Source organism: Bacillus rossius, chromosome 3, assembly GCF_032445375.1.
Source record: "Bacillus rossius redtenbacheri isolate Brsri chromosome 3, Brsri_v3, whole genome shotgun sequence".
Lineage (NCBI taxonomy): Eukaryota > Metazoa > Arthropoda > Insecta > Phasmatodea > Bacillidae > Bacillus > Bacillus rossius.
The window spans coordinates 25,778,895-26,045,951 of NC_086332.1; the positions used below are offsets into that span (position 1 = coordinate 25,778,895).

A 267,057-nucleotide genomic window follows, 5' to 3' on the forward strand; every position below is an offset into this window, starting at 1 on the left:
GGCGAGCCACCAGCAGCCAAGATAGAACCCGGCCCCATAATAAACAGACCGACATTACAGCCGACCACGTTGCTAAAAACACACACAGAATATAAACAATATTACGTATAAATTAAACGTTCGTTTAATGAAAGTGCGACGTAGGAGTGCCCGGACACTCATGTGTGTAAATGTGTCGATATGTGTGTAAGTGTTCCCCTGGCGGCCTTCTGCCTAGATTAGTTAAGTAATCCATGTGAAATAACTATTAACCCCGTGTGTTTCGTTATTACCCCCCACCGGAGCAGCCCGGCAAGAGACGAACAGTCTCTGGTGTGACGTATAATTTAAAGGACATAATTCGTAAACATACTAACTCTAAATTGTAGAAGGGACGAGTAATGTTAATTTAGCCTTAATAATTAATGTAGGAATTTAGCGCCCTTAAATTCTCTTATTAACGTGTTCCATTAGAAAATAACGTAATGAGGTCAACCCTGGCGCGAGGGACAACGAGCCTCGGCCGGACGCCATGACATCACGCTAGTACAGCGCGACTCGTGGACCGGGGCGGATGCACGTCCCACGGAGAGACATCATCCATTGTCTGCATTGAACTCACTTCTGGTAATTATAGTCACTTCCTCGAAACCTAATTTTACTTATCTCTCCGTGCGTACCCGGTACAATTTTCGGTCCAGGACTTAATCCGGCCGCATAACTTTTAAAACCCCCTGCACCACACTTGGTCCGCATATACGGCACGGGCCGCCTCCCGAACCACAGAACTTGAACTAAAACCAGTCACCCCGGTGCTGACACCACCCCGTAAGGGAACTAGGACGAATTTAGCTGCGGTCCGCGCTCCACTACAGTGGACGCGAACACCGCCTCGAGACATTGATATACGGGATTGGCCGCCTCCAATCGCCCTCACCCCTCTTTTGGGTAACCAGGCTCAGAACCGCTTAGTGCCACGCTAATACGTAACATTTAGTAATTTTGTGCGACGCCTGGAACCTGGAACGTTTTTTAGTAAACTTGTGCGACGCGCCACCACGTAACATTCAGTAAACTTGTGCAACGCACCATCAGTAACATTTTTGTCAACTTGTGCCACGCTTTATTACGTAACTTTTTAAACTAACTTTGTGTAATTGTGTAACTTCTGTATTGTGTGACGTCACCCTCTGTACGACGTGGTGTGTAATCAGCGGTATTACACCAAACCCACAGTCGCATGAATAAACGACACATGTCATTCGTTGCACTACTTCAGCGCCTAATCAATTAACCATACGACTCCCAACCACCACCAAGTAGGGAACTCCTAATATCCCACGCAACACCGCCGACGATCCTAGTGGGCGACGCAGGTCAATCGACCCCACGACCCACCTATCGACTAGAAGCAGAGCTAGTCTGGCGCCCACCCGGAAACACTACATCGACAACAGCCATTCCCGCTAGGAGCCGCACCGGGACTCGAGCCCGAGACCCCGGACGACGGCACGGTAGATGGGATACATCTTTATGGGGATATGATCAGTCTAGAAAGATGAATAGAAGAGAACAGGTGCTGTTTTGAATTTTCGAAAGACAATGGTGATTAGATTCATAAGGAAGAGGAAGGTAAACAGGAATGAGTATAGCTGTAAAGGGTAGGAGATACAGGAGAGAGAAGATTGTAAGTACTTGGGGTGACCCTGCAAAGTAACCTGCGATTGGCAAAATAGGTTCAGAAGGTTGTTTGTAAGGGAAGAAGGGCGCTGGGTTTGCTCTGCAGGACCCTACATGGAGCAGAGAAGTAGGTAAGGGAAAGACATACTCCACATGGGTCAGGCCAATCCTTGAGTATGCGGCCGTGATTTTGTATTCATTTCTAGTGACTCCGGAAAGGGAGTTGCTAAAGGTACAGCTTATAGCAGCGAGGTTGATGAGGGGTATGTGTTTGGGGTAGCGATATGGGCTGGGAAGCATTACATTACTGGAGAAGGGTAGAAAGGTTATTCAAGCTGTTTAAGGTGATTAAAGAAGAGGGGGCGGAGGAAAGCTGGGATCTAGTGAACACAAAAGTTGGGTATAAATTGCGGAGAGATCACAGTAGGAAGATCCAGAGTGAATGGAGGCATATGGATAGAGGGAGGTACACTTTCTACGTGTTAAAAGGGAGAGAGTGGAATTGGGAGGAGGTGGGAATGTCGGAGGTGTGTGATAAAAGGGGCCTGAGGATACGAATAAAAGGGGAGAAAGCCCAATTGCGATTGCAGGAAATTTTTTTATTGTTTACGTTACACAGAACAACATCTCCAGGGAATAATATTCCTCAATGTTTTAATTACCTTTTTATGTTATAATTATATAACTTTTCTCCACAAATACAACACCTTTTTTATTTTTATTTTTAATTTTATTATACATTTTATTAATCAATAAGGAACGTCTACCTTATAATGGCTCTTTGTTTGTATCGGAAGCAAGTTGTTTTGTATTCTTATGAATGAATTAAATGTAGCTGCCGTGACAAAATGGCGCTAAAATGATAAGTGGAGTTTATGTCTTATGAATGGTAGTGTTTAAAAAGAGAAATGGCAACACAGAAGCCTGTGGAATGGGTTTCGTCTCTAATTACTCGTTTTGAAGAGCAGGTAAAGAAATAAATTTTCTATTTATGTGCTATAAGGCTCTAATTTGTGTGTGTTGAACAAAAAATCAATAATACAGTTTATGAATGGGGTGGGCCCAGTTGGGATTAGGGAAAGGAATTCATATTTTCTAAAATGATCAGTAAACATTATTGTATGATTGTATTTGTATTAACAATGATTGTATAGTTGAGGGGCTTTTTAAAAAATAAATCAGAGATGTATGTTGATAATATTTTAAAAGGGCAAATTTTTTTTTATCAATGTATGATAGTTTTTTTTTTTTACTGAAAATCTGTACAGCTGTGCTTCGGGAAGCATAAATCTCTGATATGACTTCCTGTTTGATTAATAGATTACTTAAAATTAAAATTTAAATGCTGTATATACTTGGAGGTGCCTGCTTTCATTCTAATTTGTGCTTCAGGGTCAGAGTGGCAAATTTTTATATATAGGCCTATATATTAAAAAAAAAATTAAGTTGGAACTAAGAAATACTCTTGGCATTTTAACTAACCAATCTAAGTAGTACCCAAAAGCATGATTTAAAATTTTTTTAAAATAAAATTTTTTTTTAAAGGTTTTAAAATTGTTGATACATCAGCTGATTTATATTTTTTACTAACATGCCAACTGTTTGACTTTAAAATAGGCTGTTATGAAGAATGATTGAATTGAATTTTGTATAGATTAAAGTTGTTTTCGTAAATAAATATGCAGCTTTTCTTGTTATTGCTCTCACAGTTTATTTTGCTGTGTTACAATATGCTGTGCTGTGCTATCAATATTAAAATATAAATATATTTGTAGGGTTTGAAAACAATACTGTATGCTATGCTTTATATTTGCAATTTTTTCTATACATCAATAACTTTTCTAATATTTTTAAATTGGTAAGACTGCCAGCAAGTGTTACTGACTAGCAGTGATGGATCCAGTGTTTGTGGGAGGTGTGTTTGAAGGGGGAGGGATGTTGGGAAACTTGTCCCCCATCTCCACCATTCAGAAGGGTACAAGATGCAATGGATGAAAAGACTTCTGAAATAAATTTAGTGGACCATTTTTACATTAAATACTTACCGAAGACACATACAACAAAATAAAATTAAAAACAACTGAGAGCACCATATGCAATTCTAAAAATTTGTTTTGGTGTAAGGTTATAATTGCATATTACAATAATGTTAGTAATGAACACCAATACAGATTAAAAAAAAGTGAATTTTTTATTCAGAAGTTGTTTTACTCTTTGGCTACTTCTGAATTTTATAAATTTACTCAAATTGTATTTTGTGTGCTGTATTTTTAAAATTTTTATTTTATAATTTTTTTGTTATCTTTATCTTTGTTCAAATTCTTGTGCTTTTAGAAATAATATTTTAGAACATTTTTGATTCTTTTGTATTGTGGTATTCAAATACTGGATGTTTTAATGTAGCCTATGTAATATGTGCATTATCTGCTGACACAGTGTTAAACAATTATTGTACCAAATAATAAATAATCAGTGTGTCAAGCATGATGTTAGGGCTAACTTCCATGGAGATAAAGAATTTGTATCTAAATATTGATAGCAGTTTAGTAATTTTTTGTAGTTTCATTTGAATTTTATATATCGTTCAGGATATTATTTATTAATTTTACAAATTACAGTTAGCTGTTTCTAATTTTGATGGTAAAGAAGTTTGAAGGTTGGGCAGGCAGAAAAGTTTACAAATTTAATATATTTAATAGATTTAATAAAGTTGTGAAGAAACTAATAATGTTGTATGTTTAAAAAAAAAAAAATGATTTTAGCATACTGAAGAATTCTACATATTGTTAATGAGAATAGTTTGACTAATATTTTATTTTGTCTAATTTTTTTTGTGAAACATGTGATGGAAGTTGTACGAAAATAAAGTAGCTTACAATTACCTATATTGTCAGTAGTTTATAATATAATTTCATGCAAGATAAAACTGTCAGTTTATAAGGGCTCGTAGTGTAAAACAAAATAATTACTGTAATAAATGAATAAAATATCCTTTATTAACATGACTTGAGGGCTTCAAGAGTGATGTGAGGCAATACTAATGGCTGGCGATTGCAGCAGTTCTTGTAGAAATGATTTATTTACTATCGCTTGATGTACAATTTGAACAAGCAACACCTGTGTCACTCACTTTTCACTGGGACTGCATTATTGTAAAGAAAAAATATTGATTGTTAAAAAATTAGGGGGTTTGCAATATGAATTTTAAATACCTAGCTGATTGTTTAGTTACTTTTTATTGCATTTCAGTAGTTGTGTGGGTGTGTGTATTTTTATGATATGTTGTGGGTTTTGTTTTAATGCACTAGTATGTATTTAGTGAATGTATTCACATTTCTGTTTAAATTTTTATGTATACATTATATTTTTTAGTTTATAATGCATTTAGTTTGGCAATGAACTGCATGCTTACAAACTGTTTTGAGGTACTCTGTTGTGAGGTTCAGGGTGTCTTCCTGCAGCTAGCTCTAGCCGCACCTGTACATTTTTGCTTGCAGCTGCCGTGTCGCACGGGACCTCAGACAACGCACTCCCGAATCAACGAGGAGCAGAACAAGAAATGCTTGATACAGATCAGCCGCTACAGGTTCTCCCTGGTCATCTCGGGGCTCACCAAGATACTTCAGAGGGTCAACGAGCTGGTGAGATGATGCTAGAGGTTTCATTGGTGTTGACAACATGCCTCTGTGTGCCTACTGAGTGTGGGAATGGCTTTGTGTTTTATTCGCAGGCGCGTAAGACTTGGCATACTGGACGAGGGCAGCTTTTCAGTTATAAAATTGGAAAATAAATTTGCAACTTCATCTAATACATGAGAACTGGATTTTGTTGGTCTATAAATAAAAGGAAAGTGATAGTTTTAACTACCTTACTTTTAAACTCTGCAGGATATAAAAAAGTTAAGCATGACATATATAGAACAGGTGGAGTTTGTAAGCGTATACAAGGGTAAGAAAACAGACGTGAGCTGGATAGTTCATTGTTAAAAAATAGTTCTTTCCCATCCTTCTTAGTGCAACAGCAGTTTAAGTACCGTTATGTTTGCGGACCACATGCATCAGTGACATAAATGCCATCATGTAAGATGACCTGTTGTATAAGACTAGTTGCTGCTGTAAGCTCTTGAAACTTGCATAAAATTATTGTCTTATAGGCCGGAAAATAAATTGAGCAGACCAGATATCTTGTGTCATCCCATTAAGAAACCATCACTGAGAAATAAAATTGAAAGGAATGGAAAGAGGCTACTGTATTTTTTCACTCCAGATTGTAATCAGTATGTGAGGTGATAAGGGGTTTGTGTATTTTTCTTTGGTCAAGAGCATGTTACAACGACGTGTTTGAAGTTACAGTAAGTGCAATCCATTCAGGCTTAATTGAACTTTTCTGAAATCAACTGTTTTAAAAAACATCTGCCCTTAAACTGAGATTTAAAGAACGTTTTAAACTCTGGTACACACCCAGTTAGATTGTCAAAATATGAACGAAAAGTAGTTCCTTGACTTAATGTATAATAAAACATGTGTTTGAATTTCATGGCTGCTAACATTGGGTTACATTTGTTTGCGTACAGTAGAAAAACGTTTAATGTGACATAAACATTTTCATCTCCACCAATGTAACAGTTTTTCCTGGCTCAGCATGTGTCTGTGGATCACTAGGCTAATATTTCGAGGTGTGATCATATAATATCGTGAATAATTTTATTACAAACTTAATAATAAGCTCAAATAAAATGTGAACTAATCTCCTTAAAAATATTTTCTTTGGGTAGCGATGCACTTATCCCAACATTGATTCCATGATTGGAAGCATTTCTGGAAGGCTTCTTTCAGAAGGGCCTTACAGCGACTCTGTCGTGGTCCTCTCAATGTGGGGAATGGTGTTAAAATGTTTTCCTTTTAGCACAGTTTTATTTTTGGGAGTCAGTCAGAATTGGCTTGGTGCTAAACCAGGAGAGAAAGTCAGATGTAGATAAACATGGGGAATCTTTTGTTCAGGCAAAAACTCTTGGAGCAGATGCAATGTTTCTGATGGCACATGGTCATAATGTAGGATGACCCATTTTTCTGGTCCTTTTCTCCATACATAATTTTGCAAATATTACAATATACCCTTGTAATATTCAGAGTTTACAGTTTTTCCCCTTGGAATGGACCCTTACAAAACTTAATGTTAACACGTTCGAAATCCATGATGCGCGACATACATGGTAAACACTAACTCACTCTTCCGGCTCTGGAAGCAGATTGTCTAGTATCAACTTGTTCAAACTTATAGTGACTATCTCAATGTATCAGGCTATCTGGCTTATTACTTCAAATAGATGTAGCATCAGCAGTTAATGATATAAAAATTCATTCACAGTATTTTTTGGTCACACCTCATGTTTAGGCATGGGTGGAAGGATACTGAAAGTGGTTCCTAATAAAGGCTCCTGAAAATGTTCATTTTAGTGTTGTTCAGCAATATATATGTACCTGTTAGTAATGAGGTTAACTTTCGCTAGCAAATCATGTGCACACTAGCACCATAGAGCTAGACAGTCTAGGAAATAGTATGTCTTTACTTTTAGTGTTTGCTAATGACAAAATATCATCTTGGTTATTGCCAAGTTAACATATAATATTTATTCTTCCAAAATTAATGTTTAAAAAAATTAAAAAAAGAAGTGATTATTTTATGTTTTTGCGCGTAGTATAATTATGTTTTAAAATCTGTTATTTGGGTAAGATGTTAAGCTTGGTGCATGCCAGTGGAGAGCTGTGTTGTTCTGGTGGGTGGCAGTTCCTGTCGGTGATGGCGGGACCCCGGCCCCACGGCCCCGACATGGAGCGCAACTGCTACGAGTCGCTGCTCATCGTGCTGGACACGCTGGAGCGCTGCCTCAGCAACCAGCCCAAGGACACCGCCAAGTTCGACGAGGCCATGAACGTCAAGCTGCTGCTGCGGGAGATCTGCCAGTTCATTGGTGAGCCTGCGGTGCTATTCCTTCTTCATGCTAGGAGCCACATGCTGTGCAAAATTACTTTTTTGGAATACAAAAACTTTGTAGCGGTTAGGTCCGCTACTTTCAAACGGCGCGCGTCATCGCGGGCCTCCGGCACTCCGCTCCCCTCCTCCTTCTCCCTCTTCAAGACAATGTCAATGTCACTGTTCAATTTTAGGACAAACATGGTGCATAGGTCGGGAAACGAACCCAGGCCGCCCGCGTGGCAGGCGAGCATTCTACCACTGAACCACCGATTCAGTGGTAGAATTGTTTGTCCTAAAATTGAACATTGACATTGTCTTGAAGAGGGAGAAGGAGGAGGGGAGCGGAGTGCCGGAGGCCCGCGATGACGCGCGCCGTTTGAAAGTAGCGGACCTAACCGCTACAACTTAAACATTTGTTTAAAAATTTAAAATAAAGTCTTTTCATTTGCCTTCTGGCAAAAAAAATTATTCCTGGCGTTAGAAATTTGAACACACAATACAAATCATCAGCATTGCGTCATCTGTACCCGCTACGGCCCCTTATCAGAGTGCAGCATGCCAAGGCAGGCTTTGTTGTTGTGTGCTGCGCTGATAGCATATTCTCCACCTTTCGTGCTTTGCCTCCTTTACAATTTTTGGACACTCTTATTTTTGATTCATTTTTCATTGCAGCTCACATTCACGTGAGCCTCGGCTTGACAGCTGTTATCGTCGGTGAAAGTGCAAGTCCTCGTATTTTCTCTCAGTTGTTCATGTGGCTTGAAGGAAAGAAGGGAAATGGTCACATGTAATTGGGAAGAAATTGCTGCTGGGCCACTTTCATGTCATCACAGGCTGCATGTTCCTTAGCTTTTAAACTAACTTTTTTTTGTTTTAAAAGTATTTGTGGTTATGTTAAAGAAGAGGAGGTTTTGTCGTGGCTAGGGGTGTGCGAATAGTGGATTTTGATGGACGAATAATTTCGAATTGAATAGTAAAATTTTCGAATAGAATGCGAATAGTTTCGAAGTCGAATAGTTGTTATATATATATATATATATATATATATATATATATATATATATATATATATATATATATATATATAATGTTACTACACTGAACAATGGCGGGTTTTTATATATTTAGTTTATACAAGATATTTTCTGTGAATGAAACCACAAAAAAAAAGTTCACTTAGTATTTTTAAGAGTTATTGAGGACATGAATTTTTATTTCATATATAATAATATTTAATAATTGTTATCTATTTTATATTTGATGCAAATATTGGTCCGAATATAAGGCGACCATTTTTACATAAACGAGAAATGAGAAAATTGGAAGTCGCCTTATTTTCGCACCCAAGACGTCAGCACCGCAAACATTAGTTCCAAGCTGAAAGCTACAGTAGAAACATTTTTAAACAAAATGTTCACGATTTTTATATTAACAAAAACTTCGTTAGCTCACACGGGGAAAACGATAAATCCACCCAATATTGCAGTAATTCACAATTGTTTAACGTTGAAAATTAAAATATTTGTTCTTAAGTAAAAATGTGAATGTTGAAGCATCTCAAAATGGAAACATTTTATTACACATATCATATTTGTACTTTGTGTACAATCGCGTGTTAACATTTACGTTAATTTAATTTCCGATTTTTAACGGAAAATTTGTATCACAGCTATTTTCAGAACGATTGTTTACGTTTACAAAACATTTCGGAAGTAATGTTTGGAAATTCATGGCTGCCAACTGTCTTTACAGAATATTTCTTTGTTGTAAAACTAACATTGCCGAACACGCACGAAGACGCCATATTTACAGGAATTTGGTACGTTGCTTCAAAAGCTATTTTAATAATTTCACAGTAATCCACTCTTTATTTATGTAAAAACCTCTCAAACAACATAATTATCTTAGATTATTCTTTAAAATTCATAGGACAGAGACTCTCTGTCAGAGAGTAATATGGAAAAATATTCGCGGTCACGTCACCGAAGTTATTCATGGCCGTATGCTTCACCATGGCAGCTAGCCACTTGTTTTGTTCCGGCAAGCTGCATTCTTTGTTTGCTTTGTTACGTTTAACACACTACTAAATAGTAATACGTAGCTGTGAAACGGAAAGTTAAATGCGGTATACATAAATGCAAAAAGGATTTATCAACACAAAATGTATGTCTAATGAATTTTCACATTGATTTCTACCAAAATTATTTTTACATTTGTTTGGCCTCCTGAAACTGCAGGTCGCCTTATATTCGGGCATACGGTATTCGCAATTTTCAATTTTGCTATTCGAATTACGAATGTGAATAGTTCGTCAGTTACTATTCGCAACTATTCGTGTTTACGAATATTCGCACACCCCTAGTTGTGGCATCAACACTCCCATCTGTCTGGTGAAGTTCAGGCAGTAAACAACTGCATTCAAAAATAGCATAATTAATGGAGTTTAAAAACAGAGCATGTTGTTTTTCAATTAAATTGTTCCCATATTTGAGAATACATTAAAGGGGAAGGTTTTAAGTGATTGGGAGTGGGAGTGGGAAAAGTACAGCACAGTTGCATGTCATGTAGAGATTTGATGGTCAAATTAAAACATTTAAAAGTACGAATAATAAAGGCTGATTTATAATTTTTATTTTAGTAGTTAAATTTCCAACAATATTTTTCCAATGTATTTTTCCCCCCTTGCAGTGCAACATTTATGATTTGTGACGTGAAATTCTGACCTTTTTTTTGAAGGACTTCAATATTTCTTTTGTAATTATTAGGCCAATTACAAGTAATGGTGGTTTGGGGAATAGGTATCTTTTGCCATTGTCAGTTCTTATTGTGGCGAGGTTTCATTCAAATGCTAATTATGCTTTACTTAGTACTTAGTTTAACTTTGATCTGTTTTTTTATTCAGTTGTCACCTGTTCCAGATGTTCCAAATGATAACCTGAATGTTCTGCAGCTGAAAAACTTGGCTTCCAAAGTTCTTTTTGCCTTAAGTTTAAATTTCTTCAATGCAGTGTTCAACAGAATATCTGCCAGGTAAATTATTTCTGTTACACACTAGATGTTATGAATTGCTTCAAATGTGCAATGTCATATGAGAAAAAAATTAGAGTAATATTTTAGTTCAGATGGTCAGTATTGTTTGTTGAATGTATATAAATTTTACCAGATGATTGTTTTCTGCTGTTGGGCTATCACTTATTGACATATTTCTTTTTACACACTTTCACAGATTACAAGAACTAAGTGCATGTAATGAGGAAAATCCAGACTACAGTGACATAGAGCTGATACAACACATTAATGTTGATGTTATTCGCCTTACTAAGCTTCTAAGTGGTAAGTGTTCTTATAAGTGGTAATATTTAAATGTAAAATGGTAACTAAAATAAAATTAAGGCTAAGTAAACATAATTTTTTTTTCAAATTGAATAATGCATCCATTAATAATATAAAAATAAAATTGAGAGTAAGTCTGTGTAGAAAAATGTGTGGGTGGAGTCCATGTACAACAGAAGGGAAACTCTTGCTTATTATATTATTACATTATTAGGTATAGTAAACATAGTTCTCTTTGGCAGATAAAAAAAATATTTTAAAGTATACAAGCGTTAAAATATGCTATTGTGCAAGTATGCAAGTGTGAAAGTACTTAAGTATGCAAGTGTTCAAGAATGCAAGTGAGCAAGTACCGTATTGGTCCGAAAATAGGCAGACCTCGAAAATAGGCCGACCCCTTCTACAGCACACTCAAAATCAGGGAAAAATAAATTTTAACTAACTAAAATGATTATCAGCAGTATATTATCACAGTAACACTTCAACTAAGTTAGTATTTATTGAACTGACAAAATGTGTTATTCTTACTTACAAAAATTATAAATATTTATAAGCTGTGTTTCCGTTTATCTCCACATTCTTTTGTAGTGGTGCCAACATTTTATACGGCAATGGCTACATTTTCTAAGTTCATAGAAATTGTGACGTAAAAACATTTACCGGTACGTTTAATTTTGACGTAAAAAACCCAAAATAGTTTCATGTAAAACGTGTATGAATCAACCATAAAACAGCCAATATTGCAAATAGGTTTTATTGTTCTTGTTACTGTTGGTATGTACCGGTATTTGTTTATTCGTGTAGCAACTACAAGTTGCCAACACTGGTGCCATTTTGTTTTTCCTGTGGTAGAAGAGTAAATAAAGCATACTACGGTATATAAACTTACGGCAAAATTGCTGTTTTTACTACTAATTGTTTACTGTAAATACCACATTTTGCAAGAAAATTTAATTACAGCAGCCTGTTAATACAGTTCAAAAATAACCAGACTGAGCTTTTAAAAACTATGTGCTACAAGTGACCACATCTGTGTACTTAACTTAAAATATGATACGTTATTGGGGTTAAGTGTGTTTACTAAATTTCTAAGTTGGAAAAACTACTAATTCCACGTAAGTACGGCGTAATTTTAGGTCAATGAATTGTATATCTGATAACATTTTTATGCCATAAGTGATTCTCCTTGAATTGTATGTGTTTAATTATACTATTTTGGCTAGTGCCCCATTATAGGCCGACTCTAGATTTCAAGGTTGACAAAACTGGCAAAAAAGGTCGGCCTATATTCGGACCAATACGGTATGTAAGTACAGTTTTTAATATGCAAGCACGCAAGTGTACAAGTATGCAAGTGTGCAAGTGTGCAACTAACCAAGTGAGCAAGTGTGCAAGCTTGCTGCGTCATTTGTACCTCTCCTCTGCTGTCTCTTCCTCAACTGGTACCCCACCACATACCTAACTATTCCCCTCATGCGATTGGAATTTTCGTAACGCTCAAAAAATGTAGCACCCTCAGCAAAACTTTTCACTTCAAATATTTTTGAAATTAACTTTCAGTTAATTTACTCTAATACAGTAAATAGGTACACTTATACATATTATTTTAAATAATCAGTAAACTTCATTTCAGATCTCTTCCCCTGAACATTATTAAGCATGATCAGTATTTTAAGGGAAGTAGAATTTCTTCGTGGTTCAATGAAACACATAATAAGGCAAATTTAAATAATAATTTCAGATGTATCTATTTACACAGCTGAATAGATGAATTTAGATGCATACACTTGTTGAGCCACAGCTGTATTGATGTTTTAATCTGCAAGTGTTGTGAAAACCTGAAGGGTGTAAAGGAAAGAAGAAGGATAACTTTTATGTAGTCAACATAATTTGACGTTGACCGGGGCTACGTCCTCCCTGAGCCCGATGTGCCTCACGTCTCGCCCTTGCTGGCCCCCTCCTCCCACCACCACCCTCTATGACCCTGGCGTTTCAAACCACCCGCCGTAGTGGATATGTGTGTGTGCGTGTGTCGGCCCGCGCCCACCGGTGTGATGTCAGTGCTTCGCTCCCGAAAGCTGCAGAACGAGGACGAACATTCCCGAGGCCGACTTTATTTTAATTTTAAATTAGTTATGTAATTTTATTGTTTTCAGCCAGTAGGCTAATTTAATTAAGGGTTTATGTATGTTTATTCCTTTTCCGGTTGCATGCTTTATTTAAATACATGTTAACAACCGGTGGCCGGATGTGAGTGGTGGACCCGCCTTGAGAGCGCGCCGGAAGGTAGTCTGTCGCCGTCGCTGCCTGAGGCAAGGAGTCTCATGCGCCCATTGTCTGCAACTCTCGACTATTGCTGATCCGCGTCCGTCTGGCTATTTAATTTATATAAATAATTTTCTTTAACTTCAGGACTTACCTCGGGCAGTAGACTGTTTTATTTAAGTTTTATTTAATTAACATATGAGTGTCTTCTGTGCGCGTGGCCACGCGGGGAGAGGACTGAGGTGTGTGGGCCGCCTTCGAGAGCCTACCTTATTGTGTGTTTTTAATAAATAGCGTGGGATGTAATTACGTGTTTTTATTTATACTGGGGGAAACGGGCCTCGCTGCACACAGGCGAAGTTACTGCCCTGAGAATAGAGTCGCCGGGTCCACATGCCCTTAACACATGTGATGGCGGTCTAGGTATAAAACCAAGTACATATATCCGAAAATCTGAACCACTTTTGAGACAGCAAATTCAAGTGCTGAACTATTATGTATCTAAAGGGATTGAGTGTGATTATTTTGAAGTTGAAATTGTAAGTCAACGAGTGTTATGCAAACTTTTTTCTCAGTTGGCAGAAGCAATGAGTTGACTCAAGGAAGAGTGAGGGAGAGTATAGTGTTAGTGTATAGAGGGTAATGGTGAACTAGAATACCTGTAAAATTAATGTATGACAATGGAATTTAAAATCATTCTTTGCTTTTTGAATGCATCAAGAGTGCATCAATTTTATTAACATTTTAACAGAGATATTATTTACATTGCTTGATTGTGTGCTTGCATTTAGGCCATTGTAGATTGAAGTGTGTAGAGCTTTGCAAGTTAGTTTTATGGCTTTGTTGAGTTTGAACATTTGTTCGTTCCAGAAACCATACAGAAGTTCCGCCTCCTTAAGAAGTCGGCCCACATAGTTCTAATGATGTCGCTAGAGAAAGCAATATGGAACTGGATGGACACTTATCCAAATGAATTTGCAGACATTCAGGTTTGTGAGACTGGAAAATAATTAACTGTTTGGAGCTTTAGTGTCTTCTACAATTTTTTTAAAATATTTTCTGATGTTTCTTTATAGAAAAAACCCAATGAAGAGTTGTCTAAGTGCTGTGAGGGTCTGTTTGACATCCTGGATACATTTGCAGACAACAAGAAGGGCCGGGCTGCCGTGTGGCCATTGCAAATCATGCTGCTGGTGTTGTCGCCGGTAAGTCTTGATCCTTCATAGGCTGCTGGACTTAGCAAGATGCTGTGTTGTGGCGGAGAAGTTAGTTAACCTTCCACAACATATAAGGTTTCTTAAAAGGGGATAATTTTTTAATTTTATAAATTATATTTTATAAATTAAATAAATAAATACATGTGTATTTTCAGGCAGGTGTGAGAATAATATAGTAGTTAAAAATCAACAAGATATGTTTTTGGGACTAAGAAACATAGAAGGTTCTTAAAAATCATAACTTTCATCCTTTTGTTATGGATTTATTAGTTCTAATTTAATTGAAGTAGCTGCGCATACTCATAATTCCTCCTCTCATAATACCAGCTGAAATCTTTTGTCATTGTTATCACCATGTAATATGTAGCTAGATTTTATATTCATACTTATGATATGTAGCAAACAGCCAAGTGGCTTAGTGATAAGACGGTGAATTTTCATTCTGAAGAACTCGGGCTTGAATCTGGTCTGGTCATCTTAATATTGCATCTTGCCACTGTTAACCCTGAATCCGTTTAAGCAAATATTTTGTATTTATCTCTTGTAAATTGTAACAGAGTACTTCAATGATAGGGGAGTGCTTGTTGGTGAGAGTCAGTAATCAAAGTTTTTGGTATTGAATTAGCTAAAAATGCTATCTCTTGCAAGGTGGTTCATTTGGAGTGTTGTGGCAGAAAGTGTTGGAGGAGATCGTGAACGCAGACTCGGGTGCCCCTTGCTCTCCACGCCACTCAAAGAAAAAGCAGTTCATAGACTCCGTGAAGCGGGCAGTGGGGCCCCAGGGGACGAGCAAGCAACTGACGGAGGCCGCGGCAGTCACGTGTGTGAAGCTCTGCAAGGCCTCCACGTACATCAACATACTGGATTCAAACAACGTAGCCTTCACACTGGTGCAGTGTGTGATCAACGACCTGAAGGTAAGGCTTGACAGGGAACAAGGCTTCAGTAGATGCCTGAACACATGTGTCATTGAATAACTACGTATTATTGGGAACAAAATTAGTAAATAGTTTTATAAATACACTTCAATTAAAACTCATAATTAGGGACAGGTACTTTTCGCGATCGCGAATCACCGTAGTTATTTCGCGCATTTGGCCCTTTTTTTTTTACGAAAATGTGAATTTTGCGATTTTCCACTGTTTCGTCGCGAATTTGGTCAAAATTTCGTTATTTGAAGCTTAAATTGCCACAAACACATATAATTTAGATATAATTCATCTTCCGTTCCTAACACCAGCGCACCAATAAAAAATAAAACACTACATAAAAATACATTTCACAGTGCCGGCAACATTACTAGGCAAAACTAGGTAAACAATTTATTTTCTCCAACCATAACAACAAAAACCACATTCTGTGGCAATAAATCATGGCGAGGTTAACGACCACAGATGACTGTAATCCAGGACCGTTTATATTTTGCATTTTAACATTACAAGCTTCAACATTTGTTTCTCGTGCCATGAAGTTATCAAAACAAAATGTGTTTCTCAATAAACGTGTTACCAACGTAGCAGTGCGAGAATGCGAGAAAGAACATGAACGTTTACGAACAATCAATTGTTGTTTAGTCATACAATCAAGCGTGTTCGGTAGATAAAAACGATACCGCGTTCAGAACGCGTAAATTTTGATATCAACGAAAATTAAAAGTGTTTTTTCTTCATAATTTACTTAGCCATAAAATACTTTAGGCAATTTTAAACTGCAACAAACAAATTGATGGATGTATGTGATTTTTTTTTCTTCGGTTGTTAGGTTACTGCACATGCGTGCATTTAATATTGTTCGGTGGCTATTCGTTGCGGTAACTGAACGAAGTATGACATAAACACACTAGATAGGGCTTAAGAATTTTCTTCTGATGGTTTCTATTCGACAGATAAGGCAGTTTTATTTTGTAAATACTGTAATTGCAGAGTCAATTGGGACCGTAGAGACTCAATTGGGGGACGCACCACAACGCCGAAATACCACAACGCCAAACGTACAATAACGCCGAATGCCAAATTGACCACAACGCCGGCACGCTAGAAAACTGCTGTGTACCACAACGCCGAAATACATAAAAGCCGAAATACATAAAAGCCGAAAAATGTCATTCCAGGACTTCCACAAAGGTTAGATTAGGTTAGGTTTGACTAGGTTAGGTTTGACTAGGTTAGGTTTGACTAGGTTAGGTTTGACTAGGTTAGGTTAGACTAGGTTATGTTAGGATAGGCTAGGTTAAGTATGGTTAGGTTATATTACGCTAGGTTAGGTAAGGTTAGGTTTGATTGTGGTATTTCGGCGTTAAGGTACATTTAAGAAACACACACAAATTCATTCAGTTGTTATTTCAGCATTATGGTACACAGCAGTTTTCTAGCTGTCGGCGTTGTGGTCAATTTTGACATTCGGCGTTATTGTACGTTTGGCGTTGTGGTATTTCGGCATTGTGGTAACAACCCCTCAATTGTTAAGCACATAAGCAGTGAAAAGCACAAAAAGTCACGCATTTCTTCCCCCGCTACTGTAGCACTGCAGCATACTAGTGGTGTTTGTGCGCAGCAAGCAAAAAAAAAAGGAAAACTGAAGCGCATCGTTTTGCTATGGAGACCACTGAGGTGTTCCTCAAAGCGAACATTCCACTTCACAAACTTCAGGACCCCAGTATTTTAAGCTGGATGAAGAAATATGTTGAAGTTTTGTATTTATGCCTACATCAATATCTGTAATCATGGAGTGGCTTAAATTTAGAAGCTCTCAAAACCAAACCCAATTTAAGCTAGTTGGAAATGGGCATTTTAAAACTAACCTAAGCTAAACTTACCAAATATAAAATAAGACTCAACCAAACCTAAAACTAAAGAAACCTAACTTTTTGGCCTAGCGTACCACCTGTTAGGAATATATTTTATTGAAAAACCTTCCCTCTAAACCCAAAAGTTTTTACATTCTGGAAGAGTAGCTACTTTTAAGTTTGAAGGGTTTTTCATTTCTAAATATTAGTTCTAAACATTTTGACTATTCATTACTGAGTTCATTTAATTTTTTCTTAAAAAAGGTACGCGTAGATACATTTCGCCGCTTTTTTTTCCTCACCGCTTTTCACTAATTTTACTCACCGAAAAGTTCCTGTCCCTACTCATAATAAATTATAAATATTAAAGTGTACAGAATAACATATTCATGGTTTTAGTTGAAATTGATTTTTAAATTTTGGTTTTATCACAATTAACCATAAAATATTGCCCCTGTGTAGTGATAGTTGACTAGCTACCAATGTCTTTTGTACCACATCTTGAATTACTACCTCACAAAATAACCTTTTATACTTTCCTAGTGTTGAGTTTGTTGATGGATTGTATGCTGTACCCAATTATGAGATTTTAAAAGTCACAAGAAGGTGCATCATAAAATCAAGTAAGTTCTGCAAATGTAGTACACCATTGATTGTAACATGTATCCTATTTTAAGTAAACAAAAATTTACATAAAAAAATTAACACAAACTCAAAATACATTTTGCAGTTGTGTGTGAACCAACTTAAAAAAAAACTTGTTTGGATCTGGTAATCAACATGGGCAGATAGCGGAACACAGCAAGGTCAAAGTAATTTCAGTAATTTTTTTTTTGGCCTTTAATTACAGAACAGACAGCCTCAAAATTATTTATAGTTAAGGAACAACTGGAATGAATTACAGTCCACAACGTGTAATCTCAGCAACTGTAAACAGACACTGCTATCCCTCCGCTACAGTGCTACGATGTATGTTTATGCAGACACAGTAGGAAGGAAGGGAGCAAATGAAGTCACGTCCATGTTGTTACATTTTTTTAATAGCAAAACCATCACTGCTGATCATCTAGTTCTACTGAGTGATGGATGCTCTGGACAGAATAAAAATCATACAATGGTCTATTTCCAATACATAATAGTTCACTGCCTCCATCTCTTCAAAAAAGTAACTCACATTTTTCCGATGAGGGGCCACTCCTTTCTTCCAAATGATCAAGACTTTGCACTGATTGAGAAGAAAAAGAGAACTACTTCACCAGAATACCAAATGACTGGAATGAAATAATCAGTAGCTGTCGCAGCAGACCATCTCCATTTGATGTCATCGTTGTGGCCCAGGAAATGCTTTATGATTTCAAACTTGCACAAACTCCTTAATTCTTAAAAATGCCAAGACCATCCCTGACTCTCAGAAATCTTCGCCTGATGGAAATCGTAGATAACTGCCCCTATGTTTTGAAAAGGAACACATACTTTAGCCACTGGTATAAGTGCAACATTCATAACAAAACTGTGCTTCCTGAAAGTATAGAACTAACCCTATTGTATGGTGGTCCAATTTCTCTTTCACCAGCGAAGATGCAGGACTTAAAACGATTGTGTGCCTTCAGAGGCCAGAAAGCAGGGTGTTTTACACACAGCTGGAAGAGAGTCCAGAATATATTAGTGGCGATATTGATATAGATGAAGATGACAACAGTGATGGATGCATTGAGTGAAGACATTTTAGTGAACCATCACATTACTGTGCTATTTTCTCATTCAGTTTTCAATCATGTGTGATGTAAAAACCAAAAGCAAGGAAACTTATCAGAAATACATAAAAGTAACATTGTCTATCAACAAATTTTGTTAACTAAACTGAGATACTTATTTATTTATTTATTTATTTATTTATTTATTTATCGTCTTTATTGGTGGCGAAGTTAAGGCGGTATGCCTTTTCTTACACTTAACCACATATTGCCATTGTCTCAAATATACATGTACAAGTAGAATTTCTGCTGCATTATCTGATAAATTTAAGGTATGTATTGTTTTTTCTTTTTTCTATCAAAATTGTAGGCAGAAACAACCAGTGTCAGAAATTATATAATTTTAAAAAGGCTAATTATAATATTTCAACATTAAAAACTTCAACAAACTGTTTCTTTCTTGTATACACGTGTATGGATAAGTACCCAGATGTAATTTTAATATAGAATCACATTTATAAAGTTATTTGTTTCTCATGAAAATTTAATTTTTTCAACATTGGTTGTTTTTGCCAGAAACCCTTCAATTGATAGTATACTATGATCTCTAAAATAAGTACTTCATATTTATTTGGTTTTGTGACATGTCTACCAACAGCTGAAAAAGTCTTTAATGGTAAGTTTGAGCTTATACTGTGCTTCCTAAACTACTAGATGTAAATAATGAGACCTTAAAAAAAGGTTCAAAGTTAAATAATGGCAAGAAAAAGAAATTACCTAAATTATTATTAGAGTGAGAGATTTAGTATGGAAGAGGGAGGTGCCGTTACAGTGCAAACAAGTGTTGTACAATTCCTACTTTGTGCCCAGAGTTGCTTATGGAGTAGAAATTTGGACTGTAGATAAGAGAGATGCTGGGAAGATCAGAGCAATAGGAATGAAGGTTATGAGGAGTATGTTGTCAGTTACGAGGCGAGATAGGAACAGGAATGAGATAGTGCAAGCAAGAGCAGAAGTACAGGACGTGAATGAGATCATAGAAAAAGCGAGACTAAGATGGTATGGCCATGTCCAGAGAATGGAAAAGGAGAGGCTGCCTAGGAAAATGATGGCATTGAAGTACAAAGAAAGAAGATCCCAAGGAAAACCAAGGAGGAGATGGGAAGAGCAGATAGTTAAAGGAGTGTAGGAGAGAGAAGACTGGAATAAAGTGAAGAATGTGGAATGGTGGAATGACAGAGGAAGATGGAGGTATTTTTCTTGGCTGACCTGACCGCAGGCTGGAAACAGTTGATGATGATGTAATTAAAATAACTTATTTTTTTTTTTTAGTGATCTGTAATATTCTTTATTTCATGGAAAAAATTGAAAGTTTTTTTGTAACCAACTTCCCGTTTTAGAATATCAATTTATGGAATATTCTATGTAATATCATATTACATATTTGGAATGTAATTTTTAAAATCACATACCTACTTTGAATGGTAAATTGTTTGGTAAGATACTTTATGCTTTGGTTTGTGTTTGGTAAGTATTCGCTGTAATGTTAACGTAATTTTGCTGTTATTGGGACTTTAAGAGAATATGGTATGTTTGTCCATTGCACAGAGTAAATGTGGCATGTTTGTTTGTAATGGTTCGTTACAAACAAAAATAAAAAGATTTAAAGCGTCAATTGTAGTTTTTGTTTTATTCTTTCAAACTAGAATGAACCAACGAATCCAAACACTTCCAAAATAGGTTGTTCACTCATTCCACATACATTCGCCCGTCGAGAAATGCTCGCAGCTCGCGCAATGAGAATTAATAATAATAAAAAATAACGTCGATTAAGTGTTTTGCTGGAATATCTAAAATATGTGCGGCCTCAAACACGGCCGCACCCAACGAAAAACCGCGAGCAGCCGAAACGCGGCCTCGCCTGGCAGCGATCGCCCGACGACTGGTGAAGTCTTGTCACCGTCTCTTCCACGCAGGGAGTAGACGTCACATGACCTCACCGACCAATCACACGCACGCTTCTTTCACTCTTACCGATACAAGCCAATCACAGAACAAGTTACAATACATGAAAAACCCTGTACACACAGAACTCGGGGCTTCCCTTGATCGGTCTCTTTTCAATTTTACATCAAAATCTGGGACTCCCATTCTCGTTGTCTCTCCCACACCGTGAGAGAGCAGTTACCACTCAGTTCCCACGCAGGGGGGAATTACCGTCTTTATCTCGGTTGGCGGGGAAACACTGTTTATTTCTCACTCCCACTTACAGGCCTCTCATGCCTCTCTTTCTAACCATCACACCAGCCCAGACACAGTCCCGTGATTTATAATTATATTACAACACGTTAATAAAAATTAAGAATAATAATTATAATACGAATTACTTTACAAAATTAAATTTATTGAGAAAAACCTGAAAAAGTAGGCCTAAACAGGTAAAATTCTAGTACAGCGGCTCATTTGTGAATAATTACATAAAAAATACTAATGATTAAAAATGTCTAATAAAATACAAAATACCTTCTTAAAACACCTAGCACGAGCAAAATAACATCATAATGTCTGATTATACTGTTTCAAAACATATACATCACTCAAAAAACATTGACTTATTTATATTTACTTATACAAAAGAAGTTTAAAAGAAATTTATTTATTTAGGAGGGCAGGGTCTTGCAATGCTACATGTTGGGTACAGACACTGCTGTTCAACCCGTGCAAGCCTTTCTCGCGAGGACAGAACTACAACCTGCAGGACATTGACTTGATGATCGACTGCTTTGTGTCATGCTTCCGCATCAAGCCACACAACAACGAAGCCTTGAAAGTATGCCTGAACCCCAACTTTCCCTCTACGTACCACTTTGTGCTCATCAGCTCTCTCTACAGGTGAGACAACTGTGTATTTGTTTGTGTAATAACTAGGGATAGGAAAAATTCGCGGGTTCAATGACCTGCAGGATGAACTCCATAGTTCTACGTACACTCCGTCAAATGCCACCCACCCATTGGCTGCCGTCTTGTGAGACGTCCCAACGTAGCAGCCTGTGATTCGATAAAGCTTTGGTCGGGCGTTTCTAATTGGCCCAGAGTCATCCAGGTGATTTGTGAGCCAATAGCAGAGGCAGCACTGAGGTATAACTATTTGTATTTTAGCTTGTCGCGAAATGAACCCGCGAATTTTTCCTATCCCTAGTAATAACAGTTATGACATCTCTGAAAATACTAGTTGCTAATGCATGTACGTAAGCATTGAGTATTTCATCATGGTGGCAGCTGATGCAAGCTGTGGTACTAACTGCAAACACTTTCTCCTGGAAAATTTGAAACATTTTCATTAGTTTATAATGTTTGTTCACGAAAGAAAGTAACAATCTACACCTGTTTCTGCCTGTGACAGATCAAATTTGGTTGAGATGATGATAGGTAAATATTTAATGGATTAGGCTGCTTATCTAAGGGATAAACTTAAAGTTGTTGCAATCCTATTAATGGATTAACAGAAAAGAAATGGGCACGGAACAACCAGTGAATTAAAATGTGGAAGAAACAAAATAACAGAGAAAAATATCTTTTATGATTTCAAGTACCGTGCTTTATCGCATAATCATCGCACATTTTGTACTAAAATCAAGTTTGAAAAGTAGGGGTGCAACGTTTAAGTGAAATTTTTTTTTGTTAGCTTAAGTTATTCATAAAACAAAACCCATTCATGGAAAATACGTTTATTTAAAAATTGGAGTATACAAGAGCATGCCAAACAATTTAAATTAATAAGTCATGCAACAAAAACCTTTCTTCAACTTTAAATAGAAAAACATAATCTGTACTCGAATGCAAGCCTGAACGAATGTATAACTATCGTCGTAGTACACATTTACCATAAAAGAGTGCGGGCCATGAAATGTAGTGAACTCAGCGTTGCATGAAACCGGCGAGATATCTATATCGATATTCGACTACGTGTGCACTCTATACAGGAAGCAACATTACCAAACATGAATGATACCAACTAGTGCTGGCTATTTTTTATAAGTGGTACACCGCGGTGACGCAGACGAACAGATAAAGGTTATAACGTCTAAAAACGTCTTTATAACAAAATTTACACATCAGACAACTTCGTATTTCCGTTAATTAAATAAGTAAGAGGTAATGTTCGAATAAATATTAGATTTCTACTTTAAAATACATTGTTTTATACTGAAAAAATACCTACACAATGCGCCTGGAATCTAATAGCGGAACCAAAAACATAATGCGACGTTTATGCGAGAGGTTTTTTTCATCCTATATTTGACGCCATAAAATATTGGTGTGACGATTATGCGATAAAAGAGGTAATATAAATAAAGGAATTACATAATATATCAGTGATGAATAGTAAATGAGTGAACAATTGAGCAAAGTAGTAAGCTATTAAATGAGTGAATAAGTGAAGTACAAGAATTAACAAAAATGAGAGAATGAGTGATGATTGATGAATGATTGAAAGTGATTAATGAGGGAAGTGTGATTTACAAATGGATGGGTTGGAATGGGTAACTTGGAAAATTATTGAGTTAGATATGAGAGCTATTACTTGAGCGAGCTTTATATACCTGAGTTTATGGTGAAAGTGTGAGGGAATAAACGAGTGAATTTATGAAAGAGAGAATAAGTAAATGATAGCAAGTGAACAAATAAAAGAAACAATGAGCCAATGAAATTGAATAAACAAATGAGTACCTAAGAAAAAAATAGTATGCATAAGAGAACTAATGAGTATGTGTTAGTGTGTGTAATGAGTGAAGTTATGAACGAATTAGAGGATTAGCAAATTATTTAACAAATGAGTTGAGATAGTGAATTAGTAAGAGAATTATTTAAAATTAGTGAGTTTGAAAATTATTGGGTTTTTGAGATTGCAGTATTGATTTAGTCAGTGAAAAGTGTCATGGTTGTTGACTGATTTAGAATTTTTTTACTGAAAACATTTTTTTTTTTGCTGCTAAATGAAATGCTTTCTAGAGCATTTTAAAATGGAGTTTACTCCGAGTGTGAACACAGTGTACTAATAATTAAATCTTTCAGAAAGGAACCTAATTTCTCCAGCTACATCAAACCATGGTTACCACTCATCCTGTAAATACTTTAATAATGATTCAATGCAAAAATTGAACTTATGCCAAATGCTATATACCCAGGTTTTATTTAATTTTTTTTTACAATTTTTGTGTTGTTCATAAGATTTAAATTTTATTAAAGCTTTAAAAAATATTCACTTTTGTCAACATATTTTTGAGTAGTGCATTTTAAGGAATTAATGTAACATGAAACAAGAAGTTTTATGAATTGTAACAAATTTATTTAGTTGGTTTCAAAAATGTTCCTTCAGTCTTATGAAAAATGTATGTTACATAAAAACCATCTCAAACATATTGTCTCTTATAAAATAACACCGCCTGTGACTTTTTTTTTTAAAATTTGTTTTTTGATCTCCAGGGAAACATAAGCATTTAGTATCTTTTCACGAAGTGAATTCCCTGAAAATCAAACAGAATGCGCTGCTATGGTCTTTTTCGTAACACCGGCTATCATTCAGTTCCAGCATGGTGCATAAAATGGCTCCTGAAAAATTTGTTTTTGTCACATAGGCATTGTTGTTTCTTAAGTGATGATATAATGTCTTTATAATGATATAATGATATTAACTGAAAATATGCATAAAATGTCACAGATTTTATATTCGATGGTTCTGTATCTTTTGAGTTTACTTTTCAATTACTTGAGTTCATAGTAAAATTCCATATGTATTTAAAATCTTGTTAGTCTTATGTTAATCTTGTGCATACAAGTGAAAACTATATTTCCACTTATGTTGCAGGATAATAACGCAACCACGATTGCCCTGGTGGCCACAGATTGACCTTGTCTACAGCAAATCATCTGAGCTGCGATCAATGTTCACGGATACACTCAACAAAGTCACCCAGGGGTACATTTCGCACACTCCACTTCGCATGATCACGGTAAGTAGCAGTTTTCTGTTTGCCTTCCGTCTCATGTACCTTATATATATATTTTTTTTGTGATTTTAATCCTTTTTAAATATGCCTTCACAATGTGGGAAGTGTAAGCACCTTGATTTGATAATCCTTGTGCTTTTATTTTGTTTTCTTAGTTTGAGTAGGTATGTACCAAATAGCTAGGGACAAGATTTTATGGTTTTATTTTTAGTTCAAATTCATTTAAAAAAAAAAAAAGATTTTGTGTTTTGTTTTTATTTTATACATTCTATTTATTAATGAAGATAGTGTGTTATTTAAAAATTGTGAAAATTAAATTTTCTCGATTTACTGAAATAAAAATGTCATATTTTTAGTGATTTTTACGGACCCCTGTTTTTCTTTTACAGTAAAATAATTTGTAATAAGCATGTATGGGACAGAATTTCTCAGAAAAATGGAAATAAATATGCAAATTTGTATGTATTCAAAAAATGTGCCAATGTCATAAATGTAAAAAGTGATACTAATAAGAGATGCAGGGTCAGATAAAATTTGATTTTTTTTTGCATTTCAATTAGTTTTTTTTGTACACTCTTCATGCTAAATAAATTACATTCATTGAATTTTCTGTACTAAAAGATTTACATTTTTATAATTTAAGTTAAGTATTGTCAAATGGCTGGTTGATTTTGTGATTTTAGTTGCATTTTGTTGCTAAGTGGTGTATTGAGATGTTTTTCGTTGTTATTTCATTTTCATCAAAATCCACTATATAATCTTGTCCATAAATATAGCTTTTAATGCTGGACAAACAAATGTGTAGAGTTTGTCTCGGCTTGTTTTTTTCTCATGGCAAGATCTCATGCTCTCACAGCTGTTTTGTTAGTTTGAAGGTGTGTGTTGCAGTCATTGACCCTGAAGAGCAAGGATTCAACCTCCAAGTTCAAAGAACGAGGGGAGGAAGGACCTGGTTACAAAAACCTTCTACTGTGGATGGTTCGACTCATACATGCTGATCCCATGCTGATGCTCAATGTAAGTTTCACAAGAAAGGACTAGTTCTTTCCCATGGTCTTTGACACTTGTACGCTGTATATTTAGGTTCATTACTTTATTTTCTGATATTACTGATATACTGAAACGTTCTGTTATCAAAATAACATGAAAATAAATTAATATAGATGTAGCTTCTGTAACACTTACTGTGTTTAAGTGATTGATGGTGTCAAGGTGAATGATTGAAGTATAGTGCGAAACAACTTTGTTGCAGAAAGTTAGGAACATTACATACAAATTTGAGGATTGCCAAACACGTTTCCATGGTAGTACTATATTTTAAGGTGGAATATACATACACAAAGTTTTGATTGACCTGTGATCTTTTAACGGTTATAGTAGGTCTCTAGTAGACCGACATGTTTCTGTGTGTTCTCACGTTGGAAGTAACAGTATTTAAATCATCTAAATTATCATTTGTTCAGTGATGTTTTCAAAGTAACATTGGAATAAAGCAAATTAAATTAAATGACTGTGCTAGAAAAGAAAATACGAGAATTCATACCAGTGAACTTAATCTGTTGCAAGTCAAAGTCAAAATTCGCTCAAAATATAATATATATGATCCCCCTAAATTTTAGCATAAATAGCTGTACTGCTCATAATTCCACTAAAACGTCTTCGCACCCGGTGCTGGGAATATCACCATGATCCCATTTCATGCATGCCTATGTCTTATGAGTGGCAAGTATTTCACCATAATGTCAGAGAACTAAAGAACCAAAGTGATGAGAATTTTTCTGGTCATTTAGTAGCTATTGATAATTTCATTTGTGTTACTTGCCCTTGATTATTTTTGTTTTTGTGTTTATGTACTAGTGTTTTGTATTGTGCCTACCATTTAAGGCTTCTCATGTTGGTAAGCATTTCACAAATTCAAATAAAAATACAAATAAAAAAATAAAAAATAATGCTTTCTTAATAGTGTTACACAGCCTTGTTACCAACTGGAAGCATTATAACAGGATTCCCGTGGATTTAAAATGGTCAGCACTCAGCAGTCACAGGTGAATGATGGTTGAGTGGTCAGATCACTTACTCCCAACAAGGTTATCTGGATTTGATTCTTGGCATGATTGAACTCGGCTTTTTGCAATTTGGAACATGGGTGGATTGTGGATCTTACTGTGAGCCGGTGGGTTTCTCGTTTGTATTTATTCGGCATCACCCCTCATTGTTTTTATGACCTCAGTGTCAGTGAGATGTTAAGCCTTATAGCATGTGTCATCCTTAGATTGCAGGGTGCAATATAATGAGAATTTACTCTTTCTTTCCAATGCACAATATCTGCTGTTAGTGCTGTCCTTGTTTCAGTGAGTTCTGTTGCCATTGTTTGATACTCTTGGTTATGGTAGGAAATTTTTTGTTACAAATATTGTGTGGTCACATTTGCCAGAAGTGTAAAATATTGGTGTGAACGGTGTCTCAAGATGATCGACAGGTAAGGGTCGTATAGCGCCGTGGTCTTTTGGGAATTTTGTGTGATTAGAACATGATTTTTGTGTAACAGCCACACATACCCAAAAAGCACTGCAGTTTTAGGCACAACTTTATAATGTTATGAAAAACCTGAAAAATTTCCAAACTGAAATAAATATTTTTAAAAGGAATAGTTAGAATGAAAATTTCGCAAATAAATTTTGTTTGTTATATTTCATCAAGAGCACTATCTGATAGTATTGAATTTTAAGAAAACGTAACTGAAAGTTGCCATATTGATCTCAACCATTCTTGTCATCTACTAATTTTTTTATATGATTTAATATTAAATTTTTTAGCTCTGAACGACCAGAACATAATTAATGGATTGACTTGTTATTTGCTTCCAGAATGTATACAACTGTAATACTACTGATTAAAATAATGAAATTGAAAAAAAAATTTCAAAACGTATTATGATTATTGATCCTGTACAAAATAGGAATTGTAATGTTAACAAGCCGGGTAGTTTGAACGAGGCGACAGTACTGCGATGTGAGCGTGGTTGTTGGACCGGGACGCGACTGGTGTGTGGGCGCGCTAGAACCAGGGCAAGGCCGGCCACGAGATCCAGAGCTCGACGCTGGAGCTGATCAACGGGCTGGTGAGCCTGGTGCACCAGCCGACCATGACGGACGTGGCCCAGGAGGCCATGGAGGCCCTGCTCGTGCTTCACCACCCGGAGAAGATCGAGGTGTGGAACCCGGACGCGCCCATCAACACCTTCTGGGATGTCAGGTCAGCTCCTGTGCTGTCCTGTGTCGTCGCTTTTCTGTGTATGGAGCATGTGCGAAGGCAGGGGAGAGGCCAGGGGGGGGGGGTTAGGGGTTCAAATACCCCCCCCCCCCCCCCCTAGCACCAAATCTTTAATTAAATTTCTTATTCATCACTCAAACAAATTTTGTATTAAAAATTAATAAAATTTTTACCATTACAATATTCGAATTGAAGTACCGAAAACTGCTAAAATAGCACTATTTTACACCTTAAAATCCAAATTTTCCCGGGGGAGGACCCCCGGACCCCCCGCTTTAATAGGGGGGGGGGGGAGACAATGCTTCTTAACACCCTCCATACACAAATCCTGGCTACGCCACTGTATGAAGGGACTATATAATTATCATTCTTTTTTTTTTTTAATTTAAATAACCCATAATCATTAATATATTGTCACTTTAAATCCATTAATGAACTTATCATGAGCTGCACTGAATACTTTAAAATAGTGATGTGCAAGTCTTGGCATCATCGAGAACGAGTCGAGACAGAAATTTTCTCGATCTCGTCTCGAGATAATTTTTTTGGCTCGGAATTTTCGAGAATTTTGCAAACAAGTAATAGGTTAGGTAATATAATATATTGAGGCAGCATTTTGCGTTGCGTGTTGAAATAATTAACATATCTTCAACGTAACGTAGATCGAATAAAATAAAATATATTTGTTACGATAGCATACACGATAAATTATTAAAAAGTTAAAAATGAACAACTTCCGTTCACAAGTCACTACATGAAACGTTAAACGTAAACAATGAATTGTGCTGTGGTTATCACATTAAATTACAGAAGAAAATGATTATTTTCCGTTAATAAAACCAACATTAAAGTTAAAAATAAATCATTTTCAGTATCAATATCAAGTATCAACGTAAAAACGGTACGGTAAAAAATAAAAATATAAACATGACTGCAGAATTCTTCTGCGATTGCATTTTGTTTTATGGCCTTAGGTTATACACACGGCCAGCAGTATATAACAAGCAACATGATGTTTAAATTGCGGTCCGTATCGATAGTGGTGAATGTTCAGACTTTCATGATCAAGTACCGTCCATGGCTCAAGGAAACTGTATAGACTATGGAGTCAATAACGTATGTTTACATACGACAGTAGGCAAATAAACTGTTAAGTGAGTGTAAAGGTAAAGTTGTAATTGCAAACCGAAAACAAGTGAAGTTGAGTGCGATGGAGGAAAGTGTTAGTGGTGTGGATAAAAAAGAACGGAAAATGGCCACAATATGGAACTTTTATTTAAAAAAGATAGAAGGTGGCGAATGTAAATTGTGTAAAAACATTATTAAAACGCCTTCATGCTCGACAAGTGGACTTTTGCGGCACTTGAAACAACATCCAGCCGCTGAAAAAGAATTCAACAAAATAACTTCTGAAGAAAAGAAGACTTCTAGTCGACAACTTTCAATGTTTGAGTGTGTTGCAAAAAAAAGAAGCTTTGCATCAGCGATGTGAGGAAAAATCAAATAGACAAAAAAAATTGCTATCATGATGGCTTGTGATTTTCAACCTTACAGCATGGTGGATGACCATGGCTTCAGAGGTCTAATCAACGAATTAGAACCTAGCTACGAGATTCCTTCGCGAACAACATTTTCAAGGACGGTTATACCACAGTTGTATCAAGAGGAAAGAACCAAACTGGCTGATGAAATTAGTACAGATGCCATCAATGGTCTGGAGTCGCTTTCTTTCACTACCGATACATGGTCATCTAGGAGACATGAAAGCTACATTTTGCATACAGGCCATTACCTAACAGAAGAGTTCAAATTAAAATGCCATATTCTTGGCAGTTACCACTTTCCAGGCTCACATACTGCAGATGCAGTACATGTAAAGCTTGTAGGGGCAATGGAAGAATGGAATTTGCCAACTGATCAAGTCCCAGTTTATGTCATAACAGACAATGCAAAAAACCTTAAATGTGCTATAAGGAAAACCTTATTTCATCATGTTCAGTGTTTTGCACATACACTACAGTTGGCACTGCACGATGCAAAAAATGAACATGATATTACAGCACTTTTGGCAAAAGGACGAGCTATTGTTGGCCATTATCGACACAGTAATGTTGCTCGTGAGAGGCTGCATGCACTTCAAGTGAAGCTAAACAAACCTGTTCACGAGCTTCTGCCAATGGTGCCAATTAGATGGAATAGTGAATACACCATGCTGTCACGTCTTGTTGAGCAGCAGGTGCCCATTTCTGCTGATTTAGGAGAGAGCATGGCAGTGGAGAACTTCACCTCTAGTGAGTGGAAACTAGCTGCTAGCATTGCACATATTTTGCAACCAATAGATGAGGCCACAACCGAGTTATGTTACTCAAAGTTCCCAACACTGTCATAAAAAATCCCATTGATATATGGAATTGAAGCAATGCTTACAAACTATGTCCAAACAGACCAATGCAAATCTGGTACTGCATTTGCTAAATCACTGCAAAGAGGTTTAAAATCAAGATTTCCTTCATATTATTGTGTGAAAGAAGATCTTCTTTCAATGGCGCTTGACCCTAGATTCAAGACTGTGATATTGCAAGACCATGAAAAGTTGTTGTGCACGAAATACATCACTTCACACCAGCAACCTGAAAATGATTATCGTCCTGAACCAGAACTGGAGCAGGTGAGTGAAGCTAAAGAGACTTGCTCACTGTGGTCAAGTTTTGAAGTGTTGAAGAAGACATCACAATCATCAGTTAGGACTAAATCATCAAGTCTGGAGGAAGAACTAAAAATATATTTACGTGAAGATGTAATTCCAAGGAACGGTTACCCACTTACCTGGTGGAAAAACAACAAGATACGCTTTCCAGCTCTGGCTAAAGTAGCAAGAAGGTATCTGGCAATACCAGCTACACAAGCAGCCTACACAAGTTGAAAGCGAACGACTATTTAGTACTGCTGGAAACACTGTGAGCATTAGGCGTGAAAATTTGTTGGCTGAAAATGTTGAACAGCTGGTGTTTTTAAATAGCCGCTTTAGACCTTAAATTAGGCTAGCCACTAGAGTGTTCTTTCTTTGTGAACTAATGTTTCATTCATCATCTTTTGTGGATACTTGATAAAATTATTGAATAATTATGTATGTTTGTCAGATTATTGAGTTTTACTTTTTTGGATCATATTATCCTGTTAACTAAAGTACAGATTTCTCGATCTCGACTCGATTCTCGAGAATTTTTAAATTGCTTTCTCGATCTCGTCTCGAATTCAAAAAAGTCTTTCTCGCACATGCCTACTTTAAAGCAATTAAGAATTAATTTGAGAAAGCTATTAGTACATTGCCAGAATGGCAAAAACATTGGAATTCATGTAACATTATAGTAAAATGTAGAATCAACCTATAATCACCCATGAAATGTCTTTTTGCCTTCTTGGAGTTTTTTTATTTCATTAAACTATATATTGTTTTCATCTTGACAGTTTTGCTTCAAATTTATTTTCCTTACCTGGTTCTGAAATCCACATTTCAAACTTTGTTTGGTGTTGTACAGACATGTCAGTGTTTTGTACTTTTTGGGGTCGTCCAGAAAGTTTTTAAATGGCATGTTGTAGTTCGCAGGTGCTGTTCTCCATCTCCCAGAAGCTGATCCAGCACCACATCGTGAACTACACGGATATTCTGAAGTGGCTGCGCGAGATCCTCGTATGCCGGAATGCGTTCCTGCTGCGGCACAAGGACTACGCTAACTTGGGCAGCCAGATAGCCATCTGCAAGCAGGCACACATCAAGCTTGAGGTGATCAGGATCTACCATGTGCCATCTTGACGGTTCAGCCCTAGCCGTAATTAAAAGGCACACAGTTCACTGGTTTCAGTAAGGTTTAGCTGGACAAAGTTAAACTTGAAATAACATTTCTTACTTGTACTTGCTGGTGTTCTTTTGTTTTTGTTATTATTATTACTAGTTCAATCGGACTTAATGTAAAAATGAGTTATAGTTGTCACTCACCTTAACAATGATTTAAGTGTAAAATACTTCTAGAGACACCTGCACGTGGCCAGAGCAGGTTGAGGCAGAGAGAGAAGGGAGGAAAGTTAAGTTCCCACTCCAAAAGGATCAGGTTGCTCATGGAGCTCAAATTTTTTTTTTTTTAAAGAAATAATTAAACTATTATGCTTTCAGCTATGGAAAGACATACGTTAGAGTTCCATGGGACAGTGTGCATCCCTGTACTAAATTGTTTCTCTGGGAATCAGTACATTATACATATATGATACTGTACATTATTACTCGTTATCATTGGAGAATGTTTTAATTGGCCTACAGTTCTATAGTTTTAATTTATTTATATTGTACTGAAGGGGTTTAATTGCTTCTTGCGAGGTTTATGATTGGTTTCACATGCAGGTTGAGTCTAAATTTGACCGACAAACGTCATCGTCATCATCATCATCATGTAAAAAATAAGTTGAAAACATATCTATGACTTATGGTCTCAATTTCTTCCCAAGACTAGTGTACATCTTTAATTTCAGCTGAACCATTCATTTATTGAAAATAATAAAGAAAGAATTAAGTTGGAATGCCATCTGGATAATGTCTAATTGAATAAAGTTCTACAAACACCGTAAATATTGTTGCTGAAGTAGAATTATTTAATTGTAATTGTAATAATTTATCTCTCTCTCTCTTATTTCCCATAATTTTTTATAATGAAAAGGAGTAATGTGGTTTTTAAAGGCTGATAATTAATCTACATGTCAAAAGTAACGAAAAGATTACAGTGTTGTATTATCCTTTACCTCACAGTTTTCGAGAAAAACTTGTATAAAATTTATAATGAAATACTTAAAAACATCACATGTGTGCAACACTCACCACACTCAGTTTGAAACAGCTGCTTGAAATCAGGGCTTGATTGTTAAGTGATGTACATGTCAATGTAGGGATTAAAAAAAACCTAATAGTTATACTAAAACACTGTAGACGTAACTTAAAGCACATATAAGTGAATCCTGAACAAACCACACATCATCAAACACTACAGGAGAAAAAACGACGTCGCACCTTTATTTGTGAGAAATATCTTCTCATAAAACATAGCTTTTTAATAATTAAAGGACGTTCACGAAATTTAGCACATAAATTGTGAGGAATGCATTCCAATTTTTGTAGTCACCATGCCTCAAGACACAGCCTTTGCAATCAGTATGTGGTACTACCAGAACACGTACATGTAGCATATCATTGACTGGCACTAAGTAGTTGTGTTTATGTTGATGTAAGTGTGAGCCGTTGTTAAATTCGCTGCCTGTCTTCCATGTTTTAAATGCTATCTTCAGATTTAAGTGCTACATCACTTAATAATCAGTACCCTTTATTTTAGGCAGCTGTGTATAACTGAGTTCTGTGTGTTGCACAGCTGCTAGGTGTAAAGTATTTTTTTATTAATTTTATGCAAGTTTTTCTAGAAAATGTTGGGGTAAAGGATTATACAAAACCTTTTTCATTACTTTTGACATATTTATTAATAATCAGGCTTTAAAAACCAAATTATTCATCTGCATCACAAACAATTTTTGTGAAATATAGGATTAAATTTTATAATAATCAATTAAATAACTTTACATCTGCTACAAGATTTGCCTTGTTTGTAGAACTATGTTCAATAAGAAATTATCCAGACATTGGCGTTTCATCTTAAATACTTTATTATATTGATATTTTCAATAAATGACTGGTTCAGTTGTGTTTTGTTTGCAACTTACTACATTGTTTGAAAGTTCTACAGCAGCAAAATGCGCATAATCTAAGAGCTCCTCTTTCCTCGTCATAACGTCACAACGGGTACAGCTGCAAAAATAGATACTGACGCGCTTCTCAGCCTGGTCAAACTGGCATGTTGAATTTTCACTGGCACAAAGGCTCCACACCGCAGATGACTGCATCACCATTGGCAGGATTTTTTAACATCCTAATGATCCAAGCTGCAACTTCAAAGGCATATAGTACCAGTCTTGGGAAGCAATTTAGACCGTAAGTTGTATGTTTTCAACTAACTTTTTCTTGATGAACGTGCAACTGATATTTTGTCTGTATACAGGACATAGTACATATTTGCTCTGGTAGTGGTGAGGTGTTGGTAGAGAATACGTAAACCTGCTAGGATGAGTTTTATTTTCTTGAAACATCATGTATTGTCCTATATTTGGTTTGTGAAGGAAATGGCTGATGTGTTGTGTAGGTGGTGTTCTTCATGTACCTGTGGAGTATCGACATTGAAGCAGTGTTGGTAGCCATGTCTTGCTTCAGCCTGCTGTGTGAAGAGGCAGACATAAGGTGTGGGTCAGACGAGGTGACTGTTACTTACTTGCTGCCCAACTACCACCTTTACCAGGACTTGGCACAAGCTTCCACTATTCTCACCACAGGTATTGTTATGTATTCCGTCTTTCTCTCTACCAATCTCAGCTATAGTGTCTCTCCATGTGTTTCACCTGCCTTAATGGTCTGTGTCACTCTGCCCTTTTTCTGTCTTTGTCCTTATCAGGGTGCTGTAATGTTTTGTTACTTGATTCTGTATATTTTCTCTCATTTTTTCCTGTTTGTTGCCTGTGCTTGTCCTTTTTCTGGCCACAACTTTTTTTCCTATGCTTGACCTTTTTCTGGCCCTTGACCATTATATTATTTAACTTTTCTCTTTCCTTGTTTATTTATTTGTTGTATGTTCAATATTAGGCACTAAAACAAATCTAATTGTTAGTATCTTTATGGCTTAATATCTACTCAGAGAAATTAACATTAAATAATGGCATTTTAATTGCAAATTTTGAATGGAGTTAATGGTAAACAAAGTATATTGCTGGAATTGGAGTTTTATTGGTACGTAAACTGTATTCAAATTTTTGTTAGTGTGAATATTTTTGTGCCATCCAGCATATTAAATTATTGTGATACAATGAAATATTCAAACTAGATGTGACTTTAAATAAATATTATCAATTATTGATACCTGTTTTTTTATTATCCTGTCCCCATCTTTAAGCAGTCTTGATGTTAGTCAACAATTTTTATTATTTTATGGCTCTTCTTCCATCCCTGCTTTTGTCCAAAAATTTTCCTTTTATTTGGCAATGCTGTTTGTTTCTTCTTGCAACTCCTGTATTTATTTTTGCACCATCTCAGTTTTCTGAAATAATTCCAGTTTCTTGCCTGCTTTTTTTTTGTTCTGAAATACCAACTAGATCTTGGCTTTATTTTTAGATATGTACAACCTTGTTTCCACCAGCAAGATTCTCAGTTATTTTGGTGTCATCCTTAATTCTTATGGTACTATCCTTGATTTCTCTTACATTTCTCGTTGTCACTTTATATCCCCAATTCTTCCCTCCAATTTTTTCCCCTCCAGTTTTCTTTAAATCTGCCTTCAGTTTCTTTTGCTTATTGATTCTCTTTGTTTCTCCTTCATCCTCTTAACCCATATTAGCTCTTATTCTACTGTAGTTTCCTTCTGTAGCTCCATACCTAAACTGTTTCTAAACAGTTTTCCACACATACATGTGCATGTGGCATGTGTAAGGGCTTGCCCGTATTCACATGCATACATATGTACTTACTACAATATAATGTGGGAAATTGTTTTTGTTTGGAGTTCATGAGAAGTCTTTGAAATTCTACTGTATTAATTAAATTATTCAAGTTTGAAGGACAGTTATGCTAGTGACCCAACAGAAATGTAGGGTGTGGATTTGGTTGTGACGTGGCTTGTTCTTGTATCTACAGCCAGCGGGGAGTCACGGGTCTATTACCATGAGCAGAACCATGGTAAGCCATATATTACATTTCAGTGTTGTGATTTCATTTGGCCAGTCATTGTCAGTTTTGAATGCTTACTTTTGAAAATACTTGTGGTTTTGAGTTTTTATTTACCAAGATCTCTTATTACGTAATGTGTTTGTTGGAATTACACATTCCTGATTATTAAACTCCAGTCTTGCGATATGAGTTATAGAAATTTTGGTCACATGGTTTTCAGTCAGCTAAAATTTTCAGTTTTACTAACTGCATGTGCCACAAGCATGTGATAAATAACTAGCATTACATCCATTTAATAATTTCAAAATTTTGTCAGGAGTAATTTGGCATGATCATGATCCTTTATCTTTTAATATCTCTGTTTAATTATTTACTGCGTCAAGATGCATAACAATTGGAACTGAGAAGTGTTACAGTATGATAGATCTTACTACTGTGTTATTATGGATTATGTTCCTGGAGTATTTGTAAGCTAGTGAATGTAAATAAATTCCTGAAGAAGTGAACACAGATAAAATGTGCTAGTAATGTTCATCAAGAATAAATAACAAAATAAAATGTTACCCATGTATCCAATAAAGGCATATACAGTAAACTCCCGGTATATCGCGCCCCGATTGATCGCGGAATCGGGTATATCGCGGGTCAAACCATGTCCCCCAGTCAGAAATGAATAATAATGGAATAAATGGTTGATAGCCGATTAGGATAATTTTGCGTTGTAACTAACAAACTAAGCATCGGGCATAAAAAAGCCTAGGCGTAGAAAATGTCCGCAGTGAAATTATAAACAAGATATCTCCGTACATTATTCCTCTATCTTGTAGGGTTTTCAAATTATGGTCCAATCCAGCCCAGTGATATTTTCTGAAAGACTAGTTCTTAACGTCGCTTTCTCACAAATGAAACAGGGGACCTAAAGCCCACCGTCCAGCGACATTATCCAGCGTGACTCGGCTGGGGATTGATGTTGGATAGGATTGGTTGTCGGCAAGCGCTGGATAGGGAGAGGCAAGCCGAGAATATGGAGAGAGGTAGAGATTAGAGCGGGCAGAAACTGGGCGAGGGGGCGTGGGGGAGGGAATGTGTTCACGCAGCACACAGGCAGAGCATGAGTCACTTGACTGAGCAGCGTCCCTGCGTACAAGGCAAAATCAGGTAGTCCGGTGGTTAAAATTCCACTCCAGAATCTTAATTGGTACTTTACTGGACATCTGTATATAAATGTTTTGTTACAACTTAAACCTACAGACGTAATATTATTGGGTAATTCATTGTATTATACACGTTCATCTTTTTACTTTGGTATAATGTTTTAACATTAAATGGTAAAGTAAATCAGCTAGCGTATTTTTAATCTTTGCCCAGGAATTCCCAGTGGTCCAATACTTACGTGAACCATACTGTACCACTTTTGCCGTGAGGTAGTAAACAATTCCCGGAAACGTTTATGTGTAGCGGTCTCCTGACCTTTAACCAGAGGCTGGGGAATATAACACTTGCCGATCCGAGCCACACACACTCAGCAACTCGACACAGTGTTTGGTGAAATAAGTAAAGACATAGTTTAACACGGTTTTTAATACGGCGTCACTGATTGCGCTAAAATTAAATTGGCGCAATTTTTGTTTCCCACACGTGACCATTTATAATTTACTGTAAGCATGGATAATAAAGTTTAACCACTTGACACGATAGACGATTCTTTATTTTTTATTGTACGAATGCTAGAATAGTTTTTTCCTGTATCTGCGGCCTACTTCTGCAAAAGACAAGCTATCTGTAAGTAAATATAGAATTTTTATTTTGTCAATCAAACTCGGTACTTTGCGATTCATATTCGGTTTGAATTATCACTACGGCCTTTCTTTTTAGAAGACTTCGACCACAGAATCGTGTGTAACCGCACACACTGCACTTACTTTGTTACGGACACTGACGAAGCAGATACTGTGGCTGACACCACGAGACTGGCAGCAGCTTGTGTGCCGCACGTGTGTATGGCGGCGTGTGGCGCGCTCGTAGGCCGTGCGACAAACTGTGCGCGGCACGCGGAAAAATAAAAACAATTCAACATTTAATATTTATCATTAAAATTTATTATTTTTATTTTTTCACCTGCGTTTAGTGAAAACTGCGGATGCAAAGTCCGCACAACGGCGGGCCGTCTATACTGTGCGTGCTTGCCGACCTATTAGAACACAGGCGGTGTTTTATGCCTTTTGACCTTAATCACATCGAAACATCGCGGTTATGAAACAACGCGGGTAAAAGTTATGTCCCCCGACAACCGCGTTAAATAGGGAGTGTACTGTATGTACAAGGCACAAACTAGCAACTCGATCCTGCAACTACTACACACTCGCAGACATGATTATGCCACTGCTTTCCTAAACAATGGGTCAGCTTTGTCTCTTTCTCAGTTCTTTAGTAGTCCAGTATTTTTATCATATGTGCTCAAGATTCCAGAGCAAATGACAAGTCCTGTTCAAAAATCTTTTAATCAACAGTTAAAGGTATGCTATATTTTTGTTTTAACACAGTTGATGGGTAGACAATAAATATACACTTATACATGGTTATATGGTAATTAAAATTTGTTAATTTCATCATATATGTGCATTTATTGAATTATTTATAACAATAATTTCATTTTGCTAAAAAGAAAAACACTTATGATAACTGGTGTTCTTAATTTAAAAGGTAACACACAAATTTTATTGTTAGGTACCATAAATATCAATTTATTTTTTGATAATATAAGTTTGACACATTGTGTAAGTTTTTGAATTAAATATTTTAGAATAATATATTAATCAAAGAAATTATTGCTGGTTACAGAAGTTTATTGTATAAAAAACAACAAAAACAACAATGAAGCTGTCGAAAAATTTATACATATGTATATGTGTGTGTGTGTGTGTGTGTTTTCTTCAAACATTTACTGCATTGCTAATAGTGTAAGTGTATATTTAAATGTTGACCATCATAATTCACACACAAATATTTTGTAACATTTCTAAAAAAAATTTACATTTTCCTTGGTACATTGGAATAAAGAGCATTGCTTAGTTGTTGGACTTCACTGCATTTTAACCTAAGAAAACCCATGCACAATATCAAAAATGCACCAAAATCAGCACTTTAATTATAAAACTAAAAACTTTGGTGCTGAAACATTCATAATCACTATCAAAAACATGAAATACACTCAGCATTTTAAACACAACAAGTAATTAAAGTTATTTCTCTACTTTCTTGTGAAAAGGTAGTGAAAAATATTGCATGGACAGGTTTAAAACAATTGATTATTTTGACATTTTAAACTTGGCAAAAAAATTTACTTATCTGCATTTGTTTTTCTGTGTGTAACATTACCATGAGATAAAAAAAAAACCTATGGCTATGAACTACAATGTGAAATTCTTTCCCAAAGAAAAACAACATGACAGTTGCAGAGGTGTATAAATCGATAGATATGTACAATCAACCTACCACCATGCAACACAGTAGCAGCTTACTTGCTACATTTATAAATGACAAACCAGACATTGGGACCAAAAAACAAAACAAATGTTAACATTTGTTTTGAATTCAAGGTGAAATTTGCAGTAAATGTGTTCGTAATATTGCGGAACTAAAATACAGTTAAAGTGGCTACTTTTAACAACCAAAACGGATGCATAACTAGGGTATGAAATGTTAATATAAGATCAATTCCTCATTTTTTTGTGAGTAAAAGCAGTTTTTAGTAAAATTTTGCTTCTGTGTGAATGATGTGGACTGGATTTTTACTTATCCTGCAGTGTTTTATGAAAATTTTCACCATATTGATGGGTTGTGGCCACAGTTTATCAAGATTTCTTATTTCTCATGTTTCCATAAAAACAAAAAATGTTATCCTTCAAATGACACTCCTGAGAATGAATCAATTAAACCTAAATGAAAAAACAAGAATTTTGGAAGCAGCAGGTTGCAAAACATTGGAGGGACAGCTACAGCACCGTGATTAACGAGCATTGGAGTGAAGAGGGAAGGACAGAAGTGCAGGCGGTGCTTCTTTTGGACAGCTGTTGGAGGAATGTCTAACCTCGAAGTAGGGTGGGTGTGTATGTGTGTACATGCCAAGATCTACAGTAGCAATAACACGCAGACACAATGTCCTGGTTGGCAATATGAGGATATGGTGGCAGCAATTGCAGGATCTCAGATTCCAGCCACTCGCTCCAGAACCGTTCTGCGACTTTGAGTGGATAATGAGTTGGCAGGTAGGTACAGCGGTGACTAATAAGAGAATCACAGTGCATAACACTGTAAATTAATGTTAATAAGCCTATTTGCTTTCTACCTTTTAAACCAACTTTATCACTGTTCCCTAAAAAAAATTATGTTACTTTAAACAGTTGTTTTAAGAAATCGTAGAATAAAGAGTAGACTCTATACTATAGCTAAATAAGTTATTTTATTGGTATTTTAAACTATGGTGCAGTAAACTGAGCTTTTAAAGTTGCGCATTTGTTTTATGAATTGTAAAATGCTGTGGTATAAGCTTAGATTTTAAGTTGCACATTTGATTTATGAACTAAAATTTTTATTTTGTAAGTAAGTGAATAAAGATTAAGAAGGTTGTGCATAATATCTAATTTTTTTTTCTTTTTGAGCCTCTATTAGGCAAGTTAACCACAAATGACTAAAGTGGTATAAGGTTCAGCATGCCTACTGGTCACCACCTCTGGATAGTCCCACCTCTGGTGTGGGTGTTTGTGTCATTGTTACATTTCCCCAAAAAGTTTTCATTAATAATTTTAAACCAGCAAGTGTGAGGTAACTCCCTCTCACTTTGTTGTCAGATTTGTTGTAACTACACCTACATGTTTGCTAGATCTATGAGAAAAGATATGTAACCTTTTAGATATCATGTTGGACGACAGATTTATGGGACTACTTCCCTAAAATGTGTGTTTTTAAATGTACGTAAAGTTTTGCTCAAACATTTTCTTTATATTTTCAACTGTTATAGAGATACAGTCAAAAAAGTGAAAATTGGGCGGCCATAGCACAGCACACATAAGTGTTGATTTTGGATATGTAGTTATTGGGCACTAGTACTATGCATATACCAAGTATCCTCTTTAAGGGAATTATTTCCAGGTGAAGCCATTTTTTTTACTTAATATGACTGGACTATTAATATTTATGAAATGGCATATAAGCTTATTTATCTCAATAGTAAATGTTCCACAGGTAGTAAGTAACTGTATATATCACAACAAATATTCACCTGAAATAATCTTGGAATTTCTTAAATTCAACTAATGACTATATTAATGCTTGTGGGTGCCATTTTTTATTTATTTGATTTATTTTAGTTTCTAACATGTCCACTTAAAAAAAAGCCTAGGGCTTAAGCGGTGGGTATGACACATATAGACAGGTACAAAACAGAAAATAAAAGACACTAAAAAATAAAACAAACCCAAGAACAAAAGTGGTCACTGCAAGTACCTGGACACTCCTCATCGGCACCAAAGTAGGCAAGCTCTACCTGAGGAGAAACCACTGCAGGTAGGCACATCTACAATTGGCCAACACACGAAAACAAGCATTCCAGATCATTGCAGTGATCAAAACATAAAAAAAAAACACTAGTACATCAGAAACATAACACATACACAGTGGAATATAATTGACAATAAAATTTAAGGACAGATAAATTTGAACATTAATAATCAATAATAATAGCAAAAATATTACCTTGTTTTCTTACATAATCGTCGCACATTTTATTCTAAAATCAAGTTTGAAAAGTAGGAGTGTGATGATTATGCGGGAAAAAAAAATTTGTTTGGTAAAGTTATTCATAAAAACAAAACCTGTTCATTTACACGTCAGACAACTTCGTATTTTTCCATTAATTAAATAAGTTAGTGGTAATGACAGAATAAATATTAGATTTCTACTTTAAAATACATAGTTTTATACGGAGAAGATACCTACACAAAGCGCTCGGCATCTACTAGCGGGACCAAAAACATCATGCGAGTTTACCTGAGTTTTTTTAATCCCAACTTTGACGGCCTAAAATATGGGTGCGACGATTACGCGAGTGCGACGATTATGCGATAAAAGAGGGTAATAGGAAAACACTCATGGCAGAAAAGACTCGCAACTCCAGTCTCTACTGTTTGGCTGGGTTGGAACGTCAGAGCGGCCCCCCTTTACTCTCTTTAGTCGAGCGGCCGCCCACTCCTTCCCCCAGCTTCCCCGCCCCAAATGCACAGTCCCAACTGCCGCTAGTGTTCAAGAACAGAATTTTAAATGTAAGCATGTATAGGGGAATATATCAAGTATTATATATTATGATATGTTGTTAAAATGTAGAAAAACAAGGAACCTTACAAAAAATTCAAAATAAAAGACTAACTAACTATAATAACACTACTAGAAAATATTTAATGTTGTCATATATTTACATATTTAGGAATATAAAAATTAAAAAAAATTAAAAAATTAACTTTGCTTGTGAGTGGAGTGATTAACACCTAGATTTTCAACTAAAATCTGAAATAATTTTTACTGCCGTATATGTGTCTGGTAATATGTATTTTCAATCTAAAGAACATTGTATCATTTTGATTCACTACACAAAATTCAGTCTTAGTACTTAATGAATCGGTCAACTTAACAATATGTATAATGTTCAGTGCAGTTGGAACAAAAATAGTAATGCTGCGGCCCAATTAATCAACGACATATATTAGTACAAAAATGTCACAGTCAATTATTACATTTATTACATAATATTAGTCAGAAAAACAAAATGTAATCATGAAATATATGAAAAAATAGTAAAATTTAAAATTACTTCAAGAAGTATAAAAGTTATGCCATTGGTTCATGCAAATACCTTAACTGGACTTCTAATGACAGAGCAATTACCATTGGGTCTTAGTGAACATTTAAGCACATTCAAGTAGCAAATATTTCTAATATTTACCTATCAGTTTTGGCATCAAAACTAGTTCTGTCATCGTTACGGAGTGTGTAAGACTCTAAACTATGTAATATCTTTTTTTTTTTTTTTACATACAATACCTTTTACACGAAATGAACAACAAATTAATAATTACTAGTGGGATTTCACTTTGCAATAAAAATATAAATTCTCAAAATGGTTTCGATATGTAAAGTTAACAACTTAGCAACTGTCTATCTGTTACTAATCGTAACATAACAAAACTGTACCAAAGATGATGAATCTCGTCCAGCGATATATTTCCATCAAAGATGAACTGTAACTGGGTATACTCTGGAATGTTGGTAACGTCCTTCCTTCCTTTGGGAAAATCGTCATGATTTACGAAATGATAAGCTGTCGACTTATGACTTTGCGATGTTGAGGACGTCCTTCTTTCCTTCAGGGCAAATCGTCTTGGCTCTCGAAATGATCAGCTGGCAACTTGAGATATGTAATTATTCCCCTTTCCATTGTTGGTTTTAGCAGTTAGTAGTAAATTCCAATATACATCTTATCTTGATTCCGTTTGTCAATGACTTAGCTGCTCAGTACAATTATGTTAAAATTTCAAAATAATATTATCAATGTTACTGTTTTCAATGTATTTCTACATTCTGATTAACTTGATAGCTGTCATCAGTTAAGTCTTTCTTCTTGATTATTGTACTGCTCCAAAATTTGGACATTAAAATCAAAGCTTCCTATTCAGAGCTAGTCCAAACAAAAATCTTCCAGTACGTTTTCTTGTTTGGTTGTTCTGAGCAACAATCAACTTATGTCTTTAAAAACATCTGCTAGTCTGACAGACTCAGAAATGTTATCAAACTTGTAACCCATCACTATGGATGTTACTAATTCGTGTAGTTTCGGTAATATAACATACAGAATTTAAATGCACATTAACATACAGTTTTAAACAAAACATTTTCGTACATAAACATGATTACATAATTTGAAAAGTTTACCGCTTGAAATAGTACCTTAATATAGAAATGATTAATTTTTTATATAAACACTAATTTTACAACACTTCATTGGCAATTGAAAACATTACATATTTATGGCATGAATTGAATACTTCTCATCGAAAGTATGATGCATAGAGAACAAATTACTTGGTTGAGAATGACACATTTCATGGCCAAATCAAAATGGATAATTTAGCTGTAAATGTAGTCACTTCTATGAATGTGCTCATATACCCTTAATACAAGATTTTTTTTTAAAATTAGGAGTAGGTCAATTGGATGAAATTTTTTTTATTGGTAACTCTTATTTCATTGATAGTGAGTGATAAAATCACCTGCCTTCCACCAAGGCAGCCAGAGTTTCATTCCTTGTGGGGTCAAACCTCAATTTTTGGCAGGTGTAAAATGTTGTAGAATGTTGTGAGGCAGTGGTTTTACTTTGGGTACTTTATGTTTTTCCTGCCAATGCACTCTCCCCCATCTCACCATTCACCTCTCATCTGTCTTCAGCGATCTAGATGTCGACGAGGAGTAAAATACCAATTCATTTGCTTCATCAGTCAGTCAATCCTGGGACCTAATCAAGTAATTAGTGTGAATATAGGTAGCTAACCCTCTTCTCATAAGGTAAAGTTGTTTGAAATAATAAGTATTCTATGAAGATGTGTAGAAAACATTTTTTTTAAAATACAGAGTATCAAGGAACAAAGGAAGTAGCAAATTAAAAATGTCATGACATTACTTAATATAGTTTTGGTAGCCAATCACATTATATTATTTCTCAAAGGTGTTTTTTGTGGCAAAGCCATATCTTCCTTAATTGTTCATCAAAAATAATGATTCAAACATCATTTTGAAGCTTGTGTTCCCTGCTATTGACAAAAATAGGCAAATAGTTTAAAATTAATGTTATATTTTCATTAGGATGTCATCTGTTGATGGCATTCCTAATTTAAATATATTCAACTAACAGCCTGTTTAATATTGATCATAATACTGTGCGAAATATTCACATGGGTCAGATAGTTATAAATTAATGCTGGAGAGTGATTGTAGGGTAGTTAAAATGGAAATGAAAATAAAAAAAAGTGAATAAATTGTACTTGGTCATACTGAATGGCAAAATGTCTACAGAGAGATCCAGAAAGAAAGATGAAATAGATTGAAGGAAATTAAACTTTAAGCAATATGATGTAGACTGTGAGAAATATAAATAATGGTTTTATATTTTGAAGTCATATTGCAAGTTTGTAAAACTTCATTAAAGAGTCATGAATTACATTCTTTGTCACGCAGCACCATTCTGGAGCCTGCTAGCCATTATCCATCTAGCTCGGGGGTTTCCAACTGGTGGCCCGCGGGCCTGGTGACCTGCAAAGGCTTTATAAAAAAACAATTCACAGCTAGTTTATCAAATTAATTTTCACACAGTTGCTTCTATGAAATTCATTAAAAATCAATACAGAAGTAGACTTGCAGATTTTTCGGTAGAGATTAGCAGCAGTAGAGCTGGAGGCGAACATTCGTTTGTTGGTAGATGCAGCTTATAAACCACTTAATTTAGAGGTTTTAATTTTTTTGAAGACATTATTTATTTTAGTATTTCTTTAGTTCAGTTTTTCTTTTTCCCCAGTTGGTAAATATTAATTAAAAATACGAAAATGTTTAGTGGTCGTCTTCAAAATTAAATTGTTCTGGTTATTATAGTTTTTGTACTATTTTAATTTTGCTGTTCTATGGAATTGTAAAATATTGTTCTGAGCATTTAAAATGATTGATCCCTTATTTTGACTAAACTATGCATATTATATCAATCTGTTGTATTTGTAGAATTGGATGAAAGTGGGCCTATTATTAAAGTGTGGCTCACAATCTAAGGTTTCTGATGTGGTCCTTGAGCTCCTAGAAGTTGTAAACCCCCGGTAGCACGAGCAGCCGGGGTGACCTGCCCCATGTCCTAAGTAGTGTTGGCTGGCACGTAGACCCCTCTTCTCCCGCACTTCTACACTTGTGTTCTCCTAGACCTGGCGGGCCCCCTGAAGATATCAAATGAGTAAACGTTGTTGTACCCTTACAACTTTTTCGATTTTCGGGATTTTCATTTAAAATTGAGGGTGGATAAAAAAAAAACTATATTATCTATCTGTACATTCAAGTTGTGTTTTTATAGATTTGTCATCGTAGTAAACTAAGGCTGCTATACTTGGGCTTATATACTCAGGATCATCTTACACTCCAGTTTGCCTTTTGCTATGGTTGTCTTATACTTTAGGTCATCCAATACTCTGGTTCCTTTAATACTACAGGTCATATCCCATACAGAGACATTAAAACAAAGTAGCTACTAAAACATTTTTTGTTTCTGGAACATAGGCATGTATCTGCATATTTTGTACTAAATATATCAAAGTTGTCTTATGTTAACCATTTTATATACAGGTCCATATTAAGAGCCATAATTTATTTGGAATTGCCTCACATTCAAAGTAGATTTATTTGAGAAAGTATTTTATTTGTCACTAGCGACCCGCCCCGTCTTGCACGGGTGGAATGCTGATACTAAATATACTACAGAATGTCTTTATATACAACGTTCACAGCTTTTTTGTCATTAGACAATACAAACCTAATAATATAGATCAATTAAATGCACAATGTATTTAAGGTACTTAATTTGATAAGAATTAATGCTGTATTGCTTAAAAATTATTTCTTGTAAAAAGTAAAGGATAAAAAATGGTTATTGTGGGTTATCCCTAAGAGATAGACATATACTATCACAGACTTTTTTGTGGACCTTTTTAAGGTGTACAATACTGTAGTACATTATTTTGATCTATCTCGTAGGGTTCAGCCAGCATTGCAATGAAAGCGCAAAAAGATGTGTTTATTTATGACATCACATTAGAAACCTCTAAAATATCAGTGTTTCTTTACTATATTATGCATGTATTATACATATAAACCTTCCTCTTGAATCACTCTATCTATTAAAAAAATTGCACCAAAATCCGTTGTGTAGTTTAAAAGATCTAAGCATACATAGAGACAGCGGGAAGCGACTTTGTTTTATACTATGTAGTGATATTTTATTCGAGATTGTTCTTTATTTGAGGTCATCAGTTAAAGGTAGTCTTTTTTTAGAATTAGTCTTTTATTCGTAGTTGTTATTTATTTCAGGTAGTCTTTTTACTCTTTATCATCTATTATTTGAAGTAGTATTTATTCAAGGTCTTTGTTTATTTGAGGTCTCCCTTTATGAGAGGTCATATTTTATTCAAGCAGTTCATCATTTATTGGAGTTTATTGTAGTTTATCATTTATTTGAGGTCATCATTCATTTGAGTTTTCCCTTATAGGAGGTCCTTTTTCAAATTATACTTTTTTTGAGGTCATCCTTTATTTGATTTTTTTTTATTAGAGGCTATCTTTTATTTGAAGCCATATTATATTCTAGATGTGAGGTACTCGGGACTGCGACTCTGTGAGTATTGTAAGGCTGTTAGGATCAAACCCATGACCCTCGCAATATGAGAAGTATGCATCAGCCATCACCGCCACTGAGGACTGCTGCAGACACTAGTCTTTCTTTCTCACTATCTTGTTCTCAAAACTGTTTCATGTGGGTATGCTGTAAGTTTATCCAGTTGGTCTGTTTTATTTCTTCAGTAGTCAGTCGTGGCACAGGATTCACACTCCAGAGGATTCATGTTTGAATCCTGGTTTAGCCCTGGCTGTCCCAGTTTTGTTTCTCCTTGTCTTCCTTAAGTCACTCCACGCAGATGCAGGGATGGTTACTTTGAGCAGTTTTCTCTGTTCCCATTTTTTAGTTTCTCTCTTCTCCTCTAGTGACCCCACTGTAGACAACACATTAAGCCATGTACAAGAAAAATGATTGTATGTATCTATAATGTAAAATTTCACCTTAACTGACAAGATAGTCATCGCAACCAGCATCTAGAGTTATGATATTATGCACTAATTTTGTAAATACATGGTATCCCTTTCTTGTTTCTGTTGAAGTGCAGATTTGATTTATGTCTGATTTTTATTTTTTTTTATAATTTGTTTGTAAGCATGTGGTTTTCTTTGAATGCATTTGCTGGTGAACTGCAGCTAACATAGTCTGGCTTTTCTGATCAATAAGTTCAGATAATATGTTTCATAGAGAATTGAAGACCTAGTTGTGATTGTCCATTTTTTTTTTTTTTCATACAAGGTGTCTACATGTCACAAAAGTCATGAAAAAGTAATGAAACTGAAGGGCTTAATCACAAAAATCATAAAAAAGTTTAGAAATGAACAGTAAAGGTGCTTGAAGTCACAAAACTTTAGTTTCATGCAGCCTTTTGCCAACTTGCTTTTTTGTTTTTGTCGCTTCGCTTCAGTTAATAGTTCTACAATTACTGTAAGTACAGTAAAATCTCATTTATTCGACCCTCGTTGATCTGGATCTCCGATTAATGCGAATAAGATTTGTAAACATTTTATTAATTATTAACATAAAAATTTTTAACTACGTTATAAAGTTTCAGCAAAATATTGACTTGTTGGTTTGATTAAATATACAGTTCCTGCATAGATGGTAGAATTATTGTAATAAAAAGCTTTTCGTTGTGTTTACTTAGAGCGTCAGCTCGACATCACTCCAGCTGAATTATTAATCCAGCGTTTGCGTCACTGTGATTCATTCAAATACCATAATTGTTTGAAACAGAAGAAAGTGAATGAATTCTTTGTTAAGAAATGATGTGAAAAGTTATTTTTATTTTTATTTAATATCTTTTAAACAATATAGGGCATGTGTAGTAGGTATTTGTGTTACAAAACTTAGTTTTTTTATCATAAATGGTAAGTCTGCACATTTAAGGATTTTGTTTTGCTTATTACCCATATTACCAAGATTATCCAGATTTTCGATTGTACGGATTGCTTTGATTCCAATCAGTCCAGATAGACAAGTTTAACTGTATTAGGAGACTGTCCCATTAAATCATGTAGAAATTATCTCTGTTAGAGGATTAAGCTTTTTAAAACATGTTCTGTATTTCGAATTGTGTTTAATTTTACTTAGCGTAAACAAAAATTTACCCAATGATATAAATATTGTAATAAAATGTTATTAAAAGTTATTGAAAAAGTCCTGAAATTGGTTCACCAGGTATTTGTAGATGCCCTGTCATTGGTACTAAAGTGATGTCAATCAAATTGTAAAATATTTTTTAATCTTTGGTTATGTTACAGGTCGTGCAGTGCTCCAGAAACGTATTATGGCCCTCCTTCGCAAGATTGAGCATTGTGTTAATGGCGTGCAACCCGTGAGTGAACCTCTGATTAATAATAGTGTATAACTTCAAAATGTTAATTTAAAGTGATGTTATGTACTCCGTATGGTAAAAGTAACTTACATCATACAACATCTAAACAATGAGAAGCTTGTTTTACTATAGTGTACATTTGTATCAGAAATTGTCAGAAATATTTTTTATTGATTTGGAAACACGGTTATTATAAGGGACAAGATTATGTGGTAAATTACATCAAAAGGAGAAATAACACCGGAAAGCAAGTCAATATACTATCTAACACCAAAATATGCAAGTTAATATACCATAATACCATAAAGCACCAGAATGTAACAAAAACTCATGAAATTAATCAGCACATATAACAAAACTCAACTCAGATTATAGAAACATTGTATTTTAATACATTAAATTCAATGAATTTAGTATGGAGTTAGTACAAAAAATGTATGTACAAAATAGACTGGAGATTTTGTTATATTGCAACTGTTATTAAAAACTAATTTTTACATTAAGATGTTAGTACATTTTTCAAATGAACTTATTCCTGATTTATTTTTGTTGTTTCCAGTAGTTATAAATGTGATTACAAATTATTATATTGTAAAAGTACATCAGTCAAAAAAACAATGTTATGGTGAAGTAAGTATCGTTGAACAAGTTGAAAATGGTGCTATCTTTATGAATAAACAAAGTTCAAAAAACAGCAACACTGAAATCTCTTGTTTTAAAAATGCAATTGTCTTAAAAATAAAACCATGAAATCTCGTCTTAGGTTATTAGTAATGGTAACATGGAATCCATACTTAATAGATTTGAATTGTCACATTATTGTTTGTAGGCTTGGGAGGAGACATTCCGGAACTGGGAGGCCTCCACCAAGATCCTCGTGTCGTATCCTAAGACCAAGCTAGAGGACGGTCAGATTGAACCATTCCACAGGTCTATGGGGAAGAGACGGGCATCACATCAGAACTCTGAGCACGAGTTGGAGGTGAGCAGGTTGCTAACATCACTCTGTGTTTGCAGCAGTTGGCCAGTTGTATGTGAACCGATCACAGAAACATTGTTATGGTTGTGATAGTGCACACTTGAATGCAGACAGACAGTCATTGTGTTACTATCATACAGGAGTACTGTATGCTTTTCAGTTGACTGTTTAATGTAAGTATAGCATTTTTAAATTTAGAAATATTCAGCAGTATTAAATTACTTTTTGATGTTCATTAACATCTGTTTTTGCCACTAGCATGGTTGTTTGATAAATAACTTTGTCCTCTTAATGTCAGTTGCATGTTTTTGGAAAAAAATCTTTCCACATTTGGTGATTTTTTTTGATTCATCAGTTAATTTACCTAACTCTGTACAATTTTGTGACAAATGTGATGTTAGTCTGCCATGTAAATGTTAGCAGAGACTGCTCTTGGCAAAACTATTAATTATTTACGTATGATTTTGCAAGAGATTAGTATGTCCTTAGACCTGGAATGAGAACCGTAGAAGAATTTCATTTTTCATACTTGTACATCGTGTGTGGGAGTGGGATGGCAATTTTTCAGTTGGTTGCTATCTTCATTATAAATTATAAGACACACAGCTGGTTTATATTTCTTTAAGTTACCTGAGCTAAATCAAATGTTACACATGTATGTTTTTAAAATATGTAACATGCCTATTGAAAGCATAAAAATATAACAGTTTTAGACATTCTATTTTATTGCTTACTAGATGTGTACCCGATGTGATTTCTCATCCTCATTTTTGACGTCTTAACAAAAATGCTGATACAACAAACTTTTATTTATAAACAGAAGCCTAAACACAAATTTCCATATTTATAACTTCAAAAATGGCAAACTTATCAAAATGTAATAAGTAGGCACACAAATCACAAAGCAAACTTAGTAAATTTGTTTTTCCTAGCCAAGAAGTCAAATATAAATAAAACATATTGAAAGAAGCAAAGCAATTTCGTTAAGATTTAATATCAAAAGCACAAAGTGAAATCAGTAAATCCGTATATCCTAGCCAAGTAAATTCACTTAATTCTGTCACTGACGTAAACTTACGAAAATACTTCTGTCCCTGAGGTAAAAAAACTAACGGCCCTATCTATTGGTTTTTTGGTGTACTATGCCATGATGATCGTGTCACTAAGGTAGACTTCGGAAAACTTCTGTGAGTGCTTTTTAAAACGTAACTAATGAATATCCATCTTTTGACTTTTACAGATTATACTAAGTTGAAGAGACTCCTAAAACTTTAAATTAAGATTTTTTTTTTCCGTGAGCTGATTTTGATGAAACAAAGCCTATACATTGTCCCAAGCTACGCTCAAATTACCAGTGAAAACCCCATAAAAATTTGTCTAGTAGTTTTGGAGATTAACGTGTTCAAACAGACAAAGTTTTAAAAAATAGTATTCTTGTATTTCTACAACACCTGAAATCAGTTTTTGCCAAATATTTTCAGTGTACAGACATAATGTTTCTACAGTGTTGTGTGCTGGAAAGTAAAAATTAGGGTGATCAATTTTAACTAACAAAATTAGTTTTAATTAGTAAAAAAATTCTTTTCATTGCTTTAAATTTTTATGTGGAAACTAACATAGATTCATAGACGTTGATGTTTTGCAGTTATGAAGCGAAACGACCATCTCGGTAATCACACTGTCTCACACGCCAGCAAGGAGTAGCTGTTACTATGTATTGTGGTGCTTGTGATTGGTCAGGATCAGATCAACGAGTGGGCCAACATGACGGGCTTCTTGTGCGCGCTGGGGGGAGTGTGCCTGCAGCGCAAGTCCCCGTCCCGCCCGGCCACCATGCTGGGGCCCTCCTCCGTGTCCACGCTGGACATGCGCAAGTCCGCCATGCTGTCCAACTCCAGCCAGGACGTGCAGTACTGCCCCGTCACTCAGTGAGTCACCGCCCGATCTCGTTTCTTCCAGTCGTCACAACGTTTTCAATTTTTCTGCAGTGGGTTTAAATTGTACTGCAGGTGAAAAAAGAAAGACCTTTTATTGTTTAATACTGGTGCGTGGGGGTTCAGTTTCTTCATTTCCGTCATGGTGGTATTTTTTATTAAAGATAATTGCTTATATTGCAACAAGGCAAATGACTAACTTGATGAGCCATTCTTTTTTTTTTCATTTGGAGCCTTATGCTAATTCAGATTGGTAGAGCACATATAACATCAAATTATCAAGATGCAACGAACAAAACACACTATAGTTCATGACAAGCACTGCCTGTGTTCCCATCTGTCACGGTTTATGACCAGGCAGCAAGTAATGGCTTACTGACTGCTGCAACTGATTAAACAAAATCAATCACATGACTTCTTTAATCACCAAACTTAAGTCTTACTTTTGGTCATTTCTCAGGGCTTGTACAAAATTATAATTATATTCACTATGTTCAAATAGAAGGCAACACTATTCATAACAGCATTGAATTTAAAATAATTTAAATTACGTATCAGACAATTTTGAATATTAGACCACCTCAGTTATAAAATTTTCTCTAATGTAAAACCATATTTAATTTAATACAGTTTTAAATATGAAATTATCTGAAAACAAAATTTAGATAAAAATTCTACATAGAATGTAAGACAACCTGAAGTATAAAATCAGGTATAACAGCTCATTTTTCTGCACAGTTTTAAGAACTATTTACAGCAAAATTGTAATGCTGTACAAAATTTAATAATTGATGTGTTCATACACCATAATTATTTATATTATTATAGTTATTACAACTATAAAGTATGATTGATTATATATGAACTTCAACAAATTTATTTGATAATTATTGCTCAGTTGTTTAAGATTTGTGAGATATTATACATTTGGAGCTCAGAATGAGTTTGGGAAATGGTGTGTACATATTTAACATAGTACCCTTGTCCAAGGAAAACACGGAGTGTGAACTATTGGAAACATATGACTGAAGTGCGTTGTGTTTGTTTCCCCGTGGCGCAGATTTGTGGGCCAACTGCTGCGCCTCCTGGTGTGCAACAACGAGAAGTTCGGGGCCCAGATCCAAAAGCACGTGAAGGAGTTGGTGGGCCACGAGATGTCCCCTGCGCTGTACCCCATTCTGTTCGACCAGATCAAGGCCATAGTGGACAAGTTCTTCGATCAGCAGGGCCAAGTGAGTTCAGGGAAATATCAGGCAAGGGAATAACGCATTTTTATCACAAGAACATAGCTAAGCAGAGCAGTATTATTAATTCACTGAACATTGTTTATTGGGATTGTAAAATAAATGACTTGATTTTTTTTTTTTGTATGAATGTTAACAATTGTATGATTTCTACTAAATGTGTGATAATGAAATGCAGAACTTTGATAATGAAATGCAGAAGTAGTAAAGGCTTACTGAGTCTTATCAAAATTATCTTGTGTGAATAGTCTTTCCACTGAATCCAATTTGGCTGGTATTCAAGTTTATTTGCAAGTTGATCTGATGATGGCAGTGCTCCTATAGGTACAAGCTCTCTTTGTTTCTTTGTTTATATATGATAACACCATTAAGTTGGCATTATGCTGTATTGCTACAGTGACCTTGAAGCTGTTGACTTGCCGCAGCATTCTCAGTTCTGTGCTGAAAGATTTTTGTGATGTTAAGGTTTAGGTAGTTACCTATAAAGGGGGCAATTAATTTGTAGATTATTGTATTTTTCTTTAAAGCATTATTTAGTTCTGTAAAAAGCCGCAGGGTATGATTTGTGAACTTTGTTCATACATTTTGGTCTGTATGCAACGGGAAAAATGTATGATTTATTTTTCTGTTTCATTACCAATTTTATTGTTTCACTATGTTTCCTTGCAACTTATTAAAGTAAATTGATGACTACTAGTGATGTTAATAAAATCGATGATGATTCGCAGATTGCTGCAAATTCTAAAAACTATATTATCGGCTGATTATCACAAGTGGTAACTAACACTGGCCCAGCTCTTAAATAAATTAATCTTAATATGTCCTCCCATTAATTTCTGTTAACTGCCTCTATCTAGTATTTTTAGTTTTTTTTTAATTTAAGATAGTTTTGTGGTTGCATCTTTCTGCTGCTTGTTCATTTATCACTTTCTTTGTTCTGCACATTCTGCTATACATAGTTATTTTTGCCTTTTTGGTTTTATTTTATATGATGTTATCAAGCAGACCTTATTTAAACTTTGAATATGTTACCAGGTGATAGTGTCAGACATTAACACCCAGTTCATAGAGCACACAATCTTCATAATGAAGAACGTTCTGGACACTAAGACGGACCATCCCTCTGAGCACCTAGGAGTGACAAGCATCGAAGGCATGATGTTAGCCATTGTTAGGTGAGTGGAACTTTTTTCAAATCAGTATTTAAGTAACGTTTCCTGTTGGAGGAAGCTTGCTACACTAATATATTTTTTTTATGATTCAATGTGGGATAGAATTTTTGCTAGTGATATTTTTAAAATTCAAGTTTAAATGTTTGCCTTGTCATAGGGTAGTTCTTGAAATAAAATTATAGACAAAATAACAAGGTTTAAAATTTCAATACATGCAGTTTCAGAGAAAGAGACTGTACTTACCGTGTTTTATCATATAATTGTTGCATGTGCATAATTGTCGCACTGATATTTTAGGGCGTCAAAATTGGGATAAAAAAAACCTCTCGCGTAAACGTCGCATATTTTTTTGGTCCTGCTATTAAATTCCGATCGCTTTGTGTAGGTACTTTTTCCTTATAAAACAATGTATTTTAAAGTATAAATGTAATATTTATTCGGACATTACTTATTTAATTAACGGAAATACAAAGTTGTCTGTTGTGTAAATTTACTTTTAAAGATGTTTTTAAAAGTTATAACCTTTATCTGTTTGTCTGCGTCGCCGTGGTGTACTGCTTATAAAAATGTAGCCAGCGCTAGTTGGCATCATTCATGTTTGGTTATGTTGCTTCCCGTATAGAGCGTGCACACTTAGTTGAATTTCAATATCTCGCCGATCGCATGCAATGCGCCCTCTCTGTCGAGTGCAGTGTTAACTTCTTTTGATAGCCCGCACTCTTTCGTGGTAAGTGTGTACTGTGATGATAGTTATGCGTTAGTACACGTCACAGATTCAAGTGGCTCGCGTTCGGCTCACAAATTTTGTTTTTCTTTTTAAAGTTGAAGAAAGGTTTTTGTTGCATGACTTATTAGTTTAAATTGTTTGGCGTGCTTTTGTATACTCTACTTTTTAAAAAAACTTACTTTCCATGAATGGGTTTTGTTTTTATGAATAACTTTACCAAACAAAAAAAAAATTCTTGCATAATAGTTGCACCCCTACTTTTCAAACTTGATTTTAGTATAAAATGTGCAACGATTATGCGATAAAACACAGAATTTCAGATAATAATGGATTGGATTCTGGAGGCTTCATTGGATTGGTACTGCTTTCATGTCAAGCATTGAGCTATACTTTCTTATAGTGTGCTATTACACATTATCTAACTTTGATGAGATGAAAACAGTTATGTACACAGTATATTAGAAGGTACCGCAAATACCTAAGATGTCAGCTGTTTAGTAACCTAGAATGTTCTCATGTGAGATATGAGTAGTAAACAAAGTCAAAATAAGGATAATCATTATGACAGCACTGTGGACAGGACTGAATCCTGTATTGTATGATTGACGCAGGACAATCGACCAACTCGAAGACTTATCCGGGTTGTCCTGGAGCTCAATTCAGTGCATTTTAAACATTGATTTGGGAATGCAAACAGTGACAGCATAATTTGTGCACAGACTTCTTACCACAGGTCAAAGGAATTATCGCGTTAAAGTTTGTCATGAAATGAAGGTTGTATTTAAAGACGATCCACATTTTTTCAACAAAATCATCACAGGCGATGAGTCAAGGTGCTATGGGTACAATCCAGAAAGTAAACAGCAGTCAAGTCAATGGAAATCACCTAACTAACTTCGTCCAAAAAAGCTTGTCAGGTGAAATCAAATGTGAATATGATGCTTTTTTTTTTGCATAGAAGGTATCGACGTATCGTACACTAAGAATTAGTTCATAAAAACCAGACAGTAAACCAACAATTCTATTTGGAGGTTAAGAAAAGGCTGCACAGAAGTTTGGCTTTGTGGAATTCAAGCGAGTGGTTTCTGCTTCATGATAACGTTCCCGCGCACATGGCTCTGTGTTTGGCAGTTTTTGGTCTCAGCAAAGACGACTACCTGGAACCACACGCCCTGTTTGCCGGATTTGGCTCACTCGGACTTCTTCCTGTTCCCTAGGATGAAAAGGGTCTTGAAAGGAAAGCGTTTTGTCGATGTCGATGACGTAAAATGCAATGTCACGACGGTGCTAGCGGGTATCAAGAGGTCAAATTTGAATGGTGCTTCCAACAATGGAATCAACATTTGTACAATTGCATTAGTGCTAATGGAGAGTACTTTGAAGGAGATTAAAGTTGCATTTGAAAAAATAAAGTAAATTTTTTTATAAAGAAATACTGGATATTTTTGGGTCCTCCCTTGTATATATCATGTCCATGGAATGTGAAAGCCTGTGAGTGGTGGCACTCCATTGTCGGAGCTGCTGCGTTGGCAGGTACGTGCGGCATCTCGACATGACGGTCCACGCCATCCACATAAAGACCAAGCTGTGCCAGCTGGTGGAGGCGATGATGAAGCGCCGTGACGACCTGGCCTTCCGCCAGGAGATGAAGTTCCGCAACAAGCTGGTGGAGTACCTCACTGACTGGGTCATGGGCACCTCCCACCAGATTGCCCCGCCCAGCTCTGGTGATGTCAGCATCATCACCAGGTCAGTACTGTTTATTATCTATTTACAATATTTTATTTTCAATTTTTAAATTGAATTTTGGCAATAAGTTTTACACTTATAGTTGAAAATATGTTATTGTAATGTTCCCACACAAATTTTTTTACTGTCTGATTTCCTGATTTGCAAGTTTCTTGACTGCTTGACTGCTTGGCTGCTTGACTTAATGATTTTCATTTTCTTTGTTTTACAAAATCAACAAGACTATATGAGTTTTCAATTGCAGTTATGATTTAATTTCACCTTAAATTCTCTTTAACTTATATATTACTTAACATTATGTCTAAACACCTTCCAAGCATCAATTTTCACCATCAGCATTGCAACAATGAAGAATCTGGATTTCTTCAGGCATTCAGATTCGCATATGAGAAAGACTTAATTTTTTTGTTATTGTTTTTGTTCAATGAATTTTTGAGGTTCGGGTTGTTACTGTACTTGCCTCTTCATCCCGTACTTACTTAGGCTTTCTTAGGCTTTCTTAGCAGGGTAGTTAATGTGTTCATTGCCGTTGTGTGGATATTGGTGTTTGTTCCATCCTTCTTGGGTGTTGCAAGCAATGGAGACTCTCTGCCAGACACTCGTGGGGCAGCCTCCACGCTCAGAAGGGGCAGAAGAGTACCTGCTGCAGTACGTTCACGTTGCTCTTGGATAGTTGGCACCAGCCAGGGCCACTCCGAAACCCCGACTCATTACAAATCAAACTTTATAAAATTGTCACCGTTTTGAATATATAAGTATAGTGTTGGCATTCCTTAATCTGTAAGATGTACCTGTGTCTCCATATGTTATTCAGGAGGGCATAATTTATTCATTCAACAAGGAATTTAGCTGTACTTGTTCAGAACTGTGACGTTACAGCGATAGAATGAAACTCCTGATTCCTGATTGTCAGTTTTGTGATGGGAACTGAGCTACACATCTCATTCACTCACTAGTGATGTAGTCATGAGTAGCACCTGAAGCAGGTGTACTCTGTGGGCTGCAGGGACCTTGACCAGGCTTGCATGGAGGCTGTGGCTGCTCTTCTGCGTGGACTGCCCCTCCAGCCCGAGGAGTCTGACAGAGGCGACCTCATGGAGGCCAAGAGCCAGCTCTTCTTGAAGTGAGTAGCTGATGGTTCCATGTGTCATCCATACGTCATTTAAGTGCCATTCTTGTTGGCACCATTGAATTCATTATTAATTTATCTACCCACTTGCTCTTAAAATTCCCCTAGCTCATGTTAACAATGTTTGAGGAAGAATGTCACTATAGTTTCTACAGAATTAAGGAATTTACATATAAAATAATGTTGTTTTTTCTTGAAGCACTGTTTAACATGTTACGTGTTAGAAGTCGGTTGTCTATTTTTTTATTTTCCCGCAGGTACTTCACTCTGTTCATGAACCTCCTGAATGACTGCAGTGATGCACAGGACTTAGAGAAGGATGTGTCCCGGCAGAGGGTAGCTGCCGGGAAGCTCAACACACTGCGGAATGCCACCATTCAGGCCATGTCCAACCTACTTTCCGCCAACATCGACAGTGGCCTAATGCACTCTATCGGTAGGTTATGCTGTCTCTCTAGTATTGCTGGCAAGAGATTTAAGCTGTCATTTATCTCAGCCTCAAATTTTCAGATGTTAGCTCGTGGCCAGGGTGACTTCTCGTGACCTCGTATAAATTCTGAAAGAATTAGGGATTTTCATAAATGTCTTGCTATGAGGGCAGATGCTGTAATCCTCATATTTTATGTTTCAAGTCACACTTCCTAGAATAATAAGTACTCTGTTGCCTGATTTGTATGCAGTTGTAAAGGTGGGCGTGTCCTAATTTGTCTACACTGATGACAGGCAATGTGGTCAAATGACTCCTCAAGAGCCTATTTGGAGTCCACCTCGTGAGGTGATCATAGCAACAGACATCTATCCATTGTTAGACCATACTAGTTTTGCATAATTAGAAGTGTGATTTGAATTTAGATTCAAGATACAGGATAGTGATAAATCAGAGAAGGGTTTAAAGGAGATAATGAGAGCCACTGATGAAGTGGACATGCCACTCTCCTACCACTAAAGCAACCTGGACACAAGTCCTAATGATCCAGGTCCTGATTATCTTGATGGGAAATGTGTTGAATATGTGTTGAACATTGCATTCTCATTTCCTTACCAAACACATTTTGTTTTCTGTCAAGGAAATCTATTACCTGAATAATTTTTAATTTGTATAGAGTGTAGGTTTAATAATGTTTTTAAATATTTTTATGGTGGTTTTTAGTACAAACTATTTTCTGTTACTGAATTTTCCCGCAATTGGGTCACACATTTTATGCCAGTTTTTTGTTTAATAACATATAGCGCTATTCTTATGCAAGTTTTTCATTTTGGATAAAAAAACTTTGTTCTGTGTAGTTGACTATGTGCTTAAATAAGTAGCCTGAGTTGGTTTTTAATAAATATGTAACGTGTAAGAATAAATTGTTCAGTTAAAATATCTCATCAGTGCTTGTAAAGCGTAATGAACTGTGCCATTACGCTGCGTCTGCTGCCTGTCAGGTGGCTACCTGGCTGCCGCTTGTAAGTGACTTGGATGTCTGCCGTCATGCTGGCATTAGGCAAGAGGGTAAATTCTAAAAATAAAACAGCCTGAGAAGGAGTAAAAAAAATTACTGTATAGGGCATGCTTGTTTTTTTTGAAGGAACTGACAAAAAAACTGACAAAAAATACAGTTGCGTGCAACTAAATTGACTCACCCCTCCAGGGTACACAAAAATGAGTATCTTTTTAAAAAATGGTTTAACCAACTTTCACAAAACATTAATTTTTTGAAAGCCTAATGTTTTGATTTTACTATGACTCCATTATCTTGAACATTTCATCAGTATTTTTATTTGTAATGCATTTTAAATAAAAATGCAATTAAAATGTAGGATTATGAAATAACTGGGGATATTTAAAACAAATTACAACAAAACATTCAAGCAAAACAAACATAACTTTATTGATCAATACTTGGTATTACCGCCCCTTGCCTTAACAACGGCTCGCATGCGGTTCCTCAGACCTTATTAAGGTTTTGACAAAGTCTTGGGGGGGGGGGGGGGGATCCTACTTTACTCCTCCTCCAGCGCAGTCGTGAGCTCATTGATGTCAGATGAAGCCAGATGTCTGGCTCGGACTCTCCATTTGACTCTCCGTTTGAGTTGTCCCATAAATGCTTAATTGGATTCATGTCGTGACTGAGGGTTAACCTCTCCATCGTCTCGAGACTAACCTACATGAATTGCCGAGTGGTATGCACTGTATGACACTGGGCATTTTCATGCATCAACATGAAGTATTCCCCTATATATCCTGCGTAGGGCACAACATGATCCAGGAGAATGTCCTCGATGTATCATTCAGCAGTCAGACACCCTCCCCCCCTCTCCGGCCATCACGAGGTATGTAAACAAGATCATCTGGTTTTCCCTCAAGGGATATGTCACAGGCCTCCAACCGACCGTATTGGAGTGAGGTTAGCTTTCTTCAAGCGTCTTCTGACTGTTCATTGACTAACAGCTACTCCTCAAACTTGCTCCTGTTGCACATCGAAATCTGTGAGATGGTGATTTCACAGTGAAGTTTAGACGATAAAGTGTTTGTCCCTCTCAGATATGCACTGGCACCGGCTGGTATGTAATCTTTGAGTGAAAGAATCAGTTTCCCAAAACCTTTTTGATACTCTTGAGACAGCAGATTGGCTTAAAGTCTGTTGATGAGCAACTTCTCGTTTACTGCAGCCTGCTTGCAACAAAGCAACAACTTGTGAGGCTTCTTCTGGCGTAGTATCTATGGTTTTGCCAAACAATGAAAGAAACTTGCACAGATGTTTCCAGGTCTACGTCTGATAAGTGACTGATGAGAAATATCAGTTAAATTGGGATTATATAGCTGATTGCGGTATGCAACTCGTGGTGTGTGCTCTATCGAGAGCACATTTTGCTACTCTTACATTCAGATTGCGTTAATCTGAAAAATATTATACAGATTTTAATGATAAAGGAGTCCTTGTAAAGGTGAAATATTAGGCTGACAAAAATAAAATGTTTTGTGAAAATTGGAAATGTCATTTTTAATAAAATACGCCTTTTCATGTGCACTGGAGGGTTGCCGTCATTTTTCGCTTGGGGAAAGGGACATGTGAAAAAAAGTTCTAATGGATAAGAAGGGTAACATGACAAAAAAAATAGTATTCTTTCCGTTTGTATTTTTGTTTTTTGTTAGATTTGGGGGGGGGGGGGGGGGGGAGTGGGATGAAGGAAAGGCCATAAAGGATGAAAAGGGGAGGCATGAAGGACGGAGGGTCAACATCAGTGCCGTGTTTCTTATCCAGCAATAAGCTGAAACACAGACCATAAAGACTTCACTTGTACTCTAATGGAGGCAGGTATATGGTGCTACCCATATTCAAGGGCGACCCATACAGTGAAAATGTTAGATTTTTATGCTCAAAATTATAGATGCTACCCATAGGCAGACAACACTTGTGCTGGTAAAAACTGTATATACTGTTCATAAAAGTGTAACTGTTTAAAGGTTTATTTTATTAACTGATGAAGTACTTAGTAATATATGTTTCAATTCACTCCAATCAGTTAAGAAAATATTATGATTTATTTGGAACTGCATACATATTTTTCAGCTATGATTAGTGTTTTCAATCATTATTGTCACTGTAAAGTGTTGGTAAAATGAGAACTGTTCTGTTTGCAATATGGCTGTCATTGTGGTAGTTAATGTTGTGTGTACCCGCAGACCTGGGCTATAACCGAGACTTGCAAACGAGAGCTGCGTTCATGGAGGTGCTCACCAAGATCTTGCAGCAGGGCACGGAGTTCGACACGTTGGCGGAGACCGTGCTGGCGGACCGGTTCGAGCAGCTGGTGCAGCTGGTGACCATGATCAGCGACAAAGGCGAGCTGCCCATAGCTATGGCTCTCGCCAATGTTGTCACCACTTCCCAGATGGTAATTAGATAGATACCTAGTCCAGCTTAGCTCTCTCTGTTGTCTGATATTTTCCTTGTGGACATTGGCGTAGCTGTGTTCATAAAGTTGGGGGGGACAAATAATGATTTTGATGTCATGTAAACCCATTCCCCTCTTACTAAGATGGGGGGTCCGGGGGTCCTCCACCGAAAAATTTTGATTTTAAAAGTGCAAAATAGCGCTTTTTAAGCAATTTTTGTTTCTAACCATTGGATACATCGATGTTAAAATTATTAAATTTGATGAGTGAAGAAATTACAAATAAAGTTGGGCAGAATAATATTATAAAATAAAAATATCACGGTTTAGAAAGTTGGGGGGGGGGGCAGTCCCCTCTACCCAAAAAGTTCAGGGGGACACGTCACCCCTGTCCCGCCCGGTTCCTACGCCCCTGCTTGTGGACATTGATATGTGCTATGCACAACTGTCAACAGATGTCAATTACCTCATACCCACTCTCCTTTTCTTCACAGCTGCCCATTTTCCTGAGTGCATGGGTGGTAAAGAGTAGCTATGTAACGAATATCAATTTTTAGGCATTCGCGAATGTGAATGCGAATTTTCAGTTTTCAAATCCTGGATTGGCGTGACTGACGCATGCCCTAGTATCACCCGCCAGTACTACCGGTGAATCCACCACTCATTAATCACAGTTTGCATCTTATTCTGGGAATTGCAGAACTAATCCAAAATAAGCTAATCATTTTTTTTTTTGACAGATCTAAAACAGGAAGAAGTGAATTTTGAGGTTAGAGTGTGATAAGTGGTTTGTTATGATTAGTTAGTCAAATTATAGTGAAAAATTGAGTTATTTTACACTTTCCGATGCTGAACGAGCTAAATGCAAGCTGTGTAACATGAAGATTTGTGAAAAGGAAGCAGTACAAGGGTTATGAGAGATCATTTGAAGTCTATGCATAAATTGAGTTATATGATTTGGAAAAATGTGAAAAAAGAAAACAGGAAGCATTTAGAACACTTGCTTTGGCTTCATCTTCCCACCAAAGATACTAAATCTGTAAAGTTTTGAAAGTTGATAATTCAATAAGTAATGATTGCGCCGGAAGACTTGCCATTTAGATTTGTGGAATGTGTTGGATTCGTATAAATCATGAAGCACCTGTGTTTATCCTATAATTTAAAATCTCGTCAGTATTTTGCTTCATTTATCTGCGATAAATTATATAATAAGTAAGCCAGAAAATACTCAAATTGCTGAAATTCATATCTTTTGTCTTATTTAATATTATTTTCCATAAAAATTTTTTTTTTTCCCTGATGTTCAATTTGAAAAATATTCACATGAATTTTGCGAATGCGAATACAAGTGTTAAGAAATATGGAAATATTTGTGAATACAAACCCTCATTGCATCACTTGTAAAGAGGGTGCCGCCACTTTGCTTGCCTGTCGTCGCCAAGTCGTCAACCTGCTTGGTTGCCTCTCCAGACTCTTGCAGCAGCTCATGTCTTCTTTTGTCTGGCATGCACTGCAAGATAGCTGTGACCTCCAGCTGCTACAGCCCGCTAGATGCAGCAGCCGCCTCCGTCCCTTGCCTGTCTGCTGCCTATGTGAATAAAGCTAACGTTCGTTCACATACTCTTTGTGCTTAATGATTCCTACCAGTTTACGGGTGTGTTATTTTTAAAGGTCCATATGTGTACAAACACCATTCTGCGGCCTTGTCCAGCGAGTGTGAATGGAAGAAAACTGCATTTGGCACTATAGGGACAGCTGTCAGAGTGTGTCAAGGGGCCAGTGTTGTATTCTTATGGCACAATAAACTGCCTTGCAAAGGAAATTGTCTCGACTTGTCTCTTACTGACTGTTGACCGCGTAGATGCTCTGAACAAAACGCGAAGCTGGCAAAATGTTCTCAGTATCACCCACCTTGCCCGCGACTCGGCCGCCTCTTTCAACTCGGCTACCTTGTGGTAACATAGCCATTGAGGTCCTGATGAGCACCTCAACCCCCTCTTTGTCCCCTCCACAAGGAAGGGAGCTTCCAAAAAGAGAGTCAGGCAACGTAGCTTATTTGTTTAGTCTGTAGACAACTTTTTGCAACCTTTATGAATTCTACAGAAGTTAGCAGTGTTTGAATAAGGGGTTTGTAGGTAGCAATATTATGAGTGATGACTGATGGAGCTTAAAATTTTTTTTAATGAAGTTATATGAAATTGGATTTCTAAAAACGGCTGATTGGTTACTTGAACTCATTTCATGCCTATGATCATTTTCTTCTCTTCCAAGGAGGATGCGCATGCAGAATTATTTTTTATCAAACCTTCAGAATAAGGTGGAGTTAACATCAAAAACTTTATACTGTGTAATTAGTATTGTTATATATATATATATATATATATATATATATATATATTCCTTATACTGGATAAATATGAACTCATTTACTTGCAGGACGAACTGGCACGTGTGTTTGTAACACTATTCGATGCCAAACATCTGCTGTCGCCTCTCTTGTGGAACATGTTCTACCGAGAAGTGGAGGTGTCAGACTGTATGCAGACACTCTTCCGTGGGAATTCCCTGGGCAGCAAGATAATGGCTTTCTGCTTCAAGATCTATGGGGCCAGTTACTTGCAGAGCCTGCTGGAGCCTCTAATAGGCCCTCTTCTGGATGACATTAGTCAGAGCTTCGAGGTAGATCCTGCCAGGTAAACTGTGATCTCATTATGTTTACAGTTGGTTGTGATTTTGGAGCACTTGTTTGGGTGTGAATACCTTTTAGGCTCTTTTAGGCATGAGTCTAATCTCAATAATTTAAGTAGAACAGTTAACTTGAAATTGAGTGGATTTCTAAGAATGGAGTTATCAAAAAATGTCAAATTGTTTGATATTCATTCAACATTTATACCTATCCCTCACTTAACACGTCTTCAGATTGCACAGATTCATTTAGTGAGAAGTGAATTTTACTGCCCCAGTCTTGAATAGCACGTCTGTAAATTTCCGTTAGCACAAAATCTCTACAGGCCAAAAAAAAAGTCGGGCACGACGCCACGACAACTTCTGTAAACAACAGATGTGCCGTGAGATACAGTTAGCCAAACAAGGGGGGGAAGAGATGTGTGCGCAGGTTGGACTACGCTATCGTCTTTTGTACAAACATCAGTTATGGCAAGTTAAATTGCGGCTATGGAGTGTAAAGGACCAAATGTTTATACGTCCGTGCGTATGCCGCCGTACCATATCGTTGTCGCTTGAACACAAGCCGGGCCGTGAACTCAGTCTAGCTAGTGGCAGGGAATTCACTCAAACAAAAAAAAACGGCGCGCAGATTGTCATGAAGGCCACACTTATGTTGGTCCCACTTAAGTTTTAAGCAAGTCAACTATGTGCACAATCATACAAAATAAGGACTCTTACCAAAAGTTCATTTAGTCTGATGCTGTTGGTTGTACTATCGAGAATATATTTGACATTAGATACCAGAACAGAAATGAACAGATGATTCATGTGGAAAAGGTTCTTAAATGAATATTGCAATGAAATAAATAATCATTGGCCTGACAAGATTGGTGTGAACCAGGTGGTGATACATGAATAAACACTTTAATTTTTTAAAAATTAAAATGTAATTATCCGAACAGTAATATCGGTTTGACTGTCAGTAAAGAATCGTTTGGAAAGGTACACGACGTGAGATGGTCACGCCCGGGCAGGCAAGTCAGCCAGCTGTCTGATGATAAAGTACATGTACACAAGTACACATACCTCCCATTATGCGGTGTCGAATTTGTCATATAAAGTGCGATGGGAGACATGTAAAGATAAATGGTGAGACATATTTATAATTGAGTGTTATTCAACACATTTATATTACGTAAAGTATATTTTCCTACACAATTTTGGAACACATTAAATAAATAAACCTTGCTATTTATGGAAACTAATGCTTCAGAATATGCAATTTCAAATAACACGAGCATTTTTAAGAACAAATTAGTCGTGCTAAGTGAGGAATAGTTGTATTTGAGAGTTCTGTTGGTCAGTCACTGTTTACATTAATTCCATCAAAACTTGTTTTATACATTTTCCTGACAAAGTAATTCCTAGTATTGCCTTAGATGTGCAATTGAAAAGCATTTGTTTCTGTTTTTGTTTCCTATAGCAGAATATTAAAGTTTGTGATTAGAATATTGCTTGGTTTTAGTGAATTATTCAAATTGTGTCTTATGTATGAACAGGTTGGATCCAACTGAAGATATCGATACTAATCAAAATAACTTAATTGCCTTGACGGAGAAAGTGTTTGATGCCATAATCTCGTCTGCAGAAAAGTGAGTACAGTATTTTACAACTCTGGTTTGTTGCCTCACCTCTGAGCGCGGAAATTGACGTTGGCCGTGTGTCCGTAGGTTCCCCCCACAGCTGCGCAGCATGTGTCACTGCCTGTATCAGGTGCTTAGCAAGAGGTTCCCACAGTTCCCTCAGAACAATATTGGGGCTGTGGGTACCGTTATCTTCCTCCGCTTCATCAACCCTGCCATAGGTATTGTATCATCTTTTAATTTGAATAATTACTTTATCTCCTTCAGTTGACTGCCTTTGTATACCATGTTTTATCGCATAATTGTCACAAATTTTAAAATAAAATTAAGTTTGAAAAGTAGGGGTGCAATTTTTATGTTTTTTTGTTCTTTTTGTTTATTTTGTTTATGTTTTTTGTTGAGGTAAAGTTATTCATAACAACAAAACCAAGTCTTGGATTGTATATTTATTTCAAAAGTAGAGTATACAAAAGCACACCAAATAATTTAAATTAATGGCATGCAACAAAACCAGATTTTATTCAACTTTAAATAGAAAAATGAAAACCGTGACTCGAACGTGAGCTGGAACTAACGAATAACTATCGCTGTAGTACACACCACCAATAAAATGTAGTTTACCAGGCACTAGACAGAGCGCACGTGTTGCATGCAATCAGTGAGCTATCAATATTGATATTCAACTATGTGCGCGCACACTATACTGTCATCAATGTAACCAAACATGAATGATGCCAACTAGCACTGGCTCCATTTCTATAAGCAATACACAGCAGTGATGAAGACGAACAGATAAAAGTTATAATGTTTGAAAAGTCTTTAAATAAACTTTACACATCAGACAACTTCGTATTTCTGATAATTAAATAAGTAAGTGGTAATATCCTAACGAAAAATAGATTTCAACTTCCGATTGTTGTTCTACGGTGCTTTATCATGTCACAAAACACTTGGATTCTTAATAGTTGGACCAAAAACATCATGCAATGTTTATGCAAGAAATTATTTTTCCAAATTTTGACACCCTAAAATAACGGTGCAATGATTATGCAATAAAACATGGTAATGCACCACAAATCAATGTCGTTCCTGCAGCTCACCATATTTTGGGTGGGGCTATACTTAATTAGTAGTATATAATTTTTTGGGTGTTGTAAGTGAAAAATAATTTATTTGGTTGGTTGTCTTATACTTTGCAGAGTATGAGAAGTATTGATTTGTTAATCCTCAAATAAAATTTACCATTTTTTGTTTAATCACTATTCATGTGTTTTAGAAGCCTCTTGAAGCATAAATTCATTTCATCAGAGGATAATTTCGTATAATCGTTGTTAAATTGAAATAATGTGAAAGCAGAATTTTCTGTGTAGAAGTTTTATGTCATTATTAACTTTTATTGCGTAGTAGGATGTTTCACTAAATATATTTGGCATGTTATTGTTGTTAAATTATGCATCAGATATATTCTGCACATTATCTGCCATTTGTAAAAAGTTTGGCAAATATTTATTATTAAAATTTTGGCCCAACTAATTACACCATGATCCAGCAATAAAAACCGAACAAGGCAGTGCAATGGGTTCACATTCGAGAGGACCTGGGTTAAAATCTTGGTAGATCCATCCGTTCTGATTTTGGTTATCCTTGGTTTCCCGAAATCTCTCCAGACAAATGTTAAGTTGGTTCCTTAGAATAAGTTCTTGAATGATTCGTGCAGTGGGAAAACCCTCCTGGTTAAATTTAAAATAAAGTGTAATGAAACTATGTATATACATATATGATGTTGGTTTTCTGATGGGAAGTGGTTGTTGGGAACAGTGTCACCACAGGAGATGGGCATTGTGAGCAAGGTGGTGCCATCAACAGTGAAGCGTGGTCTCATGCTCATGTCGAAGATACTGCAGAATATCGCCAATCATGTTGAGTTCAGCAAGGAGCAGCACATGCTGCCCTTTAATGACTTCCTCCGGGCCCATTTCGAGATCGGCAGGAGGTGAGGCAGCCAGCAGCCGTCAACGGTTTAGTTTTGTTTTCATGCTCAATTAAAAAGTTATATTACTTCACAACGAATCATTTGAGGTTGTTCGTGGTACCTTTTAACAATTATTCTAGCTTATCATTGCCATTGGAATATAACAATATATATTGCAGGGTGGAGTTAGTTTGGCTTCATGTTTATTTTTTTTGAAGGGCAGACTTAGTTTAGTATACATCTGTAAGTTACTCTACAAACTTTACTAAAGGGGAAAAATTTGGTGTAACTTCTCTGATACTTAACATATTACAGTTCATACATTTCTTGTGAATTGATCTTTTTTTTTTTTCATGCAGTATCATGCCTTACTCACATTTAGGAAGTTATGGCCTTGCGCTGCCCTGGAGTTTGTTTTGGCTTTGAATAGATTTCCATTCTGATTCCAGGTACAGTAGAACCACTTTAAGTCGAACCTCGATTAGTCGTAAACCTCCCAAACTCGAAAAAATCTTGTGTTCCCTTCCATTCAAGCCCCAAAACCTCCGTTGCTCGAAATCTCAACCCTCTATTAGTAGAAATAATCAGTGAGTCCCTCCAAGCCATTTTGATACACATTTTCCCTCCATAACTCGAAAAATTAAATTGGACCTCTTTATCTCGAACATAGCAATGTTTTATTTTACAACCTTTACAACTTGATTATTTGAAACTTATTACCTCTATAGTTCGAAGAAAAATAAGTTACCGACTTTAAGAATTGGTCGACAATGTAAGTACACCATTGTTTCTTAGAAATCAATTTAGGAGTATACAATAAATAGGATTACCACGAATGTATGACTCACATTTTTGCTTGCCTGGTGTCAGGTGTTTAATTTTATTATTTTTGATTGCATTTGAACTTAAGCGAAGCAAGTCATTTGTTGTCGACTGTTACGACTGCTACACATAAATTTGTACAACAGTCTACAAATAAAATTGTTAATACATGAGTGCTGTGAAACGTAAACTGAAAACTATTGAGTCTCGCTAAAAAATTGGAAGTGCTCGAAGCTGTGAAGAGCTGTCAAAAGAAGAAAGATGTTGCTGAACAATTTGGCCTGCCAATGAGTACTCTGTCAACAATAATAAAAAATGAATCAGACATGATGAGAAAAATACAAAACGGTCAAAGTTTGTCCTGTAAAAGACGACGAATTGCAGAATTTCCGGGCTTGGAGGAGTGCTTACTTAAATGGTTTGAGCAGTGTCAGAGCCAAAATATCAGTGTTAGGGGACCACTGTTTCAAGAAAAAGTGGAAACTTACTCTAAATCATTGGGACTCGCTAATTTCAGGGCCAGTAATGGATGGCTAGAAAAGTTCAAAAGAAGACATGAACTTGAATTTTTGGGGAAAGTGCAAGTGTCAACATTCAAACCTGTAACAAATGGAAAAGTGAATTGCAAGATTTGTTACATGGTTACGTACCTGACAATATCTTTAATGCTGACGAAACGGGGCTGTTTTTTAAATGTCTTCCTGATAAGACTCTAACTTTTAAAAATGATAAATGCCATGGTGGGAAGCATAGCAAGGAACATTTGACTATTCTGCTAGCAGCAAACATGTCAGGCACAGAAAAACTCTCACCATTGGTCATCGGCAAATCTAAAAAACCTCGTTTTTCAAGATGTAAATCACAACTTTTGCAATATGAAGCAAATACAAAAGCATGGATAACTTCTGCAATTTTCAAAAACTGGCTTATAAATATTGATAAGAAAATGGCCAAAGAAAAAAGAAAAAATCATGTTATTTCTTGCTAATTGTACAGCACATAATGATATTCCAAAAATGAAAGCTGTTAAAATCCAATATCTGTTTGTCACCTCTGCAACTTAAATTTTTATTTATTTTACCTCTCTAACTCAAAATGTATAAGAATGAATCTCAACCTCTTTATGTTGAATCAAAATCCGCTTAAGTCGAAATACTCCATAAGTCGAAAACACTATAACTCAAATTTTTTGGGCTCTCCCTTCGAGTTCAACTTACAGAGGTTCTACTGTAATTGCTGGAGCAGTTTTTTAGTATAGTACACATTTTCATAGTATGCATGTTCACTATTGTCTTCCCTTTTAAGAAGTTTGTCCATTTGGTGTAAAAATGTTTGCTTGGCGAAAAGAATTACGCTTAATTTTTGGCTCATTTAACTATCTAATTTTAATTCATTTAAGTGTCACTGCGTACGAAAACAATAGGTATGTTTGAATGATATGTGGAAATGGGAAGAGATACAGGGAGTTGATAACATCTTGTAATTCCAGGTTCTTCATTCAGATAGCATCGGACTGTGAGACCGTAGATCAGGCATCTCACTCCATGTCATTCATCAGTGATGCCAATGTGCTGGCTTTGCACCGGCTGTTGTGGAACCACCAGGAGCGCATCGGAGACTATCTGTCAAGCAGTCGGGACCACAAAGCAGTGGGGCGTAGGCCCTTCGATAAGATGGCTACTCTGTTAGCGTACCTGGGACCTCCAGAGCACAAGCCTGTCGATTCTCAGTAAGTTACTTGCTGGTTTTTACATAATTTGTCACAAGTTCAGAGTTACTCGAGATTAACAGCCATTGTAGCATCTACTGTAGGGGCCAGGAATCGTGCAAGCTGTCAGAGCAGGAGTGAAGGGCAAAGAAAGGACGAAAAATGACAGGCAAAGTAGGTGGGAAGGGGAAGGAAGTGTATTGCGTTGGCGGGATTCTGTTTCCCTTCCTGCGTTACTATATTGGTAGGTAGGTTGTCGTGACGAGTAATAGAGACAAATGTAAAGTATAGAAAAGGTAATAAGGTGATTCACAGCAAAGAAAGAGTAATTAGTAAAGACTCCTTTGAAATACAGTATACAAAACATAATTTCATGGCTAAAATGCAGAGGTGTAAAGTGTGATGAAAAAAATGCTGAAATGTCTGTTGAAGGAACTAGTAAAAAAACCACAAATAAAAGGAGAACATTTTTTCGGGTTGATTGACTTTTAAAAATTGCAGGACATCATGTAATTCGACTCAGTGTGAGTTCAGCGCTATTGAATTAGCTTAGACAAAGATAAAGAGGTGCATTTGGAAATGTAATACTATGGGAGAGTTTTCCACTCAAGCACCTCAGACACACAAACTGGATTCTGTTAACTTCATAACAAAGCAGGACTGGGTAGCTATTGCAATCATGTTGAAAAATTATAAAATTAATTCTGGAAGAGGGACTACAAAATAGACATGGCAATGTACTAGTTCTTAATGAATTAACATGACGCTAGTGATGATGAATTGCTGTCATCAACAAGTACCAGTATAATGGGCAACAGTGATGAATATATTGATAGTGACAGTGCTACAACGTGTATTTCTCAGCCTTTGTAATAGCTGGTATTCATTCTTTGACTATCTTGATCTGGTACTGCAATTTTGCCACTTTTGGTTTTGTGAGCTGTGAATCAAACCAACACTGCCTTCACTGTGGTGATTTTTAAAACTTAAGTCAAATTTTCTTTACAATTACTTCATGTTGGAATTCTTTATATCTATTTACATTGTGTTCAATGCTTGCCATATTTCCTATTTCTTTTTTACAGATACTCAATTAATTGCTGCACTATTAATGTGCTGCGTATTTTTAGAATACCTAATATACAGCCGAGTTGTGCCAAGTTCAGTGTGTGTTTCCCCGCCGCCGCTTCCTTCTGTAAATTCCTGCCGAGCAATGTTTGCTGTTGGAACTATGGGATGCAGCTCGCTACTTTCGTGATCCCAACAGTAGTTGTGTTGCATGATCATAAGAAAAATTCACCTTGCATTCAACCGAAGATTATTCTAACTTGAGGATTCTCAGCAGCCGTGAGTGCTTATGCATCACCTGTGGCGAGGATCTCAGTTTTGATCCCAAATATCCGGCACGAATCACATTTATTTATTTATTTATTTACTGGTTCGCAACATGCCTGCCAACAGTATAAACACTTCTAGGGCAGGCACAAGCACAAAACGGATGTACAGAATATTATTATTATAATAATATAATTACATGTATTATTATTAATATTATTATTAATATTATTATTATATTACATACAAGAAGTGGGCACTAGTGATGTGTCGTTCGTAAACGATTCGTTCAAAACAAATGAATCTTTGATCAAACAAAATCAAGTGATTCATTCGCGATGTAAAGAATCTGTTCTTTGAGAGTCGATTCCTTGAAAGCTGAACACGAGTCAGAAGAACATGAAATGCAGAGAGAACGAGATAACCGTCCACGCAGTTAATCAGATTTGTTCCTTGGTTTCGTTCATGAAATGACTCATACGTCAGGAGACAGAGTAATCAGTAATCGCAGCGTGCACATATACACAGAGCAATCGATACCTGATAAAAGAAAATGGGATAACATGAAAAATATGTACACCTGGCAATGTCAGCTGTTAATTTAGGATTTATTTTTCACATAAACACACACAAACTTTGGAAATTAAAAAACCTAAAAAAAAACCAAGTGAACTAAAAATAACAGGGAAAGTAGCAACAAATGTGCATCACACTATTTTTGGGTTAATTACTTCACATTGCTGTACTGTCTTTCTAGAACAATCTTGAAACCAGGTTGTTTAGTTGTTGCTTATATATTTATTAAATGACAAATAAATATCACACAAAAAATAATATGTGAAATTAAGTTTATTAACTGTAGTTTTTATTTTAGACAGTATTATAATGTAACAATTGTCATCAGTTGTCTAACTTATATGAATGTTTATATAAGTTTTGCAAACACTCGCTAATCTGTCATTATCTAATGTAATTATGTCTGACCTGTTTAACCAGTGTGTCGAGCTTATGGTCGTAGAACTAAAGGAATAATTTAGATTCTCGGCCGAGTCGGTGTTTTTTTGCATAAGAAATATTTCCCACCCAGGTCCAGGACTAGGTGTTGCGATTTCCTTTCACGGAGAGCAATGGTAAACTATCGTACAATCAACCTGCCTCTAAATACCCAGGTGCACTGTGGCTGGTCACCGAGATGTTACCTGGGGTAATCGTGCTCGGACATGAGTTTAAAGGAATCATTACAAATGCGATCTAATTTGCAAATGCTCCTGAATTATATATGTATCACGGTGTTGTCCTTGATACTTGTTTAGATTCATCGTTGGATTTATCTGTTGGACATCAGCTGATTTAGGCTTGTTCTCTGTGGATTTTATGTATTAATTTTTATTAATTTTTTTCTTAATTTGCCTTTTTATAAGTTTTTACATGACAGATAGTGCAAATTGCGGGCGTATGTCCAAGAAATTGCATTAAATCCTAATTCTCCATTGCATGAATCGTTTAAAGAAATACATTAGCAGTGTTTTACAGGCCAGGAATCCTCTTAAGTTGGCAGATGAATTTTTTTTATATAGATATGTAGACATACACTTGCATGGAAAAACAATATTTTTGTAGTTCTTTATTTATATAAAAAAGATTTGGAAATGCTGCAAAACTATTATCCGTTCATCCTCATACTTTCCTTCACCTTTTTTTAAACTCCATCCTAAATAGTTTTATATTTAAGTTGAATTGATGTGATTTGGATTGTGCTCGAGAAGTGGTTGATTATGCCTTTGCTGTTATCATTGAATGGTTTTAATGGCCGGGCAGTCTTCTGTTTTCATCCTACGCCAGGTGGAGTTCCATCGACATGTCAAGTACCAACTTCGAGGAGATCATGGTGAAGCATAACATGCATGAGAAGGAGGAGTTCAAGTCCATTAAGTCACTGAACATCTTCTACCAAGCAGGCACCTCCAAGGCCGGCCACCCTGTTTTCTACTACATTGCCCGCCGATATAAGTGAGTGCCTACTACGTATAAATTATGCCTTCTAGTTAGTTTGTTTAGATAGGTTGGTTTTCTGACAACAGAAGATTTTTTTTTTTTTTTAGTTCTTGTAACTTGTGTAATGATTTCATTGCATAAAGATCTCTATGACTTCATATTAAGAATGTGACAGTTTCTGTCTTAATTTTAGTTCAATCTTAAAATGAGAAAAACATATTAGATCTCCAATTTTTTTTTACTAACTTAGAAAAATTAATTCTCTGAAGTTTTCTGGAATTTTGAGGAATTTATTCCTGAGTTTATGGTTATTGCTTTGTTTTTATTTTTTTCTGAAGCTGGCGGTTAACTGCACAGCCTAGTTTAATAATATGAAGTACGTACTTACCCATTCCTGAGAAAACAATAGCAGCAACATTGCTAACGATTTTTGTGAGTCTGAAGTTAAGTGTGAATGGTACAGTATGAAAGATAGGCTGGGAATGTCAACAATATTTACAAGACTTCAGGCTGTTTTTTGTATTTTGAGAAACTTTCAATTAAAATGCTTAGATTATTTCTTTCACTTATGGTCAGAAAGTACTGCAAGACTTAAATACAAATGTAAAATAATAAATATTAAATAACTTGAGTCTTGTATTAACATAGCTTAAAGTGATAAAAAATAATACAATTGTAATTTTTAAAAAATACAAATATTTTATGCATTTTAATAGCTTTTCTGTACCTTATATGGTAATTTATGAAATAACTTTTATGGCACCAATAAACATTTATTTGTGCTAATAGAATAATTCATGTATTCAACATTGCAGGTTAAACTAACACAGCTGTGAATTGGTAATTTCTTATTAATCTGTAAGCTTCGAATTTTAATTTGATGAAACGTAAAATGCAAATAAGGTATATAAGTCACAGGTTTTGTTAACAAAAAGGTAACATAATGACCATTCTGTAAACAAAAAAATGGCCAATTGGAATACAGCCTCAGTTAAATGTTTTGTTTTGATTTTATTTGTATATGTATACCGTATATGTATTTACTTAATGTTGGTTACTAAAGTGGAAAATATTATAAATACTGCAAACATTTTTGATTAAATTCTCCTAGCCTGCAATCTAATTTTTTTTTCTTTTTATTTAAAATTAAAACATATTGGCCAAATATTGCATTTGAGTGATATGTACTACATTTGGTTAAATATGGTGCTCGGTTAGATATCAATATGATGATTCGTTCTTGTACTGTAAATGTATCCATTTTTTTAAGCATTTATTTTTTAGCAGCTTAAATGTGAAAGTTATTCAAACATATATTGCAGAATTGGAGAAACAAATGGTGACCTGCTGATCTACCATGTTATCCTCACCTTGAAGCCTTTCTGCCATTCAGCATTTGAATTAGTGATGGACTTCACACATACTTGTTCGGATAACAGATTCAGGTAATTTGTATTTCAAATTCTAAATTAAGACTACTTGGTTTTTTTTTGTAATGTACATTTATAGGGACTAGAAAAAAAAATAGAATCTATAATTTTTCTTCCCCAAAATTACCATATATTATTTTATAAATTATTTTGAATTATTGTGAAATGATAATCTTTTATGCAACTTATTTAAAACTTATTATTTACTTATTCCAATTATTTGAAAACTATATATACACACAGACACAAATTAGTTTTATACAAAAAAATTTTTTTCATGCCTTTCTAGATCAAAACCTCAAAAGAAAAATATTTTAATGCTTATTTTACTTGAAAAATTGGTAGTGCAATATGCTAGTAAACATGAAGTCGCAGATATAATTCATAGAATAATACTTAAATCAACTGGATTAATTTGGTGGTGCTGATATTTTAAAGTTATTTTTGATACATGTAACTTGGCTGCAGCTCAGACACCTGGCAATAGCACGAATCACGGTCGTCATGAAACCTAGTGTAGAGAACAATTACCAGAACATCACCATATGGGTTAAATGTATCATTTGGAGAAATGCCAAGTACCTGTAGTACTGCTGTGGGTTACTTCACACTCCCACTAAAGCCTGTTTTGTTTTTATCTTAATACAGTCAAACCTCTCTGAAACGACCCCTCACGGTTCCCGGGAATAGAGTCGAAATAGAGGGGGGGATGTAATAGATGTTTTCCGAAATTTTCAGTTGATTTCAAACACCCCCCCCCCCCCCTTCCCTTCCCAAACCGCTACTCTCTAAGAAACCAGCCGTACAATGGCAGGATGCTGTCACTCACAATGCTAGACGGCTTTGCTTTAAACCCACTTCAACCGTCATTACAAGTCCGTCGCCCTACAGGCCACCTCTAAAGAAAATATGTCAAAAGACAGTTTATTTTTACTGGTTAGTTTACATGTACGTTTTCTGCTTGCCGTAGTTAAATACATTAAAACCCCGATTTCATGAACCCCGGATTTAACGAAGCAGTGATTTTACGAATTCATTCTCGGAAACCGTCAAAAAATTGGACATTTTGACCAAAATGTGAAAATCAGAAGAAGAAAAAAATATACGAAATGAAGGATCATTAAAATCTGTTAATTTTAACACACAGCGTATTTTTGTGTCGGCTTTAATACTTCCCATAATGTTCATGTAAGAATAACAAAAAAATAATGGGACATTTCCTTCAAAAATATGGCAGCGGTAGGTTCTGCAACGCGAGTGGGCGCACACGAAGCTCGCCCGGCTGGCTGGCGGCAGCGGCTTCATGACGCATAAGCTCACCCCTCCCTCCCCTCTTGATAACATTCTTCAAGGCTAGCTCATCCCTCCCAGACACACAAACCATCTAGTGTCCTCCCTTATAACACCCCAACTTCGCTTCCTTTGAAAAACCTTCAGTGAGAAAATGCTCATTTCACCCTCCCTTCTCCCGTAAAATTGGGCTATTATGAATGGGGTACTAAAGCGGTGAGGGAGGGGTCAAAATATGTCACTTTTCACACCAAGTTCGAGTTCAGTCATCTCTGGCAAGGAATTTACAAGCTTTCAAACTTAAATATAAATGTATTTTAATAGCAAGGGTCCTATGAAAAGGAATATACCGAATAAAATCAAGCTGCTGTCACCAAACAAGCATAAAACGGCCCAATGCGTGGTCGCTTCGTTATTGCTCGCGCGAGAGGTGAGACGTGGAATGTTAGAAGAAAGATAAATGCGGGGGAGACGGACGGCAGCCAGTGTGTTTCCTGCGTGGGGAATAAGTGGCGTAGCCCTTTTTTTTATGCTGGGTGAAGCGATCTTTTTCTATCAACCCACGGGAAAAGATAATTGCTTGAGCTGTCAAAATAAACATCGCTGCGGCAGTTCAAGTCGAGGCGGGCGTGCATCCAGTCGGTCGCTGTGTATTGTCAACCGATAGTAATCAAAATCAAGAGAAATCCAGCAGGTAGCTTTGCCTTAACTGCGTACCACACTAGACACTCACAAAAAGCTAAACGTAAACACGTTGACACAAAAACCTTTATCTGCACCCTGCCGGCAAAGGGATGTGGAATGGGGGTTGTTAAGCGCTGACAGCGGTCGACAGGAAGTGGTATCTATTTTTAGATATGCGCTGCCTACGGCAGTACAGCACTCGGCAAGAGAAACGCAGTAACACACTACTCACCACAAGAAACTTATTTTCTGTCCGATTTTCTTCGGATTTTCGGCAATTTTTTCACGGTTCCTCGAAATCGGGTTGTAATAGAGAGGTGGTCGCAATAAATGGGGTCGCAACAAAAAGGTTTTACTATAGCTAACCAAACACCTTTTATTCATGAGATGAGAAAATCTGTGGCTATGATGGTGGATGTATCGTGTTTGTGTATTTATTAAATCGATGATAAGTTTTCAGTGATTGACATAAATTTAAATAATTTAATTATACATGCACATGATGCGTATGTGCCTCAGACAAACTGCAAGGTATGAATGTAAGGAAAGTCAGGTCATAGAAAGTCTACAAGACTGTGTTGTTTCTTTCTGAGTGTGAAAATATACATTTTGTACAACAATTTTGAAAGCTCTCAAAAAATATGTTGCACTAATGCGGCTTTTTATAAAGTATATTTTTACAAGTGAATGACATTGTAAACTAATGGGTGTCGGAGGGTGAGGTCAGGAATTCAGCTATTACATCCATTGTAAGTTACTTGTTAAATTTGGTTTCAAGTCACCTTTAGAGACCATCTATCTAAATTGTTATAATTTTCAGAATATTGTGTCTTTTTTTTGTTGTTTTCCTCTACAGTTAAGTCATTATAATGAGTATTCTGTATAAAAAGTCAATATCATACTGATTTTAATGTTTAACCTTTGTGGATTTAATTATTAGAAATTTATCTAGACTCTTTGTTAATGCTGTGTATTATAAATCAGCATCAGGTTATAATCTTTAAGAGTAACACAGCTCTTCAAAAAATATTTTGGCATTAATAGTGTTTATAATTATAGCAAATTTAAAAAGTGTCCATTCTTTTACTTTAAAGTCTATTTAAAGAAATATTTTTATAGAATCAAGGAGTTTTTTTTTTAAATAATAACAATAATTTAATTATTTAATAGTTTTAATAAGTATTTTACTCTTAATCGTAAACTGTTTTATTGATGCAATGCATGTTTAAATAGCTAACCATAATGATAACTATTACATAACTTACTTTACATTGTTATTTTCCAGAACTGAGTTCCTCCAGAAGTGGTTCTACGTGTTACCAGAGGTTGCGTATGAGAACATCCATGCAGCATACATCTACAACTGCAATGGCTGGGTGCGGGAGTACACAAAGTTCCACGATCGTATTCTCGCACCACTACGGGTATATTTTGATTTTGTTATTCTTTATAGGATGTGTTATTGTTCATTCATAGAATCTTCACACTTTTTGAATATAAACTTTTATAGATAGAGCGTGTTTTAGATACCAGGTTACCTAGAAAGTAGCTCATATATTAGAAAACTTTTGTAATGCTGTTCACATTATAATAAATTAAATACGTGATTTTACCATTTATTCATGAATACAAGTAATGTTAGCATTATCAATTAACTGTGCTATTACGGTAAGAAAACCAGTCAAAAGATTGTGTCACAGGCACAGATAAGGCTTTGTATGTGTTGTGGCATCACTGTCGGACTTGGTGAAGTTAATATTCTGTAATTGTCATCGACCTAAATGACTAAAGACAACAAAAAAACCAAAATATTACCACAATATAAAATTTTAAGTTCAAAACAAATCTATTATAAATATTGCTTTCAAACATCTCTTTCAATATCCTATTTGAATCCCAGATTATATTATTGTAAAGACAGTATTTTACTTTAGTTAACTATAATTGCATATTTATATTTTTATCATAAACACATCTGCAAAGACTTATTTTAGTGTTGGGCCGATTCCTAAAATATACCGATTCCGATTCCATTTTCGATTCTTAAATTAAAGGGTCGATTCTTCGAATCCGATTCCGATTCCTTAATTTTTATCTGACAATGTTCAACAGAGTAATATACTAAGAAAAAAAAGGTTGTTTATGATTTTAAAAATGTAATTATGTTGTGTTTCATTTTCTGTGCAGAAATTAACATTATATACAGCTTATATAATGTTAAAAAGTATGTTCATTACAATCAAGTTACGCTACCTTGTATTTCTAGCACAATTTGGCCTTTTAACCTTGCATATAGTTAGACGAAACACGTGTTCAAACACATGCCAATAATCAAAGATGTCTAATGACTTAAATTGTAAATAATGTTATAACTTAACAAACTTTAGATACCTTACATTATCAACTCAAGTCATTAATTGTAAAAAAAGAGGGTTTGTACGGTTAGGTTAAGAATTTTATTTTCAAGCACAACTAAATAATGATCCAAATAAAATGTCAATATAACCTCGTTTATACATATTTCAAGGGACCATGGCGAAAAAAAAATAAAAAAGGGAAATGTAAAAATAAAACCTTATTATCTCATTATGATGGAAATGACAAACAAATATGCACCACACTAAAATAAAATGTCAGAGATGCTTACGTTTTAATATATTACCTAGAACTTAATTATCTCACTTGGTGAAAAGAATAAATCCATCCAGTCTTGCAGTTCCTCACAATCGTAAAGAGAAAATAAAGGTAAATATGTATTGTACGGATTAGCGCAAAAAAAAATCGTACAAATATGAAATAACTTTCATTATATGCTATCTTACGTCCTCTTTTCAGAACCGCCTGCGGAGATAAAAAATTCCAATTACTTTTGGAGATATCGAATTTTTTAATATTCATTTTTTGGCGATTTTTTTTAAAAAAATTTTTAAAAATCCGAAAATACCTTTATTCTGTGCTCTTTAACTTCCTCTTTTCATTAAACCCGGCGGAGATCAGAAATTCCAAATACTTTAGGAGATATGGAATTTTTTAATTTTCATGCTGAGCACTGATGCGGCGTTCAGCGGGAAGCCTACGATTCACACATCCTTCTGGACATACCCGAATACTCACGTTGGCAAGTCTTCTTTTCTTAAAATTAGCAAGAAGTAATTAAAAATACTTTAAAACGTTGTGGATGGTTGGTTATATTAGGTAAGTATAGCTACATTAAAAAAACTGTTAAATCATTTTATGGTTGCTTAGCAAATAACTGCGCTAGGAAACCGTTTACATGATTTCACAGTATTTTTAATGTAGCTATCCTAACCAAATCAACCATCCACAATGTTTTGAAGTATTTATAATGTAGCTAACATAACCTAATTGACCATTAGTTTTCATGAGTTGCATATTTATTTACAATAAACAAAAAAAACCGAAGATGCACGATCGGGCGTTTTCCTCTCGTCTGTTGAAAGAAGGCTTGCCAACGTGAGTATTCGGGTATGTCCAGAAGGATGAGTGAATCGTAGGCTTCCCGCGTTCACCATTGTTGCTTGTTTACAAGTATGATTTTTTTTTTTCACGACGTAGTTGAACGACTACATCACGTAAAAAGAAAATTACGTGAGTTCCTACTGTTCATCCTTTTTCCCGGTTTGTTAGGTCAGGTCAGCTACATTATAAATACTTTAAAACTAAACAACCATTAAAATTAATTTTTATTATTTTTAATGTCCGTTCAGTTTCAAAGTATTTATACTGTAGCTGACCTGACCTAATCTACCTTTGTCCCGTTTTGTTATGTCAGGTCAGTTACATTATAAATACTTAAAACTATACAAGTAAAATTAATTGATATTATTTTTAATTTCCGTTTATTTTGAAGTATTTATCATGTAACTAACCTTACATAATGGAAAATTTCTGTTATTTAGACATTCACGCACACACGGCAAAATATAAAATGGCGTCTGTTGAATGATTACATAGGGCTTGTATTGCAAAATAAGAACGGCGATATCTCCAAAAGTAATTGGAATTTTTAATCTCCGCAGGCGGTTTTGAAAAGAGGACGTAATAGAGCATATAATGAAAGTTATTTCATATTTGTACGATTTTTTTTGGCGCTAATCCGTACAATACATATTTACCAAAATAAATTTTCGGTTCTTGAGTAAGAAAGTTCTGTGCAATTTTTAGCATCTCAAAATTTTCACATTTTATGGTGAGATTTTCTTACACAAAATATTTAAACTCTTCAAATAATCGCGTGTTAACATTTAATTCATTTCAGAAATTTATCGGAAACAATTCTGTTAAACTAACACAACTACTTTCAAAAGATTGTTTATGTTTGCCGTTTGGTAATAAAAATTTACGAACGTTTCCGCAGCAATGTTTGGAAATTCAGACTTGCCAACTGCCTTTCCAAAATATATCTAACGTAAAACGAGCATCGCTGAACATGCACAAGAACGCCGATTTAAAGCAATTTGGTTATGTTGCTTTTAAACTTATTTTAATATGGTTGCAATAATCCACTGTGAATTTGGGTAAAATTTCATTCAAAAATTATTTCATTTTAATTCTTTAAAGTTTAATGTGTAGAGATGTTCACGTTCACGTCACCAAAGATTTTGTTCATGGCCGTATGGTTTACCATGGCAGGTAGCACAAAAAAAAATTAGGTTGTTTACAATGGCAAATGTAGCTGCCATGATCAAATAGTTAACGTTTACATTATTTGCCGATTACATTTACATAATTTTCTTTTAACATTTATGGTTTTGTCTAATTATTTTTGAAGGTTTGCTATTAAATGCAGTGCTGCTGCAACGTAATTTCCTAAAAATGCTTTCGCTTAAAGTGGGAAAGTAGATACTGCATTTGTACAGTAGGGAAAATGGCGGTGCAAGCAGTGTTGCCAGGTCTACTGTTTTTACAGTAGATCTCCTGCTTTTTAAAAAATCTACTGTTCTACTGCTAAAAAGCGAAAAGTCAAGAAAATCTACTGCTTTTTCCTGCCTCGACAAATTTTTTATTAAAATTAACAAAAACGGCTTGAATTTTAACTAAAAAGTGTATACTTTTATGTTCTTGAGTTTTCTAGCCTGTAACAGTTCAAATTTTAGTGTCAGACTGCGATATATCGATATACTGCGAGATATATTTAAATCGAATCTCTGATAGTTACCAAGGGACTTTCCCCTCGTTAGTGGTGTGTGGCTGTGGCATGAGCGTTTCGTTTTCCGGGAGTCCTCCCCCCCCCCCCCCCTCCCAGTCGTCCTTTTGATTTGAGATAGAGCTCTCGTCAGTCGTAACTCGTGACTCGTCTTGTCCGTCTGTCGAGTGTCATCATCATGTCGTGTCACTGTCGCCTGTCGGTACTCGGTTTATCAGTCATCAGATTTGTGTGCTTTGAAGTGAAACCGTTTATGTTTCTATTATTGTCTCGCGGTCGCCTGTAATAATTTTGAACGATGTGGTGTCACGGACAAAGTGTGCAGTCGTTTATCACGAATGGATTTTGATAACGCTGAATTTATTATTAATGATTTGCTATGAGTAAAGAGGTGAAGTATTCTCAGAAGTACAAACTTGATTTTTTTTGCAATTTCAGAATCAGGGCAAACTGATCTAATAAGGGGTGTCAAGTGACTAATTATATTAAATGAAATGTTGTGTTCTGCTACAAATGCAGAAAGACAAATTTCAGCTTCTTTGACTTGATCACTTAAATTGGTTGCTTCAGATGTAAATGAAGTTAACATTTTTTGACCAACAAGTTCCTTCCCACATTGCACATGTTTATCAGACTCTACATGTCTAATTAATGTACCTTTACCTCCAGAAGCAATTCTCATATCACAGTTACATGACTTACAATATGCAAAACTGCATCCTTTCTTGCTAGACTGTAACCAACCCTTAAACAACTCTTCGTTTTCCCACTCACGTAATGATGTGTAAAAGTCATTCTATATATATTCTTTTGAAAAACGACATGCCCGACCTCATTCCATTTGTGTTCATCATATGCTTGTGCGAAGCTTCCAAGGGAACCAGAAGATTTGGTCCGTGATATTTTAAATTATTTTCATTCAAGTTCTAAATGTATTGAATCCTTTAAAGAATTCCAAAGTTTTGTGAATGTAAAGCCACATAAGCTGTTGCATCCAAGTCAGACAAGATGGTTATCCCTTGAGTTAGTTGAATCTCGGGTTTTGGAGCAGTATGATGCCCTCATACTTTTTTTCACCCAGGCTGCCTTTGAAGGTAAGTTATTAGCATCAGATCCCATTCTTCAAAAATAAAATCACCCTTCAACAAATTGTATCTTGGATTTCTTCAGTTTGTTTTGCATATGTTCAATATCCTGAACAATAAAATGCAGAGTGAGCAACCACACATTCAAAATTTGAGGCCATGTGTAGTTTCTGTATTAAAAACTCTCCTCGAGTGCTCTGTTAAAATAGAAATTGTAAGATCCATAGATGTAGATAAAGTTGATTATAAAGATTCTAGAGTTTTTCTGCCATTAGAAAATGTCTATTTTGGGGCAAAATTTAATATTTCTTTGTCAAAAAAAACTTTCTGAGCAGCATGTGAAACTGATCAAATTGCATTGCCTAGATTTCTACATTGAATCTGTGAAACAGATTACAGATCATTTTCCTTTCAATGATCCTATTTTCACTATGCTTGAAGTGCTAGATCCTACTAAAATATCAACTTGTCAATCTATTGCACCATTGGCTTCCCTGTTTCCAAGATTAATAAAAGAAAATGAGATCCAACAACTTGATACAGAATGGCGATTGCTATGTAATACGGAAATAGGTGGTAGTAGTGGCAGTAAAGACACAATACAGGATTTCTGGGATAGTGTCCGTAAAAAATCATACGCAGACTCCAACCAGGTATTTCCTCTACTAGCCAAATTTATTTGGAGTCTTTTGAGTCTACCCCATTCGAGTGCTACAGCGGAACGAATGTTTTCAGCAGTGAATTTGATGAAAACGAAAACCAGGAACAGGCTATCTTCAAAGACAGTATGCGGTCTGTTACACACCAAGAGACTAGTTTCTAAATCCGAATGCTTTTCTTTTGATGTAACTAGTACAATAATTAAGAGAGTTCAAAACAAAATGTATGTCAGTGATGATGATGATGATGATGATGATGATGATGATGATGATGATGATAATGATGATGACTGACGTTTTGGTAATTGAATAAGGAGCAGGCTACAAGCAACTTTTTGTTTTCATCTGTTTTTTTTATATGGTCAGTGAAAATAAAAATTTTTTCTTGTGGTTTGTGTATCTTAATATGTAATGTGTATGAAATAAGTTTTTTTTTTACTAATTTAAAAGTAAATGTGTGTAAAAATAGGTTTACTAAATTAATTGTAAAGGAAAGCTATATGTTTAGGATATCTACTTCTTTCTACTGTTTTGTCACTGTTCAATCTCCTGCTTTGGTGAGTGGTAGACCTGGCAACACTGGGTGCAAGTAAATAAATACGTTAATCACCGTAATTCGTAAATCAGTTCCGTAAAAAAAGATTGTATTATGTAGTTTTAAAAATTATATTTGCATGCATTTTAATATTTTCTTACGTTGCGTAGATTATGTATTTTGCAAACTTAAAAACAATGCAGGAATCGGTCATGGTCGATTCCAAAACCATTGTATTCTGAATCCCACGATTCCAGTGGAATCGGTGGAACCGACCGATTCCGGAATCGGAATCGACCCATCACTAACTTATTTATGATCAAGCAATAATTATAGTTATATATAGTTTACAGACCAATTTGATTTACTAGTATTATTGGAAAAAAAATATCTTCAATGTTAGAATGATATCATGAGTCAAAAAGTAAAACTTAAAAATTATCATAAAATTACGTAGCTAATGAAACACATGTGAAAACCTCTTATAGTAATAAAATATTTCTTTACAGGACTTCTGGTTAGCTAATCATATTAATGTATTAAAATTGGTAAAGCAACTAATATTGTCAAAACATCAATTAATTTAAAGGTCAGCTGAAATTAAAATTGGTGGTCATATTCCTACAACTAACAAATTGCAACACTACATACATGTACACTGGAACTAATACCTTAATTTTACAGTAGTGTACATCATCAATAGTCAATCGTCAACTTTTGAATACCATCGTTGAAGTGTCAGAGCAGGACGTCTGCTATACATCAGTTTGTATGTGAAAAGGCATGTACACTATCTTCTGTCTGCGCTGGTTAGTTCAATAAGTTTCCATCGAACACTTCCAATGTAACCAATGATTTTCACACGATCCTTACGTCTTGTAGAAACAGTTGAAATAAGGTATTTTGATGTACCAATGACTGGGTACTAAAATTGTTCATCGTCTTGAAGATTCCGTAAACACATTTCACATAACTTTCAATTCATTTGCAATACAAATGTTTGTTGAACTTTGTAATATTCTTGGGCACTGTAAATGTTTTCTTGGATTGCTATTACAGCTTTTGGACAGCATTAAAATTTTTATAAGAAATATGGAGACTTACATTAGAAAGTAAGCTCCATTAAAGTATTACTAACATTCCTTTTTACATTTTGGTAATTTTTTAAACATTAGAAACATATAAATAAAAAAAAATTAAAAACTCACGAAACTTAATTTATCACCATAGATTTACATGGTATTACTCTTGAGTAATCAAAAAAAAAAGTGTGCCTGGAGTCCATGCGTGGTAGAAGTGAAACTTCATGCTAATTATATTATTAGGTAGAGGAAACATAAACCTCTTTGGCTGAAGTCGCAGATGAAAAATCATACATGAGAGTATGCAAGCACTAAATTATGCTATTGTGCAATTATGAAAGTATGCAAGTATGCAAGTATGCAATTCTAAAGTATGTGAGCTTACAAGTATGAAAGTGTGCAAGCATGCAAGTGTGCAAATATGCTGCGTCATTTTTACCTCTCCCCTGCCATGGTTCCACCACGCACTTAACTATTCCCTTCCTCTCTCAGTTCCCCCATCACATACCTACCATTCTCCCTCATGTGATAGGAATTTTTGTAACGCCCAAAAATTGTAGCCCCCTCAGCAAAGAAGTTTTACTTCAAAAACAAAGAATAATTTTGACATGATTATCTATATTGAATAATTAAAATTGAATAAATGAAATGTGAACCTTTACAGTATCTAAAGAAAATGTTAAGAATTTGTTATTGAAATACTATAGTGAAAAGTCTTTAATCTTGCATTCAATAGTTCAACATTTTCTATAATCCAGCACTAATTGAGCCACTCGCATTCAATTTTTTTTTGTTTGATTCCGGCTGTTGTCGTTGGTCGCCAGGTCACACACCTCACTGGCGGAGTTTTATGTCGCTCAGAATTTATCTTTACTGTCAGTTTTCATTTCATTTAACTGTTTCCTGTTTTCTAACGAGTTAATTTTAACATTTCATATTTCATTGGTACATTTCTGTAATGATTTTTTGAAAAAGACGAAAGCTTGTCTGTATTTTCTTCTTTCTAGAGAGCAGCTTCTTACATCTATTCTTGAATACAATGTACTGTTTATTATTTACATATTTAATTTGTAATATTCCTACCAACAGTAGGAGACTCATGGAGCAGGCACAACAAATATACAATGACACAACTTGTATAAAAAGACAATACAAAAGAGACAAGGTGAAACACAAAGATATATACATAATACATTATTTAGTTGTACAAAAAAAAATTACACATAATAAATAATCATTTACAGAGAAGATTAAAACCAAAAAGTAACTACAGAGTAAAACAAAAGATAGTAATGAATAACAATAAAGCATAATTAATTGGCTACTTAACTAAACTGCGTATTATGTATATTTAAGTTTGTGGCTTATGTATAAATTAGTTTAATGTTCTTATGGAAGGTACCCAAGGAAGATTGCAATCGACTATTAAATTGAGGGACACGTAAACCAGTATTGTCAAGAATATAAATGCATTTGATTTTGTGATTATAACATTTTTGAACAAAGAGACCATCTAATTTTATTCTATTATCAGAAAGGAAAGTCAAAGATTGATTTAGAAGATTCTTAGAATAAATTATTTTAATTATTTTATTCTCTGTACATACTTTCAATTTTATTACTATCAGTAGTAATTTTTCTTTGGTTTTTGTGTTAAAACTATAATGATGTGTGACAAACTGGTAAAATTGCTAATCTGGGTCCTGAATGTTTGGGATTAAAACCTTTCACTATGTAATTTAATAATATTAATAAAAAATTGTAATTGTATAGTTTGTGGTTGTCTGAAGGGTAACCGCAAGCTGATCTTCATTGAGGCACCTGCTCGCCTGAATGACTTCATCGACCCTGACCAGCAGAAGTTGCCAGGAGCCACGTTGTCCTTGGATGAGGACCTGAAAGTGTTCAACAATGCCCTCAAGCTCTCTCACAAGGACACTAAAGTCGCAATCAAGGTTGGTGTGCTTTCATTTATTTCAGTTTAGTGATGCATGGTGTATTTTCAATTCACAAATTTTCTTGCCTTCTCACAGGCAGCTTACACACACTCTTACTGCAGTAGTAGAAAAGTTTATGTTTTAAATTTTCTTCCATGTTAATTCAGTTTTATTTCAGTTTTAGAGGCTTGGCAACAGCTTTACGGCAGTTACTGACAAGCTTTTGAAATGTTAAGTAATATGGAATTTATTTACAGCAAGGAACTTGTAGTTGTTTGTAGTTAGAAAATCAAATTGAGGAAAATATAAAATTTTGAATTTTTGCACAGGCCTAGCAGATTTATAAAAAGTTGCATTAAAATTCTGCTATACCATTTTTTTAAGTACTCTAACTTTTATGCTTAATGTTAGTCAAATTTTTATGAAAGTTGTAATGCCTACAGGCATAAGGACGGGGTGGAACGCCATAGCATGGCAAGGATTGCGAACGGGTATTTGTAACACAACAACAAATTTTAAACAATAATAAAGGTTTAATAAAACTTAACAAAAATAAATAACAAGGTGATCATTACGTAACAAGAGTTTAACACACACAGCAAAAGTGAACGAGCCATTATCAAGGCTACAAAAAAGGTGAGATTTTACGCCGGCGCAACGTGGTACAAAACATGCGCGGTCCCATTAAGGGGCTTCGAAAGAGGGCGTCACAAGGTAATCGCATTTGAAACTGCCAAATTACTAGATTGCCAAAATGCAGGGAAAACCCATTGCCTTATGCGGATTACGTGCGTTACAAAAAGTAAGTTACATTATCTTAAAATGAATAATTACGTTACGTTTTACGTACGTCGACGACTCAGGGGAGAACAGTTACAAACAAGGTGAAGTTACGTTAAATTAAGTCAAGTTACATGAAAACCAAAAGTAATTTTCCAGGTGGCGATTGAAAAGGAATTTAGACAAAACACACAAAATTCAATAAACGTTTACATTATGGCAAGGGCCACCGCCTTACTCCAACTTACATTTTCTTTCCCCCGAGGTCGCGCACGTCGTACAAAGTTAAAGTCTAACTGACTTGACTACATGCTGGCTAACAATTACTCGAGCTCTCACATGAGACTAAAATAGGTCTGACGAGCTAGTTGATACTAGAAGAACAAGACCGAATAAATTGAAAACGTCTGTTTATATAACATATGTGCCGCGCAGTGCGCATGCGCCGGAGGAGGAGAGGGGAGGCGAGAAGCAAACAGGCATACACTAGGAGGGGGAAGGAAGGAGGGGACGACGAGCTGCCGCCCGCGCAGACGCGCGGTGTTTGAAAGAAGCTGCGATCCTAACGCTTCAAAGTATAGAATCCTATTGAAAAGTATATTTCGGGGACCAAAAGAAAAATCTAACATGACTATCTTTTTATGGCAGAAATGCTGTAGAATAGTTCTAATGTCTTACATTATTTTATTAAATGATTACACATACTATCTCTTCGCTTCTGGTTTGAAGCCTTGTCCTTGTGAATCATTATGTGCCTGAAGTGTTGGCGTGCCTTGTTGCAGCCATTATCAAGGTCGATTAATGACTAAGGCAGTTCTGACACAGTTTTTATATAGGGCTCGATCACAGCTGCGACAGAACACCAGGCCAGTTGTTAATCGCTCTACATGATGGCACGCCAATAGTTAGAGACAAGGTTTTTATGGTTTTATTTTGAGGCCTATTTCATTTTTAAATCATAAGATTTTGATGTTATTGTTTTTATTTTTTATGAGCTCTGTTTATTCACAAAGATAGCACCTTTTTCAACAAATACAACACTTACTTGTTCAATGACACTTGATCAAAACAGTGTAATTTTGACTAATGATGCACCTTAACAATATTTGTAATAGACATGTCTAAATACTGGGAATAATATAAATAAATCAGAAAATATCTGCTTTTGAAAAATGTATCAATGTTTTTATGTAAAAATTAGTTACTAATAACAGATGCAATATAAAAAACACAAATTTTTATGATTTAATTACAGTACATACATTTTGGTACTAACTCCATGCTAAATAATTAACATTCATTGAATTTAATATATTAAAAGATTACTTTTTATAATCTGAGTTGAGTTTTGACTAAATATGCTAGTTAAATTAGGTGCTTTATGATGTATTAACTTGCATTATGGTGTGGTGTTATATGGTGTATTGACATGCTTTTCGGTTTTATCATCCTTCACCATATAATATGATCCCTACCAATACATCAAGCACATCACCATTCACAAGGACAAGGCCTCTACCTAGAAGTGAAGGAGTAGTCTGCGACTCTGGCCACAGAGACCTACGATCTAGAATTGGGTGATTACTAGAGACAAGATTGTTTGGTTTTATTTTCAGGCAAACTTCGTTTTCAAAACAGGAGATTTCGGTGTTACTGTTTTTATTGTTGATGTATTCTGTTTATTCATAAAGATACATTACATAGCATATTATTCAATAAACATGACACCTAAATCTTTCATGAAACATAATTCATCGAAACATTGTCATTTTGACTGATATATGATGCACATTTACATTAAAATAATTTGTAATAAGCATGTCTAAGACAGAACAGAAAATAAATAAGCAAGTATTTTTATGTTTGAAAAATTTAACAAAATTTTTATGCAAAAGTGAGTTATTAATAGCAGTTACAAGATAAAATAAAGTAACTTTCTTTTTCTTCCAATCTTTTAGTACATACATTTTGGTACAAACCTCAAGGTAAACAAATAACATCACTGAATTTAATATATTAACATATTAATTTTTGTGATTTGAGTTAAATTTAGATTTAAAATGCAGAGTAATTTCATGATTTTAGCTGAATCTTAGTGCTTTATGGTGTTTTAACTTTCATTCCATTATATGGTGCATTGGCATGCTTTTCAGTGATTGCAATCTACCATATAATCTTGATGCTAGTGATTACAAAGCTTGTTTCGTGTAAAGTGGTAATTACATATTTAATTTTTGTTTTGTTTGTCAGGTCGGCCCTACTGCAATCCAGATAACGTCAGCGGAGAAAACAAAGGTTCTATCCCATGCGGTGCTTCTGAATGATGTGTACTATGCTTCTGAGATAGAGGAGGTGTGCCTGGTAGATGACAACCAGTTCACCTTGACCATCGCCAATGAGTCTGGGCCATTATCGTTCATACACAATGACTGTGACAGCATTGTTCAGGCCATCATTCACATCCGCAACCGATGGGAGCTCTCGCAACCTGTAAGTACATCAAGGATGTATTTGACCTATTAAAATAGTAATTCCAGCAACTAGGATTAAAATTTTAATCCTATATTTTTGAAGTTCCTGCTGCTGCTGTTATTTCCATCCAATAAACTGAACCCAGAATTAACAAGGTTTGCTGTTTTTTAAATGGTTGCTAAAATAAATTTATGAGGTTCAGTATTATGTTTATTTTTATGCTTGAGAAAAACTTAAATAATCACGCACAATTTTATAGGTATATAATAGTGACTTTGGCTGTCATGTCAGTTATGAAAAAAAAATAAAACTTTACTGAAAATAGTGAATATAATTTTAAAACAGTTTTGTATGATAATAATTTCCCAATTGCAAATATAATTTTTTTATATTACATAGTCATAGTTTACAGTTTGAAAGATATAATTTGTAGTATAAAGAGGTATTTTCTATAAGGAGGCATTTTGATTTTTAAAATCTTCTGAAAAGCATATTTTGGATCACTTAATACTGATCTTCTTTGTGGATCCAGAGATACAGCTGCACAGTGAATGTATTGTAACTTATAGGGGATGCCATCGAGATCCCCCAATTCACGCCAGGGTTACTAATGCCTGACCAACCACTTACCCCCACCCGTTCTCTCTCTTAATATTGAATACCTCTTCTCTCTCTCCCACCTCCACATAGTGGTTATACACAGTCCTGATAGTAGTTGGTCAGCCAGACCACGAGTAGCTCTCTGTAACTACTCTTGAGAGTCCTCCCAACAAAGAAATTCATTTCAAGTTGTTTCACTTGTGTCAGTGTGAAGCATTAGCTAGCCCAGTGATACTGTCCAGCTTCCACTGCAAGCCAAAGACACCAAGTTATCGCTCCAAGCCAGGCCACAAGCTCATAACATGGCACATCTGTGTGTAGAGTTTGTCATAAGCCACTTAAAAAGATACAGACTGTATTAGGTTCGACATGATTAAACTATTCATACTACAACAAAAGCTAGTGAATTCAAAGTTTAAGATCACGGCCGTGTTGAATTAGGGATTTTGCAAGAATTATTGTATGTCAATATATTTTTTTTAACAGGAATATCAAAAATTATTAGTGTTGAGTCGAGTCACAATTTTCTCAAATCCGAATTTCAATCCCATAGAGTACCTTGAATATACCCTTAGAATCCAAATCTAGGTGCCAAGGGTCAAAAATAAAATAATGTACAATGAAAGAAAAATACATGTTAAGTATTGAGTTGAAACATTCTACCCTTTAAATGGTTGTTTCACAAACTAAGTTTCAATAATCAATACAGACCAGAAACCCTTTTGATTAGGCCTATATTATGTTTACATGGTGTTGGGATAGTTTTTTAATTCCTGTAATGCCAGAATAACCAAGCATAGTATCTGCTCTAGGACCCTTCAGGGCAGTATCGTAGCCAAGTTAACATCTTATCCTGTGTGGAAAGTTGCTTCACTTCCTGACACATTCCCCTTCCGACACATTACGCTGCAGGGGAGGATAGTAAAGTCAGTGAAAACTCCCAAGAACTTTTGAGGAAATATTTAGTATTTACAAATTGCCGTGTAGGTTTTTTTGCAAATATTTTTGCATTGTTTACATTTGGTCAATAGTTTTATGTTACTTAAGTACAGAGGTCTTTGCAAAGCAGTTTTGATTTTTACTATGCAGATTGAAAATTATTTTAGGTAAATAATAAAGCAGCACATTAAGCAAATATAAAAAAGGAACTGTTTTAAGTTTTTACTGTTAGCGGAGAAGGGATGTTTGATTGACTGAAAAACAATGTCTGTTCAATATGAGTTATAAATATAAACTAACACAACATTATAAATGTACTGAGAAATACCTGAACATCGTTTAAAAGATTTGTAGAACTTATTCTTCATTAAAAAATATTATTGTTAGTAGAAATCATAATTTACTATAAAAAATTTATTTTTCTTAAAATACTTAAAGTGAGATGCAGATTTAATTGTAAAGACCAAGTTATTTTTTAGCTCTTTTCTTTTTCTTATTTAAAACCTATGGATAAACTTAAATAAAAATTAAATATAATGTTTTATGTTGCATTGTTTTTAATAGTCTATCCTTACTCATTGCTTATAAATAGAGTGGTAGTAGAGGGTTTGAATAGAACCTATGACCCTCACCATATAAGCTTGTTTCATCACCTGTCTTCAATATCTTGGTCATGTTTGCCTAAAGTTACAGCTTTGTAGTCCATACAGCCAGAAATATAATGAGCCATAGTCTAAAGCCAACTGTTCTGAATAATTTGAATGTTAATGTTTTCAACTTTCAACTATGACATTTTTTATTACATTTGAATAATTTAATGTACAAAGTTTTAGTGTTATGGTGACAAGAAGTACAATTGTGTTTCTTTTCAGGACTCAGTTACGGTTCACCAGAAGATACGCCCCAAGGATGTGCCTGGCACCCTGCTGAACATGGCCCTTCTCAACTTGGGCTCGTCCGACCCCAACCTGCGCACCGCTGCCTACAATCAGCTGTGCGCCCTCACTGCCACCTTCGACTTGAAGATCGAGGGCCAACTGCTGGAGACGTCTGGTGAGTGTTCTTCACGGTGTCACCACCTCAGTACTCAGTGCTTTCACTGCACTTCAACTCCTGGTGACGTGCACTGAGGTACGGAAAGCATTTTCCAAGATGCTGAAATAGACTGCCCTCAACATTCGGTTGCACGTAACTATGAAATGTGCACCAAGTAGTATTTTTTCGCCACGAGGAGTCATTTTCTCAGCTAAGATTGCTTAGTGGCTAATTCCTTGAAATATTTACTGCAATCTAACTTCTGTTGTAAAACTGGTCCCAAATAACATGGCCTCTCAGCGTTTATGTGTCACGTATAAAGTCTGTCGCCTAACAATATGGTTGTATGAGGCCCACATGGATTGAGATGACCAGGTTTATGTTTACAATTCCATGTTGCTTAAAAAAGGAAAAATTTCAGTTGGTGTTGGTGAATCGTGAATGTGTTGTCATGATGTGGCTCTGAAATGAGCTTGTTTCCATCGCAGTGCTGGAAGTCTATATGGAACTAGTTGTTTACTGAGAGTACACTTGAACTACTATTGTTTATTTGGCCTCACGTGGTATTTCTTTTGATTTTATCCCTCCAAGTTTTTTTGTAGTTATGTCTTTTTTTTTTGTGGAGAAAACCTTTTTCTTCCTTATTCAGTCGCAAACATTTCCACACCATTTCCTTGTAATCTTAAATATTTGAGTTGTACCGTGTGTGGGTACGAAGTAGGAAAGATGGTTTGGAGATGTTATTGTGCAGCTGCCATATTAACTTCAATGCATCAGTGCTCTCATTCATCTAATAATATTTTTCTCACTTAGGCTGATCCAACAAATGTTCAGAAATTTTATTGTCGATATCTATCAGTATAACATTTAAAAAAAATTATATTTCAAATAGAACCTAATATAATTTAAACATTTTTTGGGGTATGTTACATAATCTCCGCACCCTATTTTTTTTGTTTGATTTTATAAAATAATGGCAGGCATTAAGCTACAAAATTTATTTTATATCAAAAGTCTGCATGAACATTCATACTGCTGCCAGATGTGTTTTGTATAGTTAATTTTTTTTGAAGTAGCAGGTGTACAAAATTCATTGTTCAGCTGCAGTGTTTGGCAATGCATTGCTATGTGCAAACTGCATGGGCTTAAGTCAAGAGCCAGAACTATAATAAGGTGGGTCATGTCGTAGGACTCTGCATTCCATCAAACAACACTATTTTCATAAAGTCTGTGAGTGAAAAGCTGGCAACAAATGAGCCACATTTGACTCTGGAATTCTTGGAGGAATGTATCCAGGGTTTCCGGGTATCCAGCATTGAATTGAAACACTTGTGCCTTGAATACATGACCCCATGGCTTGCTAATTTAGTCAGGTAAGTTTTTTCACTACACGTATAAAATATTTTGTATTGCATGTATTTCGTAGGTAGAGTCTGTAGTGTTTGAGAAAATTGTGCAAAATGAAATCTGTAGCAGAAAGAGTACATGCAGTGTGAATTCTGAAATTGTGCATGGAATGTTTCTGAAATTAATATATGAGATGTATCCGTATAGTATGAGATGTGATTGGAAAGTTTTAAGACAGGTTCCACCACTGCTTATGAGGAGGGACTAGGTCTGCCTGCGGGTGTGGAAAGGGAAGCTTGAGTTGATCCTGACGCATTGTGATATCACCTCAGGAGAGTGTGACATACTGATGATAGAAAAAAAATTTGTTTTTGGTTCTTAGCTGTTTATTGATTTTGCAATATTGTTGAAAAAACAATTGAACAACTAGTTTTGTGAAAAATTTAATTTCAAAATCTGGAAATTAGCTTTGGAGACTTACGTACTATTAAAAAAATCTTTCGGGAATAAATGTCCGAACCAGTCAGATACTTTTATCTGGTTCAACAGATTCAAAGAAGAATGCAAATAGTCAAATATGACCCTTTTTCCAGCCGGCCTTTCACTTCAAAAACCAACGAAAACATTGAGAAAATTCATGAATAATTGCGATTTTACTGTAGATTTACAACTAAAGAAATGGCTCATGAACTGAATTTAAGTTTCTATTTGGTTATCTAAGTTTAACTGAATATTTGAACATGTGTTGAGGGTTCATGAAATTCATTCTGAAATTATTGTTACTCCAACAGAAACATCACCTACTTGAAATGTCCCAAGAATTGATTAATCGAGCGGAACTGACCCAGATTTGTAATTACAGAAGATAACGAATAATAGGTTTTTTGGGTGTGACTCAGACACAAGGGCACAATTATTACAGTGGAAGTGCTAAAATACCCATGACCAAAAAAAAAATGCAACAGAGGCAGTTAAATGTAAAAACAATGTTGGTGGTTGTTTTTTTTCCCTTCTATTCTATGGGTATCATGCATCTTGAATTTATCCCTATTAGGCAGACAGTCAAACAGGAATATTACAAAAGTTTACTTGAGCGTTTGCGTCACAAAGTGCCGAAGAAAAGACCTGCACTCTGGTGAGACAAGAGTTGGGTCCTCCACCATTACAATACCTTGGCTTGTCAAGCTTTCTCAATAACAGAATTTTTGGCTGAAGTCCAAATTCTTGTGCTTTCTCAACCCCCAGTTTCTCTGGATAGAGCCTCTGCCATCTTCTACTTGTTTCCTAAATCAAAATTGATGCTGGAAGGGAACTGATTTATTTGCCTTGATTGATGATATTCAGCAAATGTGGAGAAGGTTCTTAACACCCTTAAGTAAGAAGAATTCTAGGAATGCTTCCAAAAGTGGAAACACAGTTGGAGCTGGGGTTTTCAATCAGAAGGGGATTACTTTGAAGGAGATCCATTAAGTAGCCTGTAAGTACTGCCACATAGAAATTACAAGCCAAGTCTTGGAACTTCGCAACTCTGTAAAGTATATTGCAAGCTTTCGTGGCCATTTCTAGTGAACTATCTTAGATATTTTCTAATAAACTATCGTGGCCATTTTTAATGAACTATCTTGGCTATCATCTCTCAATTGATTTCTCAACTCTGAAGAAGCCTGCTGCAATGCAGAGTGAAATGTCCGTACGATCCAGCACTTCGACGTGGCTTAATCTCAAAAACCAAGATAGTTTGTCAAAGCTTATAAGATATCCCAGGGCTATAAACAGATAAAAAAAAACCATAGTTACATGGAAAAATTTATTGAAACGGATATAGTAATCTTTGTGCTACTTTTGAACCACTGGGATTGCAACCAGCGCCACTTTAAAAAAGTTTACTGCACAGAAATTTTCTGAAGTTGAAGAACGAATGATAATCACTGAGAATGAGATTAGGACCATAGGGTGGATGGTCAAACATTTCCCAGCAGAACTCCTGCCAAAGATGTGTTCTTTGGGTAGCCATATGTGGACGAGAATTGTAATGAATTTGAACTGTTACATTCCAGATTGGCCCGGAAATACAACCTAGAAAAATAACCAGACACTTTTAAACTTATTGTTGTAGATAGTTACGTACTTAAAGATTGTTTTTAAGTTACATCTTTTAACCAAAATGAGTTATTTAGTTATTTAGTTGTTTATTACTTTCTGAAGGAAAAAAAATACAACTTGAACTTAAACAGTACCAACCACAGTTCAGTCCTCTGATCAAAGTTCGTTAATTGGAAAAGTTTTTGTACTGGTCGGATTACTTTCTGATAAATAAAAAAAATATGACAATACATACCAACACAGTTCCAGTTGAACATCATAGCTTCATGTCGCTCGATATTTAACCCATTTGCATCCACTCACTTTAATGTTAGACATACCATGGAATCCATAAACTTTTTTATATATTACTATTATTAAAGTTATTTTCTATTTTCATTATATTTTTATTCTTTAAATAAAATTTTAAAAATAGTTTAGTTTCACGATAATATACCTTTGTTATAACAATACTAGCTATTCTGAGGGGTTATTTTCATTCTAAAGGGATTTTTTCAAGTTTTTCGGGCAGATTAGCCATTTTGCGTACCAGTACGCCTATGGTGTTATCGGCCAGAAAAACAGCTGCGTACTAGTACGCTTGTAGATGTAAATGGGTTAAAAAAATTAAGTCCCTGGGTTAAGTACACTTAACCAGGTACATACTTCCTCCCGGCAGAAATTTTTCCCGGGTGGGTGACGACGGTCACCCTGGGCCAATGCTGACGCCTGTAGTCAAATTTTAAGTAAAAAGTCCAAAACAATTGATAAAAAAAGTTAAATTTTGGCCTCCCCAACCAGCAGGCATGAAGTGAGCGATTCGTAGATTTACTTCATTTTATCTGGCGAGATGTCCTCAACGCGGCCGCACGTAGCGACGATCGAGCGACAACTAACTTGCACCAAGCAGTTACCTTCCTTTGCGAAGCTAGAAACAAAGGGAGGCAACCCCGTGGGCCAACTGACCAATCACAACAGAGTATTCAGTAATTGACCATATAGGAAAAAAATACTGGAAAATTTTTTTTCTCTAAAAGTCTGGGAAGACACATCACACCACCTCAAGGCTCGCTCTGATTGGCTGGCGAGGCAGCGTCCAGCGAAAGTTCCAGTCTATTGCTGCACAGTCATGCGCCCACGTGCTGGGTTTATCCAACAACGCACTATTTTGAGGCGTGAAAAATAACTTGCTGGTGACAGTGTCGCGCCTGTCTTCCTTTCTTCAGAAACCTTATAGAATGTTCTAGAATGTTACAGTCTTACTACCCAGAATATGCTTTAAAATTGGACAAAACCTATTTAATACACATGCTAATTTTATGTGATTAAGTAAATTAAAATGAAACAATTAATAAAACATGCTACATTCAGCTTTAGAACCTAACCTAAATCAATAATATTACAACACAAACAAATACTTGAAATGCCTATATCCATAATAAAAGAAACATGAGTACAAAATAATTATGAAACATTCAGAAACAACAAACAACAATCTCAGTCAAAATGTAATTGACAATATGGGTTGGAATTCTGCGATGTTACAACGCTCCTGATGTTGTCATACTCTCTTTTTAGTGTGTCCAGCAGAATATAAATAGAACGTTTCTTTATCATATTTTTTACACCACATGTTTATGCACAGAGGTATAAGGATGTGGTGATTATTGTGGGCTACCTACTTGGGATCATACATTTCAGTTCATGCCGGGGTGGTAGGATAAAACTTCCTACAGTCACCACGAGGGTAATGCATTAAAAAATCCGGCCACCTAGGACCCAAATGACATTAGGTTACATACATGTAATTTTATCTCCTTTATCAATGCAGCATTCTTGCTGAGGAAGAGGAGTGGTTAAGTTTTCAGAACCACCATCTATAATTTCAGGTGTGTTCAGAGTATGTTCACCTCTATTTCTTGCCTTTATGGAGGAACTTTTTGTGTGACTGACTTAGGTAATGACTCTCACCAAGATAACTTAAGATACAAGGCTGTAGATTTATTAATATAAATTTGGTTTTGAAAGGATTGTTGATGAAACTTGTATCTGCTGACTAGTTGTCACTTCATTACACTTATAGGACATCTTTTTTTCGTCAGCTATTAAAAGTATGAAATCTTTGACAGGTTTTGCAAGCCATCTGATGAAAACAAAAGACAGCAAAAGGTTGCACAGATACTTGAGAAACTGATTATCCTGACAATTGAAGAGGTTGAGATGTATCCTTCTATTCAGGCCAAGATATGGGGCTCGATTGGGCAGGTAAGAATTGTTGACTTACCTCTCTCTCAGTTTTATATTTAAAGGTTTTACATTTACTTCAAGTAAAAATATCGCTTTTCATAATTTATTCTAGTGAAAAATCAGAATAGTTACCAACATAAAAAGTTAGTTTTCAGGTGCTCTTCAGTCTGCAGTCTGTGCAGACTGCTGTGTGTGTGCTGGTGCATGTGGTTGCTGTACCAATATTCTTTAAATGATGAAATTTTTATTATTAAGTTCGTTGTGAACAGAACTGTTATTTTAAGTTACAATTCTGTGATTTTTCATACGTTAAAATTATAATTTGTTTGTATGTATTTTTTTTCTTCCAAAGTTAAAGATTGAGAGTAATACTGAGAATAAAGTGATTTGTTCACGTTAGTAGTAATTATTGCAATAAAAAATTGTAACGCAAATGTTTATCTTTTTACTTTTGGTCACTAAAACTTTTTTAATCGTTGAAAACTTCACTGTACTTGATCACCAAATGCTGCACCATAAATAAAAAAAAAACGTTCTTAGTGCCAAAAGTGCCGGAAACTCTTGGTACCGAAATTCCCGATTGTGAAAATCGGTTACGGTTTGGAAGACCCTACTCTGCACGTTGTATGGGTGCAGGTCCCAGAGCTGATAGACATGGTCCTGGACAGCTTCATACACCGCTCGGTGTCGGGAGGCGTCGGCTCGCCCATGGTGGAGATAATGGCAGACACGGCGGTGGCGCTGGCGTCTGCCAACGTGCAGCTCGTGGCCAAGAAGGTCATTGGTCGGCTCTGTAGGGTGAGTTACGATTGTATTAAATTACTGGTGTTTGAAGATTAGAAATGATAAAGTATTTTGCCAGGCTTCCTTCCGAGAGCATTGCAGTTCATCGATTTGCTTCCCTCTTGCCTTGTTGACACCATTATTCTATAAATTTGCTACTAAAAAGATTGTTAGGTTTTGATTTTCATAATAATTAGACAAATGGTAAAAATATTCCTTAATTTTTTTAAATTAAAAAATAAAGGTGCCCTTATTCATTTGATTATTATATTTATGTTATCTATGCTATTCAAATATTGAAAACTGCATACATTTCTTTACTTACCATTTTGCATACATACTGTGGTAATAAATTATTAATGTGCAGTTTACCTTTTCTTCTTACTATTGTGAAATGTTGTTCGGCTGTGTGTGACAAGGTAATACACAAATGTCTAATGTCGCTATGAGGCTGTAATACAGAATGTGTAAAGTTTACAAAAGTCTTAATGTCATGCAAAGTAAGGAAACTGGAATACTGATCATAAAAGTCACATAAAAGTCCCTAGATGAACAAAATTGGGTCCAGAAGTCACAAAACTTTAGGCTTTTTGCTTACCCATATAATTTTTTTTTGTGTTTCTTTAGTTTATAGTTGCAAGTTAAGTATAAATAGTAGGTAGGAGACTTCTTTTGAAAAGGGATTTATTTTTAAAATTTAAAAATTGGTACGTTCCTGCAAATTGTAGAAAATTTTGTGTTATATTTCATGCTTGTTTAATTTCGGGCATGTACAGTAGAGTCTTGATCAACTGAGCTTCGATTAACCGAGGCTCAGTATTATCAGAGCCTCTAAAGTGCCATTACCAGCAATGACTATTGGAATATTTTCTAGAAAATGATTTAACTGTTGTTTGAAAGCCTAAAGAAAGTTAACCTCAAGGATGCCATTTACTGTTTGGGCAAATCACTGAAGAAAAGCTGGAATTACATAACCCCGAAAATGGATTCCTCTGGCCAACTGAAAAGTGATTTACTTTTTATATCCAAGTTACCCGAAATTTTACCTATCCGAGGTTACTGCGATCCACATTAACTCAATGAATCAAGGCCCATCTTTTGATGAAACAACTTAATACAAATTTTTTTTATAGGTCCTAAAAAAGTTCTGAAATTGGTTCAACAGGTATTTGTAGACATTTTATAATAGTGAATTTAGTTACAAGGTAAATACCAGAACTGTGTTATGACTAATGACTAGACAAATTTCCACACTGAGTTGAGCTAAAAATTTAAATATCACCAAAAAGTAAGTTCATATGCAGAATATCACTGAACTGCACACTGAACTGTTTAACAAACAGCAAAAAAATTGCAAATAAAATTACAAAATTTAAAAAACTTAAATCAACCCAAAAATGTATTTTTTGGAGCTTTCAAAGTGTGATAATTAACATAAAATTTTGTAGTTATTTGTATCAATAATTGATAAAAAAAAAATATAGATTATAAAAATCAATCATTTACCGGTTTGATGATCATTGTACTTTTTCATTCATGTTTACATTACAGATACTGTGTTTTATATTTCAAAATATGCAAACACTTACTGTTATTTTTCTCCTAGCATGTGGTGCCTGCCTGCACTTAGTGCCTACTTAAGATCAGCTTTTTGCATGCCTTTTAGGTCTACACTGTCCTGTGTACCTTTCTCTTTTTGTCTGTCGTGCCCTCCAAAAGACTTTCTAACTGTTGGTGGGCATATTACAAATTTAAATAAATAAAAAAAAAATAGTTGTATTAAGTAGATATGCCTATGACAAATTAAAAATAAAATATTTTAAATTTAAGAAGTGTAGCTAATATTGTACTCTGATTATAAAGATAGATACACATTGTATTTACTACAATTAAACTATCAACATGGATATCTTGTATGTGAAAAAACAGATAGCGCCAAAATGAAAACCTTAAAATGTAGTTTCGGCAACAACGTATGCTGAGGTACGTGCGTGTGTCTGGCAGGTGGTGGACAAGACGTGTGTGTCGCCCATGCCGCTGTTGGAGCAGCACATGATGTGGGACGACATAGCGATCCTGGCGCGCTACTTGCTCATGCTGTCCTTCAACAACTGTCTGGATGTGGCCCGCCACCTGCCCTACCTCTTCCACGTGGTCACCTTCCTGGTGTGCTCCGGCTCGCTCAGCATGCGTGCCTCCACGCACGGCCTCGTCATCAACGTCATCCACTCCCTCTGCACCTGCACCCAGCCTCAGTTCTCAGGTGCGGCATTGTCATCGCACCTCTTCGCTGGCTCTGGTTAACCAGTCTCCCGAGAGGTGTAGGGAGCTGGCTGGAGCAGTGCTAGTGAGAGGATAGCAGAGCAAGTAGCCTTGGCAGTGGCCTCGGTCCGTGAAACATACAGCACCCTTACATGAGTGTTTCTCCCATGAGTATAGTTATGTACAGAGAGCATTTTGAAATACATTTTTTTATCATTGGATTCTGAAATTTTACATTTTATAGCATTTGGAGTATAAGAAATTAGCATTTGTGAGCACACAATATGTTTAGTTATATTGTTTTCATTTTAATTCAGAACTTTTCCTTTTTTGTAAAAATAAGAAATATGTGTGTGCTTAAAAGCATGAAGTTATTTTATAACATTTTATTATTTTGCTACACACGATACTAAATACACAATGCTCGCATTGTTGCCAATGTTTTGCAGTTAGCATCACATCATAACATCTTTGGTTTTGTTTTTGCCATAATTCCACCCAGTACTGGTGAAGCTCGTGTGTAGAACAAGAAAACAGTGGTGCAAAATAAAGTTTTAGCAAAGAATGTTTATGTGGCCAGTCAGTATGTCTTACATTATTGTTATTGGTAAACGATGTTCATCTGCAAGATATTGTCGACTCTTCTTTTGCTGTTAGTGTCAGAAGGATTTAGAGTGCACTCAACCTAAAATAATCTCTCTTTTGGCCACATAAACTGAAGTTTGTTTTGATGGAGAATTTAAAATGGCAAGCACATAATTGTCTAAGTAAATGCACATCCATGTATAAAAAATTATGTTTATTGCTTACAAAGCCATAAAATTGAATGGTTAATGATGTTTATTTGTGACCAAACCAAGCCTTTAGGAGAAAAAGTTGATGGAAATGTTTTCTTTCTGAAAACTTACCTAAAATTTATGTGAATGTTATCAGTGTTTAATATTTAGCATATTATAGCAGTTCATTAGCTTTATAGCTTTTACAGCAATTGCTATTTTTACATACCGTTACTTATCACATTATCAGGCAATTGTTGTTTTTGATCAGGATTTTCTTGTTTTAAGTTAAGTTGGTTTATTTGTGGTAAGTTTTGTTTTTATTTAAGTATGAGTCTCAATACTCTCAATGTGGTGTTTTGAGATTTTATAAAATATTTAATTTTTTTGACATGATGGTTACTTGTCAGTGTATTATTCCTAGTATGCAATAAGCAATTTAATTAATTTACACCAGTGATTCAAGATTTTTTGTGTTTGAATCCACTGAAAACCTCTTGTAGAGGTTGGAAACATAGAAATCCCCTGGTTATCTCAGTAATGAGTGCAAGATTTTGAGAAATTTGATGTTAAGATTAGATAGGGTTTTTTTTTATAGTGGAAATTAATTTAACTTATTTTTATTTCTAGTCCGCTACAATTTATTCTTTTGAAAAAAAAAATTCTTTACATCAAAATGTGAGCGCACTTACTATGGTCATTTATGGAAGTTATTGAGACAAGTGTGCCCTGAAATGCTTTTGTTACGCATTTACTCCTTTGATTAAATTCGGTTTGACTTTCCCATACACATTATTGGGGTTCAGATTTATGAAAGGCTTGTAGTATTTTAGCCTTGAGCTCAGGACTTTATATCGTTTATGTAAATATGAAAATTCATCAACCACCCAACCATATTAACTTTGTGTGTTTGTGTGCTGCAATTTTTTTTCCCCCCCAGAGGAAACGAAGAGGGTTCTGCGCCTGAGCCTTGATGAGTTTTCACTGCCTAAGTTCTACTTGCTGTTTGGGATCAGCAAGGTGAAGTCAGCGGCCGTGACTGCGTTCCGCTCCAGCTACAGGCATGCCAGCGAACGATGGTGAGACTGCGCAACTAACCCATTCAGTGTAGCTTGTAATGTAGCAGTGTAATAATACATTGATGCCTTAAATATTAGCAGTTTTACAATCCTTCATTCAAAATACTTGATAAAAAAATTTCAGTCAGTCTTGTTAAAAAGTTGTGTAATTTGGTTTGGTTTTCTTTGTCTTGTACACAAAAATATCGTGTTTTATAACAGTAAGTGTAGCTGTGATTGGGGTAGAAATATAAATGTGTAGTTAAATTTGTTTGAACAGTAAACAGTAATTTCTTGATTAACCGAGATAATGTCGACTGCAGCAACATCGGATATGCAGTATCTCTGATAACATGAATATAATAAGGATATCATCTTGGTTTTATGGTGCCCAATGGTGTGATTTTTAGGGGTGATGTTTTTTCAGCTTTTATTCAGTGCAGATTCAGTGATTTGCCCAACTAATACATTGCATCTTTGAGGTTAATTTTCTTAAGGATTAAGACAACATTGAAACCTTGGTTAATCGAGACTCTATTGTATATGGGTCAGGCCACAGTATTTTTTTTTGTCACGGAAGGATGGCATGTTAACAATTCAATCATAATAATTCCTTGAGTATTATAAATATTAGTTAGGAAAATGTTTTGCGATAAAATGTGACTTGATAGGAATGGTTTGACATCAGGTTTGCTTTTTAATATATGTAAAATTAAGTTATAAAAATTATAATATGTAATGTCCTGAAAGGACAGGAAAAAGACATAATGTTCTCTATTCAATGTGAAATTGCAGTTTTGACCTCTGAATAGAACACTAATTTAACAAGGCTGTGCATGCTTAATATTTCAGGTATGTACATCATTTTACATACAACAATAAATTTTTATAATGCTTTTTACTTACATATTTCAATTATGAAAACACTTTAAGTACAGTCACGGAAGGAAATTTTGTTCCATTATTGTTTAAAAATTCAGGGGCTTCATAAATTGTTAATATTACAAAGCAGGATGAACAAACACATGTTAGAAACAAATTAAGCTTCATTTACATCAGTAGGAGAGTTAAACGTGTAAATAACCGTATCACTACCAATTCGACATTCCATTAGTGGATCAGGTAGAAAAATCAACACATCACTTTTTGAAACTGTAAATATATCACTCTAATCATATTCCAATTTAAATAATAAGTCATGCAACAAACACCTTTCTTCAACTTTAAATAGAAAAACAAAATCTGTGACCCGAATGTGAGCCTGAACGAATGTGTAACTATTGTCGTAGTACACAACAAGAAAGAGTGCGGGCCTTCAAATGTAGTTAACTCGGCACTCAACAGAGAGCGTGTGTTGCATGCACTCGGCAAGATATCGATATTTGACTACATGTGCGTGCTCTATACGGGAAGCAACATAACCAAACATGAATGATGCCAACTAGCGCTGGCTACATTTTTGTAAGCGGTACACTGCGGCGACACAAACGAACCGATAAAAGTTACAACTTTAAAAAAGGTCTTTAAAAGAAAATTTACAAATCAGACAACTTCGTATTTCCGTTAATTAAATAAGTAAGTGGTAATGTCTGAATAAATATTAGATTTATACTTTATAATACAGTAAAACCTTTTTGTTGCGACCCCATTTATTGCGACCACCTCTCTATTACAACCCGATTTCGAGGAACCGTGAAAAAATTGCCGAAAATCCGAAGAAAATCGGACAGAAAATAAGTTTCTTGTGGTGAGTAGCGTGTTACTGCGTTTCTCTTGCCGAGTGCCGACTTGTTTTAACTGCCACAGCGATGTTTATTTTGACAGCTCAAGCAATTATCTTTTCCCGTGGGTTGATAGAAAAAGGTCGCTTCTCCCAGCAAAAAAAAAAGGGCTACGCCACTTATTCCCCACGCAGGAAACACACAGGCTGCCGTCTGTCTCCCCGCATTTATCTTTCTTCTAACATTCCACATCTCGTCTCTCGCGCGAGCAATAACGCAGCGACCATGCATTGGGCCGTTTTATGCTTTGTTTGGTGACAGCAGCTTGATTTTATTCGGTACAGTAGAATCCCGCCAATGCGACACCCCTCTGATGCATCCATTCCGTTTATACGACTGTTTTTTGAGATACCGTGAAAAATTTGAGCAGAGAAAGTCGAAAATTTGAGTAAAATCGGCTGAAAAACAAGTCTGTTACACTTTGTTGGGCGCTATGTGTTCACGTTTATCTTGGCGAGAGCTGGACTGTCAACGCGGCAGCGTCTATCGCACGAAAAGCCGCTGTGGTAGCTTCTGCGAGAGCGTAAGAAACTCGTCCGGCCAGCATCCTCCTCCCCTCCCACACTGCGTGTGACAAAAGACAGGTTGTATAGTCCATTCTCGGTAAAATAAATATTTTTATTGGCTTATACGACTGTCCTTCGCCGTTAATAAATACTTTGTAAGTTTAAGTTATTATGATACAATTTGTTTATTAGTCACACAGCAGTTTCTGCTGAAAAATCACTAATACCTCAAATTTTATTGAATAGAAAAATTTAGCAGGGCCGTAAATATATTTATTTTACTGCATAGTTACTTTTCCATCTGCATTCCAACGTGTTTTTTTTCTTCTTTTTTTATGCTGCGAAGGGACGTGGGAAAGATAATTGCTTGAGCTGTCAAAATAAACATCGCTGACGGCAAGGGCGGAAGCGCATCCTGTCGGTCTGTCGCTGTGATTATCTACTCCAAAAACATGTCACAGCATTTCAGGATAGCATTGTTCTTATATCGTTTGTTTATAGCCGGTTGTTTTGCCACGTTTTGAACGAAAATAACCACCAGCCGGCTAGCATAGCCGAACTCTCGTGACGCGAATTCCTTTAGCGCGAGTATTTTATGTATTTGAATATATTTGCGGGGGGGGGGGGGTGGGGGGAATTGGCCCGAATTCTCTATTGCAACCATTCCGTTTATAAGTCCGTTTTTCCGGAAACCGTGAGGGGTCGCATCAGCAGGATTCTACATTCCTTTTCATAGGACCCTTGCTATTAAAATACATTTATATTTAAGTTTGAAAGCTTGTAAATTCCTTGCCAGAGATGACTAAACTCGAACTTGGTGTGAAAAGTGACATATTTTGACATACTTTTTTTTGGGCGTGTTTTAGTGGGGAAGGAGGGGTCCGAAAATATTTACAACGATCTTACCCCTCCCTCATAATAGCCCAATTTTACGGGCGAAAGGAAGGTGAAAAGAGCATTTTCTCACTGAAGGTTTTTCAAAGGGGGGCGAAGTTGGGGTGTTATAAGGGAGGACATTAGATAGTTTGTGTGTCTGGGAGGGATGTGCTAGCCTTGAATAATGTTACCGAGGGGAGGGAGGGGTTAGCTTATGCGTCATGAAGCCGCTGCCGCCAGCCAGCCGGGCGAGTTTCGTGTGCGCCCACTCGCGTTGCAGAACCTACTGCTGCCATATTTTTAAAGAAAATGTCCCATTATTTTTTTGTTATTCTTACATGAACATTATGGGAAGTATTAAAGCCGACACAAAAATACGCTGTGTGTTAAAATTAACAGATTGTAATGATCTATCATTTCATTTCGTTTTTTTTTTTTTTTTTTTTTTTTTTTAATTTTTTTCTGATTTTCGCATTTTGGTCAACATGTCCAATTTTTTGACGATTCCCGAGAATGTATTCGTAAAATCACTGCTTCGTTAAAACCGGGGTTCGTGACATCGGGGTTCTAGTGTATTTAACTACGGCAAGCATAAAACGTACATGTAAACTAACCAGTAAAAATAAACTGTCTTTTGACATATTTTCTTTAGAGTGGCCTGTAGGGCGACGGACTTGTCATGAAGGTTGAAGTTGCTTTAAGCGAAGCCTCCTAGCATTGTGAGTGACAGCATCCTGCCATTGTACGGCTGGTTTCTTAGCGAGTAGCGGTTTGGAAAGGGGGGGGGGGGGGTTTGAAATGAACTGAAAATTTTGGAAAACATCTATTACGACCCCCCCTCTATTACGACCCTATTCCTGGGAACCGTGAGGGGGCGTTTCAGAGAAGTTTGACTGTACATTGTTTTCTACGGAACAATACCCATACAAAGCGCTCGGAAACTATTAGCGGGACCAAAAACATCATGCGACATTTACACGAGAGGATTTTTTATCCACATTTTGACGCCCTAAAATATAGGTGTGACGATTATGTGAGTGCGAAAATAATGTGATGAAAGAGGGTAACTGTGCTAGAAAAGATATGTAATTGTGTGTAAAGCTCACATTTTACTGATTCAATGTCTGTATGTATTTAAATGAATATTATTTGTGTCACATAATGTTTGTGAAAGCGCTTTGCTTACAGAATTAGGGAAGTTTTGAAGGTACTTCCTTAATGAGCCTATAAGTAGTTCAACATTTCCATGATAACTACATACCCACACATCCTTATTGTGAGAGACATAGAAACTACATGTTCAGGGCATAAAGATTTGAATTTGGAATACCTTAAATAAACATCACTGGAATCTTTCTTGAATATACTGACTGCTTCACTAAGTTCACAAGCAATAGACATTTCTGCCACTGCATTTTGCATTTTGCAGTTTGGACAGTCACAAAATCTTTCTGACATGCACATTGCCAGCTTATATCATCTCTTTTAAAAAAGTATTTTACTTTATCACAGTTTCATCTGTAAAGGCATCACTTCTTCATTTCCTTTGAACTACTGCTTTTTATTATCCAAAAATTTAATCAATTTATTTGGTGACAAGTTTTCCAAGAACCTCAACACTTTTCCTTGGCTAATGAGATAATCCTTTTTTCATTCAAAACAGTTGCTTTACGTAGGGCACTTGGATGATCTGTGCAGTTTTGTTGTCTTATTTTCTTTTGTGCATCATTTTTCCTTTCTTGTTCACATTTTCTTAATTTAAAAATACCTCCATTTTTTTGTTAGATCTTCTCTCTTTAATTTGTTCTTTTCCTGATCTCTATGCCGCATTTCTCCTTCTTTTTCTGAAAGTATCTTCTGCATATTTCTGCATTCCCGCATCTATTGAGCACTTGTCTTTCCCATTGTTTACTACAAACATAACACATCACTTGTAAAGTTATAGGAATGTAAGTTGAAGCCAGTTATCCATTGTTTAAAGAATGTGTAACTGTTCATTAGTAGACATAATTGTAAACATATAACAAAACCTCATTTTTAAAATATATGTTAAAATTTTATAGATACAATAGTACTTTTTTTTAAAATATGAATAGAGTATTCTTTCAAATGTGAAATGACAGTGAAATAAACTTACCACATTTAACAAATTTGCTTTATTAAAAGTATCTTCTGAGATTTAATTTTCAACCTCTAGGGTTGGAGGGAAAATATAATGTGATAAAAAATAGGAGTGAATAGGAAACAGTTTTGTTGAAAAATTTGGTTGGACTTTTCCTTCTGTCACAAGAAATGTCCTTCAATAACAGATTAGATTTGTTTTTTTAAATTTTTTCAATGAAAATGTCACAAAATATGATATTGGTTAGTTATATAAATTTTAATTGCACTTAGGAAAATGTGAACTTACAATTTCGTACCTTGATAATTATTGGTACATATTTTCTTTTAAAAAATGCCTTGAAATTGTCATAGAAGAATATTATAATTTTTAGGGAGTCACCTAAACCTTGTAATATTTATTTATACTTACGTGTTTTTTTTTCCTCTTGTTTACGCATACATAGTAAAATAGGCCTACAATGAAATATTTGACGAAAAGGAATTTGAAATTTAATAAATTATAAAAAACTGTTGTCCTTCCGTGACCAAAAATTTTACTACGTATTTTTAAGTTTCAGCATGTGTATTAAACCAAAAGTTTTGCTAAGCCCTTAATGGAATTTGTCCACTGTAAGTTTAAAGCCTGATATATCAATTTTTTTATATTTTTCCTGATATAATATTAAAAGCAACTATGTCCCACTTTATTTAATTTGAGTGGTGTTTTTGTTGGGGCAGTTTTACGAAAGTTGAATGTGTAGTCTTAAGCAGTCCTCTTTGTTCATGTGATGCATGTGGGTGTTTGTGTGAATATCCTCAGGTTTTTAAGAGAGTTTGTTGGTGTGTCAGGTTTGGTAACGAGCAGCAGCGTAGCTTCTCCGGCAGCAGCCTGGCCGATCGTGAGCAGCTGTCCCTCTCCTCCTTGGAGGTCATCACTGACACGCTGCTGGAGATAATGGAGGTCAGTCTGCAGGAGCTTCTGGTTGGTTTAGTGTCGTTCACCCCGTTTTTGAAGTCAGATTCCATTTCAGTCCAGTCGTACTTCAAGTGACATTCGTATGTGCAGCATTTTATGCTGTTCTTCTTACATTTGACTTATTATCTGGAAATTTTTGTATAAGTATTCAGCAATCACTGGTATAAACCAGTGGTTCACTTTATCCAAACTGTAATAGGCATAGATAACACATCTGAAAAAAAAAAAAGTAAAAATCAAGTGCACAATATGATCTTATGATCATTGTGTACATATTTTAGAGTTATATTTATTAATAATTACAAAACTTTTGTAGTAAAGTGAACTTAATTTATGCAAATTTTTATAATATGGAATGTTATTTTTTTTTGGCAAGAACATTTTATTTACTATGTTATGAACTTATTAAGACTCCCCATATTGCACATTGTTTCCACATGTCCCAAAAAAAGTTGAACTTACGAAACTATACTTCAGGCATAGTCATATCTAGAGTCACCTGTTTTTCGCTATGCGCGAAATCGCGACATTTTCCCCGAAATAGAACCTTTTTCATGAAATTTGCTTATTTGCCAAAAATTCACGAAAAAGTAATGAAATGTATAGAGTTGTGGTGATATATGTCGACCTTTTGCGATATATATTGAATTGTGTACCAATGATCGATATTTACGTAACTATAACTATTGGTTGTCACGAAGTTACAATCAATGTTTCAATGTCGCGTTGGTAGAAAACAAATGAAAATAGAAAGTGATGTTCTGTTTACTTGCTTCTCGTGCGTATTGGAGTAAGTTTTATTTTGAGCACTTCAGTATAGAATATTAAAGAACAGTGACCGAAAAATTGTATGTTGATTACTGGCAGTTAAGTTCACGTTCGTGAAAAATGGTTGTCACAGTATACGACCGTGCTAAAGAATTCACGCATGAGGGATTTTATGTGTTTGACAAATTCAACAAAATTTTAACTTGTAAGTTTTGTAATGTCCGAATTGAGTGGGAAAGAAAAAATACGTGTGTGAAGCATATTCATGGGAGCGTCACCCATAAAAAGAATAAGGCGTTAGCACGGGAAATGAATGAAGCGGGCCCATCGTCAGGAATAAAACAAGTTGCGCTCACTGATGTGGTATCCCGGGCAAAAAAAGCCAAAGTTGACAAACAAGAATTTGTTTTGTCTACTGTTTGCGCATTCATGGGTGCGAATATCCCGTTGGAAAAAATTGATCACCCGAAATTACGAGATTGGATGAACAAGTTTATAGAAGGTGGTATTGGTATTATGCTTCTGTTTATTCTATAAGAAAATATATCACTCTTTTCTGCCATTCAATTTTTTATAAATAAGTTTCTGCATGCGATATATTTTCAATTATGCACAATCCCGAAACCCTCAAAAAATAAAAATAGTCCTTTAACCTTACCTCATATTTCAAATGCAAAACATACTTTTTTTTAACTTACAATTCTTGCTTGATAAAGTGTGTGCCCATTTTAGAACAACTTGCTTCAAACCAGTATCTTGAAGCGTACAGTGTGTTCAGAGATACCGTTAAAAAAGAAGCTGAGAGTGGGATTGATGTAGATGTTTTGAATATTTTGTTGTCATTGAAGTGTGATTTTCAGTGTTTTGTTGAGTGTGCTGTAAAGGCTTTGTGGATTCCCATTAGTAATGTAGATTGTGAAAGAGTATTCTCGTCTTATGGAAACATTATGTCAGACAAAAGAATCCGCATCACAGCAGAAAATATGGAATTAATGGCTGCAATGGCTTTCCCATCAAGCTAGTTAGCAGTAGTCAATATTTCTAGCAAAATCTCAAGCCTAAACATTTTTTTATATGCAGAGCATTTCCAATTAAAAATATATAAACAGTTTTTTTCCAAAGTGCATTTTCAATTTTTAAAACTTATTACTTAACAAAACTGCCGAAAAGTGCCACATAAAAGTTTTAGAAATGACGGAAAAATTACCGAAATTCACTTTAAAATCAACGAAAATTCACCGAAATCAAGAAGAAAGAATGACGAAATTTGTCTTTACTTTTCACCGTAAACAGGTGACTAGTCATATCGCCATACACTCAAGGTAGTTATATATGCTACCACAGGTAAGACATCACATTTGATGTTGCTGTCAATTTTGGTGATATTTATATACTTTGTTCTCACAAATGACCTTTGATACATATGTAGCATATTTTTGACCCTCAGGCATGTTTGCGAGACATACCAGACTGTGATTGGCTGCAAAACTGGACAGCACTGGCTAAGAGTTTTGCCTTCTGTTACAATCCAGCTTTGCAACCCCGGGCACTCATCGTGTTTGGTTGTATCAGTGAGTCTTGCTGCAGAATTTTGTATGTAGTACGTGCATGTTTTATATCTGCCAAATACTTAAGTACTAACAATTCTTCTTCCAAAATTCTCAGGACTGTTTGTTGTTTTAATATTAGAATTTTTTATTTTTGAATACCACAGTTATAAATAGTGATGGGTCAATTTCAATATTTTACTATCACATATTTGAGGCCGCCTTGCATTTGACGCTGTCTTGTATCCAAGGATTTATTATAGGTAATTGAAATTGTTTTAGGTTAAAGTTACATAGTCTTAATTTAAAAATTGTTTAATGGTTGAGGTTAGCTTATGCTTGAGCTATCTTATGTTCATAATTGTCCTATATTCGAAGTCATCTTGTATTTCAAATTATTATAAACTCTAGCAGATTTTGAGTATCAGCTTAATCTTTCATTTGTTATAATATGTGCTATTGCTAGATTATATTACTTAGGTTTTGGTAAACATAGTGAATAATATTTCTACTAATTATTTTACTAAAGCTAAATGCATTATTTAAACAAATCACAGAAAATCCTATTTAAAAGTTTTTCAGACCCAAGAATTTTGGACAAGAAATTTTAGAGCTGTTCCTTTAATTTTAGAATTAAAACATTTTCAGATATTTTAATTAAAACAAATTTGAATTTGAATTTATTTTAAATTAAGTGGACAGATAGAGTAGTGTTGAATTCAAATATTTACAAAATTTAATAATTAGAGATGGACGAGACTGAAAATTTTTTGCACAAGTGGAGTTGAGCCGAGTTTAATAATGAAATCATTGTGTCGAGTCAAGACTATTATTTTTTAGTTGAGTCCTTATAATTTGAGTTGAGCTGAAGTTTTCACACCCCAGACCTTCCCGGCTAGCTTAAAATTCAGCCTAGAGTGTACATTCGTAAACATTTGAGGAAATCGGTTACGCAACGAAAGAGTATTTCAGTTCCAAAAGAAATGTTACTGTTGGACATTTTGATACTGGAATGTCTCTCAGACACAAACTGTTTTTGAACTTTTTTTATTACTTCACGAAAACTCTGAAGTCATTCAGGTGGCCATTGGCATTTCCAGACCACGAGAACAAATACATGTCGAATTTTCAGGTAAGTCACACATAATCTTTTCACTGACTCCAAAACAAACAGTTGTATGTTCGCAGGTACCGAAGGATGAATATTCAAATATAGTTTGCAAGTATGCCCTATGGTTGCCCACTAACTTTGCATTACAAGCCAAAGGTCTCGGTCCTCGGAACAAAGACAAAGTTCACTTGATTCTTGTTGTGGGCTAATACCGACGACTGTGGTCAAAAAACTCTAGATGAAAGTTTGAAAGAAAAAAAAATGAAGAAAAAAATTGGATTATATAACGTTGCTCCCAGACCATGCCGAAAAATTTACTATTCGACTCACATTAATATATTTTTAGTGAACCACCGCACGACATCCGACGTCTCGGTACCTAGTACAAACGCTGACTAACAAGGCTAAGTGCAATTGCTCACCGCCCGAGGGAAGTGGTACATGCACGACCTCTCCAGCCAATCACAGCACAGCTCTCACAAAAACAGCAGTATACAAATTTCCTACCCCTCACAATGAGGCTTTTCCGCCAATATTTACGACAAGAAAAAAATCACAAAGTCTGGTAACATCATTTTCAACCAATAAAAAAATGACATGGAAAAAATACTTGCCAATACTGGTGTATAACAACAGCGCCCTGACGAACTCCAGAGTTCTTCTTCACGGCTATCAAACTCTCCATCTCTCTCTAACTATTACGTAACTGGTAAACCACAGAACCAGCTCACCTTCAAACAAAAGACCATGGGAAAACAAATATAGCTCTTTTACGAAAAAAGCTAATACAAGCAATACTTTAAAAAAAATGTGAAAGCACTTAAAAACGTCACTACACAAATGAAAAAACAATGAAAATACATATAGGGGCATATTCACAATAAAGAAACAAATCATAAGATCACCTTAAAAATCATGAAATAATACAAATAATGATTATAAAACATGGCAGACAAAGCAAATACTTCTTAAAAAGGAATTAAAAGATGATATTTAAATAATGCCAGGAAAACTAACCACAGTAATGAATATGGTCAGACAACATAATAAATAGTTAATTAAACTGTTTAACAAGTGGGAAGGGTAGTAACCTGGGTTGCTACAAAATAGTTGCTTACGGTAAGTTGTTTTTGTATGAATAATAAAATAAAGAATGGATCCAAACAAATAATGCATGAAGAAACTTACTAATACAAATCATATATTGAAATTAATGTTTAAAATTATTTAGGTATAGATTATAATTTTTCATAGGTAATTCTGAAGAGTTTTGGCTTCTGGAAAATCTAGACAATAAAATATTTTCTTTTAGGAGTTTGTTTACTCTGTTAAAGTCTATGATTTACTGATGGCTTTTCATTCCAAAATGGCATTGTTTTTTTAGTATTTTTGAACACGAATAAAAGGATATATGTTTTCTAGGCAGTATAATTATGAAAAATAAACCATACAGGATACAGAAAAAAACTTCTTAAAATGCAGGAAAATGTAAATCGTGAAAATAAAAATATGAGTTTTCACTGTAACGTGTTAGCAAATTTATACTCGTTGCACATGTCAAGTGTGTATGGAGTTTGAGAAAAATACATTTGAGTTTCGCTTGGTTGAATACAATGAACTCGATTTAGGGTTGTGTCAAGTTGAAGCTTCTCGCAAGACTCTGCTCAAGTTTTCAAGTCTCAGTCTATCTCCAAGTTTTCTTATAGTAATGAAAAAATGATTTTCAATAAATCAAATTTTTATTATTGTACAATAAAATTTTCTCTCTACGGAAAACTTGTTTTATGTAAACATCAATTTTGACATAGTTAAAAATTTTTTGTAGAGATTTAAAAAAAATTTGCAGCAAAATATGGAGAAAAATATTGGTGGAAAACAATAAAAATACAGGTCCCACCACAAGCTTTAAAACCTTACAGGCACTGCTTTAGGGATGCTAAACTAACTAAGAAAACTGATGCATTGATATTATTAGCATTTTCCTTTTTCAGAAGAAAGTTACTTAACTTTAAATTCAACTAAGATTTGTTATTAATTTTTCTAAAGTGTATGCATCTTGTAATCAAATTTGTCGTAGACTTGTGCAAACTTGGTATTTGAGATCTCTGCGTTTGTTCTCATGCATTGTAGTGTGTTTGGTAGATGTGTTTTTTTTTAATTCAGTGAATAGTAACAGTAAACATACTGTATTAGCATTTTTAACTCTTCACTACTTTTTTACTTTTTCACAAACCCCTAAAGTTCAGATATTTTATGCTGTGTATTGAAAAAAAACTCGTTAAAAAATGTAAGCATTTTTATGCTCATTATTGACACATAGTGTCTTGTGGTCTCATTTGAGAAAAAATTGCAGTCTGCATCAGCAATTTGGTATTAAAAATTCTGCTTTTTTGTTGTTGGTGGTATAAAGAATATAGTGTTTGGGAACACTATTAACAAGAAATGGTGTAGTTGTGCATGTCTGTTTTTGTTGTTGTTGGGTGGAGCTGTGGCTTGAGTGTGAAGGCGGTTGTTTATAGGCAAGAGTGTGACGGACCAGGACATGAAGCAGCTGCTACGGATCCTAGTAAAGGCACTGGAGAGTTTCAACGACATTGTGCTGCTGGAGGCGTTGGTGATCTGCCTCACCAGGCTGCAGCCCTTGCTGAGACCGGTGAGGTTCCTCGTCACTCATCTACACTTCTGTCTCGCCTGTCTCCTGTTTCACATAACACCACCTCACTTAAGCTGGGTGCATAATTGGAGAGGAAAAAAAAAAAAAGCAACAGTAACAGTAGGTTGTGCGTACAAGATTTGACCGCAATGTTTTCCAACCTTCTGATTCACAGTAGCGGTCTTGCAGGACGGTCTTGTGCATGGGATACAGCTCGTGCACACAGGAAGGAAATTAATATATTTTATTTCTGTTACGGACGCATGACGCAACAATCAATGAAAGTAGAGTAGGAAGGCATTTTGGTGAGACTAGAGATGTGTTTATTTTTATCAATCATTTTTGGCAAGAAATTGTCAAGATATTACAATGCTCAGGCATAATTCATGCTTTAATAATTAATTCATCCTGATACTTATAAAAGCAAAATTTGTAAATAAAAAAAGTTGCTTGGGTTGAGTGGTTAACTACAAATTTTATATAACTCTCATTTATTTATATGTTGAAAAACTATGCTCAGAAATAGCTGGTCGGATGTCACGGAATAATCATTTGTTAGTTAATATAGTTACTTACTGACACTGACAACAGATCTCGGATACATAGCGAAATTTCATTGGCTGAAATTAACAGTAAGAATTTAATTGTGAATCAACTTTGCACTAATAATGTGCACAGTTGTGCACATGGCCTGCTGTGCTTTCGCTTATGTTCTTTAATTGTCAACCCAGCCTAAGTATTTACTGACACATCAAGATAAAACCTCTGTTTTAAATACTTCTTCAGTTGGATTAAATATAAAGCAGGCTGAATATCAGATGTTGATTACATGTTCAGTGTAGCTGGACTGCACTATATAAAGTATATAGAAACCAAATTCACCATAATTATATTTCACCATTTGAGCTACTGGTTAGTCTCAATATCAAGGCACAAATCACAAATGGAATTTAAGCATTGCTTAATTTGAAACAACTCATGCTTTTTCTCAGATGTTTCAGATATAGAATCAATCAGTAATGTTTCCAATATCAAATTTTCATTCTTCAAAACTTCCATTTTTTTTACAAAGAAATTTAACTAAGTTGATTAGTTCTTCATTATTATGTGATACTGACTTAGGTGCAACATGTGAAGATTTATCCATATTACCTGTATCTTCAGAGATTGTTTTCTTATTATGAGAACGAATCATTGTCAGATAAGCATCTTGTCTTGAGTTAAATCAGAAATAGAATCATCATTTGAGGATACTGGAAACCCCACAAAATCCTGCAGATTAAGCAGGAAAGAGATAATTGTGAAAGATACAATATTCCGTTAGGAAGATGACAAACATATATATATATATCAAATCTGAGAGCTCGCACGAGACACGTCCGTCGGGCACAATCAGTCGGCCGCTACTGAGCAGTTGGCTGCCACTTTATTTGAATTAGAATTAGATTATTAGGTGGTTTATTTATTAACTTTGTTCGTCTTAGACTGTGACTCACTATAGCTTTCGGCAACCACTTGAACAGCAGCTATGTATTCTCACCTAAGGTAACACTCAACAGGTACTGTACTTTATTCCTCTCTGTAACTATGGAAGATAACGCAAAGCCACCCAGTTGTTTGATTTTGAAATGAGCATAAAAGAAGATTTTTTGGTTCAGTTGTTTGATTTTGGTATGAACATAAAAGATGCAGATTTTTTATGTCCTATACTGCTAAGTAATTTCATCAGTAAAATATAAAGCTAGTAAATGAATGTTGTGCATAACTGGGTGTTGTCATGATTCCTTCTAAAATATTTTGGTGGTGTACAGGAATCTCCAATACATCGGGCACTCTTCTGGGTGGCCATTTCAGTCCTGCAGTTGGATGAGGTGTCGCTGTATGCTTCAGGCCTGGCCCTTTTGGAACAGAATCTGCACACGCTGGAGTCCCAGGGCACGTTCGAAGACAAGGTGTGTGTGCCTCATGTCATTTCACTCATGACCGTTAACGATTCTGTGAAATGAACTAGGCTCTAACTATCAATTATTTCTATATGTTAATATAAAAGATTGATTGTTAAGTTTTCTCCATTATACAGTATTTGAGTGTGTTGGCTCAAAGACACAATTAAAGAGTATCTCAAACAGTTTTAGATAAGCACATGCGCAAGTACTGTTTTGTTGTTTTCTCGCATGCTGTACCACCTATGCAAAATGGCGACTCCTGACCGTAATTAGTAGAGGGTGAACGTGCTAGTTTTATTTGGCAACAGGATGGAGTCCCTCCCCATTGCAATCTCTTCGTACGAGAGCGGTTGAACATCTAAGACCCTGACCATTGGATGGTCGAGATGACAGAGCTCTTTTTTGCTGGCCTCCACATTCACCAGATATAAAGTCATGTAATTTTTTCCCTCAAAAGTTTTATAAAAGATTGTGTTGATGTTCCACTTCTACATAATGATTTGCCAGAGTTGAGACAAAGTGTGGGAAGAATTGGACTTTAGGTTGGATATCTGCCGTATAACTAAAGTTGCACATATTCTTCTTGAGGTACTCCCTTAAAGTGTTGTAATTTTTGAGCACCAGACGTTTGTTTTTGTGGACAGCTGCTTCAAACAAATCTTTGAATGTTATCCACTCCTCAGGATTTCTGCTAAATACTTGTAATTGTAATTTTTGAAGCCTAACCTTACTACCACCACCTTTTGCTTCATGTATCTCTTCTTTCCCTTACTCCATGTATTCTATATTTACAAGTAGTGTTTTTAACCTGTCTTGAATTTCACCTATATCAACTTAATGATTATTGTACGTATTTATCATCATTTTCTGCCTTGACACAGATTTTGTCAATTTATCAGCCTTGTTTAACAACATAAACTCACCCCTGGTTTTTTTTTTGTATAGAGATAGCTCCTTCATCACCAACTGGAACTTTTTCAACAGTTTTATCAGCCCATGGTACATTTTCCCTCAAAAAAAAATTTTTTTGGGCACTTTGATGTGTTATCACAAACACAGCATTTATATCCAGACAAATTCACTGAACTTACCCAAACGGATTACTCACAAATCCAGCCCGGAGAACCAAAAACACCCAGGTAACCAGATTCCAACTAGTGATTTGTCGGTCCCTGTTCTCATTTCCACTGGTTCTTAGCAAATTAACCAGCACCGAGAACTGTAAATACCAGAAGTAAAGGTTATAAAATCTCTGAAATTTGCCTGTGCAGGCAACTGGGTTATCTCCCATTCCCATCCTTCATCCCCTCGTTTGCACTAGGAGACAGGGATGGTCATTCAAACTAAAAGTAGACCTAGGGAAAAATAACAGACTCAATTTTCTTTTATAAATTATCTTAAAAATGAACTACAATGATTTAAAGTTGTCTAATACTCATTAATTGTACGTATTTTTTTTTACTACTTTTGCATTCCAACATCACTTATTACTCAACCAACATTTGATGTGTTAATTCAATGTATTCTTTTAAAAGAACTCTGTTAACATGGGGTCCCATCCTTTGCTCATTATAGTACATATGTAACTTGCAATTCTTTTTGTTTGTCGCTACTGCAGTGTTAGTTTTTATTATTTATTTTTTATAATTATTACTAACTTAATCTTTTGTCAACAAACATTTTAATTTTTCTCAAAAAATTTTTTTATTGGAGTGCCGAAATTAAATACTGACACAGCGAAAAAAAGTCTTTAATATATATTACTGGATATTGCTGTGACACAGGATGTCGGTAGTGCTGCTGTAGCCATGTGGTGAGACGTGGAACAGCTGTGCAACCTGGGGGCTAGGTGATTTGTTTGTGGCTGGATTATGGTAAAGATTGCTGCTGATTTGTCATATTAGACAAATGAGCCACTTATTAGAACATGCTTTAACTTTGGTGTGACTTGAATTTTTGTTTGGAGGTGAACCTAAAACTGAGAACCGAGAACCTATTTTCTAGAACTGAAACCAAACAGAGAGAAAAAAAAAATCATACTCATCATTAATTCAACCATTTTTATTCTTATGCTCATAAATTAAAAACATACCAAACAACATGGATTCCCATAAACAGAACAAATGATAGTGCTAGAATAAGAATAATTAAGCTCCCAAAAAACTGCAACAATGTCACTCATCTTAAATTTTATATGTATTGTTTGTTTACTTCCCTTTGGTTTAACCAGTATTGAAACAAGTACATTTGTGTGTTTTCTGTTGGGATCTACAGTTTTGTTCTCTATTTATTTTTCCAATTAATAATAGCCTATGTTTTAGGCTCGTATGCTTGGTTATTTGTGGTGGTTCATAAAAGCATTTTTAAAGAACTCCAATGTAATGTCGTTATTTATAGTTTGTTTTTGTTGCATATGTTTGTCATAATTTTTAGACTCTGGAGCAAGTGATGATGGCAACAAGAGAGCCATTGGAATGGCACTTCAAACAGCTCGACCATGCTGTGGGACTCAGCTTCAAGTGTAAGTGGCTTCATTTAACTTCATTTGAATTTATTCTAGTGTGCATTATTTCCTTTGTTTCTTCTACAAATAACAAGAATTGGAGGTTCCATATTTTGAGCATCAATGCCAATGATGAAATTTGTGTGGATATAATTTGGAGTGCAAGATAACCTCGCATTCTTATAATATGGCTCAAATTTAATAGAATACAAGGGACCATTTAATATAACACAACCTTGAATTAATGATGTCTTTTTTCAGAAAGTTATCGAAAATAAAACTAAAATGGTCTGTAAGGAGCAGACTAGATTAAATAATGCTAGAAATCTTGTATGTACCCAGCACTAGTAAAAAAGTACCCAGATTATCCCCTACTCTCTTCCATTTAGAAAGCAATGCCTAAAAAGGAAAGCATGTGTGATGTGTGGTGATGTAAGAACAAAAAATGTTTTTACTGTTCTTATTTTCCCTGCCAGTGGACAAGATTGCAGTGTACCCAAATTTGTATTTTGCCGAACAGTGTTATACCGGTCTTCTTTTGTGCTTGTATTAATTTTACCCTGATATTCTTGTGTCCAATTAAAGCCCACTTAGTGAAACATTTTCCTCTTGTTACACTCTGTTGTATTTCACATTTCTCATCATCACTTTAAGAATAGGTATAAAAAGAAGGTTTCACTGTAGTTGTTTTAGTAGTGCTGGTTGCTGTTTGTGAAAAATGTTTAAAACCTGCAATTTTTTGGAATTATGTCTGTTTGCCATTAATATATATATATATATATATATATATATATATATATATATATATATATATATATATATATATTCTGTAAAAAAACACCTACCTTTTTAAATCGAACTTACATCTTGTTATAACACAACAACCATGACTTACCAAGATTACATTTATGCTTCTATTTGAGGTTAAATTTATTTTTTAATCCAATATGCTTTACCTGTTATTTACTGTATCATTTTCTGGATAAAATATATAATCTAATTGAAAAATTAGTTGCTACTGATAACTTTTTTTTTTGTGCATAGTATGAGAGCAGGTTACTTTTCTGTGATGTTGGTTGCTCTGCTTGTCAACCAGCTGTTTGAATTGCGGTTGCAGCCAACTTCCACTTTGCCCTGGTGGGTCACCTGCTGAAGGGATTCCGGCACCCGACCCCCACGACGGTGTCTCGCACGGCTCGTGTCCTCACGATGCTGCTGGGCATCGTTGCTCGCCCCCACAAGAGGGACAAGTTTGAGGTGACACCGGAAAGTGTGGCCTACCTTGCAGGTGTGTGGCAGTTGTCGAGCTGATGCCAGTGGCAGACAGTGCGCTGTTAAGTTAACTGTAAATTAATGTTTCTGGGGCTGTGTTTTTTTAAGCTTTGGTGTCTGTATCGGAAGAAGTCCGCAGCCGGTGCCATGTGAAGCATTCGGTAGCGAGGAACATGCCGGAATCTTCATCCACGGAGGCTCTCGCTGTTGAGTCACATCTGTCCTTGCTGCCTCAGGTGGGTTTGCATTGAACGTATTGATATCCGAGGGATCTGGGGAGTGATATCATGTGCGTCCAATGGGCACTACTGTATAAGAGGGCACAAGGACATGCCATAAGACTCCTGTTGAGAGTGTGATGTCACCTTTGAGCATACTAGTCTCAATTCCCCCATATCGTAGCTCGCACTAAGACAGTGGTTAAAAAGATTGCATTTTCAAATGAATCAATTCCATAATTGCAGTCAATTGATTTGAAATTATGGTATTACTTCTTTAAACATATATTAAGAGGTACCTTGAAAAATACATTAAATATAAGTTTTTTTAAATTTAAATAATCAATGGTATAAACGAAGTATTTTTTTTTTTACATCCCTTATTTTCACTAATGAATTTGTAATTCATTAACAACCTAAGCCAAATCTCTGTCTGGGTCTAATCATACAGGTGCATGTTGGCCCGACTGCCTCGTCGGCTGCTGTGCAGAACCATAACGGAGGAGCGGGCAGTGGGTGTGTTGGCGGCAGTGTTGGAGCCTCTAGTGCCACCCTCCCTGCGAACCGCCGCCAGAAGTCATGGGACCTGCTAGATCAGACTGCGATAGCACAGGCCCGCCAGCATAAGCACTCCCAGACCCAGCAGGTGAGCGTCGTGTGGTTGGTGTGTGTTGATGTGTGTCGATATCTCATTCACGACTGTTGCTAGTTGTTAATTTGTGGTTGAGTATTCAGGATTTGTATATTGGTTCAGTGAAGAGGACTGCAACCAAGTGGCTCGCTATCTCATGAGCAGAGGCAGTGAAAATTTGTATTAGCAAAATATAAGCACAAATAAAAGCCACAGAAGCGTTCTACGCATCATACTGAACACAAAATTCCTAAAACACTGAAGTGGGTGTAGGCATATAGAAAACAAGGGCAGAAGGCACATCCTTTCTTTAATAGGACTCCTTAAATTACTTTGTCCTATAACTCCTCCAGTCCTCCCATAAAGAACTGGTAGTAGGGAAAAAAGTTTCTTCAAACCCTCCACTCCACTCAAGCTTTGCTGGCTCCAAAACCTTACCTTACTTTTCGGCAAATGAAATAAAACATAAGAGACAGTCATGGCACCATTTAACAGTCTTGTTTATTTTGTGCATAACATAATACGTACTTAATTTTCTGTTCTGCAGCTGACTTCCTCTAGTTAAGCACACACTTTACGTGTGTGAAATGTTCTAGTTACGACAGGCACTAAAGAATCCGTGGTATCTTTGTTATTGTTATCCCCAAATATTTCATTGTGCTCTATTACTTCCATCTTGCACTTTCGATGGAGTTGGCCTGGCAGTAAACAACCCTAACTTCTGTGTATGTGGGCAGTGGTTGGAAGTTGCTAAGTGAAGATGCTTGGATTTAGTTTTTCCAACTGAGCTGTTCTTAAAAACACAAATGTAAACCAAGAGGCTCACCTAGCAAGGTGTACATATATGTTTGAGGAAAGGTGTTAGAGTTTGTGCTCTGTGTCTTATCGTGTGACACTCAGCTTTGACTAATGTGCAAACATCAAGAAGATTTTTTTTTTTGTTGAAATTTAAAATGGTGATCATTCCTTATTTTGGTGGGCTATTACCATCAAACTTAAAAAGCCAAATAGGGGTATAAACTAGTGGTGCACCGATGTGGATACCGATGAATTGTAATTGGCGATTATGGGTACTTTCCGATTAATCGTAATCGGCGATTATCTTAAGATTACTTTTCCGATTATCTACGCATTTCATTTAATCTAAAGTATTTACTAAAAATGATATTATGATACCATTTTTAGCTATTCAGTTATTTATTTGGAATGAAGTGAAACGTTTTTATTAATACGATACACACCGCATTTGTGCAAAGTGTTACCAATACCCAGCCCGGTGTAATTAAGTAGGTTTTTACCATGTAATATTTTGTTAGACATTTTAGGACGATATACGGTAATATTTATATTTATAATTATTACAAAATTTTTTTAACTCTGTCAGATCTTGATTACAGATTCTTCATAAAGTTTAATAAATCTCATTGCCTCAAACAATAAAATATTAATTTTTCCTGCACGTTTATTTACGTTGCGTCTCTTGTTCTCTCTTTTTTTAGTGGCCTTGTACATTAAATACAGCCAGATACGTAAAATAGATGGCACGCAATCGAAATACAAGCAATTGCAGTGGATTCTATGACAATCTATCTTTTTGAGGCGTAGTAACAGTTCAAAATCACGGTCCCGATACTTTCAAGAGTTTATCACTGCGTTTTACCAACTCGTTGATGAGCGTCTTTGGCAACATTATATGTTGTGTTGGGTGAAAAAGTATTTATAATTTTATATATTCAGTCAAACTAAATGAAATCACATGTGCTAGAATTGGTTTTATGTCATTTTTATAATATTATAGTGAGATGGTGAGTAGGGGGGAAAAAAGTGAAGTGTGGAAACATTTTTCTATAAACTAGTGGTGTGCGGGATCCCGAATTTCTGGAAAAGTTACGGGAGGGCATTGCTTTTTTTTCCTTCGGGAGGGAATAATATTTTTCCCAGTATTTTCGGGAATAAAATTATGTTTTAAGTTACAAAAAATTTGTGACAACTGCCCGTTTGGCCTACAATAAAATAAAAAATAAAGAGATTGCTTTACGGTTTAATAAATATAACAAGTTTATTAATGAAATTATTTTTTAATGTCAACGATATCCATGGGAAAAAAATATCCCGGAAAATGATATACATCACGATCTTCTAAACTTACTTAAATAAGCAGTCGGACTGAAACGCAATGCTGAACGAGACATAACTTTAATATTTTGCCGCATTATTGGCAAATCCCGTGTATATTGCACATTTCGTAATTTTATATTTGTATTAATGTTTCTGTTTACCGGAATGAAATCGTATTACAATGTCTAAAATTGTTTCATCAAAAAATCAAGACAAAAAAACAGTGACGCAATTATCAGGGACAGCTGCGATTGGCAAGTGCGGGGTTACGCTACAGCCCACAAGAGATGGCAGCACCATCAGTTTTTTTTTCCTGTGACACGTGAATGGTGAAAATAAGATTAAATTGAATAATTTACTTTTGTGATGTTTTTTTGAGGTCCACAATATTAGGGGAATTTTACAAGGGCACGTAGTAATACAAAATTATGGTAATATATTTTGTCATTTAGTTCACGTTACCGTTACATATTGGTTGTTTTGTTTAGTTGTTTAGTAAACATGGCTGAAGAAAAGACGCGTATTTGGAACTACTTTGCTAGAAGCAATGATAAACTTAGTGCTAAATGCAAGACATGCAATAAAACTCAGAAAAAAAGCTACGGCAGCACATCGGGTCTCATAAGGCACTTGACTTAACATCCAACTGTAAAGTTGGAATATGAGACACTGCAACAATTGTTAAGTTCACGGCCCGTTACGGCAAATTCTTCACAACAGGTCCATCAAAACAACAACGGATTAAAGATACCTTCCAGTGATACCATCTGCCGGAAACATAGTATCTGCAAAGAGAGAATCTTTATCCACTCAACACGCGGAAGAACTAGTTTTCTTACATGAAAACAGAGCATTATACTAGGTCTGTTTTCTAATGGTGCTGTTGTGGTAAAAACACTCCAAAACTTATAAATATACCTACTGGCATCCTATATAGCTTATGATTTTTTTTTCCCCGATTTTTCCAGATTTCCCGAGTGAAATTTGATTTTCCCTCCCGAAATTTTCCCGAGGCTAAATTTCCTTTCCCGCACACCCCTACTATAAACTTAAGATGGGGCAATGAAATTGGCTCAAACAAAAATAACAGACATCATTGAAAAGTAAATACTATATGATGTGAATGACATAAGAGCATTAGAAATAACACAGTTAATAGCTGAAATGATTTGTGATATGCAGCCTTATGCGATAGTCGATAATGATGGTTTCAGAAGCCTCATGGCCAAAACAGTTCCTAGGTATAACATACCTTCCAGAAAACACTTCACAATTACCGTAATTTCGAAGATGTACCTAATCTTTTTATTAAACTAACATGGGAATAAAAAATTTTGTGTGCATATTTACACTTAAAAAAATTTGTTCATTATAGTCGGTAACTGAATCGGTATGTGCCGATTATTGCTCTCATAATTGGTAATTGAATTGGTAATCGGTAAACTCATATCGGTGCACTACTAGTATAAACTAATGTTTTTAACTAGTTAATAGCATACAAAATTCCATCTTGTTGATACTGTACACAACCCCCTTCGATTCTCGCATTCATGGAAGCAGGCTTTATCGTTTCTGCTTGCGCCGTCATGCTGCTCAACTCCCGCCTTCCACAACGAGTCCTGCGGCTGTTTGGTGCAGGTTTTCCTGTTGAGCGAGTTGGCTCTTTCATTGCGTTGACTCAGCTTCATGATGTGTAGCTGAGGTGTTTCGGCTGGTTATGCTCAACTAGTGAGCTGGCTGCTTTCCTCCACTGACTGCCAGGATTGGGCAACTTGTATTCTGATTATTACTTGCTGGTCTGGAGGTGCCTTCGGCCGGCCGTCCACTCGGTCTAGTGACTCACCCCGCGACACACACACACACACACACAGGACAAGTGCGAGTTCCTCGTATAGTCTTCCGTCGCTAGACTACTTCATCCGTAGTTTCCTGCTTGCTGAGCGAGTGACACTCGGCTTCGCTGACTGTACCAGCCAACCAGGCTGGCTGGACTGGATCAGTGGTGACCAGAAGTGAGTCCTCTCTCGCAGCTCTACTACTAGTTGTGCCACCTCCTGCACTTGCTCAACGAGTAGCCCAGGAATCCCGACCAAAGCCTTTTGCAGTGAGTGGATTTAGAGGCGTGCCCCAGCCTGTTGTTCTTTGGTGACTCGTCGTATCTGCAGGGTGCAGGTTCTCGGTTGGAGTGGTTTTCAGACTCCTGGCGCGGCACCTACTTACATCCGCCGATCTAATGACGTTAATGTTGATTGTTTCAAATCCAGCCCACCCACTGCAACTGTCTTGCACACGGGGTGCCTTGTACTAAGCTTCTGCATTACGTTTGGGGAGATTTTCAACAATTTACCCCCAGTTTCACTTCACAATCTGTACTCTAAACTGCCCAGGGGAGAGTTTTAATTTAATGGGTCTAAACCCCCTTCCTTCACCATTACAATATTTTTTTTATTATAAAAACATTTATCTTATTTTAAGCTACTTTGCTTCTTTCTAATATGTAGGCAACTTCCCTGCAATGAAGCCATTTTCAGTCAATTTAAAAGTTCTGCCTTTATAATATTTGTATTAATACTGTATTCATGTTGCAAGACAAAATATAAATTTTACATGAAGTCATTATAGATAATATTCTCCTTTGTTTCTATTTAAGTTATGAGTCATCTTTTGTTTAAAAAAAAAACATTAGGAATATTTTTTTGACTTGACTGGCTTAGTAACAGTTATCTAGATAATCGTGTCGTCTAATTTGTTCTTGAAGTTTATTCCAGTGGTAAAGTATATTTAACATGTGATTTAAAATTTGACTTTTCTAATGCCGAACATAAGTTAAATAACGAAGGACAGAACAACACAAGCAAATAAAATCGAAGGACAAGAATATTCAGAACAGTAAAACCTCTAGATAGGGTATATGTATATTTATGGCAAGTACGTACAGCTTAGGATTACAATTCTTGTCAGAAAATTATCAATGGTAAAAATTGTGGGGCCATTTTGATACGAATACTGGTATTGGATATTGGCCGATATTCAGATCTTGGGGAAACACAAGGTAACGGCATAGATTTCGGAGGTATCGGAAAAAGAATACCTGAAAAGATTTGTTTTCAAATACTTGTTTTTTATTTTGTTTGTTGATGGTGATAGACCACAAATCCTCTTTGCTGCCAGATCATGTCAATCAACTTGTATTTTTTAAGGCAAATCTTAGTGATTATTAAGTATCTACTGCTTATCCATGAGTAACCAAAAGAATATTTACGTAACATATACAAGCTTGCTTTCATTTCAGATTATTTATTTTATATTTAACAACAAAATTATATTAATTACCAACAAATTTACAAAAAAAAAAAATAGTTTTGACTACTTATTTATAAGTTGTGATCAGTAATTATAAACGTTGGTTGTATGAGGGGGGACCCAAAAAAAGCCGGATTTTTTGAATAAAAATTTTATTTATTACCATTTTTTTTACAAAATTTCTTCAGTCACCTTCAAATACTCTCCATTAGATGTGATGCACTTGTCAAGTATTTTTCCGAAAGTTTGAAGCACCTCGCTGGAACTCTTCAACTTTGATATCCTTCAGTGCCCTTTGCAAAGCTGTTTTTACCCTCTCCACATCATCAAAACGCTTCCCTTTTAGATTTTTCTTCATTTTCGGGAACAGGAAAAAATTTTACGGGGCTAGGTCCGGCGAATACAGAGGGTGGGGAATGACAGACCACCCCTGAGAGGCTAAATAGTGGTGCACTCGTAAGGCTGTGTGTGCGGGGGTGTTGTCGTGATGAAGGAACCACTTACCTCATCGCCAAAGTTCCGGGCTTTTCCTTCGCACATCCTCTCACAAACGTCTTAAAACTTCCAAATAAAAGTTGGTTAACGTCTGGCAAAGCTTAAGTCCTGTCTCAAATTCAGACAAATTCCTGTTTGAGAAGTTGAGGAACAAATTTAGTGGCAGCATGTCTCATTTGCGAATCCTCGGTCAAAATCCGCTGGCACTAGTTCCAACTCACTCCTGCTTCTTCTGAAATTTTGTCTATCCTGAAACGATGATCCTCGTTGATTTTTTGGTGAATTTTTTCAACATTTTCATCGTTTTGAGATGTTGAAGGGCTCCCAGAATGAGCATGGTCTTCAACACTCATCTCATGTGTTTAAAGCACCAAACCACTAGAAAATTTGTGTGCGGCTTATAGCATCTTCCTTGAAAGCCTCTTGAAGCTTTTGGTAAGCTTCTGTTACCGATTTTTCAAGCAGGAGGAAACAAAATTTCAATCACACTCTTTGTTCATTTAAATCTGCCATAACAACTTTGCAGGTGGAACATGAAAACATTAAGAAAATAAACAATACTACAATCAAATGTTAACCTACAAACTGATGCCGTCTGGGCAGCTGTTTAGTGAAGGTATCTACTAACACCAAATAGCGGGAGAACTCTGTACTACGTCTACATAATGCCTATTTGTAACAATGGGAAAAAAATAATTACAGAATGGACAGATAAAACCATAGCGAGTGCCAAAAAAACAAAACAACGAAATACCTGTCGAAACATAATAATAGTTGGGGTCATGTAACTTGTTTTAAAATTTGATATATCTTGAAAGTGGTTCCAGTGTTACCTTTTTCCCAACTGTCACTCGCAAAATCGCAAAGCAATAGTACATGTTGTTTGTTTACAACAAAGACTACAGCATGAAGTTGATTACAAACACTGTTCACAGAACAATGGTGGCAGAAGCATTTGTAAACCAGTACATGTACTTTTGAGAACTTTCACATTTGAGTCACGTTACATGACACAGATTACAGCAAACAGTGAAGACAACTCAATACTTGTCAATGGTCATCCTCATATAACTGTCCATACAAACACCTGCACATAGACCTTGTCTTCTCACCTGTTCAGATGATAAGGCTTTAAGAGCAGTAGTAAGGGTGGAAGCTGGTTTAATGGGGAGTTCAGGCAGATGTCTCATCAGCATTCTTGGGCAGAGACACCAGCAGATAGATTGAAGTTAAGGAATTGTTGGCTTTATGGTGTTGGTAAGCCACTGTTCCATCAAAGCTCGTGAAACTTTAGTGACTGAGATATTGTTTAGTAATAGGCATAGGGTAGCAACTGCTGTGTTATCTGCTCTGTTTCCATGTACACAAACACATATCCAAGGCCCAAGGGCAGCATATGGAAACTGTATATCTTACAGACAACATTTGCCTCATTGAGATTCAAGGTATCACTCTGCCAAAATTTTTGGGATGGCATTACAGCCACAACTTTGTATTTGAGGTCATTGTAAAGAATAAATAACTCCTTCTTGGAACAATAATTAAAGGTACTAAATTAATACATAAATGTATCATTATAGTATGTTTAATTGTATTATTTGCTATTTCAATGGTTTTTGATGTATGTTGAATGTATGTTTTATCTTTTGCATAACCAAATAATTTGTGAACTGATACAAAATCATAACAAGAATGGTAAATGGTCAGAAAACAGTTAGTGCTGAGCATAAGTCAATGAACTTATGTTTTACAAGAGGTGAAAAGTTGCGTCGTCCAGGACTATCAACAGCAAAACCTTTGAATGGAATGATAGTCTGAATCAGAACTTACAGGAGACAAGAAGTTATATTGCAATGATCCAGTATTGATACACAAAAATTACGTGAAAATATTATTTTTACTTTAAGAACGTTGAATATTAGCAAACCCCAATATCAAGGTATTGAATGGATGGTGGCTTAAGAAGATTTATTTTAATTAAATAATTGGGTGCTGGAATTGAAGAATAATGTGTGGGAGAAATTATAACATTACATGTTGAACATCTGAAGTTTCTGCTAAATAGGGTACAACCAAGGAATTCACAAAAGTTAGAAGGAAATAGAACATTGACATCATTTTGATATCAGTGAAGGTTCCTGGAATAAAGGTGACTACAAGAAGACGAACCTTTTTATCGTGGTTCTGACGGAGATATTACGTTTCGACAAAGATCTACAGTACAAAGAAAGTCTTCGCGGAAGGAAGGAAGTAAGTCTGGTTTTGCAGATCCCAGAGTTAACACTGTGCTATGTAGATTACAACCCGAAGTCTTCAACTAGGCTGACCAAAGGTACTAGTTTGAGCAGATAACAATTCCATCCAAGATGTGTCTACAAGGTTCATACAGAAGTATGATCGTGTATATCAATTAAGAGTGTGAGGGTCTTATGTAAATCTTCCTTGGCGTAATGAACAAACTGTTGTGCTACATCTTGCATCAGCAATCTAGTACTGAGCTTAATTAATGAACATCGACCATAATCAAATAATTGTTTCATTAAGAAACTTTGTGTTGGAATAGAATACGTATGATTCCTACTGTTGCAACAGAGTTAAGTCAATATTTGAGGTTCAGTCATAATGAAAATTCACATATGTATTTGGATTACCTACGTGCTATTACTTTGTTTTAATTAAACTTGATGTTTTGCATCCAGTGGTCCAGCTCAAAATATACATACTAAGTTTAGTTTATAGATAAATAATTTAAAGCTATATAACATTATATTCATTTATTTTAATCTTACGTTATGAATTATATTTAATAATCTTATCTTCTCAGAGCTGGTAAACTACAAGCAACTGTTATCTACCTTATATACAATAGAATACTTATTGAAATTGAAGAGTGGTAAAATCAGCAATTGTTTATGTAAAAAAGTACTAAAATAATGTATTGTGGTATGGTGTTCTAGGAAGTTTATTGAGTAAACGACAGATGTGCAGTTTCAATTCGTTGTTATTTTATATAAATTCATACGTAGATTCTGGTGACCGCTTTACAAAACTGATGTGTTAGTATCGCAATTTATGTGGGACAGTCTTACACATTCAGTGTAATACACAATCAGGCACACACAAAATTGTGTTGAAAATGTTTTTTCATAAGTAATGTCAGAGTGCTTACTAGCTCTGTTTCTCTTTGGTGTCTTATAGAGCCACATTAATATCCGTAATAAATGTGATTTCGGTAAACCATCAACTTATTGCATTCATATTTTTAACTTTCTAAAACTTTCTCTGGAATATAGTAATTATTTAAACTACCCATTTCCTATTTGCATTGTGTATTGTTTTATGTGTATTCATTTTATATTACTTTCATGGAAGTATTGTTCTTTCCATCGTGGGAGAGTAGTTTTTATTTGGGTCTTAACATTTTGGCCAGAAGTTAGGTACTTCTTTTTTACTGTGCCCTTTACTATGAAATGCATCCTTAGCTTGTTGGGGCATGTGCTAAAAAGTTGTGTAAGTGTTTTGAAAATATACTTGATTTAAGAATTATTCATTTTATTATCCACTGGAAAGTGATAACAAATTTTCCCTGTTTTCTACCTTTTTTTTTATTTTGAAGAAATATTTTTCCCTTGTGTTGCTTTGTAAGAGACATGCTGAATTTTTCTGCACTTCATTACCGTCCCAAAATTTTAATTATACGTAATTTTGTAAATTGATCATACTAAAGCATTTTTTACTTGTGCACACATGTAAGTATAGGAGTGTGTTTGAGAGCAGATGCGTGTGTGTAGAGTCAGAACAGGTAAGGGACAAGTGCGCTGGGTGAGAGCACTGGTATTAGCAGCTCTCTCTTGGGGGGTCGGGAGAAGCTATACCACTGCTTGCCAGACACGTGCGAGCCCAGATAAACACTATGAACAGCTCTGCCAATGGCTGGTTAAGAAGAAGGCAGAGAAAGGGAGAAGCCTGAGAATATAGGCACAGAAGCTTTACTCTATATTCTTTGCTCCTTTCCTGCTGCACAGGTGTCATACAACGGACACCATTGACATCAGTGTAGTTTTTTAACCACATTAAAATCTAGCTGAGCATTTGAGATGTTGTGATACCTGGTGTTCTTTCTGTTTCCCATTAGGGCTCTGTCAAACTTTGTGGAAACTCCATTCTTTGGATCTAGGTAGTTCTACTAATCCTGAAACGCCCTGACCATGCGATACTTCCTCCAATTGTTAGGCTATCAGCTGCTTCCCACCCCAGCAAAGAGCGTAGAGCTGGGTCTTTTGGCTGATTGGTCTCTTCTTATCCTACCCTCACACCAGGTAGAGGAATTTTCACCACTCACGAAGCCTTGAACACCAATCCTCTCCCCTTCGAAAGACTCGTATCCAATGAATAATTTGTATTTGGCCTTCAAGGGCCTTGAAGTTCAACAGCCAGTCTAGCATAAAGTGGTCTATTTGAAGCATGAAATGTCTGCTAAAGAGGCATTTATGGAAGGTTGCAAAACTTAAGAGTGTTACAGAAAAATGTTTTACTTAGAAAATAAAAAAATTTCAAATACACAACACATGTTTTATATTACTCCTATCGTTACGACAACTATTCAGGTGAAGTAAAAATATAGTTATTTTGGAGAAAAAATTATCAACAGAACAGTGGTGGAAACAAATAGAATTTAGTAACAATAGGTTAAAACACAGACAGTGTCATAAGCCTGCAGCAGTGCAAAATAATTGTATAGTGGCCTTCCAGTAAGCACTGTGCATCAAAGTAAAATAGATCATTGCTTGTGGTCTGTGCCATGCAAGCATATTGTTAGCTGATCATGCGTGTGATCATTCCCAGTCCGTGCATGATTTCCAGTCATCTTATACTTGTCTGTTGTATGCAGCACATAGATACTACTTGCATATAGCAATCGTGTCATCAATATGTAATGACTAATGACTGAAGAAAATTTTTACCTTTCGAATTTCTATCTTTATCACTGGCCTTTATTTTTTTATTTGATGTGGCCATTTTTTTTAAAAAAAAAAACCTTATCCTTAGTTATTCTAAGAATTAGTGGTTTCAAACTTTTTTTTCCCTTGCTTAAAAACCAATTTAATGATTTACAACACATCAGAAGGTAATTTTAATTTTATTTTTTTTTATTTTCAATATGTTGGTGTTTTCTTGTAGCTTGTACAAACACAGAACAAATATACTGGCTGCAAGGAACTAAATTAAACACCTTTTATAATTTTCAATAAATATTTAATTTCTATTATCTTTCTCTCTCAAAACAATTGTTTCAACATGTCCTTTCAAAATTTTATTTGCAACTATATATAACTACAATTGTTTGAATAATTTATGTATTATATATTAATGTATCTACTCTTTTCGGTTATAATTTTAAAGTGAAGACAACGACTTACTAAATCATTTGACATTATTCTCTTGGAAATTGAAAAAAATGAAATTACTACACATCAGTATGCGAAGCCTACATGCAGTGCTTGGAGAGTTTGGCATTTACGGACTCATTTTATCAGACATGCATAACTGTTAGAATATCAATGTTTATAATAAAATAACTAGTAATTTCTTGCAGGTAGTAGGCCTTAAAGCACAGTCTTGTTGGGTGCAACATGCAACACGTAAACTAATCCACTGCCTGTTGTTTATAATTGGGACATAAATCGTCATTCATGTGTGCCCTTCTAGTGTGTAATTTAAGTTGGAACATTCATACCTTTGTTAATGTATCACGTTTGATGCACGTACCAAACCAATGTACTTCTGTTTTACCTTCTCTTAACCACCCCTCACTTTACCCCATGTGTCTATCTGTGGGTGTGTTGCTTGTTGCGTGGTCTCGCCAGGCGGCGCGAGTTCTCTTCAAAACGCAGCGTTCTTTTTCCGTGCCCACCACCAAAGAGCCCAAGGCCAGCATTGAGCTACATGCCAAGGTAGGCATCAATGTAAACAGTATAGGAAATGGGAATCTTGTTCACTCCGGAGGGACAGTAGTCCTCGAACTCTTCTCTTGTTTGACGTTCTCTCAACCACCCTTAAAAACACTGCTGCTCTTGTTCAAAGTTCTGATTTATATATTTTGCCAACCGCAAACACAGAGTGTATCTCTCATTACTTGAAAGGTAACATGAAAGTATAGTTATTTTATTTATTTATGTTTATGTATCTATTTTTGAAATAAAAATAAGTAGTTGCATTACAGTAAACAATCCTATTTCCAGTGACTGCTTGCAAAGGCAGCCCACTCCCTCCTTTCCTACCACCCTTCCTGCCTCCCTCTGTATTTTACAGCATTCTTTACTTATTTTTACATTTGCTTCGAGAGTGTCTTTCTGGCTGCGGAAAAACTCAATTTTCTTTAAACCAACTGCTGCTTAGTCTTCTCAAGTTATAAAATCTATGATTTTTGTCATAAATTATTTTGTAATGAAACGTTTAAAATGTTTTTGTTACTTGTAATTAAATAAAATTAAATAATTTTTTTTATTCAATTAAATGTTGTCCGTTATTTGACATACTTTGGTTTTGATATGGTATAAGATTAAAATTGTATAAATAAAATATTTATTAAGTATTGTACCTTGTATGAATTTAACTTACATGTAAATAAAATTGATGGATACATGAAACATACTTGGGTAGTGTTTATGATGGTCATTTCACAGAAAAACAAAAGTAATGATCAGAATCAAAAACCAAAATGAAGAATTTGAATAGAGAACATAAAATGTAATATAGTGCCACTGACCCATTGCCACAAAAATCCAAAAAGAAAATACGAATCAAAATTAGCAATGTGACATTACAACTTACATTACTTGGGACACCTGATTGAAGATATGTGCACCCGATTCAAAGCAGAGGAGAGAGCATTGTTGATGTAAGTTAAAATAACAGTTTCAGTACCTCTTTTACTAGAGAAAAGTTTGATGCAAATGTGCACTAAACATAAAATCACATGGGTTTACCCTTGGGTTGTCCTAGTTATTAATTCTAAATTTAAGTACTCTGATTAATATCTATACAAGGTTTTACAAACAAACTTCAAATTTTTCTTTAAATCTTTAACATTAGAAGCCCAATAGCAAGTGTAACAATCAATCAAAATCAAAAGTGGACAGAGATGCAGTAGTTCCAGAATGTAATTTATCTGTAAGCAGTAGAATAATTTCAGTTTCAGCATTGATTTCCTTATAACTAAATATATCAAACCAAAAATTTACGTTTTTGTCTTACAATCAAGTAATCAAAAAATAAATAATTTGTTCAAATTTTGTCTTTGGGATGTTTTCATTCCATAACATGTCAAAGAGTCATTTAAAGTTATACTTATTGAAGTATAAATTTTTTTACAGAGATAAACTATCCTTGGTGTCTGCAGTTGCTAATGCAGTTCATTCATATTGCGAGGCAATAAACAATGGTTCAATCTCTGCCCCTGGCAAGTCTTTTTTATCACCACCGAATTAATGCCAGAGTGGTTTGTAGCCCTCTGTAATTTTAGGAGGTTCCAGTATCAGTATTTTTCTGAATATTACAAAACAAGTAATGCTTGTTTATTTTTTCATAATTTAAATATTTAATATATACATAACAGTGTTGTGAGACAGGAATTACAAACATAAATTTACACACTATAGAGGAAAAATTATTGATTGGATTTAAAAAAGAAAAACCAAACATTTGTTGTGTCTAACACTTAGATTCTCAACTTTATTTTATTTTATTTAGTCAATCAATGTTTATTCAATGGTATGGTATGTGGAACGGAACCATGTACACTTCTATTGACTATTAATTAGATGTGTGTGTGTGTTTGTATGAAAACTGATTATAATCACTAACAGTGTTTTTTAATGTTAGACATAAGTATGTTTTCTCATTATTGCAATACATAGTTTTTTATTTTTTTAATTTTTCAGGGAAAATTATGATTCATCATTACTTTACTGGTTTTACTACAGAGTGGGTGATTATTTGAGTCGTCGTCCTCATTGTGAGGAATCTTGGTATATGACTTAGTTACATATTCTGACTATGCTTCTCCATTTTAGGCAATCTTCTGCTTCTGTGAGAGAGAAATCTAAAGAGTTTTTGGCGAATCATTTAATCTGGTCCAACCATTTAGTACATGCTGTTCTATGTTTGAAACGTTTTCCAGCTACCTTTCCTTTGACAACTAGTTTCTTTTGAGACTAGTTCCATCACTGTGTCGAAAATATTGTAAGGTGTGGTGTCATCGAATTGTGGATGGTTTAAGTTGAATATTTAGTTAATTTAATTTGAGACATTAGTTCTTCTGGCTGTCCAAATAATGTGTAGCATTCGTTGCTAGCACTACATTTCAAAGAAGTCCATTCAGTTTATTTCCGATACCTTCATCGTCTATAGTTCAAAATGCTGAATACCAACATGATCATAAGTTCTGTATTTTTTTAATATGCTTGTCAGACCATGTCTTCAAAACTTAGCCTCTGCAGTGTGGACAATTCTTGCGCACTGTTTTATCTCTGCTAAACAGCTGTTCTGGTCGGAGACTGATAATCCGAGTTAACAAATCCATCGACAATTTCATCATGTGTTGGAAAGTTTTGTAGTTGGAGTGTACTAGCCCTGTCTACAATCATTAGGTAACCCCCTTCCTCACCTAAGTTTATCTCCGATCCAAAAGTACAACTTTTTGCATTGATCACATGTATCATTTCCTAAGTTCATTAGTGTTCTTGGAATAAGTGATGCAGCACCAAAATTTTCAAAAGATTTGAATGTAGTCAACCAAAAAAGTTTATAATAAAGTTCTAAGTTTGGTGATCGCATCTTAAGGATGTCAGTCAGATTCAGTTGTTTTTGTGGTGAGTGACAATACTATTTCTGAATTTGCTACCTCAATGCTAAAAGTTTAATTACATGTTAGCAAAATTAGCAAAATACTTTCATGTTGTTTATTGCAGAGTGGCATTATTAAAGAAATTTTTTTTTCTGAGCAGCTTTTTATTTATTTTTTTATCATTTCCTCGATGTACAATTGTTAAATGAATTGACATTTTACTACTATCGGATACACAAATATTTTCTATGATAACTTTCGTAATAGAAATATATTCTAAAGTTTTTAATTGATCTGAAGCATTTCCTATGCTGTATAGCATGTGTGAATGTTAAATGTTTGAATTTTTTTTTCATAAAGATTTTAATGACTGCATGTAGTAGGAATAGCCCATAAATGTAAATGCACATTAGTTTTCAAAATACTGTTTTGCTGAATAGCTCATTCTTTTAAAATTTTAAAACAAAATTCACAGAAGTCCAAATAAAGCACCAATGAGATAGGTAATTAATTAAAATTTTAGTGCCATATAATTTTTTAATGAAAGTTTTTTTAAATTATTATCTGTAATATTAGTAATTGCAGACATAAGTTTTTTCTGGTTTCTGCAGATTTGCGGATGTTTGTTACGACATACAAATTTTTAAGATAGTGTGCATACTGTACACAAACGTGTACTTGAAGAAATTAATATTTTCTTTTAAAATTACTCATGAACTCTATTGCAGGATTTAATAACAGGGCGCCAGAGGTATTCAACATGTGACAATAAAATAATACTCTCAATAATTATTTTTATTGCATTAACCATAGCATGAAAAACCTCGAGTCATGGAATCAACAAAACCAACAAATGTTAAATAACTAAATGAGTCCAGTTTATGGGATGTCATAGATAACCTGACTCTTAAACAAAATAAAATAAAAGTATTTAAGTTCCTGAAAGTGTTCACAAAGTAAAAAGTTTTGGGGTTTGCTCCGGCTTGCTCGAGCATGAAATTCCTAGCTTCTGGACCTCTGAACTTGTGTGTGAGCAAATTGTGGATTGTCAATCAATTGCCGATATTTGCCGAAAATCAATGATCACGTAATTTGATAATAATTTAAAGTTTGTCCTAATACTGTTCAATTAAGTCGACGGTAAAAATTACGTTAGCGTCCCAATACAAAGACGATGCAGGCCATACCTTATCTCTGGACGATTAAGATCATTCAGAAAATACGTCGTCACTCACGTAAATTGAATGCAATCCCTCTGCATTCAATATCAGGGCGTCGCTGACTATTGCCCTGTATGCAGACGTAATTTTCACAATAATAACGCCGAAATTAGCCTCGCCACGTATAAATATTCCCCGAGGGAATAAACTTCACCACGCACTAAATGGTGTCATTTTCCACTCTTTTTTTCCTTCTCTCTTGCCTAATTAAATTTTTACTTGAAATAGGCCAATCACGGCCGCGACACGTTAGCGTCCTTTTGCCCTAGGCCAATAAAATGTCACTATTACACAAGCATAGGCTCGTTGAAGCTGTTCCAAAAGCCGCGCGATTATTTATATCAGCAGTTGTCATGACGACGCAGCACGAGCTGCGCGTGCCGCCATGCGAGAAGCAAAACAAAACAAAACACTGCCGAAAGTCCGGGAAGCGGTATTAACCTCGAACGTAAAACAATAACAAACAGTTTCAGTTAGTCTAATAATACCGTAGTATTACAATACCTATATTTGTATAATTTTTTTCTTTGAAATTTACAAATACTGCACTCAGATTTTTTTATATTTTTTTTATATAAAGGCAAATGTAAAGCATGCTTCTAGTTTGTTACAGTTGCAAAGGTAATTTTACTAAGTACATTATTGTTCATGTGTATAGTAATATGGCAGTATTAATTGTGAAATTCTCATGTAACAAATGTCAGAAAAAAACTTGAAGCCAATCTTTTTTTTTTATTTATATGTTATATAGTCTTGCTAAAAAAAAAGTGTTTTTTCCTCATGCTTTTTAATATGTGGGTTTTTAGAGAGATATGTGGGATTATGATACCTTAATGTAAGAAGTAAAACGTACGTAAGCATGAACTTTTTTTATATTTATGTTACTATTATGATTCTTCAAGTTAGTTGTTAAAGAGTGAAAAATATTGAAAAATAGATAGGTTTTAGTTTGAAAATTTTTTTTGTTATGTATGTTACAAGGATTTTTGTAGTATTAGTCAGCTATTACAAATGGTGTTTGTGAGTTTGAGTTATTTAAAAAACAAAAAAAACAAGGAATGGTCATAACTCTTGAATTAGTAATTGATGACAAAAGTGTTTTATTTATTCCAGCACAAATACCTGAAATTGTTTGATTTGTAAAGTGTTTAAAATATTGACAATATCTGCAGTTAAAACATTTATTTCTTAGGCAAGTTCAAAAAGGTTAAATTTAAGAATTTAGGTTTTGGTTACATACTCACAGAATGTGATTTTGTGTTAATGTATTTGAACTTTATAAATCCAGACTCAAATCTTGAAACTTTTGAGGCCATAACTTAGTCACTTGGTTGAATAAGAGCCTAGAGTTGGATATAAACCCTCCTATATAACCCTATATCTTTCTTTAAATTGGTAAGACATAATATAAAGTTATCCAGTGTCCTCTAATTCATATCACAAACTTTGAAAACCTGAGATATGTAAACTAAAATATCATCACTGGCAGGAGGTCATCAATTAGCACTATACAGTACAAGTAGACATTTCGTCTTCCCAGCTGTGATAAGACCAGAGATATGTAGAAATTGTATAATATAAAACATAAAAAAACTTGGCATTGACAAGCTTTCCTGTAAGTAAACTTAAATTTTTTGTTACGGAGATAAATGTAAAAATGTATATGCCATTCTTATACTTTTTTCTTTTTACATTTAAATTGATAAGTGAAAATGACAATGATCCCGACCTAATTGTAATTTCATCTCCTGACACCATGTGGTATTCTGAACTTGAATACGGTACTTATCATTAGTGATGGATCAAATTCCACTTTTCTTTAATCCTAATCTTGAATTTGAATCCCAAGGAGTACCTTAAAACTCGAATCCATATCTAGGTGTCAAAAGTCAAAAATAAAATAATCTACAAAAGGTAAAAAATATGTTTAACAATGGTGTTGAACATTCAACTTTTTATTGTTTGTTTCACTAAGTTTACAGATAATTAACATATAATTTTATTATGTAATTACATATCAAATGTACAATAGCTTGGGGAATGATAATAGAATAGGTATGAAGGAAGAAAAAATAGAGTTAGTAAACTTAAGACTTTTCCATGTTGAATTTTTGAATTTTACTAAATCTCCTCCAATATTTTTCTTAGAATCTTATTCCTTGAATCTCATATCTTTCAGATACAAGCAGTTCAAGGATTTGACTGGGTCCATTCATAATATTTATATGTTAAGGATATAAACAATTTTTCTTGTGTCCAAAATATTCCCTGAAGTGCTAAACAAACAATTTCAGAGTATTGCAGCTGGTGGAAGGTACAAACATTTCTTTGGTAACTTCTTGAGAGATTAATAATGTAGTCCTTTTTAACTACTCAGGTGCTAAAGTTTAAATTTCTGAATTTCTCTTCTTCAAGTATTTTCTTCAAAGTTTTTTCCTCATATATTTAGTCTTTCGAATACTGGAGATTTCATTGGCCCATCCATACATTGTACATAAATGCCCAGCCACTAATGTATCACGAAGGCTAATTATGTAATGTGACTGATGTCTGCTCTTCTTTAGCATGTGTGTTAAAATATATATTATATTTTATGTATTTACATAATAATGCAGTTCAAGAAGGCCATCAAGGAAAACCAATTCACTTTGATTGATTGCACTACAGTTTTTTCAACTCTTGTCTTATTTTTGCATGTCACAAATATATTTTGTTCAGAAGGTTTAAAGGTTGGTGGTGTACTCACATGTGTGTAATGTGTCAGTCAATAGCACATGCATGTTAATTTTCGTGTGAAGCATGATATGTTACACTGCACTAAGTTAGGTGAACATATTATGTTCTGTTTTTAATTTACATTTTATTGATGCTTGAGTGCATAGAGGACTGGCAGTGCAACACTGGAATATGTTCCAGTGCTCTGTCCTCGTGAGAACAAGCTTTCTCAATTATTGTGAGAACCAAAGACCCACATCTTGTTGGTGTCTGTTCATTTCCCACTCCCTCTTACTTGTGTCAATGATAATTAATTTCAAAATAGCCTTAATATGTTAGAGGGCAGGAAAATGTGGTCAGCATATAAATGATGTAGGTATTCTTATTGTTTAAATGTTTTAGTTTAGTGTCAGGAGAGAGACTTAATTGTTTTGGGTTTTTGTGCTTAACATTATAATTTTCTTGTCTATATGGATTGTAATTAATTATGTTTTATATTACCATGTAGTCGTAGCAACCATCCAGTATTTTTTTTGTACCTGTAACTTCGGAGTTGAGATCCTACTCGATTTTAAATGTAAAAACAAAGTTTCTTAAGAAAAAAATTGGTTGTCTGTAAAGTCGGTTTACCGACAATAGTTTAACGTGACGTCATAACAAAACATTGATGAAATGATTGATCCAGAAGAAAAAGAAATATATTCGGCCTGAGACTGAGCCGTAACCAAACCATTTAGGCATTAAAAATATTATATTCTTTGAGGAAGAAATATTTTTATTTTTTTACTATCTTTTGTATGATAAAATCTACCTCTGCATACTTTTATGAATAAAATTGAATCATTTTATTGAATTATCACTATTTTGTATGGATACAAAGTAGTGAAATGAAATGTACAATTTAATTAATAAATTTACTTTTATTTGCATTCATTAATTCAAATATATTTATTACTTTTGAAATGTTGCGTGCGCCATATTTATTTTTACAAGTACTTAAAACATTTACAGCTGCCGGGATTCGAACCGACAACCTTTGAATTGGAAGTTAGCGATTTTAACCAAACGGCCACGAGGCTATACTTGAAAAGTAATAGTTTCAGATGGTATATACATATTTATAAAAATTTTGTTCACGGTAGGGGAATAATATTATTTCGTTGTTTATTGCACGATTTTATAACAAATACGCATCCCAAATACACCAAACTTATTTATAATGTGTTACAATATTTTTTAAAACATTGTGCAAAAGATCCCGGGTGTAATTTGAATTATTATGTGTAACTGTATAACACCATTGTTGGTTCAACACGTTTTTGAATTACAACATTACTTTTAAATAACCGTACCGATTGTGCTGAAAATCGGTGGACGATCGTTAAATTACATAATATATTTATAATTCAAACGACGAAAATATGATTGAAAAGTCAAATCGCTGGTTGTTCCAATCGAGTGGAAGAGATATGCCACGCATGCGTACAATGAGCAAACAGGACACATCCGTACATCTGTAGTGTGATACTTTTTCGTGCGTGCAGCCGGCGTTCATCGAATTATTAGACGTTGTCACGTCAAAAGTAATTGTAGTTATGTGTTATGTAGATCATCTTGTGCATGTAAGCAGCCTTATTTGCATTTTTTTTATTTTCAATGTAACATACTCAACAATGGCTGTGAGGTGCCGATCTGCTTGTAAAATTTGGGTTAATTCATTTGATGTGTCAGCGTTCCCTGATCTGTGATTGTGACCATTTTGCAAGATTTTTGTTTACCAAATTACATACCATTACCACTTTAATATTTATTTGTAAAAATAAATATTTAGATGGTTTTCCACTTCAAGCAAAGTGTTTCATGCTGTATGTGTACTAGTGCAGCGTTCCATGATATGTACGTAGTAATGGAGCATTCCGTGGTATGAATGTAGTAGTGGTGTGTTCCAGTACATCATAGTGTTTACTGCTTAAATTATGTCCTGTAATCACTTTTGCATCTCTTGGTGGGATGAGAAGTGCCAAGGTGTTCTAGTAAGAACCTTGTAAAAGCACAGTGCATTATTTAAAAAGCCAAATAAAACTATGAAGCTAGTTCTATGTAATTTTTTGCGACTCTTTTGAAAAGTACATACACACTTACTTTGTAACTGTGTTCCAAGTGTGGGGCCTGAACTTCATTCAGTACACTCCCTTATAATCAGTAATAATTTGACAATAAGTTCCGAAAAAATTTGTTAGTTTTTTTTTCAGAACATTTCCAAGCATATTCCATGCATATTATCCTCTTCTGTTGTTAGTATCTATTAGATCTTCCATGTGGGGAAAAAATACACCTTTTCTTTTGGAGCTACAAAAATATGTGTCAAGTTACAGAGCATAAATATACATATTGGCATTGGTTCATGATTTACTGTTACAAAGCTTAACATAGTGTTTCCCAGAAGCACAACATGTTCTTGTGATCATCTTAGAATTTAAGAAGAATAAAAGACACGTCTCTAGCAATATACCTAATGGTGATTCATGAGGGGGGGGGGGGGGGGGGGGGGGATCACAAAAAAGTTTACCATTTATGGAAGTCAGGGATTTCCTAAAACATAGAACAATATTGATGATACCAATATGATAAACATAATTCAAAATTACTAACCTAAAAAATTAAATCATATTAGAAAGCTAATTTCATAATTTTTAAAAGCAATACAGATAAAGTAGAATGCAATACTTGGGGCATTAAAAAGGTCTTGGGCAAATAAACTGAGTGTAATTTCACCTTCTTCGTCAAAAAAAAATTATTATATTCACCTGGATTGCTTCAAAACAGAATTATTAAAAAAAAAATCTAATTAACCTAGAAATACTAAAATACTCAAAGTATGTCTTAAATGCTTGTTAACCTGCCTCCTTCCCAATAAAATTTAATTAACATTCTAAACCATGATAGATGGCTGTAAAACATTTTTCGTGATTCCTGTAAAATGTATGAAAATGGAATAATGAAATAATTGAGCCAGTGGACTGAGCTATGTATTTAATAATATTAGTATAGCAATTAGATATGCATACACAAAGAAAATGCAATAATACATATTTGCTTAAAGCCAAATTTATATAGTTCAGTAATCTGTTTAAAAAAAAAGTGAAAACTTACTAGTGACGAGGATTGAATCACGTCAAAAATTCTCCCTTAAATCTCACAACCGCGCCCTGCCACTGCGCTACCGAGAATATTTGAATCTAGGAAGGAGACTATGTATTATTAAGAGTGTAATGTCAAGTTTCTTTCATATTTAAAACCATCCTGTAGTAATTCTTGCATCAAACAGCTCACAAAAAGCATGGTTTATCGAAACAGCACTCGCTACCATGGTCATGCTGCTTGTTTACTTTTTTAGTGCGTGAAACTATCTCGGACACTACAATTACCAAGCAGTGTCGCCAACTTCATATTGAGAAATTCCTCGAAATAAGCATAAATTTCCCATTAAAGATATACTCCACCATATACAGTAAGGTTACCAAGCAGTGTTGCCAACTTCAGGTTGGTAAATTCTTTGAAAATGGCACAGGTAAATTTTTCATTAATGATATGAAAAAATTTTCCCCTTGGTAAATGTATAAGTGTTGGTATTAATAAACAGCATTCCATTTTTTTTTTTTTTTTTGCAATGCTCTTAGGGGTGGAAATTTCTCCCCTTTTCCACTCCTTGAATCTGCCTCTGCCTACTGCGAATTTACAATATGTCGGACTTCATGAATAAAAAAAATGTTTTGTTTTTTTATTTATTGCAAAAAAACGAAGAAAAATTTGACTGCTTAATAAAACGGTGTCTTAACTAACATGAAATCATTAAAGTGTATTTCATAACTATATTGCATTAAACTTAGCAATCACAGTGTAATCTGTATCTCAACTGCATGTAATATGTCTGCAGTGCAGTCAGTAGAGTCAGTCTCCAGTGTCAGGGCAGTTGTGTCTAAAGTTCTACTCTCTACAGGTGGATGTTGCACTTACTCTTTCAAAGTAATGTAGTCAGATAACAATCTAAAGCCATTATTCAGAGGCATTGGAAGTAAGTGAAGTTCTTTTACAACTAACTTTACCTGACCTCATATGGTGAGTGAAGTCAGTTTTTAATACCATCATTTATTTTGTTAACCAGAAACTAACAAACGTTCTTCATCCCTCTGAATTTATAGTGACCTCTAATAAGACTGTATTGAATTTATGATACCCTTAAATATTTTATCCATTAAATTATTCAATTTTTTTTAAATCTAACATTAATTCAAATATATAAAAATCTCAAATATAAGACTACCTCGAATTTTGTATGAATGTGAAAATAATATGACAGTGAATGAAAGGGAAAAAAGTAAAATATTTCTTCAGTTTAAGCTATTGAAACTCCTGGAATTTACCTAACGCTTGGTAAGTTGTAACTGTAATTCTGAAAACTTATAATTTTAAATACTACGTACCTTTCCAGATGATTTCTAAGTAAAAATTACATACCTTCATGAAGTTGGTTTCATCCACATTGAACCGGTAATGTTCTACACAAGTCCTGTGGCCGTGTGAATGAATGTTCTGACAGTTATGCCTTTATGTCTCTATCACAGCTAATTGCATATCCACATTATGATACTTTATGTATTGCAATCTAAGAGCAAATAGACCGCATTCATCATTTTTTGTGCATTTCTATGATGTTACAAATAGATTTGTCACCATCTAGCCATGAATAGCCATGGTGGACACTCCTTGTTGTAATACTACTTTATCTTGGGGAGTTAGCATAATGCACAGATCTTTTCTGTGGCATTCTGAGTGTGTTTGGATGCTGATAGAAAAGATTTGAGATTAATTTTCCAGTGGTTGCCAAGATGTACCGGGGAAATGCTTGCGATGAGGCAGTAGACGCAGCAGCAAAAGAGGCTCGGAGCCTTAAAGTGTTTCCATGCGTTGCGCTCGCGACGCTAGTGAAGTGTTTGCTGAAGAATACATCATCAGACTGGAGACGTCCTCTTACCTGGTGTACTGTCGTGATGATGTGGAGCTGTGAGCTCATACATCACTGACTGACACTGGCCTGATCCATAGAGAACCCCAGCCACTCACATTCCTCTCGAGTGTCGTAGGAAGTGCCAGCCCTGCTGCACTTTTGTTCTATCTGATGTGCTTCGGCTTTCTCCTGGGGATGGAGTTGAATCCAACAGCTGTTCACTCAGTTTTTGCAGTATGTATTTTGGTTATGATTGTACAGTTTTGTTTTTGAACTGCAATATTAGTGAGCCATTCCTTTTTAACTTGATCAACATCCCACGGTTCTCCTGTGAAGAGTTTTTTAATTTTCTTAGCATATATTAATTTGTAATTGCTTTTTTAGCTTGTTTTATTTTGGCTTTGTAATGAATGTGTTATTTTTAACTGTGCACTTCTCAAATTGAAATTTTAAAAAAAAACTGCAAGCACCTCTTATAACACTATTCATTCTTCTGAGTGACTCGCATTCAATAGGACCTGGGTTCGACTCCCAGTCCATCCTGATTCTGGCATCGCAGTTCCTGAAATCACTCCAGGCTACTGCTGGGATGGTGCATGAGTCATGGCCAGTTATGTCCCAACTTCCCTGTGATGTGTTGGTGGTGTGTTCTTCTCTAATGACCTCATTATCAATGAGCCGCACTGCCCAATCAAAATAATACTGGGGGGAGAGCCAGGCTCTGAAGAAACTTTTACGGTACATACATTATTTATTTATTTTATTTTTTATCTATCTATCTACTTGTTACATGTCCACCAACTGCTGAAATGCCAAAATGGAAGGCACCATACATAAACCACACAAAAACAAAGACAGGAAAGAAAATAACAAAACAAGAAATACATAAAAAATAACACGCAGACAAACAACATAAAGTATTGAATTAAAATCTATATGAAATACAGTACTACAATTTAAATGACAAGAGACAACTGCTGGACAGTACACATAAAATTTAAAAAAATATACAGTTTAGAAGAAAAAATGTGACATATATTGACTGAAATTATTACTTAACTAGATGTAATTTAATTAATAATGATACATTTTTTTATAGTTAGAATTGAAGATCAATCTCTGTAGTTTAATCTCTAAAGATGAATATTATAATTGAGTAAGGACCAAACACTATTTTTTTCTAATAATGGCAAAATACTATTAAAATTATTAATTAGTTTATATAACATGTCCTTTTTATAATGGTACCAAGGTTATAGCATATATTAAATGTAGGAATATTAATTACCAGTATTTTAAATTAAATAATTACAATTCAGTTTGTGTTTTAAGCATTTGCTTATAAATTTGCATCTAAAATATTCCTTCTTATTAATAAGGAGCCTAGAAAGGAGTGTAAATCAATATTGCGATTTGTTATTTTATGGTTTATAATATCTATCAATTTAGTTAGTATTTTATTGATTTTGTTACTGTTAGAATTGTTTAGATTGTTCCAAATAGTGGAATTGTATTCTAATTTGGATCTTACAAAGGAAATATAAAGACATATAATTGAGTCTTTATCAGAGGCATAATAAGTAATTTATTTAATAAGGGCAGTTGTTCTATTAGCTTTAGTTATAATGGATTCAATGTGATAATTTTGTATCAAGTGAGAGGCCTAAATCTTTGACCAATTTGCTCTTGACAAATGTCAGATTTTCTAAATAATAATTAATTTTAACTGCGTGAAATTTTCTCGTGAAGGTTATCATAGTAGGTTTCCAATTTAATTAGATTTAATTTGCACCATTCAGCAATTGCACACAAATCATTTTGACATCTGCAAACAATAAACCATGAGAGGGGTTTAAAACTTTTAAAATGTCATAAATAAAAATATTAAATAATAAAGGCAATAAATTTCCTTCTTGTGGAACTCCAGAACTAGCTACTATTATTATGGTATGGAAATTGGCAAAATTATTGTACACATATGGTGATTAAGGGAGAACTTATTGTATGCCAGAATGTGTACCAGAAAGAAATTATGTTACGCCTTCCTAGCCACCTTCCCCGCCCCTAGTTTCGTCTGTAGCGATTGTCAGCTGTCGACAAGCATGTCATGTCACTGCCACCATTTTGGTTCAGGTGCTTGCTGCCAGGCAGCACTAGTGTTGATTCAATTTTAATACTACACTGGCATATCTTAAAAAGTATTTTTGTCTGCCTGGACTTTGCCCTTCTAGTAATAATTTATTTTAGCAAATCAGTTGACTTGAATTATCTGTAACTTAGTGCCATCATTTATATGGTGAGCAGATCGCTGTGTTCTTTGTACACAAAGGTTGCCTCTTTCCAGCTCGAACCTCTATTACATCCACTGCATTTTTCTGGATCATTTCACTTTCAGTCTAGTGCATTCGTGTCAAGTTAAAATTCAAAATTTAAAAATTTAAACTTTTTTCAGTAAAATATTTGTATTGAGTAGATACGATTATTTTATGTATTTGAAAATTATTAAAATATTTTTTTTTAGAATTACATTTTTTATTCTAAAATTAAAGAGATTAGAAATTTTTCTCCTGTGTTCTATACGTATGTTTTCCACTAATATGTAAAGAGAATGTTCCTGGCGTTTTGCTACCATTGTCTGAGTTTGCGTTCCTTTTAATCATTGGACACATTAGTGTAATTTAATATTTTATAACAGTTTTATTTATTGTCACCTATTTCATAAATTTTCATCATGTGATCTGAAAGTCTTGTCCACTTTATAAAACTTAAAACTAAAGAAAACTCTTGGCCCTACCTATTATTTCAATATTATTTTGTATAAGAATTAATTGAAGGGATTTTTGTAAATTTTTTAGTTTTAGTGCTGTTACAAATCAGAAGATTCACTTATGCAGTGTTGAAGTTTTAGTTTGATATATGTTTACGTCGTTGTGGCACCTGGCTTGATCTCTGTTAAGATGTACATATATTCAGCATGATGTCATCATGAAAAGACAGGAATGCAACCTTAAGCTTTAATGTCTAGAAGTTTCATGATTTCTTACAATTCATTTAGTTCTGCTTTTTTTTTTTGTGTGTGTGTGTGTGTGTGTATACATGCGCGGGTGTGTGTTTGTACGGTGTTTGAGTAGGGGGGGGGGGGGGGGGGGCATCGCGCGCGCGCTTTTGATTGTTTACAACTCTTAATAACTTAACCTTGGCTTTGAGTCTTTGTATAAGAAAAGATCTGTAACCTCACAGTAAGGAGTCTAAAGTAGAACTAGAACACATGTTTTCAAGTAGTGATACACATTTCATTCTACTGTTACATTTCTGTGAGTGCCGTCACAGCGGGCCGCGCAAGACGGAAAGCTTTGCCCTCACGACCAAGGGTGTCTGTGTGCAGGACCGCAGCGCACGGGTGTCTGTGTCCAACGAGAACAACGTCCTGCTGGACCCCGAGGTGCTGACGGACTTCTCGACCCAGGCGCTCGTCATGACGGTGCTCGCCACGCTCGTCAAGTACAACACGGACGAGGGGGAGACGCGCATCCTGTACCAGTACCTGGCGGAGGCGTCCGTGGTCTTCCCCCGAGTCTTCCCGGTCATGTAAGCGCCTCTACTCGTGTGTGTCTGCACTGTTACAGTTTCTCGTAGGTCAATTTACCGAAACAATCTGAACGTGAAATCTTGTAAGGTAATGTGCAAATAGTAAGTTTGGCATGCTTGTCTTTCCCCCCACAGCCATAGCCTGCTGGACGCGAAGATCACGAGCGTGCTCTCCATCTGCCACGACCAGGTGATCCTGAGCGCGGTCCAGAGCATCATCCAGAACATGATAGCCTCGGAAGACGCGAGCCAGCAGCAGCTGCACTACCTGCAGAGCTGCGGCTTCGGGGGGTTGTGGAGGTTCGCGGGCCCCTTCACCAAGGTCAGCCTCGCCCGGCCGGCTGCGTTGTTACCCCATCATTGTCCTTTCACTTTCCTTCATTGGCGTGTGCGTTATTGTTCATGACTCAGTTAAGGCTGTTTTGAAGTGAAACTTCCTTCACAGCCAGATGGGAAAGTCAGGCGATGATATCGGAGCATAATAAAGTGTAACGCTCGGAGCATTAGGCAAAGTGTGACGATCGGGAAGAGAGTGGCGTGACTGTATTTCCATTTGGCTCCGTGTTTGTTCCTCTTACATTTTACGGTGACTCCGATCAATTTGTTGTGGCAAGGCCTTGTAGCTGCGGAGAGTTGATTGCACATTACACACATTAATCTGAAGCGTCCCAGCATTACTGGAAACTAAATTTTCAGGTTTATTGAAATTTTAAAAAACATCTTACGTACAACCTGCAATTGTATTGACTAGCATTAACACTAAAGCCCTCTCGAATCTCAAATTTGTGAATTATATTTTAGATATCAAGTTACGTACTTGACAAAATCATCAGTGAGCCAACTTACAACTACAAGCAGTCTGTGCAGTTTACTTCTAATGCACGTGATGGCCATTCACTAGGTGTATGCAAATATCAGTTTTTTTAGTGCAGATTGAATACAAACACCAAATTATTCTCAAATATGAATATTAAATTTGAATATTAAGAATGAGAATTAGAAATTTTTTCACGTCATGTAAAACGTAGATGTGGAAAACATGGAGAGTACCTAGTGCTTTCTGGCAAATTATGCAATTAATACTGAAGTGAAAAATTTATTTAGTTGAAGTCAGCGACAATAATAAAACATAAAACGCTTTTTAAAACTATTAAACTTTAAAAAAAAAATTATGCAGGTAACATAACCTAACAAATCTTACACTTAGTTTAATTTACTTTATTTGCCATAAGATTAAGTGAGCATTTATATCATTTAGGCGTTTTCAATATAACGGCAACCCAGTGAACAGTATTTTGCTTCATCAATATTATAAACACATTTTCTGCTAATCAATATTATAAACACATTTTCTGATAATTTTCTCTGAAATACAAATTTATATTATTAATGTATTTTTTGGGTTCCAATGTCTGTTTCATAATAAATACATATAGTAAGTATGCTGCCATTTTGGTGCATAGTTGTGGCATTGCGGGCCACTGACTTCCACCATTATTCTTGATATTTTGAGAAGTTTTTTTTTTTCCTGCAGTGATGAGTACCTATATCAGATGGTTAAGTAAGTTCAAGGTCATAGTGACCTAGTTTTGTATTTGTATTTTATTGACTTGAATATTTTGATAATAGTCTGATATTTCATTATTTTTATTTAGAAAAGCCAGTGGAAAAATTAGTCTGGTAAAGAAAAAATAAATCTACAATATTTAGCTATAAACGTTTTTATTTGTTATCTCACTCCACATTCAGTAATAATCTTGTCAAATCGACTATGAATAATAAACTATTTGTATTTGTGTTCGAAATTTGGAAAATTAGTACAGATCTACTATACACCCATGATGTTCAAAACTATTTTATTTTACTTTTCAGATAGATTTTTTTTTTTTTTGTATTATAATGTACTTCTTTTAGAATTAAATTTACTTATTAACATATTTTAAAAGTCATTTTTATGTGCAGTTTTATGTGTAATTTTTGAATGGTATATTAACATTTTTTTATTAATATTTCTAAGACTATACAGTCGTGCCAGTCGAACCAGCTGTTGCACTGGTCGGTGACTCTGTAATAAAGAGGTACTGTGTCCCTCCCACCGGCAGAAGCAGCGTGGTCCACGGGGTGTGGGTGACTTGCAGGCCAACTGCACGGCGGAGAGTGCAGAGCTGTTCGTGAACTGCCTGGAGGCCATGGTGGAGACCTGCCTGCCCATCGAGGAGGGGGAGGCGGAGATCGCTCCCTACCCCTCCATGCTCAGCGTGTCCAGCAACATGAACCTCAGCTCCTCCATGTCTAGTCTCACTCTCGGCTCGCCCACCGAGAAAGGTATTGCTATTGACTCTCGACCTAGGTTCACGTCCTCCACGTAGTGCCGTAGGTACGTATGAGACTTGCCTGTTGTACGACCTAGCTGTAGTCGGGGGAAACGCTTGACTAACCGTTCAGGTGAAGGGACGCTCGCCTACCCGCTTTCATCCAAGCATCCTCTGTGTGTGTGTATACCTCTGCAATATTGCTCAACATTTCCTGTTTAAACTACCAACACAACATGTTAGCAAACTATTGTGTAACACTTTCAGTGCCTATAATAATGATAAAAAATATATTTTGACTAATATGGTGCTTTATGTGTGTCCTTGGACTAAGATGTACACTAATAGAATGTTTTGGTTTCAACAGTTTTTGTCATAACCATTTTTTAAAGTTAAATGTTGAAGATTTTACTTATATAAGGTAGAGAACATAAACCAAGTGATTATCAGATCACAACGTAGTGTCTATTGTCAATATTATTACAGTTATAGTAATTTCCAAAAGTGAATTCAGTACTAAATGACAGTACTATCTTTTTTTAGCATCCAGTTACAATCATCAGGCATTCCATTAGATTAAAATTCTATGCTTTAACATAGCAAAACTCCGAAAATTTATCAATGAAAAATTGTTATGGCTTAACACTGATGAAACAAAGATGCCATCTTTTGTTTCCTATCTCTGAACCTTAAGTTGAAGACATCTACCAATTGTCATGATTAAAAGATACATTAATTTTATTAAAATTAAGTGTGTCATTTCTTAATAGAAACCATATCATTAAGCTTTTTGTGAGCAAACTATGAGGTTGGAGATAACTGCATTAGACATAATTTTTTTTTTTTTCCTTCAAAGCAAATATTCGCAAATGCAAATATTTGTGTATATTTGATTCAGAAACAAACTGCTTGAAACTTCCATGAAAATAAAACATAAAATATTTGTTTAGACGTTTACCTTTTGATTTAGATTGTTCTTTGTTCATTTGGAATATAAAAAAATGTTAAACTTAAATTCCCAATATTTGTTTTAAGGTAAGTAGTCAAAAATTTTTATATAAATATTAAATTCAAAAAGCTATAAGTAAATTTTTATACATATTTTTTTTGTAAATTATAACATTGTAGAGATACATTCCACAAAATTTGAATATATACCTATTATTGTTTAGGCCAGTTCATAGAGTAACACTTCATTTTAGTAAAGTTTTAATCAATCTATTCTAAATCATCCTGCTCAATGCAATATTTGTAGTCATATCCATGTGGGAAAAATAAAAGGAAAAACATTTTGTGCCATTTATTTGAAAATTCAATATTTGCTGTATGAAAAAGACAATATTGTTGATTGAAGAAATTTAAGAGGTGCTAGAAAATTTTTTAATTAGAATGTTCTGATAAGTCTTGTGGAAAGGAAGTTCATATTGAATTTGAAAGTGATACCACGCAAGACAATTTGAACTTATAGAGTTATATAAAGAAGTTAGTGTTTAATAATTTTTATAATCAATATTATATTAAAAAGAATTGATATAACTTTGAGAATTATTAATACAAAACACTTTGTAGTCATACTTCCTTCTATGAACTGATAGTATAGAACATAGGTTTCAATTGCTGTCGTCGAGAATAATGGTTCTACAAAGACTTTTTACGGCTACAATCTCTACGTTGTGTAACTGTACTACAAAGAATTTCTGCAGTTACATCTCTAATTTGTGTTGTTGCTCTGCAAAGACTTTCTGCAGCTACAATCTCTACATTGTGTTACTGCTCTGCAAGTATTATCTACAGCTACAGATTACGCGTTTGTATGTCAACTCTGCAGCAAATATCGATTTCGACGAATCATCACTTCTTAGACAGTTTGACACTCCTACCTGAGAATAATAATCTAATAGCATCGTAGGTATCGTCCAATGACAATAAAATGGTGTAGAATTTAAAATGATACAGTAATATCCTTTCATGTGCATGTTCTCAGCTCCAAACAGTAGGTAAAATTATGGTAAAGGAAATTTTTTGAAGTGTTGTTATAATTGCTCAGTTGGTATTAGCTATCCAATTTTAACTGATTCTACCTATTTTAAATATTATTGCAGATATTACGTATTTCCAAACTTAATTTGTTTTATATTATCTTAATACAAAACTTGAAGATTTGATTCTGTATTAATCTACACACCTTTAAGAGTACCTTTTATAGATAAAGTTTCTTACGCTGCATTGGGCTTAGCTTTTTTTTATTTGCACTTAATAATTAATTTTTCTATTGATAGTAAATCTCATTTACATGTTTTTTTCTTTTATATGTGACTCAATATTTTACCTGGTTGGAAATGTTTAAATTATGAGTTGAAACTGGATAGGTATTACTAATATCTAAAATCTTCATTAGTCATTGAGAAATTAGTGAAAAATATATTATTCTTTTATTTATTTTTTTAATTTTTATAATTATGGTAATTGTCGGTGTTACATAAATGTAAGTCCATTTAACAGAATACAGGGATTTATCGTAATTCTCGAGTCAGTAGCCATTTATTTTCAAGCTCTATCTCAGATACATATTAGAATCACATGTAAATATATTATAATCTCACATTAGCACCTTATTGTTTTGTGAAGCATTAGATTTTTTTTGTATAAATTCTATGTGGGATAATTAATTAATAAGAGAAACCCTTTAACATTTTACAAAACTGAAATGAAAAGAAAACAACAAATCATTATATCATATGTGGAATTTTAACTAATTTGAAGTATGTAGTTATGATTTTGAAATATGTCCTTTAATTAAAGGGATGAATATATTATATGCCAAAAGAAGCCATCTTAGATTCAACAATTTTTAGGTAATAACAATTCTCTTATTCCTTATTGGAAATTTGCCTTCCTTAATGCTTTCTGCCTTCTGATAAAACTTTTTGAGGCTGTTTAAGCATTGGCTATTAATATTATTTTAATAGTTACCCATTTTTTAAAGATCATTCTGTATGAATGAATGGATACAACATATACATTTAAGAAGTTAAATTAAAAGTTTCAATTTTCCATTCTTTTCTTCCCTTAGAAAAAAAATATTGGACTCATAAAGAACATAAATATTAATTTAAGTTAGAACATTTTGATTTTATTGGCCTTAAACAAAGATGATGTCTTATTAAAATTTAATATAATTACATATAAATTATTAGTCAATTATTTCTGCTGTAGTGTTGTGAGAGTTAATAACACGTAGATTCAGCTTAACTACCTAAAATACTGTTTTTCCAAGTGTTAAATTTTCACTTGGAAAGCAATTTTACTGTGATTTCATTAGTTTACTAAGCTGAGACTTCTGTATTTGTTTTGTGATACGAGTAATAAAAAGTGATTAATGTTGATGAAATGTTTCAGTAATCAGTAGAGACCTGAAAATGTAGGTTTTATTTTTTTAAGAAATATGTGTTATTTTTCTTGGAAATAGGTGTTATTTTCATTGAAAATAGGTGTTATTTTTGTATGGTATTTACCTTTTTTTTCCGTTAAGGATGAAGAGTTGATACAATAAAAAATCATTACTACATTCGAAAAACTGTTGAATTCACAAAACTAAAAACAATGAGTATAAAACAACACACACACAGAGCTGCCAACCTCAAATCACACCCATCAGTAATGGCAATTAGGTATATGAAAAAAGTACGCGTAAATAATGCACGATAAATTTTTCCTGGGGCATTATAACACACTCACAAGATAAAACAACGACAATAATATGCAAAATAAAAATAAAAATATGAATACAATGCAAATTAATACATAAAAAAATCTATTTGAACAATACAATCATCTGAATATGTAAGAAATATTAATAATTTTACTGGATATTTTGAATCTTCAATTCAATGTATTCAAAGTTAAACTTTAAAACAACTGTCTTTTTATTTGCTTCTTTTATCCTGGTTCGATAAGAAATGTCATGTAAACAAACAAGACAAACACAAGGACTTGTAAACAGTAACTGCGTTCGTTACTTTCGTTTCTTCAGATGTAGCGAAAAAACGAAGATATAGATTTATTGCTAGTCACGGCTTTAAAATGTTCTGCATGTTTCTTTGATTCAATATGCCGTCTACAGTCATCCCTTTCACCATGTGCAATCGAAAAGTCACACGCGCATACATTACAAAACCGTGGCGTTTCAAACATTTGAAAACGACAATCATGGCCATTCTTTTGAATATTTAAGTGGAAAGTTCTGAAGTCTTGCGTGTTTTTTCCCACAGATGCACATTATTCTGTCACACGCTTCATTTCTACAACCGGCACTGAAGAACACAACACTATCGAAAAAAATAAAAAAATTTTCACGTCTGTAGACACGACAAAAACCGGACAAAAACACTATGATGAAAAAAATGGCTTTCAAGAAATAAATTAATACAACACAGGTTAGCCAAAGTACCGTACAAAAATTATCGTGATGTAAGTAGCCTTCAAACGATAAGTCCGAGGATATGTACTAGTTGTATCGTACAACGGACGTAATACCATCCCATTATTATTTGAAAACACGAGAATTAATTTACTTATTTCGACAGTACATCGTACATGCGCACACTTACTAGTTCCGTTATTTGAGCAACCAAGCGAAGTATTCAAACAGCGTTCACGAAACACGCACAGCAGAAACGTAAATTTTTCCGTTACCATGCAGCACAAAGCCTCGTTTCCGTAATAAACTAGCGATGTTCCGTAATTCCGTAATTCGGGGTTAAAATCCGTAATAATTACGGAAAATCCGTAATGGTTGGCAGCTCTGCACACAGAGTACAGATGCAACCATTTCACCAGCTAAGTAAATATTGTCATTGTTTTATCTACTTGCAAACACTCAAAATTAGCTATCAAATGAAAGCATGGTAAATGTTTCTATATTCTCTTCTTTTAAATTTTGTCTCCTGTCAGTAACCACCAAATTGTAGTGACTAAGAAGGCGTTCGCTGTCAACATTGTTGGTGGGCAGCCAAATGGCCTTAAGTGCTGCCTTTGTGAATACTTCATGTTCCACTCCCAAAGCCATCAGCAATTTTGCTACATCCGGTTCATTTTCATGTTTGACAGCATCCTGAACAGCTTCTTTAAGGAATTCGTAGCCTTTGTACCTAACTGAATTGTCCACACCATTAAATGCATGGATGTTGTCAAAAACAGACAAAACACTTTTTGTTTCATTTAGCAAAATGTTTTTGGGACTAAAAAGCTTGCTAATGGCTTTGAAGATGTGTGCACTTGGATCACTGTTCATCAGACTTTGAAGTTTGGTCATTGCAAGAGCTGATGAGTTTTGACATTTATGTTTCACTTGTGCTTTGTCGCTTGTCGTAAGAGATGATTCTGACATGAAAGTTTCAAAAGGGGATTCAAATACACCTTTTGATGTGCCCTCAAAGCCTTTCAGTAAATCACTCAAATACCCGTAAAGGGAATGTGCTGTCGGGTACTGCGAGCCTTCAAGCTTTGTGAGAAGGCTTACAATATCAGCTGCGTGAGTTTTCACAAATATGCACTGAACAAGAACAATTGCCACATCTTTTTCTGAAACACCAGCTACATAGTGAATACCACTATTGTTGATAGCCTTCATTTCATCTAGCTTGAAGAAATTAACAATGTCAACCAAATATTCTGCCAAATAAAACACTGCTCTGAACCACGAGTTCCAGCGTGTTGTTACTGGCATTGGAAACAAATTTGCAGCTTTAGTTGTATGTTCTGATAGATACTGCAAATAATGATGTTTCCTTTTCTGTGTATTAAGAAACGCAGTTTTCACCTTTACTACAACCTCATTTACTTCTTTCAGTCCAATGGAAAAGCAATTGCCTACCAAAGCTAGTTTGTGGGCCCAGCATTGAACATGGGCAACGTGCTCTCCAAAAAGGACCTGCAACGATGTGACACATTTCGTCATGTAACGTGCTGAGTCTGTGACAATTGCTTGAATGTCCATGAAATTGACAATGTATTTATTAATACACTCAAGAATGGCTTGGGAACATGTAGCATCTGCTTTCTCCAGAATGTTTACTGCAGCTACCTTTACCACTGGATCTGTTAAACTGTTTGACTGAATCTTAAAAAGCACCACAAACACACATCTCCCTTTGGAATCCGTAGTCTCATCACACAGAATATCAACACATTTATGCTGTGCTAATTGTTTTATTTCATCGAAGTATGCTTGTGCTATCACAGGAACATATGTTTCCCTAAGAGATCTAACGCAAGGCAAGTCTCCAGCCCCTAAAACAAACATGTGAAGAAAATGCAATTAAAATTCCCTATTTTCTCAATCCTTTACAGAACTACATGCCTAGTTGTCACAGATTTGAAATTAAACTTACCTTCAATAAACTCATTCATCCATTCTCTTAAATTAGGATCATCCAGCTTTTCCAAAGGAATGTTGGCTTTTGAGAAAGCCTCAGTAATTTTAACTGCAAGATTGTCAACTGCCAATTTCCTCCTTTTTGCACTATGTAGGTTGGCAAGTACAGATGTGACGTGCGACGTGCCGCGCACGTCTATAATCACGAAGCCGTCAGCCCCTTCCTTCCTAAACACGTGTGCGCGCCGCCACCACTGACGGCCGCGACAGCTGTCACCGTCCGGCCACCACCGCGTCGCCGTGGCCAGGGCAACCACGCCGCGTCCTTGGTTGCCATGCCAACCAGCTGGGTGCGCGCGCACACTCCTACCGGCCACCACCCCTCGACTACCCCTCTCTCGCCAGGCCGACCGGGTGCGCGCGCAGCCTCCCCCTCCTCATCCACCTCCGCCAGCCCAGCCGCCTCCTCCCGCCTTCCCCTCACCCCCCAAGCCGTGGTCCGTCCAAGTCACGTAGGCCGGCTGGAATTCCTGGAAGCGCCCGTGATTCTTAGAACCCTCGGCCCTTCCTACGTCACGCCCTGGCCCTCAAATTGAAATAAAAAAAATAGAACACCAAACAAAATGCTAAAATTCGCGTTTTTAGCACAAAAGACTGAAATTCGCATTATTCAAAATAAAAGGCCGAAATTCGCGTTATTTTTCGCTTTATAGCAAATGCTATTTTTTCAGGTCTCTAGTAATCAGTAATATTTGTGAGGTGGTATCTGTTGATGTGCAGCGATGCTAGTGTTGTTTGTGGTGCAGAACCCTCGCTGGACGTCGGCGGCTCGGAGGGCAGCGTGTCCTCGCTGGGACGCTCCACCTTCTCCAAGCAGCGCAGCTTCAAGTGCAGCAAGTCCACCAGCAGCGGGGGCATCGAGGGTCCCAAATGAGACGAGGCGCCGTGGCAGAGGCAGCGCGGGCGCCGGAACTCGCTGGCAGCGACCGTGCCATCCAGGCTGTGCGACTGCCTTCACTACTGCTGTCTGGAGCCGCGCTGAGCGTGAGAGCGGGGCACGCCATTCACACCGATGTTTAACTTGCGATATTATAAATGTTGCTCTTTGCTCTCTTAGGTTACTCTCTATTAAGTTGATGCATTTCAGTAACACGGCACATTGCTTATCGAGTGTTATTGTCAAGCTGTCGTCTTAGATTTACGTTTTGCGAAATTACTTGTTTTTTGCATGGTTGTGTGTACCGTATTTGATGTTTAAAACAGTCCAACACCATTTCGTAACATCGAATATATTGCACTGTCTGAAGACTGATTTTTTTTTTGTCGGTGGCCAAAGTCAGGGTCGGGATTGCCAGTCGGCCATTTATAGTACGAGTTGTTCCAGTTTGTCGAACCAGAATGGCATGTCCAGTGAGAGGAGTTTTTATTGTCTAGTTGCCAGATGCATGCTCTAGTTGAATTTTAAAATGTATATAGTTATTGATGAATATTAACAGAGTTTAAGAGAAAGACAGAGAAGTATTATCAAATATATTGTCATGTTATCAGGCATTGAATGTATGTGTGGCTGGTTAAGAAAGGCATGGAAAGATTTGTTTCGGTGATTTGTTAAGTCAGTATTATCAAATAATTTTATATTGTGAATAGAACCAAAGTTTTTCTTTTTTATATAGGACTTATTTTCCACTGCTTCATAATGAAGGGCTCGAAATATTTGAATCTCAGTTATTGTATTAAAATAATTCTGAACATTTTACATTATATGGTGAATTTTAATAGTGATGGGATGATTGTAACAGTTTCTTGAATAACTGGAGAAAAACTACTACTGTTACTGATGTAAAAAAAAACTTTGCATACACTAAAATCCTTACAATTAAAGCATCATTTTAGTAGTGACTGAAATAAAATCCTTTGAGTAGGAAGTAATGTGTTTTACTTAGTGTAGGATCGATTCATAATCCAGTGGTTTTGGAATTGAAGCCGATTGATTCTTTCCCATAGTAAAACTTTGATATTTCTAGCATTGTAATATTTTAATACTGAGAATTTTTACCCAGCTAAGCAAGGGTTTTTCTAATTTTTATTTGTCTGCATTTTATAATCAGTTAATTTTTTCATTTAATCTGGAATTTCACCAATTAATCAGGGTATTAGGCCAATTTAATATCAGTATTGTTTGATTAAATAGGGTTTTTTTTAAAACAGAATTTTTGATGATGCCATAAGTTCCTGAAACAAATTATAAGTATAATATTTTATCCAAGATAAACAGTTAGCTCAAATACGATGTGAACATTAGAAATAACACTGAACCAAAAATATAAATAGTAGGTTATATAATGTGTTAGTTTCAGACTCCTGACTTCCTTGTTAGCTGGCCTAGGCAGGAAATGTGTTCTGATTTTTCCAGTTGAACCTTAAGTATCTGTGGTTTAAAATGATACAAAAAAATCCCACCTGTAGTCTTATCAATTAGTAATAATAGTTTTGTTTGGTGAGTAAGGAATATTTCTGTTAATTGGAAATATTTTCAATGAGGTAAACATGGTTTAAAGGGCTGTCAAATTGAATCAGCAGAGCTCATATAGCAGACATTTTGTATTATTGCCATATTGCATATTGATATTGCTGCTTCTGATAGTTGATACAACCATAAATTCTAGGTCCATATAACCTAAACTAGCAAAGGTTATGCTGCGCCATAATAATACACAAATAGCTCACCTCACATTTTTTTTTAATAACCTTTTGAAAGGGCTCTTGGTATTGCATTTATTTGCATTAACTCATCAAGTCTTATAAAGTTTTAGTTTGTAAGTTTCAAGGTGGTGGTGTGAGGGTGTGTGGCCTAAAGGAAAGTTAGTCTCCACACTGCAATCTTCACACGCACCTCACTGCTGTAGCATGTATGCATCTTCTGGATGTGTTTTAAATATATTGTTTATGATTGATTTGACTCTACTCTTTTGAGCTATATGGTAATTGTATACATATTATTTATGAACTGTTTGAAGTATCAAAATTAAATCACCCATCACTATTTATTGATCATTTTTTCCAACTGTAGGTTACAAAAGAAAATTTAGTGAAAATTTTTATGTCTCTCCTGTAAGACTGTTACCATAGTACAATTATATGAAGCAGAATAAATGGCCTGAAAAAAATTGTTTTTGTCTGTAGGATGATAAATGAGAAGCTGTTCTATTTTATGTCACAAAGTGTTATTTCCAATGGACATAATAAAATAATTACTATTGATTTTTATTCTGTTTTATTTCCAATTTTTATTCCAAGTACGTATGTTTCTTTCGAAGAAGTGTGTTTATTTTCCCTGACTTTCTCCCTATCAAGAAAATATCAAAACTTCCAGTATCACAGTATAATACCATTGACTAATGAGGGGCTGGTAGCTTAACTTCTCCGCAGCAAAAAAATTACTTAAAATAAAATATAGACTGATTCTTGTCTTCTGTGCATACTCCATTGTTGGCTTAAACTTTGCCGTTAGAACTGTAAACATCTGCCAATGTTAGTAATGCCACATGCATTTGTTACAGATGGCAGGTACTCCAATGCACATAACTTTGGTTAAAGTTATTAAAATTGAAATTGATTTTGACACAACACAGAAGCGATCTAACATTAACATACATAGTTATGAAGTTTTATAAATTCATCAATAAGCCAACTGCATCCGAAATATATTGTACGTATCTGCAATATATCTCACATATAATAAATATTTAGCATAAAAATCATTTTAATCATAAAGTTTGCCCTGGAATACGGGTTATGCCTTACACTTGTCTTCAGTAGAATTCCGTAGATATAATTAAAGTCTTCTTTTGCTGTGTTTCATTTTCAAAAATACGGCATGGTGTTGCCATTCAGTCCTTTTGTGTCTGCTTTCTGTCCTTTATGACTTAAAACCGTTGGGAAGGGGGGATGGGGGTGGGCAGCAGTCCCCTGCCCCTTGCTTACTCTCACCCCCTTTATGACCTCACAAAAGGACAAAGGATAAGGCTATTGCAGTTTATTTTTTCTATTTTAACTTTGACAGTGAAGTAAGTTGTGTGATTCATAACAGTGGCTTGTGCGATTGCATGTAATAAAGGCAACTTTTTTATTTTTGCTTAAATGATAATGAAATTAAGTAGGTGTTTTGTTACGGGGCTGTTAGATATGTAATTGTTTTGCATTGTGTGCATTTTTTTTTATTGTATAGCTTTTGTACAAAAATAATCCAATTGGTGACTGGGAAAACCTCTTTCGGTGTAATAAATAATTTTTGGGTTTCCTTATTTGTTTCTCTTGACTCAACCACCTTATTTAGTTTCTGTTTTGTAAGTACAGTACACTCCCGATTACCCGGGTGCGGATTAACCATGCCATATTTCACTTTCATAAACCATAATAACAAAAATAATTTTTGAGTTATTTCCATGCAGGCACAATGGCACTTGCAGCACTAAAAACAATACAAAAAAAATTATTATGTAATTCAATTAATTAATAATGGGAAGAATCAACAAACAATACTTTGCTTTTCATCATAATTATTTCTGATGATGCCCAAGTGTCCAGCAAACATTTATATTCCACCATCCTGCATATTAACAGCAATTCTGAAGAGAAAAGCCAGAAGCTTTCAGGGATAGTTTACCTTGCTCTGCTAGCATGCGCTAGTGGCAAATCATGGCAGAAACGCATTTAGTAAACAACAGTCTGGAATTACATTGGTAACAGGTTAAATAATATTTATAATAATGGGAAATGTTTAGTTTATGCTTTTTAAATTCTTATTAGAACTGAAATTTATCTCCTATATCAATAAAGTTATTATTTTGTAACTCAGCAATGTTGGTAACGCCTACATAGGACTAAATAAATGTTATGCCCAAGCCATATTATGTAAACAATGCAGTATGTGAACTTGATGTAGGCTTTTGGACATACGCCATTGCTAAGCACATGTATGTCTGTAGAAGAAAACTACAAAAAAACACAAATGACAAAAACACAAATTAAGCAAAAAATTGCTGTTGTCAGGATATAAACACCACACAATACTCCACAACAGGAATATGGTCAACAAACAAAGAAAAATGGACTAACAGAACGAAAAAAACCCCACAAATCATGACAGCACAAAAATACCGAAACCAAAAAATTCAGCACAACAGTTGAAACGAGACAAAAACACAGCAAAACGAAAAGACGAAAACAAACACAATAGTTTTCCAAAAAAACAAGAGAACGAAAAAAAAACCCACAAATGACTACAGCAGTAAAATATTTAACCCAAAAAAATTCAGCACAACACTCAAAACGAGACAAAGCACGACAAAACGAAAAGACAAAACAAACACAACAGTTTTTTTAAACAGAAACAAGCGACGTTTCGAGAAATGCTATCTGCTCCCGTCCTCAGGCAGACGCACATGGTACGAAAATACCTGTATTTGTTTCGTCTTTTCGTTTTGTCATGCTTTGTCTCGTTTTGACTGTTGTGCTGAATTTTTTTGGGTTAAATATTTTTGTGCTGTCATCATTTGTGGGGGTTTTTTCATTCTCTTCTGTTTTTTTTGAAAACTATTGTGTTTGTTTTCATCTTTTCGTTTTGCTGTGTTTTTGTCTCGTTTCAAATGTGCTGAATTTTTTGGGTTCGGTATTTTTGTGCTGTCATCATTTGTGGGGGTTTTTTCGTTTAGTCCCTTTTTCTTTGTTTTTTCTTTGTTTGTTGACCATATTCCTGTTGTGGAGTATTGTGTGGTGTTTATATCCTGACAACAGCAATTTTTTGCTTAATTTGTGTTTTTATAATGTGTTTTTTGTAGTTTTCTTCTACAGACATACATGTGCTTAGCAATGGCGTATGTCCAAAAGCCTACATCAAGTTATGCACTCCCATTGCACAAATCTTTCAAAGATAATAGCAGTATATGAATTTTTAAATTTAATTTTAGGTTGTTTAATCTTTAAATGTTATTTAAAGATTATTTAAATGTACTTAAAATGTATGTAGGTACATGTTAGTACTGTAATATTTTTAACTGGAGTGGTGTCTTTATTAAAATGATAGTAAGCAATCACACTCACCGACATTATATATATGTATTTATTTTGGGACTCACGACTTGTTTCGACGAAACCATACTTTATCGTTTGTGCCTTAAAGTAACTTACGAGTCTGTTTGCATGTTGCCTAGATTCGCCTAACTAATCATTGTACCTGCTTAATAGTGTGTAAATTCATGTATCTTAATGGTGATATATTTGGCTCATAATTCGCTGGACTTATTATGATCACACTTTATGTGTTCTTTGCAGTTAAGACTGAGGGCAAATATTATTATTTTAATTTTTAAATCACATTTATATAATGTTCAACATTGAGATATTTATTATTACATCATGCTATTGTTGTTTTGATCTGAATGTAGCCATCTTCATTCCTTTTTCATAAATTTGCTTTACTCCCAATACACACCCTAATGTTGTCTCTCATACACCACTGGTTTGGAGGCTTCTAGGATCTCTAGTGTCACGGAAAGCTTCACCATAGTAAAAAAATAAATACTGTGCTTAGAACAGCTGCTGTGTCACTACACAAGAAAGATGATTTGCGAGGACAACCAATTTTACGATTTAAGAAATCATAAATAAGAGTTCAGGTGTGTTTTAGAATTTTATTTCTACAACATGTAACAATATATTCAAAATATTTCTTCCACAATATTACAAAAATAACGAACATTCTTTTTATTTAATAGAGTATAATATTTTTTTTTTCTTTCAAATTTTACTTAATTATACTGTTGCATAAAAAATACTCTAATTAATGCATTAAATCACATTTCCAGTCATTCATATGACTTGTATCATAAACAGTTCCCATATTACATAGTTGAAAGAGAAAATATTACATCCACAAACAAATTTTATTACTAAGACTCATATTACAACAATCCTCTCAACATGCGACAGGAAAGTTCATTGACTTGGCCAATGAACAAGGCATGTGATGAGATGGTAATGAGTTATATATGCCTAAACATGAAAAGTAAAACTATTAGAAACTTACTATACTTAGGTATATTAAATTATTTTAAGTACAGTAAAAAATGTTGCACTCAAAATGAGTTAGATGTGCATACACCAGCACATAATAAGGATGTACCAAAAAAGATGTAAATCCTATTATAAGGAAGTGGAAACAGTTTAAACAAATTATTAGGACTTTAAAACACTGATATAAAATAAATTAAATCTAAATTGCTTTACTAGTCTTTAAATTGATAATAATTTGTATGAATCCTTAACGTACAGCAGTTACAAAAAAGAGATTTAAAAAAAAATTAATATTTACTAAACTGTATAATTCTGTTAGGAATAAAACTAACAACATAAGTGTATAAATGTTTATAAAAATATTCCCCAGCTAAAAGACAGTCATCCTAAATCGGCATCTAGCGAATGACCTCAACACACCTGGTACACAGCTGGAAAATTAAGATCTCTTAAATATTACCGTGCAGAAACACACCAAGATTTAACATTCAATACCACTGACTATATATAATTCACAATAAATATGCACATTTACATTTAATACATGCTAACATCCCACAAACCTACATTTGCAGAGGTGGGCTCATTTACATTAGATTGTAGAGACCTCCAAATCCAAGCAGAAGATTTAAATTATTAACAAGCGTGCAGACCTAACTTTATATTTTTTGGCTTCATTCAAATCAAATTGTGTATAAACTACTGGCATATCCAAAACAAGGTGCATGTCTATCCCTTTGGATTGACCAACATTTTGGATTCACAATAACTACAGAAACTTTGTAAGAAACAAAAGCAAATATAAGGACAAGCTCAACACACAAATATTAAGGTGAGCCTAAAAATTACTTTCTATTAAAATAATGCAGTGTTTTCGTATGTGCTACATCACGTGCACATATGCACGAACGTACACACACACGTTCATGCATGCACATGCATGCGCACACGAAATTACAAAAAATTAATAGCCAAAGAGAAATTCCAGATGGGCAGCCAAAACAATGTGTAAAAAATACAGAATACAAAATTAAGGAAAAAACAAAAAAGCTACATTAGGCTGCCCATCATAGCCGACTCTTAGACACCAATGTACTTTCTTAAAAAACTTCTGCCATGACCTCTTCCACGAAACACACATTAAATTATTCCTCAAGATAGGCATACTGAAAAGAGACAGGGCACCAGCCCTGCAACCCCCACAGTAAATAAGGGAGGCTAGACCGAAGCACATCACCAAGAGCGATGGGACTCGAAGGAGTGACTAGCATGTGAGAACTGTTCCGAATTCTCCTCCAGGCACGAGGCTTATATCACTTCTTTATATGTGACTATTATAAACTAAATCATGTACATATTTCTGCTTAACCATTTTTATCAAGATCGGTAAATGTACAAATACGTAACAATAACATTTTAACTGTGAATAAGGCCTATACAACAGACTCACTCATCTTAAAAATAAACTGAACGTTTTGTTTGTCGTCCCTCACTTTTCCTCCCTCCTCCATGACCTTCACCCCTCCAGTCCCTGCCACAGTGTTTCCCCACTGTCCGCGGCAGGGACATCCTCCTCGCTCGAAACTTCTCCACTCACGATCGCTCTGTGTAGAGCAAAGTATCACCACTGCGACTTGGGAAAACAGCCATCGCTCAAGTTTAGTTTAGGATGTCACTGAATAATCATTAAATGTCTCTACTACAGCTGCAGGAATTTTTTTATATCCTGAAAACAGTGGACTTTTGAGTAACACCCTTTATAAAATGAAAACTTATGATTATTTCTCACATATCATGTATATAATTTCATTTTTTATGGCATTACTTTGTTCTATGGGCTATTTCTGTAAATATTCATATGATAGTTCTCTTGCATTTGTTGTCATCCTGTCAAATACTTTAATCAAGTGTATATAATGGCTTTGAAAAATGATGAGCAAATTTTTACATTTATAATACACTTCTTAAGTGGGATTTCCTTTGGAGGGTTTTACTGCAATAATAATAAGTACTATTTTAACAAAGCAGTTGGAAGAATAAATAGCAACACATACAGTGCTTCAATGTTACGATGGTCAAGCATACCGGCAGTAGCATATCTAGAAATACTTCTTTTTAAAATGACTATAAAGACTTACCCTCTAGAGCATATTTTTAACAATCAAACATGGAGCAACGTTTAATAATGTAGGCAAGAAAAAAGACAAACTTTTGTACAACCTCGGAGGTAGGTTTATAAAATGGGCCACGGTTTACCTCTTACCAGAAAAAATGATTGCAGCTGCGGTCATTGAATGTATACTCAAATGTTCACATCTCAACCCTGCTGCGAGTGTAGCAGATGACAGCAAGAAATTGGCACAAATTTTTAATAGTAAGTGAGGTTAGTAGCAATGTTACACAAAAAAAAATTTTAAGAATTAAAGATTAAAAATTACTACACTTGGAAATGCATTATGTAATAAATTACAAGCAGTAAACATTAAGCTTTTTAGATATACGATAATACCACTTAACCTGCAAATTGTCAGCCTCGTATGTTTACATTTAAATCTAAAAGAGTATCAATGATAAAAAAAAATCTTGTGACATTATGGTGTGGTTTTTTAAAAACTACTTATTATTTGTTACAAATTATTATTTCTTCATTTGTGCATGGTTATATTAATTCATTATATCTACTATAATATTAATGTCTAAAAATACATTCTGAGACACTTTCAAAATATAAATTTAAAATTAATCATCTTACAATCTCACATAGCACCTGCAAAAGCTACCATAAAAGAGAAAAGTACTATCCTACCACTGAACATGTGATGTCACAATCAAGCCCGGCTAAGATGACAATCGTTCTTTGCACATACAGAAAATATCCCATTAGTTGTTGCAGTTAATTAGGTGTTAAGTCTGTCTATGATTGTTGATTCTCTCGAAACTGTTAATGGACATATTTAAATAAAGAGTTTGAAATAAATTTTGAAATTTATCCTTCTCCTGAAAAAAAATACATGTTCATTATATGAACTGTCTGGAAAGTCACACACACTCACTCCCCAGTCGCACTGCTAGTCTAGGGCCTAAATTCTAATTAAAACATCCAAAAAATGAAGAAACAAAAGATAAAACTTAGCAGGGGCACAGCCCTGGCACCCAGACGTCAAATTGTCCGCCTCTATGCACCTATGAAGTCAAATGACGCGACCTGTCGGCACTGCACTTGGACGACAGACGAGGCTAAGCAACTACCTACAACGCAGTGAAGTGGCAGCCACATGACCTCACCAACCAATCACAACACAGCTCTTACATCCAAGAACACATCCCTACATAAATTTAATTACCCTCGCATCAAGGTATTTCTGTAAAAAACAAACATGAAAATCACAAAGTTCTTTCTGATTGACTAGCACAAAATCCTGATGGTTTTACGGCCCTCCCGTGGGAGCCAACACCTGCTGATTTTGCCATCAGAAGAATACACAAAGGTGCCAGAACGTCTCAACAACTGAAATATGTCGGGAAATAGGCACACACGAGCTATGCACATGTCTCTCATCCTTTCTTTTCCCAAACTATACCCAATGTTCCAGAAACGAAATAAAAATGTGCAAAAAAATAGACATGCCAAAGTACTACAGTATTACAAAACCACATTTAAGTGAAATAAAATATAAAACATAATTGCACAAAAAAGTAACAAAAAATGTGAAAACCAGTATAAATATAATTAATTGGCTTTTCTAAATAAAATAACTAAATTTCAGAGACGATTATGAAATTATTGAAGAACAATAAAACACAAATACATAACTAGGTCACCACAACTTTAAATATACATAATCAGCTGACACACTGCCTTACTGACAAATATCATAACAATACTCTGCAAAGTTGGTGAGGCCAGGGGTTTTGCAATGCCACAAACTTCATACAGTTTTTAGAATCAGTCCAAATTCCAACCACTTGAAGTACCAGCCATTTATTTGGTTTACGTAAGCTCTAGCTTTTAAAAAATGAACGTGATACTACACTGATTTATATACAATCATTTCCTGAAGAACAGAAAATTAGCAATCTTAGTATGACAACCATACTTCACGTTGTTTACAAATTATTAAAAAAAAACTGGTCCCTATGAACAAAATTATTTTTTATACCTAGATATATAAATAAAGATTAAAAAAAGTATAGAAAAGCTTTAACATCATATATCTTATATTGTAACTAAACTTACTTTCACATACATACACAAATACAAAAAAAAAAGTTTGTATAATTAAATGGTACTTACAATGAAAGGAACTTCTTTTAACTGTAAAAATGTATAACAAACATAAGTACTGAAACACTCGGTGGTTTTATATCTTCCAGAAATAATACTGCTGTTTTGCTACTGTTCCTCAAGCATATGTACAGCATCAGCAGGAGTAGTGTAGTGAGCGGTTAAAACCAAATCTGGAAGAAAATAATAATACAAATTTACTTAATGCATTAAAATGCTTAACTATACATAAACATTAAAAACTGGCAGAAAACTACTAGTTTTAACTGGAGAAAGAAAGTACACACTGACAAAATAGTTTAAGGTAAAATGACATTACCCCTGACAGTTTTGTTATAATCAGCACAAAGTTTCCATTAATGGGCCAGCCTAGATAAAGGGCGCATATAGTATTGCCAAGGTGAAATACCAAATAGTGTGATGCAGTATCGCCTCAACGCCAGGGATTTTGAAATGGCCCACAGTATTTCTGTAATGAAGTCAGCAACTATGGCACTTCAAATGCTTTTAGGTATTAAATTATTACTATTTTTTAAACTGACCTCTTAAAGGTTATTCATACCAATTTTGAAATGCAAAGGAAAAATGTGTGTGTGCTAACCTGTACAGTAAACCTTCCAAAATGTTACAAGTACATTCGTTGGCGTGCATTTTGTACAGCATTAGTTAGTCGCCATTCAGCAAGTGAACCAATAGCAATAGGTTATGTGTATAGGTACTTTAAAAGTGGGACAGTGGGGAACTTGCATATGCTAAGAATTTAGTTGGAAAAAAAAAACACCTTATCAGCATTTACAATTAGGTCTAAATAAAATAATCCTGAAGACCAGAGACATGTAAGACAACATGCAAACAAAAAAATTATGTTAAAAACTAAAAAAAATTCAAAATTTTTACCTCAATTTGTTGAAGAACACTGTGATTGGCTTGATGTTACCAAGAGAAAATTGCTGGGAACGAATAGGCTTTCTCTCCCATTTCAAGACAGTACTGAATAAGGTGTTTATTAAATTGAAATCTCTTTTATTATGAATTCACAACAATATTTCAACTAGCAAATTGTTGATGACTTTTTGAAAATAAAATGTAAAATTTTATGGATGGATATAATGGTCAGGGCAGTTTATTTAATGGAACGTTGTATCTGTGTTTTTGTAAAACAATGAATCTATCTCTTTAAGTAAGTATTTATGGAGGAAAGGAAAATGAACACACAATGAATTGATTCACAAGTTAATATATGTGATGAAAATTGGTAATATGGTAAAATGTAGTTCTCCATGAATGTTTTACAGTCTAAGCACTAAGAAATAAACAGTACTACACATACTTTGCTAACAGTACTGCTAAGGAAGCCTCACAACTCTTAAATCCAGACAAAAACCTATTGCCTCCAAATAAATCTCTTATCTTCTACCACCACTCTCTGAGAACGAATGTCTCTTGTGATTTTCTTCACATTCTTCCCAGATGGCCAAAACTTTGACTATGAACTTGATGTGTTAAGCATAGCATGGGGTTCTATTTACACTAAACTTTTATTTATCTTTCATCTATGTACTAGCTTTCACTTTGCCCTTCTCACACCTTAATTACATACTTTCTCTCCCCACTATCATTTTAAAACTCTAATGATAGCATTCAACATAAAATTTCAAGGTATCTAACTACTTAAATACTTATGTTATGACAAAAAACTGATCAGTCAGACAGTTTTACTATAAAATTATAGTCATTCACCAATAAAACTTGTAACAGCTTTCAAGACATGCAAACAAATTACTCAAAGCAGCACTAAAGACAAAAAAAAATATCAACGAGTGTTACTGGTAGTGACACACGGCACGCCACCTATCTACAGCATGCAGAAACAGTAATTGTCATTGGCCACAAACCAGACGTGCATGGTCGCTATCATGTGCAAAGTGTCTTTAAACCCACAAAACATTTGTTGCGACACTTTTGCATTAACTATCAGGGCTTTCTGCACAAACATCTGGAATGAAACAGAGATAGATTATAACTAAGCAAGTGATCAAATAACAAAACTCAATGGCCACAGAAATAAATATTACAGTAATCACTCATTAAAAAAAATTTACTGGAAAAAAAAAAGCAGTACAATAAGACTTCCAAAGGGTCTGAAATGCCCAATGATCTGGCATCAGCGAGGAATGTACGGACTATAGCCAACTAAGCGAACTTCAGTTGAAAACATATAATTTTTAGCTAAGATCGATAGTACGCATATAAGTAGTTGTCAAAAGCGCTCTGTGTGGCCCAGGATTAATTGGAAACATTCAGTGCAATTTGGAATTGCTTGGTACGCTTCTCGTTTCTGCCAAACATTATCTTACAATGCATTTGCTTTACAAATTAGCATTCAGTGATCACGGGAGATACCGCCCGAAAATCCGGCATTTTCAGTAATCTGACCCCTACAAAAAGTTGCAAACATGCCGGATAATTGGAAGTCAGCTGTACTACTAAAATTCTTTGAAATATTTTCTGTGTTGAATCAAAACCAATTACAAATAATCCAATTACCTGTAACAAAACATATTGACGTCGTCCAGGGCTACGCCCCTCCTAAGCCCGATGTGACCCGTCCACGGCAGCACCCCTCTCCCCCCACCAGCACCCTCTATTTCAAACGTCCCGCCGACGGCGAGCGTGTGTAGGTGAGTGTGTGTGTTGCGGCCATACAAGAGGCCAGTAATTAGAGTCGGTGCGGCTTCCCCGTAAATCCTAATTATTAAATAAGAATTGTCAACCTTTATTTTATCTTTTAATTCCCAAGGGTCGTATGTTTGCAGGTCCATTTTTCTAAACAGATGTTACAGCGCCACAAGCGACCGCTAAGAGAACTACCAAATTAACTTTTCATTATTGTAATTCTTTTATTTAGCTTTGTTAATTAGGTGGAAGGAGCAGAGGCAGTAACTTAATTAATACTGGTTTACTAAATGTTTATTCATATTTCATTGTAAGTAAAAACGTAAATTGAACAGCTAACGGTAACGGGAGCGGAAGGAGGCGCCATGACATCCCCTAGCCAGGTAGTCTAATCTTGGAACCGCCCGGAGTAGGACGCGTGCTGTACCTCGTCGCCTTCAATACTTGGTAAGAACTGATCATTTAGCATCCGGTCGTGTAATAATTTTTCTGAATCGCTTTTAACCGCTTCGAGGCCTACTCCGGGTGGAAGACTCTTTAACGTAAATATTTTTTTCCGCTCAGACGGACTTTTGAAATCGACTGCGTTGCGAATCGTCGGTCAGGCCACGAGGTGACCTGGCCCTCCTCTAAGCTGATTCATGCCGTTGGCTTTTTAACCGCTTAATAAGTAAATATGTAAGAGGAAGGAGTGAATAAAACTCGGGCGCATTGAAGTCTCCATCTTTTCATTCTAACCACGTGTGTCCTTAAGGAGTGTATGGCGTGTGGGACGCCTAGAGCCCACTTGGGATAATTGTTTCATGGTGATAGCGTACACGACGCTGAGAGGGGGTGTTAGGGCCACCGTAGGTGAATAGGGTTGCGTGTCTCGCCCCACACGGGCGACGTCACGACCAGGAGAAAGAGTCTCGCCGGGTCCACGTGCCCACGAACCACGTGGTGGCGCCCACAACATAACATCTTTATAATTCAGCAACCCAGTGCGATAGCAATTGGCGCCCAAGAGTGTGGGGCGAGACACAACGCGCGCCAGAACAAAAATCCGGGACGTGTGAGTTGGACGGTTTGGCAGCGGGAAGCGTGAGTTGTGCGGTTTTGCGCCGGAGCGCAGCGGAGTGGCCGGCCGGCCGATAACGGGAATTCCGCCGGGTCACGTGACCGTGGAATGCGCGCGCCGCACGGACAATAACAGCAGGCAGCCAGGGGTGGACAACAGACAATGCGAAGCGAGAGCGCCTACCGGGTCGCTTGACAAGCAACAAGTGAACTTTGCAGTGCGTGTAATAACATCTTAAAGCATGGCGTCGGTCAAGACCGAAGACGTTATCAATCTGAGTGACTTGTATTGTATGAAGTGCGCACGCCCGAGACACGTTGGTGGGGTACGGGGGCCACGTGGTCCGACACGTGCGTGTGTTTGGAACAGCGAGAAGCGAAGGAGAGTGGGGGAGAGCGCAAAACAGGCACGACCACGGTAGAGTTCCTCAAGTGTACCGCCAAAGGATGTGTCGGGCGGGCACGTGAGGGCGGCTGGTGCCGGAACTGCCGGGCGTTTAAGCACTTGCAGTGCGCGGACGAGGCGGAAGCAGAATCCTACAAGGACGGGTGGTTCACATGCAAGCTATGCCGCGGAATAAGGAAGTCGCCCCAGAAGGACATGGCTCACGAGCGGGACGGCGCGGAGACCGGCCACACAACCTTCACACCACGTGGGAGAGCGATCCCGGTCGGGCCGGTGGAACTGCCGGAGTTCGCGGGAAAGAACTGCGACGACCCGGGAAAGTTCGTGCGGGTGTGCGAGGACCGGCTGGGGCGCTACGGGGTCCCGGAGGCGGAGTGGGCGGAGCGCGTGGGGCGTGCCCTGAAAGGAGAGGCCAAGACTTGGTGGGCGCTCGTCGGCGAGTTCGACATGGAGTGGGCGGAGTTCGTGCGGAGGTTCCGGGCACGCTTCGCCGACGTCCGCGCCGAGATGAAAGTGCGTGCTGAGCTGTACTGCTCCGAGCAAGGCCTCACGGAGTCCGCAGAGGCATTCGTGATCCGCAAGGTACGCCTCCACCGGCGCCTGCATCCGGCGGGCGACCCTGACGAGATCCTGGAGCACGTGGTCGAGGCCATGCGGCCTGAGTTACGCCCGCACTTGCGCCAGTCTTCCCAAGGACCCCTGGAGGAGTTTATCCGACACGCGGCCGCGGTGGAGCAGGACCTGAAGGCGGCAAAAACCTCTCGCACGAGCCCGACAAGCAGACGCCGACAACCAGAGAGCGAGGGCCCCAACCCAGCCGGCGCGCTGGTGCCATACCGACAACCGAGCAGCAACGCCAGGAACCCCGACCACGCCCAGACGGAGACCAGGGCCACGCCAGCCTGGCGGGACCGGGCCATAGGGGAGGGAGCCCCACCCAGATGTCAGACGTGTCCCGGGCCGGTGTACCACTGGCACAGGGAATGCCCAGTTCCGACCTGGGGGAGCCCGGGACGAGCCATCGGGAAACGGCCCGACGGGGGCGGCCAGGTAAACCGAGTCACCCCTGTGCAAAACTCTGACCACGCCGACCAACCGACACCGACTGTCGCGCTCTTGGGACACGTGAGCGCCGCCGAAGGAGACCTTATCAGGGTGCCAGTGGTAGTCAACGGGCGCGCCGTCAACGCCCTGGTCGACACGGCCGCCAGCCACAACTGTGTCGCGGCCAGGATCCTCGATACTGACCACTTCGTGGCCCAGGCGGGCCGACTTCAGCTGGCCACCGCGGGGGACGCCTGCAACACGCGAGGCATCGCGACTCTGCGCGTGCGAGTCCGCGACCAGGAGTCAACCGCAACCGCCCTGGTAGTCCCGGGGCTGCGGGTCGACGTGATCCTCGGGCTGCCCTGGCTGAGCGACCAGGACGCGCACATCGAGGTGCGGACGGGGTGCCTACACGTCAGGACCCAGGGACGGCGGACCCTGCACGGCGTCGGACGACCAGCACCGCCACCGCAAATTAAGGTCAGTCTCAACCAGTTCCGTCATGGTGTTCCTCCCGAGCACCATGCCGCGATACAGAGTGTGTTGGATGAACAGTGTCATGTATTCGCCTCAGCCGACCCCTTAAATAGCACAACAGTAGCGGAACACGCCATACCAACCTACCCGCATGAACCCATATTCATACCACCAGGGAGCTACGGACACGTGGGAAGACAGACGATATTGACACAGGTTCGTGAAATGCTGCGTGACGGGATCATAGAACCCACAGAGAGCCCCTACAATTTCCAAATTGTTCTCGCGGAGAAAAAAGACGGTAGTCTGCGCTTCTGCGTGAATTTTAAACCCATAAATAAAGTAACCGTAAATGCACCGCCACCCTTGTTGAACATGGCCACCACTGTTGCCGGGCTGGGGAATGCTAAGATTTTCACGTCTCTCGACCTCAAGTCAGGGTACTGGCAAGTGCCAATCCGCCTGGAAGATAGGCCTAAGACTGCCTTCACCATACCCGACGGCCGCCGTTTTCAGTTTTGTGCAATGCCCTTCGGCTTGCAGGACGCCCCAGCCACGTTCCAAAACATGATGACGAGGGTGCTAGGGGACTACTCGGGGGACTTCGCCGCAGCTTACCTCGACGATGTCATAATATGGTCACAGACGTGGGAGGACCACGCCCACCACCTCGCGTTGGTACTCGAGAGGCTTGCCACTCATGGGTTGACGTGCAACCGGGAGAAATGCCACATCGGCACCACGGAGTTAGACTTCCTCGGGCTGGTGGTAAATGAGGAAGGGAACCGGCCGACAAAACAACAGCTTGACACCATCCTAGATAAAACCCCACCCCGGACTCGTAAACAACTACAGCGTTTCCTAGGGCTGGCTAATTGGTTGCGCACATTTATACCGGGAAACTCCACGGTCGCGGCGCCGATGACGCAACTATTGTCCCCGAAAAAACCTTTTAAGTGGACCCAAGCCGCGCAGGGGGCGTTCCACGAGTTGAAGAACCGATTCCGCCAATGTCACCTGCTAGCCCGACTCGACCCGAACCGCCCGATAATAGTACAGACGGATGCCAGCCAAGAGGGGATCGGCGCCATCCTGTTGCAGGAGGGCGACGACGAAGAACCGAGAATCATTGAATACGCTAGTGCTAAGTTCGGCGAGGTCGAGCGACGTTATAGTGTAAACGAACGCGAATTACTGGGCGTGGTCTGGGCGCTGAGGAGGTACCGGGCGCACTTGGAGGGGCAACATTTCACGCTACGCACGGACAGCCAGTGCCTGAAATGGCTGGCGACGATGCAAGGGCGCCGGTCGAAGCTTACCCGCTGGGCGATGCTACTACAGGCCCTCGATTTCACCGTGGAGCACGTCCCCGGCAAAAACAACGAACTAGCCGACGAATTGTCGCGGAACCCCGACCGGACGGTAGTGGCCCGGGACGATGCCGAGTGGGACGAACTGTTGCCCCCCGCAAGCAGGACCAGGGACACGAGCGCGAGGGACGAAGCCCCGCCCGCCGTGCTGTACCACATCAATGGGGAAAACTTCCCCACGCTACCCCCTGGGGCAGAGCTAGACGACCTGGAGGAGTTCGTGCGCGCCATACAGCAGGAAGACGAGGGCACGAGGAACATTACACAGAGGAGCGCAGAGGCTGAGTGCGAAGGGTACCGGGTGGTCGACGGGCACCTGCAGGCCCGCCCGGCAGGAAGCCAGTCGGAGTGGCGGACGTTCGCCCCCCCCGCAGTCACGTAGGCAGGTTTTTCAGTTTTTTCACGACAACAAACTCGCCGGCCACCCAGGCACGGATGAAACCGCACGGGCTGTGAGGGAAATGTTCTATTGGCCAGGGATAGGCAGGTTCGTGCGCAACGCCGTGCGGAACTGCCGACGCTGCCAGAGATGTAAGGCGCGGCGATTGGACGGAAGGGAGCAACAGATCCCGCGCTTACCATCGGAACCATTTCACACGGTTGCCCTCGACCTAATGGGGCCGTACCCACGTACGCCCCGGGGCAAACGGTTCCTGTTGGTCGTGACGGATTGTTTCACGAGGTGGGTAGAGGCCTACCCCCTGCCAAACTGCAGGGCGGGGACGATCGCGAAAGCCCTGGAAACAGAGTTCTTTCCCAGGTGGGGATATCCGCGAGTACTACTCACGGATAACGCAACCCAGTTCTCCGGACGCAAGTGGGCAGAGCTATGTACGAAGTGGAGGGTTCGGCCGCATACCACCCCGTTATACCACCCCCGCGCAAACTTCACGGAGAGGCGGAACCAAGACCTTAAAACCCAAATGAGGCTACGAGTAGGGGACGACCATACCCAGTCGGACCAGCTACTTCCGGAAATGCTCTACTGCCTAAGGCGCAGGGTGAACGGGGTGACCGGTGAGTCCCCAGCCACACTGGTGCAGGGGCGAAATCTCCCCTTGCCAGGGCAATACCATGTTGAGGAGCGGGACCCGGCCTACGAGGCGGGCAGCCCCGAAAGGCGGACCAGGGTTCTAGAAGAATCCCGCGAAGCCGCGCGACGTAACCAGGCAGAACATGTAGAGAGCAGAACCCCGCGTACGACGAGGGCCCCCGTCAGTGTCGAACCGGGCCAGATGGTGTACGTCCGACATCACCCCCTGTCAGCACGCAGGAAAAACTTCTGCGCCGGACTGGCACCGAAGTGGATCGGCCCCGTCCCGGTCGTGGACGTGATTGGCCCCGCCACGGTAATGGTCAAGCTACCGGCGGGCCGCAGGGCGAAATACCACCGGTACGCGGTGCGGATGGCGGCCAAGGGAGGAGACAGCGAACGACCCGACGACGGGGTCGAAGCCATGGATCCGGACGGCGGGGACCTAACAGTCGCAGGGGGCCCAAGTTCCTCCACCCCCTCCAGGCATGACGACACCAAAGTCCGGGGGTTCCCGGAAGAGGGAGGCATGTCACCGGTCCGGGCAACCAGGGACGCCACGCAGCCGGGGGGCGAGGACACTAGCGGGGAGGAGCAGCTCACGCCTTTCCACGGATTCCCGCGGGACGAGGGGACGGAAGAGATGGGGGAAGAATACGAGGCCCACCCAATCATCGAGGAACCGGAGGACGGAGGAGAGGAGCCGGGGGAGGCAGGATACGAGGGGTCGAGATGGCCCCTGCACATGTCCCTAGCAAACGCGACGTTCCGAGTGGTGATTGAGGAGCCTGAAGAGCCGGAACCAGGGCCAAACCCTAGGACCACAGGGGAGGACGCCACGGGGGTAATCGCAGTAGGGCACCACTTCAACCTACGATCACGCCGGCCGGCACCAGCAGTCCAGTGTTGCGGGCTGTACACGGCGGGGGGGGGGCGAGGAGCCAGGGCACGCTTCCAGCAACACCACCCACGTCACCAGGGCCAGCACGCGCCGTGGTTACGACGACCCCAGACGCAACGCGCAGCGGTCACATCGGGCTCCTTCAGGGGGGGGCAATTGACGTCGTCCAGGGCTACGCCCCTCCTAAGCCCGATGTGACCCGTCCACGGCAGCACCCCTCTCCCCCCACCAGCACCCTCTATTTCAAACGTCCCGCCGACGGCGAGCGTGTGTAGGTGAGTGTGTGTGTTGCGGCCATACAAGAGGCCAGTAATTAGAGTCGGTGCGGCTTCCCTGTAAATCCTAATTATTAAATAAGAATTGTCAACCTTTATTTTATCTTTTAATTCCCAAGGGTCGTATGTTTGCAGGTCCATTTTTCTAAACAGACGTTACAGCGCCACAAGCGACCGCTAAGAGAACTACCAAATTAACTTTTCATTATTGTAATTCTTTTATTTAGCTTTGTTAATTAGGTGGAAGGAGCTGAGGCAGTAACTTAATTAATACTGGTTTACTAAATGTTTATTCATATTTCATTGTAAGTAAAAACGTAAATTGAACAGCTAACGGTAACGGGAGCGGAAGGAGGCGCCATGACATCCCCTAGCCAGGTAGTCTAATCTTGGAACCGCCCGGAGTAGGACGCGTGCTGTACCTCGTCGCCTTCAATACTTGGTAAGAACTGATCATTTAGCATCCGGCCGTGTAATAATTTTTCTGAATCGCTTTTAACCGCTTCGAGGCCTACTCCGGGTGGAAGACTCTTTAACGTAAATATTTTTTTCCGCTCAGACGGACTTTTGAAATCGACTGCGTTGCGAATCGTCGGTCAGGCCACGAGGTGACCTGGCCCTCCTCTATGCTGATTCATGCCGTTGGCTTTTTAACCGCTTAATAAGTAAATATGTAAGAGGAAGGAGTGAATAAAACTCGGGCGCATTGAAGTCTCCATCTTTTCATTCTAACCACGTGTGTCCTTAAGGAGTGTATGGCGTGTGGGACGCCTAGAGCCCACTTGGGATAATTGTTTCATGGTGATAGCGTACACGATGCTGAGAGCGGGTGTTAGGGCCACCGTAGGTGAATAGGGTTGCGTGTCTCGCCCCACACGGGCGACGTCACGACCAGGAGAAAGAGTCTCGCCGGGTCCACGTGCCCACGAACCACGTGGTGGCGCCCACAACATAACATCTTTATAATTCAGCAACCCAGTGCGATAGCAATATTTTTATTAAAAGATAATTGTATATAACTTGTATAGTTAAATTTTTTAGCTTGAAATCTCATAAAATTAAAAAAAGTAAATCAAAATTACATTCTGAACAGTAATAATTTTTATGATGCCCATGTGTCTTTGCAGGTATGTATATTCAGCAGTGATTTGCATTTATCTGGGTGTCATTCTTTTATTATCAGTAGACATTAGTTATTATCTACGATACATAATAATTTGGTTTTTTTAGTACAATAATGATGCTGTGATCAGCTCAGACTGGTTTGCGATCCCAGACATCACAGATTATTATTTTATATTATATAAAACAGAAAAAAATTAATTCTAGATTTTTACTGTAATAATAAAACCTGTCAGAATAAAAAAATGTACTGATGACAAACAAAGCCATGCTACACACAAATATGAAATTAAATGTTTTAACAGTTCTACTTTAAATTTTTGCATCTCCGTAGTTTGAAAAAAAACACTACTTTATCACATTTTTTCTGCCATGCTTTTTTTTTTTCACATTACCCTGATCATAGGTATTTTCTGTTAAGAAACATGTCTTAAAACTACATGTACACAAGTACAAGTACTAATCTGCTGGTACTTGCATAAGAGTACTTCTTGGAAAGAAAACACATTTTTATGTCTACACAACATAGTTCAATTGGTTGCACCTGTTTATTTCACTCGCTCAAATGGTCTTACAATTATAAAATATAGCTTTACATCTCTACTTCTTTTATAGTGTGAACTAGACAGTAAAGAATAGATATTTTTATGTGTATTAACATCTTACCTCTTGGTATACTGCATTTGGTAGAAGTAATTTTGTGAATGGAACAGAAGTGGATTGGAATGGAAATGTGTCCCTAAACACAGTGATGCCTCTGTGGAAGTCTCAGGAATCTTGAAAATATGGCGAACTGTGTGATTCATCTGTTATTTATTAACGTTCACAAACATCTGGGGATGTACTAAGCGCATTGGTGTACCAAACTAAACTTTATAATAATACCACTATATTTTAATACTCTAATATAATTTATATTCATAACAAGAAATAATAACTTCACAAATACACATTACAATTTTGACAAACCTTAGTTAAGATTGAAATGTAGAGATAGCCAAGAATTCATCATACAAGAAATTGTTAGTTTACATACATTCGATGCCATGTTTGATAAAATATTTGGGGATTAAATTTTTTCCATTAAATGTTGAATCAGCTAAATGAGGGTTAGGTTTTTTTTTTGTTTGTCATAAATATTTTCAGAGATTTCTATCGTTTAAACAAAAACATATACACACATACTTAAGTGTTATAATGTGAGTTTTAAAATGTTTCAGTTAGTTTTGTTTTTATGTATCTATTGGACTGCATCTTTTAGTTTGAAAAATACTTAAAAGATAGCACCAAATTCTAATTCTTTAGAGAACCAACCAAATTTTAAATATTTTGGAAGCCATGTTTGTTCCAACTCAATTTTTATGTTAATAAATTATAGGTATTTTTTAATATGTGATTATATCTTGTTAAGACTATTCAAGTTTCCAAAATGTATTCCAAGATGATTCATTAAGATCAAGTTTACTTTACACACCATGCATAATACATCCCCCCCATGTTCGCAAAAGATAATATTTACTGGTGCATTTTGCCACACGTGAATCTGCCATCTTGATGACTTCGGCTTGTGACTATAGCAGTTTCTGAATGCATGTGCACTGGACTTTCAACCAGTTAAATTTCAGTTGTGTAATGCACGCTATTTTCATTGCATTTTTGGTGTATATTCATCCTCAACACGCCTAAAGATGTATAACTCTAAAAACGCAGGTGATGATAATCCTGTATACGGGGAAATGACACAGGTTCAGTGTTGAGTCATTTACATGCAACATGTTTGGTTAGCCCTGAGAAATCGATACCAGCATCTTGTTCAACAGAATTATAGTTAGGTTTTAAAAAGGAAAAAAAATATTTTTAGTTTCTTCCTAAAATGAATAGTTTTCAAATATTTACTATGCAAACATTTTTTAAAAGAATTCTATGTTAAATTTTCCTGTTATAAGTGTATTTGTAACATCGGAACATGAATTTGCTCGTTTCCGACGTGAGATGTTTACTCACCAATGGCGAGTCCTGAAAGACTGCTCACAGTTATTTTTATAATTTTTTTAGTTAAAAAAATACCCTTACTTTTAACCAGTGGTTTAATTTGTTTACATAGCTGCTCATCTTTTGAGAAATAAATCAACTAAATTAATTTCCACTGATTGGAATTTCAGATTATCAAATTTATCCAGTGAAGAGTTTTCTTACATAAATGGCAGTTTAGTGACCAAAATTACTAGGCATAAGTTAATTAATTTTATTTTGGTAGTAGATGCTTCTGAGGCAATGAACGCTAGATGTAAATGTTTTTATAACTGCCATAACAGGCACATATTACGAGAAAGCACTCCCAAGTTATCTCAGACAGCTCCGTAAGCTCTGCAGAATGAACTGATGCTAACAAAGGTAGTTTTTTTTTTTTAATTAAAGATTTATTTTCAAAAACTTTATTTTTTTATTAAAATTTCTGTATAGTTTATATGCCATGTGAATGTTCAAAACGTTAAATAGTGTAACTAATCAAAAGCAGAGCAAATAAATAAATAATCACATAAACCCGAACAATTTATCATACCACCATTGAATTTCACACAATTAAAATTGTAAATTTAATATTTCATCAACACAATACTAAGTAAAAATATGTTGTATTTACAAGTCATCTTGGCTATCTACTTCATTTAGAGCGAGTCATCTGCTCACAGCTGAAATGCAGCTTTGCCCAATAAATGTGCTTCCTCTGTTTTCAACAGCAAAATTGTTTGCCTACCTTCAGGACAAGTTTGTCAGAAAATATATCTCTGTATAACAATATTTACATTTTACACTGTAAAATTATTTCATGTTGGAAACTGAATATGATCAATATTGTCACAAATGTTCCACGTACATTACATATAAAGCTAACAAATAAAGGCCGGACAAAAAATCTAAAACATACCATTAGAGATCTTGGTCGATACTCTCAAAAAATGCTCTGTGACATGAATCAAAATCTCTTATAATGTTATAATCAACCATTCACTAGTTATAATTATCAAATTCCTGAACCAAAGGCATTTTTTTTATAAATTTGCTATTTCCATTTTTTATTTTATTTCAGAATTTATATACTTAAAAATTAATTTATATACTTAAAAATGAAAAAGTATTATTCTGTGAAAATGTTTTGGTAACATCAATGGGAAATTATGAGGTAAGATTTGATTCAACTTATGTCAAACAATTTAGTCTGAAATAAACAAAACAAGTAAAGTGCAAGAAAGTGGAAGCACTGGTATAGCAATTTGCTACAGCTATAATATTTTTTTCTCACCTAAATAAATATTATTGTAGAAGGGTTCACTACACTTTAATTTATTTTGATTTTGTTTTCATTTTCATGGACTAAACTAGTATGAAATTTAACCACCAAAATTGCTTGTTGTCAGGGTGTTAAGTAGTACAGCTAACAGCATGCTAAACTAGTAATACAAAAGAATGCTTACCTTTAGGCTGCACACTATATTGAGTTTTTCTGGGAATAAAATGCTGTACAACAACGTGGATTACAAACAGGATTAAGGCGCCTATGCCATAGACTCTAAATGCAAATGCACCTCCATATTTAAACAACACTCCTCCCAATAGGCTTCCTACAGACACTCCTGAAACAAAAAAAAAAAAGAACTAATACTACTAATCTGTCTTATGCAAAAGTAATGTGTGAAAGATACTGCAGTGTGTATTACCATTAGTTATTCAGAAAGCTTCCACAACTTTGCAAGACATCCTTATCATTTGTTAACAGGACCGATCCAGGCACCAAAGGGCCTTTAAAGTCACGAGTCATGCCACACAATTTTCCCTCTAACAGCCTGGTTATTAGAATGTTTAAAATCAGACTTGCACTCACTGCCTCTCGCTCCCTGATCAAGGATAGCCTTGTACAGTTGGGAAGAACACTGTGCAGTTAGTTGAGACTATGAACCCTGGAGTCATTCAGCTTACCTACACCTTCAAATATGGCTCCAACCAGCCCTTGAATAGTAGCATCCGTGCCAGGTGGTGTGATGATGCTGGCGTAAGATGCCATCGTTGAATAAAACAAACCAAACGTCACTCCTTGGAGCAACTCAATAGGCAGGCACCACCAGGGATTAGTAAGGTACGAATACAGCATGAACCGAACGCCAAATGCAGCCAGAACCAAGGACATTGCATTCACGTGGCCGATCCTTTGCAGCAGAGAGCCTGTGGAAAAAGCAGCACGAAACTGTCTTGAAGGTAGGTGACGTTTGGTGGTTTCATTGTTTAATGCAAACACAGTTTTACAATAAACTTGGAAGAAATTTCTGATTAACATCAATTTAATACAGAAAAACTCCCAAATAGATAATAAATAACATAACTAAGAGGTTCACAAAATACAAATATGCAAAACCATGAATAATTGGCTGAGAAGTGAAAATTATTCCAGCTATAAGATAGGAGTACAGTACATACAGCATGAAATAAGGTAACCAATGTTGCCTATTATCAAAGATAAAAGTTTAAAATACATTAGGAATAAATTTTTATCTAAACAAAAAAGTATTGTAATTGAACATGCTAATCTTCATGTAGTAAAGACTCAAATCATAAGTTAGTTGTGCACAAATTAATGAATGCAATAATTACATATTGGTTTTATTATTGTAAATAAACAATTAATCTGATGATATTTGAATATATATATATATATATATATATATATATATATATATATATATATATATATCACTGTTTTTTATTTAAAATCTCCAACAATACTTTTACAAAGAAAAGAAATTGAATCTTTATTTATGCAGCTTAACACATCTTAGTTTAGCTTAGTTAGTATCTATAGTAAGCATGCCTTATATAAACACTACAACTTTAAAAAAACATTTAATGTTTGTTAGCTTACTAACATTCATTGAACTAAAACTTAAATAAGTTTGTAAACAGGCTTTTCACATGTCACAAATAACACAGGTCTGTGATGAAAAAGGTTTTAAAATAAATTTATCACAAACATGTAGATGTTGGTCTGTATATAGCAAATATAAACTTTGTTTTAATGCATCTCGTCACATTCTTTTTGCATATAGATAAATATATAATAGATAGTTTTTTTTATTTTTACAAAATTGATTCCATTGAGTCTATTGTTACTAACCTGCCTTTCCCCTGTGAGAAAAAGTATCAAAAAAAAGTTTTATGTAGTCTATGACTAATCATAGTGGTTTAAACTGCAAAAAAAAAAAAGTGTAATAAAAGATTGTTTTATTAAATCTGTAACTATGGCTCTTCGGAGTTGCAAAAACAATCCAAATGTATTTTGCTATATTTGCGGACACAGTGGCGAATATAGGTTATAATTTTGGGGGGGGGCCCAATATGACCGAGCTTACCATCATTTATGCTTGCTTTTTTTTAATCAACATCATTTAATGATTATGTAAGTTTACAAAGGGTTTTGAGGAAAGTTTCAGGACTAAATAATATATTTATTATTTCTATTTATTTATGTTTTCGGTTATTTTTATAACAGAACTGCATTGATTTTTTATTATATAATAACACGTTGTTTTGAAAAACGTGCGTATTTAACATTTAATTGTATTCACGTTTATATTAATTTCCCTTTTCCCTTTACTTTTTTCTTTTTTACTTAATGTGTTACCTTTTTTTAGTAAAGATTTTTTTCCCTCTTGTCCCAACAACCCAACAAAAGTAAATTTTGTACAATGGAAAAGAATGTTGGTTTATTATTATTGAGCTATAAAAAGGGTGTAATAATGTAAATACATTTTAAAAATTCGCTTTTTATGAACCGTTTACAAAACGAAGTCCAGATTTCTTGGTTTACTAGCAAATTTATCAAGTACTTCTTCATCGCTTATTTTAATGTCTCTATGGATCGAAAGTAATGCTAATCCATTAAGCCTAGTTTCTGATGTGGTATTTCTTATGTAAGTCTTCAATCTTCTTAAGCTTGAGAAGCTTCTTTCTACGGTTGCGACAGAAACAGGCAGAACTGCTAGCAGTTTCAAGAGATTATAAATGATAGGGAAGAAAGTCTTGTCACACTTTTCTAGAGAACTAATGGCTGTTTTGGGAAGATTTTCTGATTTTTCCTGACTCCACTTTTCTTTCCACAACATAAACTCACTTTGCAGTTTGCACGACCTCTCTATGTGACAAATCATCTTCGTAGAAATTGAAAGCAGCTTCCAATGAACATAAATCTGTTTTGATACAAAATTCTGGAAGGATTTGTTGTAAGGATGCAACTGTATCCTTGTGAGATTCAAAGCGTTCTTTCAGTGAATTACAAAAATCATCAAGGTAAGGTACATAAACAGCTCGTCGGTAGTATTCTTCTTCTGTGCTGTAAGGGGCGTTGCTGCGGGCTGTTTGAAGGCGACAAACTCTAGGAATCTCTTCTTTAATGTTGAGTTTTGTAGCAAATTCCTTTACTTGAGCATACAGGGATTTGAAGTTGTCATTGGCATTTTCCCTTTGTTTAGATAGCAGATCTAAGACACTTGTAACATTTGCAATGGTTTGAGAAAGATCTATGTTTTTTCTTTGAAGGTTCACAGATAAGTTATGTGTAGTTGACAGCATCTGGCTCAAAAAAAAAAATATAAACAAGAAATTGAAATTGACTGATAGAACTACTAAGAGCATGTGCCTTAGGTGCTGAGTCACTTGATTCTTCTTCTATTTTCAAAAGAGAGAGGAGAATTGGTTCTAAAATCTCTTTAAATAAAATCACTAAGTCGTGCCTTTCCACCCATCGTGTTTCACATAATGAGATAAGTTTCTTTTTTTTCTGTTCAGGACAACAGTCAGATATCGTTGATTTCAATATTTCAGTTCTTTTGGCTGACATATGGAAGAATCCGCAGACTTCTTTGATAACGCCCATACAATTTCTTATAGAAGGAATTTTACTTGCATCTGACAAACACAAATTTAGACTATGTGAAGAACAATGTGTGTACAAAGCTAGTGGTAGTTTTCCTTTGATAGCAGCTTGTACCCCTCTGAATTGCCCTCTCATCGTGGCAGCACCATCGTATCCTTGACCTCTCATTTTCTTTAAGTCAAGCCCTAAATTTGACAAGGTCTCTAACACTGTGTTAGCTAAGCCTGCACCAGTAACGTAATAAACGGGGACAAAAGTTAGGAAATCTTCTCTAATATTGTATGACTGGTCTTCAACATACCGTACACAAAGAGAAAACTGTTCTATTTGGCCAATGTCAGTTGTTTCATCTGCTAAAACGGAATAAAAAATAGAATTCCTGACATTTTTCACAATTTGGGATTGGATTAAATGACCAAACGTGTTAATGAGCTCGTTTTGAATCAAAGAACTAGTGTACATGCTCTTCCCTCCACTGTTCATTAACTGGTCTTTTAGGTCATTATCGCCACTGCTTGCTCTGTATCTCAGCAGTGATCGAAAATTTCCGTCATTATTTTCTGGCTCTTCTAGGCTTATACGTCCACTGTCACGATGACCTCTTAGTGCGATTTGCTGTCTTCCACAAAATCTTATTGTTTGTATGATAGGGATCAGTCTTTCCCTGTTTTTTTCAATATTCAATCTCATTTGAGCATTGACTTGATTTATAACACACTCAGTTTTTTTTGTAACAATTGATTTTGTGTTTTCAGCAATCGAAACTGATGTTTTATGGTACGTGCAATTTTCATGTTTACGAAAAATTTCCTTGGCTTTTTTCAAATTACTAAAAGCCCTTGTTATTAATGCTCCTGTTTCTTGGTGATCTCCTTTTCCTACACTTTTGGAGTGTGAAAATATTACGCAATATTTACAAAAAGACCCTGATTTTTCTTCAGAGAAAGCTAACCACTCAAATTCTTCTAGCCATTTCATTTGAAAAGATCTAGTATGATTTGAACTAGAAGAACTACTAGAAGTAGAAGGAAATTTGTATACAGGATGAGGTTTCCAAATATTTTCTACAAGCGTAATTTTTTCTTCATTCGTTAACGAACGAACAGAATTGCTTTGACAATAGTTTCCAATATCATATATATTTTTTCTTACTTGCTTGAAGTCTTCCGCAGCTGGTGCTGGATCAACGGCACTAGTACTTGCGACACCAGAAGAAACATTGTTACTGGCACAGTCAACGTCAGCACTGTCACTAACAGGTCTAGTATTTACACTCTGTTTTTTCGTAAAAAAGTTTTGAATAGAAGCTTGTCTCTTCATTATTAATGCAGTTTACTTAAATAAAAATTAAAGATTCCAGAACAGGAACATCCAGATGATCGCAGATACATTCACCAACTCAATAAACACAGCTACAGATACAGATAAACCAACTTGACAGACAAGCAGATAAAGCATTATAACACACGTGCCAACAACATAAGAATGAAAAGGGAGGGCACAGAACGGAGAGTCCAATGTAAACAATTGAGGACAAGTTTCAGCGCTCCAAGCGGAAGCGCAGTGAAGTAACGCTTAGACAGCCCGCGCAAGAAAGGCACAAGTGAATGCTAATGTTTTCATTGGTTTATTTTTGCCACACCTACTCACAAGCATTCGTTAACGCACAACATTTATTTTGTATGGTCTTTAATACTCTAAATTATGTTCCTATAAGAGGAGTAAAATAAATCTGACATTGCGTTTAGAAATGTGGCGACGGTACATAGCCTCTACAAAGTAAGTGGGCGCGCGACACTAGTCCGGCTGGCTGGCGCGACGGCGGCAGGCGGCATCATGACATGGCTTACCTCTCCATCCCCTGGATAATATTCTCCCCTTGCCACCTCTCGTAAAACCTAAGCATACGTAAATTCGGGGTTCAATGTAACTTTAATTATTGGATTTGGAATCCTAAATGGTAAGAGTATCACCTGTCTAACAAAGTTCCACTTTGCCTGAAAACACTTATGCACAACCACGAAACCACGAAACATTATAAGGGTCTAAAAAAAATATGTAATTCTAATAGTTTCATTTTCTTAAAAAAATATTTGTGTAGTGCTTAATTAATGTTATCCTGCACTATAAACTTTAGTTATCAGCCTTACATGCAAGGTCTATTAATTTTTATTTTTTTCTTCTGATTTCGGGGGGGGGGGGGGGGGGGGGGCCGGGCCCCCTGCCCCCCCCCCCTATATACGCCCTTGTGCAGACAATATACAATAGTTAAGCAAAGATTAAAAATAACAGACTTTGTAAAAAATGCTTACTATGCTTACTTCGGAATGAGGTTATGTTACCAAGAGAAACAGTGGGTTCCGCATACAGTAGGCCGGCTATGTGTTGAAGTGTTAAGACAGTGGACTTACGGTAAATCAAAATCATTGTCATTCCTCATTCGGTATTCTTATGTTGTGGAGGGAACAAAAAAATCATACAGATGATTGTTATTTTTGTTTGACCAACGTAACAGGATATAATTCTAAAAACCACGCCAAAATTGTGTATCCTGATGTTTCGTCTGTAACAAAGCCAGTTCCACATGGACCCGAATTACCCATACCAGTTCCTACTAACACTAACAGCTTCGAAACGTCTTTATCACAAAACTCAGAACAAAGTGATCATCTGCAAAGCAGTGGTGAAATTTTTCACCCTACAAATGACCCTCGACCTTTAAAACAGCAAGAACTGAATGATTTGGTACGGGATCTTGGATTACCTAAGGACGCTGCAGAACTTCTCGGTTCTCGACTAAAAGAAAACAATTTATTAAATGCTGCAACAACATTTTACTGGTATCGAAGAAGAGAACAAGAATTTGTGGAGTATTTTAAGAAAGAGGATAATTTAGTATTTTGCTGTGATGTTGGCTGTTTAATACAAAAATTCAATATTGAATACAATACACAAGAATGGCGACTTTTTATAGATTCTTCAAAAAGAAGCTTAAAGGCTGTCCTTTTGCATATCTGCAATAAATTTGCATCGATACCTGTAGCTCATTCAGTTTATCTTAAAGAAACTTACGAAAATTTGAAAAATGTTTTGGAGAAAATAAAATACACCGAACACAAATGGTTAGTTTGCAGTGACTTAAAAATCATATGCATGCTTCTTGGTCAACAGCAAGCCTACACAAAATTCCCCTGTTATATTTGTGAATGGGATAGTAGAGCAAGAGATTTACATTTGAAAAAAAAATGATTGGAAAATTAGAATGGAATTGAAAGTTGGAGTAAAAAATGTCATCAATCCGAGCTTGATGGATTCCAAAAAAATATTGCTTCCACCACTTCACATCAAACTTGGTTTGATCAAACAGTTTGAAAAAGCCATTACCGCAAGATGGAAATACTTTCAAGTATCTTTTTTCATGTTTCCCTAGCTTAACTGAGGCGAAGTTGAAAGAGGGAATATTTACGGGACCTGATACAGTATCAGGAAACTGATTAGGGATACAGAATTTGAAAAAGTGATGACAACCATGGAACGAAATGCCTGGCATGGCTTTAAAAATGTCGTATCTAAGTTTCTAGGCAACACAGAAGATCCTGTGATGATGAAATTGCTTCTATATCGATGCCGGACTGTGTAGGCATAGATTGTGTACGATCGTCAATTATGAAGACACATTGGGCAGCAGCTAGTACACATTTCGTGCCCAAAGGACTTCTTAGTGTTCAAACATGATTATAACATACATAAAAAGCATATTTTATATTTTGCATAGAAAATATATCCTGTTACGTACACGTATTCACGTACAACACACGGTCGAGTCCATGACACAGCCACACCCCATTTTTTCACAACTCAGCATGCACATAATTTTCCATACCCTAAAGTCACAGTCACAGCTTCATAAAGAGTTGTCATAGACCCTTTCAGTATCATTTCATGCATTCTTTCAATTTGCATAGCCCATTTGCTCAAACTGCTTCCTACATTCTTTGAAGAAAAGTATCAGAGATCAGAAATGGCCTACCTGTTCAGTATTTTTCATGAACATCGGTCCAACATCCATTAAAAATACGACACCATTCCATAACATAGTGTCTAATAATAATGTTCCCATAGACTGGAAAATATTTCTTAGTGAGTAGCTGCTGGACGCTCACCTTTTGCATGAAGAAAATGTATGACGGAATGCACTTCACCATTAGGCAGAATTCTGAATTGACGCAGCCATTGTAAACACGTGCTACTCAAACCACATCAGCATAGAATAATGAATGACCGCAAGAGAAAAAAATGAAAGGGTCAAGGTTATAATCCATGTTGTAAATGCGCTCACCAAAACTTTCCCATTCATGCTCTGTGTAGTGTATCTTTACTTTTCAATGTATGAAATGTGTGTATGAAGCTAGTCAGTCACTCTTAGTTGATTACTTTCCACTTTAACTTCTTTGCCTGAAGTTTGTACAAAAATGTAGTAAAATTTAGAGTTTAAACTTACAGCACATTTAAATGATATTAGGGTGAGATGAATCCAAGCAAATATAACTTTGCTTACATACCAATTATATTACGGTATGCATTAACTACCCAGGGCATCAAACACAATCTTGTGGAGGTTTAAACAGAGTTGCTAGTATGGCACTACTCACACTATGAACAAACAGTTATGTTACTTTTCAATCTCTGCAACAAACCTATGAGGATTAATAATTTACAATATAATTTTCAGACATGGTTGTCCTCCAAAGAAACTGAACTGTAGACTTGCCTGACAAGAAGAAGAATGGAATCTCTCCTCCAAAACACTGCACAGCGCTTACTAAACCTTCCAATGTCTTAATCCACTTCTCAGCACTGCAGCCTTCCACCAAGTCCTCGAGGTGCCTGCAGCATACCAAAAATACCTTCAATTCATTTACTGGACAGACACACAAACCTAAGGCATAAAACTCTCCAACTTCACACAAAACCCATGTAAGTATATCAACATAATAATCATAATAAAATTGAAAATAAACCACTAGGCCTGAAGAAAAAAAAAGTAGTAAGCAACTGCATACAGTAGTGTCCTAATAATCTGGACCCTGCTCATCTGGACATACGGTTAATTCAAAAGATTATTTATTTTTTTTAAAAAAAAGCAGGATTTAATACTTTTTTTAGGTTCAAAACTTAGGTCTATGTATACAGCAATATACACACTAAAATTAAGCAGTAGAAAAAGATGTATTTATAGGAAAAAAATTTTTTTATAAATTTATGCATCAAAAACTTGTTTACTCTGAACTTTCTGTGATCCCGACAGGGTCCTGTCCCATCTAATAACATCAGAGCTGAATTTTTTAAAGTTATTATAGCAGCAAAATAATTAAATATTCACCTCAAACATTTCAATTCTGTACTCAATTTAATTTATTAGTGGGTAAGTTACTCAAGATGTTTAAAATGTGGCTGGCAACAAATTAGGCAAAAAATTTCAAACTGATTTAATTTATAATGTAATGAAAATTGCATGATTTAAAATGTCTAGAAGTTGCACAATGTTCCACATAACAATGAAAAAAGCTGAAAGGTGTTGCTCAGGTTAATTTAACGGATAATGAGCGAGGTGGTGCAGTGGTGAATCACCAGATGTCACAGCCAATTCCAGCTTGCTCCCGGCATTACAAGGACGTTATCAAGTCTTGACCAGCTCTAGAATGGGAACAAATTGATGATATTTAGGCCTGTACTCTAAGCGTACACAATTGTATCTATAAATTAATTACCTTATGAATACATGAATGCATAGTGTGGTATATTTACTCTAACATTTAAACATTTACTAGGTATTTTAAATAATGATATTGCCGTGAATAATAGGTCAAAGAAATTAAAAATAAATTAGTTTTACTATCAATTTCTGTCTGCCTCTCAGATGACATAATCAGTATTTAATAAATTTAAAACACCTTTTAATTTCAATATTTATGTATTGTACTGTACGAAGAAGTTCAAATTATATATTATAAGTATTTTAAATATCAATGATCTTTCCCAAATTTAAATTTACATTGTTATGAAGGGTCTTAGATGGTGGGGTAGCCAAGTTGCGAACTATGAGCAGGAAGTCATGTTGCAACAAACTAGTACAGTGCAGTATGGTCCGTGTTGAAGAGCAGCCCGCAACAGTTTGGACTTCCAGGGCAAAAGGCCATGTAACTACCGCAAGTCACTGCAGACGATGCAGACGATGCACCCTCTCTGGGGTCTTCAGCAAGTTGCAGCCAGGCCTCAAACCCTGGATGAAAACTTGTTCTTCACAGATCATTCAAAACCTCTCAGCTAAGTATCTCATATCTCATTAGTGTATTGGTAATTTATTTTCGTTGTTTTAGTTACTAAATTTGCTTGGGATATTTATTAAATACGTTCATGTAAAATAAATTTTCAGAGAAAAAATTGAATTTGGAATAGAGCTTCTCAACAGGTCAGTCTAAACCGATTTGTGAACATTGATGGCTGTCAACTATGGGTTGTGTATGCAATGGTCAGATACATTTGTTATACCTATAGTTAGTATTTGTTTCTGTTCGCCATGAGGTTAAACATACCTATTAATTTTGAGTTTGACAGAAACAACTCTATGAATCATTTAAAAAAAAACAAATATGGATCTACCTGTCGGAGCATACATTGAATTACATATGTGAAAAAAATTATTTAATGTACAAAAATAAAACCAAAATTCAAAATTAAAATGCTGTGCACATCACAAACATTATTTTGGAGCACCTCAACATGTCATGGCCAGAAACAGCATTTTTAGATTGCTATATCTGAAAACATTCTCTGAATTCACACAAATTCAGACTCAAAGGACCTGCCTTGGAGCTTGCTTCAGACTTGCTTACAAAAAATTTAATGCACCATAATTAGTTTGGTGTTCAATATAGTTTGGTAAAACAATAAAGATAGATTTGATTGCTAACTTTGAGCTTGTTAATGTATTGGTTTACAAGTTTATCAATTTATTTTAAAATAGCAAAAAATTTTAATGGTGTTTGCACACGCTGGCACAACGTTACCCTAAAGTGCACCAAAAAGGTGGGAAGAGGAAATAAGAATGTTTAAGAAGCTTCCCTATACAATTCAGAAAGCACCGTCAAACCATACAAGGAAGAAAAGCTATGCAAGAACATTATTTCAAAAATAAGTATGCATACAAAAAGCAAAGCTAATAACACATTTTTTTGCTTTGATAACTTTGCTAATGAAAAATGTTTTTTACATTCCAGGTTGACCCCGGTTAAGCAACAAGATCATGATACACTTTAAAAGTTTATGATTCTATTGTCAAATGACTTTGAGGTTATTTTGCAGTTTGGTCTTTTTACCAAAATAAGGATAAATTATTAAATGAAGTAGTTTATCTTCTAATTCTTTTTAAATAAAAGAGTTCTGAAAAGTATTTTGTTTTATTATTTTTTCCAAACAACACGTTCATCACAACTTTCCAATGTCCAGATGACTGTCCATACATATTCACTGTAGCTCGTCGCTCGATTTCACAAAAAAATTAACAGGCATCCTTCACTTAAACTTTTAAGTGAAGTACTTTACTTCATTGTTTTTTGTGAGCTGCCGACGACGCAGCCATCTGGCCTGATGATCGAGCGACAACTACTTGTACAACAAAGTTGCCTTCCCTTACAAAGGTGAAAACAAAGGAGAGGCAACCCTGTCTGCCAACTGACCAATCACAATACAGAACCAGGTACATGACCATATAGGGAATAATATGCGCAAACATTTGTTCTCTGAACATTTGAAACATCACATCACACCACTACATGGTTTGTCCTGATTACCTGACGAAAAATGTTCCCACTGAAAGTTCTACTCTCTAGCCTATTACTGTGCAGCCACGCGCCTACGCGGTGGGTATTTTCCAGCAACGCACTTCTTACAGACAAGAATAACAACATGTTGGCACTGTGTCACTCCCCCGTCTTTCTTTTTTTATGCTTCTAAAATGTCACAGCCTCACTAACCAGAGATGCTTTAAAATGGTAAAAATACATTAATACAGATATTAATTTCAACTGACCAAGTAAAATAAAGAAAAAAAACATTAACTTTATGTATAATCTAATCGAAATTAATAATTATTAATTATGATTTTTTTTTAGCATAACCAAGATACCATAAATGCATTGGCATAATAGAAGAAACATTATTATAAATTAATTATTGTTAGTAGCAGGGGGCTGGAATTATGCTATGCTACATGTTGTTATAAAAGTTGTAGTAATATCAACAACTTAAAAGAGCACAAGATTTTGTTTCTTAATACATATACATACTATGTTTCTTACTTTGGACAAGACCATCAAGAGAAACTAACGGCCCGGGGCAAATCATTTTGTCAGGTTAACTACCCGTTAATAAATTTACAATTTATTTAAATCATACAATTAAAAAAATCTTTTTTACAATGTAAGAGTTACCGTAGCCTAAGTGGTAAATGTAGCATCTATGTGTTGCGTAAATTGTAAGGTTTACAATGAATTCTATTAGCAATAGACTTGCAATTTTATCCAACTATCAGGGTAACTCATGCATTAAAAACAGTCTTGAAACTTAACCTGGCCCCGGGTATTATGACCACTTTGCCCCCCCCCCCCCCCCCACACACACACACACACACAAATGAATGCCCTGACTATGAAGGTCCCTTAAGAGAAACATAAGCATGATGAATTAAGAATAATGAAGATACTGTTACATGCATTTTGCATTCTTGAACTGGTTGGAGATTGGGAGCAGCAGTAAATGAATGATACCCTAGACTCCATAAAGTAGTAGTTTTTGTAACAATTATTCATAGAAAGTGTTGCTCTAAAAAAATTGAGGCAACTAACAACACATGAAAAAGGCTCACAAAGAAAAAAACAAAAGTTTAAGGACAAAAAATATATTTAGTACTGGGAGGACGTGAAGGGCCAGGCAGCAGAATGAAAAGTCTTCAATACTTGTTCTGCCTGGCATATGACTTGTAGCTATCGTCAATTTGTCAGATGTGCCCATCTCATCTATATCAACACTTCAAGTTTGGCAGAAAAAACTACACTCCAAACCTAAAAAAATACAACAGTAATAACTATTTGGAATTCTCTCATTGACCTTTTCACAATTAACCTTGCACATGCTACATATATCACCGCTTACTACATTAAATAACAATAAATTAACTATAACTGAGTCCTTACCAGAAAAGAAACTGCCACAGCAGGCCAGTGCAAATGCCAACAGCAATGCACCATAAAAGAAACACACATATCCTTACGTCACATATCAAGCCACCAACATCCCGTACAATACTGTTGGATAGTTTGGTTTGGGTGTGCTATATGAAACAAAGAAAATAACATACCATCGAAAGGTTAGCAAATTGTTTGTGATAATGGTTATTTATTAACAGTAGATGGATTCCCTTAAGATAAAAAATATAATTGGTAGGAATCTACACAGTGATTGAGGGCCCACCTACCTGGGCACACATTCGGTGTGCAGAGCTTCAGAAGAAACCACACAATAAATAACTGCTCAAGATATCCAAGTGTTGTCTGTTGACAAGCAATATTTAAGAATGTGCTGAGGGGAGATAAGTAGTTTTGTTTATGTGTTTAGTTTTTAAACTGTATTTTTAGGAGAGTGAAATGGCTAAAATGCATGTTTTCAGAATAATTTTTAGACACAACAAACCTGTTACAGATTCTTGAAAGCACTCAAGGGCCTTGCATTACACTTTTATCTTCATTTCTCTGTATAATGTTAAGGTTACTGCTCAAATTTCATAGTTGCACCATGCACGACAAGAGCACGCTAGTCCACGGCCTTGCGCTTAGAAGCAATAGAACGCTAGGAACACCGGTGAGCATCGCACTTTTATCATCCCACCTCACCAACACAGATACATTCCTGACTTGGCAGGCCCCTTCTTAAAGGCAAACTGTTAAGACCAAATAAATATCAAAAACCAATTAAATGTAAGGCTAATCAAGAAGTAATAAGAAAAATTAATTGGAGTGTGTATAGAATCAAAATAAATATACGATAAAATATGTGTCAATGTACATAAAATAAAGACCAATATTTTAAAAAATATAAAAATGTGTTATTCAGTCTTTATTTAGAGTATTTATGTCAAATTAGAATATACCAAATGCATTACTCACCTTGATCTTCAGAGAAACAACAAAATCCAGGATAATCATTATCGCCATAAGGTAGAACATAGCAGAATAGTCTTTATTCACTTTGTTCACACTGAACTCATCAACCAGGGCTCCCGATGCAAAAGAAAATATTCCCCAGCCCACAGCTCCCCACAAACGCTGGTTTCCGTAGTCTGATGGTCTGTCACCTAAAAAAAATATGAACACTTTTCTTAACAGCTCTGACTAGTTCAAAAATTACTATCCATTTTGGACTGTTTTCATGTATATTATGTAGTTGTAAAATGGCATGACTTCATGATTGCAGAGATTCCTTAATTTTTAAATTTTATTGTAAAAATTTATAGTCAATAAAAAATATTATGCAAATACATATAATTCTGTAAAAGGTCCATATCAAAATTAGAATCACTAATTATATGTAAATATGTAAAAAATAATTCCCTAAGTAGGTTTAAAATAACATTTTATAACTATTACTAAACCATACAAACATCATTTTAATAACTTCAGCCTCCAAGCAAAATATTTTAACTTATTTAGTTTTATAAACAATTAAAAAACTTTTATGGCTGGACACAGAGCTAAGTAATAATTTCTATAATAAATGTAGGATCATGCATAGCAAAAGCATAACAAGTGTAAGTTTGTGGATTTATTTTTCGCTTCATGTTCCATTCACAAGTAAACACAATCAGCAAAATCCTTTAAAAAAAAATCCAACTTTTTAATGATAAAGAAAAGAAAGAATATACCAAAAATTTTTCCATCTGCAACATAAACCTAATTAGTGATTGTACAAGTCAAATGCTTCCCAAATTTGCTAACAAGCAAACCTTATTGACTTTTCATGCTGACAAGCTGCCTTCATTCCACCTGTATCCATAAACTCAGCAGTTGAAATCAAACAATTTTGAACAGAGTAGGTCACGCACATTAGTACTAATAAAACAAAAACATATGAAAAAAACAATATTTTTTTTGCATGTGTCTTAAAGCACTTACTCAATGACTTGAAACATACCAACTCATGTAGTTTTTGGATGCAAAGCGATAACTAATACTGAAAAAAAAATTAGCATTACTGTAGGCAGACAGTTTCACAATTAAATACGCCAGTTTAACGACCCCATACATGAAAGTAGATGAAAGATTTCTTTCATCTATTGCTAAGAATTGGTTGGCTTATTTAACCTATATTAAATTAATACCACTGACTCCCAACAAAATTAGATATTTCCAAAATTACTAATGCAGCTAGTTGGGATGTAGAAATGTCACAATGAATCTGTACCGTAATGCTGTGTTGTAATGCACATACAAAGGTCTGTAAAAATTTTTTTAAAGATTGTTGAAATATAATGGAAGACAGTAAGAGGTATTGAACAAATATGCAATACTAATATAGTTTGTTCATTATCAGTCTAAACAGAAATCAACTGCCCACAACTTGATAGCAACACTTACACATTTTAAAAAATAATTATGATAAATATTTACACTGCTTTAAAGTGCCTTCTTGAATTATTTTTATTAATGCAAAGGCTTTACACCTTAATAAACAGGAGCTTGGTTTACTAAATTATATGGTTGGTCACTAAGGTCATGGTCAAGCCTACCAAATTATTGTGCAATGCTGCTGAAATGACTCTGAACAGACTATGAGTATCAATCAACATAAATATTATGAGCATAACACTGAGTTTAGGGTTACAAAGTAAGCACCGCAAAGCATGTAATGCATACAGAATTGAATAAAAATGAAATTACTTTAAACGTAACACCCTGAATTAGACAAGACAGCTGATCTTCACATTTCAGGAAGAATGGTCATCTCTTCAAATGCTCTAAACCAGAAAACACTGAAACAACAATCCAAAACTATGCTTAGTGCCTACACCAGTGTTACTTCACTAACTTTAAAACAAGTCTGTTCCTATCAATAAGATACTACATATTTCTTAGTATACACTATATTTATTGCAGGTTCACCCCCTTATCCGAAATTCTGAAATCCATGAAGCTTTAAAAACATTTTTTTTTTTTGGGGGGGGGGGGGGGAGGAATTTGAATACTTTTTTTTTTACATGGCTTGACACTATTATCAATTAAGTGTAATAAGGCCCCTTGCACACGGAACACTCGGTCGAGCCACTGTGTGGCGCCATGCAGTATCGTATAAGTATCGTATAAATATCGTATTGTATAAGTCACCAAGCCAAACCACTGAGTTGTCACCAATCTGTGGCCCATGTGAATGAACAAGCTGCAGAGAATCACCACAGAAGAATGTCATTTGGTCATGGACTCTGACAAGGAAGCTCTTCTCCTTGGTCTCCTCATACGTCATTGTAGGCAACAGCGATCATTATGCATGCACCCAAAATCAGACTGGTTGCCTAGCAGACAGTTCCACCCCATTGCAGATATAATATGATGGAATAAATCTTTTACACAAGAAGAAAATATTCTATCACTGGCTTTCGATAGAATGTTCTTAAAAATATATGGCGTATTCTTCACAAGCTGCTAAATGTAACAGTGTGGAATGCTGAAACCATCATAAAGGATTGTTAAATCCTACACAACTTTGTGATTATTGAAGTGTTCTACATCCCGGTGTATTTGACTCCCCGTGGGATTCATGGAACTAAATAAATAAATTATATACATAATTAACACATAATATCCAAATTAGTTACGTAAAGTACTGCACATCAGTACATCATTTTGATATCCTTGCTACTTTAAACTAACGACATGGGAACAAACTGCATACTGTGTTATTAATTTTTAACAACCCAGGTTACTTGCCATCCCAACCTTCCAAAAAAGTTTATTAATGGTTTATTAGTTATCTGTAATGATTAAAATAACAGCTATTGATTCTTTTTCAGAGGTATTTGAAAATTTGCAGCATGTTTCATGAACATACTTTACCTTATTTCAAGGTTTTTAATATTTCTGATGAGTTGGTTACTTTATTTTTAAAAAGTCATTGGAAGTTCTATTTATATATTTTTTACTGGTTAGTTAAGTTTCATGTGTATTCACATAATTTTCTTTGGAATTATTTTTTTATGGTTCTTAGTTTGAAAGCAGGCTGATGCAATTTTGCCAGTCACGTAAGAGTTAGAGAGAGAGAGAGAGAGAGAGAGTTCTGTAAGTATAGAAAAATCTCAATTTGGTCTAAATACTAATGGTATTGGCTGGTATTTGGATATGTAATTTTGTAAATGGTTGAAAATTACATCACATGAACGCCCTATGTACTTCCCAGGAAGAGGGCAGCCATGTTTGTGGAGCTGAAAGTGCAAGGTCGGGCAACGGCCTGAAAAGTATAAGTTAAAAGAGTTGAGAGGCAATTTTGAGAAATTAATAACTTGGTTTTGTCAGACAGTTCTATTGTAGTTGGAATGGCAATTTTTTAAGGCAGCGAATGGTTTTGTGTAGAAGCTGAGAACAGTGTTGTAGTAGAGTAGAATTGTAGATGGCGGCCATTGTGAATTGTGGATTTTCATGAATTATTAGTAAAAAAAAGCAGTAAAAATAGATATTTCAGTAATCAAATAACAACAGTAACATTTATTTTGGAATCTAAATTTTATTTTTTAACAATAAAACTTTTCAAGTGTTTATTTATGTGCAATCTAGACCAATTTTGAGCTAGCCGGAGGTCTAGATTTTTACAAACTCTTTTTATACGATCACTAGGGAAGCTTTAAGTTGGCTCAAAACTTGCATTTTTGCTTTCTTACCATTAGTATCTAGCATAACTCTCAGTTTAATTATCCAGAGAGTTATGACTTCATTTAAAAAAAAAAAGCTGGTACTGACCTCCCTTGAATAAGAGTAAGAACTTGTTTTTTTCATAGTATTTAAATCACAGGTGTGTACACACATAGGGATAGTAGGACCTAAGTCAAACTTAAGTTTTGGAGGGACCTTATGAGCAGAACATACAACTTATGATTATTTATAGTGTTTATTATTGTGAACATACAGCTTACAATTATTTATAAAGTGTTTGTTATTGTGTATTTATAATAAAGTGTTTATAATTATCATGGTGCAGATTAATAAATTTGCAATGTAGCTGTAATTAACAGAAATAAAAAGATAAAAATAGTAACCTGTTTACGTGTCAAGAAAATCTAGTAGTAATTTGGTTTACATTTAATGAAGGGAGTTTGACTATTGAACATTAAACAAGATCTTCTGTACAGACCAAATGTGTATTGCTCACAACTGTAAAAGAAGAAAAGGGTAGGTGAAGTGATAATGCAATGTCATTGTTGAAGAACATATAGCAGGGTTAATGCTGTCACCATCGGAATATTTGACTTTAATGCCCCAAAAGTCAAGTTCAAATCAAATATTGTTTTAATATTTTTTTGAGTATACTAACATTTCAGTCTTATACCCAATGGCATAGTGAGAGAAGGCTTGATAACACATTAAACCTAAAATCCCATGCACTGTGTACATGCAAGTTCAGAAGTGTTTTCTGTAGATACTTTGTTGATTAATGTTTTCAATCAGGGCCAAAAATCTGTAGGATTCCCAGCGGGTTTACATTTTTCCTGTTTCACAATAACGATGTTCTAGCATAAGCGAACCTACACAGTGAAGGGCTTTTAAATTCAAGCCCCAACCACCCTTTTTTCCATTCCAGAAATGTACGCTCATGTATTAAATAGTTTACCTGGGCACCACCAAACATTACATACGTGCACGCCTCTTAAATAAATTATTTTTAAGACAAAAATAGGTACACAGTATTTAAAATTTACGGCAGTCATGTTTCCTAAACATTAACCATAAAAAAAGTTAACAGAGAAGTTTTAATTACCAAGTAATCCAAAGCATATGGCATCTCCAACACTGGTTACGACTGCCATGCCGACCCAGCTAAGAATAAGCAGGAGGAAAAACAACCAGAACTGGTAGAACGAAGAGACACTGAAGTCATCTCCAGTGGGCTTCTTGAGCACTTCATTCAATGTTTCATCATAACAAGCAATATTACACTTGACAGACGTCAGCTTATTGCAGTATGGTACGGCATGAGTGCCATCAAAGTAAGTTGCATTCACGCGGAAATACAAGCAGCCTTCATTCTAAAACCAAAACACTTCTTTCACTATTACGCACTGATTCAACTAAGAACGTACACAGGTTTTATTTCAAATACACGTCAAAACTGTGGGTACATAAGCAAGACATGCAGAGACAGCAGCAATGGCAATGAACCTAAGTCCGCATTTGCTTCATATCAATGGAACCACTACCAAGTAAAATGACATACGCCTCAAATACCTGACAACTTCCAACACAGTACTTCTCTAACAACATTGACAGAATCAGCATTAAAATCAGTAAAATACTGAAATCATAACTGGTGATGACAGTTCAATACAGTGAATGCTTTATTTGCCATTATAGAAAGATGTGGCACAGTGACATGGCACTGTACTTGCATTCCGGACCAGGGTGCCAATCCCGTTTCGGCATTCCTAATTTGTTTTTCCGTTGTTCCCTGAAATTACTCCAGGCAAATGTGGGATGATTCCTTGCTAATGAAATAGTAACGTAATAAGTAAGGTTCACTCATACTGCCACCAGATTGCAGTGATGTTCTTTACCCTGTGACATTTGTTATTTACTGTTGCTGTGCACACACCGAGCCTGTAAACCTAAGACTTCCTCTGTGTTTTTATACTTTTTATAGATGCCAATATTATTACTTCATACTTGCAGGATTCTCAACTATTTATAAAATGCAAGCACTCTCAGCTAAAGTCATCCTAATTTTTTTAATAACACGAGAAGTGGTTTTAGTTCCTCTATTGGCTATTAACAAATGTAATAAACAATTTTATATCTTTCTACATTTAACCACATAAGTTTGTAACTTCAAATGAGTTTAAAGATTATTTAAAGCAAAGTTCAAACTGTGTCAACTTAAGGATTTTGATTTAGGTTGCTCCAGAATGTGAATTAGTTACTCAGGTACCAGAGCAAAATGCCAACTCCATAATTTCAAAACCCCAAATCTCAAAACAATTTCGGCCTTAGCTTGGTCAATCTATTGGTTCATTTATTGCATAAAATGGCAAGTCTGATCACATTAGTTAGCTCATCAAAGGTCATCATTGATTTATTCATTATTAAACCCCTTATGCGTAAAACCAAATACACCTATCCCTCACTTAGCATGAATAATTTGTTCCTAAAAATGCTTGTGTTATTCAAAATCGCGTATTCTGAAGCATTAGTTTCCATAAATAGCAAGGCTAATTTATTTAATGTGTTCCAAAATTGTGTAGGAAAATATACTTTACGTAATATGAATGTGTTGCATAACACTCAACTATAAATATGTCACACCATTTATATTTATATGCCTCCCATCGCACTTTGTATAACAAATACTACACCGCCTAACAGGAGATATGTGGTTATGTACTTTATCGTCAATCGGCTGGCTGACTTGCCCGCCTGGTACCTAGTGACCTTCAACTCACGTCGCGTACCTTTCCCAACCATCCTGTACTGGCAGTGAAACCGATATTACTGTCCGGATAGTTATATTTTAATTTTTCATAAATTAAAGTGCTTATTCGCATACCACCACCTGGTTAACACCAATCCTGTCAGGCCAATGATTATTTTTTTCATTGCAACATTAATTTAACAACCTTTTCCACGTGAATCATCTGTTAATTTCTGTTCCGGTATCTAATGTCAAATATATTCCCGCTAGTACAACCAACAGCATCAGACTTGTATAAACTTATTTCGTACGATTGTGCACACAGATGACATGTTTAAAACTAAAGTGTGACCAACATAAGCGTGGACTTCATGACAATCTGCGCGCCGTAATACTTCTAGTTTTGTCTCAAATACTTGAACACGGTGCATTATGAGTGATCAAGCACATATAGTTACCGGCAGCTGAATGGGCAGACGTTTCTGACGTAAAAACATTTGGTACTTTACACTCCATAGCCGCAATTTAACTTGCTATAGCTATGTTTGTATAACAGCTGATAACGTAGACAGACTTGCGCGCGCATCTCTTCCTCCCTTGTTTCGCTAACCGTATCCCAAGGCACATATGTTGTTTACAGAAGTTGAAACAGACTGTGGCATCGTGCTGGACTTTTTTTTTTTTTTTTTGCCTACCGAGATTTCGTGCTAACTGAAATTCACAGATGTGCTATTCAAGACTGAGGCAGTAAATAAAATTCCCATTGCGCTAAATGAATCCGCGCAATCTGAAGACGTGCTAAGTGAGGGATAGTTGTAATTAACGGCACAGTTACTGATACATAATAGCAAGTAAAATTTTGTCCCGGAGCAGTAATTTATAACGATTCACAACCCTCCCATCTTCCTAAAGCAAACACATCACACAGATGGCGGCTAATGACTTCACTCACAAAAATACAAGGCATATGCCAACGCTAATCCTCACCTGAACTGTATGTTTGAGAGGCACTTCTGCCTTGAACCTAACAGGAACATTTAAGTTTGTTGAGCCATGTAACAGATGACTCTCAGCAACCGAACTGCTGCCGCTTTCACAATACTGCTGGATTTTCCATTGAAAACACAGTTCTTCCACAAAAGAACTATTTTGTGCGTAACACTCCAGCTGGAAATAGTTGCCACATGTAAGTATTACACTCAACAATAACACAATACTTTAAAAAAACCACACGTCATATACAGAACACACTAGATACAAGTTTGACGGCTTGGGCATGAGGCTTCAATAGTGGTTCTGGGAAAAATTTCAGTCCTACTAAGGCCCACTTGCTCATTCATGATTTGTGGTAAAGGAAAGTGTCTCGCTACCTGAAAAACTTGCTTGGATTATCCTTACTTCACTGTGCAAGTTAGCATGTCTTCCCATGTGGAGCCAAAACGAAAAAGAATGCACTATAAAGAATATTAACACTTATAGTTGCAAACTAATGATACAAAATCGAAAATTCCACAATAATTTTATTTTCAATATCTGTCAATGGTGATATAGGTCTGAATACATTTTTGACTGCTTCTAACATTTCACAAGTTTTATAGATAAACTTCACAACTAATAATACATCCAATCTTGAATTTTTAAATATGCCTTTACCTTCATGGTGTGTATGTATATTTGACTAGCAACATGTGTTATGAACAAAAATATACCACAGAAGGGAGTATTCAACTCGATTTCTCGCAAAACAAAGCACAAGAACCAAGTGACAGATAGATTTTAGCTAAATGTGAGTGTGCAATATTAAATCTAATTGAATTCATACAGTAGCAATACATCACCACCACCATTAGAATTTCAGTTTTCTTTACTTTGAGAACTATCATAGAGTACCTTTGAAGATTATCAAGCACAAATTCACTAATAAAATAGCATGTAAAATATGAAGAAAAAAAACCGTAAGTTTCAATATGGTTCAAAGAAATTTTACCTGGCAAAAAACTACAGATGCATCGTTTTCTTCACTTTGAAAGCGATCCAAGGTACACTGGTTTATGCTGGCATTATTGCAAGCTTTGATCACTGTCAATGAGTCACAGTCCAAAGATGCAAATGATTGATTTGGCAACTCTGGGATGAACTTGATTGCAAAAAAAGCGAGCAATGTCACCACTTGGAACAAGAGAAATATAAACTTCTGGAGACGGAAGTGGTCGGCAGCTGCACCAAACAAAGGCTTGGCCAGCATTCCGCACACGGGAAGAATTGTGTACATGGTTCCCACCACGACACTCGAGAAGCCCAGTTGGCGAGCATACACGGTGATGAATGGCACTATGGGAGCTGTGCCTGCAATTAAACCAAACATTTCATCAATAGTGTGTAACTCATGTTGATCCTCGACATATCCATCCCATACAGAGCCTTAATTAACTTACAACTATGATGGAAATGGTACGTGAATAATGTGTAGTAAAAAACATTTAAATTTAAATATTATTTAAGTGTGTTTTATTACACCTCAGGCACTGGCAAAAAAAAAACACAGATTTAAAAAAATCTCCTTTCGCACAGCCTACAGTTGCAGGTAGATTTCAAAGTAGGTACCTATTTCTTCTGGAAATGATTTAGAAACTTATATAAACTTCTGGAACCTTTTAAGAACTTAATGTACATAACATTTATATGTTCTCCAATACTTCAAAATGATCGATAAATATTTTACTTATTTTCCATGCAGCAAAAACATTTTGAATATTTTTAACTCAATGCATCCAGCATTTAACAACTTAGAATGAATTTCATATTATGCCTACTAAAGTAATTATTAATTTTCTTTGACCATCAAACACTATTTTTTCATCGCTTGCACTAAAAACGTGGTCGTATAAAAATTTGCTTCGGACCAAGGTTTAGGATAATATTAAGATAGTTTAAAATAAATTCAAACAAATTTGATACTACGGAATCTTTGATTTTTTTTTTTAACACCTGTTTTTATAGTAACAATTTGTTTCATCAGCAATTGTTTCACACAATGTTTATGAAAAAGTTTACGACTTATACAATAAATTATAACGGATTTGATCATAAACCTATTAAAAAAAAAGTAATATATTTTTTTTATTCTTACAACCAATGTTATTTCCACCCCTTGCAGTAATGGTTGGTTACATAAATATTTATTATAACAAATGTGTTAGAAATTGCTCGAAAAATAAACAACATTAAAATGAATTCAATAGTCAGCATGGTAGGGAAGTTTTATTTATTTTCTTATTCCAACCACAGGTTTTTACAATCCCTTGCAATAATGGCTTGTATTATCAAAAAATGTTTTAGATAAAAAAATTTGAGATAAAAATTAAACTATTTACAAAAAATTTGAACTGATGAGACAATGTGCTTTTTAAGGTAGTTATGAATTTCTTTTTGTATTTTAACACCTCTTTACCCACCCTTTGCAGCAATAGTTGGTGTATCACAAAATGTTTCAGCCATAAGTTTTAGATAAAAATTATAAAATTTACAAACAATTTGTAAGGATTTGATGGTGTGCCTACAAAAAGAGTTAAGAAATTTTTTTTTGTCCTCCAACCCTTGTTCTTTTCACCCCTTGCAATTATGGTTGGTTGTATGAAAAATTTATTTAGGCAAAATTTTTCAGTATTACTCCTACGTGTTATAATACATTCAAAAACAGATATATCAGTCATATTATGGGAGTTAAAATGATTGTTCTGATTTCAAAAATTCTTCCCCATTTCTATCCCTTCGGTTTGATTTTGCCCATTGACTAACTCGACAGAGATTTTTCATTACTATACTTTATATATCAGTTTAGAAGTCATGCAGCAGTTATGTCTATAAAATTATGATATATATATAATATATATATCATTATAAACTTTTGAAATGACAATGGTTTTGGGGTCTCTGGACCATGAAACATAAAACTATATCAAAATTCTCCGGAAGTTGCACCAAGGTAATGGCTACAATAGGAAGTATATATTTGAAATCTACCTAAAAACAGATTACGTTTTCCTGAATTCAACGTAATCCATTAACGAGTAAATTATTATTGTGTATAGGTAAGTCACTGAGTGCATTAGTAGTACTAACACAATTGACTAGTTTGAAAGAGTCAGACTCAACGAGGTCATCACGTATGATTCAATGACACCTTAGATAACATACTAGACTTGAAGGAATTTAAGGAGACTTATTATGGGTTTGGAAAGACAAAGCGTAGTTGAAATGCATACCTGCCAACTTGATAGGAGTGCAAGCAGTAAGATTTCCAAATTAACAAATCTATAGCGTAAATCAGGCGCGATGTTTAAAATAAGTGTTTATTTTGCATTGATAACACCACATCTCTACCCAAAATACGAAAGTTAATAAAAAGTTACTGTAATTTATTAAAACTTTTCTGTCTTTTCTGCAGCCAAATTAATTAAGTTGCACAGACAACCTATGACAACTAAATTTGGCTTATTTTCTTTTAATACAGAAATAACACCATTTTTAACTCCTACCATAACTGCTGCACTATCACAGCCAAAACCTTTACAATTATGAATTGGCACAGTCATACTTTCAAGTTCTGATAACATTATCTGCCCAATATTTTTACCAGTAGAAGCATCTTCCAATAAAGGTAAGGCCAAAACACAACTAGTTACTAACCTGCAGTCAGGGTTGTAATAAGTTACCACGAGAGTAGCTAGTGTATATGGGCCAATTTGCAAGCACCTACCTCCATTGAAATTTCCCAAATAGGTGCTCAAATTATGTAAATTATGCTAAAGATGACTATATAATTTATTTAACTGTTAGTTTAATAAATTCTATAGAAAATTTTTATCATAAATTATATCAATTACCTGCACTAAATAAAAAGAAGTGCCCTTTCATTGGGAGAAGCTGCATGTTGATTTTCTGATGAACCATTTTTGACATTTGCTTTTAAGAATATAGCTGAGAAGATGTAAACTTGCTTATGGTAACACTGAAAAAAATATATGTACATACTATATCAGATTTGTTGACAAGGCAACACTTCATTTGTTTACTTAAATTAATGTTCATACAATAACCAAAGTGTAGTCATATTCATAAACAACTGTCACTCAAACACATTGACTCACATCTCTCACAATAAATTGCTAACATAAAATCTGTATCAAAAACATTTTTCTCATTTTTTTTTACAACTTTGAAAAACGAGAATGGTTCTTAGAAAACCTGCCTGGACTGTCAATGAAGCTACAAAAAGAGGACATGTCTGGGGTCACTGTACCAATGTACAATAGATCTGTACTAGTAATGACTTGGTTTGATCACCTAAAATGTAATCTAGTTAGTATGTGTGTGACCATGTAGCAACATGATGAACACACCTAACTAACATACATATTCAAATACACTGGGTGCAGCAATGTCAGTTGAAACTGAATTAAAATAAAATAATTATAAAGTATATTTTAACGAATATAATTAAATAGTAAATTTTAATACTGTACACTCCCGATTATCCGCGAAATTAAGTGGCAGGGCCACTGCGGATACTGAAAATCGCGGATAATCCGCAAAAGAGCCGAAAATGGGAAACAAAAAAGGAAACATTAATTTCAACTTAAAAATCTAAAACTTTATGTACAGTAAAAGTTACAATCAACAGTAAAAAATTTTAAATGATGCTAAAATTTTAGTATTTTACTGAATTATTAACATACAATACATTTCAGTAACGTAAACATAAAAGTGCTCAACCATACGACTAGAAACAAAGCGCGACAGAGACAAAAATAGCAACGCATGCCAGCCTACTGCAAGATTTGCGAGAAGGCCTGTGGCGTTTTACTGTATACTGCACACAATACACTTGTCAGTAGAGTTCAAATTTGCTCACTTGCAATAAAATACAGATTTACATATGTGCTGTATTTTTTCGTAGCATGCGCGAATAATCCGCACCACGGATCATCCGCCTGCGGATAATAGGGACTTTACTGTACATTACTATGAGCATTACATTTACTGAATGTCACTGTTTTACTATATGAATACTATTACTAATCAAATAATTTTAATATTAATTTTAGAATATTATTTAGCTTGGTAACCCAGATGTAGTGTGTGATGTGACTAATGATTTGTTTAGTTGTTAAATTTAGTCTGACAATATGAAACAACACCATGTGTCGGCTGATCAGAAATGTGGTAGCTATGGAAGTCGTGATCTGCGCACCTCGGGGAGGTCTCGGCAGCGTCCAGGATAGCGAGGCTATGTTGAAAAGAGGCTACAACTGCAGACGACTAGCAGGGACCAGGAACTCGATGCCTGCTACACCTCCGGGTGGCTGAAGAATATGAGTTACAGGCAGAGCTCACCAAAGACAACGGAAAAGAGCAGGGTCTTCGCTGAATCCTCCGTCCACAAGAAGAAGAAAGCAGCAAACGCGGGAGAAAGTATCTATCCGGCGTTACACCCTACATCTTGAATTAAACATAACAAGACGTCCTGGACAGCATACAGTATAGCTAATGCAGCTAAGATTGCGGCTGTCGCAGAATCTTCTCGTCTCCTGTGCGGGGTCCCGTAGGAATTGGGACTGCCGCACCCATGGGAGACGTCTTGCCTGATGCCTGATTCAAACTCAACTTCTTTTACATTATTGTAAAAATGCTATTTCAATTTGGTTAGACCAACAAGGAGTTACATTATTGCTACCTGGAAAACTTTGTAAAGGTGCAATTTATTGATGAATGTATGTTTAATGCAAAAATATATCAAAAAGTAATACTCAGCAATAAAATGATTGGACATGAAGACAATCCCTTATTAAATAAAATTGAAAACCATGATGAAATGATGTTGTTAGTGATGGGTTTCCCAATCTCTACATTTCCAATCCTAAATTTTTTAAAAATGGGTACAGGTACTTATGTACGCGTACTGGAACATATACTTATTTGGCATAATAAAATTAACTTTAATTTTGCATGTGAATTATTAACATACCTAAATAAAATAATAAAAAGACTGGAGTGAGTTTAAAAACACGGTTGGTGAAGTATAAATTCAATCAAATTAAAATTCCGTAAGCAGGCTTACCATAGTCAATGAACTCACGAAGTTGCGCTGCCTTATGCTGATGAATGGGAGTTAATGTCAAATGCAATCTACACAATTGTACTGCAATTTGTTGTGCTTGTTGACAGCTATATCTAGCATGTAACTTTATGTTAGCTATCTGGACTTAGTAGGTGTGTTTACCGAGTGATGTACTGTTGCCCAGATGATTATTTACAGTTCCCCTTAAGTGTGTTTATCAAGCAAATGCAAAGTAGTACTTTGGTATATATATTATCATGACAATATGATAACTTCTTAAGATTGCCTTATTTGTTTTAAATTCTAAAAAAAAAAAAAACATTGGTGCATGGCCACTATGTGCTTCAGAAGTGCAACTTCACAGATAAGAGGGATAGGAAATTTTTAGGGTACATACTCTAATATTTGAAACACTTGTAATCATGCGTTAAATGTAGACTTTTACTAGTGTCTGTCCATGTCTTCAATGGAATCAATGTTAGCTAAAAATATGATTAAAATAAAAACCCTAATGGAAATGTCTTAATATAGCCTATCATAATTTTATTGACTATTCAGAAATTTTTAAAGGCTATGTAAAACAGTCAACAAATGTCAACTAATTACCTACATTTATAAAAAAAATATATTTTGAGGCTAGCTTTCAAAGTATATTCCAGTTTTTCTTCCATTAATTTGATTATATGTTCACTTTCTTACTCACTGGTAGAAGCAAGCACAAGTGAGATTGTCACACAATGTTGTTAGGCTGCTAACCCATGTACATACACGACATGTGGATTATAATGGCAGCATGGAATAGCAGTTTTACCTTTAGGTGTACAAAAGCAACTTTTAGGTTGTAAATCAAAGATTATGCCAGTAATTTTATGAATTTAACAGACCCTAAAGCCACATTGACCACACCATGATGCACACAATACTTAAGATCACTTGCAATCATCTTAATAATAAGGTATATATACCAAAAAATAATTTAATTCATCCATATATGTATTGTTAATTCATTAACCTGTCACTAGGACCTTTGAATATATATACTGTATAGAAGTCGCCAGCCCAGGTTAAAATTTCTAATACGGTTTGAGGTAGTTGGTTAATTCACAGCCGCAATCGCCACCATCTCTAGGGCATCAACTTGTGGTGGTCCCTAGCGGACAAGTGTCGAACTCTTCAAACACCCCTTCCCCCTCCCGTTGAACGAACTTGAGCTGCAGTGAATGATGGATGAGGGGTGCAGGGAATGACAGCGGGCGACAGCGCTGCGCTCTAACGTGTAAATAACAACTAAGACGATACAGGGCGTTACGGCAGCGCACTGCAGCGGTGAAGTTCCCAAGCTGCTCATCATACGCTTCTGATAAACGTAGAGTAAATCCTATCCACTCGCGACTTCTATACAGTATATATATTCAAAGCTAGGACCCTTCTACAGCCCAAACACAAGAAGGATAACCAGTTACAATAATGTTGAAAAAAAAAACATATAAAAAAACTTCATCTTCAACCATTTGACAAACAATATACACTTCACAATTAAACAGAACAGTTACAGTGATAAGAGTAACAGTACATATCATTAAAGATAAATGCTGTTTCAAGAGATCTGTTTCAAAAAGCTGCACTTCATATTCAAGTTGAGTTAAAAGTGTTTATCTTGAAAGATTTACACAGCAAAGCAACATGACAGGGCACTGTAAATTAAATAATACATTATATCTGATAAAAGAAAAAAAAAAACACACAAATCCTATGATTTACAAGTGGCAACGTGGCAATGATATTCATTTACAGCAAGCAGTGTCAATGAAATTAAATATCAGGCATCCAGAAGGCATTGTTAAAAAAACAACATGAAGAATATGATCTCTTAAATTCCTGTTGTAGAAGGTGTAATTTTATGGCGAGTTGGAAGAAGAAAAAAGCATGTGATTGGTGATAAGCATTTTAAGTCATTCTGAGTTGGCTAACTTAGTAACTTTCGGAAAATAAGATGGAGGGAAACAATCTGCAGACTGAAGACTTGCACTACACAATTAATCCTTTCAAGTTCATTATCAACATAGGTTATCCCGTAACTCAGGAGATATTGGTACTTCCTCACTGGCCTCCCACACTTACAATGCCATAATGTGGATTACAATTTTCTCACACTACTGAATAAGTGAAAAACTATTTGTTAGTACAGAACTAATTAAATGTCAGTAAACTTATAGTAAATAGTCCAACATCCCACATACCCAAAGTAGGACTACTAGTTGTAATAGAGTATCAATGTAGTAGTTAACATGATAATGGAGTATAGTGTATTCTGATATACAGCATCAGTGTTTCAGTCTGACATTGCCCAGTGTGTTAGAACAATCCATTAAAAGTAACCATTATAGTTTTTTTTTTTTTTTTAATTTAACTCTCAATGATTTTTTTTGATTGCTAAACAAACTGCATTAGTAATATTTATGTAGCTTTAAATGTTGGCAAACAGCTTTAGAGTTTCAGACCAATACCATTTCGGGTACAATTTTAATAGGTAGGAAAATGAGATAGAACATGGCAAGAAAACGGTGCATTAACTTTGCTGGAGTGGAGATGAAAAGCAATAAGAAGAAACAAATTCCCAATACAACTGGTTAGGCCTAAGCTCACATACACACATTACTGAATCACATGCACTGATGAGTGATCGCACTTGGCTTAGCATTTGCTACCACCGTTCTGTGCTGGTACCCAATCTTGTTGCAACTGTCACATAATCCGCCTACTGTGTTAGTCTGAGCTATCATTTATTTATTTACTTAATTCCTTTCACATTTTTTTTTCTGTTGTGTCTACGTATTAAACATTTGTCATGTTTTCCATGAGTTTATGTATTCATCTTTGTTGTCCAACAAACATAAAACAGCAATACCATATTTACACCATATTATCTTAAACCATTTGAAAAGGGTAATCTTTACATTATATCTGTAAATGAAGATTGGTGAATAAAAATATATTTTTCACAAATTATATAGCCTAGCCTATTCTGCCATTAGTCTTACTAATTCATCAGCAATTCAGGGGAAAAAAAGGAACCTATAATTGGATATTTCAGCTACCTAAACAGGTTTCTCAATCAAACTATGGCATTACTTATGTTTATTTATTTTATTTTGAAGACTTCTGCAATTGGGCACAAGCCCTGTGGCAAGCATTCACCCTATCTTTCTCTCACTCTTCTCATGACATGAGCCACACTCCTTTAAACACACTCTCCTCCACACATTCCATTCCCCTTATCATTCTCACTACCTTTTGAGTTTTTTACTCCTTTCCGTTCTCCTCTCCTTAAAATCTTTCCTTGAGATATCCCTTCTACTTCTAGACTTTCATCTTGCAACTCGTTGCCTCAGCTCTGCCCGCCCTCTATCCACACTCAAATACACCCTGACTAGCCTCTTCCACTCCTTTCACCTTCATCAGCTCTGTTGGTCTATTAAAATACTCTCCCTTTTCACCACCATCAATGCTATAGGGTCAGGTGGGGTGGATATGATACAAAAAACCAAACTTTTTGAATATTATTTTAACTAAGAGCACCACAACACTGAGAAAAATTACGCACATTTCTTAGGGCTTTATAAACCTAACCCTAACTCAATAAAAATTTAGATTAATTAGTTAGATTGATAAAAAATAAATTTAGTGTATCATATTCACCTTGCGATTGAGGGGAATATGATACACAGGTGGGGTGAATGAGATACATCATTATATCCTACTTCTTAGCAACGCTATCAGTGTGGTGGGGTGTGTGTGAGACAGGTCAAATACATGTGTAAATTATCACCCACAAAAAATTTCATGGCAATCAGTTTAGTGGTCCTCGAGTTCTGACATAAAATATGAAGTCATATTACAGAGTGAATATTTTCCCTCTATATTAAAGAAGCATACATTTTGTCACAGTACGTAAATGTGACTAGTGACTAGTCAAACAAATTCTACATACAATTTTTATCATTTATCCACGTACTGTCCAATTATTGAACAATCTTCTCAGTCAACAACAAATTGAAGAAATACTGTGATCCTAATAAGGATTTTCTCTCTATTTATAATAAATACAACAATAGCAAAGTAATAAAAGCAGCTTACTACAAACTAAAATATGGAATGCTTACAAATACACAGTTCTACATGTGATGTTAAATTATTCATATTACTCTAAAACATAAACATAGGGGCTTACATAGAACAATAAGTTGTACAAATTGGAGTACGACAATTTGTTTATGTTCAGGTTTACCAACATACAGAAATAGCTTAAAGGTAAAAAACACAAGGTTTTAATGACAATGTACATTTCAAATTCAGCAGTGGAAAATAGAAATAATAACCACTTTTTTATAAAACTACCTAAAATTATGGAATCATATTCACACCATGCTGTGTATCACATTAACCCCATGTTCTGTATCATATTCACCCCAAAAATTTAGGCAGCAGTAACTTAGTAACTAAGATATAAATGTTAGACTATCTTTCTAAGCATTAAAACATAGAGGATACTTTCCTGCACCATTTAAAACTATAATTTTGAAGCTATCTTCTATGCACACAAAGATATAACAAAAGTTGCTGGACCTAGACATGAAAATTTTTTGGTCGAATTATTTCTTGCTTGAGACTTTTTCATTTCCTATAAAATGTAGCTAAAGGTTTATAACATTCATTATGGAATGGGGATGTACAAAGAAAAGGCAAGCAAATGTATTTTCTTCAAATTTTTTGTATAGCAAAAAGTAAATTTTTTTTTAATTTAACTTTCACCCCAAATTTTACACTGTATCACATTCCCCCCACCCAAAACTACCACTTTCCCTTCACCCACCTAGCTGTTCTCCTTTGCACTCGCTCCAGTCTCCACTCAAGCACTACTACTGCAGCATAATCCATCATGGGGTGTACCAGGGTGATGCAAGTCTTTTCCTGTACTTATGCTGCCTCCCCCTCCAAAAACCCATTTCCAGCACGCCTAGGCTCTGTCCGCTCTCATTAACTACCTTCTCCACCCACTCCCCTAACCAAAGGTTTCCTTGCAGGACTACCCTAGGTATTTATAGCTTTTGGACTCACCTATCATTTCTCCCTTCCAGCCATAGACCCTCTAATCTTTATCCTTGTAAATATAACCACCTTTGTCTAGCCCACTTTTATCTTAATATCATTCCTTTCCGTGCACACTTCCAGTCTATTTAAATCCTCCTGTGACTCCCCTCCTCTGCATCACCATGTACCACAGTCATCTAATAAGTCTCATGCACCCTTTTATGCATTCTCCTAAATTATTCACCATAATGGTGAAAAGCAGTGGGCCAAGCACAACTGCCCTGCATCACCCCTGATGTAACACTTCCCTACATCTCATCCTCTGCAGGTACCTTCTATACCATGATCCTTCAATTTCTCATGAGGTAACTTCTCGAATGCTTTTTCGAAGTCGATTAGTAAAAAAGGCAAGATTTGTATATTAAGACATATATCATTGCAGTAATTATAAAGAGGTGTGCTAAGTTCCTCAACATTGCGAATCAACTGGGTGACTGTCCCAATATAAGGTTTTTTTTTTTTTTAATTCAATCAAATTTAACCGAATCAAATGACTGTGTATCTGAAACCTCAAACACTGTTCCACCCCGCAAAAAGGTTTTGTTAAAATGCATTAATAATTTGGATTATAATTATTGTTAAAAGAAATATAACACGAATAACTTTCAAACATTTGACCAATCACACATTTACAAACGTTTTCTTACATAATGAAATAACTTAACCTAAAAACCTTATAAAACTAACATTTTCACCAAAAAAAAAAAACTTGTCACGCATAAAGTATTCGACCAATGACTTATATTTTAAGTTCTTGAATATTTGATACTACATACTAGTAATGGGTCGTTCGTTAACGATTCGTTCAAAAAGAACGAATCTTTGAGAGAACGAAATCTTGCGATTCGTTCGCGATGTAAAGAACCGGCTCTTTGAGAGCCGGTACCTTGAAAGATTCGGAAGAACGAAAACGCGGAGAGAACGAGAGAACGAGAGAACGAGATGAGAGAACCGGTCACGCGCCCGGTCTGATTCGTTCGTAAAATGATTCATGACGTCAGAGTCTGAAGAATTAGTAATCACAGCGTGCGCATGTTCACAAGAGCAAACGATAACTGATCAAATAAAATAGGGTAACATGAAAAGTATCTATACCTGAAAATGTCAACTGTTAAGTAGTGGTTTAAAATTGCTTTTTCACATTCACATACACAAATTTGGAAATAAAAAACTAAAAAAACAAAAAAAACCGTATGAATTAAAAAATAACAGGGAAAGTAACTACAAATGTTCACACTTACCATTTTTGGGTTAATTAATGTACTTCATTTGTTTCTCTTCATACTGAATTGCAGTAGTATTAAATTTTTGTCTTTTTTCTGTAAATGTGTTGGTCTACATGTAAACACTTTACTGTCACTAGAGTGTAAATAGCATATATATTAATATTTGTAACTTAAAAAGTAATAAAATATAAATAATCTTGTTTCATATACGCAACTGTGATTCACTGGCTACGGAAAGCAATGTTCAAATTCAAATACAAAAACACGTACGTAATACTCAAGGATGAACGAGTTACGACACCTGATAAAAGAGCCAGATCCCATACACAGAAAAGAACGAATTGACCGAGATGAACGAATCGTTCTGAACGAATCATCTCACGGTACTGATCCAAAAGAACCGATTCGGTCAAAAGATCCGTTCTGCCCATCACTACTACATACTACCAAATATCGTAATACGACAATATGAGAAACTTGAACCAATTGTCATTGTATAACCGGGAGACAATTTACTGCATTGCTAACAAGTTATTTTCACTGTACTCCGCTAGATGCCATTACTATCTCGCAATTTAAACAAATTATTCAAAACCGTAGTTATATTTCAAGCCACTGGGCTCGCTGACAACACTTGTCAGTAGCCTGGCGCATAATAGTTCGCGACCGGGAGCGCTCCTTTTAGTTCGCAGCTCCTTGGCGAACTAGGTCGCTCTTTTAGTTCGTCCGCTCCCATCTCGAATTCAAAGAAGACAGGTCACAGATAGTTCGTTCGCTTTGCTACCGCTACTGCAGGCGATCTTCTTTGTATGTTATAATAGTTATTTTTTATAATGATCAGTGTTGTGAACGCCTAGATTATTTTCCTTTTTTGGGTTATTATACATCAAATGAGTAAATAAAACAATAATTTACATAATTGGGTAAAATATGGCGTATATAAAAGTTCTGTTTTTATTTGACTTGTCCCAGGCAGAGGGGTGGAGCGGGAGCGGTCCCCGAACAGAGGTCGCTGCCCAAGAGCGGGGAAGGTCGAGCAGGGGGGAGGAGCGGAAGCGGTCCTCAAGCAGGGGTCGCTGCCCAAGAGCAGGGAGTGATCGTGCCATGAGGGATGGGGGGGGGGGGGGGAAGAGCGGGAGCGGTCCCCGAGCAGGGGTCGCTAGAGGTGGGTCGAAAAGTAACAACCTGATACTTTGGCACTGATACGCGCCTGTATCAGTAACGACAAACGAGTACACTTGAAAAGTATCAAGTATTTTAGTATCAGTAAAGAAATCGCCTGGAACAACACCACGACCAATGTACGCAGAACCCGATCGCAGATGACGGTCACTTGGGCGGAGCTTGTGAAAGGGGAGGGAGAAGGAACGACGAATAAGGGATAAAGAAGGGAAATAATGTAGGGGAGGAAGCGCAGAGGAAGGCGTTGAAGGAGAGGCGCAAAGCGAAATTGTTACGATCGTTTGGTTATTGTCCCACATCAAAGTACGCTCAGAGCGCAGTGCGTACACAGACTCGTTCAATAATAAAACTAATGAAATTTTAATATTAAAAAGTACATTAATACAAGATATAATATTTATATTTGTGCACCTAACAGCTATGAAAATGCAAATAAATTCTCAGTTGACACTAATAACAGATGTAATCAACATATGGACTTTTTTTTTCGAAAACAATTAGTAACTAGTGTTTTCATACATTAAAAGATTACGATTTTATCAAAAATTAAAAATAAAAAAAAAACAGATACGTACATTAGTGAGCATACTATATCAATGTTTATGTTTCAAATGTTTCTTCAGATTAGTCGATGATGATTTATAACTCAGTTTTTGTTTACACAAATTACAATTAGCAAACTCATTATTTTCCATAAGAAAATTCCACACAAATGAAGTCTTTTTCCTGCACTTATCCATTCCTTATTTCACTATAAAGATACTAACTAAAAAGCATACAGCCCGCAACAATGTACATGGTGGTAATTAATACACGGCCAGGACGAACTGCAGTGAATGTTGAACTGATTGATACTGGCTGTATCAGGCAGGCATGACAGTAACAGAGGTATAGAATTACCGGGCGTGATAAATAATGTATCAGAGACACCGATACCTTTTGACGCTGGTGATGACGGCACGGAGGATGTGTACCCTGTAACGAAAATGCTGATACCTTGTCGCTTCCTAGGACCGCTATAGCTCTGATACAAAAGTATCAGAGACTTGTACCTATGTTAGAGGTGGGTCAATAAGTATCAACCTGATACTTTGGCACTAAAACGCACCTATATCAGGAACGGCAAACGAGTACACTTGAAAAATATCAGGTACTTTAGTATCAGTTCAGAATTCGCCTGGAACAACTGACGCCGTCGTCGGTGCTCCCTCTGAGAGCACAGGCCGTTATGTGTCCTCAACACCTGATCAGTGCCGCGCCTCGAACGCGCCCGCGCGCGCAACGTAGTGCAGTGCCCCGAACGGCGTGACATCAGTCACGGCCTCCTACGTGTGCAAAGCGCCCGGCCGGGTGTGGCACTGCGCAAGGGTATTGTTTATTCATGCATTGGATAATATAAACAGAAACTAATAAGTCTAAGACCATTAAGAATTATTGTTAATTTAACTATCATGTTACAAAAGGTTATAATTCACAAAACTGGCCGAAGTCATCTTCCCGCGCTCCGCAGTTTTCCCGCGGAATTTCCCCCCTCCCTGGCGCCGGCGGCCAGGGAGGATAGTCAGTCGCCATCCAGCACTCGCCCGGGCCGGCAGCCCACGCACGGGGAGCCTTCAACTTTCGCGCCAACATTCTGTAACTGCAATAGGTAATTATAGTCCAATCGTTTTTATATCAGCTCCCCGGTCGGCCCAAACCGGCCGTTAGCGATCTCGCGCGGTCTATTAATAAAGTGTGTAGTCCATTCACGGACTTTCTATTTCCTACGTAATTAATTAGGTGACCCCTAGTGGCACCTGCGCCTCACGCTATTACGTCCCACCTCGGGACATAGTTCTTTGCCCACGCAGGGCGGCACTGCGCCAAACGCGACCACAAGCATTCGGACGAGTCATCAACTGGGACTTGCCACGGCCACGTGTACGATATCGTTCAAGATTCCCACGTGTCCGTACCCAGCTTAACGTGGCCCTCGCCACCACGCGGACTAGCCGCCTGTGCATATCCTCCTGTGCGGGACATACCACAGTGATTTAGTGTAATGTGTTTCCATAGTAAATTCGCGGGACCTACCGCCCTTATAGTGTAATGTGTTTTCATAAGTAAATTCGCGGGACCGCCCTTATAGTGTAATGTGTTTTCATAAGTAAATTCGCGGGACCTACCACCCTTATAGTGTAATGTGTTTTCATAAGTAATTGGCGGGACCTATCACTCACGCACCTCGCGTTACGTCCGCGGACTTTCGCATAAACCAGGACAGGTTCATCGTGCGCGGAGCTTAGGTCGACGATGAAGCGGCCAGTTACGTGATCGTGCGACATGTAGAGTGTGCTACGCAATAAAACGACTACAAGTACGTGTGCATTTCATTAATCAGGCGTCCTGGGAGGCCATAACAGCCCGGGGAGTCCTTTGTCACCGCATCCCTGCCTGCAGTCACGAGGCCAGGAACCCCACCCTTGAGATTCAAAATTAACCCACTAGTGTAAATTTACGTAAATTCAGATCAGGCAACGGGGACGGCGTCACAACACCACGGCCAATGTGCGCGTGCGCAGAACCCGATCGCAGATGACGGTCACTTGGGCGGAGCTTGTGAAAGGGGAGGGAGCAGGAACGACGAATAAGGGATAAAGAAGGGAAATAATGTAGGGGAGGAAGCGCAGGGGAAGGCGTTGAAGGAGAGGCGCAAAGCGAAATTGTTACGAGTCGTTTAGTTATTGTCCCACATCAAAGTACGCTCAGAGCGCAGTGAGTACACAGACTCGTTCAATAATAAAACTAATGAAATTTTAATATTAAAAAGTACATTAATACAAGATATAATATTTATATTTGTGCACCTAACAGCTATGAAAATGCAAATAAATTCTCAGTTGACACTAATAACAGATGTAATCAACATATGGACTTTTTTTTCCGAAAACAATTAGTAACTAGTGTTTTCATATATTAAAAGATTACGATTTTATAAAAAATTAAAAATTAAAAAAAACAGATACGTACATTAGTGAGCATACTATATCAAATGTTTCTTCAGATTAGTCGATGATGATTTATAACTCAGTTTTTGTTTACACAAATTACAATTAGCAAACTCATTATTTTCCGTAAAAAAATTCCACACAAATGAAGTCTTTTTCCTGCACTTATCCATTCCTTATTTCACTATAAAGATACTAACTACAAAGCATGACAGCCCGCAACAATGTACATGGTGGTAATTAATACACGGCCAGGACGAACTGCAGTGAATGTTGAACTGATTGATACTGGCTGTATCAGGCGGGCATGAGAGTAACAGAGGTAGAGAATTACCGGGCGTGATAAATAATGTATCAGAGACACCGATACTTTTTTACGCTGGTGATGACGGCACGGAGGTTGTGTACTCTGTAACGAGAATGCTGATACTTTGTCGCTTCCTGGGACCACTACTGCTCTGATACAAAAGTATCAGAGACTTGTAACTAGGTACATTACTGTATCAGTATCAGGTTGGAACAGACACCGAAAATTGCTGTAACAACACACCTCTAGTGATAACGTCTTAATCGCTGAACGCCGGCTGCACGATAGTGATGGGCAGAACGGTTCTTTTGACCGAGTCGATTCTTTTGGATCAGTTCCGTGAAATGATTCGTTCAGAACGATTCGTTCATCTCGGTCAATTCGTTCTTTTCTGTGTATGGGATCAGGATCTTTTATCAGGTGTCGTAACTCGTTCATCCTTTAGAGTATTAGGTACGTATTTTAGTATTTGAATTTGAACATTGCTTTCCGTAGCCAGTGAATCACAGTTGCGTATATGAAACAAGATTATTTATATTTTATTACTTTTTAAGTTATGACGTCGTCCGACCGACGACCATCCCTAAGCCCGACCTGCAACCGCCAGTATACTCTCCCGCTAACGGAACGCACCCCTGGCCGTGGCCCACCCGAGTCGAGCGAGCCACCGAGCCGAACGGCCAAACCAGACATTATTATTATAAAGCACACTAAATCCGAGTGGACTAGAGACGAACCACACCCATTCCCCCTCAAACAATTAATTACGAATTTTGCGACCTTAAAGACTCTTCCAGACGCAGTCATTTAGTTTTTAACGTAATGAGGTCAAGCTTGGCGCGGCAGGGGCCGACGCGCCACCGGACGCCATGCCAGTTCCGCAGTTCTACTCTACTCGCGGACCGGGACGGACCTACGTCCCACGGAGAGACCACAACCATTGTCTTCATCGCAAGTAACGTCCGGTAAATATAGTCATTTAGCATAAACCAAACCTTTTTCTATTCACCTCTCCGTGCGTGCCCGGTCCGTTTTTTACGGTTCAGGACCTAATCCGACCGTGTAAACGTAAAGACGCCCCGCACCACACCTGGTGCGCAGGGTCGTTCTTCAGCATACGGCACGGGCCGTCTCCCGCAAAACTCTGTGTGCCACGTCAATTGTGCGCGCCTAATTTTCATTAAGGGTACTTTGTTAACGTAATTTTGCGCCACGTCATTTGTGCGCGCCTAATTTTCATTAAGTGTACTTTGAAAACGTAACTTTGCGCCACGTCATTTGTGCGCGCCTAATTTTCATTAAGTGTACTTTGTTAATGTAACTTTGAGCCACGTCATCTGTGCGCGCCTCTCTTGCATCAAGTGTACTTGGCCTGCATACTGTTACCCGAGAAACCAGTGCCACGAAACATTGAACATATACCGGCCTGCACCCCGCAACGGACAAGTAGCCCTCAGGGGCATGTCTGTGCTCAGTAATTGTATGGTGTGACGTCAATCCCTTGAATAAAGGCACGTCGCTACTACGGCAATCCCACTCATTCTTCTTTAACTAAATTCCCAAGCAATACCGCCGACGGTTCTAGCGGACCACGCTGGGGCAACGAACCACGAACCCCCATTGGTTATACACCGAGCTAGCCTGGCGCCCTCCCGGAACATAAAACGTTAACCAGACCAGCCACCCCGCTAGAACTCGCGCCCGGACTCGAACACAAGACCGCGGCTGACGGCAAATGGCGCCCCTGCGTGTGGCAAAATTTTAAGCAAAAAACGTGAAAATTGAGCAAACGGCAGGAAAACGGCCATCTTGGACGCACCAAGAGCGGCGGACAAAGGATCCATCAACCCCCAACCCCAGCGCTGACATTCCAGCAGAGCGTGCGATGCAGGCAAACAACATCACAGCCCAGCGGCCACCCCCAACCCCTCTCCACTTCCGCACCATCCCGCTTTCTCTTTCGCGTGAAGGGCCGAACACCCTCCCCCCCCCTCATCGTCAATCCTCCACCCGTCCGCTTTGTGCGGCTGTCCGGGCGCTCTCGGCCATCGCCTCGCACACCCATCCGCAACCCCGCCCGCGCCGCGGCCATTCTCGGCCTCTGTTTTGTGCGGCTGTCCGGGCACCTGCCCAGCCGGCGATCGCGACCCCGCGCGCAGACTTGCACAGCGCGCACAGAGCCACGAGTGAAAAACACGTATCGACACAGCTGAACACGCACGATAACAAGAGATGTATGCAGACGAATACATCGGGTGTTACCATCCCTGCCCGAGTTGGTACCCATATGGCAGGACCGCCGCGGGGTACGAGTGTGGCTATTCACAAGAATATCGCCTATATGGAATGACGATGTGTGGAAACCTGTCGTGTCCCGGAGGAAGTAGCAGGGGCTACCACTGCGATGAGTGTGCCGGCCTATGGCATCGTGACTGCACCAACGAGCGATAAGGAACTTTGAGGCGCGAGTCCTTCACGTTCACGTGCGCGCGATGTACCGCAGAACGAGCCACCCAAGTGCAGTATTCGGAAGCAATGCTAATAATTCCTCCCCTACGATACGCCGCGACGATTCACGACATCGAGACGCCACTCACGCAGACGCATGACATATCACAAACGCACGCCCCGACGACATCCGCACCGTCAAGTACAACCGTCCCAATGCCGACGACCGTCATCCTGCCGCCAAAAATTCTGCTCCCGTCGCCTCCTGTTCCGGAGCCTCCAACCTCGGCGTCCCTCGTAGACCTGACGCCACTCACGCCGACGCACTACGTCTCACCAAGGACGCCTTCCGTCCCGACGCCGACGCTCGTCAACCTCTCGCCGCCAATCCTGCTCCCTCCACCTCCGGGCCCAAAGCCACCAGCCTCAACACCCCTCGCAGACCAGACGCCACTCAACATGACTGTGACGACGCTTGACCCGCCGAAGCCGACCGAACGACGCACGACGCCGACCGTCCCACCGCCGTCTGTCACGACGTCCCGAACCCGCCTCGTGTCGGAGACAACTCACGACGCCGGGATGGCCTCGCCACCGCACCTGACCACCGTCACTGTGCCGCGAAGGACCATTCCGACGCAACCCGCATCGTCTCCGACACCCGCCTCATCCGGGACGCCACCAGACTCGACAACGACACGTCGCGCCACACCGTCGCCACCGCCTAGCTTCAACGTCATGCAGCCGTCCTCACTGCCACATGAGTACGCGGTCTCAAAAGGGACGCTGGACAAGGCAACGCCCAGGGCCACGACGCCGAGACGCCTGTGCGAGGCCCCGCCGCCTGGATTCGCCCCGCGGTGCCCGCCTGGCTTCGAGGCCCAGTCGCCACGACGACACCCCTCGGCCGGCCTGCCACAGCAGCTGCCGAAGCGACGCGCACTCTGTGCTCCACAGGCGCCACGACGCCGCCCCTCCGACAGTCTGCCACAGCAGCCGCCGAGGCGACAGGCGCTCAAGCCGCCAGAGGCGCCACGACGCCGCCCCTCGGTCAGCCCGCCACAGCAGCCGCCGAGGCGACGCGCGCTCAAGCCGCCACAGGCGCCACGACGCCACCCCTCGGCCGGCCTGCCACAGCAGCCGCCGAGGCGACGCGCGCTCAAGCCGCCAGAGGCGCCACGACGCCGCCCCTCGGTCAGCCTGCCACAGCAGCCGCCGAGGCGACGCGCGCTCAAGCCGCCAGAGGCGCCACGACGCCGCCCCTCGGTCAGCCTGCCACAGCAGCCGCCGAGGCGACGCGCGCTCAAGCCGCCACAGGCGCCACGACGCCGCCCCTCGGTCAGCCTGCCACAGCAGACGCCGAGACGACGCGCGCTCAAGTCGCCACAGGCGCCGCGCCACAACACCGTGACGTCACCGCGGCTACCGGGTCGCCTGAGCTCCCTGCATCTGCCTGACGCAATGCAGGTCGACGCCAAGGCATCTGGACGCCCGACCGCCCCACCACCGCACGTGACCGTCACTCGGCCGATGACACCTGTCATCCGTCTGGCACGACGAGCCGCGACACGCCCGCATGTCGGCAAGGCTGAGCCGGGCCGTGCCGAGAGCCGCCTGACCTTGGTCGCCGCCGCCCCTGCCGGCCGGCACCCTGGCCACCACCGCACCACTGCACGCTGCGAGACACTGCAGCCACACTCGGAACCACTGGCACCCCCCGAGAACGAGTCCGGGGAGGTGCTTAGGGCACAACCGCAGAACGACCACGCGGACCGGAACTGGACGACGAGGACGAGGAGGCCTCTACTCCAAACCCGCCCGGCACACCGGAACGGGAGAGGAGGCTGTACCCATCCACGCCGTACCAGGTGCCGAGGGACTACGTCAACAGGCCAACACCCGGACTATCGACGTGGGATCACCAGGTCCAGTGCGCTGGCCCTACCAGCCGCTGACCCCACACCGGCACCACGACGCCGCCCCCGGCACGCCTGCCACGACGGCAACCGGGGCGGCGCACACGCTGGCCCAGTCGGCCACGAACAGCAGGTCCAGAACGCCGAACCTACCAGCTGCCCACCCACGGGCGCGCACACCTGCTCCAGAACGCGGGGCCTATCAGCTGCAGAGCCGCGAACCGCAACTGGACAGGGCTGCCGGAGCTAGGGGTGCTACCACGTGGCGGGACCATAAGCGGCAAAAGGTCGGGCTTCTCGAGGGGGGGGGCGTTTGACGTCGTCCGACCGACGACCATCCCTAAGCCCGACCTGCAACCGCCAGTATACTCTCCCGCTAACGGAACGCACCCCTGGCCGTGGCCCACCCGAGTCGAGCGAGCCACCGAGCCGAACGGCCAAACCAGACATTATTATTATAAAGCACACTAAATCCGAGTGGACTAGAGACGAACCACACCCATTCCCCCTCAAACAATTAATTACGAATTTTGCGACCTTAAAGTCTCTTCCAGACGCAGTCATTTAGTTTTTAACGTAATGAGGTCAAGCTTGGCGCGGCAGGAGCCGACGCGCCACCGGACGCCATGCCAGTTCCGCAGTTCTACTCGACTCGCGGACCGGGATGGACCTACGTCCCACGGAGAGACCACAACCATTGTCTTCATCGCAAGTAACGTCCGGTAAATATAGTCATTTAGCATAAACCAAACCTTTTTCTATTCACCTCTCCGTGCGTGCCCGGTCCGTTTTTTACGGTTCAGGACCTAATCCGACCGCGTAAACGTAAAGACGCCCCGCACCACACCTGGTGCGCAGGGTCGTTCTTCAGCATACGGCACGGGCCGTCTCCCGCAAAACTCTGTGTGCCACGTCAATTGTGCGCTCCTAATTTTCATTAAGGGTACTTTGTTAACGTAATTTTGCGCCACGTCATTTGTGCGCGCCTAATTTTCATTAAGTGTACTTTGAAAACGTAACTTTGCGCCACGTCATTTGTGCGCGCCTAATTTTCATTAAGTGTACTTTGTTAATGTAACTTTGCGCCACGTCATCTGTGCGCGCCTCTCTTGCATCAAGTGTACTTGGCCTGCATACTGTTACCCGAGAAACCAGTGCTACGAAACATTGAACATATACCGGCCTGCACCCCGCAACGGACAAGTAGCCCTCAGGGGCATGTCTGTGCTCAGTAATTGTATGGTGTGACGTCAATCCCTTGAATAAAGGCACGTCGCTACTACGGCAATCCCACGCATTCTTCTTTAACTAAATTCCCAAGCAATACCGCCGACGGTTCTAGCGGACCACGCTGGGGCAACGAACCACGAACCCCCATTGGTTAGACACCGAGCTAGCCTGGCGCCCTCCCGGAACATAAAACGTTAACCAGACCAGCCACCCCGCTAGAACTCGCGCCCGGACTCGAACACGAGACCGCGGCTGACGGCAGTTACAAATATTAATATATAGGCTATTTACACTTTAGTGACAGTCAAGTGTTTACATGTAGACAACACATTTAAAGAAAAAAGACAAAAATTTAATACTACTACTGCAATTCAGTATGAAGAGAAACAAATGAAGTACATTAATTAACCCAAAAATGGTAAGTGTGAACATTTGTAGTTACTTTCCCTGTTATTTTTAATTCATACGGTTTTTTTTTTAATTTTTTTATTTCCAAATTTGTGTATGTGAATGTCAAAAAGCAATTTTAAACCACTACTTAACAGTTGACATTTTCAGGTATAGATACTTTTCATGTTACCCTATTTTATTTGATCAGTTATCGTTTGCTCATGTGAACATGCGCACGCTGTGATTACTAATTCTTCAGACTCCTGGCGTCATGAATCATTTCACGAACGAATCAGACCGGGCGCGTGGCCGGTTCTCTCATCTCGTTCTCTCGTTCTCTCGTTCTCTCCGCGTTTTCGTTCTTCCGAATCTTTCAAGGTACCGGCTCTCAAAGAGCCGGTTCTTTACATCGCGAACGAATCGCAAGATTTCGTTCTCTCAAAGATTCGTTCTTTTTGAACGAATCATTAACGAACGACTCATCACTACTGCACGAACAAAAAATTGTCATGTTCCGCCTGAGCCGTGTGAGAAAATCTTCTATGAATATCAAACAGGTTAAAGGTCTGGACACACATATCAGGGCTGGGTCCGGACCGGCTCAGGGTCAGAGCACGTCCGGTAGACGGACGGCACCCAGAATCAACACAGTCAATGTTAATAAATGTCCCTGTCTACACTTCTCCGGGATGTGTAGGGACCGAGTGAGTGCCGTGTCAGGGTTCCGGACGTGTGCTCGTCAAAAGTAGTTTTGTTTACTTTTTTCCGGACCCGGCCCTGATCCTGATCAGTGCTTCAGCCAATATCTGGTGGGACGTTCTTGAGTTTCAGGTAAAGTCTTCCATTTTGACCAACCTGTTCTAATTCTTAAATACTATTATACATTTGGGACATGCAATTGTCTGTAAAATACATCCGAAAATACGTTTTTTTTTTAGGTTTTTTTTTTAGTTTGTGTGTTTTGACATTTCCAATACTTTCCGAGAGAATGTGCACAAAATGTGTGCATGTAGTCTATATATAAGTATATATATATATATATGTATGTATTTATACATATATAGGTATATATACATATATATACACATATATGTGTGTGTCAACATAGTATGCGTTGAAATAGTTGCAAAGTTAGTGTATTGAAAAGACATTGTTAAAATTATTGATTGTTGAAATCATAAAAAATTTGGTTGCAAGCCATTTATATTGGAGTTATTATTTATAGGTTGATAACTAATTGAGAACATGGACGCAGAGAAAATTAATGAAGCTGTTCGGAGTTACCCAGCATTGTACGATCAAAGTCATGACAAGTACAAAAATGCCGGTGCGAATGCTAATCGACTTGACGCAGCTACCCGTCGATGCAGACTGCTTTCTACGTTCCATGCCCGGTCTGGTTGTAGTCCTGAACAGTGTGGCAGCAACCCATCAGGGCAGGGTCCGGTCCGAGTCAGGACCGGGCGCCGTCCATTCCCCGGCCCTGAGCCGGTCCGGACCCGGCCCTGATATGTGTGTCCAGACCTTAAGGCGGGCTTTTTAACTAATTGTTCGTGATTATATTTAAACAAATTATTTAAATTAAATTTGCAAAAACTGTAAATAATAAATAAAAATTAAAATGTATGCAATTTTTGATTAATGTTTTCTTATGATGTTAGCACATAAAATTATCGCCTGTAAACCGAATTTACAGACATTTTTACTTTAAAAATATATCTAATTTTGAGCTAATTTTCTTCCGAACAGCTTTACTACAGTCGTTAATAAAAGCAAGCTATTTCACTAAAATCAAATATACACAAACGACCGCCATACTGGTATGTGAAAATTAGAAGGAAAAAAAAACATGGAAAGAGGAAATAGCTTCATGCTTGATGGCTAATGAATGCTTTGCCGTCGTCCGGGTTCTCGTGTTCGAGACCGGGCGTGAATCCTAGCAGGAAATTGGCTCTTATTGAAATTACGTTACAGGAGGGCGCCAGCCTAGCTCAGCGTCTAACCAAATTTGGGTCTCGTGGGTGCGTGGCCTCTGCGTGGCCCGCTAGGACTGTCGGCGAAGTTCGTGGTTGGAGGGGCCCCTAGCTGGTATCACATCACAGGCCCTTTGCAGCATAATACACTGATTCCTAGCTAGGATAGGGAGGCTCAATACAGGAGTGGCCGTTTATTTAGATGAATGATTACATTCGCAAATTACACTTACATTACACTTGCACGTCGCACAAAGAATTACACTACAAAGTTACAATTAGTTCAATATGAGTGCTCTAACGCACTGTCACTAGTTAAGCCCTCACGCAAGTCGTGGTTAAGGGGGAGGTTGATTGGAGGCGGCCAATCCCGAATATTGTTAACTGGGCGGCGTCCGGATTCACTTGTGGGAATCACGGTCTGCAGTTACATTAAATACAAAGCTTACTTATATAGTTGTCGTAGGTGCCTGTGCACTCGACATTAATGAAAGTTCATTCGTAGTGGGAGTCGGCCCATGCCTTAAAGTGAACTACCCTGTGTAATGTCTAGTGCGGGGAGTTCGAAGTTAAGCGGCTGGGTTACGCCCTACACCGTAAAAAGACCAGGGACGCAAGGGGAGTTAACGCAACGAATAAAATAGGTTTGGGTTGTATGACTATAATTACCAGAAGTACTGTTCAGTGTGGACAAAGAATGAAGGCTCCCCATGGAACGCACGTCCGCCCCGGTCCGCGAGTCGCTCGGTACTGGCGTTTGCACTTGGCGAGAGAGAAGGTCTCAGCGTTCTCTCGCGCTAAAGTTCCCTTATTCGGAAATTATTTTACTAATAAGAATCTGAGAGCAGCTCTAAATTCGTACGTTAATTTAACGTCCCTCGCCCTGCGGTCCCTAAGACCCTGTTGCGAATTGTCCTGAAACTAGCCCTGATTTGCCCGCGTAGCTCCAGTCGGAGAGATGGTGGAGTTCAGGCCAACGTGGCCGGGACCAGGAAACATGGGACTGGGAGGGAAACTTGTTGAGGTTAGAGGTTAAGATGAGGGTTGAAAGGAGAAGATGTTGCTGTCCGTTTTCACGAGATAATTTATTCTGTAGAAGCCCTGTCGCAGCCTGGCCCACACGTTGCAGGACGAACGTTCTCCCTCGCCGTGACCCGGACTCCCGGAAATACACTGGTTGCAATTTATACGCGACTTGATATGACTGCGGAGGCAGTCCCGTGACGAAATGTGCTGGTTACGAGAGTTCAGACATACAAAGTAACTCATACGCGTGACGCGAACCCCACTACCTCTATGAAAAGTTACGTAATTTTAATGTTGTTCGGAATCTCAGGGTAGGTTCGGCCTTGTGGCTAGAGGTAGTGGTTCAACACAGTAGGGCCCTCCGAGCTGTTTTGGCCACTCGGGACGCCTGAAAAGAACAAGAAAATACCGGCTGATGTCTGATTAATTTATTACGGCACAGCCCTATCCATAGTGCTGCCCGTCCTGGCCGTAACAGTTGTCCCGAATTGAATCGTCACGCGCGCGACCACTCTCTCAGTGGCGGTTCACGATTTTATTCCCTGGTAAGTTCATACACTTGGACACGATGCGGTTATTACAAAACAAACCCTAACATGACATACGATAATCCTGATTAAAATTTACACTTCACAATTACAAATTACGTAGTACACTGGGCTAAGAACAAGTAGGCCCGTAACTCCGGCGACGCTGCCTGACTCTTAGGCCTGTCCCAGAAATTGACGCATTAGTAAGTTTGAATGTACATGTTGCCTACTGGCTGCTCCGTGGGGACTGCAACTAGTTAGCCGGTTGGCTAGGTTATCGCATGAAGCGCCGACGTAACATCTCGTAGTTCACACACAGTACTTACGTATGACAACGAACACGCGTCTTGGAGCACTGAATAATTAAGTGAAATACCACTCGGTAAGTCGAGGCCGACCACGGAACTGAAAGAAAAAAGGTTTGCGAAAAATTACAACTATTGAAACTACTGACGCCGACCGCCAATGCTTCTCTATGTCGCATAGACCGCTATGCCTCATCGTCTCGCAAAGGCATGGGCACCGAACGCTCTCGTGCACGCAGCAAAGTGTAGTTCGTGCGATGAGGCGAACGCCAGGCAACGAGTGCTACGTCGGCAGAAGGATCCGGCCGGGTGTGGCATATCCCTCCGCCGCACTACAACAAATTATTTTATGCATATTTTTCCACAGGTTTTTATTAAACATTATTTTCATCAATTAATATTTCAGTCCTTTCAAAATCATGTTTCACTGTGCGCTTTGTCCCGAACCTGGCCGGTTCAGTTTCCCGCGAAATTCACACGTTTCCACGGGAGGGATGGCGGGGGAGGGGGGTCGAGCGCGGCGACACCGGCAGTGTCCTTCAGGAGCTCGAGGAGGCCGGCAGCCTTCGCGCGACGTGGAACCATCAACTCTTGCTTTCACCGACATGTAGTTTCAATAGTATTATCTCTTCTTAATCTTTTTAGTTCCGCGGTCGGCCTCAATTTACAATGGGGTATTTCACTTAATTAAATCAGTGCTCCAAGATGAGTGTTCAACGTATTACGTAAGTACTGTGGGAAGTTTACGAGACGTTACGTCGGCGCTTCACGCCCCAACTTAGCTTACCGGCTAAGTTTTGGCCCGCACGGGGCAGCCAGAAGGCGACACGTGCCACCAAACATACTAACGAATCAGTCTCTGGGACACGTCTAGGAGTCACGTAGAGTCGCCGGAGACACGGGCCTACGTGCCACTAGCCCAGTATAATAAGTGTTGTGTAATAGTGAAGTGTTTGTTCGTCAAAGTATAATTTGTCATGTTAGAGTTTATTTTGTAACCGCCGCATCGTGTGTAAAAGTAAGTCCTTCACGCACATTAAAATCGTGAGCCGCCACTGAGGAAGTGGACTGCATGTGTGACTAGTCGATCTGGGAAAACCGTTACGGCCAGAACGGGCAGCACTATGTATAGGGCTGTGCCGTAATAAATTCATCACATATCCTCCAGAAACTTTGTGTTCTTCTTCAGGCGTCCCGAGTGGCCATAACAGCTCGGGGTCCCTACTGCGTTAACCCCCACCTCTAGCCACAAGGCCGAACCCTCCCTGAGATCTCGAACCCAACCAAAATCACGTAAAAATCATAGGAGATAGTGGGGACAGCGTCACTACATATCAGTGAAAGTAAGAACTGCTGGTCCCGTGTTGCGTGGAGGCTGCCGGCCTCTATGTGCTCCAGAAGGATACTGCTGCTCTCACCGAGCGCGATCCCCCTCCTACGCCAGCCCTCCCGCAGAAACGTGTGATTTTCGCGGGAAACTGAACCGGCCAGGTTCGGGACAAGTCGCACGGTAAAACATAATTTTGGAGAAAATAAAGTATTAAATAATGAAAATAATATTCTGTGGAAAAAATTACATACATTACATTTGTTGTAGTTCGGCAGAGGGATATGCCACACCCGGCCTGATCCTTTTGCCGACGTAGCACTTGTTACCTGGTGTTCGCCCTGTTGCACTTTCTACACTCCTGAGCGCGCACGAGCGCGTTCGGTGCACATGCTTTCGTGAGACGTTGATGAGGCATAGCGGTCTATGCGACATAGAAGAGCATTGGCGGTCGGCTTCATGCGGCCTGACACGACTGCGGAGACAGTCCCGTGATGAACTTGCTGGTTGCGAGAATATTACCGTACTGAGTGCGCGCCTCGAGCGGAACGAGCGGGAGCACATCTGCTTGGCTCGGCGTCTGGCTAGCCACTGCCTCCTCCGCCCGCCCGCGCGCCGCTACGTGCGGGCTGCGGAGTAGTGGAAGAGTAAATAGGCCGGCGTGGGAGAGACACGACTCGCGGCGGGCCAGGTTGCGGTTTACATATTACGAACACAGCACTTGAAAATAAATACAAAATTATTTAAGAGTTAAGACGACATTATAGGTAATTATACAAAACGTAAACACAAGTAATTCAGAATTATGCAATGTTACAAATTATACAAAACGTCGATGCTCGTGATTATTTACAACAGAAACATTATGACACAATAATTATTAGATAGTAGAAATTATTTACAAACACATGGTCGTCTGTGGATGTTCCAGGGCGCACGCCGGTGCGTCCCTCATCGTAGACACTGCACTGCACTTAGGTTGCACTAATGGGCAAAATACCTCCCAGGTTCACGTTGGTGGACAGGTACGGCCTCTACGTCTAGGAGGGCACGACGACTGTCGTCAAATTAATGCTTATTAACCTCATTGCAGATACTCTTGAATAATTATTGTTTACTAATTTACATAAATTAAGTTTAAATATTAAGAGTCACACCAGAGACTGTTTGTCACCTGCTGACTACTCCAGTGGCTAGGTAAGGCCCGTCTACAACAGCAATGTCCTAAACTGTGTCCGAAGGACACTCATCGCTGATTGGTCCACGTGACTCTCTGACGCCATGCGTCAAGTGGGCGAAGGTCCGAACCTACCTGGTCCGAAGACATTCGTCAATTTGAATTTTTTGTCCCAACCTGTGTCTTTCGGACACAGAAAAAGAACAAAACACTTGCCGTCGCCCGGGTCTCGTGTTCGAGACTCGGCGGGGTTCCTAGCGGGAAGGCTGTTTTCTTGCGGATAAACATGTCCGGGAGGGCGCCAGGCTAACTCGGTGGTTAGCCACGAGGTGGGTCGTGAGGTACGAAGGCCCCTGCGTGGCCCACTAGGAACGGCGGCGGTGGTGGTGATGTTAGGGGTCCCTAATGCCTGCTGTACACTGGCCCTACACAGCATAGTACGCTGATCCCTAACTGGGTTGGGGTGGTTCACAAATAATGTACACGGTTTTGCACTGTCGTTTACATGTCGCGCACGGAGTGTGCGGAGTGGACGTTTAATTAACGTTGGCAATTACACTTACAATTACAGTCACACGATTTCCCTACATTAAGTACACTATCATTATACACTGGGTGCTCTGACGCGCCGTTACTAAAATTACGTCCTCACGCCAGTCGAGGTTGAGGGAGAGAGTTCGATTTGAGTCGCCGTATACTGCGCTGCCCCGCGCAATGTGTTGTGCGAGGAGTGTGATATTTACGCGGCTGGGATAGGCCCTACACTGGAAAAGGACCGGGCGTACACGGGGAGTAATTAAAAAAGGTTTCGAAGATTGACTATAGTTACCAGTAGGAAGTTCGGTGCAGACAAAGGATGATGGCTCCCCGTGGGACGTGCGTCCGTCCCTATCCGCGAGTCGCGCTGTACTGGCGTTTGGCCCTGGCGTGAGGGGAGGGGTGAGCATCCTGTCGCGCCAGAGTTTCTAAAGTTCGGTTTTTCGTAAAAAATTATATTAATAACAAAATGTAAGTGGCTCTAAATTCACACAATAAAACTTAATATTTAACTCTCTCTCTCTCTCTCTCTCTCTCTCTCTCTCTCTCTCTATATATATATATATATATATATATATATATATATATAGATGTTTTAGAAATTACATGTAACAAGTTTGTATGAAATAATTTAGAATAATCAGTCACACTGGAGACTGATCGTCGCTTGATGACTGCTCCAGTGGCGAATGATAAATGATAATTTGGGGCGGTTTTAATTAAGTCACATATTATGCTATTGAAATCAGGCTGAAGGCCGCAAGGGGAGCACTCACAGCTGGTTTACTAAAACACCACACGTGAGTGACCCGGGCACTCCTACGTCGCACTTGTGTTGCACGGTGTTGTTAATTTAAAGTGGCGTATTCTTTAATGTGTATTGAATTTACAATGTGCGTGACTCGCGTCGTCTTGCCGATTAAGTCATGGGCGTTGTTTATACCTATGTTCCGCGGCGCTCGCCTGACTCGGATGGGCCAGGGCTAGGGGCGCGTTCCATTAGCGGGGTCGGATACTGGCGGTTGCAGGTCGGGCTTTAGGGTGGCCTTCGGTCGGACGACGTCACACTAACGATATTTGAATTTCCGGTTCCCGTTTGAAAACGTGGTGTTTGTTTTTGTTATTGAAGGAAATGGAATGTGTTGTAATTCAAGAAGTGCAAGACGAATTTAAATTAATGCTGTTCGATTGCTGTGATATGAGTTTTTTTAGCATTTACATTTGCCACTTTGCCTTACTGAATAAATATATAAAATTGAACTCCCACAACTTTCAAAAGTTTAATCTCAAACTAAAAAGCATCAAAACAATAAACAAAAACATTTGTTTGGCACATTTACTGCGCTCTGGTAGCAACTTTAGAATTCAATACATTCGGACATCGGACATGTGACGTCACTCACATTCGGAAGGACACGGACCACACACAGGTTCGGACTATTGTAGACGGGCCTTACACACATAAAACGAGGAGATAATGTTTACATTATCACAATATTATAATTAATTAAGGCTGAAGGCTGCAAAGGAGGCACTCACAAACTTATTATGGTACGTTCACACGTGACTCGGGTACTCCTCCATCGGCACCTTCCTTGGGCGGGGTTTTTAATTAATAGGTAATGGAGTTACTATTAAATTATGTTTGATTGTTAATTCACTGGGGTGGAGGTGTTCAAATAATTAGACACGGCCCTTGGTTCTACCTTGGCATCGGAGGCTCGCCTGACTTGGGTGGGCCTTGGCTAGTGGTGCGTTCCGTTAGCGGGGTCGGATACTGGCGGGTGCAGGTCGGGCTTTAGGTGGCCTTCAGCTGGACGACGTCAACTTTATAAATATAACTTCAACTTATTCAGAGCAACGATATGGCGAACCATGGCCTTGTTACATCAGCTCAATCAAAACTAGTCAAAGAGCTTTGGCTGATGCCCCAGAGAAAGGACTCAAAAGCCATGTCAAATGCCAACCCTGAGCTCAGTTGCTTGGCTTTTATAACTTTCATATTTACTTACAATTGGACTCCTATTCAGAGACAAGGATTCCTCCCACCACTACACTCTCCATCCCCTCTAATCTTTCACGTATGTCCTTCACACTTCTAACCTCAAACACCTTTTCCTCCTGACCATTCCATTCTCCCACCCTGTCCTCACCAGGAATGAATGCCTCCCTTTTTCTGTTTGTCTCAATCCCTTTAGATCTTTGACACATTTTCTCTCCTCCCTGCGTACTTTCCTCTGCACAACCTACTTACTATCTTTCCCTAGCTCTGCTGCCCCTCAATGTAATAACATTCCTGCCTCTTCCTCCTCGCCAGCAACATTTTCCACATTAGCTCCTAGATCATCACCACCCTCCCTTCCCAATACTCATGACTCATATTGCTACCCTGTGCTGCACCTTCTCCAGCTCTTGCACCTCCATCTTCAGGAATGGGTCCCACATCTCCGCCACATACTCCCTCATTGGCCTGATCAGCTTGGAGTATTTTTTTTACTTTACTACCTTCATGTACTCTTCACTGTTCTGACAAGCAGTTCTCCACTTCTGATATTTCCTTACTCACCTTCAACTGCTGCCTCCCATCCCTAAGGGAGTCTCCTACCCCATGGCCACAATGCATCTCCACTTCTTCCTTCAGCCTCCTGTGTGGCACCCTGAAAAAAGCCTTCTCGAAGTCTATAAGATTGCATTTTCCTGCTTCGCTCCGGTCTTCCAGTAGACCAGCCTTCTGTGCCTTACAAGAAAATCCACTCCTAAACCATTGCTATCGGTCTTCCATCCACCATAGCAATCTATTTTTCCTACTATGTATTTGGCTATCAGCCTCTCCATTACCTTATCCACACTCAATAATAAACTATAGTTTTGCAGGTTTGCTTTGCTCCTCCCTTCTCTGAAAATTAGTACTACCACTAAATCCTTCCACTACTTTGCCAACTTTCCCTCCTCCAGCGACTGTGTAAACAGCAATTTTTGGTACCTGCCCCTTGCCCCTCAGCAGCCTTCTTCCCTTTTAGCCTCCTAACCACTTCTAGCACATCTTTTGTCTGTCTGTATCACTGCCCCACCTACCTGAATACACACAGGATGTGCAGAGCTTCAGAAAAAAATCACATGATTTGATAATTCAACATATCAGTCAGTGCTGTTTACAAAAAGACGGGAGGGTGCATGAGTAGTTCTGTTTGTGTACTTTGTTTTTGAAGTACCTATATTTTTATTAGAGTCGATTGTTTTCAGAATAACTTCAAGACATGATACATCTGGTACAGATTCTTGAAAGCACTCAAGAGACTTGCATTACAATTACACTTTTATTCTCATTTTGTTAATTGACGTCGTCCGACCGACGACCATCCCTAAGCCCGACCTGCACCCGCCAGTATACTCTCCCGCTAACGGAACGCACCCCTGGCCGTGGCCCACCCGAGTCGAGCGAGCCACCGAGCCGAACGGCCAAACCAGACATTATTATTATAAAGCACACTAAATCCGAGTGGACTAGAGACGAACCACACCCATTCCCCCTCAAACAATTAATTACGAATTTTGCGACCTTAAAGTCTCTTCCAGACGCAGTCATTTAGTTTTTAACGTAATGAGGTCAAGCTTGGCGCGGCAGGGGCCGACGCGCCACCGGACGCCATGCCAGTTCCGCAGTTCTACTCGACTCGCGGACCGGGACGGACCTACGTCCCACGGAGAGACCACAACCATTGTCTTCATCGCAAGTAACGTCCGGTAAATATAGTCATTTAGCATAAACCAAACCTTTTTCTATTCACCTCTCCGTGCGTGCCCGGTCCATTTTTTACGGTTCAGGACCTAATCCGACCGCGTAAACGTAAAGACGCCCCGCACCACACCTGGTGCGCAGGGTCGTTCTTCAGCATACGGCACGGGCCGTCTCCCGCAAACCACAGAACTTTCTTAAGGCCACGCGCCTTCGCGCGGACCACAAACCCGCAAGGGAAACTTCGCCAAGTTTAGTGGCGGTGCGTGTACCACCCAGTGGGCACGGCACCCGCGTAGAAACAATCGCTTACGGGACTGGCCGACTCCAGTCACCCACAAACTCTGTGTGCCACGTCAATTGTGCGCGCCTAATTTTCAATAAGTGTACTTTGTTAACGTAACTTTGCGCCACGTCATCTGTGCGCGCCTAATTTTCATTAAGTGTACTTTGTCAACGTAACTTTGCGCCACGTCATCTGTGCGCGCCTAATTTTCATTAAGTGTACTTTGTCAACGTAACTTTGCGCCACGTCATCTGTGCGTGCCTAATTTTCATTAAGTGTACTTTGTCAACGTAACTTTGCGCCACGTCATCTGTGCGCGCCTAACTTTCATTAAGTGTACTTTGTCAACGTAACTTTGCGCCACGTTATCTGTGCGCGCCTAATTTTCATTAAGTGTACTTTGTTAATGTAACTTTGCGCCACGTCATCTGTGCGCGCCTCTCTTGCATCAAGTGTACTTGGCCTGCATACTGTTACCCGAGAAACCAGTGCCACGAAACATTGAACATGTACCGGCCTGCACCCCGCAACGGACAAGTAGCCCTCAGGGGCATGTCTGTACTCAGTAATTGTATGGTGTGACGTCAATCCCTTGAATAAAGGCACGTCGCTACTACGGCAATCCCACGCATTCTTCTTTAACGTAAATTCCCAGGCAAGACCGCCGACGGTTCTAGCGGACCACGCTGGGGCAACGAACCACGAACCCTCATTGGTTAGACACCGAGCTAGCCTGGCGCCCTCCCGGAACATAAAACGTTAGTCAGACCAGCCACCCCGCTAGAACTCGCGCCCGGACTCGAACACGAGACCGCGGACGACGGCAAATGGCGCCCAACGTGGGGCAAAATTTTAAGCAAAAAAACGTGAAAATTGAGCAAACGGCAAGAAAACTGCCATCTTGGACGCACCAAGAGCGGCGGACAAAGGATCCATCAACCCCCACCCCCAGCGCTGACATTCCAGCAGAGCGTGCGACGCAGGCGAACATCACAGCCCAGCACCACCCCCAACCCCCCGTCACTCCCGCACCCGCCCGCTTTCACTTTCGCGCGGCGGTCAGAGTACTCTTCCCCCCCCCCCTCCCACCTAACCACCCTCGTTTTTCACTCTCCGCTTTGTGCGGCCATCCGGGCGCTCAACCCCCACCCATCCACCCCCTATCAACTCTCCGCTTCGCGCGGCCATCCGGACAGCTCCCCTCCCCTTTCAATCCTCCACCCGTCCGCTTTGTGCGACTGTCCGGGCACCTGCCCAGCCGGCGAGCGCGACCCCGCGTGCAGTCTTGCACAGCGCGCACAGAGCCACGAGTGGAAAACACGAATCGACACAGCTGAACACACACGATAACAAGAGATGTATGCAGATGAATGCAGCGGGTGTTACCACCTCTACCCGAGATGGTACTTAAACGGCAGGATCGCCGGGGGGTACGAGTGTGGCTATTGTCAAGAGTATCGCACATTAGGGATGACGATGTGTGGAAACCTGTCGTGTCCCGGAGGAAGTAGCAGGGGCTACCACTGCGACGAGTGTGCCAGCCTATTGCATCGTGACTGCACCAACGAGCGTGAAGGGACTTTGAGGCGCGAGTCCTTCACGTTCACGTGCGCGCGATGTACCGCAGAACGAGCCACCCAAGTGCAGTATCCGGAAGCAACGCCAATAATTCCTCCCCTACGATACGCCGCGACGATTCACGACATCGAGACGCCACTCACGCAGACGCATGACATATCACAAACGCACGCCCCGACGACATCCGCACCGTCACGTACAACCGTCCCGACGCCGACGACCGTCATCCTGCAGCCAAAAATCCCGCTCCCGTCGCCTCCTGTTCCGGAGCCACCAACCTCGGCGTCCCTCGTAGACCTGACGCCACTCACGCCGACGCACTACGCCTCACCAAGGACGCCTTCCGTCCCGACGCCGACGCTCGTCAACCTCTCGCCGCCAATCCTGCTCCCTCCACCCCCGGGCCCAAAGCCACCAGCCTCAACACCCCTCGCAGACCAGACGCCACTCAACATGACTGTGACGACGCTTGACCCGCCGAAGCCGACCGAACGACGCATGACGCCGACCGTCCCACCGCAGTCTGTCACGACGTCCCGAACCCGCCTCGTGTCGGAGACATCTCACGACGCCGGGATGACCTCGCCACCGCACCTGACCACCGTCACCGTGCCGCGAAGGACCATTCCGACGCAACCCGCATTGTCTCCGACACCTGCCTCATCCGGGACGCCACCAGGCTCGACAACGACACGTCGCGCCACACCGTCGCCACCGCCTAGCTTCAACGTCATGCAGCCGTCCTCACTGCCACATGAGTACGCGGCCTCAAAAGGGACGCTGGACAAGGCAACGAACAGGGCCACGACGCCGAGACGCCTGTGCGAGGCCCCGCCGCCTGGATTCGCCCCACGGTGCCCGCCTGGCTTCGAGGCCCAGTCGCCACGACGCCGCCCCTCGGACAGCCTGCCACAGCAGCTGCCGAGGCGACGCGCCCTCAAGCCGCCACAGGCGCCACGACGCCGCCCCTCGGACAGCCTGCCACAGCAGCCGCCGAGGCGACGCGCGCTCAAGCCGCCAGAGGCGCCACGACGCCGCCCCTCGGTCAGCCTGCCACAGCAGCCGCCGAGGCGACGCGCGCTCAAGCCGCCAGAGGCGCCACGACGCCGCCCCTCGGTCAGCCTGCCACAGCAGCCGCCGAGGCGACGCGCGCTCAAGCCGCCAGAGGCGCCACGACGCCGCCCCTCGGTCAGCCTGCCACAGCAGCCGCCGAGGCGACGCGCGCTCAAGCCGCCAGAGGCGCCACGACGCCGCCCCTCGGTCAGCCTGCCACAGCAGCCGCCGAGGCGACGCGCGCTCAAGCCGCCAGAGGCGCCACGACGCCGCCCCTCGGTCAGCCTGCCACAGCAGCCGCCGAGGCGACGCGCGCTCAATCCGCCAGAGGCGCCACGACGCCGCCCCTCGGACAGCCTGCCACAGCAGCCGCCGAGGCGACGCGCGCTCAAGCCGCCACGACGCCGCCCCTCGGTCAGCCTGCCACAGCAGCCGCCGAGGCGACGCGCACTCAAGCCGCCAGAGGCGCCACGACGCCGCCCCTCGGTCAGCCTGCAACAGCAGCCGCCGAGGCGACGCGCGCTCAAGCCGCCAGAGGCGCCACGACGCCGCCCCTCGGTCAGCCTGCCACAGCAGCCGCCGAGGCGACGCGCGCTCAAGCCGCCACAGGCGCCACGACGCCGCCCCTCGGACAGCCTGCCACAGCAGCCGCCGAGGCGACGCGCGCTCAATCCGCCAGAGGCGCCACGACGCCGCCCCTCGGTCAGCCTGCCACAGCAGCCGCCGAGGCGACGCGCGCTCAAGCCGCCACAGGCGCCGCGCCACAACACCGTGACATCACCGCGGCTACCGGGTCGCCTGAGCTCCCTGCATCTGCCTGACGCAATGCAGGTCGACGCCACGGCACCTGGACGCCCGACCGCCCCACCACCGCACGTGACCGCCACTCGGCCGATGACACCTGTCAACCGTCTGGCACGACGGGCCGCGAAACGCCCGCATGTCGGCAAGGCTGAGCCGGGCCGTGCCGAGCGCCGCCCGCGCTTACTGCCCGCCTGCCGTGAACCGCCTGACCTTGGTCGCCGCCGCCCCTGCCGGCCGGCACCCTGGCCACCACCGCAACGCCGTTCGCTGCGAGACACCGCAGCCACACTCGGAACCACTGTCACCCCCCGAGAACGAGTCCGGGGAGGTGCTTAGGGCACAACCGCAGAAGACCACGCCGACACCACCCCATGGTGACGGAACTGGACGACGAGGACGAGGAGGCCTCTACTCCAAACCCGCCCGGCACACCGGAACGGGAGAGGAGGCTGTACCCATCCACGCCGTACCAGGTGCCGAGGGACTACGTCAACAGGCCAGCACCCGGACAATCGACGTGGGACAACCTGGGACCAGGACGCTGGCCCTATCAGCCGCCGCCCCCACAGGCACCACGACGCCGCCCCTCGGCCCGCCTGCCACAGCAGCAGCCGGGGTGGCGAGCACATCAGATCCAGGGCGCTGACCCTATCAGCCGCTGGCCACCACAGGCGCCACGATGCCGCCCCCGGCCGGTCCACCACCGCGGCAGCCGGGGTGGCGTGCACAGCAGGTCCAGTGCGCCGGCCCTACCAGCTGCCGACCCACGGGCGCGCACACCTGCTCCAGAACGCGGGGCCTATCAGCTGCAGAGCCGCGAACCGCAACTGGACAGGGCTGCCGGAGCTAGGGGTGCTACCACGTGGCGGGACCATAAGCGGCGCAAGGTCGGGCTTCTCGAGGGGGGGGCGTTTGACGTCGTCCGACCGACGACCATCCCTAAGCCCGACCTGCACCCGCCAGTATACTCTCCCGCTAACGGAACGCACCCCTGGCCGTGGCCCACCCGAGTCGAGCGAGCCACCGTGCCGAACGGCCAAACCAGACATTATTATTATAAAGCACACTAAATCCGAGTGGACTAGAGACGAACCACACCCATTCCCCCTCAAACAATTAATTACGAATTTTGCGACCTTAAAGTCTCTTCCAGACGCAGTCATTTAGTTTTTAACGTAATGAGGTCAAGCTTAGCGCGGCAGGGGCCGACGCGCCACCGGACGCCATGCCAGTTCCGCAGTTCTACTCGACTCGCGGACCGGGACGGACCTACGTCCCACGGAGAGACCACAACCATTGTCTTCATCGCAAGTAACGTCCGGTAAATATAGTCATTTAGCATAAACCAAACCTTTTTCTATTCACCTCTCCGTGCGTGCCCGGTCCATTTTTTACGGTTCAGGACCTAATCCGACCGCGTAAACGTAAAGACGCCCCGCACCACACCTGGTGCGCAGGGTCGTTCTTCAGCATACGGCACGGGCCATCTCCCGCAAACCACAGAACTTTATTAAGGCCACGCGCCTTCGCGCGGACCACAAACCCGCAAGGGAAACTTCGCCAAGTTTAGTGGCGGTGCGTGTACCACCCAGTGGGCACGGCACCCGCGTAGAAACAATCGCTTACGGGACTGGCCGACTCCAGTCACCCACAAACTCTGTGTGCCACGTCAATTGTGCGCGCCTAATTTTCATTAAGTGTACTTTGTTAACGTAACTTTGCGCCACGTCATTTGTGCGCGCCTAATTTTCATTAAGTGTACTTTGTCAACGTAACTTTGCGCCACGTCATCTGTGCGCGCCTAATTTTCATTAAGTGTACTTTGTCAACGTAACTTTGCGCCACGTCATCTGTGCGCGCCTAATTTTCATTAAGTGTACTTTGTCAACGTAACTTTGCGCCACGTCATCTGTGCGCGCCTAACTTTCATTAAGTGTACTTTGTCAACGTAACTTTGCGCCACGTCATCTGTGCGCGCCTAATTTTCATTAAGTGTACTTTGTTAATGTAACTTTGCGCCACGTCATCTGTGCGCGCCTCTCTTGCATCAAGTGTACTTGGCCTGCATACTGTTACCCGAGAAACCAGTGCCACGAAACATTGAACATGTACCGGCCTGCACCCCGCAACGGACAAGTAGCCCTCAGGGGCATGTCTGTACTCAGTAATTGTATGGTGTGACGTCAATCCCTTGAATAAAGGCACGTCGCTACTACGGCAATCCCACGCATTCTTCTTTAACGTAAATTCCCAGGCAAGACCGCCGACGGTTCTAGCGGACCACGCTGGGGCAACGAACCACGAACCCTCATTGGTTAGACACCGAGCTAGCCTGGCGCCCTCCCGGAACATTAAAAGTTAGTCAGACCAGCCACCCCGCTAGAACTCGCGCCCGGACTCGAACACGAGACCGCGGACGACGGCATAATGTATAATGTTATGGTGACCACTGAAATCTCACAGTTGCCCTGTACACAAGAAGAATGCGTACCAGTCCACGGCCTTATGCTTAGAGGTGATACCGTACTAGAAGCACCAGAAGCATCTCACTTATCATTCCACTTCACTAACACAGATATACCTATGACTAGGAGGATAAGCACACACACAGCAGGCTGAATGGATTATTGTAAAAACGGGTCCTGAGCACAAAAAATGGTTCTTTTGAGTTTTTATTTATTTATTTATTTTTTTTACTGTAGTACCTAGCAACGCAGCTAATTTTTTTGTTACAAAGTTACTAATTTAACTGTTTCAACATGATGAAAACAAACAACAAAAATCTTTAATTGTTGTAATAAAGGATTACAGTCCTAGATGACCGTGGTAACTTTTAAAACTAGACTGTTAGTATTTAATTCGAGGCGGACTACCTGTTCTAAGAACTGCTGGTAAGCAGAAGATTTAAGTTACAAGTTTCTGGATTATTCTGGATAAAGTAGTGGTTAAACCCTTATAAAATATGAATGGAACGAACACAGTGATGCCACCAAGCAGATGACGTACTTTGGGCTTATGCTTTTTTGTGGAAGCGAGGCGATGTCTCCGGCATTGAAGGTAGTTTTTTGCCCGGTGCCAGCTCTGATGAGCAGCCTCATGCTAATGAGGCAGGATAGCTGCTCGTTCAGCTTGTGTGGCTTGCTGGAGATATTACATCGATCAACCAAGGCCTGGAAGGAGTTAAAATAAGTGAGCTAGTTGTCTTCATGTGCTTCAAGGCCAGTAAAACATGCCTCTACCATAGCGTCACAACACTTGATAGCCTATCCCAATAATCTCCAAGAAGATTGGTCAGTGGGAGTATACTCACAGTGACCTGGCTTAAAAACTTGTGTCATTGTGACGTTCCTGTCCTGGGAAGTACACATGTTAAACAATGAACAGTTATTTTTAAACACTACAGGCATACTGTTCTGTACCAAAAATGAGTAGAAGTTGTCACTTGCATGAATGATCATTTAGTTTTACAACATTTCTGACAACAGCCTGCCCTGCACAAATATACACCAGTATGCATGTTAGAACGTGGCGAGGCAGAAAGATTCGGGAGGGGGTTAGGCTTTCACTCCAAAAGGGTCCGGAAACTCGTGGAACTAGTTTTAAGGAAATAATTTACCTATTTAAACAAACTATCATTATAGCAAGATATGTTTTGAGCTCAATGGGAAAACATCTGCCCTGGTAATCGCATAGCTCTGAACTAAACCGTAGCTCAGGGTATTTGTACTTACGTGCGCAGGGCGGGAAACTACGTCAACACTCAAAACTGAATATAAAATGAATACACAGAAGCAGGAGTGCAAATCTGTAGGATTCGCAAGAGGGCCCCATGTGGCTCCTAAGTTGTGAGCGTGGAGTGAACCGACACAAGTCATTTTTGGATGGGGCACCTGTATGTTGTATACTGCCCATATGTTGGCCTATATGAATACAATATGCAGAAAAATTAAAAATATACAGATAGTTTTCCAAAAAAAAAAAAAAAACATACTTTTGACATTTACATTTATCAAAGCCGTCTCACAGTAACAATTTTGCAAACTAAGCAGGACCCTTCAGTGAGGGGCTTCTTAATTCCAGGGGAGGGGGGGCCTGGGTCCGGGCCCTGTAAGAACAAAGGAAGTGTTTTTCAGACTAGAAAACCAAGATGGCTGCAAAAAAGTGGGTAAGTGTGTACTATTTAATTAAAGGGACAGTATTCTATAAGTTAAAAATTAATTTTAATAAATAAATAGCTGTAAATAATGCAATGTAATTAATGTAAATATGTTTATACAATTTATATATTGTTGCTTAAGAAACAACTCTGCCTAAGTGACGTTTTTATATTAATTAGTTTTTTGCTTCTCCATGGAAACGTAAGCATTTGGCGTCTTCTCACGATGTATTTCGCAGAAAATCCTTTCAACAGAATGTGCTACTATGGTCTATTTTGTAACACTGGCTATTATTCAGTACCAGCATGGTGCATAAAGTTATTAAGCTCTCCTGAAAAATTTGCTTTTGGTCACATAGGCGGTGTTGTTTCTTAAGCAACAATATATGTATTGCAGTCATGTTTCATAGGGGCATGCTCCGCGTGGGGAATGGATTTCTGTCCAACGAGGGAAGGTGAGCATTTCTCCTCACAGACCCTACCCTCACATACTAGCCATTGTATTTTTGAAAGGTGGTTCGTGGGAGGGTGAAAGCCAATAAAACTTTAAGAAAGATGAAGTCACAGAAGTTATGTCCATCCAAGGATGCATAGTAGTCTTAATCTAACATTAGGTAATGATAATAACATTATAAGTATAAGATTATGGTTCAATCTTTTTTATATATATTAAATGTCATCAAATAAAAGTGCACAAAAAATAGAATAACCTCGCTTCTTAGGGATTTTGTGAGGGGAAAAAAACCATTACTTTTAAGGAAAAATAACATCCTTTTTTTAGGTCTCCAGATGGTTAATTTTGGAACCAACACACATCATAATTTTTAACACTTAGCTGTACGATATGAATAAGCAATTATTTCACTTAAAAAAACTTTTAACATAATTTTTTTTAAAAAAATAAATAAGTGACATGTTTTGCAAAAAAAGTTATTGTTGTAAATTTTCTTGATTCTGGACTTAATAGGCTGTTCAAAATACATCTGTAAGCTGATTTATATTGTCCATAGCATACAGAAACTACTTATCTGCCGCTGAGTTAACATTTCTACAGCAGTCGAAGGGTTAAGCAACACAATTATTGACAGAGGATAAAGTTGACAGAACCTTCAAGACTGTGTAAGCTTAAAACTGCTCCATAACCAACTTGATGCTCCATTGAAACTTATCATGTGTCTGGATCAAACAACTGACCCTCGCCATGTGATTATTATGCCCCGGTGATCTAGATCAGCGATTCCCAATTTTTTTTTTTTTTGCCAGGGAACCCTACGATCGACTTTTCTTTTGGCGGAACTCCAACTCCTTCCAAGAAAGTTATTTGACAAAAAATTGTGCCTGCTTTATATGACATTTGTCTTGACTCACGGAACCCCAGGGTTCAGCGGAACACCTTTTGGGAACCGCTGATACAGATCACTAACAATTGATGGAGTTTTCACAGCAAATGTATACTATATACAAAAAATAGACACCAAAGAATTTGGTAACTGAGAAATCATGACTAGTTTTAATAAATAACTTAATAGTAATTTATAATATATAATTATAATATTTAAATATAATAAATATAATATATAATTATAATATTTCATCCTTCACATTGTAAAAGAAGTCCTTAAAGGAACATATTATTAAAACTTGTATGTACAAACATTTCTAATTAAAATTGTCTTTATAGTTAAGCACTACATCCTTAAATAAAATTAAAAGCTTTATGTTTTTTTGGGATATGCAGCCTCATAAAAAAATTTAGTGGCCAAAGCAAAGCTAACAGCACCTATTGCAAGTGTCAATCCAAACAACACTCTGTCGAATGGACCGCCTTTCAGATACACAGGGACACCATCTGGCTTCTGTAAAAAAAAACAATAATGCTTATTACAAGCACTCAGTACATACTTAATAGCATGGTTGTTTCAGAATGTCTGAATCCCAATTTCCTTGTCATTTCCACATGACATTGACAGTAAACAAACTAACCATTTACAGCTATTTTTTGAAATTAGATTGTGTTAACCACATGTGTACAAGAAAATGCAAAATATTCAACTTCAATTATCAGGACAATTTCTACTTCATATGATACCAATCCCTGTCATAATCCCATGTGTATTTTAATAAGGTTTAAGAGAATATTTTAATTCTAGAGGAAATTATTTAACTCACACTGTGGCTTTGTTTGCATGGGCTGTAACTTATACGATATCTGCAACCAAGCAGTAACTTGGCTGCTCTTGTTTCCGGAAGTAGTACTCAGGTCACTTCGTGTAAACCATTCAACTGGTAAGTGTAACTACAGTAGACTTTGCTGGTGGCAGATAATTGAAAATGCCAGATTATCAGTCAGTATCTCACACAATCACTAAATGCAAAGTTGTAGAGCACATACATCTCTGTAAGATGGTGTTTGGCAGCAAATAGTCTTTAGCAGGAACAGAAGGATAATCATTTGAACACAAACAGGCCAAAAATAAATTTGCTGTCAATGGCATGCAGGGTTCTGGTGAAGAAACACTAGACGTGCCGATCACTTCCGAGCAATCCTGAACCGCACCAAACACTCCCAATCCCAGCTACAAAGTGTGCTTTAATTAACACTTATGTGCATGCTGTAAAAGGTTTTCCAATGTTAGCTAAATATTATAGGTTTTTGGCCTAAGATCCCTTAGTTGGCTTAATTTATTTTAATTATTGAAAAGTTTTTGTATCTTTAATTTTAATAGTTGTTTAATACTCACTAATGTCGGACCATCAGGCATTCCAGATCGTTGGATGTGGACTTTCAAAAGACTATTGTACAGCTTTTGCACATGCAAGAATATTACAGTACATACTCAAGCAATTCATTTTATTTACATATGTGATGTATTACAACTTAAACATATATTTTAAATAAAGCTTATAAAATACATTTATTAGAATAAATTTAAATACTAATAAATCCTTTTATTAGCATATTGATTTTAGGAGTAACAATTAAAATTGTACTTTCTACACATATGACTTTTTCTCTCAATGCCCAGTACTCAAATAGGTGTAAGATTTGCGAGAAAAGTTCAGTCTATTTGAACAAACCCTATATTTTAGATTAAAAGGTAATAGGAACTTACGTTTCCCTTTCCCCTGAATTTTTACAGATTTCCTATAAGTTCGAGGTTTTCAAAAACATAAAGAAAATCGGAAAAAATGGGCCTACTTATTAAATAAATAATAATATCACATATCTATAAATAACCTGTTAAATTTGCACACATCTGAGACAGAAATTAATTTAGCAGTTAAAAGCTTGAGACACTCACTACAAGCATTAACTCACTTGCTTTCCCAGAGGGAGCCGACCTGCATGTTACATGTTAAACACTTGAAAAACCACAAACAAAATTAACAAAAAGGAAACTGATAAAAAATAAAATTTATCCCGTACAAAAGAAAAAAACCAAAAACCTGAATCATTTTGTTAAGAGCTAAGTATTTTCATAGCTATATGCACGAAACTTACACAACCACTAGCACTAGAAACCTATGCGCTAAATAATCATGGCACGTATAGAGCACGAAAAACTCAAAACGGAACACAAGATGTCCACAGTACAGAAAACCTAAAAGCACACAGTGCATGAAATCATCAAACTGTAACACCATGTTACGTTCATTTGGGGCAGAACAAAAAATCATCTACACTACCACCATAAAAACTAACAGCCATAATAACAACATTAAAATACCTAGCTCTCAACCTTGCAGTATATCTCTTTAAATTGTGTCTCCAAATTCTGTCACTCCTTGCTACCTCTAAACTTAAGGTACATACTGTACAAACTCCCTCCCTTCCCTCCTAGTGCCCCACAATATGACCCAGAAAAAAAACCCACAATGTCTGAGATGCGACAATGTTTCCAGAACATTTTTCATTGGTCAGTATTAATCAGGCTACAATCAATATCGGGTGAATACTTCCAATAATAGTTCTTTACCCAATTTGTCACTTGTCTGGTTGGCACCCATCTATATTTAAAGGCACCAAAACACACATTTTTAGTTTAAAGGTGAGATACTAAATACAAAAAATGAATTTAAAATGTTTTTTATATACAACATCTAGTCACGTGGCCCAAAATTTGCCAACTGTATTGGGCATGTGCAAAGCATTGTTTGCTGCCAAGTTGGGTAAAAAAAACACATTCAAATACCCAAATATCCATTACTTACACGCTATCAGTCTTTATTATGGAGTTTTTAAGGATTCTTAGTGAAATTTAGGGACTTTTAAAGGCCCTTATTCAGTTAAAGACAAATTAAGGACTTTTTAAGGATATAAAGAAGGTGTACGAACTCTGTTAGTTCATAGTCAGCTGTTCAACAATCCTGTAGAAGGCCAATCCACTCACCTGAAAAAGCTTCTGTTTGTCTTTAAGTTTCTGTGGAATGCCTCCTTGAAACAGAGGTTTTTCACCAGAAGCAGAGGAACTGACTGGAGGCATAGGTGCCTTGGCAATTTTCACATTTGGAGTTTCAAATATAATCCTTGGGGGTTCACCCTTGTCAAGCGGTCTTGAACTCTGAAATTAAATTTGAATATTTATGATCAGTAGAAACTTATATCCCGGGCCTAACAAAAATTTCAATGTATTGTTTGATGACAGCATATTTATATACATCTGTACATAAATAGAAAGACCAAAGTTAAGAAACCTGTATAAAAATTTTACAACAATTTGCAAAAAAATAAACCAGCCAACTTAATTTTTCTTTCTTTCTCAAAACAAAAAAAAATCAATGCCTCCAATGAATAATGTTATGAGAACTATAAAAAAACTGCTGCCCCCTGATCAAAAGGAGCAGTTTAGGCAAACTAATCACAAGATGACAGTGATGTGCACGTCTCTCATTTAGATTTCACATGGACATGTATAGATGCATTGTGGGGCTATGATAAAATCTTAAAGAGATTAATGTTTCTAATGCTATGTACAAAACTATTTTCATTATTAATAAAATCCCACACTCGACACAAATAGTTCAAAACAGAAACACACTGTTAACATGGCGCTAATGATGTAATGACGTGAATACACCACTTCACCTATAAAAGTTTTGCAAATAATTTAAATGTAACAAACATGCTCTCCTGTCTCAAAATAACCACGTAGGCTAGTATAACTGAATAAATTTTAAAAAATGCAAATTCCTTCTCCCAAAGAAGCCATTAAACTATAAAATTACAGCCCACAGGTGTTATATGACATTTGAAAACTTGAGGGAAAAAACTGTGATTTCCAAAGCCAAATTACTAATGCAATTTTCCAGTGAGATGTTAAAAACAGATTGCCAGTATGGATATCAACAATCACGCATTATAGTAAGCACAGGAATTTTCTAGTCGTACTGGCAAAGCATGTTTGTGTAGTTTTGCAGTAGCAGTGTTGTTAAATATACTAGCAAGTATAACTGGGTCCCCAGTAAAATGTAAGCAGTTTTCTATATATGCAAATGACAATGTTTTGACATTATATTGAGCGTGAATAACAGTGAAAAAGTTGCGGGAAATGAACTGTTGTCAAGAAGTGCTAATAAATAGTCAACAGCCTAAGAGAACTGACCGATAGTGAATGTAGGGTGAAGTCTATGGCCAGCACGTGTTTGGAGAGGTTAAGGAAGGGAGGAAGGGTGAAGTGCAAAGGATGTGGGAAAGCATGGAGGAAGAGGGAGAATGGAATTCAGTGTGACAAATGTGACAAGTGGTTTCATCTAGAATGTGGAGATGTAAGGGAGGGGTCGGAGTGCTTAGAAAATGAATATTGGGTATGTAAGGGGTGTGAACAGGTAAAAAACACGACGTGTGCAACCGATCTATGCAGTATGGACATATGATGGATGGAAAAGATTAGTGCTGATGAGAAATATACGGAATGTAGGAGTGTCAAGTATGGTTAAAGGGAAGGAACCTAAAGCAGTCGGGCGGACACCAGGGAAAGAAATGGCTGTGGAATCTGTTTTGTGAAAGGGTTCTTGAAGGAAGGGGTGATCCAGAAAGAGATTAAACTAAGGCAAGGAAATGGATGGAGCAAATCTTGCAGCATGTTGTACAGAAGGAAACTGAAATAATTAGTACATTGGAATCTCTAGAAAGAGGTGAGCCAAGGACAATAATAGAAAGGATAATGAATGCAGGATGGATAGATTAGAGGAGATAAGGCGGATAAAAAGGGTGCTAGCAGTAATAGCAGTGGCATGAAGTAGGAGTTAAAGCAGGAAGAACAGATGAGGAGAAGATTGGGCAAAAAGAGGTGAACCAGGTGAGTGTGGAGCTCAAGGTGGCTATGATGAAAGAGATTGCTAGGTTTAGCGAGCACAATAATGAAGTTAGAAAGCTGGAGGAAGAGAATAGCTGTTTGAAAAGACAAAATGGTGCTCTGGAGGAATTTGTAACAACCCAGGTTACTACTCTTCCCACTTGTTAAATGGTTTGATTATGATTTATTGTGTTGTCTTATATTCAGAACTATGCTTAGGTTTTCTCATATTATTTAAATAACATTTTTTTTATGCCTTCTAAGGAGTATTCATGTGGTTTGCCATACACGTTTGAGTTTTAAGTTATCTTGACAAATTGTTTGCTTTATAGTGACTAAGCCCCTAGATGCTATTTTTACCAGATTGTTTATTTGTGGAGTTACATTTTTATGTGCTTTAACATATTTTTTATAAATTGCTTATTTTAGCTTTGTTCGTAAATGAGCATGTTTACATAATTATCTTTGGTATTTTTTTTTATCATGGCCCTTTGTTTGAACGAGCAGATGCGGTGGTTTGCCAGTTGCGTAAGTTAGAGAGAGACAGACATTTCGGTACCCATGAGAAAAGACTCGCTGTTAACATTCACCAGTATTGGATGGGTTTTTTTTTTCTTGTATTTTTTGATTGGTTAAAAATATGTCACTAGTTTTCGTGATTTTTTTCAGGTTGTAACCTCTGTCAAAAAAGCCTCGTTGCAAGGGGCAGGAAATTTGTACACTGTTATGGTTTTAACGGGGCTGTGCTGTGATTGGTTAGATAGGTCACACACCTACCATTTCCTTCGGGTGAATGCAGATTCGTAACCTCATAGTCAGTCGTGGCTTGGGCATCTGCGGGAGTAGCTATATTAAGGGGCGAATCGCCAAATTTACCATATGCAGAGTTAAGAAGAATTTCACGTGTCTGGTCCAGGCCATGCTAAGAAACATATTTTTGGTCATGTTTAATTAAAATTTGCGATCACAGGCGGTAGCGTAGGCCCAGTTGGCGGCGTTTTTGTGAATTGGTGGCCACGCCAAGCAGATACAAGCCTCCCGACCCTATTTACTGTGCATCACAAGTGATCACAGGATTTTCATTAATGAACTGTCCAAAGTATGGTCCCCAAATGAAGAACAAATTTTATTGTTGAGTGGGGTGGGAGGGTGGGAAAAGCTGGGACAGAAGATGGAGAGACAGGAACTATAAAAGCAGGATAAGAAAACTCAAGTTAAGTCTTCAGAAATAAGAGAACCAAAAGAGGTAAAAGCTTGATGATCAAAAGAAAAATAAGGAATTAGAATAGTTCAGAGGTGGTGGTATTGTCTGCAAGAAATGTGGCATAGTTCAGGAGAAGGGTGGAAGGGGGGACGGTAAATGGGACGGAGCTCTACAGATACATAAGAAGAGTGAAGGGTGAGGAGGGAATAGGGGTTCTCAGAGGAGGAGGGGGGCAGGAATATACAGAGGACAGGGAAAAGGCAGACTTACTGCAGGAGCAATATCTGGCAGTATTTACAAAGGGGGAGGCATGGGAGGGTAAAGAGGACGACAGTTTAATGGGCAGGAAGGCCTTTGAGCTGCGACTGACAGATGTAATTAAGGTGATCAGGAGGTTGAAAGGGAGAAAGGCAGCTGGGCCAGATGGTATAGGGAATAGTCATTTGAAGTTGGGTGATAGGGAGATTGGGAAGTACCTGTTGGAGGTTTTCAAGCAGTCTCTGGAGGAGGGGAAACTACCAATGGAATGGAAGGAGGCAGTGGTAGTTCCCATCTACAAGGGGGGAAATGATAAGGCGGAGCCAGGAAGTTACAGGCCGGTCAGTTTGACGTCCTGTGTAGGAAAAGTGATGGAGAGGTTGGTAGGAAGGTACGTAAAGGGGGAAATGGAAGATCTGGGGTGGGTGGATAACAGGCAGCATGGATTCAGGATGGGGTTTTCATGCGAGACCCAGATGGCTGGGCTGTTGGAAGACCTGGTGGAAGCGGTGGACGGGGGGAAGCAGATAGATGCAATCTTTATAGATTTTGAAAAGGCGTTTGATAAGGTCCCCCATAGGAGGTTAATGGAAAAGGTTGAGTTGCTGGTGAGGGATGGAAGGGTGGTAAACTGGGTGGGTGATTTCCTGAGGAATAGAAGACAAAGAGTGAGAGTGGGTGAGGAAAGCTCCGAGGAGGGGGAAGTGACGTCGGGGGTGCCACAGGGGAGTGTGCTGGGGCCTCTGTTGTTCACAATTATGATAAACGATCTGGGGGAGGGCATGAAAGCCAGATGGAGGCTATTTGCAGATGACTGTGTAGTGTATGAGGTTGTGGGGGAAGGGGGATGTTTAGCAGAGGACTTGATAAGGTTGGAGCAATGGACGGAGAAAAATGGAATGTCCTTGAATGTTGGTAAGACAAAAGTTGTCAGATTTACAAAGAGGAGGAAAGTCACACGAAATGTATATTACTGGAAGGGGCAGGAGATAAGAGAGGCAGCAGGATATAAGTACCTGGGGGTGACACTGAAAAATGACCTAGGATGGGCGGAGCACATAGAGGGGGTGGTCAGGAGGGGAAGGCAGGCGCTGGGGTTGCTTGGTAGGACCCTGCAGGGAGCTGGGAGGAGGACAAAGGAGAAGGCATACTCCACATTGGTCAGGCCAATGTTGGAGTATGCGGCGGCGGTCTGGGACCCCTACCTGGTGACTGAGGTGAAGGAGCTGGAAGGGGTGCAGCGCAGAGCGGCTAGGTGGGTGATGGGAATGTGGAGAAGGAGGGAGGGGCAGGATGGGAAACTGCATAGCCCAACGGAAATGATTAAGGAGTTGGGGTGGGAAACGTTACAGAGGAGAAGAAGAGTGGAAAGGTTGGTCAGGATGTTCAAGGTGCTGAAGGGGGAAGGGGGATGGGGGCAATTGGGAAGCAAAGTACATAGAGGGGAGTACAGAGGACGAAGAGACCACAGATGTAAGCTCCAGAGGGTGTGGAGGCGGACAGAGAGAGGGCGGAACACCTTCCTGGTGAGGACGGGGAGGGAGTGGAATGGGCTGGGGGAGGAAATGGTGGAGGTCAGGGATGGGAGGGAGCTGAGAAAGCTGATGGAGGGGGGGGGGGGGAGAGGGGAGTGAGTGGGAGTTCTTGCCACCGGGTGAAAGCCCAATTACAGGTTAATAAGTAATAAATGTACATAAGGGTACGAGAAAAGTAGGCAGGACTGCTCGTAATCCAAGATGTGCCAAACTACAACAGGATTTCAATTTAAAAATTAAAAAAAAAAAATCATATATGTTTGGAATGAATAAGGTAATTCGTGGGGGGGGGAGGGGGGCTGGGGAAAGCTGGGAGCTAGGTTGCACAGAGGGCTGTATCGAGGAAGGAGGGATCATGAGTGGAAGATTCAGAGGGAATGGAGACGGACAGAGAGAGGAAGATAGGACGGGGTGAGAGTGTAACGAGCTTGAGGGGAGGATACTGGATCTGGGAGGAGGGAAGGACTTACGAAGGAGGCTCCAGAGGGGGGAGGAGTGAGGGTAGTTGGGGGGTGGGAACTCCTTGCCACCGGACGGAAGCCCAATTGCAGGTGTAAAAATTATTAAAAAAAAAAATTATGATAATAATCTACAAGTAAAAGTGTGGTGTAACTGAAAAACGGTAACAAAAAATTTAATATTAAGATACATAACAATTTTGAAAAACACTTCCAATAAATAATTAAATTAAACAAATCAAAATTATAAAATTTTATAAATATATTTGAAGTTCTAAAATTACATAGTATAACTATCAATACAGGTTACCACAGGATAATAAGGCTGCATGTGTGTTGCTCCAACCAGTCGTCCGGTAAAGTTATTGAAATTATAAAACATTATCTTTTTTTATTTTTATTTAAGTCCTTTCTATTATTTTACAATTTAGAAATAGATAATCTTAATCAGCACTTCAGACAACTTGCTTTAAACCAAAGACAAGAAAAGCAAGATAGCACCAAATATTCTATAAGAACAAAATTGGAAAATCGCCAAAAAAAGGGGAGACACGATGTGCAGCGCATTCTATTTGCATGTCCTGCTTCTACAGCGTAAGCATATTTGGAACAATGTTATTTTAGCGATTTTTATTTCACGTTTTTTAAGTTTTCTTCAGTAGTTGTAATTTATTATGTCTGGAAAATTTTTTTCAATATTTGGTTGCAACAATTACGATGTTGCTAACTGTTCGAAGTCGTTTTTGATTTCCGAAGGACGAAACACTGTAAGTAACCCACTCCACTAATTTGACGTCGTCCAGCCGAAGGCCACCCCAAAGCCCGACCTGCAACCGTCAGTATCCGACCCCGCTAACGGAACGCACCCCTAGCCATGGCCCACCCGAGTCAGGCGAGCCTCTGATGATAAGGTAGAACCAAGGGCCGTGTCTAATTAATCACAATACCTCTACCCCGGTTCATCAACAATCAAACATAAATTAATGACAACTACACTATTAATTAAAACCCCAGCATAAGGAAAGTGCGATGCAGGAGTGCCCAAGTCACTCATGTGTGAACTTACCTTAATCAGTTTGTGAGTGCCCCCTTTGCAGCCTTCAGTCTTAATTAATTATAGTATTGTGTTGACGTGAATAGTACCTCCCTGTTTTTTTGTGTGTGACTAGCAACTAAAACAGTCAGCAAGTGACGAACAGTCTCTGGTGTGACTCTGAATATTTAAACTTAAATAATGCAAACTTGTTAAATATAATTCCTAAAGAATATCTGTGTATTAGGTTAATTTTTATTATTTTATATATGAATTTAAAGCCACTTTCAATCTGTTATTAATTTAATAATTTCCGAATAACGGAAATTTATAAACTTTGGCGCGAGAGGATGCTGAGCACTCCCCTCGCGCCAGGGCCAGACGCCAGTACCGAGCGACTCGCGGACCGGGGAAGACGTGCATCCCACGGGAAGTCCTCAACTTTTGCCTACACTGAATTCACTACTGGTAATTATAGTCACTCCCTCAACCTTTTTCGTAATTAACTCCCGGTGTGCACCCGGTCCTTTTACGGTGTAGGGCCTATCCCAGCCGCTTAAACTTAAACTCCCTGCACAAGGCATTACGCGGGGCAGTGCAGCATACAGCACGGGCCGACTCCCGCAACCACAGACTTTTGGGTAATCGCCGAGTGCACAGGCACCGGCAACAACGACTTAAAGACTTTTAACGAATTTCATAGCGACCCGTGGTCCACAATGGTGGGCCCTGGCATCGCCGTTTGCAATTTTAGGGATTGGCCGCCTCCAATCGAACACCCCCCCTTCCCCTCAACGACTGGCGTGAGGATTTTAGTATTAGTGACGGCACATCAGAGTGCCCAGTGTCAACTTAGTGTAATTTGTGTAGGGAAAATCAATGTGAATGGTGTAACTGTAAGTGCAAGTGTAATTGTCGATTTCAATTAAACGTCCACTCCGCACACTCCGTGCGCGACGTGTATATGACATAGCAAAACCGAACCCGTGTATGTTATTTTGTGAACTTCCCTAATCCAGCCAGGAATCAGCGTGCTATGCTGTGTAGGGCCAGTAACGTAGCAATAGCCAGGGATCCCTCCCACCACGACCACCGCCGCTGTTCCTAGTGGGCCACACAGGGGCATTCGCATCCAACAACCCAACTCGTCGTTAGCCACAGAGCTAGCCTGGCGCCCTCCCGGCCACATTTTCAGTAAAAAATTGGTTGTCTGTAAAGTCGGTTTACAGACGATAGTTTACCATGACAACGGCATAACAAAACATTGATGAAATGATTGATCCAGAAGAAAAGGAAGTATCACATTCGGCCTCAGACTGAGCCGTAATAGGTTTTTGCAACCAAACCATTTAGGCATTAAAAATATTATATTCTTTGAGAAAGATTTTTTTTTTAATTTTTCTATTTTTTTTTATGATAAAATGTACCTCTGCATACTTTTATGAATAAAATTGAATCAATTTTATTGAATTATCACTATTTTGTATGGATACAAGGAAGTAGTGAAATGAAATGTACAATTTAATTAATAAATTTACTTTTATTTGCATTCATTAGTTCAAATATGTTTATAACTTTTGAAATGTTGTGGGCGCCGTATTTATTTTTACAAGTACAAAAAAAATTAGCAGTAGCCGAGATTCGAACCGATAACCTTTGCACTGGAAATCATCCATGCTAACCACACTGCCACGAGATCATTTTGAGAATCATTGTTTCAGATGGTATTTACATCGTACCTCCGTGGGCAGTAAAGCCCGGTCCCCACCCCGCCAGCACCAGCCCCCACTGGCGAAATGCACCCTTACACCCCTCCTCCGCGCAGTTACCATCACTAGTCAGTCTTCGCCCGTGCGCGACCAAGGACGGAAGTGTAACCCTGTGAGACTGCGCGAGACGTGAGACCGCGAGACGTGAGACCGCGAGACGTGAGACCGCGAGACGTGAGACGCGAATAGTGAGATATGTGAGTGTTTTCCGGACGCGAACTCCGCACCGCCGGCGAGCCTAGTAAGCTGCACAGGGGCTGACGACCCACACCCATCGTGGCCTAGCTGCAAGCTAGCCTGGCGCCCATCCGGACCGAACAGTATACCAGCCGACTTCCCTACTAGGCTCACCCGCTAACGCAGCCTCCGTTACCGGGACGACGGCATTTTGCGCCCCTGCGTGTGGCAAAAATCAAGAAAAATTCAGTGTTCTACAGCAACTTTTCAACATCCAAGCTGAGTTGTATGCGGGAAACGGCCATTTCGTGCGCGCGACGTGATTAGGGTCAGACAGGCCGGCGCGACCAACGCAGCGAACAAAGAGCATCCCTCCCCACCCTCGCAACTTTCCAGCGGAGCGAGCGACGCAGCTGGCCTGCGTCACGACCCAACACCTGTCGGAGCTATCGCCCTTCTCTTTGTGCGATCGTCCAGGCAGCTATCGCCCTCCCTTTTGTGCGATCGTCCGGGCAGCTATCGCCCTCCCTTTTGTGCGATTGTCCGGGCAGCGTCCCACACTCCTTCCTCGACGCTGCGCGCGCAGACAACTACAGCATGACACAACCTCCCACTTCCCCCCCCCCCACAAGAGTTATCACTCTCCTCTTTGTGCGGTCGTCCGGGCAAGGGGCCACCACGCCTCCCCTTGTTTCGGAGTGCGCGCGCACGACCATGTAACAAACAACTACGATCAAAACAAACACCAGACACCACTCCATTAGTTTTGATTCTTAAAGATTCCAATGTTAAAAATAATTTAAACATTTTATTAAACATTTTCGACTGACCATCACCTCAGATCTGATAGTAACACTAACACAATGTTACCCCACACAATGACCATTTTCTGTGCGAAATGCTCCTTGCCAAAAACATGGATCTACTGACGGGAACATTACCATGGCACAACACGTGCCTGTGTGCACCGGACATGGGAAAAGTCCCAACCAAATGTGAGACCGTGGCCAACGCATGGGACATACCAGGGAACCCCATCTGGAGAGGGGAGACAGAGGTGAAGCCACCACTTCCTTGGCAACCAACCCAAGGAAACCCAAACACTGGTAACCCCTCCACCGGGACACCACCCGTCGACACGAAACCAACCCTATGTAAAAACTGTGCTCAGTGCGGCTCCAAACAGACGCCCGTGCAACAGTACTAACCACTGGTCGACCTGAGCCCACCATGGGTAGCAGCACCACATGTGGAGATGAGTGCCGGAAGGACCACGCTACCGGAGTTCAGCGGACTATCACACGAAGACACAAGGGCCTTCCTGCGACAGTGCAACGTACGCTTGGCGCGAGCGAGGGTACCGGTTGACGAGTGGGCGCAACGGACGAGCGAACAGCTACGAGGCGCCGCACAGCAGTAGTGGAGCCTTTGGGGCCAGTTCGACATGCCATGGCCCGAGTTCGTGGACCGGCTCACACGGTGGTTTAACACCGACCAAGCAATAGTACATTGCACGTCCCAATTCTACGGGGAACAGCAGCGGGACGGGGAGCAAGTGGAGCTGTTCATCGCCCACAAAGTACAGTTGTTTCGGCGGATCGCCCCAAACACGGATCTGACATCTGCGCTCCCGACCATCACCACACTGCTACGTGACGAGCTCCAGCCTTTTCTCCACAACAGCCAACACCTCTCAGTAGAAGACTACGTGCAGCAGGCAGTGGCCACGGAGAAGAACTTGCAGAAAATCTGGCGGCGAGGTGCACCCGCCCCAGAGCGGGCAAACAGCAGCCACTTCACAACACAGTGCAGCCGGCCGACAAACCAACCAGTCAGGACAACCGAGTGGCAAACCCTGCCCAGACGACAGCGGGCCATCGAGGGTGCGACAGCACCACCAATGGCACTCAACCCACAGGGCTACCGTGAACACTCACAGCCACGTGAATATGACCGGCCACCACAGTGCCAACGAGGCTGTCCCAGCGGAACATACCACTGGCATCGTGAGTGCCCCCTCTCTCCATCACAACGCCAGCACCCGACGACAACCTCGTCGGGAAACCTGAACCACCTAGTGAGCCGCTGACTCTGAGACAGTTACACCACGATGTCCCCCTACAGTATCAAGCCGCCATCGAACAGGTACTCTGCGAGAGGCAGGGTGTGTTCGCCACGGCCAGCCCACTCCGACGCACCACAGTAGCGGAACACCAGATCCCCACCACCCATGATCGACCTATTCACCAGCCACCTAGGGGGTATGGCTTCAGGGAGCAGCGTGCCATCCGGGAGCAGGTGTCAGAGATGCTGCAAGATGGCGTCATCGAGCCATCCAGTAGTTACTACAATTCCTGTGTGGTGTTGGCCCCCAAGAAGGATGGCTCATTACGGTTTTGCGTCGACTTCCGGCCCCTGAACGCCATCACCGTCAGTGCTCCCCCCCTCAGATCAGTGTCGAGGCCGCCTTAGCTGGGCTAGAATGGGCCAAGGTGTTCAGCACCCTTGACCTGAAGGCCGGCTACTGGCAGGTGCCCATACGGCACGGGGACAGGGAAAAGACAGCCTTCACTATCCCGGATGGGCGGCGCTTCCAGTTTAGAGCCATGCCTTTCGGCCTTAAGTGCGCGCCTGCAACATTCCAGGAAATGATGACACGAGTGCTGGAGGGCTATTTGGGGCAGTTTGCCATGGCCTACCTGGACGATGTCATTGTGTTTTCTGAGACATGGGAAGACCATGTCCAACACCTAGCACTCGTCCTGGAGCGGCTGGCCACTCACCACTTAACGGTAGCTCCGCTCAAATGCCACATCGGCGCTTCAGAAGTCGAGTTCCTGGGACACGTCGTGGACGCAGCGGGTAACCACCCACAGCCCAGCCACCTGCAGAAAATCGCAGAGGCCGAGGTTCCCCGGACCCGCAAGCAATTGCAGCGGTTCATTGGCCTCGTCAACTGGCTGAGGAGTTATGTACCGAACTTCTCTCACGTCATTGCCCCCCTGACTGACCTCCTGTCCCCACAACACCGCTACTGGTGGGATGCAATTGCTCAGAAAGCATTCAGCCAGGTCAAAATGGTGTTCACACAATGCCATACTCTGGCACGGGTCGACCCAGAGCGTCATTTGTACTTGCAGACCGACGCCAGTACCCTGGGGGTAGGGGCCGTGCTGTTCCACCTGGACCAGCATGGGGGTCGGCAAGTTATAGATTATGCCAGCGCGAAGTTCGGCTTGGCAGAACGTCGTTATCATAGTAACGAGCAGGAGTGCCTGGCTGTTGTGTGGGCGATGATGAAGTACCGCCCACACTTAGAAGGGAAGTCCTTCACACTTCGCACAGACAACCAGTGCCTAACCTGGTTGCATACAATGCAGGGAAGGAAGGGCAAACTGATCCGGTGGGCGTTGTTCTTACAATCCTTCCACTTCAACGTCGAACACGTCCCCGGAGCAGACAACCAGCTGCCCGACCTTTTGTCCCGTGAGCCGGACGAGCGCAATGAGCTGATCGACCCAGAAGAGTGGGAAGACATGTTGCCCCCCAACAGCCGAGACAGGCTACCTCACCCAGATGCGACTTGCACTCGGATCACAGCCGACACACTGGAAGAGGGCGATCCTCCGTGTACCTCGAACGACGTCCACCGACGGGTACTAGAGGCACAAGAATTCTCACCAGAAGCTGCCCGTCGACGCCAGCAGGTGACCGAAGGAGATCAGGAGACCTGGAGTACCCAGGACGGGACATTGATGAACCGAGCACCTGGGGAACATGTCGAGTGGAAAACATATGTACCACCCGAAGCACGGGAGGCTGTGCTACGTTTCCACCATGACCATGACTTGGCTGGCCACTTAGGTACTGACCAAACATGACGGGCAGTGGGTCAGTTCTACCACTGGCCCGGAGTCACCCGCGATGTACGAGATTACGTGCGTGAGTGTGAGATATGCCAGTCACAAAAGGCTCGAAGACGAGATGGGGAGGAACAACAGCAGCCCCGTGAGCCCACCACGGCATTCCAAACACTAGCGCTCGACGTGATGGGCGCCTACCCACGAACTCCTAGAGGACACCGCTTCATCCTCGTAGTAACCGACCTCTTTACACGCTGGACTGAGGCCTACCCATGTCGGAACGTGCGGGCGGCCACGATCACCAAGATCTTGAGCACAGAGTTCCTGCCACGCTGGGGCTACCCACAGTCGGTTCTCACGGACAATGCCAGTCAGTTCCTGGGCCGGTGTTGGAAAGCCTGGTGTGGAGAGCAACAAATCCGGCACCACACTACACCTGCCTACCACCCGCGGGCCAACCCCACAGAACGCAGGAACCAGGAGCTGAAAGTGCAACTCCGCATCCGTTTGGGCTAGGACCATGCCCAGTGGGACCTACACCTCACAGACGCACTCTTTTGTATCCGGTGCCGGACGAACGCCGCCACCGGTATGACACCCACCGAGATGGTCCAGGGGCGCAACCTGCCACTACCCGGGGAGTGGACTACTCATGGGGTTCCGCACACAGCGGAAGATTTGGAGGAACGGGCCCAGCGTCGCAACCTCGCACACGAGGGCGCACGCCAGAGGCAATGGGCATACGCGCAGGAGATCACACCTATAACAAATCAACCCCCTCCTGGAGTGCGGGCCGGGGATCAAGTCTATGTCCGGGTCCACCCGTTGTCAGCTGCCCCTCGTAATTACTGCGTGGGGTTAGCCCCGCGATGGGGCGGGCCCGACACCGTTCAGAAACGGCTCGGCCAGACGACATACCAGGTATGACTAGGCGGGCGCCGAGTGAAGAAAATACACCGGGATGACCTACGACTCGCCCCACTCCCAGGAGACAGGCTCCCGGGGACACCGACTCCCAACTGCCCATCCATCGACACGAGGTCACAGGGGGAACCGGATGAACCGCAAACACCCTCCGCTGGGAGGAATAGCGAATTACCCGACGTACAAACCCCGTGCCGACCACAGCCTCAACAAGAAAACCTGGGGCAATTCAGCATCACAGATGTCTCAGCAGAGGAATATGAGCCTGAAGCTGATGGCATGCCGCCCACCCTACCAGTCGTGACTGAGCCCGAGGAGCTAGACCCAGAAACACTGGAGTCGTCAACTCACGGTGCCTGGGGCCACCTTGCACCCCTAGAAGGAGCCACCTTCACAATGTATGTGAGCGATCCGGATGAAGAACCACCCATTGGACCACACCGACAGTCACCGCACCCCCCCTTCGTGGAGGACTATGCAGGAGACCGGCCCACAACACCCGGACCAAGAGGCCAAAACCCGAACTGCCAATGGCCCAGTGGCAAAACAGGGAGTCCCCAGTGCTATCAGGCAGCTGAAACCAACAATACAGACATGTCACCAGGTATCCCTGAGCGGGAGAGGGTGCCCTACCGTTCATTGTCAGTCTAAATCGGCCTGGAGAGAGAGACAATGGCATCACTGGACCCACAGATGGGCCCTTCGGTAGGAAGCCCAGCGCAGGAAAGGAGTCCATGCCATCTGCAACAAACGCGGGGGCAACCCGAATATGGGGTAACCACCGTAAAGACCAATGACAGCCCAAAACCTCTGGGGAGTCGGGCAGGAGACGGTCGACCTGACCACCCCCGCCGAGTACGACAGCCACCCAGGTACCTGGAGGCATACCACATGGGAAACATCCCAAGGGCCCTCGTCTGGAGACGCCGCCCCCAGGTACACCACGAGGGACACAGGGGGAAGCAGAGCGCAGACCCTACCAGCGGCAGCTCTCACAGGTGCCTCCCACCTGGACCTGCTGCCAGCAGTGAGGGTGCAAACATGCCGCGGGGGCCAGAGCGCGGGGTAAGACCGGTCTTCTCCAGGGGGGGGGGGGCATTTGACATCGTACCTCAGTGGGCAGTAAAGCCCGGTCCCCACCCCGCCAGCACGAGCCCCCACTGGCGAAATGCACCCTCACACCCCTCCTCCGCGCAGTCACCATCACTAGTCAGTCTTCACCCGCGCGCGACCAAGGACGGAAGTGTAACCCTGTGAGACTGCGCGAGACGTGAGACCGCGAGACGTGAGACCGCGAGACGTGAGACCCGAATAGTGAGATATGTGAGTGTTTTTCCGGACGCGAACTCCGCACCGCCGGCGAGCCTAGTGAGCTGCACAGGGGCTGACGACCCATACCCATCGTGGCCTAGCTGCAAGCTAGCCTGGCGCCCATCCGGACCGAACAGTATACCAGCCGACTTCCCTACTAGGCTCACCCGCTAACGCAGCCTCCGTTACCGGGACGACGGCAGTATAAATTAATAATATTCCACGCACGATATTTTTTTTAATTTCTTTTTACTAGCGTATTCTCTGTTGGACTCGAAATATTTACAGGGCTCATAACAATAATACGGTGTGTGATTTAGTTGATCAAATAGTAACTCATGACAAATAATTACCAATGCAAAACTAAAGCGTGAAAAGTATTATACCAGAATTAATATTTAGTTACACAGCTAAAACAATACTCATACAACACTGTTTAAATTACTGATTTACACTAGTAATTAAAATAATACGTACTTGTAAGAACATCATTTCCTTACGAATATACTCCCGTGGCACGGTGCTCAACAATAACCTCGAACCAGTACGCCACCACGTGCCGGCCGAGTTCTCTGTACCGTCCGCAACATACCAGAGAGATGCCTCGCATGTGTAAACAGGACACATCCGTAGTGGGACATACATAGTGGGACAATTTTTCGTGCGTGCAGCCAGTGTTCATCGATTTATTAGACGTTGTCACGTCAAAAACCAGCCTTCTCGCTAGGAACCACGCCGGACCTCGAACACGAGAACCCGGACGACGGCAACCATAATTCTTAAAGAGTATCTGCCAATCAGAGTAAGTATTAATAATTAATGTGTGAATTTAGAGCTGCTCTCAGCTTCTTATTAAAATAATTTCCGAATAACGGAACTTTAGCAACTTTGGCGCAAGAGAAAGCTGAGACCTTCCCTTGTACCAAGCTAAAATGCCAGTACCGAGTGACTCGCAGACCGGGGCGGACGTGCGTTCCATGGGGAGCCATCATCCTTTGTCCACACCGAACAG

The 267,057-nt window shown here is 38.1% G+C and overlaps 2 protein-coding genes and 1 long non-coding RNA gene across 14 annotated transcripts; 1 reads left to right on the top strand and 2 right to left on the bottom strand.

The window, feature by feature from the left end:
- The first annotated feature begins 2,490 nt into the window (after positions 1–2,490).
- Positions 2,491–162,664, top strand: LOC134530397 (neurofibromin). 4 transcript variants are annotated; one of them, XM_063365179.1, is made up of 51 exons: positions 2,491–2,627; positions 5,157–5,300; positions 7,447–7,630; positions 10,554–10,665; positions 10,862–10,968; positions 14,104–14,222; positions 14,310–14,438; positions 15,125–15,367; positions 21,631–21,821; positions 24,799–24,943; positions 25,829–25,957; positions 28,002–28,195; positions 31,814–31,997; positions 34,447–34,633; positions 49,248–49,321; positions 50,151–50,303; positions 52,041–52,228; positions 53,295–53,466; positions 54,514–54,653; positions 56,911–57,126; positions 58,133–58,249; positions 58,513–58,691; positions 61,926–62,137; positions 64,574–64,830; positions 66,364–66,456; positions 66,535–66,668; positions 68,266–68,440; positions 70,731–70,970; positions 74,103–74,294; positions 75,602–75,724; positions 78,969–79,107; positions 88,002–88,166; positions 91,179–91,418; positions 93,812–93,992; positions 95,164–95,347; positions 99,533–99,668; positions 100,287–100,448; positions 102,438–102,696; positions 104,412–104,550; positions 110,645–110,756; positions 112,987–113,110; positions 116,717–116,850; positions 118,662–118,802; positions 121,230–121,317; positions 122,417–122,587; positions 122,680–122,807; positions 123,241–123,435; positions 150,513–150,715; positions 150,851–151,037; positions 152,854–153,040; positions 160,210–162,664. In XM_063365179.1, the coding sequence occupies exons 1-51, from the start codon at positions 2,568–2,570 to the stop codon at positions 160,335–160,337; spliced, it is 8,196 nt and encodes a 2,731-aa protein (XP_063221249.1). In that variant the 5' UTR covers positions 2,491–2,567; the 3' UTR covers positions 160,338–162,664. The 4 variants fall into 4 exon arrangements, with proteins under 4 accessions (XP_063221249.1, XP_063221250.1, XP_063221252.1 ...); XM_063365180.1 differs by having other exon boundaries at positions 2,508–2,627; positions 152,854–153,092; positions 160,210–160,311; XM_063365181.1 differs by lacking the exons at positions 2,491–2,627; positions 5,157–5,300; positions 7,447–7,630; positions 10,554–10,665; positions 10,862–10,968 and having other exon boundaries at positions 14,132–14,222; positions 14,377–14,438.
- A 2,809-nt stretch (positions 162,665–165,473) lies between these two features.
- On the bottom strand, positions 165,474–218,697 carry LOC134530399 (major facilitator superfamily domain-containing protein 6-A). 9 transcript variants are annotated; one of them, XR_010074809.1, is made up of 12 exons: positions 217,731–217,859; positions 209,659–209,783; positions 206,760–207,118; positions 205,760–205,939; positions 203,129–203,396; positions 198,277–198,464; positions 197,308–197,444; positions 192,825–192,940; positions 185,107–185,349; positions 184,605–184,763; positions 172,658–172,758; positions 165,474–170,935 (listed from the first exon to the last, which is right to left on the bottom strand). XR_010074809.1 is itself a non-coding variant. In XM_063365191.1 (11 exons), exons 2-11 carry the CDS (start codon positions 209,732–209,734, stop codon positions 170,871–170,873), a joined length of 1,791 nt encoding a protein of 596 aa, XP_063221261.1. In that variant the 5' UTR covers positions 209,735–209,783; positions 217,731–217,859; the 3' UTR covers positions 165,474–170,870. The 9 variants fall into 9 exon arrangements, 8 of the variants coding, with proteins under 8 accessions (XP_063221261.1, XP_063221258.1, XP_063221253.1 ...); XM_063365191.1 differs by lacking the exon at positions 172,658–172,758; XM_063365188.1 differs by lacking the exons at positions 172,658–172,758; positions 217,731–217,859 and adding an exon at positions 218,285–218,697 and having other exon boundaries at positions 165,477–170,935.
- Positions 218,698–248,942: 30,245 nt separating this feature from the next.
- LOC134530400 (uncharacterized) lies at positions 248,943–257,454 on the bottom strand. Its single transcript, XR_010074810.1, has 3 exons — positions 257,279–257,454; positions 251,609–251,779; positions 248,943–249,073 (listed from the first exon to the last, which is right to left on the bottom strand). It is a non-coding gene; the product is annotated as an uncharacterized LOC134530400 (long non-coding RNA).
- Positions 257,455–267,057: the final 9,603 nt, after the last annotated feature.

Bases quoted from the DNA above. Each gene is read 5' to 3' on its own strand.
- LOC134530399 (XM_063365191.1), bottom strand. From the start codon at position 209,734: ATGTCAAAAATGGTTCATCAGAAAATCAACATGCAGCTTCTCCCAATG. The intron at 192,941-197,307 runs GTAAGGACTCAG...GGTATGCTGCAG, and splicing joins CTGTGGCAGTTTCTTTTCTG to GCACCTCGAGGACTTGGTGG. The intron at 170,936-184,604 runs GTAAGCATTCTT...ATTTTCTTCCAG, and splicing joins ATATAGTGTGCAGCCTAAAG to ATTTGGTTTTAACCGCTCAC.
- LOC134530397 (XM_063365179.1), top strand. From the start codon at position 2,568: ATGGCAACACAGAAGCCTGTGGAATGGGTTTCGTCTCTAATTACTCGT. The intron at 66,669-68,265 runs GTATTGTATCAT...TGTTGGGAACAG, and splicing joins CTTCATCAACCCTGCCATAG to TGTCACCACAGGAGATGGGC. The intron at 91,419-93,811 runs GTAAGTACATCA...GTTTCTTTTCAG, and splicing joins GATGGGAGCTCTCGCAACCT to GACTCAGTTACGGTTCACCA.